The 284,707-nt window shown below is 41.7% G+C and overlaps 7 protein-coding genes across 17 annotated transcripts; 1 reads left to right on the plus strand and 6 right to left on the minus strand.

Moving 5' to 3' along the window:
- The first annotated feature begins 20,554 nt into the window (after positions 1-20,554).
- On the plus strand, positions 20,555-29,914 carry AKIP1 (A-kinase interacting protein 1). Of its 3 annotated transcripts, none has more exons than XM_021002009.2 (6): positions 20,555-20,626; positions 20,859-21,005; positions 22,038-22,118; positions 24,237-24,332; positions 26,241-27,071; positions 29,449-29,914. In XM_021002009.2, exons 2-6 carry the CDS (start codon positions 20,865-20,867, stop codon positions 29,587-29,589), a joined length of 1,290 nt encoding a protein of 429 aa, XP_020857668.1. In that variant the 5' UTR covers positions 20,555-20,626; positions 20,859-20,864; the 3' UTR covers positions 29,590-29,914. The 3 variants fall into 3 exon arrangements, with proteins under 3 accessions (XP_020857668.1, XP_020857667.1, XP_020857669.1); XM_021002008.1 differs by lacking the exon at positions 20,555-20,626 and adding an exon at positions 20,633-20,772; XM_021002010.1 differs by lacking the exons at positions 20,555-20,626; positions 24,237-24,332 and adding an exon at positions 20,633-20,772.
- Positions 29,907-45,387, minus strand: CUNH11orf16 (chromosome unknown C11orf16 homolog). 2 transcript variants are annotated; one of them, XM_078148272.1, is made up of 5 exons: positions 43,466-45,387; positions 41,694-41,878; positions 40,385-40,538; positions 37,975-38,206; positions 29,907-37,278 (listed from the first exon to the last, which is right to left on the minus strand). In XM_078148272.1, the coding sequence occupies exons 2-5, from the start codon at positions 41,858-41,860 to the stop codon at positions 36,455-36,457; spliced, it is 1,377 nt and encodes a 458-aa protein (XP_078004398.1). In that variant the 5' UTR covers positions 41,861-41,878; positions 43,466-45,387; the 3' UTR covers positions 29,907-36,454. The 2 variants fall into 2 exon arrangements, with proteins under 2 accessions (XP_078004398.1, XP_078004399.1); XM_078148273.1 differs by having other exon boundaries at positions 41,694-41,905.
- A 67-nt stretch (positions 45,388-45,454) lies between these two features.
- On the minus strand, positions 45,455-54,714 carry ASCL3 (achaete-scute family bHLH transcription factor 3). 4 transcript variants are annotated; one of them, XM_021001909.2, is made up of 3 exons: positions 49,836-54,714; positions 47,930-48,483; positions 45,455-45,661 (listed from the first exon to the last, which is right to left on the minus strand). In XM_021001909.2, exons 2-3 carry the CDS (start codon positions 48,466-48,468, stop codon positions 45,649-45,651), a joined length of 552 nt encoding a protein of 183 aa, XP_020857568.1. In that variant the 5' UTR covers positions 48,469-48,483; positions 49,836-54,714; the 3' UTR covers positions 45,455-45,648. The 4 variants fall into 4 exon arrangements, with proteins under 4 accessions (XP_020857568.1, XP_078004401.1, XP_078004400.1 ...); XM_078148275.1 differs by having other exon boundaries at positions 48,562-54,714; XM_078148274.1 differs by having other exon boundaries at positions 47,930-54,714.
- An 88-nt stretch (positions 54,715-54,802) lies between these two features.
- TMEM9B (TMEM9 domain family member B) lies at positions 54,803-77,911 on the minus strand. 2 transcript variants are annotated; one of them, XM_021001904.1, is made up of 5 exons: positions 77,662-77,911; positions 70,568-70,659; positions 62,672-62,780; positions 60,415-60,549; positions 54,803-55,974 (listed from the first exon to the last, which is right to left on the minus strand). In XM_021001904.1, exons 1-5 carry the CDS (start codon positions 77,785-77,787, stop codon positions 55,819-55,821), a joined length of 618 nt encoding a protein of 205 aa, XP_020857563.1. In that variant the 5' UTR covers positions 77,788-77,911; the 3' UTR covers positions 54,803-55,818. The 2 variants fall into 2 exon arrangements, with proteins under 2 accessions (XP_020857563.1, XP_020857565.1); XM_021001906.2 differs by lacking the exon at positions 70,568-70,659 and having other exon boundaries at positions 77,662-77,746.
- A 15,301-nt stretch (positions 77,912-93,212) lies between these two features.
- On the minus strand, positions 93,213-124,609 carry NRIP3 (nuclear receptor interacting protein 3). The gene is made up of 7 exons (XM_021002028.2): positions 123,853-124,609; positions 106,272-106,433; positions 105,208-105,290; positions 97,448-97,587; positions 96,969-97,021; positions 96,784-96,878; positions 93,213-96,401 (listed from the first exon to the last, which is right to left on the minus strand). The coding sequence occupies exons 1-7, from the start codon at positions 124,024-124,026 to the stop codon at positions 96,386-96,388; spliced, it is 723 nt and encodes a 240-aa protein (XP_020857687.1). The 5' UTR covers positions 124,027-124,609; the 3' UTR covers positions 93,213-96,385.
- Positions 124,610-131,693: 7,084 nt separating this feature from the next.
- On the minus strand, positions 131,694-136,030 carry LOC110218991 (serum amyloid A protein). Of its 2 annotated transcripts, none has more exons than XM_021002047.2 (4): positions 135,922-136,030; positions 135,046-135,161; positions 134,290-134,428; positions 131,694-131,963 (listed from the first exon to the last, which is right to left on the minus strand). In XM_021002047.2, the coding sequence occupies exons 2-4, from the start codon at positions 135,146-135,148 to the stop codon at positions 131,822-131,824; spliced, it is 384 nt and encodes a 127-aa protein (XP_020857706.1). In that variant the 5' UTR covers positions 135,149-135,161; positions 135,922-136,030; the 3' UTR covers positions 131,694-131,821. The 2 variants fall into 2 exon arrangements, with proteins under 2 accessions (XP_020857706.1, XP_020857707.1); XM_021002048.2 differs by having other exon boundaries at positions 135,046-135,196; positions 135,922-135,985.
- A 22,746-nt stretch (positions 136,031-158,776) lies between these two features.
- On the minus strand, positions 158,777-246,811 carry SCUBE2 (signal peptide, CUB domain and EGF like domain containing 2). Of its 3 annotated transcripts, none has more exons than XM_021002000.2 (20): positions 246,558-246,811; positions 245,288-245,410; positions 232,139-232,273; positions 220,768-220,860; positions 218,285-218,401; positions 217,161-217,283; positions 208,781-208,897; positions 204,194-204,316; positions 203,609-203,722; positions 203,186-203,320; positions 201,061-201,165; positions 199,673-199,828; positions 199,057-199,263; positions 186,339-186,506; positions 177,907-178,086; positions 172,436-172,597; positions 168,299-168,496; positions 166,726-166,878; positions 165,604-165,683; positions 158,777-159,698 (listed from the first exon to the last, which is right to left on the minus strand). In XM_021002000.2, the coding sequence occupies exons 1-20, from the start codon at positions 246,667-246,669 to the stop codon at positions 159,546-159,548; spliced, it is 2,754 nt and encodes a 917-aa protein (XP_020857659.1). In that variant the 5' UTR covers positions 246,670-246,811; the 3' UTR covers positions 158,777-159,545. The 3 variants fall into 3 exon arrangements, with proteins under 3 accessions (XP_020857659.1, XP_020857661.1, XP_020857658.1); XM_021002002.2 differs by having other exon boundaries at positions 203,234-203,320; positions 203,609-203,725; positions 246,558-246,810; XM_021001999.2 differs by having other exon boundaries at positions 203,609-203,725; positions 246,558-246,810.
- Between the last annotated feature and the right edge of the window lie 37,896 nt (positions 246,812-284,707).

The raw sequence follows: 284,707 nt of genomic DNA on the forward strand, positions 1-284,707 counted from the left end.
AGTCCAATTTGTTGCATTTGGCCTCATAGGGCAGAAGCAGAAACGTGGATGAAATGGATGGAAATTGCCAATAGGAGAATTCAGATCTGATGACGGGGGGTGGGGGGAAGGCAACAATAACTTCTGGACATTAGAATTGTCCAAATGTGGAATGGGCTGCCTCAAGAGAGGTAGGTTCCCCCGTCTTAGGGGTCTTTAAGCAGATTGGCTGAATAAGCACATGTCAGGTACACTAAATCGAGAACTCCTTTCAGATATAGGTTAGTGTAGAGAGCTACTGAGGTCCTTTCTAAGTTTTTAAATACGTGATTCTGAATCAGACACAAGAAGGCACATATGATGCATTGTAACACAGATCAGAATCGGTAGCTGAAGAGATAGCCTCATGTGACCTTTGATCTCCAGTGAGACCTCCAGCCCTAACACAATATTAAGTAAGGAGGTTATCCTACTCAGCTCATGAGCTTTTATTATTTGTAAAGTGTTTAGAATAGTGTCTGATACATAATACACACCTATTAAATGATGTCCCCTTCCCTGTCTTAAAGCAAAATCTCATTCATGGTGAGGGCATCAGATTGTGGTGAATTTGTCTAGACCCTGCGGCTAACACTATAAACTCTTCTTTATTGCAGCTTTCTAGTCCTAGGTGATTAGAGGATGGGGTCCTGATGTTAATAGCCCCTATTTTTTTTACCAGTGTCTTTTTTATGCCCATTGGTATTTTTATCCCTAATTCCTATCTGACTTCCTTGTCTTTGACATGTTACTTGTCATGACACTTGGCATTCATTCACATACACTCTGAGTTCAGCTCACTTACCTGGCTCTTGATCATACTTTGATGATGCCACTCCAAAGTGATCACCTCACTGTAAACTCAATTCTGAATTAACCAATGACCTTTGATTCCTGCTTGGGATAATAAAACAATGGAAATAAAGTGCACACTCATTGACTTTGGTATGGCTAAAAAAAAAATGTAAGGTATATGAATGTAATGGAATATATTGTATGGTAGGAAATGACAAATATAAGGAATTCAGAGAAACACAGGAAGATTTGTATAAACTGATGTAAACCAAAATAAGGAGAACAAAGGGAAGAATAGATATAGATATCACAACAATGTAAACGAAAAGATCACTGAAAGGAAATCAAGGGTGAAGTCAAGATGGCAGAGTACAGGCTGGGACCCTAGTGAACTCTCCCAATATACCCCTCCAAACAACTTTAAAATAACACCTCGAATAACATTGTGGAATGGCAGAGTCAATAAAAGGTCAAAGTAAGAGATTTTTCTAACCTAAGACAACTTAAGAATGCTGCAGGAAAGGTCTGTAATGCCAGGGTAAGTGCAGGCTTGGAGCATAGCCGGAGCACCAACAGTGGGCCTTGGAGGAAGCCATGACAGCATTTGGGACCTCTCAGACCAAAGACAGTAATGGGGTCAGACAACTGGTCAGAAAAAGATTACAGGGGACCCTTTGCTGGCACTGGGTGCAGCTGGCACTGACTGGCAACCCTATTGCCCATAAGCAGTTCTGGGTCTCATTTCTGGGCCACAGATGAGTGCTTGTAATTGGTCACAAGGGAGCAGGGGCCCAGGTCACAGTTCCAGGACCAAAAGGAGCACTAGAACCTGTGGCTACAGTAGAGAAGGGGCCCTTCCTGGTAAAGACCACAGCACAGACCAGGAGAGCAGTGCCTACATCTATCCCAGGATAACTCCACCTTGGAAGTACCAAAAATTTGCAGAATCCCAGAACTAGCTCTGAAAACAGCAGCACAAAAAAGCTTGGCACAGTACTTCCCCACTGCCAGGCAAGCAAAGCCCAACTTTAATGTAAAGTTCAATGTAAAGAAACAGACTGGGAAAATGAGCAAACAATAAAAATAAAAAAGAATTTGACCGTAAAAAGCTACTATGGTAGCAGGGAAGACCAAGATATAAATTTAGAAGAAGACAATAATGTGAAAACAGCTATAGGCAAAGCCTCAAAAGAAAAAAAGTGAATTAGACCCAAAGCCAGCAAGAATTCCTAGAAGAGTTTAAGAAAGAGGTGAGTGGTAGAGGAAAAACTGGGAAAAGAAATGAGAGTAATGCAAAAAAAAAAAATATGAAAAGAGAATTGACAGCTTGGTAAAAGAGACATAAAAATTCATTGAAGAAAAGAATTCTTTTAAAAGCAGAATGGGTTGAATAGAAAAAGAGGTACAAAAAAAATCGCTGAAGAAAAGAACTTCTTAAAAACAAGAATTGGCCAGATGGAATAAGGGATACAAAATCTTACTGAAGAAAATAATTCCCTAAAAATTAGAATGGGGCAAGTATAAGCTAATGACTCCAAGAGACTTCAAGAAACAATAAAACAAAGTCAAAAGAATGAAAAAAAAATCGAAGAAAATATGAAATATCTCATTGGAAAAACAAATGACCTGGAAAATAGACTAAGGAGAGATAATTTAAGAATTATTGGTCTACCTGATAACCATGATCAAAAAAAGAACCTAGACATCATGGTTCAAGAAATCATAAAGGAAAACTGCCCCAATATCTCAAATCCAGAGGGTAAAATAGTAACTGAAAGAATCCACTGATGACCTCTTGAAAGATATCCCAAAATGAAAACTCCCAGGAATGTTATAGCCAAATTCCAGAGCTCTCTGATCAAAGAGAAAATATTCCAAGCTGCCAGAAAGAAATAATTCAAATATTGTAGAGTCACAGTCACATGGAATCACACAAGATTTAGCAGTTTTCATGATAAAGTAGTAGAGGGTTTAGAATATGATATTCTGAAAGGCAAAGGAAACAGGATTATAACCAAGAATAACCTACCCAGAAAAACTGAGTATAATCATTTAGGGAGAAAATTGATATTTAATTAAACAGAGGACTTCCAAGCATTCCTGAAGAAAAGACCAGAGTTGAATAGAAATTTGACATTCAAACAGAAGATTCACGAGAAGAATAAAAAAGGTAAACATGAAAGAGTAATCATAAGGGGCTCTAAAGTTAAACTGTTTACATTACTATGTGGGAAGATGATAACATGTAACTCCTAAGAACTTTATCATTATTAGGGCAGTTAGGAAGAGTCTACATAGACAGAGGACATGGGTATCAGTCAATTGTTTGGGGATGATCTCCAAAAAAGGATATGTAGGAGTGAGAAAAAAGGATGCATTGGGGGAGGGGGGAGGGAGAGGTAGAATGGTGAAAATTTTCTCAGTAAAAGAGGCATGTGAGGAAGAGCTTTTACAGCAGAAGGGAAATTTTTTGGGGAGGAGGCAGTACTTGAATCTTATTCTCTTCAGAATTGGTTCAAAGAGGGTCACACACATATACTCAGTTGGATATGGAAATCTATCTTACTCAATAGGGAAATAGGAAGGGAAGGGGATTAGAGATATTTAGGGGAAGAGGTGATGATAGAAGGGAAGGCAGATTAAGGGAGGCATTAATCAGAAGTCAAACATTTTTTGAGGAGGAACAGAATAAAAAGAGAAAGAAGGATAAACAGAAGAAAATAGGATGGAGGGAAATACACAGTTAGTAATCATAACCATGAATGTAAATGGAATGAGGAAGCCCATAAAACAGAAGTAGACAGTGGAATGGATTAGAAACCAAAATTCAACAATACATTGTGTACAAGAGACACACTTGAAACAGAAAGATGCACACAGAATTAAAGGGCTGGAGAATTTATTATGTTTCAGCTAAAGTTAAAAAAAAGCAGGGGTAGCAATCACGATCTCAGACAAAGGAAAAGCAAAAATAGACCTAATTTAAAAAAGATAACCGGGGAAATTACATTTTGTTAAAAAAAAAAAGTATCATAGACAATGAAGTAAAATCAAAAACTTTCACAGCAAGTTTCTCTGACAACAGCTTCACTTCTAAAATATATAGAGAACTGAGTCAAATGTATAAGAATACAAGCCATTCTCCAGTTGATAAATGGTCAAAGGATATGAACAGGCAGTTTTCAAATAAAGAAATTAAAACTATCTACAGTCATATGGGAAAAAAATGTTCTAAATCACTAGAGAAACGCAAATTAAAACAACTCTGAAGTACCATTTCATATCTATCAGAAATGACAAATGCTGGAGGGAATCAAGGGAAAATAGATACACTAATAAACTGTTGGTAGAGTAGTGACTGGTCTGACCAATCTAAGGAACAATTTGGAACTATTCCCAAAGGGCTATAAAACTGTGCATACCCTTTGACCCAGCAGTACCACTACTAGATCTGTACCCCAAAGTGGACTTTTTAAAAGGGAAAATGCCTATATGTACAAAAATATCATAGCAGCTCTTTTGGTAGTGTCAAAGAACTGAATATTGAGGAGATGCCCATCAATTGGGGAATCGCTGAACAAGTTGTGAATATGATTGTAATGGAATATTATTGTACTATAGGAAACGACAAGGGAGTGGTTTCAGAAAAACATGACAAGCTCTATATGAACTGATGTAAAGTGAGGCAAGAACTGGGAGATCGTTGTGTATGGTAACAGCAATGTTGTAATAATGATGAACTGTGAAAGACTTGGCTATTGTGATCAGTACAGTGATCCAAGACAATTCCAAAGGACTCATGATGGCAAAAATGCTATCCATCTCCAGCAAGAGAACTGATGAACTCTGAGTGCAAACTGAAGTATAATTTTCTCACTTTATTTTTATGATATGGCTAATATAGAAATGTTTTGCACGATTTCACATGTATAATTGGTATACTGTTTGTCTTCTCTGTGGGTGGGGGCATGGGGAGAATCTGAAACTCAAAATTTAAAAAGAAAAGAATATTGAAATAATTATTTTTAAACAACGGGAGTTAAAAAGAAAGGAAGTCAACTCTGAACTGGAATTCTTACTCTTCCTTGTAGAGAGGGAGCTCTTCAGGGCTTTTTAAATTTAAAGCTCTGAGCATTTTCCAGTTAACAGTTCTTTTAGAAAACAAATACTTTTGACGTAGTCTTCAGACTGGGGGAAGGGGGGGGGGAACCTTCCTAAGAGGAAAAACTAAAGCTTTCATATTTTTTTCTTCCTCAAGGAAAAAAGGCTCTTTCTCAGAGAGTAGACTAGTAGGGATTCCCTTCTCTGGAACAGTCCTTGTACCAGGCAGTGAGAGCTTTGGAACATACAGCAAGCAGAGCCCCTCCTAATCAAGGAGCTAGCTAATCAAGTCCTTATACTTTATTCCATTTTTTAAAAATTCTATCTCTGGGTCACAATCTTTTCCTAGTTTAGGGCTAGAAAGTCTATGTGGTTCTTTATTTTATTTCTAGTACCTAAACTACAACAAGTAATCATCTAAGTAGAGGCCATTCTTCCAGCAAATCGCCAAGGGCTCTGAGGTTTGTGGTTCAATAGTTTCTCAATTCCAAAACTCTTTTTCTCTTCCATGCAAACCACTGGGAGAGGGGAAGGCACTAGAACAAAACTAAGCCCAGAAGGCAAGGTCATTACCTTCCTCCAGTCTATCTACATTGATGCTTTTAATATGCAAGTGTGAAAAGCAAAAATTTACCAGGATTTAACCCTATTCTTCTATAATAACAATAATCCTGGTAAACTGATGGGCATGTGATCACTGGTTATTCCCTCCATCTGCACAGATCATGACTTCCCTAGAACTTCTCATCCTGTGTGATTCTTGCCCAAGTCCACCTATAAATCCTCTATATGAAATCAACCCAACACATTGTCATCAAAATGTTCCCCCATAGTAGGTAAGGGAAACCTTTACTGCCCTTCTCTAGATCTTTTAATACCTGTGAGTACAACTTAGTCATTTAGGCTGTCCATCTATTCACAATCACTCGTTCTAACTAACTGACCAGTCTACCTCCTTTTCTAATCAGATATTTTCTGTATAATATTTTATACCACTTCATTTGAGCAAATAAATCACTGTAATATTTTGCAGCCTGTTTCCATCCACCAGGCTCTTTTTCATGCAACACTCCAAATTTTACTTCTTTAGAAACTGTGGTATTTCATGATTCACAGACATATAGCATCACTGGAAGACTGCTTTTTTTTTTTAAGAGTTTTGGTGTCAGGAGCAACTTGGGATTCTTGAAAGCACTACACCAGAAGTTCCGAACTTATTTGGCCTACTGCTCCCTTTTGAAAAAAAAAATTACTCAGCACCCCCCTGGAAATATACTTTCTTTAACACTTAAATAGTTTTTTTAAAAATTTGCATCATTTAAAAAATTAGAAAATATTTTTAAATGATGCATCTTAAATTTAATAATTTATTGTAAATTTGTGGGGGGGTTTCCTGCATTGAAATTTTGATGATTCAATATTGCATCATGTAACCACATAGCATCGTACTATAAACAAGTCATTACACACACATTTTTTTGACAATGCACGCTGGACTTCCCAACGATGCATGACAAGGTTGGCTTGTTAAGACTTGTCAGTGGACTTGACTACTGATGGGTTATAACTTGCATTTTGTGTGTTTATTTGGAAAATAATGTAATCCCTACAACTTTTAACTCTGTTACACAACAGATGAAACATGTACGAATGGTTTTTCCAAAATGTTCTTTTCTTCTCTTCTTTCCTTATGCTTCCACCACCCCCTTATTTTTATTTAATGCCCACCAATTGCACCCAAAGCTACTACCACACACCCCCATCATTCCAGCATGCCCCAGGGGGCAATATCACCCACTTTGGGAACCCATGCACTACACAAAGACAGTGATGCCTGCACTCTTTCTCCTGATCAATCCCATGCATATTTTCAGATCATACAAGCTTCTTTGATAGATAAACCACAAAAATAACTTTATTCAAAGTCCTCTCATTAACAACAAACATCTAGTGAGACACAATAAGCATTTTATAATCATCAAATACATTCACCCCTATCACAGTGCATATCTTGTACAGAATCTAACTGGAAGGACTCTCTCTAGACTGTCAAGACACTGCTGATTGCATTAAGCCCCAGAGTTGTACAGCACCTTCTTAAATGAGGTCTGAAGCTACTCAAAAGAGACGGGCTTGACAATCCACATAGGAAAAATAAAGTGGATAAAGAATGCCAATTGTTCACACGATGACATGCAGTTGGATGGAGAGTCCATTGAGTTAGTCCAACAACAATTAGGAACCAAAGAAAGTAGATAATAAATTTAGCCCCAAAATTAGCTGGGTTGCTAGGTGGCTCAGTGGATAGAAAGCTGGGCCTAGAGTCAGGAAGACTCATCTTCCTGGTTTCAAATCCAGCCTCAGATACTTATTGCTGTATGACCCTAGGCAAGTCACTTCACCTTGTTTGTCTCAGTTTCCTCATCTGTAAAATGAGATGGAGAAGGAAATGGCAAACCACTCCAGTATCTTTGGAAGAAAATTCCAAATGGTGTCACAAAGAGTCAGAAATGACTGGACAAAATAAACAAAATTAAATGGATAATTACAATAGTATATACTTATATAACACTTGAAGGTTTAAAAAGTGTTTAACCTATTATCTCATTTGACTCATATAATAAGGAGGTAAAGCAGATATGCCAAGTTTTATTATCTCTACTTGCAACATAAATAAAATGAGATTCAGAGACTAAAGTGACTTAATTACATTAATACAGCTAATAAATGGCAGAACTTGGATTTGAACCCAGTTTTTTCAGCTCAATGTCCAGCATTCTTCCCATCATTCCATGTAGCTTAGTATCTCAAGTTTCTTTAAAGTAGGACTTGTACAATAGGACAGCTAGGTAGAGGAGTGGATGGAGTGCTGGTCCTACAGTCAGAAGGATCTGAGTTCAAGTCTGACCTCAGACATTTACTATCTGGGTGACTCTGGGCAAGTCACTTAACCCTATTTTCCTCAGTTTCCTCATCTGTAAAATGAGCTAGAGAAAGACACAGCAAACCACTCCAGCATCTTTGCCAAAAAAAGCCCCAAATGGAGTTTTGAATGAAGAGTCATACACGACTGAAAAACAAATGAACAAAAACACATACAATTAGAGTGTTAAAAGAATATGCCATATATTCTTTACACATTTTAGCAGCCTTACTCACACTTTGTGCTTTTGCAAGTGAATTACTGAAACAAATTGCTTTTTTTATTTTAACATTTTTAAACATTTACAGGATAGCAATTCGTAGGTGGTATAGAAGGGAAACAATGTGATATCTGGAAAGGATAAACAGAAGCAAATAGTTCCCTCCAAGGGCCTGTCAGGAAATGCATACAGAAGCCCAATATAAACAAATTATCATCTTTTTAAGCAAAACAATTTCCTTTAGTTTTTTACAAAGCAAACAAATTACTAAGCCAGTACAGTGTAGAGTAAGCAGAAAATGATGCTGAGTTTAGAATGATAAAGCCTATGGAATATGTAAAAATTAGCTGGGCTGTGAGAATTTTTTAGAAGAAGAAGACGAAAGAAGAAGAAAAGAAAGAAAAGAAGAGAGAGAGAAAGGAAGGAAAGAAAGAAGGAGGAGGAGGGAAGGAAGGAAGGAAGAATGAAAGAAAGGAAGGAAGGAAGAAAAGAGGAGGGAAAGAAAGAAAAAGAAAGGAAGAAGAAAGAAGACACTAGTGTTTACAGTTAGGTCCCCATTAGTGTGAATAATGAATCCTTTCTTTAATGTGATTGCATTATTCAAATTTACACTACATAATTCCATTGTGCTAGAACCAATGACCATATGTTACATAATTATATCTTCAAATAGTGCAATTTCAATACATGTAACCACTTCAGAGAATGCATTATTCATACTATTTAGGCTCTAGCTATGCAGAGCACTTTAAGGCTTGCAAAGCACTGTACAGATATTATTACCTCATTTTATTTTTACAGCAACCTTGGGAGGTTTCACAACAATACCCCATTTTACAGATGAAGAAACTGAGGCAAACAGCAGTTAAGTGGTTCACCTAGGTGCCACACAGATAGTAAGCATTTGCAGCCAGATTTGAGCTCAGGCCTTCTGGATTCTTGGTCTACCATTCTATCCTCTGTTCCTTACTTTACACATGAAATTAGTTTCTCATATATGTGTGTGCATGTGCATACACACATATGTATACATATAAACAAAATAATTTTTCCATCAACTTTTGCCATAATTTCATAGACATTTAATCTTAATTCTAATAGAAGTAGCTATTAAACTTTAGCTAAATCATCATTATTATTACTATTACATCTTGTATTTCTGTGGAACTTTCCAAAGTGTCCACAATTATTACCTCATTTTTTTGTTCTCACTTTCTTGAATGGTAGGAAAGGAAGATATTATTATTGTCACTGTGTGTGTGTGTATGTGTGTATATACACATAGATATACATACATATATATGCACAGCCAGGAAATAGACTGAATTTCTTGGGCCCAAAAAGTAACCATTCACTGGGAAAATTGCTCAGGATTCCATTTCCTATGAGCCTATATGCCTATGATATTGAGACACTGTGTCCCAGAGAAATGACTAGATGAAGACTTCATGAAGAGAAGAAGCCACAGTATGGGACTGAGAGAACATTCAAAAGTGTTAGCATAGTCTGGGCCCCAGAGGGTAAAGAGAGAAGATATCTGAAGGGCAGCAGAGCTACAGAGATCAGCTGATGATGGGAATAAAGATTTAGACACAGTGAGAATACATTTAGGGCAGTTATGCCAGAGACCATGTTTCCCCCATTTTGGAGGTTTACATCTTGGAGAAGCTGGGAATAAGAAGTGAGGTCCCACTTATTCAGGAATGGGTACTAAGATACTGCTTTGCAATCCTGTCCTGATTAAAAATGGTATTACTTTAATATGTGGTTCCAACCTGATCTATCAGTAAGGTATAAGCTAAATTTAAATATCTTTAGAAGTGCCCAGGAAACTGAATGAAAGTAGAGACAAACTATAATTACCATCCCAAATATCCCAACACTGAACTCTTCGTCTATGCTAGAGTAAAGGTGCAAATGGGTTACATATAAATGAGAAAATTAAGCTCTGGAAAGACTGAGTAGCTTGCTCATAGTGACAGAAAATTAATCACGTGAAAAAGATCCAGACCTGGAACTGGGGAGATGCTTTATCCACTACACTACTGTTGTCCTTGTCTCCCAGTCAAGAAGCTAGTGATCTATAAACAGACATTTAAATCCTCTGGTGAATTACAGCAATATATGGGGGGAAAAAATATTCTCTATGATCAAGCTTCTATGACCTCAATTACTCTCCATGACCAAGAAGTTAAAAATGGTTTAACATTAGAAAAATAGGGGCAGCTAGGTGGTGTGTAGTGTATAGAGTATTGGCCCTAGAGTCAGGAAGACCTGAGTTCAAATCTAGCCTCAGACACTTGACACTTATTAACTGTGTGACCCTGGGCAAGTCACTTAACCCCATTGCCTAGCCAAAAAAAAAAAAATTAGGAAAATAACTGATATAACTAATTACCTTAAAAACAAAAAACATTATAAATCAGATAATTATATTAAAAGATGCAGAAAAAGCTTCTCACAAAGTTAAATATTCATTTATACTCAAAACCTTATAAAGCACAGGCATAGAAAGGCCATTTTTAACCTGATAAAAGTATGTATCTAAAATTAAATGCTATAATTATTTGCAATAGAGAAACACTAGAAGCTTTCACAATAAATACAGGAGTAAGACAAGGATATTCCCTCTTTCTGTTATTTGACAAATCTGGAAATACTAGAAATAGCAATAAGAAAAAATTAAAAGCATTAAAAATGGGCAAAAGGGAGATGAAACTATCCCCATCTATTGGTAATGTGATGGTTTACTTAGAAAAGCCCAGAGAATCACCAAGTAAACTGACAATAGCCTTGATAAAGTAGCAGGATACAAAATAAACCCACAAAAAATCAAGAACATTTCTATATAGCTCTAAAAAAATGCAGGACATACAAGAAAGGAAAATTCCATTCAAAATAATTATTAAATGCATAAAATATCTAGGAGTCAACCTATCAAGGCTCCCCCAAGATTTGTATAGCTGCAATTACAAAATATTCCTCAAAGAAATGAAGAATTAGTTAAACAATTGAAGGGAAAGCCAACGTTAATGATTGGAACTCTAATACAACTGTAGGGAACATGGTACAGTAGAGAAAGCATTGACTGTGGAGTCACCGGACCCAGGTTCAAATTCTGCCTATATGACGCTTATTACCATATGACCTTAGACAAATCACTTAAACTTCTTGGGCATTATAAGTTTCTGTAAAATGAGGAAAATGGACCCTGAGATCCCTTCTAGTTCTAGATCTAAAAACCTATGCATAAACCTATAATAAATTATAATACTACCTAAATTTAGTGATATAGTAATCAAACTACTAAGGTGATACATTATAGGACCAGGAGAAGTAATAATTCATTTGGAAGAATTAAAGGTCTAAAATTTCAAGGGAAATATTTTTTTAAAAGTAGGAATGAATGGGTAATAGCACTTCCAGATCTCAAATTATATTACAAAGCAATACCCTAAAGAGCTGTCCTGGGCCTGCTTTTCTTTTCTGTCTACAATCTTTCTCTTGTAGATTTCATCAGGTCTCATAGGTTCAACCGCTTCCTATGCAGAAGATTCACAGGTTTTTCTATTTAGTCCTAGTCTCTCTCGAGGTCCAGTCACATGTTATACACTACCTTTTAAACATCTCCAATTAAATATCCCATAGGCTTCACAAATTTAACATGTCCAGAACAGAATTCATTATCTTTCCCCACTAACTCACATCTCTACTAAATTTCCCAATTACTATCAAGAATACAACTCTCTCTCTCTAATCACAGTTTGCAACAATGTGCCTGGTAGTCAATAAGCCAGAATCACTAGATCAAAGAATATGAATAAAAGAATAATGTGTCAGCCTTGATTCTGTACTCCCATCATCCTACATTTCAATCAGTTGCTAAATCCTGTGGCATCTATCTCTTTAACATCTCTCACACACATCTGATCCTCTGTTCACACAGTTACTCTGCTAGCTCAGACTATGATCATCTCTCATCTGAACGATTTCAGTAGCTTCCTATTTGATATCCGTACCTCAAACCTCTCTCCACTTCAATCTCTCCTCTACAGTGCTGAAAAAGCCATTTTCCAAAAGCACAGATCTGATAATGTCTGTCCGTCTCTCTCACACACACACCCACCCTCCTAAACTGACTGACTCTCCCAACTTCTATATCTCCTCATCAGCCACCTTCCTACCCTGGAAAAACCTCCACACTGAGGGCCACTCTCCCGACTGATTAATCCTTAGCAAAGACCACCATTTCATAAGGGGGCTTTGGCATGCTTACTTTCATCCTCACTCAACTCATTCTCTGTACTTCTCTGCTTCTTCACCAGCCTCCTTCTCACTGTTCTGGTCCCCTTCCCTCTCTTAATTCCCCTTTTCAGTTCTACCTTATGTTTTGTCTTTCCCTATTAATTTTAAGCTCATTTAAAGGTAGAAGCTGCCTTTTTTGCTTGTATTTGTTTCCCTAGCATTTAGCACTGTGCCAAGTATATAACAAAGACTTCATAAATGTTTCATAAAGCTGTCTATCTTTGTTGTACTTACTGATTATAAACACACGCACATTTCTAAGTATATCTGGGACTATAATATTAGTCTTTACGTCTGGCAATTCCACTGTCTTTGATGGCGAAAAGTCTGTTAGAAAATCATTACAGATCTTTTCCATTTTTCTTCTGTTTGTTGTTCTTCCATTTCCATCCATAAGTACCCTCAGAATGACTTTGTTTAGTTGGGTCTCTTGCCAAGCTTTCTTCAAACTGGTGCTAAGAATTACACGGTTTTCAGACAGTCTACAAACTTTAACTTGGCTGTTGTCACCCTAAGTGTGAGAACCTCATCCAAAGACCAATAAGTGAACATAATATTGCTGGAGGAGTTGATTTGGTTTTTACATTCTTAATATAAATGGAAGAAGGAAGCTGTAGCCAAATGAAAGGATAGATCATGTTCCTTGGAAGGACAAAGAAAGGAGTTGGTAGAGTTGTTTTAATTGTATCCAAAGGAAACAGGAAGCATTACTTCACGAAATCTTGGTCACCTTACATTGAGCATTCATGGTAAGTATGTGCAAAGACTACCATGAAAATAATGGCAGCTCACAGATTAACACTGGTTCTAGAGTATAAAAAGATAGCGAAATTCTACAAAGAATTTTATTGGACCTCCAAATTAAATCAACATAAAATCTGATCCTTAGTGACCTGGTTGTAAAGGTGGGAACAGGATGCTGAGAAACACATTGGGAAGCATGCTCAAGGAAGAAGAAATTTGAGAGCCTAAAGATTTGTAGACTACACAGAAACTTCACACCTTTATATCACGAATACTTTTTTTTTTCTAGAAAAGAACGGGTAGAATATGGCAAATACCAAATAACATCAGAAAAATAAAATTTATCATATTTTAACATATAGGAAAACATTATTGACAAGGTCAATGCTGAATAAGTTTTCTGCATATAGTAAAACCATTAACTTAGAGCAAAGATCAAAATTAGTTTTTTAAAAAAGCTAGAAGACTAATAACAATTAAAAAAAGTATAGCATCCAATTGAAACAACTCAATCTTGGAACTATTTAAACAAATAGTCGATAATATAAATTGGGTAATAAACAGAAATAACATTGTCAGAAACTAAAATTATTCGGCAAAGAAGTTTAACTAATGTAAATCAATTACCATAACAGGAAAACCAAAACTGTCCAGAAAGCACCTTAATCAGTAAATACATCATTTATTTACTTGCTAATTGTAGAGGAATGGTAGCTAAATTCTTGGTTTTGGGGGGGGTGGTTTTTGTTTTTGCTAGGCAATGGGGTTAAGTGACTTGCCCAGGGTCACATAGCTAGTAAGTGTCAAGTGTCTGAGGCCACATTTGAACTCAGGTCCTTCTGACTCTACTGCCGGTACTCTCTCCACTGCGCCACCTAGTTGCCCCGAATGGTAGCTAATGTCAACACAGCTCCAAAGAAGTTTGGAATACAAATTTGTTTTTAAAATCTTAAGGAAAAAAATAGATAAATGATTTTAAGCAGTATCAATTTATAAAGTGAGAAGCAGTGAAGAGTAAAACCAACTTAAAGAAAGCTTGCAGATGATATGGTTGTATATTTAGAAAATCTTACAACTCAATAATAAAAAAAAGTTGACATAATAAATAACTCGAGCAAAATAGTCAAGTATGAGAAAACTTTATAAAAAGCATCTCCAGTTTTATATATAACTAGTTAGTATTTGTCTTTAAGGTTTCTAAAGTGCTTTAAAAATATAATCTCATTTTATCCTAACTACAACACTGAAAGGTAAATGTTATTATTATTATTCCCATTTTATACATTAGGCAACTGAGGCACAAAGAGGTTAAGTGACTCAACCAGGGTCACATAGCTAGTAAGTGTCTGGGGCTGGATTTGAACTCAGGTCTTCTCAACTCCAAGTCCGGTGCTAAACCTACTGGGTCACCTAACTAAAACTATAAAATTAAACATTGGTGGCTTTGTAGTGAAATAAGTAGGCTAGTTACTGTGAAACTACAACTAGGAGCATTCTGGGAAGCAACCTAGCAATATCTAATAAATTACAAAACTGACCTATAACCTTTGACCTAATATTGTTCTTCTAGTGCCCTTACCAGAGAGTCAACATTTCAAGAACTTGTAGGTTGATCTGTATGGGTACAATCTCCACTGAAGAAGTTCACTTGGAAAGAACTCATTTTATCACAGAACACTCTACTTAATCTGAGTCTGACACATGGGCAAAAAAAATCTAACAGGTACATATGGATCAGAATAAAGACCATATTTGTGCATTTAAATAAAAAAAAGTTCACTTGTCCAACAGCTTAGCAGACGGTTTAGTGAGTTGCTGTGGCCCAAAAACCAACCTGGTGGCCAACTGTTCTTTTGTTCAAACACAAGAAACACGGTCCACCAACGACTCTGGATTCTAGGCTTGTCCAGTTGGGTAGCATCTATCAGAGCTTTCACTCCATCGGCGTTACCTTTTAGGACCCAGGGTCACCTCCACACCACAACAAAACCTCAAAATGGGTCTTTGGGGAATGGGCATATCAATACAATGGAATATTACTGAGTCACAAAGATGGCACATATAAAGAACATACAACGGGGGGGGGGGAAGCTTCTACAAAGTGAGAGAGTAAGGAAAGACCAATTACAACAAATACACAATGACTACCGTTACATACAGAGGCAGTATGGCACAAACGACAGATGACTGGCCCTGGGTCAGGAAGTCTTAGGTTCAAATCTTTCCTCAAACACACATACTAGTTGTATAATTATATCAAATTATTTCTCAGTGCCCTCAGGCAATTTTCTAAGACTATATATTCGGTGATCTGCATGGGTGAAGGGAGTTTCTATACCTGGAGTTCCCCATACTCATTAAATCACAGGCTTAGCATTTTTAAAAAGTGATTATATAAAGGCAGGCATCTTCCCAACCACCCATACCTTTCCTTCTTGGCACTTACAAGCTTAAAAGTTAAGTCCCCTAGGAGGTGATTGCTCCCAGGTTCAAAGATAATCTATGGACCCGCACTTCTAAAATTCTAGCTCATGAACCCCTACTGGAATGTATACCTTTAATAGTCAGCCAACAGACAAGAAAAGCAAAAGCATTTACTAAAATGTCATAGAAACAATATAGAATGATAGCTATAAACCAACAGAACAAAAGGTATAAAACTTAATTAAAAACTTTATTAAAAAGTTTTAAAACTCATAAATCTAGGGCATGCTTTCCTACAAATAGATACACATACACCATGAGTAGGTAAGAGTCAGCACAAATGTAGACTACACATGGCCAAGGCAACTCATAACACCGGTATTGAAAGATCCCAATGTCTGTATCTTCCAACCCCTCTCCCCTCCCTTCTCAAGACTGAATCTCCTTGTCTCACCTAGACTGGAAGTACAGGGGCTAGTCTCAGGCCCAGTGCCACTACTGACTGGCATAAGAATTTTGACCTGCTCCATTTCCATCCTAGGCTGGTTCACCTTTCCTTAGACATTCTGGTAGCCTCATGCTCCAAGGGTCCCACCCTACTGATGTTGAACTTAGTTGAGACAAACCATCTGCATAACGCTGCAGCTCCGAACTCTCAGGCTCAAGAGACCTATTAGCCTCAGCCTCCCTGGTAGCTGGAATTATAGGCATGTACCTATAGCCAGCACTCTTCTCTGCTGCTTCCTTTCCTGATATGTCTGTCTCTGTGTGTCTTTCAGTCTCTATGTCTCTGACTCTCTCAGTGATGAGGTGTGTCCTAGAAGACAAGTGGCTCTCTTGTGAGATTCAATGTCTGATGGGGGAAGAAGACAATAGAATAATACCTTCCCCACTGGCATATAGCAGACGAGCAAAGGTCTTACTCCACAAAGCTGCTTCATGTCTCAAGTGTGACCCCTACCAGGGAGGACTGGCTTAGCTTGTCAAAAGCCTTGCGAGGCATGGCCAATATTGCCAGCCACCCTTCCCATTCCATCATCGAAAGAAACTTCTTCAAACCTCCTAACAGATAACAGGGCATAGAGTTTAAACACACTAACACTTCCTTGCCTAGGTTATCTGCCCCTTACATCAACTGTCCTGAGTAAGGGGGTCAGGGGCAGCAGCAGCAGCAGCAGCAACACTGAGGGCACGCACACACGCACGTGCGCGTGCACACACACACACCAACCTACAACAAAATCTGATAACTCCTTGGGCAAAAAAGCAATGACAGCAAATATATGAGAAAAAGGAGGGAGGGAAAAATTTTTTTAAATTTGTTTTCCCTCCCAAAATAGCTTTTTTGAGGGGAAAAAGAAGAAATGGAACATAAAAGTTGGGAACAGAAATGTGTAAACATATTATTTAAAGGAATTCTTTTGTAGGTTTGGCTTTTCTTAAAGTGAGGGTATACCTGTAATTATACTTTGGCAAATTTAGGACTGATCGTGAAACTATGTAATTTAGGACAAATAACATTTCCAGCCTCTACTACAGTCCTCTGCCATTGTCTCATAATTGTACGGATGTGACACTCAGTTTCCAAAGGCCACATCAGCCATACTTGTATGCTCTGAAGGCTTCAAGAATGGCCTGATATACTGTGTCAAGCATTTTCAAACTTGCCTAGGCAAGTGTGGAGAGGCTCAGGGCCGAAGGAATGTGAACCAAAAGGATGAATTTTCTCACCAAAATCATTCCTAAGGGATTGCTATCTACAATTACCCCCTGGAATCACCTATTTTTCCAATTTAAGTAAATCAAGGGTCTCCAGAATACAGAAGGTAGACCTCTAAGTATATGGGGTCACTTCCCTCTCCAGCAAACTGTTACATTTGTAATTTAAAGCAAAAATAGTCACATAAAACAGTCACATCTCCATAAGTTGATCAGTCTTTAGGAAACTAGAACTCTGTGCAAAATGTCCAGGTTTTTTCCAAGAGAATTGTGAGACTACCCAATAATGCAAAAAGGACAAGAAATCTAGAGCAAGAGAGCCTGGTTTAAATTTGAGCTCTGCTACTTACATCCTCTATGTGACCTTTGGCCCTACATCACTTCGCCTCTCTGGGCCTCAGTTTCCTCATCTGTAAAATAAAGGAGTTGGGCTCAATAACCTCTCAGTTTCCTTCCAATCTACATTCCTGTGATCCTAAAAGTATTATTCTTTTCATTTCTGATGGTTTTGTTCTGAACAACTCACAGTAATGGCCTCCTTTTCCAAGCATTTTTGCTCTGCAACTAGCTTTTAAACTTTCTAGCTGTTTTTAGTGGATTATAGAAACTAATCCTCATAAGTGTGATCAAGAAGACAACTGACATAGTTTCCCCAATCATCCATCCAGCTGATGTAATCAGGTAAAATGAATGATCTAATGAGATTCAGGTTGGTAAGTATTGCTTGACAAAGCTGTAATGATACTAAGGCTTCTAAGCTGCTGAAGAATGAAAATGCCACCTATCAAATAAACTGATTTCTACATTTTCTAGTATGCATTAGGTCTATTTTGTCTAACTCTGACATGATCCATGATTTTGCCTAAGCTTTTAGCTTATGAAAGAGATTTTCCTTTTCTTTTTCCATATAAAATTTTAAATTATTTTCCCCTTGTAAATTAACATTTATATTCCCTGGACATCTTTCCCTCTTTACTGGCCCTTCCCTTTTCCTCCCCTCCCCTCAGGGAAGTGGCCCCTAACTCAAAAACCATAGGTCTTTAAAAGGAAGACTCCTCTCAAACCCTTCTGTTCCATGAAATATTACACCCGTCAAAAAGTCCTATTCATTCTCTCTACTTGTACTATTGTGAAAAGAGGTACTGAGAAAGTCATAATCTGATAGACTGTATTTATTCACTTTATCCACAGATGACCTTGTACATTCCTGAGCAGCACTCAGGCTAATGCAACTCTCCATTTTCTCAGTTCATAAACTCAGTTCTATACTCTACTAGACTTATAACAACAATAACTCGTATTTATAAAGCCCCTACCATGTGCCAGGTAGTGTGCTAAGCATTGGGGACATAAAGAAATGCAAAAGACAGGCCTACCCTTGAGGAATTTACAATCCAATTGGGGAACAACAGTTAACCAACAAGATACGGATGGATGGATAAATAAGAAATAATTAACACTAACACTGGGTTCTAGAGTACCTGGCTCTATAACTATAACTTGCTTTTGTGACTTTGGGCATCACTCTTGGCCTTACTTTTCTCATTTGCTAAAGAAGAAAAGGAATTGAATTAGGTAATCTTTAAGGTCCCTTCCAGCTCTAAAATTAGTATTCTCTAGCAGGATAACAGGATAGTAATGCAAAGTCTCATTCATCTCAGAAAACTGCTTAGGAACTCAAAAAGAGTAGCTTCTAAAGACCTAATCTCAAATCATTTAAAGTCAATACAACATTTATTAAGAAATGTAGAAAAGGTTGTGCTGGATGGTGTAACAAATACCCATAATTATATTATCACCTTAATGTTTACAAAGTGTTTTTTTGTCATCACCTTCTGTGTTAAAGTATTATGCCCATTTTATAGATGAGAGAAAATGACTTGTCCAGGGTCACCAAGATGGTATGTGTTGGAGCCAGAACTTGGACCCAAGTTTTCTGAGTTATTCAGTAAAAAGAATGGTGAAATAGGAGTACAAGGATTCAAATCTTAGCTCTACTACCCTCCTACATGTCTACACTTGGGCATCACTCGGACCTCTATGGCCTCGTTTCTCCTCATCTGTAAAAATAAAGGATTTAGACCAGACTGACCCCTCTCATAAGTCTCTGGTCTTCTGGGCTCCCCATCCTGTGGCATATGAGCAAAGTGAAGAAGGGGTGGTCTAGGGTTACAAAACTTCACTTAACTGCCTTTCAGACACCTCAAACTCAAGAATTCCAAAGGAGGAACGATCTTTCACCACAAACTATTCCCTCTTCCAAACTACTTTCTCACTGTGAAGGCAGACCACCAGCTCCTCCAGTCATACCGACTTGACACCTTGGGTGCTGTTCTCGGTTCCTCACTCTCAAACTCACCCTACAAAGCCAACCCGTTTTCAAATCCAGTCGTTTGCTAACCCAACCTCAGTGCCAGTGTCTTCTCCTTTCAGATTAGCCACTATCTAATCTGCACACTAGGCAGTTAAATGGCGGACTGCTTAGAGCTCTGGGCCTAGGGTCAGGAAGACCAGTTCAAATACGATCTCGGACACTTACTCGCTGGGTGACCCTGGGCAAGTCACTAACTACTTAACCCTGTTTGCCTGAGTTTCCTAAAACTACGGACATAACTGAACGCTCTGCATATATTTTGTATATACTTATTTACATGTTGCCTATGGTCCACTAGAATGGAAGCAACCTGACGGCAGAGAACGTGTTTTTGCCTTTCCTTGTATGCCCAGTGATCGCCGCGGTGTCCGCACACAGTAGGCGCTTATTAAGTGCTTGCTTACTGGTTGCTCCGAGAGGGCTTCGGGGGCTCACCCCTGGCCATACCCACTACTCGGCTAGCGAGGACGCCCGGCCACATGTCCGGCAGGGCCCACAGTTTGGCTTTCCAGCAGCGCAGCGCTAAACACAAGGCCCCACCCGACCCCGGTGGGAGGGGGGACCCGAGCAGGGCCCCGTGGGCAGCGGCCAACAGCCGGTGGCCAGAACAGGTAGTGGGGGCCGCAGATTAAAGCACGGGAAGGCGGCCAGAACGCACCGCAGTCGCAGCTCGCCCCGGGCGCCCTCGCGTCCCCGCGGGCGCCGCTGTCCGTCTCCCGAGGGAAGGGTCCGCGGACAGACGGGCCCGCGAAAGGGGGCGCCTCCTCCCCTCCCCCGCACACTCCGACACTGACCGTCGCCCGCCCACGATCTCTATGAAGCCCCCAAGCGCGCCCGCCGGGCCCTGACGTCAGGCTACCGCACAAGAAGCGGGCACGCATCGCGCGCGGAGCAGAGCCCCGCCTCTCCCCATCCCCGGTCCCACCTCCGCCCCTCCTTTTGTCTCCACGCCCCGCGGGGCCAGAGAGAGCTCGGAGCGCATGCGCCCTGAGAGCAGAACCAGGTGAGGGGGATGGGGCTGGGAATGCTGCGTGGTGGCACGCTGGCCCACGTTCTTTCGCGCCGGGGCCCGAGTGCGGTCAGGGAGGAAGGAAGGTAGCGCACACCTTTGCTCCAATGGCTGCAGCCCTTCCGCGCGCACTCCCCCAGGTGAGGGGCCCTCGGCGTTCCTGCCCAGGTGGAGGGGCAGTCCCGTGCCCCCACCCCCATGATAACCCATTTCTGTGTATGAGCAGGGTAGGATGGACGACTACCCCGAGGACCGTTCACTGAACTGGCTGGACAGAGAAACCCAGAAGCGCCTTAGCAGACAGGGCCGGGAGGTGCTGCAGCGGGCGCAGAGGAGAGCTGTCAACCGGTCCTCACTGGGGGAAGATCTTCGGGTCTGTGGCTGAGAACTTTCGGGGAGGGCACAGCGATCACCGGGACCCAGCCAGCCCAGAGAGAGCTCTGCCGGTGGCTGCGGAGCCCCAGCGACTCTCCCTGTGTCTCCTGTACCCCTGTCGTTGTTGCAGCGGGATGGGGATGGGTGGGGAGGGCTTCAGAAACCTAGTTAACTGAACCTAACCAGGAAACGTGATCTTGAACTAGTTGTGCGCATGCGCCCCGTAAATGCCCATGGGAAGAGTCTTGGATAGTTAGGTTAGGGGACCTGGGTTCTCTGATCCTAACTGTGACTTGAACAATGCCTTCTCTAGTTTCTTCCTCTGTAAAATGAGAGGATTAGGCTAGATGTTCTCTAAGAATCATTAGGATCATTAGACCCACCAGTAGTTGAAGGGATTTATCTTACTCAAGTCTGTGTGTTACACAGAAAAGCTATGAAATCCGCCTATTAGAGTTTTAGTGCCTCAGGGTAGTAGAGATGCTGAAGAGTGGTCGTTCTCAGCTAATTTGGATGGAGGGTTGATTTTTAATGTATCTGCCTTGTTTCCTATAGGCTTCCTCTCTCTCTGGGAGTCAGTTTCCCCATCTGTAAAATGCAGGAATTTGACTAGATTATCTCAGATTCCTTTTCAGATAATTGTTAGGACTTCGTGTGGCTCTAAAATCCTGTGATCCAAAAGTTTTAAAAAAAAGTGTGTGCTGGCTCTCCCTCCTAAAACAGTAATTTGGAAGGGATCTTAAGATTATATAGTCCAAATCTCTCATTTTACAGATGGAGAAACTAACGTGTGGAGAAAAAAGACTTGCCCAAGGTCATATAAGGAATAACAGCCAGACATGAATCCAGGGCTCCTTAATCCAGTGACACCACAACACCTTTCTAGGCCAAAGTTTACATGTGGATAGCCAGGAAAGAATTCTTCAGTAGATGCCTCCAAACACATACACCACACCTAGAAAGTCCAAAATTCAGAAGTTTTCAGAGGCAGAAAACGTAGTGGAAAACTCATCATTTGTTCAACCAACAGGGAGAAGGGAAACCGATAAACCTCAATACTTCATTCAATACAATGATGGAATACATGGATTACGTTTCAAGCCAGTGTGGGGTGAGTCCAGGCAAAAGCCATGCTACTGACCAACCTACTACTTTTATGACTTCTAAGAATTCATGGAACCTTCCTGTTCCTCTCCTGACGGGCAGCCTTGATTGGCAGAACCACATAAGGAGCAGGTATAGGTCAGCTATACCAGGATGGGGCAGCTAGGTGGATAGAGCACTGGGCCTGAAGCTAGGAAGATTCATCTTCCTGAGTTGAAATCCAGCCTCAGATACTTTCTAGCTGTGTGACCCTGGGCAAGTCACTTTACCCTATTTGCCTCAGTTTTCTCATCTGCAAAATGAGCTGGAGAAGGAAATGGCAAACTGTACCAATGTTTTTGCTAAGAAAACTCCAAATGGGGTCACAAAGAGTTGGGCACAACCTAAACAGACTGAACAGTATAGGTCAGCTAAGAGGTGATGTAAAAGCCAGGGACTTCAGCTAAACTAAAGCATGAATCAAAACCCAAAACAAAGTGGATTTGCTGGGCTCCAAACCGACCTGGACACAAATGTATTGGATCCTTTTAAAACTGAACCCAGATTTTAAAAAATGTTGTAGGCCAACTTAAATTAGAATCATCCTTTTCTAATAGGTAGCAAAAAAAAATTATCACTGAATCACACCTAAGATTCTACTTATTTCTTCTGGTTCAAGTGATTTATAACAGCTTTCAGGTACACAAGGGGCCCCAGGCAGATCAAACACCAGTAACTGTTCTCCTCCATTAGCAGAACATGAGGAAGTTGGCTACAAGCTGGCATGAGAGATGGTAGCCCTTCTCTGACAGCGATGACAGTGGCCGTGGTCACACCTTTCTGAAGATAGTAATTCAAACTAGAAGTTCATCAGGGTGAGAGTTGGGTACCAACCTACCCATTATGTAGCCTCTCAAGGCCTAGCCTAGCCTTTTCTGTTCATTCACTGACATGTTTGCCCATGTTGAGATGTTCAAGGAAAACTTTCATAAAAGCTACTTCTCTTCAAGAAAGCTACCAGCTGATTGGGTAAAGGGAGGAGGCTAAAGAACATAAAAGAGAGAGTTTCCTTCCAGTTACGTATACCTGGTAGGCTCTGTAGAAGTCCCTTCTTATCTCTGAACACATTTCCACTTCGATTTGAAAGTCACTGTGACTCCAGAACAAAATGTGAGCCATTGATTCAGTTTTAAAACAAGAAAACACCTTTTGATTCATGCTTTATAAAAGAAGTAATGTTTGGGTCTGTGGCTTAGCAAATGAATATCCTTTTTGCTTTCACAGAAATCCCTCAGAGGAGAGATAATCATGGAGCCTCCCCTGTGTTTTATTTAGTCTAGGCACAGACACATAGGTATTATGACACCCAGAAGTGATTCCTCTGGGGTAAAGAGTTCCTCATTCTGCCCTTGCACTGTGGTTAGTGTTGCTGAGTTCAGCACCTTCAGTAAGTCATGATGGAGGATAAGGCCATAGTTAACCCTGAGGGGGAAGTCAAGGAGAGAACAGCTGGAGCTTTTCACCCCTTTGCATTCTTTGACTTAAGACCCTGCCCACCTAGCACAGGTGAGGCTCTAGTCAGCTGTTTGCTCTTTGCCCCTCTGGCCCTATTTCTAGACCCCTTCCCCTTCTTCAAAGATGGGACAGTAAACATTTGACTATTTATTAAAGTCTATTACTGCCCATGACAGGAAATACACAGAGGGTATTTTTGTCACCTTGGTCAGTGGCTGCCCAGGTTGTTGTCCTAGGAGGACCTTGCTCAGAGTTTGGTGGTCTGAACTGCTGCCATTGTACAAAGAGAGCAGAGAAGCAGCAGATGGCAGCGAAGGGATGCCAAGTACATTGATTCCTAGCAGACATTTTACTCAGCCTGGGGTAGAATCTCTTGGAGAATAGAGAGCTATTGAACTGAAGAGACACTGGCATTTCTCTTCCCAACTTCTCCCTTGGTGTTATTCTCGGTATGGGTCTTAGGGAGTCTGATGAAGAGCTGACGAGTCATGGGGGAGGCTGGAAGATTGAGAATAGGAAGGTGACTCCCAGGAAGGGGCATTTTGTGGTAGATGAGTTCTCAGGCCCCTTCCAGCTCTGAGTCTCTGATTAGGACTTTGGGCATCTCTGAGCTCTGTATTTTGTTCTGCAGAGGTTTCATTCTGTACCAGAAAAGGCAGCGCTGAATCATGTCTACAGATATCACCAAAACCACTCGGACCCAATGTCCTCTTCCTGGGTGAGACGGGTGAGTGCCCAGGGCAGGTGAACCTTGTAAACCCTTGACTTTCCCCATGATAGACTCTTGACATGATACTGTTCACTAATGTTAAAGTAACACATGCTTCAAGCATGCCTCAAGCAGCGGATGGCTCCAGAGGCCTGAGAATGCTTCTGAAGTGAGGAAGTAGATTTGTCCTGAATCATTCCTGCAGACCTGGGCTGGAGTTACATACAGCCTTGTTGGTAGCCTTCAAACAAAGGCTGCAAGGTCACTTGGCAGGGACAACAGAGAGTAGACTGCTGCCAGGTAAGGCTCAGACTAGCTGGCTTCTCCAATCTTTGAGAGCAATGTGATTATTCTGTAATTCTGACATTCAGCATTTAAATAAGGTGAGCATTCCAAGCCTGTAGAATAGGCAGAAGACTTTAAAAAAATATTCATGCCTTTTGCATGAAACAAAGTTAAGGATGATGGGCTTTTAAGTGCTTTTCTCACAGCAACCCTGTGAAGGAATGATGCAAATTTTATGATTGGCATTTTACAGATGAGGAAATTGAGGCCCACAGAGGGGAAATGAGTTGTCCAAGGTCATACAGTAAGTGGAAGATTGACTGGGTCGCCTGACTTTGAGTCCAGTGTTCTTTCCATGATATGACTGGTCTCAGTTAGAATTGAGACTGAGTTCAGTGCAATTGGAGCCTTTCCTTAGAGAGGAGAAAAAAAACCCTAAATTGTTGTCAAAGCTCCTTGCTACAAACTTACCCTTTTCAATGTCTATGTACATCATTCTGATGAGAGCCAAGGATGTTACTTTTTTAAGCTGTTATGATGAAAAAAACCTCAACCCAAAAGAACAAGGTACTTTGTTATAAACCTAGTGACTTGAAGATTTTTGTGGTTAAACAAAATGGTTGTAAAAAATGGACTCCAGAATAATCAAGCCGGGGTGGCACGGCCCAGCAAGTAATTTGCTACTTGGTCTAAGTAGGCTCTGGGGGTCTTGGAGGAGTATGGGTAGGGACAGGAAGGCAGAGCAGGAGCTCTAGGTGTTAACTCTAACTCCTGCTGGTGAGATGGCTCCAATGTAACAGATGCCTTCAAGCTGGGCCACGTCCCCAGACTGACCACAGCCCTTGACTGTGAAGTTGGACCTCTGTTTCCATCCAAGTGCCACTGTTGCCAACAGGCCTCAGGTTCCCTCCCCTTTGCACAAGCTGCTGATCCTCAGTTTCCTTTTCTGTTGAATTAAAGAGTCGTATACTAGGTCAGGAAAACTTACTCTAGGGTCCATGAACTTTTTTTAAAAATTTGATAACTATATTGAAATGTATTTTGTTTCCTTTGTATTTCTATGTATTTTGTGCATTTAAAAATATTATACTTAAGGAGTTGTCCATAGCCTTCACCAGACTGCCAGAGCGGTCCAGCACAAAAAAAAAAAAGTTAACAGCCATTGGTCCAGATGATCTCCAAGGTCCCCATTAGCTCTGACATTCTATGTTCAGTGGGGGAGGGGGGAGTGAAAGCACTTACAATAAGGCTGGGAAAAAGTGGGTTAAAATCTTGATGGGGAATTGGGCCAGACTGTAGTATCCACTGCACTGTATAACACATTATAGATTTCTGGGTTAGAGGAGAACAGAAAGTATAAGAATTTATTCACATTAAAAAAAAAAAGCTAAGGATGAAAGGGAGCAAAAAAAATCACTTAGTGAAAAACTCATTGAAAGAAACCTCTTAGGGTTCTAGGTGTACCAAGGTGTATGTCAGGATGAGTCCAAGATCAGTCTTAGCTAAAACATTACTAGAAAGAACTGGCAGAACAAGCCTGGGGAAAAGGTCATAGCCTTGTCAACAATCCAGAAAACTGGAGCTAATCTGGAACCCCATAAAACTAAGTGCCATTCATCAAATCTTAACTCTGTTCCTTAGAAAAAATCCACATCCCAAGACCCTAGAGAGAGCTACCAAGTAACAAAGATTGGCCCAGGACCATCCATGTTTGATCCAGGATCATCCAGGTTTGACCCAGGACCATCCAAGTTTAACACAGGACCATCCAGGTTTAACTTGGGGTCATCCAAGTTTGACCCAGGACCATCCAGGTTTGACCCAGGACCATCCAGGTTTGACCCAGGACCATCCAAATTTGACCCAGGACCATCCAGGTTTTACGCAGGACCATCCAGGTTTGACTTGGGGTCATCCAAGTTTGACCCAGGACCATCCAGGTTTGACCCAGGACCATCCAGTGTTGGCCCAGGACCATCCAGGTTTGACCCGGGACCATCCAGGTTTGACCCGGGACCATCCAGGTTTGACCCGGGACCATCCAGGTTTGACCCGGGACCATCCAGGTTTGACTCGGGATCATCCAGGTTTGACACAGGGTCATCCAGTCTTGGCCCAGGACCATCCAGGTTTGACCCAGGACCATCCAGGTTTGACCCAGGACCATCCAGTCTTGGCCCAGGACCATCCAGGTTTGGCCCAGGACCATCCAGTCTTGGCCCAGGACCATCCAGGTTTGGCCCAGGACCATCCAGTCTTGGCCCAGGACCATCCAGGTTTGGCCCAGGACCATCCAGTCTTGGCCCAGGACCATCCAGGTTTGGCCCAGGACCATCCAGGTTTGACTCGGGGTCATCCCAGTTTGACCTAGGACCATCCAGTCTTGGCCCGGGACCATCCAAGTTTGACCCAGGACCATCCAAGTTTGACACAGGGTCATGGAGTCTTGGCCCAAGATCATCCGAGTCTATGGTGAGTTCCTACCATTAGCCTTTTTAACATGATAATATTGTAAAAAACAGCACTGAGTTTGGAATTGGAAGACTCGTGTTTGAATCCTGGCTCTGCTTCTATAACCTTGGGAAAGTCCCTTAACCTTGGTGACACCTTCTTCCCCTGTAAAACGAGTGAATTGAACTAGGTGATGGTTTTTTGCTTTTTAAGTGAGGCAGTTGGGGTTAAGTGACTTGTCCAGGGTCACACAGCTAGTAACTGTCAAATGTCTGGTCTGAGACCGGTTCTGAGCTCAGGTCCTCCTGACTCCAGGGCCAGTGCTCTATCATCCACTGTGCCATCTAGGTGCCCCTAAACTAAGTGATGGGTAAGCAGCCTTCTAGCTCTAAAGCTTGTTCTTTCCTCCCCAGAGCTAGAACCCAGCCATTCCTCTGGGTATCACAGGCTACAGTGTTGCCTTAAGTTGGGATACTTTAAGGAAAAATGGTGCTCGCCAACTTTGGGTCACTAACTCTCGCCTCCATCCCCACCCCAGGCACCCTTTATTTAATGCTACAGGATGTTCCTTGTGCCTGAACACATAGCTGTGGTTGGAAAGAATTTGAGATATTCGAGTCCCAATTCCTGCAGTTAGGATGTGCCAACCCCAGATTCCAATGAAATTCCACCAGCTGTGAAGTCAGCAGGAGTGGGCTGATCCTTTTGCTTCCAAACTGAAAATCCCTTTTTGAATTCCAAAAAGCAGAGCTTTGCAGGGGTCTGGTCCAAACAAAATGTTCGCCAGAAGGCCATCAACTGCTTCCCTCCAAAATCTTCTTGTCACAATAGATAATGACACTGCTGTTTGGCACATAGGATAAATAAAGTGGCTCATTAACTGTGTGAAACGATTTGGGGGAGGGTTCTGAGGGAGAAATCCACAGAAGAGTAACTGGAATTTGTTACCATAAGAATTTCCTTAAATATTTGTACTCAGATTGTTAAGGAGTCACAATACAGTATTAACAACCAAGACCACATAGTGGTGGGAGGAGGAGGAGCAATGATCTTGGGAGACCTGGGTTCTAGTTCTAGCTCAAGCTGTGTGACTTCGGAGAAGTCACTTCTCTAAGTTTTGGTGTCTTATCTGCAAAGTAAAAATGATAAGTCCAAGAATGTAGTGAGGAAGGTGGGTGCTAAGTGAAGTCTAAACTGCTTTACAAATGTGAGTTAGGATTATTATTTACTCCTACTCCCAATTTAAGCTCTTGGCTCAGATGTTCTGATACTGATTAACTGTGGGCATGTGAATCTTTCTGTCATTCCGTGAGTTACCTGGAGCTCGGCTGCCGGGTAACATCTCCTGATGTGCAAGATTAATGGAGAGTAACCACACCAGGATTATCCTCCAGGATTCTGCAAGCCTAACATAGGCACGATTTCCAAAAGCTGTCTCTGTTTCCATAGTTCAGAATGTGCAAACAGTCCTACATCAGCTATATGAAGCAAAGTATATAGACTTCAGAATTTCATCTCAATCAGTGTCTGAAAACAAGAGGGTTCATGGTCTAGTTTTTTTTAAGCTAGTAGTTCTTTATTAAATCACAAATACCACCTTTCCTTCACAATGGCAGATGCTCCTATTGCTGCAGGCATGCAATTATAATCATTGAAATTTATATATATTGCTTTACACTTTACATTTATATATATTACATTTAAACATTTATATTTTACATTTGTTCTGTAACAAAACAAAAATTTGTTCTGTAAAATTTGGATTAAGGATTTAGAAGGCTACATGTGGCCTTAAGGCCTTAGACAGAGTAGGTGCTTAATTAATTAATATTTGTTGAATCGGTTTGAATGCCTCATAACTTCAGGACATCCTCGTACTGATCAGCTGTGGCCACTGCGCAGCCTGAATCAAATCTTCCCATTAACTCCTACTTCCTGTGGGTAGGCACTGAAAGAGAAAGCCAAACTTCCAGCAGCTTTTCCTAGCCAAGTAATTTAGGCTGCTTTAATGACTATACTGAAATCAGCTCCCAGTGTGCCTTAGCTTTAGAAGCAGAGAAATGCAGCAGCAGCAGCACCACCACCACCACCACTATTATCACAGGTTTAATAGAACCTTGTTAATTAGCATCCAGAGCACTTCCCTGTTATTACAAAGCTGAGCTAATAAACAAATGTTGGTGTCTACCTTCTCTTCCACAAACTACCACCTAACTTCAGCATGAGCAGCTCCTTCTATGTACAACCCCATCCTACTTTTATTGTATTCTTACATTGAAGCAGCAGCAGCTAGAAGTTATTTTGGGGGATGAAGAGGCCACAGCCCAGGTAGGAAAATGTGATTTTGATAAAGGGGCCATAAAGCTCTAACCCAGCAATATCCATCTTTTCTTTCCAGGCCAGAACAAGTTCAAAGGACATCACGATAGAAGTTTGTCCAGGCACCTATACTGTCACAGTAGGGTCCCCTAATGTAACCACAACGCACATGATAGAGGTTGACTCAGGAGAAATCATCGATCTGAGTTTCCCTCTTTAACACTGGTCAGCACCGGTTTTTTTTTTTTAATAGCAAAGAGTATTAAACCAAACCACCCTGCGGTTCTCTTTGTCACTATTTATGCACGAAAAGTATGTCCATGGAGTGCCAATCAAGCAGGTCAGATATCCTAGGAGCTCTGGTCTGTCTTGAAGAGTGTTTTAACTAAATGCTCTGAAAGGGGAGAGAAAGGACGTATCTCTTGCCTTCCCCAGCCTGAATGTGAGGAATCATGTGCCTTGATATTTGACTGTAAAATTGTGATTGTTTTCTTTTTCCTTATGCAGTTAATCATGGAAATAAAGAAATTTTGGAAGTAAAAAGATTTCATTCAGATTTTATTACTTTTATTGGGGGTAAAATAAACATCCTACAAAGCAGTCTGGGCCAGCTTATAAAAAGTGAGACTGGAGACCTGCTTGCCCAAAACAGACACTCTGTGGCTACTATTACAGGAACATTTCACGTATATAAAGTCTGAAGCAGCTCATCCATGCCCTTTCACAAAACCACCTACAGAGAGTAAAAGGCAATGCTGCAGAGACCTCTTCCAGATTCATTGAGGTGAGAGGAGAACTCTCCCAACACAAGGCAGGAAATGAACCCCACCATATGAACAACAACTACGCTCATTGTTTATATCACTTGTCATCTTGGCCCTACATTTTTGCTTTATGGAAAGCTTTTTTTTATAGCTATTAGATCAATAACATTTATCTCTTACTACTTCTACAAGATTAAAAAAAATGCTCCTAACAGTATTTCACGTTTCATTTAATGTCTTTCCATACCTATGATTCACTGAGGTGCCATACCTGGCAATTTAGTCCATTTTGAATTTGAAAAACAAAAAGCCCAAAAACTTCCCTTGCAAAAATTACTGATATTCCCTATAATGAAGGTATAGTTTAAACAGAGCCATGTTATAGGAAATCTAACCCTTGAAATGTGGAAAACTAATAGAGAGAGGGAGCCTAGGCAGTCAGACTGGCAAATTGGGAAGAACTGCAGACTGGGAGCTTGGAGCCCTGGGCTCAAAGGCCCCTCTTGGCTCCTCGAACCTCTTCCCTTCTCTCACCTCAGTTTCCTCCTCTTTAAAATCAGCAGGTTGTACTGAATATTTAAAGTCCCTGCCATGTCTAACATGCTATGGTTTTAGAAAAGGATTCTTCATACACAATTTATAGTTGTCTTCCTACCTTGAAATAATATCCCATAAGGACTCTGGGTAGTGTTTCGGCCCTTCTCCTGGGCCCTTCTGCGTTATCTGGTAACCTCAAGGCTCTGCTCCTACAGAAATGCTCTGTGATTCTCTGCCTCAGAGCTGATACTCCGTTCAGCTTCCTCCTCCTCTGCCAGGGTCTGCTCTGGCTTCAGGCCTATTTCTCGCCAGCTTTCACCAGTACAGCATGTGTCTAGCTCCTCCTTTGGCTGCCTTTCTCTCCCCATACACTGCAGCAACACCTTGTTCCTATCCCCCAGAATGAGTTAGTATTGGTTGTGCCGTGGTACTGAAGGAGTTATTCCAGATAGCCGAAAGGACCTGGCTAGAGCAACTTTTCAGTCTCAAGTGTCTATAAGTTTCTTCAGTGACTTTTTCACTTTCAGTGACCTTTGAAAGGGAATAAAATTTCAGAATTAGTCATCTGCCATTATTCTTTGGGAAAAGACCTGTGTGCTTGTGTAGAAGAGATGGTCAAATATAAGCCTTATTGTTCCACATGTTGCCAACAAGGGAAGCCAAGCTGATGTAAGTCTAGGACCCTTGGTCTATGATGGTAGATTCTTAGGTAGATCATTCTGAGAAGTAGAGACAGAGAACATTCCCCAAAAAAGTTGCTAAGCAGGGGCAGCTAGATGGTGTTAGTGGGTAGAGCTCCACCCTTGGAGTCAGGAGGACCTGAGTTCAAATTTGACCTCAGACTCTTGACACTTACTAGCTGTGTGACCCTGGGCAAGTCACTTAATCCCAATTGCCTCACTGAAAAAAAAAGTTACTAAGCCACATTAAGCTAATAATAGAGCTGACATACAATGCTTTAACACATTATTATCTCATTTGACAAAAACGATAAGTGATAGGAAAGGGAGAGGCAAATTTCTAGGAGCTAAGGGAACAGAAGTAACACTGCAGAGAATACATCAAAATAAACCCCAAACCACCTGAGACGGAGTAAAATGGGGCTGGTGAAATGCAGTTCACCTCTAATATGGCTTTGTGAAGACCTCTTCACAACTAGTGTTTTCTCTCTCAAAGAGCCTGTGATTCATAATCATGAATAAAAGTAAAGAAGGGTGGTAGAAAGAAGAGGCACTCTTGAGGCCCAACTGGAAAAAGCAGAGTTAGGCAACCTTCATGAATAGCTAGCATTTATTTGTATAGCACTTTCAGGTCTGCAAAGCACTTTACATGGGTCATCCCATTTGATTTTCACCACATCCCTGCAAGGTAGGCACTGTTGTTATCCTCATTTTATAGGCAGGGAAACAGGCACAGAGAGGTGAAGTGATTTGCCTGGAGTCACACAGCTAGGAAGTACAAGGTACAATTTGAACCCAGGTTTCCCTGGCCCCCAGTCCAGCTCTCTATCCTAGCTGCCTAATGTTTTGGATGAAGGCACAAATGATACATGCATATGAAATGGAGCTAGGAAAGAGAGCTAACATATTGGATGACAGAGCCAATGGGCTAGGAAAGCAGGCTGAAGCCCACAGGATAGAATTTATTCAGAACTTTTACTATTAAACCACAGAGGGTATGTGGTTTACATCAGTGAAAGGAGAACCTATAGCGGTGAAATAATGTATCCAAATGAGAGAATATATGTATCACCACAATATAAGTGTTACATCTGGAGTCATACTAAGCTGTTACATATTTTCAGATGTTAAAATTTAAAGCTGCACTAAATTTGTGGGACCAACACCCTGTCTGGATGTGGATAGGGACATGCCTACGATTTCATTGGCATAAGGAACTCCCAGATGAGGAAACATTCCCTCCCAATGCAGGTTGGCACCTTCTTGGCAATTTAGTTGCATAGAGCACTACAGTCACCCAACCAGTTAGAGGTGGCATGAAATAGACAGAGACAGAGAGACAGAGAAGTCTATCCTTGAGTTCCAGTGCCTGAGTACAAGACGGCGGAGACATGGCAAGAGGCAGTCACATAAAAAGATGGGGGGAGGGGTCTTATCATGAACTGCAAGATGAATGACTCTGCATTGTGACATGCAAACAAACTCGCTCTTAGGTGACATTAATGGGAGAACAGGGTCCAGGACATAGGAAGTGACAGTCCTGCTCTGGTCAGACCACTCCTGAGAAACTGTGTTCAGTTCTGGATTCCACATTTTCAGAGGATCACTAACAAGTTAGAACAGGTCTAAAGGATAATGAGCAGCTTTGGGATGAGTAGGAGGATTAATTAAAGAAACTGGGATATTAACCTAGAGGAGGGGTGGGGGTGGGGGTAGTGAATGTCATTCCTGTCTTGCAGTATTTGAAAGGTAGAACAGCAGTTTGCTCTTTGGGCCCTGCAGCAACAATAGGCAGACGTTCCAGGTTGGCAGATTTTAGCTCCATGTTAGGAAAGACTTCCTAATGATGAGAGCTGTCCAAAATTAAAATAAGCAGTCTTACAGGAAGTGAGCTTCCCGTTATTGGGAGAGCTTCAAGCAGAGTCTGGAAGACTATCTTGCCAAGAATATTGTGAAGAGGATTTCTATCCACATGTAGGCTAGATTGAATGCCCTCTGTCAACCCTTTCCAACTCTGAGATTCCATAAAGTGGCAGGCATTTACAGAAGGTGCAGTGCCCCTCCAAAATGTTCCAAAGGTTCTAAATAGCAGGTTCCCTAAAATCAGCTGGTGGAGAGAAAAACTCAGCACTTGTTTTCTGTCCTTCCTGGTAAACCCATCAATGATACGTTCCATGCCACAGAAGCAGAACCAGCCTCCCCCACTTGGTCTAGATGGGGGTTCTTGATCTCTTTTGTGTGTCATGCCCTCCTCCATCCCTGACACCTCTGGCAGTCTGGTGAAGCCTATGGACCCCGTCTTAGAATAATGTTTTGCTGTCTACGTTCATAACTGAAGGAAATACTAAATTTCCATTAGAGGTTAGTGAAAATAAAGATGTACTTTTTTTTTCTATCCAAGCTCAAAGGCCCTCTGAGATCTTGCCATCATCCACAGACCCCAGAGTTAAGAAGGTCTAGTCAAAATAAATCTTCCTCACTAAGATATGGCCCTAAGCATAGCATCTCAACCAGTAGAGATGGCCGGTTACTCAAATGTTTAAAGCTTAGCCATATATGCCTGCAGCTCAAAATAAATCAATTAATAAGTCTGACAGCAATTTAAGATCTGCTGATTTCAGGATTTTCTGGAGTTTGGGGGAAGGGAGAACTTTTGAATGATCAGTAAAGAGAGTTAAGTGGGAGATGAAACAACATCGGGGCTAAGTAGAGTCAGCATGCTTTTCAGATTGGAAAATTAAGCATGGACCAAATTATTGGGTGAACCTGTGTACAAAGTTGCCATGGCCCACAACACTGGAGATTCCATAGGCTGTATAGAGGATGTGAATCATAGAGCTGATATTAAGGGGGGGGGGGTGCAGGAGCATGGGTCTTTATTTGTGTCTATACCTAGTGACAAGACTTATGTAGCTGTTCGGTACTCTCACAGGAAGAAAGGTACCTGCGACACCCCTGATCATCAAGGCCCCTCCATTTCACTTGTCTTCCCCATAGATGCCCTGTCTGTTGGGCAGTTAGTGTTTTAGTTTTTTCCATGTATCTGTGGGAAAATCAGCATGAAAACCCCAGGTTTTCTGGTATTAATTTCTCTATCACTCATTTGATTCTGAAAGAAGACAAATCTTAGAAAACACTAGTTTGTGCTTTTTTTGCCGAGTCTGATATTGGACTAATTCTATTCCAGAAGGGTCTGGATGCTGTCTTGGTTTTTCAATGGTCAGTTACTACTGATGGGGAAGTTGATGATTTAGCAGTTAAGTTCCTAAGCCTCTAGAGTCCATACCCATCTCCATATGGATAAACCAACCCAGGTTTCCCGTAGTGTCCCTGAGGACACTAAGAGGACTCCCTCCCATCTTTCTAGACCACACCACCAGATTAATATGTCTCCACCAATCCTTAAGTAATGGTAGACCATCCTGTCCCAGAATGGTAATTAAAGACATTGTTTTTCTATTGGCAAAGTCCATGTGACCCCCCTTTCACCCTCAGTGTGAGGTCTTACCGTTAGGAACAGTTCAAGGTCCATACATCATTGTAAGCAGTTGCCATGGAGATGAGACAGTGGCCTCAAACAAGCTAGTCCCATTGGTTAGTGATACAGGAAGTGGGGTCTACATTATTAGTGATGCAGACAATGAAAAGGTCTAGGTCTGGGGATTCTTTATCCAGCAAAACTATTATAATTCTTAGCTCTTATAGACTCTGCTACTTAAGATGTAAGGCAGAAAAAGTCAGCCCTACAATTCACATGCTATAAATAGCCTTGACATGGTTCTGGCCCTGAGTTCCTCTTGTTCTTACTCACAGCTGAGGAAGCTACTTCTCGAAGAAACACACAAGATCCAAAAAGGGACAACATGAAATCAGAGTAAATCACTCCAGGTGGAGAAAGAGACCCCCTGCGTCACAAGAATCCCCCCCAGGCGCCCAGTGGGTCAGGCGGGATCCCCTCAGGACCTTTTGGCAAAGTCAGGACATGGGGCCAATGCTGGGGAGGCTGGAAAGTGAGAGAATTTAACAATGTCCTTCCCTGCAAACCCAAGAGGGCCAGAAGCAGAATGGAAGGGAGGGTTCCATGGGAAGCCCTAGGTTCTTTCAAAGCACAAATTCCATGTCCTTCACCCTCCACGGGCCAGATGAAAAAGAGCATGTGATTGATATCTAATTTTAGACAGCCTGGTACATCAGAAGGAGCCCTGGACTGGGGATCTGAAGGCCTGGGTTCTAATCTTACCTCCTTCACTAGATGGGTTTCCTCATTACAGAATTATCATGAGGATACAATAATATAAAAAGGTTTTCGTAAGCTAGATAAGCCTAATGTAAAAGTAAAGACTTCTCATTGACACTCCCACTGGGCTCTGAATAGCCCAGGCCCCAGCTTACAGACATATAAGTCCAGAAATCCGTTCAATCAGCAGTTTTTGCTGAGAACCTATAAGGGGTCTTAAGCCACTGTAACTAGGCTCTAGCTGGGCTTTACTAGTGGGTTTCACCCAAAAGGGCAGCCACCATTTATGAGTTTCAATGAACGATGACAAGGCCAAGAAAACCCAGCGCACGGTTTGTTTCCAGATCTGAGATGTTTCCCAACCCTCACTGCAGGCTCTTGTGAGTACACCAAAACCCATCGGTGACCACATTTGAAGACAGATGTTACTCTCACACGCTGTGAGAGCGGACTCAATACAGACCTAGAATTACAATCAAGAACAAAGATGGTGACTAGCAGGAAAGGTTCATTCCTTCTTTTCCCATCAGATTTTTCAATTTTGAATCCCAGTTATTTCAAATTGGGCAGAAATACCTAGTCTTCACCTTCTTCCCTCAAGATCACCCTCAAGGGACTTCCAACCTGATGCCAGAGAGTTGCCTATGTCCAACTCTGATGAGATGGCCACGTCAAAGTGGGTCAGGGACTGACTTCAACAAGAAAAATCACCTGTTTCTCCCCGCGCCCTCCCCCCAAGGCAGGGGTGTGCTGAAACCAGCTCCTGAGAACCTATTCAATACTCACCTTGGGAATCAGTAAATATCAGAGATGAGAGCTTGACTTATGGGGGAAATGTTAACGGTGCAGACTAAACTTAGAAGTACATCATGAGTATGATTTTTTTTCAGAAAGCAAGTTGCTAAACAATGAGTATGATTTTTTTTTTGGAGATCCAATTGTTAAATATTTTACCAGCATGCCCCTGCCCCCCAGGTGACTGAAGTTAAACATACCTGGCTTTCTTTGGCTGGACTCTAGGCCATTTCTCTTCCAGTATTTCCAGGGAGGCTGGCTGAGGACCGTCAGTCTCAGGGGCTTCTCAAAAAGGCTGGTGTCAGTGTTGACAGTGCTGTCCACCATAATTCTTTGAGGAAGCGCTTTCTTCAGATCACTCCCCAAATCCTCCTCTTCAGAAGAGAAAGAGTAGGAAGAAGAGGAGGAAGAGGAGGAAGTAACACCCACACAAACGCGAGCTGCCACTTTTTTGTCTCTGGGATTGTCTAACTCCAGAAGTTGTGCTGTGGGATTTGGGTCTGGATCTGGGTGGTCCCCAGTTGTGGCCTCTAATGTCCTGGTGAGAGGCCACCAAGTAGAGCAGGCTAAGGAACAACAGCAGAGGCAGCCATTAGGCAACAGTGGACAGTGGCTGTAGGACTGGGGGTAAAGATGTCGGGACAGGCACAAGAAAGAACCCAGAAGATGCCCTTCCACAGTATACCCAAGGGTAGATCCCAGGAGAGGACAGGGGGGAGTACAGGGGATGGCGCAAAGATGCTCTCTGGGCTTTGGCCAACTGCTATCTAATGGCTTGTGCAACATCTCCACGGCCTTCTCCCAACAGGCTGGGGCTGTCCATACGGCTACCCCTAAGGGCACTTTGACCATCTTGCCATTCCAAAAGCAGACAGTGATTTCTTCATCCTCTGAGGCTGCTCAGGCAAAAAAAAAAAAAAGTACAGTTAGCTGTGCTATTATATACTTCATCCCCAGTGGAAGGAGGGAGGTGGCTCACAGTTCCCAGAAGTATAATCCCAATTCGTATTCACTACCCAACACTTTTCCCACAAGGCATTGCTCTGTCTAGCACTCCCTCCCCAGGGACATTCTGTTTCCATTCCTATAACTTATAAATTTCCATATTTCCTAGATGGGTAGATGGTCTGGACATATCTTTTTTAAAACTTCAAAACCATAATGCATCTTACTAAGGAACAAGACCCATACTATCCTCCTACTCTGAATTGTAAGGGCTGTGGCTATTTGATGCATGGGATGACTGCCATGTTTACTGAGTGACCCCAAAATAACTACATCAAGACAAAAAGTCTAGCTTACCTGACTATAATTTTAGATAACTTTTGTCTGAAAATATGTACTTTGCTACATTTTGGTACCAAAGATAAATACAGTCTATACTATAGACATTAAAGGTCATATAGCCAAGGACCTCGAGAGCAAGGTGACTAGGCGGGTAGAGCTTTAGGAGTGTGTATACACACACACATATATATGGAAGGGTTGTGCATGAATGCATGATTGTTTCTTTGCTCTCCTCGGGCCAGGTCACCCAGGTCTCCTTTTCATCCCTGGTGTCCCAGTGATAGGAGGGAGGCTGCTCCCCTTACCTCTCTGAGGGTCTCTGGTCTCCAGGCCTTGCATCACAGTGCCTGGCCCATATCTCTCCTGCTTTGGTTCCCAGGGTGCCAGAACCTTGTCTCCAGGGAGTAGGGAGTGCTCTAAGGCCCTTGAATGCTGGATGACATCCTCTAGTGCTGTGCTCTGTAGTGGGCCTGAGGATTTTGGACCTGTGGAATGGGGGGCCTCAAACTCCACAAAGAGTTTGCCCTGCCTCCCCAGCTGCAGGGGAGAAATCAAAATGAGAAATGGTACTAGGAATCCCACAGGCCCTGGAGCCCAGGACCAGGACTCTGCTTCCTGGGAAGGCATGCAGAAACATTCCTGCCCTGTCCAGAACTTAGCTAACCTAGCAGAAGAAACAGCCTTGGGACCATGCAGTTGTAGGTGGTCCTCTAGGTATACACCTTTCTTTTCACTGTCTGTCCTTTTCCTTTTCTCTCTAGCTTCTTCACTCTTTTCTCCAACCTGTGATTTAAGACAACCGGTAGCATCCACGTCTCCTATCTCTCCCCTCGACACACACAAGCCATTCGGGTCTCTGCATGAAGCAATCTGCCCACCGTCACCCCCTAAACACACACGCCTAGGACATGCCTGGGCACACAGTAAGCATTCTGCACTAGGGACCAAGGACTTCTGGGTCACAGGGACTTGGGTAGCTTGGTACCAGCTCAGATTCTGGCTCTGACACTAGCAAATCACTATTTCTCTGAGTCTCAGTTTTGCTCTCTATAAAATGGGGACAATTCGAGTTGAATTACCTACCTCATAGAGTGGTTATGAAGAAAGAGCTTTAGAAACCATAAAATGCCATTTCAATCTGAGTGGCTATGGGACAAGAGTGCTGGAGGACCACCTGGCCTCAAGCCTTCCTCTCCCGTGTGTGAATCTGAGCCAGCTGCTTGTGTCACTGGGTATCAGTTTCCTCATATGTAGAATGAAGGTGTTGCCTAGGCAATCTCTATATTTATTTGCAATAGCAAAAAGCTGTAAACAAATGATGCGCTCAGTGAATGGTGAATGGCTGGCTAGATTGTGCTAGTTTGGTAGTAATGGAACCTCATTGCGCCCTAAAAACTATGAAATGTCAAAAAGCCAAAGAAAGATGGGAAACCATATGAAGCGCTACTGGGTGAAGAGAGCTGATCCACACACACAATATTCCCCTGACTACAACATGAACTGTCTACAAAACACAAAACAAATACAGTAAATGTTGCTGGTTCTTCCTTATTAAACTTTTAAAAATGGAAGGTTGCATGCTTTATCAAACAGTAAATTAAAGAAGTGTGGGGTGCTGAGTCAACAATTACTCTTGTGCTTTTTTACCTAAATGCTTCTGGGGGAAGTGATGCATATTTTGTGATTTGTTTGTAACTTGATATTAGCCTTTGTTAAAATATATCAATAAAAAAAAAGTATAGAAAAAAAGATGTGAAAGGTCTTGTGCTAGTTTTAAAAGACTAATATAATGATTAGAAGATCTGAAACTGCTTCATTAGCATTATAATTACTGCTACATATTCATTTTTAGAGAATAATAAAACTACATTCTACTTTAAAATAATTTATAATTCAAACTTTTTTTTATTTTGGAACAAGTTTATTCTCATTAGTCTAAACTAGTATTCAGGATTTGATCATCTTGGAGAAAAAACAAAACAAACCATTCTTCATGTTCATGTAGAGCACCTTGGCTCCCTGTGATGGAATTTGCCTTTATGAGTGTTTTTGTGTACAGATAGTATAATGGAGAGGACTGTAAACTAGGAATGTGAAGTCCTGGGTCTGAGTCCTGCCCCCAGTAATTCACTAGCTGTGTGGTCTTGGAGAAGTCTTTTTTCCCTTTGTGACCCTCCACTCCTAATCTGTAAAATGGGCATACCCTCACTCTGTTCCCTTACCAAGTTAATCTGAAGATTAAAGAAGAAAATAAATATAAGGCCCTATGCATCTGTATGCATTACGGCATTACTATGAGTTCCTCTTTCCATGGGATAGGCCCACCACCACGTGTTTCTGAGTAGTATACTTTTCATGACTAATATTCCAAATTCAAGGTATGACCACTGACATCTTCACTCTTTTTTTTGTTTGTTTGTTTTGTTTTTTGGCTAGGCAATGGGGTTAAGTGACTTGCCTAGGGTCATACAGCTAGTATCAAGTGTTTGAGGCCAGATTTGATCGCAGGTCCTCCAGACTCCAGGGCCAATGCTCTATCCACTGCACCATCTAGCTTCCCCTGACATCTTCACTCTTAAACCTTGGAGGTAGCCAGCTTCCACCAACAGCTAAGCAAATAGGGTACTTAATGCTGTTCTAGCCCATTTCATTACTATTTTCTGTGGCAGCTAAGCAGAAGCTCTGAAGAGGCCTTGGGAGGGTATAGGGACTTGCCTCTGGTGTTTTTTTTATCCGAGCCCTGTAGTAAAAGCCATCTGATTCCCTTCTGGCAAGGACTGATGCGTCACCATCCTCCGGTCGCTCCAGTAGGCCTGGCCCCTTCCCTTGTAGGTCAGTCCTGTACAGATCTGGCCAACCCCAGGTACACCTAGGAAAAAGCAATTGTGATTGGAATGGCAGAGAAAAGTCAGACTCCAGACATGCGAAGAACACATTGAAAGAACAAAGTTACAGCAACGATGTACACATAGATGTCTACATACATAAATATACAGGAGTGATCTGATGTCAACACCCATGTGAAAAAATCCTACTGAAAGTAGCCCCAGTCTAACTTAGGTATAACTAATAAAGTGCAATTGGGTTTAGACATATTAGGATTTAGTACTAAGAAGAAGTAAAAAGTCGGAAAGTAAGTGTCAGAGGGAAAGGCAGTTCTTTCAACTGTGGTGTGTGGATCCAATACGAAAGAAGTGGATTTAATGGATGGTGGTGTTGACACGGTGCAATTATGAAGAAACTTTAGGGTTTTCTTTAGAGAAAAGGTGTATTCAGAAAGTGTAATGATGCTTTAGAGGATGGTCAGTAATATGTTAGTACAGTAAAATTACAGGCTACTTAAGGAAAATTTTATAGTGATGGCTCAAAGAAGTCTCTGGGCTGTGATTCATACAGCTGTGAGGTAAGCAGTTCAATCTATGGCTGAGGGACAGCCTTAAGAGTCTCAGAGAAAAAGAACCTTGCTTCTTAAGTAATTCAAAGAGCTAAGAAAAATAACTCTGATCTTGACCTGCAGAGTGGATGGAAGGGTGGACTAGGAAGGGGAATCACAAACCATAAAAGCCTGATCTGCATGTGAAACTGTGCAAGCTGAGTATTTCAAATCCCCAAGATCCCCTCACATTGTAGTAAAATAATAAACTAAAACAAAGAGAAAAGAATTGGGATCCTAGGGACTCTTTGGAGGGAAAGAAACTGGAGGAGAAATAAGACCCCATTTTTCAGTCATGTCCAACTCTGATTCCATTTGGTGTTTTCTTGGCAGACATATTGGAGTGGTTTGCCATTTCCTTCTTCAGGTCATTTTACAGATGAGGAAACTGAGGCACAGCTCACATGTCTGCACCTGTTTGCTCCTTGTAAAACTGAGATAATAATAGGAATTGTACTATCTCCCTCAGAGGTTTGTTGTGAATGAAAGCACTTTGTAACCTGTGAAGTGCTCTATTTAAATGTGCTTATTGTCATAGGGGACCCCCAGCCAGGAGCAGAGACTCCTACCATTGCCTGAAGAGGACGGTACCTTGCAGCAGAGGGATGTCGGATAAAACAGGGAACCTGGAGTACATGAGGACAGGTGGAGGGGGCGTTCCAGAGAGCAGAGGCATTGACACAGCAGGGACTCTTCTGGGCTGTGCTCACACTGCAGTACTTAAGTGAAGGCATCCAGGGCCCTGCTAAGGATTCCATCTCCTTCAGTGATACTGCCTAGGAGCAAGTGCCATCAATGGATCCCTGGTGGCAGACACTTTTATTATCAACTGAAATCAAAGCTGTTAGCCACCCTGAGGACAACCGTCATCATAACAACCTGCCGTTGTTTGAGGCCCAGAAGAGAGGGACAGCTGATTCAACTCCTCTGCCTGGCTCATTGATATGGATTCTAGCTCTAAGGCCAACTTAAAAATAGAATAAGAGCTAAAGTTTACATAGTGCTTTAAAGTTGGCAAAAATGCTTTACATACATTAACCCTTTTGCTCTCCACAACAGCCTTGGGAGGTGCTATTATTAGTTCTGTTTTACAGATGAGGAAACAGGCTGAGGGAAGGTAAGTGACTTGCCCAGAGTCACCGAGTGTCTTAGGATTCAAACCCAGGACTTTCTGACTCCAAATCTAGCCCTCTATCTATCCAAGTATTCAATTTATTGACCTAGTGAGAGACACTAGAAGTGACAGAATGGTGGTTTTGAGTGCTTCTTTGGTATATTAAGCCCCACTGAACTCCTTTGTTGCTGAAAATTCCCTTTCTTGACTAGCGACCTCAGAATGTGGCTCACCCCTCCTAAAGAGACCTATGGGGGTTGTGCCTCAAGTTGGCACTATCCCCACTCCAAGGGCAGCCTACATGTCCTCTAAGTCCTAAGCTCGGACTGATTCCCAGACCTGGCCAAGATGGAAGGCAGCCCAGTGCAGTGAAAAGAGGGGTGCACTTGGGAGTCAAAGACCCTAGATTTGAATGTTCCTCACTACCTGTGTCTCCTAGGAAAAGTCACTTGCCTCCTCTGGGTGGACCTTCGTGGGGGGTTTGGACTAGGTGACCTCTCAGGCCCTTTTCAGCCCCAGATCTATGATCCTATGACCCCTGACCACACCATAGACTGAGCCCCAATAGCACATTATGTCCCAGACTGAATCTTAACATTAGTAGTCCCAGTCTGAAGCTTAACACTGTCCCCAGCCTGAGCCTGAGCTCTGACCCTGGCCCTAGGTTGAGACCTAGCTCTGCTCATTGACTGAACCCCAAATACATGTCTGAGCCACAACCAGCATATGGCAAAACGTGTTGCCTCAGGTATCAATGTTGAAGGGAATTAGATTCTTCCCCAAAGGGAGCCTGCAGCAAGGATCTAGTAGAGGCATCTGAAGGGGTGGGTACCAGCTTGGGAAGGAAATAACCCCCCATGATGCCAACATACACCTACCCCTCTTCTTAGGCAGTGTTCCCCAGCAATAACTGCCCTCAGTTGGGACTGTTATACCACCTGGCCTCGAGACCCCATACACTTGGGACACTATGACCTGCCCCAAATAGAGCTCTGACTAATTCTCTATCCCTAGTGTCTCAGGGACCCCTAACCCCAGCCATTACCTGACTCCCATCCCCTGGCTCAAGAGACAATGCCAGCCCCCGCCTCTGTCTGTCTGTCCCCTCCCCAAATCTGAATTTACTCCCAGGTCCTGGAATTCCAAGTTTTGACCTGACCCTCTGAGGACCCTCGGTCTTCTCTCCCGACTCTGGTCCGGCCCTGAGGGGTCCAGGGTTCCCCTAAACTCAGCAGCAGCGGCGACCTACCTCGTCTCTGCGCAGCAACCTTCATCCTCCTGGCTACCCCTGCCCACGCCAACTTTAACGGCATTTGGTTGCTAGGCGGGTTGTCATGGAAACTTGGCCAGCTGGAATGCTCTTTCTGAAGAGCCTCTGAGCATGTGCGAACTTGAAGCTTCGGCCAATGGGAGCGCGGCAGCAGCTGGATAGGGCGGGGCTAAGCAGGCTTCTGCAGAAAGAACAGGACCCGCAGGACGCCCACCCCCGGGAAGGAAGGAATGGACACAGTAAATAGGAAGAAATGAAGGGGACTGGTGAAGGTTTCTCAGTCACTCCACAGATGACACATTGACATACTTTTAAAGCTGGAGGGGACCGCAGAGATCACTTAGCCCAGTCCCCTTAGTTTACAGAAGCTCAGAGGTTAAAGGTGGTTGTCGTTCAGTGACACTGTACACAATATCATGCCTATACTGTCCGTGGGTTTCCTTCGCAAAGATACTGGAGTGATTTGCCATTTCCTTCTCCAGCTCATTTTACAGATGAGGAAACGGGTAAACAGGGCTAAGTGACTTGCCCAGGGTCACACAGCTAGCATCTCAGGCCAAATTTGAAGCCAGGTCTTCCTGACTCCAAGCACAACAAGGTCCTCTGGCACCAAATCATTGCCCTTTCCCCAGCCCAATGCTGAGCTCCCATTCATATAGCCAAGGTATATTTCCCCCTTCTGTTTGACTTGGGGGCCTAGAGAGATGATTCCCCCACAACTTTAAAGGGAAAGACTAATCTTGCACCTTTCTTCAAGAGTTACCACCTGTATCCTCCACCACTGACTGACCCTTAACCCCAGTAGAGACGAAGCTCTGAGCCAAGCCTCAGATTAAGCGGTGTGTTGGTTCCCTGTTAGTATCGATAGCCAGGGCTCTCTTCTTGTCTGTTGCTGAAAAACACAGTAACCAGAGGAGCTGTGGTATGTTGGTCTACGAGAAACAGAAGAACTTCTCTAAGGAAAACAGGTGTGTCCACTGGGTTAAACACGCTAGAGGTAAACACCTTCCTCTCCCATCTTTCCCAAATCAGATCACAGGTGGAATACTACGTTCAGTTCTAGCACATTAAACCAGACTGTGACAAGAAGAGGGTTACCAGGATGGTGAAGAAACTAGAAACTATATAATCTGAGAATCACTTGAAGAGGCCCTGAGGATGTTTTAAGCCTGGAGAATAGATTTAGGAGGAACACATTTTTTTAAAAAAAGTATCAAAGTCTGTCAAATGAAAATCCCCATATACACCAAACATTTATAGTGGAATCTTTCATGCTAGTAAAGAACTGGAAAACAAAGTAGATGCTCATCAGTCAGTGAGTGGCTAAAAACACTGTGGTGCATGAATATAATGGAATATTACTAAGCTGTACGAAATGACAAATATGAATACAGAACAAAAAGCAGAACCAGAAAAACAACATACATGATGACAACAATGTAAATGGAAAGAACCACTACTAAACAATCAAAAGTGAATGCTGCAAAACTAGAAAGAACAAAAGCTTGGTCTCAAAGAAGAAATTCGAGAAGACAACTCCTCTTACTCCTCTGAAGAGGTGGGAGGTCCACAGGTGTGATACATTGCATGTAGTCAGATGTGTAAAAATATTTTGATCAATTTTGCAGAATCATTTTCCTTCCAGTTTAAAAAAAAATTGTTATAAGGGATGACTCTCAAAGGGAGGAAAGGATACAGGGGAAATCCAGGTAATGCAAAAGTAAAAGATTACCAAAATCTATGTTTTAAAAATAATCTTATTAAATGGAAAAGAGAGTAGACCGATTCTTCCTATCCAGAGAGAGCAGAACTAGAAGGTGAAAGAGATAGATTTAGGCCTGATAAAAGTAAAATCTTTCTATCACTCAAAGCTATACCCAAGGACTCAGAAGGCCACATGTAGCCCTGAGGCCAAAGGTTCCCCACCCCTGCTCTAGGTGGTTATGGAAAAAGAAAAAAACAAAAGCATCAATTTAATAAAAACTTTATTCAACCATACAGTTGGAAAAGGAAAAGAATAATTTTGCTTATTAATACTACCAAGAAAAATCATCTCCTGAGAAAACATTTTCTTATGTCATAATAGTTGAAGATCTGCCATGTGTCCAGTAGTGTGAAAGCTCCTTGAGCAATCCATGAGAAGGAAGATATAATCTCTGCTTTCAGTTTATGTAGCTGGGAAAGCAAGACCACTACTTAGGAAATAGACAGCAAACGTGACCAAAGATAACCTAGGGCTAAATCAAGTGGAACAAAATGTCTGTGTTAAATGGGTTTAGGTGTAACAAGTGTCCTCTTAAGTCTTCCATGAAAACTATGGCTTGGAGTCCCATGTTCAGTGTGGGTTATCTGGAAGTAATCAATTATATAAATCAGGTCTGAGCCCCTACCAGTAGAATACTCTTTTCATTGACTATTCAAGACACAAATACAACACACTGCAAAGCATTTGACATAAAACAATGAACCTCCCCCCTCCAAAAAAAAAAAACCCCAAGGGAGAAATAACTAGGGAATAATATGGAATCAGTGGTACCACTCAATGGTATCACTGAGAAAGCAGTGGGAAGAAGGAACCTGTTAACAGGAGACTAGAAGAAGGTTTTTTTAGATCTGTTGCATTTATAATCATTTTGAATGTAGCAGGATCTTTTAAATTACTCTAACTTTATTTACCACTTTTCTCCCTCAGCTAATTTTTTGGCTTCTCTTATGATGGCGGTTTATAAGGTTCAAATTCCTGCTTACTACTCAGTAATAAGAACTACAGACTTAAAAAGCTGTCTACATGTAAGAAAAAAAACACTAAAAGAAAAAATCAAAAAGTTCATTTTGGTTGGTTGTTATAGGATATCTTTAAAGTATCTGACAATTTGAGTGATCAAACTCCTGAAAAGACAAGGTGAGGGCAACAACCTGTAGACTCTACCGCTGTAATGCCTCCAGCATTTATCCCCTCCTCTCTATTCCCATTGTTACCACCTAGTATAGGTACTTGTTACAAGAGGCCTGGATTATTATAATGGCTTTTTAACAGTTCTTTTTTCATTCCTCACTGGTGGAAGAAACTTTCTTATAGATAGATATGATCATGTCCACCCTCACGTCTATACTCAAAAATCTTCAGTGGCTGGCTCTCTACTGCCTACAGGATAAAAGAAGTCCAAACTCTTTTCTTTACTTGGCATTCAAGGCTCTCATTTGCACTTTTCAGAATCCTTAGCTTCCTCCAAAGCTTCCTTAGCTTCCTCAGGAACGACCTCTTTACATGAAACCTTTCCTGATCTTCCTAGTGTCTGGCACCCTCCTCAAATTATCTTGTATTTACTTTTTCTATGTTTATAGGTTATATCCCTAGTCAAAAATGATCTCCTTAGGACAGGGACCGTTTTCCATTTCTGTCTTTGCATCCCCAGCACCTAACGCAGTGCCTTGAAGAGCAGAAAGTCAATGTTTGCTGAACTGACTTGAAGCTGAGGCCACCCTACCTTTCCAGCCTCATCTCATCCTATTTCTTGCTGCGAACTTTCTGCTCCAGCCTACCTGGGCTACTCTTTGTCCTGGGTCATTGTTCCACTACTCCTGAGGTATTTTTCCAATTTGATCTCACAAGATTGCTGGGAAATGTACTATTTCATTTGTCAAACTCCTAACCAGGCTCTAAAGTCCAAATTAAAAGTCTTCTCTGGGCAGCCTTCTCAGATTCTCCCTAGCCTGTAACAACCCTTCCTGCCCTTTGGAACATCACATAACAACTTCATTTTGCACCTCTCTAATGCACTTAGCTTGTATTATTTCTATTATAATTATTGACATGTACATTCCCCTCCTAGGGGGAAGTGTCAGGAAGACAGGTGATTTGTCTGTGGGATCAGAGTCCCAAGTCTTACCAACTTTGTATCTCCCTCAGCTCCCAGACCTGTATCCTCACATAGTAAGCCCTCAATAAACGAATTAAAATCTTCTCCTTCCACATTAAAAAAAAAATCTGTGAAATAATAACCCATGGGAAGCTAGAAGAAGACAGAGACATAAATACATATATGAGAAATTAGATGCCTGAAAGGCACTAGTACCTACTGGTGCCTTCCTAAAATTCCAAAAACCACTATTCAAAGCTCCAACTCATTGGCCCATGGTAGTACTCAAGACACATTTTCAAACACGCTGCATAGAGCTAATCACTACCCAGTGCCAGGCTAGCTCAGAAGTTATGAATACTGGATCAAGTGCCATTCATAGTAATTGAGAGAAGCAAAGGCTTTGTGACCCCTTACCAGGCATCATTTATAGAGCAGGATTCAGACAGGTGATTGAACCTCTAAGGTTGCTTCTGGTGATAGGATTCTAACAACAAAACTAAAGCTTGGTAAGAGACATGGTATGATTCTGTAAACACTGTACCCTTAGAAAACTCCTTCTTTGGACCTTGGCCCTACTTACACAATTTTAAAAATGGGGTCCATCTGGTGGCTGGTAGTTGTCACGATGGCCTGACTTTTCCCTGGCTTATTCTTGCTTTCCATTTCATCTCTGTAAAGAAGAGACTGCAGGTAATTAATGTACTTGATGGCGGCTCGGAGGGTTTCGACTTTACTAAGTCGCTTCTCCAGGTATTCCTCTGGTAGGTGATGACGAAGCTGGGCATAGCCTTCGTTGACACACTTGACTCTCTGCCTTTCCCTTTCATTTCTTTTTCTGATGAACGCTGGACCATAGGAGTATTCACATCTTCCATAAGAGGGATATGGCATTTGAAAAGGGAAGGAGCCAGGATCTCCAAAGTTTTCCACAATTAGCTGATCAGTTGCAAAAGGGAGAACTGGCAGGTCTTCAGAATAAGGGGATGGGGCAGGGGCTTCTGGATATAGGTGGAAAGTGACAACAGGGTCCAGGTAGAAGGACCGAGTCAGCTGCATATGGGGAGAGTCACTAAAGGGGGACAATTTGTCTGTCAGATTACAGTAGTTTTTGTTATCCATTATTCTCTTTGTAACCTGGAGGTGCAAACAAATGTATTAATTCATCCAACAACATGTCAACATAAATAACATATGATAATAATGATAACCCACTTTACAGTAAGAGGTCTTCTGGCTCTAGCCCTGTGTTCTTTTCACTACACTATGCTTCTTCTGATGTCACCCAAAAAGACTTGTCTTCTTAAGGTATTTCTGTTACGTGGGCTGCTCAGTATTGCTTCTTATCATTGAAAACTAGATGGTGTATGACATTATCTGTCAGAGAAATAAAGAAGCAGTTAAAAACTATGCAGAATCTATAAGCATAGTGTGACTGATCTAACTCTAGTAAGTGAAAAATTAGAATTCAAACTGAAAAATTAGAAGGTAGATTACCATAGGATTTTTACAAGTATTGACTTACAAAAATGCTACTTATATACAACCTGACACACAAGCTGTTAGATAAAGTACACCCATATCTGGTACTCCCCTCATTAATAACAAAGGCACAAGTGTCCTGTCTCAGAGATGTGGTTTGGCACGTTACTGCTTTCTGGATGAGTCTGTAAGCATCAGATTACTGTATATTGCCACAACATTCTGCCAGCATACAAAATTTCTGAGTTGGAAGAAGCTTTAAAGGTCTTCCTAGCTCCACCCATAAGTGAACACGAACGCAACATGTTCTGTACATCCTAACTCTTAGGACCAGCCTCCAGAACCCTCCACCTTCTGAAACAGCCTATTCTACTCATCGTTCTAATTATAGGGAAATTTTTCCTGACATCAAGTCTAAATTTGTCTAGAGGTTGGAAACGACTATTTATTTGGTCTTGATCTGTGATTTCATCAGTGTTTATTTTTCATCTGTAACTTAAATTCTTAGAGAGTTGCTAAAGGCACTAAGAGGGCAGGAGACTTCTCTGTGCTTACACTGTTCAAGTATGTCAAAGGCCAAATTGGAACCCCAAAGTTGGTGCTCTGTCCACTGTATCAAGCTATCCATGTGCTATATTATTCTAAAAAACCCAGGTCTTGTTCATATATACTGCTATCCAGGTTCATCTTCCCAACCTAAGCCTTTTTATACAACTCAACAGATGCTGCACCAGGGCCACTCCTCTGCCAAGAGCTTTCCATGGGAAAATGTTTTTATTTTCTTTAATGTCTAAATGAGGCATCAAAAAAATCTATCAAGAATACATTTGGAAAAAAAAAAGAACGCATTTGCTGTAAGAGCTCATTAAGTATCAAATAAACTACTGAATGTCAGGGCAGTGGCATACAGGGCTATTATAATGATAAACATGAGGAATAAAAAACGTTTGGAAAAGCTTAGGTGAGGCGATATAAAGCAAAGAAAGCAGAGCCAGAACTAGACTTACCTTAATTATACAAAATGAGAAGAATGTTTTCTTTTAGCCAGTCCTTTGTGTAGGAAACACCCAGTGAAGACTTCTCTACAGATGCAGAGGAGCACTTTTTCTGCAATAGAGTCTTAGACAGTTAGCTCAGAGCTGGAGGTGTGCTCAGTCACACATTCAGTGAGTGTCAAAAGCATGGACTAGAACCCACGACTTCTGAGATCAGCTGCTTAAAAAGAAAACTGGAGAAATAAATACAAATATGAACGGACAGAAAGAGAACGATAGTGACCCAAAAGGAATATCTAAGAAGTTGTTACAGATGTGTTATATGTAAAAAACTCATTTTAAAATGAGAAGAGCTATACCTGTATGGTTAATTGGTTTTTCTGTTTAAAGTTGGGTGCATGACAACTTATTTTTTAAAAGATCATTAGCTAGCAAAGTTATGCACTTTGTTAGAAAAGGAGGAATGAAAAAACAACATAGATACTTCCCTGTGAATCTATAAAACAAACCTGCAGGAGAAAAGGATCACAGAGTTTCTAGTGAGTTCCCTAGTTGTTCATTCCCCTCTGAGAATCCCTAGCTACTTTCAAGGCTCAGCTCAAACACCACCTCCAACAGGAAGCCCACTCCCCACCCCTAGAAGATGGTTTGTATTTACTTTGTATATATTTAAAATTTTTGAGGGCAGCATGGTATGGTGCACAGAGAGCTAGCCCTGGAGTCAGGAAGATTTGGGTTCAAGTTCTGACTGATTGGCTGGCTGACTCTAGGTTCTCTGTTCCAGGCAGCTGTCTGCATTTATAAGGTGCTAAGCAGCTGCAGAAGGGTATTGGTGTAGGGGATTTACACACACACCTACACACACACACACACACACACACACACACACACACACACACACACACGTCTGTATTTACTTACATGTGTCTATTTTATTTCCCAAAGCCCCCTGAGGGAGGGGACTGTTTCACTTCTGTCTTTGTATGCCTACTGCCCAGCATGGTACCTGGCACATGACAGGCCCTTAATACATGCTTGCTGAATGAATTAATCACTATAGTTAAAGTAGGAGAAATGATGCTCTGATTCCCCTGAAAATGCCTAATTAAAGTACACTCAATCTAGCTTCTTAAATAGGGACAGAAGAAAAGGGAGGACCAGTCAGAAGCTAAGGAGTAATTCGAATCAATACACATCGATGTGCCTGCCAGGTATGCTTGACAAAGTCCCTGCCTTCAAGGATCTGACATCTACCGGTGGGACAGGACATACAGACAGATGAATAAATATGGTATCCTTTGAGGACTGAGGAGCACTGCTAACAACTAGGGAATCGGGAAGGCTGCCTGTAAGAGGTGGCACCTGAGCGAGGATGCCACAAGGTGGAGTTGACCAAAGTCAGGAGAAGGAATGCCAACTTGGGAAAGCAACCAGCTTGGCGGGAACACTGAGTAAAGGAGAAAGGGGAAGTAAGGAGAAGTAAGTCTGGAAGGTAAACAGAAACTTCAAAGTATGTAAATGCTGGGAAAGGGCTCTTCTTAATCTCAGGGCTGATTTCATCATACACAAGCCCAGTTAAAGCGCAGCAGCACACTGAAGGTCAAAGAGTCTAGAATGACCTAACAAGCCACGAACCCTTAGTGTGGCTCCCCCCATACTCCAAAGAAACAACTTTACCTTTGGAAGACTAGAAACTAGCCATGGAGAGAAAAGAGGGGGATGGCAGGGAAGGGAGAACAAGATCAGGGAGAAAGCTTCTGGATTAAGCGGTCAGAAAATTGCCAAGATAGAAGTTCTGGATAAACAGCTCCCACTTACATGGAGCTTTAGAAAAGTTTACAAAGTGCTCTCCCCACAAACACCTAATGAGTCAGGTTGTTGCCCATTTTACAGATGGAGAAACCATGTCTCAAAGTAAAATAACTTGCCTAGGGTCAAAAAAAAGGGCAATTCATCACTACCTCAGGATTCAGTTATAGATTTAGCATTTAAAGCTATCTCAGAGCTCTTCTAGTACAGCCCCCTCATTTTACAGATGAGGAAACTAAGGCTCAGAGAAGTATGAGGGATCTGTCCAAGGTCACCCAGGTTGTAAACAACTCCAGCGGACGTCACTGGATTATGTGCATACTCTAAGAGGCAAAAGAAACGGCTAGAATCATTCCTGAAAATACTCTGCTGATGAATTCTCAGTTTTGGAAAGTGGATAAGCAACCAGAAAACTAGCCTAAAAATTCTGACCTGTGGCCCAAACCAAAGCCTGAGGAAGTCTACTGAAGTGAACATTTAAAAAAAAGAAAAAACCCAACAACTAATAACCTTGCTAATTATTATTTAGTTTGGGAAAAGAGCTTTCCCCTTATAAAAGACTAATAAAATTATCTTTAAAATTTGACCCAGATGAAATCTGTGTGATTGGTAATTAAAAATTGGTTGTAATAAGAGAAACATAATTCTTTTGACAAATAACTCAAGAAGGACACTGGAAGAAATTCTGTGACATAAAAATAAAAGTTATCCAAAGTGTATTAAAGAAAAAAACTCAGGTGTTGTCAGAACACCCACTAGGAAGCTCCTTATAGTCGGATATTTCCTTAATTATAAGCACCCAGATGATAATATTCAAAGAAAGAGAATTACAAAATAATTGATTGTGGTTGCAGGAGAACTTGTAGCAGGAAATAAGAATTAGAAACAAACATCAATGGAGAAGAAGTCTTAACAAAAATCAAATATCGTGCTGGCTAGTACCCTAGGCTGACAGGCAGCCTTCCGAGTTTCATGGACAAAACTAAAGGGGATCTCAGACAAGTTTGTCCCAATCTCTCTATCTGTAAAAGAGATTGAGAAGAGACAAAACTGGCTATTTCTTTCTTTCCTAGGAGAACTAAGAGGATTGATAATTATAAAAACTCAAAAGATTCCTTGCTATAACCTGAATAACTAAACTTTAATTGAAATAAATATAATTTGTCAGACAATACAATCTAGCACAGAGAAACTGTGCTACACCATTACAGAAGTGCTAATTATTACAGCAAATTTAGGAACCTTCAGCCTTATCAAATGGGTAAAATTCAATCCTGCAATAATCATTAAAATTTAAAGACATCATGGTACTAGGACCTAAGACAAAATTCAAGTGACACACATTTTGCCCAGGAATTCTTTTTGAACTAAGTTCTCCTAACACTGATAGTGGCTAGATCTTTGAAGAAGAGCTCTTACCTGAGTTTTGTGATCAAAATGTTGTATGTTCAGCCAAGCCAGACCTGTCAGATTTATAGACTATTGGTGACAATATGCAAAGTAGCTTATGGTTAAACAGATCTGTGCAGCTCTTGTTTGGCCTTTTCCCACCCACTATGCAGGTATGACACCAAATACTATGACTAAAAATCAAGGTTCACTTGAAAAAACATTGGATTTCCATCTCAAATAGCAATCAACACAATCAAGTCACTCTCCAGAATTTGCTTTTCTTCAGAAGTACAGTTCCCATCAACTGAAATATTTTTTAATCTAGATTTAAAGAAAAAATTTTTGACGTGTGGAAGGTAATCATACAACTTCAGAGCAGAAAGGATGCTTAGTGACTGTCTATTCCAAATCCCTCATTTTACAGAAGAGGAAAACTGAGGCCTAAAAAGGTGAAATGACTTAAGATTATGTTGACTGGACTAGAACCTAGCTCTCTGGACTCCTAGTTAAATCCTGTACTGACTCCCTAACCAAGAACTTGGAAATTACTAGATTAGAAATCACTGTAGTGGATAGGCCCAAAAGGAAGTGAACAGCTTTTCTGTGGGCTGATCCGAGAGGCTCTTAGGAGAGCCAAGTGGCCATCTCCTACGGATGTCACATGCATAAGGCAGAGAAAAAACAGGATAGGACCTCCAAGGTTCGTGCAGAACCAGGCCAGCTATGGCTGCTGGGAGAACACAGGTTAAGAGTTTGGGGAGCCAGGACAACAGTTTGACTCCTGAGAGATGGCAGGAACAGTTGGAAGCTGGGGTACAGAGAGTATGCCAAAGTAATCTCTATAGAAAGCACCAATTTGAGAGAAGCAGGTCAGCTGACAACGGACAGACCCACTCTGTGGTCTGTACACGGGGGCAGGGACTTGACTAGCTTGTTCCTTGAATTTTGTGGAAATTGCAATTAAACTTCCAGGGTGGTGGTAGAGAGGTCAGGGAAAAGAAGACAATGGCATTCATCAGAAGGTGGTTTATAATTATTTCTTTGTTAACCAGACTTGGACACAAAATAGGTTTTCTGTTCTTTGAGTGACTTTTAATAAACCTGTTCTTTATTTAAATATTTATTGCTAGCCTGATGCTTGCTGGGGAATGGAACCCCCCTAGTGGAGTATGTTAAATAAACCAAATTCAGTTCTTGGCACCTGGGCCAATCCTTAGGCCATGAGAGTCCGGAGCAGTTCTGAGCCACAGGCTATGCAAGGAACATTACATTCACAACAGGGATGTTTTACTCTACTGAGTTAAAGCTGTATATTTCGGGGCATAATGGCTTTTTATGTTAGCATTTTAGACTCCACTTCTTATGACCAATGTTTAGATCCATGGTCTAAACTAAAATCATTTTACATTTGATACTGTTAGACAATACGTGATCATACTGACCATTAAAAAGTGCCCATTCCAAATCCCCTTTAGAACATTCATGACAAAGTCTTCCTGACTTGGCCTGACCTTTCTCAGGGAGAGGGAATCTATCCAGTATCAAAGCAGTTGATTCTATTCTTGGATAGTTCTAATTGTGAGAACATTCTTTTTTTTTTTAATTTTTATTAATTTATTTTGAGTTATCAACAATCACTTCCACAAACTTCTGAGTTTAAAATTTTTCTCCCCCTTGAGAATATTCTTCTTTATGCTGAGTTGAATTTCCTTTTTTTATACAAACTTCATAATTAGGAACAGGGAAAGAAAGGGAACTATAAGTCAAGGACACTGGTGGGTTTTTCAAAAATTAATTTTTATTGTTACATTCCAAAGAGGATGTAGAAAGTAAAGAGCCAGTTATCTAATAACTGTTACAGCTCTCAAAGTGTGGAGTCCAGGACCTTAGTTACAGTTTAGAGACATACATATCAAAGCCCACCAGCCACCTTTTAGGATGACTGGAAATGCTGAAGAATGTATGTAAGCCACCAATTCAGATAGGCTTAACATTAGAGATGGGTTTCTTTATCACATGGTTTCCACATCTTGAGGCTTATCCCTAAGGCCATGAGAAGAGGTTAAGAAGGACCACATACACCAACACCATTTGTTCAGTCACTGAGAAACCTAGCAAAGCGCCATTCCAAACCAGAAGGCTCTGCATGAGACTGGAGAGTTTTATCTACATCACAGTACCGAAGTTAATCTGCATTTCTGTCAGTAATATTTCACAGTCGATGTACTAAGTGTTGCCAAGAGCCAATCATCTGCTTAGGACACTATCAGTGCTAAAAATCAACTGAGCAAGTCAGCATTTCCAGCAGAAGCTGACTCCACTGAAAATGAGGCCAAGCACAAAAATACAATAGGAAACATCTATTTACAAAAGTCCATGGAATAAAGTGTCTTGTGAAAGTTGTGTTTCCCTCCCCCTAAACACGAAGAGTGTGAAAGTTGTCTTGAAAAATATGTTAGAATTACGGTAAGGAAGAATGCAGAAAGAAATGAATGTTTGCCAGAGAGAAAGAATCTCAAGATAATTCATAGGTAGATTTAGCTTCATTAGAAAAAGCCAGAAAGAACTGTTTGTGGCTTTTTGGCTTCTGAGACATGTGCTTTTAACATTTTCCAGTTAATACTTTTTATTTTTTAAATTAAAAAAAGCTTTTTTTCTGCTTCCAGTTTTGAACTATCCAACAAGTTTGGTGAAATCTCTCAGCAGTGGTTTAAAAAATCAGGAAGACATGAGCAGTTTTTCCCGCAGCCCACTTCCTTCCTCCCTTCCAGTCACCTTGGCACTGGGTTCCTGATTAACTGAGGACCACATGCCGGTCAAACACAGATTTCCTCTGCTCTTGTACTTGAAGCTTCCAACGCTGCTGCGCATATTCCACTTTGTTGAGCACGTTAGCCCGGCTGCGGGATCGGGCTAGTACATCGTGGGCATTTGCAAAGGGTTGGTGATCCTACAAGTCCAGGAATGAAAAAGAGGGAAAAGGAGGAATCAGCCAGTGGTGGAAACATATGAATGAAGGGAACCGAATGCTATACACACTCATAGATCCAGGCAGGCCATGAGACTCTCAATCAACACTGTGTCTGTCCTACAAAGAGTTTTAACATCACCACATATGAACCTGTATAGAACTCACAAGTAAGAATCAAGGGTCCCCATACTGTTTTCACACCAGAAGGAGAAGGTCAGTTATGGTAGCAGGTGACTGGTGAAGAATAGGAGCTCTGGGAGGTCCCGTTTCCCAGGGTAACAGCAGAAAGAATTCTCTCAAGAAAAGAGGTTAAGACATTCACGTATTGATGCCCGTGCTCGCATCAGCATCATCCTCATCTTGCTGCTGTAGAAACTAAGGAATAGAGAAATGCAGTGGCTTGTCTGTTATTATACAGCGGTTCTGTGATAAAGGTAGGGCCTTAACCCACATCTCAACCTCTTCAGACTTGGTCAAGTGGAAGCCAGGAATTGTATTTGCCCAGGGAAATAATTTGGCATGCCTTATCTGTGTTTATTCTTTATTTTTCCACCAGGTGAACTAGTTCTATAACAGCAAAATCTTAAAGCCCTTCCTACTTCAGAAGTTGGCCATCTTTACAACAGAAGTCTTCAATTTCAAAAGGAATGCAGGACAGGGATTTGCCTCAATTTTTACCAAGAGTGTCACCTGATTAATTTATATTCCCTGCAGAACAGACTGAGATATTGCCAAACACCCAGTTGCATTCGTGATGATTGAGGGCTGAGGTGCTACACAAGGTTTCTAGGTGGAAAAGCCAAAGTAAACCAACACAACAGGGTGTTTATAGTCATTACACTGGAAATAACTGTTAAATGCTCTAAAAATAAAACATAAACACAGCTGCCAATGACAAAAGCCTTCACTAGCCATTGACTGCTTTGTGTTTGGCCATTCCCGGATCCCTTTCTCAAGAGCTCAGCCCTGACATAAAATCCAATCACAAGTCATGCCTCTCCCTGAACCAATCTTTAGACATCAGACAAAAAAGACAATTATTCTTCTAAGTTTATTTGAAAAATCCCAAGTATTATTACACATATCCTGACTATGAGTGGTGTGCAAAAAATTATACAACAAAGTATATATGATGCCTGAACTTGTTTTAATAACATGGCATGTTCTTTTAAAATGTCAAAAACAGGGAGCAGCTAGGTGACATAGTGGATACAGCACTGGCCTTGGAGTCAGGAGGATCTGAGTTCAAATGCGGCCTCAGACACAAACACCATGAGTACTAGCTGTGTGACTCTGGGCAAGTCACTTAACCCCAACTGCCTCACCAAAAAAAAAAGTCAAAAACATCAGAGAATTTTCTTTTCTTTTCTTTTTTTTTGGTGAGGCAATTGGGGTTAAGTGACTTGCCCAGGGTCACACAGCTAGTAAGTGTTATGTGTCTGAGGCTGGATGTGAACTCAGGTACTCCTGACTTCAGGGTCGGTGCTCTATCCACTGCGCCACCTACCTGCCCCCATCAGAGCATTTTCAACAACAGCTCCTTCCCCATGGCCCCGGGAAAGCCCTCATAAATCTTCCTTCACTATATGCATATTTTCATATAATGCTGCCTCACTGTAGAAAATATCATTGTTAATACACTGTAATCAAACCCCACTGTATAACTGTGAAATAAAGCCCTATGGAAATGAAGGGACAGCAGATAATGTTGGATGTGGAGTTAGGAAGGTCTAGGTTCAAATCCTGCTTCAGGCACCTACTAGCTGTGTGACCCTGGGCAAATCACTTCACCTCAGTCTACTTCAGTTTCCTATTAAATGATGATAATAGCACCCATTTCACTGGGAGAATAAAATGAGCTAATCTATGTAAAGTGTTTTACAAAGCTTAAAGCACTACATAAATGTTGGTGATGATAATGATGATAACAACTACAATGACATTCCTCCTATGAAACTAACAACTCCCTCTAGCACCATCACCCTAACAATTTGTTTTCACAGAAACAATTATACCTTCTCTCTTTAAAAGTTATATTCTCTCCCTGCCCCTGTCCTCCAAAAGAATGTAAGCTCTCTGCAGGCTTTGTATTCCCAGTATGTAGGACACAGGAACTTAATAAATGAACTGAACTATGATTTAATTCATTCTCTAAGACAGCATTGTATAATGAAAAAAATACAAGGCACACTTCCTGGCTCTGACACAGACCAGCTGGGTGACCCTGGGTACTGGGGACCTTGCTGAGCGGCAGTTTCCTCATTCATAAAATACATGTACTCCCTACCCCAGAGAGGAGTAAGGAAAGTGCCTTGCAAAGCCCTTCATAAATGGGAGTTATCTTCCTTGTTCATATAATGTGCAGAGCTTTCTGGTAGGTGCTAGGGAATACAACAATAAGTAGAACACAGCACTGGTTCCTGTCCTCTTAAGGTCCCAAAGAGTCTAATTAGCCCCATCTTACAGAGCGTGTTAAAGTCCAGACACTAAAACTTGGGCCCCCCTGCTTTCCACCAGTGTCATCTCTATCCCAAACACAACAACTGTGTTCATGGATAAATGGATACTCAAAGGTCACAGCAATAATCTGAAGAAAAAACTCTGTATATAAAATACTATTACTTGGGCTTGTTTAAATATAAATACAGGTAGGAGGAAGGGGCATATGCACGCTATCAGAGGCAGAGGACCTCTCAGCTTCTATCCCAAACAACTTATCAAGATAAGGGAAAATTTTCTAAAGGAACAAATTCTACAGAACAAAACAAACTAGGTAATCCTTTTAGCCTTTCTCCAACTACCAGAACAAGACTGAACTGGTTGCTTAAAGCCATAGATGCCTGTGGAACACAAACAGAAATTCACTCTTCTTATAAGCCTGTTCCTTTTATACCTGATAAAATTACAATAAATACAAAACATGCTTTAACGTAATGCTTTGGTAATACTGATGATGTGTCATGGTTATATGATACAGTAAACAGACTAACCGCCTGCTCAGAGCTTCCCAACCTTCAGTGTCAGACTTATACCCTGCTCTGATATTGCTAATTTTTTAAAAAAAGGTTTGGATGGAAATCCGAGTTTGAGTCAATTAAATATTTTTAAATTAAGACTTTTAAAACAAGGTACACATACATACATAGAAATGCTGAGTTTTAGAACTAAGGCTGTTTTAAAAAGTCTCATAGCCATAGTCTCCACACAAATCCTACTCTTCTGGTTTATCAAGTACAGAAGTAGCTCAGGGATCTTGGGAGCCAGGCCAACAGAAGCAGTGCAGCTTCTATCAAGCTGGAAAGGCTTCGAAACGCACTCCACGCCAGGGAACACACTCTATGCCTGCTGACTACAAGCTTACCTAGCTTCAGAGAGGTTGGTCAATACAAAGTAACCAACTAAGTGATTTTTTTCTTTTTAGAAAGGCAATTAAGAATATAGAACTTCTAGTATTTCTTAACTTCTAGAAGCAGAGATGCTAAGGCAGGAGGTAACTATCAGCCTGCAATTCAGATTCTTGCAAAAAGCCTAACACAAGGGAGATGAGCCCCTATCTTGACATGTTCAAGTGTTAACAACGGACATTCATGGTGGGTTTGAAATCAAAAGGCAGACTCCAGAGCTCTAATGCAACATGGAGTCATGATCCTCAATCACAAAGATGCCCTTCTTCAGAAAACAATCTCTTTACGGCATAACAGACGGCTTCACAAAAACATCTTGGTGCCTTCTGAAAGAGCAGGCGATGCTAAGTGGAAGGGCTGGAGTTGGGGGTGGGGGGCAGGCAAGGAAGAAGAGGAAAGAAGCACCTCGGGTATCTTTCCTTTTTAAAAACATTTTTATTGTTGGTATTTCTCCCCCAATTATCAAGCATTTCTTTTCATCCCTCCTACCTCCTCTCCCCACTTGGAAAAAAAGGGAATGAAACATAAAAGCCTTGTAATAAATGAGTATAGTCAAGCAAAACAACTTCTCATATTAGCCATGTTCAAAAACGTCCCTAATTTGGCGTGTTAGCCCACCAACTCGCTGTCAGACATCTTTTTCAATAGAAATGAGAAGAATGATGAATGCGCCCTTGGCTCAGCTGACAAGAAAGGGGGCAGAGATCTGCAACCTGTTCATCTGTCTTAAAAGCAGCAAAAACAGATAATCTCACACCCAGATACCTCCTTGGACAGAACAACTTTCTCAGGAAAAAACATGACAGCCGAAGCTTTAGACACAATGTACAAATTAAGCCCCCAGTCCTTAGCATAGTTCCTAAGCCATAATAAGTGTTTAACAAATGCTTCATGATTATCTTGGTCCTAACATGTTATACTGCATTAATCATATTACATAAATATATTTGTTTTCAATCATTTGGCAGCAAATATCAAGCAGAACATGGAAAATTCAGTGAGACTATTAACTTACCCCAACATCATCATCACTCTGTATCAATTGGGAGTGTCCAAAGAGACGCCTCTTCAAGATAGGCTCAACAAATGTAAGGTATACCATGTACAGAAGAAGCAGGCCCAGAATAGACAGATAAATTATAATTGTAATCTGAAGGTAAACAGAAAATATATCACATCTCTGAGAAACCAAAAAACACTTTTATATATCAACAAAGTCAGTGAAAATGTGGCTGTGAAGATCCATGTACCAACCCTATCAGTAACACTGGGATCTAATCAATCTTGAGAAGGTCCTCTAACTCAACAAAATTCTAAAGTAAGAAACAAAATTCTTCACAAAGTATCAACTGAAGGGAAAGAAGAGAAGAAACCATTTCCTCCATGCACAGCAACTGTTTCTCAAGGACTCCAAACATCACACACACCCCTACTGTTCATTCCAGTTGCCAATGAAATAACTCTTTTTTTTTTAAACCTACACACAAACATCACTGGTTTCATGTCTCAAAGTTAAAGGTCAATATTATTAGGTCTTATACAAAATGAAACTCTCCCAATTTTAATAGTTAGTGCAGCCTGGAAAAGATGCAGTTGGGTACAATGAAAAACAGTACTGGATATGGAAGTGGGAAACACGGACTTACGTCAGAGCTATAACATGTACCGGTGCTCAGGGATCCTGGGCAAGCCACATAGCTTCAGAGGCTCAGTCAAACAATATATGCAGGACTGATCTTATGACTGCTGTGGGGACTGCATGCATTAATCTATAAAACACTAGATAAATATGAGTTGCCACTCTCATAATGATATGGAAAAATCCAGATACAAGAGAATTCTGGGAGCCTTGAGCCACATTCTCCCAGTGTGAATTGGTTTCTATAGAGTACAATGGATTGCTGTGTAAGTTGAGTCAGTGGGAACTCTGCATCCCATCCAATGGGGAAGGTTTCCTAAGGCAGCTCTCGGTAGAAGATGGCAACCCAGGACCACACATGTTGCCTCTGCCTGGGGAGGGACTTCAACTATCCTAGTGGGGTAAGGGGTTATTTCTGTATTTCACTCTTCCAGGATCTGTGATTTCTCCTTCTATCAACACAGATAGCCAACCTTCTAGGAGATGATTTTGAAGAGTTGCTGTGGCCACAAACTTGATCACTCTTTGGCCAAATTAGTAAGTTAGCAAGGCTGGTCCATGGAAAACAAAATACAGTCTGTCACTGGTCTCTCTCTTTAGACTTTCCAGCTTAATAGGCCTACCACAGCTTATGCTATTTGTGAAGCCTTCAAGAATCAAGGTAACCTCCATATCATTCTGAAGCAACAATGCAGGGCTTTTATGGAGAAAGGCACTATACTAAACACTGACAGGCATTAAGTAATATAGGTAAACAACAGAGGACAGAGGGCTAGGCAAAACACCCAGTAGTGAATTTGGGTGAGAGTGACTCTAGGAGTGACTCTAGGTCACCAGAGAGAAGACCTTATAGTTTAAAAAAGTAAGGAAAATAAAACCTTAAGATCTAGCAAAGGTGGTCAAACTAGAGAGAGCTCCTTAGTAAACCTATCAGCATAAAATATGTATCTAAACCCAGAAAAAACTAAGTCAAATGTTTTAGTTTTGGTTATATTATTCGGCTTTGAGGGAGGGAAGAAAGAAAGGAAGGGAATTTAATTACAGTTCATAGAATTCATGGCCATATAAAAGAACTGAAATGACATACATCAGCTTTCTGAAATGTGCTAATTATACACTTTCTCCACAAGAAATTAATGGTACCTCACACATTCTTGTAACATTAGCTAATTAATCCACAAAGTATCTCCTAAGGTGCACAGGTAGCAGGCTAGTCTCAATTTAGTTGCTAAGGGAATGGTGAGAGCTAAGTGACTAGTCAGATGTTAGGTATGGAAGTTAAAATTCCCAAGTTTCTGTTTTAGGCAGAAACCAAGAGGCCCTAACATTAATAACAATACCTAATGCTGGTACTGTATCTTACAATTTTCAACATGCTTTTACTGACATCGCACTTGATTCTTAAAATAGCCTTGTGATGTAGGAAAAGGCACAGTTATCATTTCCCTATTACAGTGAGGACGCTGAGGGCCCAGAGGAGATGGGACCTGCCCTCGGTCATGCAGCTGAGAAGGAGCAGAGCCAGGACTGGAGCCCAGAGTCTCTGGCTTTACTCCACAACCATTGCCTGTTATCAGACTGCTCTTAGGAAGCCTCTCTGTTGCTTTTCCGAACAGTAGAAACGGAAACTTACTTTGATTGTGACAGAACTTCTTTCTTCATATTTGCACTCACAACGAAGGCAGTAGGCTTCCACATCAGGTCCCGGGACTGGCATGGGTTGTACAACATGCAGGCAATTACTGAAAAAAGAAATTAAGAAAATTAAAATGATGTTTAAAATTGGTTTAACTAGCTATGTTATTCAGAAGCAAAACTCTATCTGAAATTCAAAATAAAGAAAAAGCCCTAATCAGAGAAGTTCTATGAATACATCATAGAATCCTAGAAATCTCAGGGGTCATTAAATCCAATTCCCCCTTCAATAAGGATACCAATAAGGTAAGACAAAAATAATCTCTTCTCCAAGAAGAGTTCAGAGCTATCACTGCAGTAAAATTAACAATTCATTACACAGGAGGGATAGAGCTGAATTAAGTTGTCCTTTACCAGGTACTAACGCATCTTACAAAGCCCAAGTGTGAACAGCTAATCACAGAAACTCAGGGCTGGAAGGGATGGACCTTAGAGGTCATTTAGCTCAATTACTGCCTGTTGTACGAATGAGTATTGACTCTTATAAGAACTGTTAAGTCATTATCAGCACCGTCATATTTGGGCTCAGTTATCTTTAAAAAGTTTCTTTTTTTGCTCTTGTTTGGTTTTGCTTTAGCTTTACATCCCACACAGCCATTTGCTGGGGTAATCTCGCCATCTGCCTGCTGCTGTTACTCACTGGATGCCTCCATGTGGCACCTGAGTCCTGGACCTCAATACCTGGCCCCAGTTCCTGGGTAAGTCAGTCCACTCGTCTTTGGAACTCCCATTCTAGAGCACTATCCAACTAACTGACCCACTTAGCCCACTGATTCTGGCCTCAGCCACTGAGCAGGCCACGCTTCAGCTTCCTCTCTCATCCAGCCACCTCCCCAGAATAGAGCTCCCTTCCATGGTTACTCTTCCTCTACATGTGCTATCTTTCCCTTTTAGAATGTAAGCTTCTTGAGCTTAGCACAGTGCCACGTGTGACTTGAGAGGCACTAAATTTGTTTTATTCATTCAGTCAGCCAATGAATATGCTTTAAAGTGATCCACAGGAAATGCTTCCAAGAGCATTGATTGTGTTCTCTTCTAAAAGATGCCTAAATCATCAAAATCTGCTTCTCAAATAGAATGCCTTCTGATATTGTTAACCCTCCTAGGTGTCTGGAGAATCAACATGGAAAAAAAAAAGCCTATCAAAGAATATCTTCTTAGGGAGGAGATAATTCTAGGAAATATCTGAATAATTTCTCTCCTTCAGCTACAATTTATTAAGTGTCCCAAAGGTGGACTGGGGGTGGCTGTGCTGCACAGTCAGCAGAGTCTGTCTCTGGCACCTCCCACTTATTTCTGGGACCTTCTCTCTTATGTTCACATGCTGACCTCACCCCAGCTGCCCAGAATTTTCCATCCTCCCTCTCTCTCATAACAAAAGACCTGGATTTGAGTCCTGGCACCAAAATTAACTAGCTACAGAACCCTGGGGAGGTCACTTCAGGTTTCTGAGTCTCAATTTCTTCAACTGGAAAATGGCAGCAGTAATGGTTATACTACTAGTTGTTGTGATAAAAGAAGAGAAACGCTGAAAACACTACAGAAATGTGCTTAATACTCCTCATTGTAACTATAACACTTTATATTGTTTAGCACTGTACAGTTTGTATCCATTTTGGCCTCCTAACCATTCAGGAGGAATTCTTCCTACATTAAGGATGAAGACCGGAGATAGCAACCCTTTTCCAAACTCATAAGGCTGACAAATGGCAGAGCAACTCCTCTCAGCCCCATTCAATAAGGATTTAAGTAAGTGCCTACTACACATCTGACTGCCCTAGAGGAGGCAGATAAAAAGACGGAAGACGTTCCCTTAAGAAGCTTCCAGCCAACTAAGGAACAGGGAAGGAGAGACAGAGAGAGAGAGAGAGAGAGAGAGAGAGAGAGAGAGAGAGAGAGAGAGAGAGAGAGAGAGAGAGAGAGGCTATAACAGCCAACACAATTTATCTTTACTTTACATTTCTTTTTAGAGGGAGCATGGTATGAAAGTAAAAACACTACTCCTGGAAGTCTAAAGAGCCTGGACTCAAATCTCCGCTTGGATACTTGCTAGTTGTGGTTTTGGGTGAATCGATAAACGGTTTAAATCTCAGCTCTCCTCCGCAAAATAGGGATAAAAATACTTGCATTACCGACCTCAAAACACTACAGAAATGGTGAATACTATCACAAGCCAATTCTCACATTAAAGGACAATCACTCCAGTCCTACAAAAACTTCTGTTACTGACAAAGCTTGCAGTTTTAAGCTTCACCTCCTCCCCACTCTACCTAAGAGAATGCATAGTATCTTTCAACAAAGAATATCGGGAAGATACAGAATCTTTCAGTAGCATTTTGAATAGAAGCAGGCTAGGGAGGAGATGTATTTGGCAAGCTAGTAAGTGTCAAGTGTTTGGTCTGAGGCCGGATTCGATGCTAAGGTATTTCTAAGACTTACCTTTGCTCTATTTACTTTGCACAACATTAAAGTTCAAATATGATATAATAATTTAGACACCATGACAAGTGATATGAATTACATCACACAAAGTTGAAGAGAGAATCTGTCTGTCTTGTAGGAGCTGTTTCTCTAACAAGTGACATACCAGGAAGTACAGAGGATAATTCTATTCAATAGACATTGATAGGAAGAACCCTGTACTAACTCTTTTCCCCCCCAATCAGGAAAAGCAATGGCTCTCCTATTCAGTGTCTTTGCTTGTGGCCTTAGGAACCACAGTCACTCTCCCCAAAGTGTGAGATGAGTATGCCTCCTGAAAAAGAAATGGAGGGCAGCAATACAAAGGCACTGAAAACCCAGCAGAAGGTCAGAGGGGCTGAGTGGTGATTGGCACTCAGTAAGTGTTTGACTTCTTGATAGCAGGAGACAGGGCCATGCATGGCCTTAGTGGCATTTCTAGAACAGAACTTGGCTTTGCTCTCAACTAGGCCCAAGAACACCTTACAGACATAAACAACCATGCCACCTAGTGTTAGGAGGAGGAAGACACTGGCTTTGAGACAACTAGACACAAAACAGAATTTACACAACTTTACTGAAACAAATATTTACTATTTCACAAAGAACATAAAGGATGAATAAATCTAATAACAAAACATGAAACCCAGGAAACAACAAGCAAATGTCATCCTCAGGGTGACCTAACTTTGATAGCTACAGCACAGTTGACAAGAAACAGTCTGACCACTGAAGGACTTCTGTCCCGACACTCTCATCCCACATTGCCCTGTGGAGCCAAACTACATGAACTCTTGGCCACAAGCTGGTGAATACAGATGCTACACTGAAGAGCCCAGCAGGAGGAAGCAGCCTGACATAGTAAAAAGAGCACAGAACTCGGAGGCAGGAGACCAGAGTTCAAATCCTGCCTCAGACCCTATGTGAACATGGGCCAGTCACTTCAAGCCCTCAGTCTCAGTTTCTTCATCTGTAAAACAGAATGAATAGCACTTGCAATGCCTACCCGAAAGCACTACTGTGAAGTAAATACTTGCTTTGCAGATCTTCAATGCTACATAAAGGTATGGCATGCCTCGGATCTTCTCATTTACTACAGCACAGCATACACGTAGATGTATATCTTAAGTAGAACTCACGGTCTGTCAATGCCTCAGTTACAAAGCCCATAGAGAGAAGTAGTCTATGTAACAGAAAGAACACCAGACTTGGGAGTCAGAAAGCCTGCGCTGTGACTTTGGAAAGGTCACTTTATTTACCCTTCAGGGCCTCCACGTCCTGATTTGTAAAATGAGAAGGTTGGACTAGATCAGGGATTTTTAACCTTTTTTGCACCACAGACTCTTCTGGCAGCCTGGTGAAACCCATCATCCTCCTCTTGGAATAAACTTTTAAATGCATACAAGAGGATTTAGATGGATTACAAAAGAAACTATACTAAGATATAGTTGTCAAAATATTTTTTTAAATGAATTCATGGCCCCTAGGTTAAGAACTCCTTGAGTAGGTGATCTCCAAGGTCCCTAATTCTATGACATGATCATATTTGATCCTCACAACTCTGAGGCAGGTAACAAAAGTACGATCACTGTTTTCCAGATGAAAAAGCTGAGATTCCAATCCAGTTCTTCTGACCACATTCCCAACGCCCTTTGTATTACCCACTGTCACCTTTCTTCTTCTCTCAAAGTCTCGGAACACCTTGGTCATCCACACCTTGCCTAATTTTCTGAAGCCAGTTGTTTACAATCAGGGTCAAGGAAGCCTATCAGCCCATAGCAAGGTCAAAGAGACAAAAAAACCCTTTTCAGTGGATTACTGTCAAATCTCCTGATTCTCTCCAATGGCATCCCTCACCAGGGCTGAACAATGTTCAAAATCTATCTGAACCTGAAAGCAAAGGTAACCAGGGAAAGGACATGGGTCAAACACTGGAAGGCTAAGTTCATTTGTCATTCAAATAATAGGTACTGACTTGGACTTCATGTCTGAATAAACTAATTGTAAGCGCCCATTATATCCTGAATAATTTATCAGCACACATTAAAAATTGATTTTGGCTTTCTTTTAAATTGCAAAGTTACTGTATGACATAAAGCCTAAATAATTGTAGCCAAGTCATTCTGTATTATGGAGCAATTAAAAATGGAACAAGAAAGAACACAAGAAGCTTTACAAAAGTCTACTTAGAAAACATCTGACAGAGCTAAACGCTTATTTTGGAGATACAAAGAACAGCTAGATATTACAGAATTCAAAATAGCTAACAGACTTAAAAGAAAAGAAACAAGAATTTATTAAGCATGCACTACGTACCATGCACTGTCCTAAGCACTTTACAAATATCTCATTTCCTCTGGAAGGTAGGTGCCATTATGATCCTCATTTTACAGTTGAGGAAACTGACGCAGAGATGAAAGTTAAATGATTTGCCCAGGGTCACACAACTAGACAGGATCTGAGGCTGGATCTGAACACAGGTATCCCTGTCTCCAAGCCCTATCCATTCTGTCTGTTTCATTCAATTGAAAGGGTTTCTGGTGCCCAAACTATACATTTATAGAAGACCCAGAGAATCTTAGAATGACAGAACTAAAAGAGACCAAAGAGATATAACTATAACTCAATCTCCCTTATTTTAAAGATGAAGAAACTAGAGCTTAGAGAGGTTTCATGACCTGCTTAAGGGCTCCAGCTGGTCGGTAATAGAGCTCCATGCAGAACACAGGCCCACATTTTTGATCATGCCACACTACCACCACACTAACAGAAAGATTAAAACTTTGCTTCCAAATCTCCCATACTTTTCCCTGTTGTTTCTTTAGTTCCAAAATCAAATGAATGTTAGTGATATGGTTTTATATATATATAGTTATATAGATACATAGTTATATCTATCCATAAGAGGTCAGAATTTCCCCAGGTACTTCTGTTTCCTGAAATTCTCTTAGTGACTAAAAACAAAAATTTTAAAAATCACAATTCAAACACCAGGCCTAAAGGGATGATTGACTAGAAAGAGAAAAACTCACATCACTCTGCATAAAGAGCCAGACAACCAGTTTTAATTCATTACATGACAGGGTGAGGCTCAAGGTGGGTTTTTATACAATCACTAATACTTAGTAATGAATAGCAGATCAGAACCTACTAAGTAGTAGAGAACCCTAAACCAGGACAAGAAGAGCTGCTTAGCTAACTGTGGGAGGCAAGGAAAGAAGGTTTTATATCTCCACTGAGAAGTGTATAGAGCAAAAGAACTGGAGTTGCGGCCAAAAATATCATACCCAGCAAAGTTAAGCATAATCCTGAATGAAAAACAAGAGGACATTCAATGAATTGCCAGACTTTCAGGATTTTGTTGCAAAAAACCCTGAACTAAATAGGAAATTTGACATATAAGATCCAAGAGAAATATAAGGTACACATCAAAGACTAATTACAAGGGACTTAATAAGGACAGACTGCTTCCTTTTTAAGAGGAAATGTAAAATGTATGTCTAAGATTGTTATTAGTAATTGGGTAGTTCAAAAGAAAGATTGGGGCAGACCTGAGTACGATGTGATTCTAAGAAGTAAAACTGTTTAAGAAAAGGTAAAAGGAGTAATTTTCTCATACAAATGAGATTCGAGAAGAAGAAATGACACAATGGAATTAGTTGGAGGAGGAGGGCTAGTAGTTCTGGCTCTCATTAGGGATGGGTTAAAGACAATACATAGATAGACAAATATAGATAATACATATATATACGTATACATTACATATATATACACACACATATATATCTACACATACATACATCTAGAAGAGTATAAAAGTCTTCCAAATTCAGAAAGAAATAAAAGACTAAGGGGATAGGAAGAGGAGAGAAAAGGGAGGGATTTTTAGAGGAAACCCTACTCACATCAGATCTGGGTTAAAGAGAGAACAACATATACATTTAGAAGGGCATAAAAGTCTTCTAAATTTATAAAGAAATAAGAGGTGAAGGAATAGGATGGGGGGAGGTATAGAAGAATGTCTAGATTAATGGGAATGGGATAAAAAGGGAATAACATATATTTGGAAAGCTATAACAATCTTCTAAATTCAGATAGAAACAAGAGGGTAAGGGGAAAGGGTGGGGGAGAGGATAAGGGAGAGATGGGGGGGTAGGTTAAGTAAGAGGAGGGCAAGGTAGTGAACAGAAATAAAATAGAGTCAGGAGGGACAGAAAATAAGAGATACACACAAACACAAAATAAAGATCAAGAATAGAATTTATTAGGAAAAAAAGCAGGGGTAGTAATCACGACCTCAGACAAAGTTAAAGCTAAAATAGATTTAATCAAAAGAGAAAAACAGAGAAACTACACTATATGTCAGCCACATTAATCGATATTGTTTTAGACTATTTTAAATAACCAGACAGTATAAGGTTGGAATACTGCTGTGGTGTAGGAAATGAGTTGGTTGACTTAGATGCACATGAATGTGTATGTCTATATGAGTATGATTATAAATATCTAAGTATATGTATGTGTATATATACACACATATACATATGTATATATAATATGTATATCTGTGCTTAATTTTAGCCTCCCTGGGGAAGAAAAGGGGGGGGGGGGAGAACAAAGTAAAAAGTGCACAGCAGAGAACAAAAGAAAATTTATAAGGAAGCAAAGAAAAGATGAACAGCTCTGAACGCAATGTACAGTATTTATTATATAGGCTTTCTTGAAATGGAAATTTATTGCTATACATTTTGAATCCTCTCTTATGTTCTGCTGTGCACATGACAATGCTTTTTTTCTCCTTTCTTATTTTGTATTTAAGTTTAAAATTAATTTTTTACAAAAGAGAAGTGTACAGAAGATGATTATAGGCATTTTGGAGGCCTCACTCAAGCAGAGCACCCCACTTCTTGGGTAAATTCAATTTGGCTACACTAAAAACAAAGGAGGGGAGAAAGAGGGAAGGAAAAAAGGGAGGAAGGAAGGATGGAAAAAACAAACAAACACTGGATTAAGAATGAGAAGCTCTTGATTCTGGCTGTAGTTCCATGAAGTATGTGACTACGGGCAGGTTATTACTGTCTCAGAGTCTTAGAAATGGTGGTAAGATTACTTGTATGGCCTAGATTACCAGTATGTTGAAAGGACTAAGTGAGAATGTATGTAAGGCATACATAAAGCACTCTACACAAGCTTACATTATCACATTTACTTCCAACAGGCATTGCCAGATCCAATCAGCATTTTACTGTGACTATTTTCTAGGGGAGATAAGATTAAATTATTGCTAAAGAAGAAAAAATTCTACTTACACTAGTAATTCTAAGGCAGTAAAAACCATCTTGGAAAGAGATTTCACAGTTAGCTCAACACTCACCAATCTTTCTGAGTTATGTTCTTGTTATAAATGTATCCAGAATGTTCTTTATAAGGAGGACAAATACATTTACACCGGACATCCTCAAAATTCTGCAACCAAAACAGGTAATTAGGACAGAGCATTATGCACCAAAATGCTTCTATATAATACATTAACATGCATCATACTTAAGAGGACACATTTTGCAAAGTACCTACTGCTGAATGAACTCAAGAAGTATTCCAAAATCTTAAAACTCTAAGAATGAGGTTTTTTTAAGTACAATTATTTTCTAGTGAGCTTAATTTGAGTTGTCACCTAAAAGCATTACACAAAAGATACTTTTCTCTTTTTACAATAATACAACTGCTATTACAAAACATCTGGCATCTAGAAATCTTTAACCACTTTTATGGATCACATTATAGCCAATTTATTGTGAATTCCTTGTTTCATCAAGGTCAGCAGACAGCCTAATAAAACTATGTTGGTGAATAAGGATGACATACACAGGCAGGAAGGAAATAATATAGATAAAAATCCTATATGCCCGAGGGATCAGACTTCTCCCCAGCATACCCACATTTGGTGTAAGGACAAGGATATGGGACGCAGAGCCTGGAGGTCAGAGAAACTCTCTTAGGATTAGGGTCAAAATTCTGGAAAAAAAAAAAAAGATGATCAAGAAGCAAACTACAGTTGATTAGGAGACTGGAAAGGCAATCTTCAAATATCTTCAATGCTGTCGTGTGGAAGAGGAATTATTCTGCTTAGCTCAAGAAGGCACAGCAAGGGTAGAAGATTATAAGCTCCATATAATGAAAGCCTTCCTCACAATTAGAGCTGTCCAACCATAGAATGGGCTGCCTCAAGAAGTACATAATCTGAGGATGGAGAGGGCATTGACAGACGGAAAGAGGAACACCAGAAAATGAAAAAAGGAGAGCATTGTACAACTTGGGATAACCACATATTCAACCACAGAAGGAGGAGGAGAAAATTTTAGGGTGAGAGCACTGGAGAGGTCAGAATGTCTTAGACTGGAGGTTGGGGAGGGAGGAGGCCCTGAGATGTGAAAAACAGGGAATGGAGGTCATTCTTCCAGGAATCCAAAGGGGCATAACAAAAGACAGCGTGGTATTGTAGAAAAAACCCTAAAATCAATTTCGATCAACTCCCTCTCTAGCACTCTGCAACCCAGCCAAACTGGTTTCTCTCTTCCTCACACAATATACCAATATCCTGGTACCTTTGCACCTGCCATCCCTATGGTGGGAATGGACTCCCTCCTCACCTCCACTTCCCAGAATCCCTCTGTTCCTTGAAGATACAGTTCAAGTACCACTTTCTCCATGAAGCCTTATCCTGATCCCTTCAATTGCTAATTCCTCCCTTCCTAAACTACCTTGTATTTGTTCTTTGCATTTATTCTCTATATGCTTACACAGGATGTCCCCAGAACCTTAAGGCAATTTTAAGCTACTAAAATGCACAACTGCAATAAGACTTTTGGAACATCCTGTATATTTGCTTGCTGTTTGCTCCATTTGAATATAAGTTCCTTGGGAAGAGAGATCATTTCGTTCTTTGTTTTTGTATCCCCAGCACACAGAGCCTGGCACATAACTGGCACTTAAAAAATGCTCACTGATTGGTTGTAGAAGACTTGCTTTCAAGTCCCTGTTCTAACATGCCTTTCCTTGATTTTTCCTCTCCCTCACCCTCATTCCCTATAAAGAATCCTTTTCCATGACCCATAGATTTTACCTCCATCCACCTTACACCTTACAGCCACTATCCTGGTTTTGGCCACGACTTCACCTCTCACCTGAGCTAAAAGAAGTGTGATCACCTCATTCTCTCACTCAAGAATCTTCAGTAACTTTCTATTTCCTCCAGGTTTAAATATAAACACCTCATTATTTGTGCTTCCTGCTTTCTCTCACAGTACCTTCCTTTCATACACATATGAATGTATGAACTGGAGTTTGGAGGTGAGGGAGATTCTCTTAGTACTGGAGGTAAAACCAAAATGGCTAACAGTGAACTAATAAGTAACAAGATAAGTAAGATAATAAGAAAGCATCTAGCAACCCCTGATAACTCAAATCACCTGGCCTAGGTGAACAACGACTAAGACTCCTAAGCTGAGAGAAGTTATTACAATAGTGGAAAAGGGCAAATATTGGTCCAGTTTTCAAAAAAGGGAATAAAATAAAGTCTACAAAGTGCAGGCCAGATAGAAATTCCTGGAAAATTTTTAGAATGGATCATTAACATCAAGGTAAGTGCATATCTGTCAAAGGGTTGGTGATTACAAAGAGCCCTGGGGTGGCTTCATCAGAGACAGGTCATCCCACATTAACTTCATTCCCTTTTTCAAAACAATCAGGTTTCTAAGCCAGTAGATCAGAAGAATGCTACAGTTAGAGTTTACCTAGATTTTTACAAAGCATTTAATAAAGTGTCTTTTACCCTTCTTGTGGAAAAGATGGTGAGAAGGAGAATAGAAGGATTTTTGGAATTGGAAGAATGGCTGGACTCCAAGAACAGATGTTAATGGTTCACTGTCTCTTTAGCAGGAGGTCTCTGTGCTTGGCCTTGAGCTAACATTTTTATCAATGATTCAAGTAAAGGCACAAATGGAATGCTCATCAATTTGCAGATTACATAAAATTGGGAGAATGGATGACAGCATCCAAAAAGATCTTGACAGGTTAGAGCATTAGGTTGAATCTAATATGATGACATTCATTACAAACAAATGTAAAATTTCTCACTCAGATTAAAAAAATCATTCTCACAAGTACAACATTAAGGGAGATGTGGAAAGACAACAGTTTATCAAAAAAAGATGGGGGAGGGGTTCAGTTTAGTGGACTCTAAGTTCAAAACTAGTAAGCAGTCAAAAATGCTTCCAGAAAGGCAGAGCTTCCAGAAAGTAATAGGTCTTGTATACTCCACCCCAGTCAGATCACCTTGTTCAGTTCTGGGCACCAGAATTTAAGAGGGGCACTAATAGGCTGGAACTTTTCAAAGGAGAGCAACCAGGTTGGTAAAGAACCATAAATCCATGTAATATTGGGAGAGGCTGAAGGAACTGAGAATGTGAAGCATGGAGAATACCCCAGGGGGACATGGGTATTAAGTATCAGAAGGCCTGTGACGTGGAAGAGAGATGATGTTTGTTCTGTCTGGTCCCAGAAGGCGGAACCAAGAACATGAGGTAGGTTCTAGGGAGGTGAATTTAGGTTTGACACTTGGAGAAGTTTCCTAACAAATGGAGCTGTCCAAAGGTAGAAATGGGCTGCCTAGGAGGAGGTGGGTTCCCACTTTTTTTGGTTTTGGGGCAGAAGATGGATGACTTCTTGCTGGGTACATTAGAGCAGCGACTAGGCTACATGGCTAAGATCTCTTACAGTTCTAAAATTCTGTGATTCTATAAAACCTTCCTATCACAACTAAGGAGTTTTGGTGGGAAGGGGAAAGAGAAGAGAGGAAGGGTGGGGGGAGTGTTTTGAGGAAGACTGAGGATAGGGAGTGGGCCTGATATTAAAAACAAACATTATTTAGAGCAGGAGGTCTAGGGATCCTGCCAGAGTTTATACCTTATGATGTGGAGATCTCTCAGAGCTTGGGATGCGGGGAAGGAAAGTTCCTATTAGGATTTTGTCTGGGAAAGGGCTTATAAGGATCAGGGGTTTGGTAAGAGGAGTCTAAAAGGTATGTACATCTGGGGCCTCCTATCAGAGCTCAGGGTATGGAGAGAGGCCCCTTTCAGGGACAAGGTTTTAAGGTATGAGGAGGGTCTAATCAGGATCAAATTCTAAGGTGTGTGAGGAATCCCAATTGTCAGGCCTAGGTATTTCGGGGGAAGTTCCTCCCATCAGCATTAGGTATTTTGGACCAGTCTGAAGGGGTCTCAACTTCCCCAAATTTAAGTGTGTAAGGTTGGGAGGAGGGGGGTTGGGTCTATCAGTCATCTCATCAGGACCAGGATTTTTTTTATGGAGGGAGAGACGGGAATCATTCAATGAGGACCAGGAATTCTAAGAGACTTACCGTCAATGTTGTCTGGTTTTCTTTTTTTATTATCAGAATAATAGGTATCCAAGGTAGGGCCCTATTAAAGACTTAGTGTTTTCTGGAATCAAATTAAGGAAGAGGTTTGAGGAGCTTGAACTAGAATTGGAGGTTTTAGGGAGGGCTCCCTGACAGGATTGTGTTTAGATGTGGGGAAGGAATCCAGTCAGAGTCTACAGAGAGAGGAGTTCAGTGTTTAAAAGGTCTCATTAGGGCCAATGGGGGTAGGGGTGGGGGGAACTGAAGGAGGGTGTTGGTGTTGTGCTTCTGTAACAGCCAAAGGGCTGTTGGAGGGGTTGCTGTTCTCCTGTGCAAGAAGAAAGTTCCATCAGGACCCAATATTTTTCATGTCAGGAGGGGAGGGTGTGGATGCAGGGAAAGTTTTGCCAGAGATTAAAGCTATTAAAAGCTATTATTTTGGGTGGGTGATCCTGTAAAGATGGCTCCTGAACAAAGTGAAGATATGGGGGCCCTTTGTCATGGCCAGAGTTTTTTATTGGGGGGGGCAGCTATCAAGACTAAGAAATACAAGGGGTAGCTAGGTGGCGCAGTGGATAGAGCTCCAGCCTTGAAGTCAAGAGGACCTGAGTTCAAATCCAACCTCAGACACTTGACGCTTACCAGTTGTGTGACCCTGGGCAAGTCACTTAATCCAGATTACCTCACCAAAAAGCAAAAAAAAAAAAAAAAAGACCAAGAATTACAGAAGACTCCCTATCAGGGCCTGATAATGGCAGGGAGAAGATTGTCAGGGTCTATCTATACACGCACAAATATATACATACATATATAGACATATACATACATACACACACATATATATTCACACCCCTCCCCCCTGTGGGGGGACAAGAGGAGAAATCTGTCAGGAGTAGGCTCCTGTCAGGCCCCAGTGTTTGGGAGGGTAAGGTCCCTCTCAGGACCTGGTATTTGGGTAGGGTTATCAGGATCACATGTTTCAGAGGTTTCAGGACTAGGGATTACAAAATGATCCAGTCAGACCAAGTCACTGTGAAAGGGGGTTCTGTCCAGCTGTAAGAGGGAAAGTGAGTGCGGGAGTGAAAGCCTCCTGTTAGGTCTGAGACCTTAAATGACTCCTGTAGGAAACATGGATTTTGGATTCCCATAAGGTGTCACACCAGGATAAAGGAGTACAGGAGACTTCCTGCCACAATATAATATAGGGGGAAGTTCTTTTATCAAGACCTGGTGTTTAGGAAGTTTCTGTCAGGGCCAAAATGTTTAGGAGAGGGCTCTTGTCAGGTCCCAGTGTTTTTAGGAAAAAGATTCCTGTAAAGACCTGAATGCTTGGGAAAGTAGGAATCTTGTCTGAAGTTTCGAGGTACAACTTTCTGTGAGGCCTAGAGATTAGAGGGGTTTACTATGAGGTTGGGGGCAAGTGGAGGAGCCATAAGGAAAATGTTGCCAGGGCTTAAGTGTTGGATGGGATGGCAGAAATACCAGGACCTGGTATTTGGAGCAATGCTTTACCAGGACTAGAGGTTACAGGGGAAAGTCTCTTGTCAGGACTAGATATTACAGGGAGTCTCTGTAAGGCCCAGTGTTGGCCAGGTGGTAGGGCTACTCCAGGACCTGGGATGGCATAGTGGGAAGCTGAGGAATCTGGCATTTGAAGGTGGGAGTGGGTGGGATAGAACACTAGCAGAACTAAGGATTACAGGAATTCTTTAAGGGCCAGGAAGTGTTAAGGGACTCGGTATTTAAAGGAGACTGTTTTGTCGAGATCACAGGTTGCTGTTTGTTTGTTGGGTGTGGGGGTGAAGTTTCTTTTTAGGACTAGGGATTATAGTTTTGGGTCAAAGGAAGGGATGTTTCAGAATATGTTAAGGGAAGGGCTCTTATCAGGATCAGTGATTTTCAGAGAGCTCCAACAAGTCTAGGGAGTACAGGACTTCTATTGGAGTTAGGGGGTGGACCCTATCAGGATCTGGTATTTGTGGTCAGCGCTGGGGGGGGGGGAGCCCTCTGTCAGGACTAAGGATTTCTGGGGCTCCTGTCTGTTTAGAATTGTGGGAATGGGGAGGGGATACCTGTCAGTGGCGGGAATGGGGAAGAGGGCTCCTTGTTAGGTTTGAAAATAGGATGGGTGTCCTATTGAGGACCTGGCTTGTTTTCTGGAGGGCAGGGAAGGTGGGAGGGAATCCAGGACCAAAGGTTTCAGAGCTGGCTCTTATCAGGACCTGGCATGGGGTGGGGATGGGCTGAAGGGGTCTGGGACATGTCTTGTAAGGACCAGCGGCTTCAGGAATAGAATGGAGAGAGCGCTAGCACAGTGCCTGTCACATAGCAAGCTTGATAAAACACTTGCTGACTGATCAAACGGGATCGGCTACAAGGAACACTGAAGTTACACTAGCGTGATCCTGAGTAACTATACTAACAATAACAACAATAAAACGATAATGATAATAAACAGCTAGCATTTCTACATCGTTTCAAGGTTTACAAACGTTCTAAAATATCTCATTTGATCCCATTTTACAGAGGAGGCAAGTGGAGGAAAAGAGAAGTTAAGTGACTCGCTCAGAGTCCTGCAGCTAGTAACATTCAAGCAACCAACATTTACTAAGAGCCCACTGTGTGCCAAGGACTGTGCTGCTGCCCTCAAGGAGCTTAAAATCTAACGAGGGAGCCAACAAGCAAACAAAAAGGACAGGATAAGCAGGAGATAATTAACAGAAGGATTCAGGCTTCCAAGTAGTAGGAAGTGCGGAGGCAGGATTCGAACTCGGCTCCAAATCCAGCTGTTTATCCACAACCCCAGGTCACTTAACCCCTCTCTGCCTCAGTCTCCTCCTCGGTGCAAAACTTGAAAGGATGCTCCGAGGATCACCACTGCTTGCCTCTGAACGGGCGGTTCCGAACCCCCATCAGGTCCTTGTCAGGCACCCCCGCCCAGCGGCCTGGTAAGACCCCTCCCTCACAGAGGTGTCCGGGGGGCCAGGCCCGGGGGGCGGGGCCGTCCCTCCTCTTTCCCCCCGCCCAGGGCGGCCCCGCCGGCCGCTCACCTTGGCCGCGTTCGCCAGCTGCACCAGCAGCAGCCCGGTGAGCGCCAGGAAGGACAGGCCAAACACGAAGCAGAGCCGCAGGAAGCCGCTCCACACCGTCGTCCCAGACGCCACGGCCGCCGCCATCTCGGCCCGGTCCGGCTCGGCCTCGGCGCCGCTCCGCTTCCGTTCCCGGCGCTTCCGCCTCGCCCGCCGCGTCACGGGACTCGCCGAGTCCGCCGGGGAAGGCCTTCCCCCCGGAAACGGCTGCCGCGCGCCAAGGGGCCGGCGAAAAGCAGTTCCGCCCTCCTTCTCCTTCCCCCCGGCGCCGGGGAGCCTGCTTCTCGAATCCATCACCTCTCTGCGTGTCTGCGTGCTTCCTCCCCTGGGATGATGCTTGGTTGTTGCATTGAAATAATAATAGCTGGCATTCACTTAGTGATTTACAACTTACAAATAATAACTCATTTTATCTTCCCAACAATCCTGGGAGGCGGGAGTTTTTGTTGTCTCCATTTTACAGAGGAGAAAACTGAAGCAGAGGTCAGAGGAGACTACATTTGAACTCAGGTCTAGCTGCACCACCTAGCTGCCTCTAACCACCTTGATCAGAGTTCTTCAATCTTTCCAAGTTGTTTGTCTTCACGATATTATTATTGTATAAAATGGCCTCCTGGCTTTACTTACTTATTTCACTGTGTGTAACTTTAAACAAGTTTTTCTTTTTTTTTTTTTAAAAAAAAGGGCAATCAGGGTTAAGTGACTTGCCCAGGATCACACAGCTAGTATCATGTGTCTGAGGTCACATTTGAACTCAGGTCCTCCTGACTCCAGGGCCACTGCACCACCTAGCCGCCCCACTTTATACAAGTCTTATACATGCTCTATCAAACCCCACTGAATAGTATTTTATTTCTTCCAATTACACATATAGTTTTCAACATTCACTTTTAAAAATATATATTTATTTATTTTTAGTTTTCAACAATCACTTCCAAAAGCTTTTGAGTTTTAAATTTTTCTCTCCCTCCCTCCCCCCTTCCCTCCCCAAGACAGTGCACCATCTGATATAGGCTCTACATATACATTCCTATTAAACATGTTTTCACGTTAGTCATATTGTAAGGAAGAATTCGAACCAATAGAAGGAACCACAAAAAAGAGGAAACAAAACACAACAGAAGAAAAAAATAGCAAATAGTATGCTTCGATCTGCATTCAAACTCCATAGTTCTTTCTTTGGTTATGGATAGCATTTTCCATCACGAGACCTCTGGAGATGTCTTAGATCTCTGTATTGCTGAGAAGGGCTAAGTCTATCAACCTTAGTCATCTCACAAGTGGCTGTTACTATGTACAATGTTCTCCTGGTTCTGCTCACTTCACTCAGCATCAGTCCATACAAGTCTTTCCAGGTTTTTCTAAAGTCCACTTGCTCATCATTTCTCTTTCTTTCTCTTTTTTTTGGTGAGGCAATCAGGGTTAAGTGACTTGCCCAGGGTCACACAGCTAGTGAGTATCATGTGTCTGAGGCTGGATTTGAACACAGGTCCTCCTGACTCCAGGACCGGTGCCATCTGGCTGCCCCCACTTGCTCATCATTTCTTACAGCACAATAGTATTCCATCACAATCATATACCACAACTTGTTTAGCCATTCCTCAATTGATGGTGTGACAGATGATCTCTCAGAAGTGAAGCCTCCTCAAAGGATCATTAGTTCTTGTTAATGGTCCTGGTGCTGTTGCTTTTGAGTGGTGCCTGTGTACCAACACTAAGTGAAGACCCCTGAGAATGCAAGACCCCCTCCCCTAGCCTTCTCCCTCTCTCTTCGATAGTGTTAGCAGAAATCCTTGAGACACGGGAGCATCCTGTTGTGTGCTACAGTTACCCAAAAATAACACTCGGAGATTTTCTAGGTACAAAGTGAAAGATTTATTACGTTCTCGCGAGACGCGGGCGTCTACTTCGTCCAGCAGTCTGAGCAAAGTGAGGCGAGGCACAAAGGTCAGAACAAAGGTTATATAGTCCTAACGCAGAGACACCCACCCACCACTGGCTGTAAATTCCCATTGGACAGGAATTTCAGCCTTACAATCTAAAACGCGAAAATCTACCCCAGAAACAAGGAATCTCATTATAATACTACCAATCCTAGCTATTTTATCCTGATTTAGCATTAGCCATTACCTAATACTAATGTAACAGTACAGATCATGTGTTTTTTTAGGAACTTGAAACTTGGGCCTATTCAGGCTAGGAACCAACCTTGAGTTTGTAACAGTCTACAAAACTGTTACACTCAGTCGGTCTGAGAGATGTCACACTGTTTACATTGTCTCACTCACTGTCTATCTCGTCCTGTAGCTAGTTGTATGACCTTGGGTAAAAGACTGCTGAAACTGTGAGGCCCTGAAAAGGGGAACGTGCTAACATAATTTCTATACCTCTTTGTTCTCTCTGTTGCTGGGGTAGTTTTTACACGAAAAGATTTTATACCTGAGGTTCAGTCAATGAGCCCACGGGAAAGGGGTTAGGGTGGGCTGCTACATTGGGGTCTATGTAGTCTTGCCTCAAACAAAGAGCACTCAGAACTCTCGGGGCGGCTGAGGCAGCATGGGGGTGCACTTTCTCGAGAAAGTCAATGAAGAGATCTCTGCTTTTGCAAACTTTTGTCAAGACTGTTTTTTTAACTGAGTGAAACAATGTAAATAATGTGAGATCACTCAGTGGACTGAGTGTAGCAATTTCTTAGACTGTTACAAACTCAAGGCTGGTTACCCTAGCCTGAATAGGCCTAAGTTTCAGGTTCCTAGTTACATCAGCATTAGGTAATGGCTAATTACTGAAAAGGGTAAAATAGCTAGGATTGGTAGTATTATAATGAGATTCCTTGTTTCTGGGGTAGATTTTTGCATTTTAGATCATAAGGCTGAAATTCCTGTTCAATGGGAATTCAAAGCCAGTGGTGGGTGGGTATCTCTGTGTTAGGGCTATGTAACCTTTGTCCTGGCCTTTGTGCCTTGCCTCGCTTCATTCTGCAGACAGAGCAGACGCCTGCTTCTCATGAGAACATAATACATCTTTCACTTTATACCTAGAAAGTCTTTGAGTATTATTTTTGGGTATCTGTAGCACACAATGGGCATCCCCTCAATTTCCAATTCTTTGGCACCACAAAAAGAGCTGCTACAAATATTTTTGTACATATGGGTTCTTTATCCTTGTTTATGATTTCTTTGGTATATGAACCTAGTAGTGGTATTGCTGGATCAAAGGGTACGTACAGTTTTATAGTGTTTTGGGTTTTCGGGGGGGAACCTTCAGACTTGAGGCCACACGTGGCCCTCTGGGTCCTCAAGTGTGGCCCTTTGACTGAATTCAAACTTCATAGAAGTTCCCCACCCCTGGATAGTTCTAAACTGCTCTCCAGAATGGTTGGATTAGTTCACAACTCCACCAACATTAGTGTTCCAATTTTCCCACATCTTTTCCAACATTTCTCATTTTCCTTTTTTGCCATATTAGCCAATCTGATAGGTGTGACATGGTGGTACCTCAGAGGTGTTTTAATTTGCATTTCCCTAATCAATATTGATTTAGAACATTTTTTCATATGACTATAGATAGCTTTAATTTCTTCATCTGAACACTGACTGTTTATATCCTTTGACCTTTTGTCAATTGGGGAATGATGTGTAATCATATAAATTTGACTCAGTTCTCTATATATTTTAGAAATGAGTCCTTTATCAGAGACACTGTTGTGTCTGTAAAAATTGTTTCCCAGCATTGCTTGCCTTTTCAAGGAATGGGAAGGAGAGGGAGAGAATTTGGAACTCAAAATTTTACAAAATGAATGCTAAAAATTATTTTTACATATAATTGGGAAAATAAAACATAAAAACTATTTTTAATAATTTTTATAAGTTTATACAAATCTTCCCATCTCTTTCATAATTTCTTACGGCTCAATAGTATTCCATTATATCAATATACCATGATTTGTTCTGCCATTCTTTGAGTGATGTACACTCCCCTAGTTTCCTATTCTTTGCCACCACAGAAAGAGATTTTTGTGTGTGTGTGTGTGTGTGTGTGTGTGTGTGTGTGTGTGTGTGTGTGTGTATTTGAAATATGGATCCTTTTCCTCTTTGATCTCTGGGATATGCTCGGTTGAAGAGCATGCCACAGTCAACATGTAACTTTCTTTTTTACTATTCAACTTTATTTTCAGTTCCAAATTCTTTCTTTCTTTCTACCTACCCCCTCTCCCACACACTGAGAGGGTAAGAAAACAAAACCCAGTACAAATGACCCATAACTTTTGAGGCAATAGGGGTGAAGCACCTTGCCCAGAGTCACACAGCTAGTAAGTGTCTGAAGTCAAATTTGAACTCAGGTCCTCCTAACTACCACGCCAGTGTTCTATCCACTATACCACCTAACTGTCCCTGACCTATAACTTTCAAAGCTGTCCTGCTTGTCCGTGATCCCTTCTCACCTTCTATCGCTTCTCTTCTCATTTAAGTTAGTGGAAAAAGAGATCTCCAAGTCACGTTGGCAAGAACCTGGGTTACCTCTTTGTACTCCCAATGGATATCAAAGTGCCTGTCACATAATAGGCCCTTAATAAATGTTTATTGATTGACTGGACTTGGAGTCAGGACACTGAGCTTCTGCTCCTAACTGCCACTGTGTGAGGGGCACTTTCCACTTTTGACACCTTAGTTTCCTCATTTGTAAAATAAAAACAATTCTCCCTGGACTCCCTAGCCTCAGGACTATGTGGAAAGTACTGTGTAGACCTTTTAGAGCTACAAACTTGTGGGACTTGCCTAAGGGCACCGTAGGACCCACCTGCTTGCTTCTCAAATCAAAAAAGATTCACTTGGTTTTTTTTTAAATACATTTTATTTTTACCCCAATTACATTTTAAAATAATTTTTCAACATTTTTTTTGTTTTTTAGTTTTGAGTTCCAAATTTTATCCCTCTCTCCTTCCCTTACCCCCTCCCCAAGAGGAGGGTAAGCAATCAGATGTAGGTTACACATGTGCAATCATGTAAAACATTTCTACATTAGCCATTTTGTACACAAAGACTCAAATAAAAGAAAAAGAATGAAGGAAAGAAAATGAAAAACAGCATGCTTCAGTCTGTATTCAAACAACATCAGTCTTTCTCTGGAGGCGGAAAGCATGCTTCATCATTAGTTCTTTGGGATTGTCTTGGATCATTGTGTTGCTGAGAATAGTTAAGTCATTCATGATTCTTCATTGTACTGTTTTGCTGTTACTGGATACAATGTTCTCCTGGTTTTGTTCACTTCACTTTGCATCAGTTCATGTAAATCTTTCCAGGTGAAAAAGATTCACTTGTAAGAGATCTTCAGAAGCTCAGAATGGGAAGAGGTCATCTATGCAATCCAACCTGTCCTCATTTTACAGGGGATGGGGGCAGAGGGAGGGAGAAGAACAGATATAACCTAGGCTTTTCAAGTCTCTCCAACTTTGAAATCTAGGTCTCTGAACTCAGTATCCTGCTATGGCAGTCTCCTGAGCTAGTCTAAGACAGTCTCTGTTGGCTGGGACTGGTCTGATGGCCTCTCCTTCCCAGCCTCAGGCCCTGTCTGCCAACAGGATACTCCTATGGCATAGGTCCAACCACATTACTCCCCTGCTCAAGAAGCAGAGCAACCTGTTATCTTATAAATGCAAACCTCTCTGACATTTAAAGTCCTTCACAAACTGGTCCCAATCTCTTTTTTTCCAGGCCAATTATACATTACTTTTCCAATCACCCTCCCCTCCAGACAAAATTACCTCCAAGTGGTTCTATTTACACAACATTGTATTTATAATAATTCATCCACTGCCTTTGCTCCTGCCTCCTGGGCCTATAATGCCCTTTCTCCTCATCTCTGTCCCTCTAAACCTCTAGTTCCTTTTAAGGATCCACCTTCTAGAAGAGCTCTCCCCCCTCCCTAACTACTACTAATTGTTTCCTATTTATTTTGTATTTAATTATCTATGTACATATTTGTCATTATCCGTCCTTCTCCTTACCCCTAACCTGCAAGCTCTTGGAAGGAAGTGACTGATTCATTTTTGTCTTTTTGTCCATGGTGCCTAACACAGTGCTAGGCACATAGTAAGCACTTAATAAATGCTTATTGAATTGAATCAAATTGGGGGATATGAGCAAAGGATTGTGGAGAAGATAATGATTTATCAGCCCAAAGTACAGACCCAGCCTTCTGTTGCTTTCTGTAAGTTCTCCCAAATTCCCCCAACTCCTTTGTGATATTTCATCATTCTCTTAAAAAAATATTGATGAAGCATCTGATATTCGTGCTGCTCAGTTTCTCAAATTGGGGAGATTCTAGTCCCCAACACGAGATCACATGCTGGACCCTCACCCCAGTCAGTGAAGAGGGAGGAGTTCTTTCCCTTACAGGATCAATATCTCAGCAGAGAGAGACGTCATGGAAGTTTATTAGGGTGGTTGTTGTTGTTTTAGCCTGTAGTCCCAGGCAGGATGGATTTCTATGGGATTCAGTGTCCAAGCAAATGGAATAAGAGAATATAGTCCTGAGTCATCTGAGGTCTATTTCCCAACTGTCTTCTTTGGAGCAGGCCTCAGTTCTGAGTTTTAGTGAGTCCTGGCCTCAGCCCAAAGGATTCCATTGCCAAAAGTCACACTAGCGGAAGCTCTCCTGATGACAAAGGCATCTTCATTCAGTTGCATTGGCCCTGAGAAAGCCCTGAAACCTTAATCTGAAAAGGCCGGGAGCTGCGAAAAGCCATGAGAAATAAATGGGAAACACAGAGTAAGGTGAGACCCCAGACTCCCTTTAGGCTCTCACACAGCCCTTCAGGAAACTGCCTTCTGCCCACTGCCAGCGCTAGCTTTTCTCAGTGATGTCTGGAAAGTAGAGGCCTGTGGGTGGGACTGTATCTTATTCATATTTATTTAATAACAATAATAGCTATCATTACATAGAACCTACCATGTGCCGGGTACAGTGCTAAACACTTCACATATATTATCTTATTTGATCCTCACAACAACTCTAAGAGGTAGGTGCTATTATCCCCATTTTACAGATAAGGAAACCAAGGCAGAGAGGTTAAATGACTTTCCCAGTGTCATAAAGCTAAGAAGTATCTGAGGCTGAATCTGAATTCAGCTCTTCCTCACTCCATTTCCATCCCTCTACCCTCTGCACTGCCCCTACAATTGTCAATAAATGTATGTTGGAGGAAAAGTGGATGAAATATCTGGCCTGCTTATCAAAGACCAGAAACAGCATGACCCCCTGCCAGCATGGTGTGTGCCCTACTGACAGCCTGGCAACATCCCCCACAAAGATTAAACTCTGCAACAGGCTAGCTTTCCTTCTTTCTTGAGCTCTGGCCAACTGCCTGTTAGGTTCCAATTTCAACCTCTATTTCTCCTTTTTTAAAATCTTGTTTCTAATGGAAAGTGTATAGTGGCATTTTGCCCTCTCCTGTGGGGGCTAGGTGGGGCTGGTGTCCCTATTCCACTAAGGCCAAGTCCAGGGGCACCCTGCCCATAGAGGCCATGGAAGGCTAGTGATGCTCTCCTCTGGTTTCCATAGCAACTGTTCTAAACCCTTGGCTTCAGAGCCATTCCTCCTTTAATGGGCCATTAGGACTGACAGCTGCGGTATGAGTCATTCTCTTAAAGACTCCCCTTCTTCCAAGCTGAGAAAGATTCTTTCAGAGAAGCCACGTGAGAGAAGTGATCTCATTTTCCGTTGTCCAGAGATAGGGGAGAACTGGCCCACGGAGAAGGAGGGGCCACATTTCTTATTTCCCAACTCCGCCATGATCTGCTGTGACCTGCTGGGCAGAATCATGGATGATTGCTTCAGCTGCAGCAACTCAACTTGCCTTTACTGTGTTTGTGTGGAATTTACTCCTGGTCTTTTGTCCACTCTCCTCCCTGACCTCCTCCAGATATCCTTTCTCCCCATCTGTAAAAGGTAGGGGTCAGACTACATAATCAGTAGTCTCACAGTATCTCATCCTCTCTGTTTAACATTCAAAGCCCTTCATGATGCAGCCCCCTCCTACCTTTCCAGTCCACTTACACCTTATTCCCCAACACATACTCTTCAATCTAGCGACACCAACCTCCTGTATGGTTCCACCAACAGTACACTCCATCTCTCAGCATTTCCTCATACCCGGAATGTCCTCCCTGTTCCACTCCATCTAATGACCTCCTTGGCTTCCTTTAAGTCCCAACTATAATCCCACCTCCTCCAGGAAGCCTTCCTTCTTAATTCTAGCACCTCCTATCTTTTACATACTTCCTTCTTATCCTGTTGATAGCTTGCTTTGTATATAGTGTTTGCATGTTGTTTCCCCCAAGATCTTAAGCTCCTTGAGAGCAGGGACTGTCTTTTGACTCTTTTTTTATACACCCAGGCTTAGCACAGTACCTGGCACACAGTAGGTGCTTAATATTGATTGATTGATTGTTTACTATCAAGCTAGAAGGGAGGTAGAGGTAATCTAGTCTGACTCTCTCCTTTTACAGATGAGGATAAATGACCAAGGTCACTGGGATCTCTAAGGCTTGCAGGGACATCACAGGCAGATTGGGGGCCTCTCAATGACAATTGTCTCTCTGGACTCCCAGGAAACATCCATGACCGTGGAGAACTTCTCAGACCTGCCCAAAGATCTTCCCCTCCCTGTGCTTTCCTAGGAAGTGATGCTCAACTTGAAAAGTGGGAGCTAATTGGGTACCTCTCCTGGGCCAGGCTCAGCTGCTGGAGGCTGAAAGACAAGGTTAGTTAGGGCCAGAGACATCGCTGCAGCCAGCTGTGGATGAAAGGAGGGGTTTGGAGGAAAAACGACAGGAGAAAGAGATCAAACAAAACCATAGCTGTGAAGATGTCCAACCCTCTCCAGAAATGGGAGGTGTTAATATCCTCTTTGCTATTAGGTGGTCACGTAGTCACTCTGTTCCAGCAGTGAATTCTCCCAGAGCTAATTCTCACAAGTGAGCAGAACAGGCCCCTGTAGAAACTGCAGGAGAATCAGGCTTCCCAGGGAACTGAGCTTACATCCAGGGTACCTGTCTGCGTGTGGCTCATGTGTGTGCACCCACATGGCTGTGCACGTGAACACTGATAAGTATCATTTCTCAGACTTCAAAGAAACCAGTATAAAACATTCAGGATTTCTCTCAAGCAGAAAATTCATTTAAAACAAAACAAAACAACCTTCCCAAAAGAAGAAACACAGTTTGGACTATAGGTTAACAGGACTGGCTCTGCCTTCTTGTTGTAGTCTGCAGAGAGACTGAGGAATTTCTGAGAGCTGCCCTTTGGGCCCCTGGGAGTGGGGGAACTTGGTGGAGAATAGAGAGCTGGTGTGAACAATCTGGGAGGTGGGGTGGAGTGTAGCAAGATATAGGATTGAGCTCTAAGCAGGTGCAAGAACACACCTAGACCTTCTTCCTCTAAGTGACAGAAGCATTATAGGAAAAAGGGAGCGGAAGGAGAGACAGGAATTGTGAGGGACAACCTCCCAGAGTGAGGAAAGTTTGTCTGGGCTGGGAGACACAAGACCACCTGTAGAGGGGAAAATGCAGATTGTTAGATCGGGGTGGGGGTGGGGCTTTCAATGTCATGTAATCCAAGCTCTTTTTTGCATCAAGCTGGAATAAAAGCAGTGGGCAGGGGAATGGGGAGGGGAGTGTGTGTGTGTGTGTGTGTGTGTGTGTGTGTGTGTGTGTGTGTTAGGGGTGAAGGGGCAGGACAGTACCCTGCCCTGGCATTTTTCCTTGTCTTACTCATGTTAATAGGTGGCCAGTGACTCTCCCAGACATACGGTGCCTGGATGCCTGAGCTTCAGCTTTCCATTGTAGGTGCTACCCCATCATCATTTGTTTTGTTGGCCTCTTTCACCTTCTTGTTTGTGTATTTGATTTGCTTCCACTTTTTTTTTTGGAGGCAGTTGGGGTTAAGTGATTTGCCCAAGGTCACACAGTGTTTATGCCTTTCTTCACTCGGCATCATTTCACATGTCTTCCCATATTTGTTTGAATTCCTTATTTCTTATGGTACAGTACCATTCCACTACAATCACAATCTATAACATACTTTATTTGTTTGGTCATATCCAGCTCTCTGTGATCCCTTTTGGGGTTTTCTTGCCAAAGATACTGCAGTAGTTTGCCATTTCCTTCTCCAGCTCATTTTACAGATGAGGAAACTGAGGCAGGGTAAAGTGACTTGCCCAGGGTTCTCCAGTTAGTAAGTATCTGAGGTAGGATTTAAACTCAGGTCTTCCTGACTCCAGGCCCAGAGCTCTACCCACTGCACCAACTTAGCTGCTTGGTGTTTGCTGAATTTTAGGACACGTAGCTTGCTTCTTATGACAGCTAGACCTGAGTTGAAATCTAGCCTCATACACTTACTAGCTGTGGGAACCTGGTACAAGTCACTTAACCCTGTTTTGCCTCAGTTTCCTCATCAGCAAAATGAGCTGGAGAAGGAAATGGCAAACTACTCCAGTATTTTCACCAAGAAAACTGGTCTTTTTTCTCTGCCATTAACCTCTTCCAGGAATAATTCCAGTAGTGGGATCACAAGGTAAAAGGGTGTAGACACTTTTGTAACTTTTTTTTTACATAGTTCTATACTACTTTCAAAAAAGGTTGAACCAATTAATAGGCTTAGCAGCACTGTAATATTGTACCTGCTTTGACCACAAATGTGCTAACAGAGACTTTGATAATCTTCTCTTATCTTTGCCAGTTTGATGGGGCATCAGGTAGAACCTCTAAGTTGTTTTGATTGGCATGTATCTGGTCATTTAGAATTGTGAACGTTTCTTCATGAGTGTGTTAACAAGCTTTATTCCTTTCAAGAATTGCTTGTTCATGTCCTTTGACTATTTCCCTATTTATCTAAATGTAAGAGAATTGTCCTTGTTCTTAAAAATTTGTATCACTTCCTTATATATTTTGCATGTCCAGCGTTTATTAGAAATGTCTGCTACAAATATTTTTCCACGTTTGTTTTTCATTTTTATTTTGGATGCATATCATTTATTTAGTCTCATCATGTGTGGTATCAGATGCTGGTCTGTTCTGGGTCTCAGTTTCTTTCCTGAGTGAAATGAAAAAGTCAGGCTAGATTAGGGGTTCTAAGGGTTCTTGGGTCTGTGGATAGATTTGGGTGCATTTTTTTTTGTTGGGGTTGTTATTTTCAGGCAAAGTAAAACATTGTGTATTGAAAAACTAGAATATTGTCTCAGCTGAACCAAGAGGGAAGGACATTTGTCCACACCTAGGTCAAGGGAGTCCTGAGAAGCAAAGCGTGTGGAGGGGGGACATCAGGAGTGACTACTTCAGCTCCAGACTGAAAAGAAAAGGCAGCACTGAGGCTAAGCGGGAGGACAGTTCTGGAGGGGAAGCCACCTGAGGACTTGTCATCTTCTTACCCTGGATTTCCCTTCCAGGGCCTTTTCTGTGGAACCAAAGATTTGCAGCCCAGCTCTCCAGACACTAGAGGCACAGCCGGGGGCTGGGCTGTTGGTTGTCCTGCTAGGCATGTTTGGGTCCCGCTGGCACAGGAGGAGTTGGGGCATTTTCAGGAACCCAGAATCAGCTAATGCTTCCATGCTGCTTCCCTCCTTCCCCCAACCAGATGCCTGTGTGTGTCATCCAGCCTCCCCGAGACAGACCACCAGGCTGATTCAGAAAGAATCGCACAGGTACATTGGGGAGGAGGATCTGAGCTAGCAGGAATTCATCTCCTAGCCAGGGGTGGGGAACTTGTGGCCTCAAGGCTACAGGTTTCCCACCCCTGCTAGACACTAGGTGGGACAGTAGGTAAGAGCCCTGGACTTGGAGTCCTGAAGACCTGAGTTCAAATCCTGCCCCAGACATTTACTAGCGGTGTGATCCCAGACAAATCACTTAACCTTTCTCAGCCTCAGTTTCCACCCCCATAAAATGGGGATAACAACAGCACTTATCTCTCACAGGGATGTTGTCAAAATCAAATGAGATTATATATGGAGAAAGAGGAGAGAGAATTATACATATATACACACATACATACATGTACATGCATCTGTATCTATAAACAGTTATACAAATGCTAGCTATTATCACTGTTATCACCCAAGTGTCCTAACTCTGGCGGCCCCTTATTGCCTCTAATTATTTTTCTCCCCTGGCCCCTCAGTCTCAATACAATAAATACTTATTAAGTGTCAGCTCTGTGCCGGGAAGCCTTTCTCTCTCCCTTTGTTCTTTGGTCACTCTGACCTTAGATACCAATAGGCTTAGCAGCAAAGTGGCTGGTAAAGGCTTCGTTCTTGTCGTATGCTTCTGGTGCTGACAGGTTCTGAAATCACAGTATTGTCTTGCTTAGTCTCCCCATCTGTGAAATGGGGGTAGCAATACCCTATCCCCACCTCTGGATGAAAAGGAGCTGAAAGGGGAGGCCCCGAAAAGGAAACTCCTCAGTTCGGACTGGGGAGATGCTGCCGGAGGGGGGGGGGGCTGGGGCCAGGGGTCAGATGGGGGTGGAGGGTGGGGAGGTCATTAGCTCGGAGCGTCTCAAACTCCTCAGCAGATCACAGATTTTGAGCCAGAAGGAACCTTAGAGGCCCGCAAGCCCAACGCTCCTCATCCGAAACCTCAGAACCTCTCCACTTCCACATGAGGGTGCTGAGTCTCAGAAAGCTTACACGACATGCCCAAAGTCATACCGGTAGTTGCGGGGCATCAGTGCTATTTTTTGTCAGGGGATAAGGAAGTAACAGTTTCCGGAGCCTCAGGTCACAAGGCTTAGGCCATCAGTTCTAATCGAAGGTTGTGAGCCTGAGGCTGTTGTGAGGAGCAGTATGTGCTGGGCTCAGGGAAAAGTCCTCCCTCCCCTCAAGAGGGTTCTGAGGAACATCCTTTGCTAGGCCTGGAGGATCTCTTCCCAACACGACTCCCTTCCCTTCCGCTCCATCCCCACCCCCCATCCCCACCTCTCCATGAGACTAAATGATTTTATCCCTGAGCCTTAGGTCCCAGAGGATGTCAGGAGGGGACAAAGGAGCCCTTTCTAAAAGAGGGTCAGGCTGTCAGGCGGAGCAAAGACAGGTGGCAATTTATGCATCTAGAACAAGGTGGGGGAGAGAGAGGGGGAGCCAAGGCCGGGAGATGATGGTGCTCCCCCAGCCTGACACTCCAGATGGAGGTTCTCTCACTGGCAAACAACCTGCTCGAGGGCCAGGGTGAAGGGCTGGGAGACAGAGAACACTTGAAGGTCTGACTGCACTCTTCACACACTAAGTGCTGTTCAGGGGGCTGGCCCTTAGGCCAGGGGTTCTTCTTTTTGTCTCATGTACCCTCTGGGCAGTCTGCTGAAGCTCAGGAACCCTTTCTCAGAATCATGTCTGTGGCCTGCATTCATATTTGAAGGAAGTGCTAAATTTCAGTTAGAGGTTAGTGAGAATAAAGATGGAATTTCTTCCTCCATTCAAGTTCAAGGACCCTGGGAAATCTGTCTTCAGATCCCTGTGGACCCCAGGTTAAGAACCCCTGATGGAGAAGAATAAGTGAGTAGGATCATTCTGAGTTTTACCATCCTATACCTCCAGAATACTCACTTTTCTTCTCTCTTCCTATGCTCTTCTCTTTCTTCTCTCCTCCTGCTCTTCTTCTTTTTCTTTTCTTCTTCTTCTTCTTCTTCTTCTTCTTCTTCTTCTTCTTCTTCTTCTTCTTCTTCTTCTTCTTCTTCTCCTCTCTCTCTCTCTCTCTCTCTCTCTCTCTCTCTCTCTCTCTCTCTCTCTCTCTCTCTCTCTCTCTCTCTCTCTCTCTCTCTCTCTCTCTCTCTCTCCCCCCTCCCCGCCCCCAGCAAAGTCACAGAAAAGGAGGCAGTCATAAGTGGTGCAAAAGCATGGAAGTCAGGATCCTTGGGTTCTATGCTTAGCTCCATGACCAACCTTCAGTGTTACCTTGACCTAAGATTGGTCATCTGTACAATCACAGGATAACAGATCCAGAACTGGAAGGGACCTCAGAGCTATTCTAGTCTAATCCACTCATTTTACAACAGAGGAAACTGAGGCCCAGGGAGCTTAAATGACTTGTCCAAGGTCACACAGTGTCAGAGACAAGAACTGAACCTTGATTCAATGGCTCCAGAGCCAACACTCTTTCCTCTGTGCCATCTTTATTTTTCCAGCTCTAAAATTCCATGTTCTCTGTTATTGTCCAGTTAGGGGCTTACATATATTTTTACTTTTAATTTCCATGGAAAATTCACAGCTGAACCAATCCACCTCTCCTGACTGGTCCTGACTTCTTTGGCTCTACCCATCCCAACATGCCTAACTCCCCTAGTGAGCACCCTGCCCTGGGGGAAATCCTGCACCCTTGGTTCATTTTTGTATTGTTCATTGGCCAACTGATTCCAACATGGGACACTGGTCTTTGGGCAATAGTCCTTTGTTCCCCTTAAACTCAGAATTACCGAATTTTGGAGGTGTAAGGGACTTCTGAGAATTTCTGAGGAATCCCCTCCGCCTCCTGGTGGTCTCTCTGTCTTTGCTTAAAGGCCTCCAGTGATGGGGAATCCCCTTCCTCCTGAGGTAGCTCCTTCTACTTTTGGACAGCCCTGAATGTTGGGAAGTTTGTTCTTATGGTGAATCAAAGGGGTAGTAGGATGTTGAGGAAAGACCGCTGGAATAGGGATGAGCAGATCCAGATTAAAATCTGGCCGTTTAATCGATTAGGGTCTTAGCTTCCTCACCTGCAAAATGGAGGGATGGGACGAGGTCACTTTTAAGGTCTAAAAATCCTATGGCATGTGATTCTTCTATCCACTGCTTCTAGTTCCACCCTTAAGGAATTAACAGAACAACAGAGGTGAGGAACCTGCAGCCTCCAGGCCACATGTGGCCCTCTAAGTCCTCAAGTGTGGCCCTCGAGGACCTAGAGGGCCACATGTATCCTCTGGGCCACAGGTTCCCTACCACTGATATGACCCCTCTACCACAAGTTCTTCAAATACCTAAAGCCACCTATAACATACTCCCAGGTCTTCTCTTTTCTAGGATGAACATCCCATTGTGCCTCCATGGCTCCTTCAGGGGTATGGCCTCTACTCCCTAGTTGCCTCTCTAGAAACTCCAAGTTCAAGAACTTGGAAATCTAGCATAATGTAGCATGGAGGGTGGAATGTTGGACTTGGATTCAGGAAGACCTGAGTTCAAATCCTGCCTCTGACACTTACTCTATGACCATCACCATGGATAAGTCACTATACCTCTCTCAGTCTCAGTTTCCTCAACTGTAAAATGGAATTCTAATAGCACCCACCTCCCAGGGTGGCTGAAATATTTGTAAAAGGCACTTAACACAGTGCTTGGCATAAAATAGGTGCTCAATAAATGCTTATTCCCTTCCCTTTTCCCTTCCCCTAATTATACTCCCACCTCCATACCGCAGGACTCAAGGCCTGCCCCAAGGCCCTTGAACTCAACCCCCACCAGCTCCTCCACATAAGCACCATGGAGTCTCTTGAGATGAGGTTTCACTTTATTGGTACATCAGGCTCACAGATAAACCAGACAAGGCTGGACACACTGCAAGAAGAAAGTGCCAACAGAGGGGCCCAAAGGTGGCAGCAGGCAAGGAGCTCATTCTGTCTCTCAGTGCTCTGAGCCTAGAAAGATACTTCACCTACAGGAGGGCAGGCTGTTGCCAAGTGATCCATACTGAGGAGACTTAGAGCTAAGGGACTGGAATTATCTGTGGGAAGGACTAGTTAAAGGCAAAAAAATAGAAAACATCAGAAAATGCCCATTCCCCAAATACATTAGACATAGAAATACTAAGTTCTAAAAACATATTTTTCAAGCTTCTTGTCAGAAACCAAGCACCCATTGAACATGGGCTCCAGTTACATAAGATGAAACCTGCCATGGCCCTCTTGCCAGGCATGAATCTGATGCCCAGGGCAGGGCTGGCTCAACCCCACAGAAAGTCTGTAGTCCCAACCCTCAGAGTACAAGCAACTGCAGGAGAGGTTTCCCAGTTAACAAACATGGAGACATTTAAAGAAATCTAATGAGACCCTAGAATTACTAACCAAGGAGCTTCAACATTCCCAAGATGCCTTTGCCAAGCATAGCTTGCTAAGTGAAGTCTTCACTATTTGGTTCTGGAATTTAATTTAGGCTTGACCAAAAAGCACATTGGGTGAGGCAGTGATATCACAGCTTGGACCGTCCAATCATTTTCTCTTCTAAAACCGGAAAGGCTTAGGAACCAGAAAACTCTCCAAAGGTCATCTAATCCATTCCCCTGTTCCTGGAGTCTTACCTCTAAGAAGTCAAGGAACACATGTCTTCTCTGATCTCTAGATAGTCATCAGAGAAGAGGATTCCTTAGTTTTTCTTGCTCCCCAGTGCCACCATCTTCAAACATGGGGAAGATAGGCTAATATATCATGGCAACAACTTGCCAGTGGAGTATTTCAGATTTTGTGAGGAGCCTTTGAGAGACTAAACGGGGTGGTGGAGCATTATAATAAAGGATGGGAAGATATTCAGCTTATTCCAGGTATCAGGAGCAGCTGTGGTTTGTACTCTGGTGAGCAGGGATTAATCTGTTTTTGAGAGCGAAGAAAGGGCAGGGCCAGAGAGAGGAGATGAGGGGGTCCAGAGAAAGACAGAAGACTTGAAGAGAACATAGCTGAAGTGGAGAAAGGCACTGTCCCTTCCATGGAACAGTTTAGGGTGGGACAGGAGAGGAAGAGGCCAGGTGGGAATGTCAGGGATTCCTGACCCCACAGAACTCACTGTTGTTGCCCAGGATATTTGGACTGTGTCTGTGCCTGGGCGGAGGCTGGGAGGGTGGTATCTTGTGAATAAACCTGTGAAATAAGACAGGGACAGTGTGGCCACAGGACTGTTCCCACATCAAGGAGCTGGGAGGTGTCTTGGCAGCTCACACTGTGAGTTCTATTGAGAACTAATGGGGTAGATGGACAGGATGGATTCTCCTCCTCTCTATCCTGTCCCTTATTTTATCATCTACTGTGAGGTGTGGGGACATTGGCAGTGAATGAGTAAAAAGGTTTATGAATCTCTGCTAAAGAATGAGTATAGATCTGTGGAATTTCTGATGGGAATTCCAATAGGATCATCATCGTCTGACTTCTCCTAGGTTAACAACATGGTGGAACTGTAGTGTAAACACCTATTCTGATACTCCAACTCGAAAAGCTTGAGTAGCAAACGCTCACCATCTTACCAGCTCCCTACACAATGTCAGAACTGGAAGGGCTCTATTTAGACCAGGGGCGGGGAACCTGAGGCCTCGCGGCCACATGTGGCCTTGTAGGTCCTTGAGTGTGGCCTTTTGACTGAGTTCAAGTTTTATAGAACAAATCCTTTGTTCTACAAAGTTTAGATTTCGTTAAAGGGCCACACTTGAGGACCTAGAGGACCACATGTGGCCTTGAGGCTGCAGGTTTCTCATCCCTGATTCTAGTCCAATCTCATTAATTTACAGGTGAGGAAACAGTGGAAGTGACTCATCCAAGGTCAGACAAGTTACTGATGGCAGGTAGATATAAACCCACATTCCTTGGCTGTCCAGTATTCCCTTGACTACTCTGTAGTGTCCTCCCCTCCCCAACTGGAGATCCCCGGGCAGCCCCATCCCAGCAACCAACACCTATATGGCCAAATCTTAAGCCACCCCCTTGCCTTCACTTTCCCTGTCCCTTCACCCTCTATGCCCTCTAGCTGGCTAAGTCCATCTCATAAAAATTGATTACAGGATTAATAGCTGATAATAGTCCTCAGAGAACTATCTGTTATTATTTGAACCAGAATCCTCCATTGTTTCCCCAAAACGAGTGACTGATGTTGGCATTCTAGACATATTCTGGAAGCCCCCTCCAGCTCCTCGTGGCAGGCATCCCCCATCCTGGCGCCATCACTCCTGTACTTTCTCCCCTTTTTATTCCTCTTGCTGTCTCACCAGCCCTACAGCTCTCACCTCACAGTTCCTTCCACAGAAGAGACAGAGTGGTGGAGTGGAAATTAGGTCAGACTACGAGGCAGGAGACCTAGGTCTCTTCTACTCCCTTGCTATGTGACGCTGAGTAGGGTGCTAAATTCCGAGCTTCATTTTCCTCATCTGTAAAGGGAATGGGCTGGATGAGATGGTGTGTAAGGTCCTTTCCAGATTTAAATCCTATGTGTGGAGTGAATAAAAACTCAATTAATCCATGCTATGGCTTTCTGTGATTGAGCCAATGAGTCAGTACCTATTTCCTGCTGATTACATGTCTGTTCACAAGGAAGTGACTCTAATAAGGGCCAACTTCTGGCAGCGCCTGTACATGGCTAAAGAAAGCAAATTCCTAGAAAAGACTGAACTGTGGGGGACACACTCCAGCAACCAGGTCAGGGCAGTGTCAAAGGTTCATTAAACACCAGATCGGACGTATAAAAACCATAGATACAACCAGACAGGATTTCTAAGCACAGGCTACAAAGGAGAGGCCCAGAGGGGAAGGAATTGATGGAATCTCCCATAGAGGGAAGGAGGTCCAGGAAGCAGGGCCTGGGCCAAGCCTGACAGCTTTCCCAAACTGTTAGCTTGGGGGTGTATGTGGCTTGTATGTGTATGGGTGTGTGTGAGTGTGTGTTCACTCATGCACACATCTCAATCTTTAGTTATGCCTCTGACGTGCTGAAATGAAAAGAAAAAAATCAGAAGTGACAATGAGCTTCAAAGAAATCAGATTTTTAAGATTTTTAACATAGAGACCTAAAAATTCTTCCTTCCCTCACTTCTCCCTTCCTGCCTTGCTCCCCTCATATCCACTCATCTCCTCATGTGACTTCCCTCTAGGATTAGGGCCTCCCTAGGGGAAGCTTGGGGGCTCCTAGGAATTTTGAGGGGCTGAGGGAGTTGAGTGAGGGGCTATTGGTCAGACTTGAGGTGCTCAAGGTAGGGAGGGGTTGGGGATGGAAAGGGCAGGCTGCAGGGCTTGTCTGGGACCCCACCAAAGGAGGGGGGCTCTAACCAGGTCAGCTTCCCTAGGTAGATGAAACCCCAATACAGTACTCACTTATCTTCACTGCCAGACACAGTCTCCACAAAGGGGATCTCTTCCTTCTCCACCTTCCCCATGATGAGACGCTGCTTGTCCAGGTTTATGATACACTGAGGACAAAGTTTAAAATTAGCAGCACTGCCTAAGGACCCTCACCCCCAGACTGTCAGGGGACCAAAAGGAAGCAAAGTCAGCCCTACCTTCAAGGACCGCAGAGTCTGGAGCCCAAGAGTGAGATTTCTGTCATTGTCCTCTGGAAAAGAAGGAAGACTGTCTAGTGAGAATCTGCTACCTGCAGCTTCTATCCATAGCTACAGAAGTGAGTTCCTAGAAGTGGAAACTGGGACGGGTTCAGGGGAACTTTAGCACAGGCTTGTGGGAGGGTGGGAAATCAGACCTTAAACACAGCTATCTTCCTCCTAAGGATATTGAGACTCCTCCACCTTCACTGCACACTGCTATTTCTAATTAATTCTCACCAGGCCTCCTGAGGTAAATGCTTGGGACTGCTTCCCCTATTTTATTGAGCCCAGACAGGATCACTGACTGACCTCACAAATCCTGGGGTGATAATTCTGCAGATGGCAGAGACCCTGTGGAACTAGCGTGAGATTTGGGGAAGTTTAGTGAGGGAAGGGTGATCCTTGGGTCCAGCCCACAGCCCTCAAGCCCCACTCACCAACCACAGCCGCTGGGCAGTCCAGGCGTAGGGATCCCAGTGTAAGTGCAAGGTGCTCAATCTGGCCCACCACTTTGAGATGCCGGGGCAGGGAGAGCTTTTCCCCATCATGTTTATGGGACTTAACGTGGTCCTTTAACCTGCACCAGAGAAGAAAACACCCAGATCTGTGGTTGCAGTTTTTTTTAGGTCTAGGGCCTGGGCTTCCTGGGGGATGTCACAGGGGCTCAAGACTACTGGCACCAGACTGTCCTCATTGGTGGAGATTGAATACTCAGTGATCCAAGCCTGCACTGTGGCGATGGTGGGGGGTGGGGTGTGAGAGCTTGGAAGGAGAGAGCTCCTGATTGTCTGGCTTCCGTCTTTGAGAGAGAAGATGCCCAGGTGCAGATTCTCTTCAGGGAGAGAAAGATTCTGGCACGAAGAGAGGTGCCAGAACCTTGCCCATGTCCCTAACCTCAGCTCACCACACTAGAGACTTTGGAGAATTTCTCCTTGGTAAGAATCTGGGACCACATATCTTCTTCCTCAAAGGTAGAAGGCAGAAGAAGACCAAGATTTCTCTTCTCCCAAGATCTCCCCAGCTCTGCCCATCACACAGGACTATTGAGTAATCAGTCTCCATAATGAGGAAAGTCTTTTGCATTTGGGTGTGAGCTCTGGTTACACTGGTATTCATTCAGATTATGCCTGCTCGATGACCTACATCAGACATTCTATAGGGGATCCCTTAGGAACACTTTATACAGAGGTGAGCCAGTCGGGTTGCACCAAAGCAATCCAAGTCATGGCTCTTGACCATGAAGCCCAGGAGGCAGGGTGGTAGGTGGAGTAGAGCAGTCACTGCATGTAAGTTTGAATCCAGGTTCTTGTCACCTGTGTGGTCCTGGGCAAGTCATTTATCTTGACCTTGGTTTCCTCACCTGTAAAATGAGGGGGTGGGAGTAGATGATCTCCAAGGTCCCTTCCGGGCAGCGAGATGGTGCCATAATACATGGAGCACTGAGCCTGGAGTCAGTAAGACTCATCCTCCTGAGTTCAAATCCAGTCTCAGACACTTACTAGATGTGTGACCCTGGCCAAGTCACTTCACCCTGTTTGCCTCAGTTTCCTCATCTGTAAAATGAGCTGGAGAAGGAAATGGCAAACCACTCCAGTATCTTTGCTAAGAAAACCCCAAATGGAGTCATGAAGAGTCAGACATGACTGAAAAATGACTAAACAAAAAAGGTCCCTTCTAGCTCCTATGATTCTGACTTACTTTATAGCTTTTCATCTAGCATAGACTAGATAGTAGGAGGGAGATCCAGCCATACAAGTATTGAATGGATAAAGCCTGGCTGGACAATGGTGTATATGAATAAAGGCCTGGTAGTTTTAGTGGACCATTAACTTAATAGGAGCCATTCATAAAGTGATACAGCTTCCAAAAGAGCAGATGCTATCTTCTACGTAGCATAAGCCGAATGTTTAGAATGAGGGAGATATAGTCCCATCATATTCTGCCCCAACTAGCCCACATCTGGAATATTGTGTTGAGTTGGGGGGGCGCCATTTTGGAAGGCCCTTGATGAAATGGACTGCATTGAGAAGATTGCAACTTTGGTAATGAGGGACTGAAAATCATGGCATATGAGAATCATCTGAAGGTACTAGGAGGGCCAGTAAGTAAAAGAGGGTTAGACTCTTGGCCAGTCAGGACAGATTTTCAAGTCATGAGTAGAAAGTTGCAGAAGGCAGAACTTGGTACCATATGATCAAGGACTTCCTAATAAGCAGAGCTATGCAAAAGTATAATGGGCAGCCTCTAGAAGTACTGAGTTCCTCATGCCTGAAGGTCTTCTACAAAAAGGTAGCTAGTACAAATATTATTATCCTCATTTTACAAAAAAGGAAACTGAGGCTCTGAGAAGTTGTGACAAGTCCATAGGTATACAGCTAGTTAGTGGGATTTGAATCCAGGTTTCTTGGTCCAAGGCCAGTTCTGTATCCATCATGCCACCCTGTCTCTCATGCATATATTAGGATAAGAAGGTTAATGTCTAGCCTAGGTGGATAGCTGGGCCAAACAATGGATATGTAAGGCCATAGACTAGGTTGTTGACTTGGGAAAGCCTCAGCCGAAGTGCCCACATTAGTGAGAAATTACACAGCTGTCTTTATGAGGAATTCCAGGGTGGGCAGTGGCTCTCCCATAGCAAAGTTTCCTTACTCTGCTGTTACCAACTTCTTTTTTTCTCACCAATTAAATTAACTCAATTCAACACACATGTATTGTAAGTTGTCTACTATATGCAAGGCAGTGTGCTTCATGCTGTGGATATAATCTACCTCCATAGCACCTCCTGCCTCCGAGCACGTCCCTCCATTCATAGGGCCACCATCTTAGTTTGGGCCCTGGTTGGGTCCTGGATTATTTCATCAGCTTCCTAATTAGTTTCTTTGCCTCAAGTCTCCCTTCTCTGCAAACCATCCTTCACATATCTGCCATATTGATACCAAAAAGCACAGGTGTGACCATATCATTCCCCATTCCAAGAAACTCCAGAGATTCCCTCTTGTCTCTAGGACAAAATATAAATTCCCATTTGCATTTAAACCCTTCACCAAGCCCCAGACTACCTCTTCAAGTTTATTGTACACTACTATGTCCATGAACTTCACATTCTAGCCCAGCTGATTGACTGTTGCCCCATACATGACATTCCAACTCTCATCTCTGTGCCTTTGCACGTGCTGCTCCCCATGTCTAGAATGGACTCCTTCCTCGTTCTCCAGTTGCTAGTTCCCTGAACTTTCCAAATTAGTTTGTATATAGGTTGAATTTTCTTATTTGTATATGTGTATATATGTATATAAAATGTATGTGTAGATATGTGTATATGAATATGTATGTGTATATGGAGGGGGAGAGAGAGAGAGAGAGAGAGAGAGAGAGAGAGAGAGAGAGAGAGAGAGAGAGAGAGAGAGTGAGAGTGCCTCCCTCCAGAAAAAATGTAATCTTCATGAGGGCAGGGAGCATTTCATTTTTGGTTTTGTATTCCCAACCCCTTGCTCCTGACACATAGTAGATAATAAATATTTGCTGAATGAATGAAGGTTGAATCCAAATTGTGAAGCACCCTAAATGCTAAGTTTGCATTTTCTCTTAGAGGCAACAGGAAGTCACTGAAAGTTTTTGATCAAAGGAGTGACACGGTCAGATCTTTTTCTTTTTTTAATTTTTAATTAATAATTCATTTTTAGGCAACTGGGGTTAAGTGACTTGCCCAGGGTCACACGCTAGTAAGTGTGACGTGTTTGGTCTGAGGCCGGATTTGAGCTCAGGTACTCCTGACTCCAGGGCCAGTGCTCTATCCACTCTGCCACCTAACTTCCCCCAGATCTTTTTCTTAAGAAGATAACTTTAGAGGGACAGCTAGGTGGCGCAGTGGGTACAGCACTGGCCCTGAAGTCAGGAGGACCTGAGCTCAAATCAGGCCTCAGACCAAACACGTCACACTTACTAGCTGTGTGACCCTGGGCAAGTCACTTAACCCCAATTGCAAAGAAGAAGAAGAAGAAGAAGAAGAAGAAGAAGAAGAAGAAGAAGAAGAAGAAGAAGAAGAAGAAGAAGAAGAAGAAGAAGAAGAAGAAGAAGAAGAAGAAGACTTTATGAGTGATGTGAAAGATTGATTGGAGAGTGAAAAAATGGGAGTCAGGGAGACCAATTGGAAGCTTATTACAATAGTCCAAGTAAGTGGTGATATGGGCATGAAATAGGGTGGTGATAGCATAGGTGGAGATAACTGGCCCAAGGGGAGAAATGTTAAAGGTCCAATCAATAGGAGTTGTCAGTTGCTTGTGTACGGGAAGAGAGTGTGGCATGATTTAGAATTACTCTGAGGCTTAACGGTGGGTGATCGGAAGACGGAGGGGCACTCAGCAGAAGCAGGGGTGCATTTGGAAGGAAGCTGATGAGTTTGGTTTTGTGTGTATTCAAGTGAAGGTACGAGAGAGACATCCAGGTAGAAAGACCCTACAGAGAGCAGTCGTTGGTGCAAGACACCTACATTTGCGTGGTTCAGGAGGCAGATTAAGACTGTTTATGTAGATTTAGGAGTCACCTGCTTAGAGGTGATGACTGAACCTATGGAAGGAGATGAGATCCCTAAGCAGTGATAGGGAGAGGAGGAGGCACAGCATCAAAGGTCGGTGCCCTGCCTTGGGAGCAGGTGGATAAATGAACCAGCCCCTGAGACCGAGGAAGTCCGATGGGTGGTGGGAAAACCAGGAGAGCAAACTGGCACAGGTGCCAGGGGAGGAGAAGGGAGCCAGGAGGAGGGGATGGTGAAAGGCCTTGATCTTTTTGGATCCCCAAAGCTCAGCACAGTGTCTGGTGCACAGCAGACACTTAGAAAATGCTATTTGTCTCTGGCTACTTGTCAACGCCAATGTGTCTTAGGTCCTTTAGGGCAAAACCAGGTCAACCTAATTCACATGCATGACCCAGGGGGGCAAATGATAAACACACTTCGGTGCTGGTGATGACAACGAATACCACTGGGATTGGATCCCAATCAATGAAACCTACTTGGGGGTGGGAGAAAATGGCAACAAAAACTGCAGGCAGTTACAGCGGCTGATGGAAGTAACTAGCACCGAAGCAATTATGGGCTTGTGGGAAAATACATAATTACAGACTTTCTGTGCCAACACTTCTGATTTCCTCAGCAGCCTCATGGGGCTGCTCCTTTGGTGTGGTGGTTTTGGTTTTTTGCCAATATAGCCCATCCAACAAAAAAGTAATTGTGGTGTTTTAAACATGGTTATTACTTCCTTGAGTCTCTAACAGCTTCTCTGGAATTATGGCAGTCTGTGGCTTACTTCTATCCCCAGACCATGATGGCTCAAGACCTTCCCAATTAACCAAGGTAAGCTAGAATCCCCTAACCAGAGATTTGCAATGCACTTGAACCAACTTCAATGGCTCTAGAGCCAGGGCTAACGATAACCCATTTCAGGAAAATATCCAGCCATATCTAAGAGGCATTTCAATTCTTCATCTGCCTAGGAATAGGAGGAATTGAATATAGTTCAGTCTAAACCAGTCAAGGCTAGGGCTGAATGATTGTTAGATACCAGAATTTTAACTGTGATGGGTTTGTTGTAATTGGGCTTTTTTTTCTTTTTTTTTCTTTTTTGATGAGCAATTGGGGTTAAGTGACTTGCTCAGGGTCACACAGCTAGTAAGTGTCAAGTGTGTGAGGTCAGATTTGAACTCAGGTCCTCCTGACTCCAAGGCCAGAGCTCTATCCACTGTGCCACCTAACTGCCCCAGTAATTGGGCTTTTAGGAGAGGGGAAAAGATACTGGATTTAGACCCATCCACATGGGCTAAATCCTGCAAGAATCTTAGTCTTAATGTGGATTTTAGGGGAAGAGAATAGGGAGGGAAAGGGAAGAAAAGGGAAGGTTGGAGTGGAAGATGGCAGGGGTATTGCTGCTCCCAAGTTGGAGAGCAGAATGAAAGCTGAAGAGAAGACTTCAAGAATTGTGATGTAGGGAAAAAAGGAAGATGAGACGAGTAGTCATAGTTGGCACCCACAGAGACCAAGGCATTTATTTGTCAGCCTAATAATAGCAACAGAAAAGTCTGCTGTTTTCCTGGGGTATGTTAAGGACATAAAGAAGAAACTCCCAAGACTTGTTCAGCCTGATGACTTCTAATCACCTTTGGTGATCCACGTGGACAAAAATGATACCGCAGGAAGGCATCCAAAACTGAATGCTAAGGATTTGGAAGTATTCAGTGAGAAGATGAATACCTTAGGGGTACAAATAAGATTCTCATCCTCATTGTGGATTTGGGAAGTTAACAAACTAAAAGGTAAATAGCTAAGAAGATGCTACCTGGGAAGGGAGTTGAGAATTCTGGACAATAACCATCAGGCTTCCCTTTGATTCCTGCACAATTCTAGCATGCATTATTAAAGGAAAGTTTGACAACAGCTAGAAAAGAAAGTAATGATCATAATGGGTCAGTGCGGCTTTATCAGGAGCAGGTCATGCATCTTCGTCCTTCCGTTCTTTCTTTCTTTCTTTCTTTCTTTCTTTCTTTCTTTCTTCTTTCTTTCTTTCTTTCTTTCTTTGGTGACTAGACTTGTAGATTAGGGGAATGCTGCAGATATTTAGTTCTCAAGGATTAGTTCATCTAAAAAGTATTTGAGGGGCTCAACATGAGTCAACAGTGTGATGAGGTAGCCCAAAAGATTAATGCGTTCTTAGCCTCCATCAAGAAAGGGCCAATGTCAAGAACAAGGATGCCATACTCTACTTTGGTCCGACCACATGCAGAATATTATGTTTGGTTCTAGGTGCTTTGTTTTAGGAAAAACTCTGCTACACTGAAGAGCGTCCAAAGGAGGACAGAAAACTGAATGTGAGGGGGTCTTAAAATCAAGCTGTATGAGGATTGGTTGAAGAGATTTGTCTGTCATAGTTAACAGGAGAGGAGATTTAGGAGGTACATCATAGCTGGCTTCAAGTATGTAAATGCTGTGACACACCGGCCCAGGAGTTAGGAGAATCTGAGTTCAAATGTGCCCTCAGACACTCACTAGCTGTGGGACCCTAAGCAAGTCACTTACCCCTGTTTGCCTCAGATTCTTCATCTGTGAAATGAGCTGGAGAAGGAAAAGACAAACTACTCCCATATCCTTGCCAAGAAAACCCCAAATGAGATCAGGGAAAGTCAGACATAATGGAAACAACTCAAGGACATGTGTAACAGGGATAGACTCAGGGCTACGTTGGAGCCAACTCAAACTGGCTCAGAAGAGCCGATTGTTAAATTTTCAGCATGGGCATTTACACCTCTGCAATTGGCAAAAGCGAAAAAGCAGGAGTTGGTTTGTTGTTTTGTTGGTTGTCTAGACGTAACAAAGTAATGGAGGAAATACTAATAATACAGATTAAATTTAAAAGTGTATTATGAATATTTTTTCCTCCAGAGAGCCAGTTGTTAAATATTTACTATCACACCCCTTGACAGAAGTAATATTTTTTTGGGGGGTAAGGCAATTGGGATTAAGTGACTTGCCCAGAATAACACGGCTAGTGAATGTTATGTGTCTGAGGTCAAATTTGAACTCGGGACCTACTGACTTCAGGGCCAGTGCTCTATCTGCTGTGCCACCTAGCTGCCCCCAGAAGTAATTAAAAAACATTTCTTTGGCTCCAGAGAATAAAGCTAGGATCAATGGGTAGAAATTACAAAGAGATTAATTAAGATTTGACATGAGGAAACAACCTCTAACATGTAGAGCTAGCCAAAAGTGGAAGGGCTGCTTTGGGGAGTAGAGAGCTCTCAAGCAAAAAACTAGATGATCATTTCTCAAGGATGCTGCAGAAGGAATTCTCGTTTAAGTCCAGTGGAGCTCGATGTCATTACTTCAGAGGTCCCTTCCAATTCGGAGGTTTTGAGATCTTGCAACAAAATCGGAAGACCTGGATTTGAATCTCACTTTAATGCTATCACTTATTAGCTCTGTAATCTCAGGCAAGCGACATCTTGTAATCGCATAATGACAACCAGTGACATTTGCACGGTGCTTCGACGCTTGCAAAATGCTTTCCATATGGAGATAAATATGTCATCTCATTTGCTTGTTATGACAATGTGGGAAGGTCCCCGCTGGTTGGAAATCTCCAGTGGCCCAGAAATGTCACGCAGTGGAGTGGTAATGTCTGACTTCGTTCCATCACAAACTGCTACTTACCCTAGCCTGTCCACGCAGGCAGAGGAGATGAGATTATGTTGACAGCCGGTGTCAACCAAGGCTTTCAAGTCCTTTCCAGCGCACTGTGGAAAGAAAAACATGAACGTTGACAGGAGCAGTAACTACGGATGCAAAGGGGAGGGGGACCAAGAGAGGAAGATGCAGAAACTAAGAGAGATTTAGAGAGTGAGACAGCCTCGATGGCTTGTACAGTGGATAGAGCGCTGGGGCCTGGAGTAATGAAGACCCGAGTTCAAATCTAGCCTCAGATACTTACTTACTCACAAGTCACTTAACCTCTGTTTGCCTCAGTTTCCTCAACTGTAAAATAGGGATATTTTATCACTTCCCTCCCAGTGTTGCTGGGAGAACCAATTTGTAAAGTGTTTAACAAAGCCCCCCACACATAGTGGGCGCTTAATAGATGCTTGTTTCCTTCTTTCTTTCCTTGATGGTTCACAGGGTAGGTGAGAGGGTGTTCCTCTGGGACCCCGTTGCCTATCATAGCTTGAGAAATACTCCTATCACCAGGCTTGATCTGAGAGTTGTACGAGGTCCCCCAGACGGACACGCAACCAAGGGAGCGAAGAATTGAGAGGTGGAAGTAACCATGTCCGCCAACTCCTTCCTTTTTCAGGTGAGAACACTGAGTCTGACAGAGGTTAAACAACTTCCCTGAAGGCACAGAGGGAGTGAGCGGTGCTTGCCGGCTGTATATTCTGACTCTGTCCTCCCTGTTCCCTCCGACCCAGTTCAACCTAACTCTAGCCCACTGTCTGGATTACACATCTTGTCGGGGTCCTCCATTTTGGCTGCACACGCCGATTCTTCCTTGGTTTGACACTGAGGTCTAAAATTAAGGACATTAGGCTAGTTCCTGGGTCTTCCCCAGCTCAAAGCCATCTGCAGCTTGGTGCTGATGGTGCTTCTAGAGGGCCCTGGGTTCTTCTCTCTCTGCTGAGTGGGGCTGGGGGAGATCCTCCGGTCAGGGAGGTCCCTCTGATCCTCAGACAGAAGTGCAGTCTCCCTCCCCAACCCCCCAGACCCTTTGTGCGGCGAGTTACCTGGCAGGACACCAGGATCACGTCCCCTTCCGCAGCCTTCTTCAGCCCCTCAGACTTGGCCTGATTGAGTCTGCCGGTCTTGGGGGCCCACGGGACCCGGGCGTTTCGGAGCTTGGAGAGGTTGGTTTCCATGAGGCGCCTTTGCAGGATGTTGTGGGGTTGCTGGAGGAAGACGAAGAAGAAGAAGGGCCTTAGAAAGTTGGCGGGCCATGACCCTCCATCCTACTGCACACCTCCTACAGCCCCACCCCCCATCTATCCACCTTCAACCTCATTGTATTCAGGTATTAAAGCCCATGGCACAGGCTCAAAGTCTCAATGAAACATGTGTGTTCCTAAAAATAACTTTATACTTTTGACTCTCACTCCTTTAAGAAAAAGATTTTTATTGATGTTAATGAAAATTTTTTATTTCCGTTTATTAACTTTTTATTATGGTGGCGGTCAGGGCCGTTTCTCCTAGTTAAGAGGTTTTTGAACTGGCTGAAACCTGTTTCATGGGATGTGAAAAATTTACTTCGGACCTCAAACATTCCTCAGATAAGAAGCCAAAAAGGCAGTCAGGGCTTCCAAAAGTAATTTGACTTACCTTATTTGAGGAAGGATTCAAGTGATGTGGGCTCTGTGGGCATGTAAATCTCCCCTCTCAATCAGCCCATTGTGAACCCTCTAGATGCACTTTAACCTGTAACCTGACTTAGTTTGCCAATAGAGTCTGTTTTAACCAGATTTATTTCCTTAGGGGATGTATGAGATGATGATTCGTTTTAAGGTTGTTCAACTTTTCAATGCTAAGAGGGTTTATGAGATTGCAATATGTAAAAGAATGTATTTCTCTCTCTGATGTAATTTTGTCTATAAAAAGCCTCTTTAGAATCCTAACCTTGGTTCAGGTTTTGTTTTTTTAATCCTGAACCTATGCATAAACATAATAAAACTTAGGTTTTTCGCCTCTATAATTTCTGCGCGTGTGGTAGATTTATTTCGACTACAGTTATCTACCACATAAACTCAAAGAGGAGAAATTTTCCCCATAACATTATCTTTTGATTTTTTTTATTACTTAGATTTCCGCTTCTATCCCTCCCCCTCTCAGAGAGACATTCCTTATAACAAATTTCTTCGAGAAAAGAAAAAAATTCAGAAAAACTGATCAAGACATTGAAAAAAATTGATGCTTTGTGCAATGGTCCACACACATGGACCACCTCCCCCTCCAACTTTGCCTCTCATTTCTACTTCCTCTGCATGGGTTTACCTGGAATTCTGTGCCTAAGGAGGAACTGTGTTCCTGTTCACCTGCAGGGGAATTCTGGGTCAAGGTCATGACCACTAGGGAGTATTGAGGACATTGGCCCCACCTCAGGTGGAGGCAACTGCTCCCCCCTCTAAGTTAATTACATTTCCAACAATAAAAAATTTATACAGGGTGTCCCAAAAGTCTTTGTTCAGTTTTAAGCAAATAGTTTAAATAACTAGCTTGTTCAAGCTTAATAGTTTTCGTTGTTGTTGTTTCTGTTTTTTTCAAGCTTAATAGTTTTAAAACTATTGTATGTATTAACTTTTAGGACATTCTGTACAAGCACTTGGAGACTTACAAAGTGCAGTCTTGAAAACAACCCAGCTGGTGGGGCAGCTAGGTGGCTCAGTGGATAGAACACCAGCCCTGGATTCAGGAGGACCTGAGTTCAAATGTGGTCTCAGACACATAACACTTACTAACTGTGTGACCCTGGGCAAGTCACTTAACCTCATTGCCTAGCCAAAAAAAAAAAAACAACAACAACCCAATGGAGGGGGAGAGGGGTAGGCAAGTATTATTATTCTTATTTTACAAGTGAGGAAACTGAGGCTCAGTGTTACACAGCTAGTAAGTGTAGGAGTCAGGATCAGATCCAGATCTTCTGACTGGAGGAAGGGCAGAGCGAAAAGTCCTGAGATCCTGAAACTCCAAACCCAGCCCTATGCTCTATGCTGCCCGTGCACCCAATGGCTATTTCTGGAGCCCCATTAGAGTAAAATTTCCCCAAAAGACTCTCACTGATGAGGGCAAGGGGATCTGTATGAAGCAGGACTGTTACAAGAGTTATGCATATTCCACGGTCAAAGAGATGGAGGAGGGGATGGTGCTTGCGGACCTTGAAAATGGTTTGAAGGCAGGACCTTCCTCACCCCCAGATGTTTGCTGTACCACCCCAGGTGTCCCCAGTGGAAAAGAGCCTTCAGTCTACCCAGAGTGACTTTCTACTCTGTGGTCTCTACTCCAATCCAGGCAACCAGAAAATTAGTATCCTAAAGAGAGGGGTAAGGTGCCCAGTCAACATCTTTTGCAAGAGGCCTTTCCTGGTGTTCCTTATGTCCCCACTCCCAGTGCATACCCTCTGAAATTATCTCCCATTTATACTATGTATGTGTATATACATATATATGTTTATATATAAATATAACATGTACACATATATATTATGTAACATAAAATATGATGTATAATATAAATTATGTATATTTATATATAAAGATATGCATATATATACACATACATAATGTCTTTTATATATAAATGTGTGTGTATATATTGCATTTACCTAGTTGTTTGCATGTTTTTCCCCCATTAGAATGTGAGCTCTTTGAGGGCAGAAGCTGTATTTTTGCCTTTCCTTTTATCTCCAGATTCTAATGTAAGGCCTGGCACATAGTAAGACCTTAATAAATACTTGTCCATGGACTATTTCCGATCTTACTGAAACTTTCACTTACCTGGGGACCAGTGTCTTTTAGGCCTAGTCAATTTCTTTGTGTCTGCCTTGCATAGAATGTGAGTCAGGGCTTCTCAGGAAGCTAAATGGTCTGGAAATCAGCTTTGGTGCTATCCTATAGACCCCCAAAATACTACTACCCTTAAGGCTGAGACATGCTTTTTTTGTGTGTGAGGCATTTGGGGTTAAATGACTTGCCCAGGGTCACACAGCTAATGAGTATTATGTGACTGAGGCTGGATTTGAACTCAGGTCCTCCTGACTTTAGGGCTAGTGCTCTATCCTCTCCGCCAACTAGCTGGCCCCCCAAAGAAGCATTTTTTTTTGGTCAGACAATTGGGGTTACATGACTCGCCCAGGGTCACACAGCTAGTATGTGTTAAGTGTCTGAGGCTGGATTTGAACTCGGGTCCTCCTGACTCCAAGGCCAGAGCTCTATCCACTGTGCTACCTAGCTGCCCCAAGCCTGGGGGCATGCTTGACCCTCCCCAGTTCTGTGTTCATCATCCTCACAGTCAGGAGGGCTAGAATCAGAGAGACAGCTTGGAAGGGATCCCAGAAATAAAAGTATATACATACATACATGTGTGTGTATGTATATATGTGTATATTACATATACGTACATGTATGTGCGTATAACATACATATATTTAAAATTATCTTAGCTCTAAAATAAGAGGGCACCTCAGGGGGCACCTAATCCAACCTCTTCGTTTCATAGTTGAGGAAACTGAAGCCCAGAGAAATCTCCCACCTCGTCCATCTAAGCCTGGTGGAGGTTGGGGGGATACAATAGACTCCAAGAGAAAAGTCTCACTCCCACACAGTTGATTACTGAGGTATAGGCCCTTCTAGAATCAGAATGACTCACTGACTTATTGTAACCCTGATGGGAGAAGCAGCTTCCCAAAATACCCTGGTTGTTGGCAAAGCAGGTTTTAAATTAGTATCATGGGGGGGGGGGAGGTTAACTGGGGGGGGGGAAGGGCATGCCCTGACGTGGAAAGCCAGAGCTTAATTTGATAAAGAGTGGGTAGAGGCAGGGCTGACTTCTGGTCATTCTCCCCAGAATTCTGTTGTGGCAATAAGGGGCAGGAAGCTCCTTGTCCAGAATCAAACAGAATTTAGCCAGATCACCGAGAGGTCTGGATTAATTTAGACTGCATCAGGCCCTGTCCAAGCTGGAAAGCTGTCTTGTATTCAGCGAGTCTGGTGCCAACGACGGGAGCTCATTCATCCCTCAGAAGGAAACACTGTTTGGTTAAATTGCTTTGAGGGTTTAAAAGAAAAATGTTGAACTGCAAAGATTATGGTTTCTGTACATTTTCATTCAGACAGGAGCAGTAAAGGCAGGAAGCTGAGCCAGGGAGATTTGGGAGCAGGAAGGAAGCCAAAGACTTTCTCCCTCTCCTGGTCCTTCCATGAATTCATTTTTCTATCGGTCTTTTGATCTATTCAAGTTTCCGCTCACCTGACAAAGAGGCCCCCTTTAGGTGCTGCTACCAGAGCTCAGAACAGGCTGCTTTGAGTCTCAAGGGAAAGGGATAGAGTAGTAGAGGTGTAAGGAATGTGAGAAAAGCAGCAAAAATGGATGAGGAGAAGGGATGAGAATGATTGCCTTCAGACAGAAGAAGAGGGAATCAGGGGAAGGGATGGGGTGGGGTGGAGTGCAGAAGAGGCCGAGATGAATTATCCGTGTGTAATATGGGGCATAATTCTCTCCCTTATGCAGATTCCTCTTATTCCCCCGTCTTTCATCAGAGGAAATTAAAATGAGAGTGACGATGAGGTGAATAGTTATGACAGAAAGTATGGCGCAGTGGAGAGATCACTAGCTTCGGCATTAGAGCATGGGTTCAAATCCTGCCTTTGACTCTACCTGGGGGACCTTGGACAAATTTAACTTTTCTGGCCTCACTTTCCTCCTCTGCAAAATGAACAGATTGGACTAAATAGCTTCTAAAATCCCTTCCAGCTGTTGACCTATGATCTCCTGACCTGAGCTCTGTTACCTCCCTCTTCCATCTATCACTCCATGGGACTAAGTGGACCATTTGTTCATAGCCCTATGGACAGTACTGTAAGCCATTGGTATTAAAGGCTCCTTGGTGACCTGAATTATGAGTACTCTCAAGTGGGGAGTACCAGGCTGTCCTGTGTTATCTCAGGGTCAGGGACCTGAAGTCAGAAAGAAGGAGAGAGCCTGGGCTGGGAAAAGAAAGATGCAGCAACAAACTGATGTGGGTGAACACTGTACACACTAACAACCAGTGCTGTGTGATGACCATCTTTGTTAGACTTAGCTCTTCCGATGGAAAAATGCCATCCACATCCCAGCAAAGAACTATGGACTCTGAAAGCAGATTGAAGCATACTATTTTCTCTTTCTGTTGTTTTTTCTTTCTTGTGATTTTCCCCCCTTGTTCTTATTCTTCTTTCACAACACGACTAGTGTGGAAAGATGTTTAATATGATCATACATGTGTAGCCTATATCAGATCGTATGCTGTCTTGGGGAGGAGAGGGAGGGGTAGAATTTAGAACTCAAAATCTTATAAAAGTGAGTGTTGAAAACTAAAATTAATTAATTAAAATAAAAACAAAAAGAAAGATGCAGGGGGGAGGAGTTGTCAGGGTTTTTTAAAGTTTATCAGTTTTTAAGAAGTAAGGAATTTGGGTAGTAAAAGTTTTGCTATGTATTCGCAGGTGAGAAACACGATTGTGGGATAGGCTGGTTGGATTTCAGAGTGAGCCCTCCATCCAAAATGTGATTAACTTCTCAGAGGGTATCCATAGCCCCCTATACTACACAGAGCTCTGGCACCAGGATTCCACATAAGAAGACTCCCAAATCTTTAGCCTTGGCCTGTCAACAACAGGCTAGCTCCCATTTCCAGCAATCTTCACTTGAATGAGACCTGCCACGTTGAAAACTGAACTCATCACATCCCCTTCCACACCCTTATCTCTTCTCCATCATCATAAAGTACACAACCACTTTCCTGCTCCCTCATTTCACCAGCTCCCAACGTGGCATTTATCTCTGGTGCCTCTTCCTTAGTTTCTCCATCTACATCAGTGTTAACATCAGTCCTTAGCTCTGGGGTCAAGCAAAATAATAGCTAGCATTTTATAAAACACCTCAAGGTTTGCAAAGCTCTTCACAAATATTTTATTTTGTCCTTACACCCACCCTGAAAGGTGAGTATTATTATCATCTCCATTTTACAGTTGAGGAAACTGAGGCATACAGAGGCTAATGGCTTGCCCAAGGTCACTCAGCCATTATCTGAGGCTGGATCTGAATTCAGGTCTTCCTGACTCCAGGTTCAGTGCTCTATCCACTGAGCCACCTAGCTGCCTAAGTTTAATAAGCTTAAGGCTTCACTAAGATTTTTGGGACACCCTGAAAAATCCTTCACTACCCACTTCCACCTCCCTACCCCTGGAACAATCCTTCAAATATCTGACGACACTTACGAGCCCTAAGTCTTCCCTTTTTCAGGTTAAACAGCCACAGTTCTTTTAGTGGGTCCTCAGGTTGAATGGTTTCCAAATCCCCTCACCATTGTCATCACTCTTCTCTGGACATACTTCCATTTGTCAATATCCTCTTTTTTTTTTTTTTAGGCAATTGGGGGTTAAGTGACTTGCCCAGGGTCACACAGCTAGTAAGTGTCAAGTGTTTGGTCTGAGGCCAGATTTGAGCTCAGGTCCTCTTGACTCCAGGGCTGATGCTTTATCCACTGCGCCACCTAGCTGCCCCCTTGTCAATATCCTTTCTAAAACGTGGTACCCAGAACTGGAAACAGCACTGCAGATGTGGCCTGACCATACAGCAAGATTCTAGCCTCCCTCAGTCTAGACATTCACTCTGCTTCTATTACTGCAACCTAACAACCAGGTTAATTTTTCTGATTGTGAGTTATGATCTTTTTTTCATCTCCCCTCATGGTGCCCAGGGTAGTGCTTCAATTTTCTCCTAAGGGCTGACTGTAGTTTGCTGAGCTTGTGTTCCAGGCATCCTGTGGTGTTCTGGAAGAACCAGAATGAGACTGCTGGGAACTGAATCCCCATTTTCCTTCCAAAGCAGCTGCAATAAACACAGATGCTGAGCTCTTCCTGGTCCTCCTCTAGAGGTCTAGCTGCTGATCTGTGGCTGAGAAACCTCCCAAGCCCCAGCTAGAGAAGCCATGTGAGACCCACTGAGGCACATGTTGCCTGCTTCACCAGCAGGCATTTCCACAGTAATTGGGTACAGAGGGAGGCTGTTGTTTTTTGGATGGGGGTGGCAAAGGAGCCTCAATCTGGTTCCTGGTCTGCTCACCATCTTCTTTACCCAGGATGTACAGGGGAAAGGAGGATGCAGAAACAAAGCAGAGACGATCCTGGAACTGGCTGACTGGGACCAGGAAAAATTATTTTATCCATCCTCATGAATCTACGTTCTGGCTGGGAAGTTGGGGGTCTAGCTGGATTCTTGCATGTGATGTGCAATTCTTGGTATATAGAAATGGGCTGGCTCATCATTAGCAAAAAGGGCACAGATTTGGAATTGGTTTTTCCAATAATGGTGATAGATTTTGTGCAAATCCGTCTATTCTCTGTGATCTGTAAAATGGGGCTAATGGTAGCACCTACTTCTGAGGGTTATTGTGAGGACAGATTGTGATTTTATATATATTTATATTTATAAAGTGCTTTGCAAAACTTGGGGAGGTAGTGCAGTGCAGTGGATAGAGAGCTAGGTCTGGAGTCAGGAAGACCCTTCTTCCTGAATTCAAATCTGGCTGCATACAAGTTATTAGCTGTGTGACCCCGGGCAAGTAATTTAACCCTTTTTGCCCCAGTTTCCTCATCTGTAAAATGGACTGGAGAAGGAAATGGCAGACCGTTCCAGTATCTGCCAAGAAAACCCCACAGGAGGTCATGAAGAGTGAGACATGATTGAATAATTACAAACCTTTAAGAGCTATACAAATGTTAACTGTTATTAATAACTGGTTCCTTTTATCACTAGGGACTACACGTGTCAGTCTTATGACTCGGTGTCAGAGTGCTGAGTCTGGAGACAGGAAGACCTGAGTTCAAATCCAGCCTCAGATACTTACTAGCTGTGTGACCCCAGACAAGTCACCTAACCTCCTTCTGCTTCAGTTTCCTCATTTGTAAAATGAAAATCATCATCTACCTTGCAGGGTTGTTGGGAGGATCAAATGAGATAATTTTTGTAAAGCACTCAGCACAGTGTCTGTGCTATATATAGGCACTATATAAATGTTTATTCTCTTCCCTTTCCTTCCCTTCCCCTTGTGGTTGAACTTCTAACTTGGTTTTTTTTAGTAATCCACTCTAACCACTGAGATAACTATCTGAAGACTAAGAAAAGCAATTCTCTTACCAACCTTCACCATAAGTCGAGTATCTCAAACCTGTCCATCAGAAATAGCAAGGCGTGTGCAGGCACCTTTCATGCGTCCCCCTCAGCTTGCCTTCACAGACGAAAGGCTATATTCTCACTCTCAACTGGACTAGAGGTAATTGAGAATAAGGAAGAGAACTCTACCCTTTGGTTCTTCCTTGGGTAGAGGGGGAACCCTTGTATAGAGGGTCAGTCATACACATAGGAAGATGATATGAAAGCACGACAGGGCTCAGTGCTTATTAACGGACAACCTTGAAGAAAAAGTCCCTGAAAAACACCAGCCCTTTGACTCACAGGAGGACTTTTAACAGGAAAAATAGTGTTAACCTTACGGCTGTCAGCTCTAGGCTATTTGTATGCATAAAATCACAAGTGTTTTTTGAACTGGAAGGGATATTAGAGGTTATCTAATTCTATGGATGAAAAAAATTGAGGAATAAAGAGGGGAAGGGATTTTGTGGAAGCATACAGTAATGAGTAGTGGCTAAAAGGAGATTGGAACCCAAGTCTCCTGACTCATGCTGTGCTTCTCCTATGACATCAGGGTATCATCAATCACTAATGGGTCCTACTGATTGGGAGGTGGTACTTTAGAAGAGTATCCCCAACCATAGGAGTAACCCCTGATCAATGGGGTTCTGTGGATGGATGGTGCTGGTAGAGTACAGGCATGCAAAGGAAGAGGCTGTTGGAAGAGGTGACCCCAGCCAGGGTGGGCAGAAGAAATACTGACTCCCTGAGGCCTTACTTCTAAACCTGCTGCAGAGCTGTGAGCATTTGGTAAGCAATAGGATCAGACAGCTGACTGCACATGAAGCAGTCAGAAAGATGTCAGGGAGAGGGGGAGCTCCCTTTGAGCAAGGCTGTCACAAGGCAAAGAGGCAAAGAGTCACAGAAGGCCTGGAGCAGAGTCATGGACAGCCCTAGGCAGGCTCACAGATGCTTCTGGGCAGCCTCAGTCAGAAGGACACTCTGTCCATGAACAGGGGTGGTAAGGGGTGTGGGTCGTATTAATCCTTTCAGGCACACTGCACATAAATCCTCACTGCTAGTGAGGTCCTTTTAGGGACCAAAGGTCTGGGACACTGACAGGACTTGACATGAGAATAAAAGGATGTGGAAATTTAGTCACAAGCTTGGTGTGAAAGGGAATGGGACTTTCAGACCTCGCAGAAAAGAGATCTGGAATGGTGTCAGCTTCAAGTCCTGTACACATGTATGTGCATGTGAACACATACACATACATGCTCACCTACACATACACACTCACACACACACACTCACATACACACACTTGGCTTAATTATGATTGAGAGATTCCTTTCTAGCTAAAATCCTGTCATTCTGGGTGTGAAATTGTTCAACCAACCTCTGGGAAAATCCCATTTCCTGCCCTCCCTCCTTTCAGGAACCCTCTTTGACCAGAGCCTCCTCACAGATATTGAAGGGGACCTGAAAAGTCATCTAGTCTTGGAGCACTTATAAATCTTTATTTATCACACTATATTGTGCTGTTAGCTTTCTTTGAACAGACAAGCCAGGTAGTACAATGGATAGAGCACCGGAGTCTGGAAGACATGAAGTTCAAATCTGGCCTCACACTTACTAGCTACATAACTCTGAGTTAATTAAGCTCTGTTTGCCTCAGTCTCTGCATCTGTAAAATGGGGATAATGCTACTAACCTACTTCCCAGGGTTGTTGGGAGAATCAAATGAAATATTTTTTAAAAGTGTTTAGCACAGTGCTTAGCACATAGTAAGTACTATATAAATATTAGCTGCTATTATTATTATTATTATTATATGTCTTTCCAATCAACTTGTAAACTGTCTAAGGGCAAAGGCTGTATCTTAAACACATCTTTGTATTCCTTACAATGTAAAGATTGTGTCTTAAATATGCCTTTCTATTCTTAGCACCTAGGACAGCACCCCCTGCATAGTAAGCACTCAACGCTTGTTTGTTGATAATAATAAAACTTCTGTTATGTAGGAATACATGACATCTGTCCTAAAGTTTGATGTATGATGGCAGCCTACTCTATTTCCTGATGGAAAGTATCAAGATAGATCAGTATCAATACTTCACCACCGCTGTCAGGCCAATTTAACAGACGTTTAAGTAAATGCTGCTCAAAGGGGGTTGTGCTATTCGGGAGATACAAAGCCCAAAGACTCCATCAAGCTTACATCCTACCACCAAAGGCCTGTGATTGGGTAGGCTGAGAGCAAGAGAACCCGGTTCTTGGTCTAGCTTCTTGATGTTTGTTCAATTTATTTAACCTTTCTGTCCTCATCAAAGGAAAAAAGGGAATTAGACTAGATAGGTACTCTAAGGTTTCATCTCAGTCTAAAATGGTTATTTTTATGATGAATCAGAAAGGTCATCTTCATGTACAAAAGCAGTGTGTTATCCATGGATGGAGGTTTTTTTTTTAATTAAAAGAGCCATTAGCACAATTATATATATATATATATATATATATATATATATATATATGTGAACCCAGCCTCTAAAAGAAAAAAGAGCCAATTAAAATTCAAGAAAAGGGTATTCTTTTTTGTTTGTTTGCTTTTTATTTTTTTGTTGTGAGCTTCTCAATTATGGAATGAAAATGTTACATACTCATGGTATTAATTTAGTTTAATCTTAGCCTCACTAGGTACTTCTCATTAGGTAGGCAAACCAAAAATAAATGAAGTGAGCTCTAGATGGAATAAAGAGCTGAACATGAGAAACAGACGTAGGAAATAAAATGAGTACTCATTCAGCAGGTTTTGTAAAGATATTAGTGAATCATGGAGAAGTCGGAAGTGAACATGGATGCAAATAAGATGTGATTGTGTTAAAGGAAGAGGATCTTAATGTGTGTGTATGAGAGAGACAAAAACAGAGAGAGAGAGAGGGAGAGCGCCTTTAGGTAGTGTCTGGTGAAGCCTATGGATCTCTTCTCAGAAAAATGTTCTTAAATGCACAAAATAAAATACATAGAATTGCAAAGGGAATTAATTATATTGCAATACAATTACCAAAATATAATTAACTCAGGGTGAGGGACCTCTGTTACAATTTAAATATATATATTTATTTTTCTTTTTGCAAACTAAATGATTTGGCATTTATGGTTTTATATACAATTTTGTGTTTTATCTGATACTTTTTATTGATAGTTCATTGTAAAACATTTACAATAAATAAAAATAACAACAAAAGAAAAGGCCCTAAAAAATGTGGCAACCAAATCCACTGTAGTAGGACAAAGGCTAAGGACCACTGGTGTTTGCCCAGGGATGCACTTAGAGCAGTGACTGTCAAAATGTGGTCTGTGGACCTTAGGGGTCCCCAAGACCCTTTCAGGAGGTCTGTGAAGTCAAAACTTTTCATAATAATATTAAGATGTTATCTGCCTATTAAAATATTTCTCTCCTTTCCAACTACATATCTGTGTGAGGCTTGATTTTCTTCATATACTTCAACCAAAACAACAGATTGAAGGCAGAATCTGTCTTCTATGAAGCCAGACTTTAAAGAGATTTGCAAAAATATGTAAAACAATACCACTTTTTTCATTAAGGTTTTTAAAAATTCGTTACTTTTAATAAAAATATGTTATTTATATTAACATGTAATAGATACTATTATTTTTAAATAAATTAATAAATATTTTAAATGTACATCAGGTTGGATTTCTAACATAATAAATATTGATAGATATAACCCCATACAAACAAAAGTTCTTTGGAATGTAAAGGGGTCCCGAGGCTAAAAAGTTGGGGAGCCGCTGCCTTAGAGAGGATGCTGAGGAGTGAAAGGACATAGAATAGCCTCAAGCAGGAGATCCTTGCAGAAGCAGTATGGTTGGGGACCTGACAACTACAACAACCTGCCCTGGTAATCCCAATTATTGTTATTAGCAGGTTAAAACACAGTCTGATAAACTAATACAGACCTCACTCACTTTATTTATTTTTTTTGGTGGGGGGGGCTAGGTAATGGGGTTAAGTGAGTTGCCCAGGGTCACACAGCTAGTAAGTGTTATGTGTCTGAGGCGGGATTTGAACTCAAGTCCTCCTGAATCCAGGGCTGGTGTTCTATCCACTGTGCCACCTAGCTACCCCCCTCACTCACTTTAAATTACTTTGTTCTTTCTTTCTTAATCTTTGCATTCATTCCCTTCTTTCTTTCTTTCTTTCTTTCTTTCTTTCTTTCTTTCTTTCTTTCTTTCTTTCTTTCTTTCCTTGCTTCTTTCTCTCTCTCTTCTTTCCTCCCTCCCTCTCTTTCCTTCCTTTCTCTTTCCCTTCTTCCTTTCTTCTTTCCTTCCTTCTTTCCTCCATCTCTGTCTCTGTCTGTCTCTCTGTCTCTCTCTCTCTCTTTCTCTCTCTCTCTCTCAGAGAAGAATGGACAATTTTATTCCCTACCACAACTAGCCTCAGGCAAAAATTGTTTTAAGCTTCTTCTGCATTTCCTAAGTCTTAATGTTAGCCTGAGGGATTGGAGCCTATGTTATTTTCCAGATCCGTTGTGACAGATGTAAGGTAAAATTCATCTCTCTAGATTGGAGTACATTTACAAGGTCATTTCTGAGACTTGGGGGAAGCCTTTGTAAAGAGACAGCACTCCCCAGTTTTCAAGCTCCCCTGCCCAGATTTACACAGATCCCAAACCCACTTATGATCATCTTTGCAAATCAAATCAAATGTGCAATTGAGCTCATTGGGGGTGTTGAAGGAATGAGCAAGGGGAATCAGTGCCACAATGGAGCAAAGGTGAGGTGTGAACTGGCCTTGTCTTCCTCTTCCCCTGCTGGGTACAACATCTGGCTGCTGTTTGATATCATATGGCTTCTTGCGGATGCTCCCTTCCCCTCCTCTTGTTCTCTGAGACCTCAAGGGGGAGAAGGGGGTAGAGGAGGTGGAAGAGAGTGAGAGAGAGAAAGAGAGAGAGACATAGAGAAAGAGACAGAGAGACAGAGACAGAGACAGAAAGACAGAGAAAGAGAGACAGACAGACAGAGAGAAAGAGACAGAGAGACAGAGACAGAGACAGAAAGACACAGAGAGAGACATAGAGAAAGAGACAGAGAGACAGAGACAGAGACAGAAAGACAGACAGAGAGAGAGACAGAGAGAGAGAGAGAGAAAGAGAGAGACATAGAGAAAGAGACAGAGAGACAGAGACAGAGACAGAAAGACAGAGAGAGAGAGAGAGACAGAGAGACAGAGAGACAGAGAGACAGAGACAGAAAGACACAGAGAGAGAGAGAGAAAGAGAGAGACATAGAGAAAGAGACAGAGAGACAGAGACAGAGACAGAAAGACAGAGAAAGAGAGAGAGAGAGAGAGAGAGAGAGAGAGAGAGAGAGAGACAGAGACAGAGACAGAAAGACAGAGAGAGAGAGAGAGAGAGAGAGAGAGAGAGAGAGAGAGAGAGAGAGAGAGAGAGAGAGAGAGAGAGAGAGAGAGAGCCTCTAAGGATGCCAGCCAGCCAGAGAAAAAGCAGAGTACCCTTTCCCATACAGGGCAACGTAGCTTGGACGGGAAGTAAGAGAACTGAGAATCCATGAGGGCTAAAGTTCCCCTCACATCCCAAGTGCAGCAAAGAGGGAAAAGGGAAAACAAAGGATATTATGATCACTCTATGATACCTTTTCCTTGTTTAGTTCCTGAAAGTTCCAGGATTTATGTTATTTAAGCTGATGTCTGGTTTTTACCAAAAACAAAAAATCCACCTATCTTTAATGTATAAGAAAGGAAGAGGAGATCTTTCTTGTCTCTGCTCAGAATGAATTTGAGCTGGTTTAGAGATAGCATTTTAGGATCACAGTATTTAGAGCTCAAAGAGCTCTGATAGTCACTCCTCATTTTCCGCATGAGGAAACTGAGGCCAAAAGTGGGCTGCAGAGTCTAGATACAAACCCAGGTCACCTGACTCCAAATCCAGCACTCTTGAATTATTATGGCCCAGCTGCCTAACTGGGAAGATCATGAAAGACATGAGCCGGTTTTGGCTGAGGACAGGGAGTTCCCTCCCTCCTCCATCAGCAGCAGCAGGAAGGATCAGACAGCATTCCAAATTCTCTCTTCTGACCTGGCAGGCTGACAACTTTAGCCGCTCACAGTGGGTTTAATGGGAGTTCAACTACCTTCTGGTGCCAGAAAAGGAGATTTTCTCAAGATGAGCACCGACAGGAGCAGCAAGAATATCTGACTCGTTGGAGCCAGGGCTGACTGGGTAGCCCCCTCTGATCCTGGGAAGGAAGAGTGGGTGCCAAGAGCAGATGCCTTCTGTGTGTTACCTCATTGAAAATGACCTCCGAGTGGGGAAATGGGGGAAGGGGAAAGGGAATGAGAGAATCTTATTCTCTTCAGATTTGGCTTAAGGAGAGAATAACATACACACTCAATTGGGTATGGAACTTTATCTTACCCTACAGGAAAATAGGGGGTAGGGGACAAGAGAGCAGGGGGTTGATAGAGGGGAGGGCAGATTGGGGGAGAAGGTAATCAGAAGCAAGCACTTCTAAGGAGGGATGGGGTCAAAAGAGAGAATAGAATAAATGGGGGACAGGATAGGATTAAGGGAAATATACTTAGTTTTTCACAACATGACTGCTGTGGAAGTGTTTTGCATGACTACACATGTATAACCTGTATTGAGTTGTTTGCCTTCTCAATGAAGGTGGGTGGAGAGGGAGGAAGGGAGAAAATTTGGACTCCAAAGTTTTGAAAACACATGTTAAAAAAAAATTATTTTCACATGCAACTCGAAAATACTGGAAATGGGGCATAGAAATCTATCCTGCCCTACAGGAAAATTGAAGGGAAAGGAGATAAGAGAAGGGGGGGGAGATAGAAGGGGAGGGAGATAGAAGGGAGGGGAAATTAGGAGAAGGGGTATTCAGAATGCATGCCATCTGGAGGGGAGGGGTGAGATGGGGAGAAAATTTGGAACTCAAAATCTTGTGGAAGTGAATGTTGAAGACTAAAAATAAATTAATTAAATTTTTTTTAAAAAATGACCTCCTAGTAAATCTCTGTGTTACAAGGGCCGTGGGAGGGGCAAGCCACTAGTGCTGGTGTCTATGAAGAACCAGGTTGTTAACAATGAGAGCAGAGTAGGGCCCATGCTCTCTAATCATCTGTTCAATACTTGCACGTAGAGGTTCAGAGGATGAGTTAGTTTCAATAAATCAGGTCTGATAAAAGTCCCAAAATTAAACATTCAGAAAATCCAAAGTGCAGGAAAAGGAAGAAAATCAATAGTCAGCTAAGTGACTTGGAATCAGACAGACCTGATTTCAAATCCTCCCTCACACCTGGTTGTGTGACCCTGAACAGGTTTCTCACCTTCTCTATTCCTCAGTTTCTCCATCTATAAAATAAGAGGGTTGAACTCGATGACCTCTGATGTCCTTTCTGTCTCTAAAATCTATGCTCCCCTGATGAATACATAGCTCTCCTAATAGTATGCATGCTATAGGTACTTAATAAATGCTTATTGAATGAATGAATGATGAAATCTCCAGACTCAAAGAGAAGCTAAGGAAAAAGGACAAGCAAGTTAATGAAAATAAGTAAACCACAAGAAAAACAAAACAAAACAAAACAAAACAAAAACCTCCCCAGGGTAGCAGCCCCTGAGTCTAGGAAACCTGGCCCAGGGTCAGTATCAGCTAAGAGTGGTTTTGTGCTGTAGGAGTCAAGGCTCTACCCCAAGAGGGTCTGGAACGTTTCTGGGCTAAGACCATTTCTAGTTTATTCAAGTCTTTGGGACAGGCAGCATCCTTGGGAGCTATACAGACTATCTCCTTCCATATAACTTGACTTCCGTATTCTGTTCTTTCATCAGGAGTAGATGGGTCACAGGTGCCAAGGTCACAGGGTCAGTCCTTGAAAATCATAACCTTGATCTGGCTGAAAAAACCTTCCCTCCCTCCCCTGGCAAGAGATCTCTGAGCATGGTTTCCTGGCTCCATTTGTTGATGAAATGGCCTGATGTCAGAGCACCTCTGTCTTCTTTACTTTGACTAGGGACACCACTAAGTTGAAACCTGCAGTCAGATTTGAAGCAGAATCCCTGGCCCCACTTTACTGATTATTATTAATGGTTTAACATAAATGGAAAGGTCATGGGCTCCTCTTCAGTCACAGGTGGATATGACAATGTAAAACAGGGGCTGTTGGGAAAACACCATACAAAGAGTTTTGGTTTAAAACATATAATTTAGAAGGGATACATTAGAAGCCATTTGGAGAGGTTTGGTCTCTTAAGCCAGCTTAATTGCCTTTCCCATCTTCCTCCCTTCCCATGACAGCAGCACACACCTATGAAAAAAAGAGTCACCATGGCCTGAGTCATCAGACCAGCCCAGTCTTAGCCCAGCTGGGCCAGGCAGATGAGAGAGCTCAGAGCTTTTCCCCCATTGTTATGCTAATCTGCCTGACTGTGATGAGAAATTATCGGAGGAATAAGTAGAGGGGGAAAAAGACCTAGGGCTGCAGGAGGGGGGTGGGGAAGAGAGAAGGGAGGGGTGTGTGTGTGTGTGTGTGTGTGTGTGTGTGCTGAGGAAGGTCAGATCTGCTTTACTCTGAGAAAAAAAAAACATAGAGGTTCAAAGGGAGGAGGCCTCAGAGCTAGGCAAAGAGAAATAATTGGAAAAGCAGAGCACATCAGGGTTCCAGAGGCAGGGGGCAGAGACAGAAGCAGGAGGACCAGGCAGAAGCCACTGGTGACAAGGTGACATCGGCAGATAGTGATGAAAAGAGTGAGAGTGAAAGACAGAGGAAGCAGGTGGCAACATCACCGCCAGACTGAGAGGGAGTGACAGGATAGAGACAAGAGTGAGAGAGAAGAGAAGCGAAAGATGTGATGACAAAGAGTGGAACCTCTGGGGACAGAACGAGGGTGACAGTGACACACAGAGACACCGACAGATACAGGATGGCAATGACGGCCGGTGAGAGAGAAAGAGATAGGGGGACGTGGAGTGCCCATGGCGATCGATGTCAGAGAATGGCTAAAAGACTGGGTCCGTGTCAGAAAGCTACAGCATGGGGGTCACGGTGTCATGGAGAGGTAAGGGTGACAGCGAGAGATGGGGACACAGTAAGTTGTGTGCCAACAACAGTGTCAGGGGCTGGGGCAGCCGGTGTGACAGACACAGTGACATGGAGACAGGAAGAGTGGGAGTGACTGAGAGAGATAGTGCTACCCAGACGGACGGTGACAGAGAAAGTAGGACAATGATAAGATTTAAGACACCTCCAAGGGACAGAGGCAGAGTGGGAGTGAGTGACAGGCAGCAGGAGAGTGCCAGGGTCCGAGCCCCAGATACAGCGTGGCCATGGCAGAGACAGAGGCGCAGGGACGCGGCTGCAGGGCGGGCGGCGGGACTCACCGTGTCCTTGGAGGAGCCCAGCTTCTTGAGGCCATCCAGGGGCAGCAGGTCAGCCGAATCCTTGTGGATGAACTGCACAGCCTGCTTCATCCGGCGCTGCTGCCGCAGAGAAGCAGCCTCCCGCATATCGGCTTCCTTGCGGCCCCCCTCGGTCAGAAGCCCTGAGTAAAACATCTCGGGCTCAGCCCCGGCCCGAGCTCCGGCCCCAGCCCCGTTCAGATGCCTCTGCTCCTTCTGGTCCCAGCCTCAGCACTGGCCTGTCTCTGACTCCAGCTCTGGTCCTCACTTTATAGCCGCGGCTGGTGACGTAAGTGGGGAAGCGGGGAGGGGGGACATTTCTTGACTTATTCCTTAAGCCACCTCCCCCTCACACTCCTTTGGGGGGGGGGCAATTGAAGAGACGGAAAGAGCGAGGGGGAAAGGAAGAAAGAAAGATCAAGGAGGGGCCAGGACAAGGGAGAGGAGAAAAGAGGAAGAGAATATAAAGAAGGGGAGGGGAGAGAAGAAAATGGAAAGGAAGGGAAGAGAAAGAGGAGCGGAGGGAAGGAAAAGAGACAGGGGAAGGGAAGAGAGGGGAGGGGAAGGAAGGAGGGAGAGCAGGGAGAAGAATGCAGGGGAGGAAGGAGGCAGAAAGGAGAGGTGAAAAGATAGGATGGAGATGGGAAAGAGGGGGAGGAAGAGGAGAAAGCTGTTGGGTGGAGGAGAGGATTGAGATGTCCCGGCCACCACTGCCTTTGGGAGGGAGTACCTTGGGTTCTGGCTCAGGACCCTGCCATGTATCTGGGTCTGCAACAGAAGAAAGTGGATGTAGGGGGAGCCTCTAATCAAGGTGGGAGTAAAGGCGCTTCTGCCCAAATGCTGGTGTCCACGCCCCCCTCCCGCATCCATGAGCCCCATTCTTACCTTTCCATGAAGTTGCAGACCCTGGGATCACAGAGACCTTGTCTACTCCTTGGACCTCAGAACCCACACAGCCTCCATCCTCTACACACATCCATGGCATGGCACCCTGCCCCCAACCCACACACCACAGAGAGTCCTAGTTTAGGATGGTGACACCCACTGAAGTTTGAAGACAAGATTTTCTCCAATTTGAGGTCTGTCCCCACCCACTACACCATGTGACTGAATGAGGATGGGGAGGAGGGGGCAGAAAATGTCCTTAAGGGTCACTCTGCTGACTGGCCCCTTTGGATGGCTTCTCTTTCCCCAAACAACTGCCCCCCACCTCCACCTTGAGGCCGGGGCAAATGGACAGACTCTGTAGCAGTCAGACACACAGGGGGATTATACTTAGTTTCTCCAGAGACTTGGAGTCAGTGTCCCAGGCCCTGGGGAGGAGGGAGAGGCAGGCAGAGACAAAAGCAGGAGGAGAGTCCAAACAAAGGCAGACACTGTGAGCCACAGAAAAGATTCACAAGTATTGGCCCATCCATCAGAAATGGATCACTAAGTTACCCAAGCAGAGCTCAAGGGAAGGGGCAGCTGTCCTGTGCCATGACTGCCCTGGCACTCCCCAGAGATCTGCAAGAATTCACTACAAATCTTTCATTTTAATGGAGAACTCTTCCCAAGTTATCAGCCTCACCTGAAACAAGAATAGCCAGTATTTATATAGGGTTCTATAGCGCTTTAAGGTTTACAATGAGCTTTGCATATGTTATGTCATCTGGCATGAGTCGGCAGGGCAGAATATGTTTTATGTGCTGGGCACGAGCAACAAATGCTCCTAAGCATATGGGAGATTATTGCTTGACTAACATATGCATGCAGGAAGAAGTCAGGCAAGGCACACATGTTCTTACACTCAAAGATGTCCAAGATATACTCGTTAGAATCTCCAAGGAAAGAAAATCTTGATTCTGCCTCCTGATCACTCACACCCAAAAGTTACAAATTATCCCCCCCCATTTAGGCCTCATTTCTTCACCTCTAAAGTGTGAAAAGTAATTCAGCCCCACAGCCTTGCACGCCTTTCCAAACATTATCACCTATACTTCCCCTAGAGCATAGGCAGTACTTTACACTCTTGTTGACTTGAACTACTTACTCTGTCCTTCCTTCTCAGCCCCTCTTCCAACCAGTTTTGTGTTTTCTTGCTTCCAAACTTTTGGAATGTCTTTGGGGCCCCTCTTTCTACCCATATTTTAATGCTGAGCTCAGGTGCCACCTCCTTATGGGAGGCTTTCTTGGTATCTGCAAGCATAGCACTTTGTTCTGTAACTTTCTAATGCACTTGTTATGTATTAGTATGTATTTTAGCTATACCCTTTCTAAGGCACTTGCTATGTATCAGTGTATATTCTAGCTATCCATATTTGAGTCTCATGTTCAGAGGTACTCCTAGCTCCTGAAATCCAGAGCAAACCCAAATTCATAGGGCAGTTTCAGAATCTAAACACATCATCATCATCATCATCTTCTTCATCAACAACAAGAAGCTTACTCACCTGGCTCTTGAGAAAGCTCCTGGATTGAAAGCAGAATTTTGCCAAGGCTGGGAGACGACACTTTCTTCAATTTTAACCATGAAAAAGTGATCACAGACAATCCTAAACACAAGAGGCCACAGGCCAGGTGAGAAAGAAGCCAAATTGTTCACCTCCCTTGGGGTCCTCTTGGCAATGATCTTGGCTCTGTGAACAATGGTGGCTCCCTCAAGCCTGGCTATCAGAAACCTTCCCTTCCGCCTGTTCACCTGGACCCCTGCCTGGTAGCTCCCTCCTACTCCATCACCAAGGGAACCAGGTAAGAGACAGCCCTTTCTTTGTCACATAGAGGACCTGTTCTTTTGTACTCAGCAAACCAGCTGGGCCAGCCCAACAGTGAGGGCCGTGTGATTTAACTTTTGGGGGGAAATAGTCACCCTTCCCCCATGTCCCAATAGAAGTAACATTCCTTGAGGAGTGAGGTATAAGAACACAGGTGGAATATAACTACCTCCCCCAATCAGCTCCCTCTCACAGACTTAAACTGTGCAAATACCACTGATAAACATCCCTGAAGAACAAAGGTGCATCTTTGACAGCTCAAACACCTTAAAACGAATAGCAAGCTCTACTCTGACTAGACTGAACTTTGGTTATATTGAATGCTGCTTAAAATGAGTGAATCCTCAGTCAGAATTTGGAAATCTTTTGTTTTAGAATTTGTTGAAATGTGATGTGATCTGATTGATAAAAAGAAGTATGGAACCTAGAAAGAGTATGGCCTCTGGAGTCAGAGGACCTAGGTCCTCCGTGACTTAGTTTCTTCACCTGTAAAATGGAGTGGGGGAGGCCCCCCCCCGCTAGCTTAGATGGCTTCTGAAGTCTCTTCAAGATCTATGATCTATACCTTAAAAGCAAGTTGGACCTTCTGCCCTGGTATTTTTGATTTGCAGGTTATATATCTTACATATCTATTTCAGAGAGTAGGGAATAGATTTTGTTCATAGACCCTTGGTATTAACAGTCGATATGGCAGCTAGCGGTACAGTGGATAGACTGTTGGGCTGGGAATCAGGAAGACCTGAGTTCAAATCCAGCCTCAGATACTTACTAGCTGTGTGAGCTTGAGCAAGTCACTTAACTTTTCTCTGCCTCAATTTCCTCAACTGTAAAATGTAATAATAGCATCTTCCTTACAGGCTTCTGTATGAGGATCAAATGAGATAATATGTGTTAAATACTTAGCACAGTGACTGACACATAGTAGGCACTTATTAAATAGTTGCTCTTTCCCGTTCCCCTTCCATCTCCTCCCCAGTAAAAGGAGAATCTAACCATTAGGTTACCTGAACAGGTGTCCAGGAGTAGTAGCTGGTATTTTACATTGTGTTAATTATTCCAGTTCCCTTGATTACTCCGCAAATACAGAATGCATAGGTTAACTTTTTGGAGGGAGGGAAGGGTCACACAAGTAGCCATTAGCCATTTCCATTACTCTATACTGTTCCACAACCCTGCCTGGGATAGGGGGCCGCTAAGTGGCACAGTGGATAGAGCACTGGGCTTATTATCAGAAAGACTCATCTTCATGAGTTCAAATCCAAGTTGTATGACCCTGGGCAAGTCACTTAACCCTGTTTGCCTCAGTTTCCTCATCTGTACAATGATCTAGAGAAGGAAATGGCAACCGACTCCAGTATCTTTGCTAAGAAAACCCCAAATGGGGTCACTAAGAGTCAGACATGACTGAAACAAACAACAACTATAAATCTATAAGTCAAGACTGCAGAATGAAAAGTTACCTCCCTAAGAACCTTCCAAGCAAACATTAAAAGAGCTAGATGAAGCAACAGTCCATGAAATGAAATCAAAGTAAACTCTACCATCTAGTCCACAAAATTGCCTGAAGATGATAGAAACTCTGGTCAGGGGAACCAGGAAAAATTCAAGCCAACCTGATCTCTGGTTAAAAAAAAAAAAACAGACAACCCCAGCCATGAACTGTCATAGCCATAGCAGAGGACCAGGCCAACTATTAGTAAGTCCTTGCATAAGAAGAATGAGATGAGCAGAGGTCACTGAAAAGTATGTATGCTTTGGGGTCTCCCAGGAGGCCTCAAGTTACTTGTGATTCTGATATCCTTCCCAGACATAGCAGGGGACAATAGGCAATTCCTGATAGGTGACCACCCAAGGAGACTGGGACAGGAAGTGTCCAGGCCTTCAGTATTGGGGATCCCACTAGAATGCAGATTAAACTAATACTAGCGACCACACCAGGAATTCCAAGAGATGAAGATTAAATAGAGGCACCCAGGAAGTCTCTAGGAGGCCTCAAACCAGGCTGACTTCTAATATCTCATCAGGATCTCTCAGGACCAATGCAGAGTAAAAGCTAACTCACAAATGGTATTTGAAAGGAGACAGAGATATGACAGAGATGGACTCTGCTTAGGTAACCAGAACAGGGAGGGGAACCAGGAGCCAGGTGCTCACCCAAAACTGAGGCAGGGGAGTGACAATGGAATCCAGAATGCAAAGGGCGCAGGATCCGAACTGATTCATCTCATCTTAAAGAACAAAAGGCGGCAGAAGGGGTTCCTGGCACAAATCCCAATTTAGGAACTGTCTAGAGGCAGGAGGAAACATGAAAAAAACTTTTTACACAGCAAAGAAATACTCTGAGTTCAGAAAAACTCCAGGTGTAAACCCAGAACACTGTAGCAGCTCCACAAGAAGAACAGACAGAGAGTTAGAAAAAAAAATGTTTTGGTTGCAAGTACTCCAAAAATAATAGAAGACAGGAAGCAAGAGATTAAAAAGTAAAATTGGGGCTCCTAAGGAACAAATTGGAAGGAGAAAAATGAGCTTATAAGAGAAAACAAAAAACATGACACACATAGTAGACTCCCTGAGAAAATAGAATTAAGCAAATAGAACTTAGTGATTCAATAAAACCAAGAATATTAAAACGAAGCTAAAAGAAGGAAAACTTAAGACATGTGTTGCCTATTATCAAAAACAAACTAAAAAGCAGGTCAATTAATGGATCATCAGACTCCCGAAAAACCATGATCAAACAAAAATTTGAGATATATTTCAAGAAATCATGAAATAAAACTAATCATATGTATTATAACTAATGGGAAGAAAAAAGAAAGAAAGAATTGACTGGTCACCTCCTGAAACAAGCATCAAACTGAGAGCTTCTAGGTCAAAGAAAAAATGCCACAAGCAAATAGAAAGAGATAGCTCAAATATCAAGATACTCCTCTCAGGATTATGCAGGACTAGTCTGCAACCACAAGAAAGGAAAGAATATCATGGAATACAATACAGACAGCTCTCACCTTACAGAAACTTACATTATACAAATTTACTTCCCATGGGCAGGTGGCAGTACCTGTGCCAGCCCAGACTCTGGCTGCAACTCTGGCTTCCAGCAGGCATTGGAAGGTACCAGGAGTCCTCCACTCTGGGCACTGAAGCTGTTCCACCTGTGGGGGCCCAGGCACCAAAGCCACTCTGGCTGCAGGGACCCAAGAGCCTCAGAGGGGGCAGAGCCACTCAGAGTCCCCTGAGGGGAAGGGGAGATGGGCAGAATTATCCACTTACACGAAGTGAGAACTGGTTGTATACCAAAAGACAAAAGAGAAAAGCTTACCACCAAGAAAAAAAAAAACCACACCTATTCTATAAAAATGAATAAAATCTTACATGAGGGAAAGTGGATCTTTTATAGGACAAAAGACCTTTAAGAATTCTTGATGAAAAGAATTTCTGAAACATAGGACACAAGAGAAACCTGTAAATAAATAAATGAAAGAAAAAGCATTTACTAAGCACTAATTATTGTTATTATTTATTTGAATAAATGGAAAAAGCTAAATGAGGACCAAATAAATTCTGATAGGGAAAAAAGAGAGAGGTGACTATATTTGTGATTCCATTCACTAACAGTTCAGAATAGTTTCTTTTGAGACTTATTTCTGAGAGTTTATTATCCTCTCGTGAGGGGAAGAAGCCTAAGCAGGGACAGTACCCTAGGTGACTAGACTGAAAAGAAGGTTAAAAAGGAGGCAGGGCAAAGCAAAAGACTAAAGAGAGTGGTCACTGGGCTTGGACATCAAGGGATCAGGACACTGTGGTGAACAACAAAGGGGCAAACAGTGGACAACAAGGGGACAATAGACTGACAGTAACATCCAGTGGACTGGACATAGTAGGACTGAGGAGAAAAGACTTGTATGCAGGGGAAGGAGACAGAAAATTGGGGTACCACATCAAGGAGGCTTGGCATTTGCACCTGGATAGAGAAGGGCAGATACCAAGGTGATTAGAGATTGGACATAGACACTGTGGAGGTGTATAAGGACAGATATCGGATACCATGAACTGAGCATAAGGCTGTGGATATGTGACATGGAGAAACATAGGGTGGAAAGGCAGCTAGATAGTAGCTAAGTGGATTGAATTGGACCTAGAGTCAGGAAGACCAAAGTTCAAATCTGTCCTCAGATACTCACTAGCTGCATGACTCTTGGCAAGTAAGTCACTTAACCTCTGTCTGCCTGAGTTTCCTCGTCCGTAAAATATGGATAATAATAATAATGATGATGATAATACCTGCCTTCCAGGGATGTGAGGATAAAATGAAATAATGTTTTTAAAGTACCTTGCAAACCTTAAGTCATCATATAAATGCTAGTTGTTGTTTTAATTATTAAGATGAATAGGACATCATTATTTTGCCAATATTTTTAAACAGAAGGTAACAGTACAAATGCTGAGGGACAACCTCAAAGAGACTGGACACTGGAGGATGGATAATAAGAGGTAGACTCCAAGGGTTCATTATACAAGTAAAGGACATGAATAAAGCAAGATACTAGAGAAGGAATACTCAGAGTAATAGTCGCCAAGGAAGCTGGACACTAGGATTGGCCTTGGGAGAAGGGAGAGTAGACATTGGGAAACCTGATTGGGAATATCTGAGTATGAGAAATAGAGACTCCAAGGTATCAGTAACAAAGAGGAACAGGATGCCAGGGGTTTTATGGAGTTATTAAATGGAAGGAAATGAAGTGAAGTGAAATGGCAATGGAGTATTAACTGGGAGTCTGTTCTGGAACCATATTCCTTTCTAGATTTTATTATATCAAGCTTCCCCAAGAGTTGTCATGGGATGCTCTCGGACAAGTCTTCTTGGGTGTCTAGTACCTCACTGAAAGTCAGGAACAGGGTGACTCAGAGACCAGGCTTGGACTGACTGGGAAAGATGGACCCAAGGTCACTAAGAGACCAAGTATAAGATGCCCAGCCTGGGATTTGACAGGAACCAGAACCAGTGTTAAAGGGCAATTGGTAATTTAGGTTCACTCTGGGTACAAAGAGAGTCAGGCAGGCTCATGATTGGTCAGAACTGCTGTTTATTGAATGTCTACATGGCAGCAGGTACAGTTGTGTGCACCCAGGAGACTCCTGACTCCAGGGGGATCTCACAACATACATGGAGAAGGGAATAAAAGGAAGAAGCCAGCTTAGTATTTGGGATCCAGGCCTGCTGGTCTGAAGTGATTGGGATCTTTGCCGCTTCGGCCCCATCTGTTGGCTTCCTGGTCTGCCATGGAATCTTCCACGTTCCGGCCAAAGCTGGCCCCCTGTAAGAACTCCCGGGTATCACTGAAAGACAAAGAGTTTACAGAAATCAATGCTTCACTTCCAGACCAGTCCATCTGGGCTCCATCTTCCTCATCTCTGATGAGGAAGTCAGAAGGCCCTGGAGTCAGAAGGACCTGAGTTCAAATTCGGTCTCAGACCAGACACTTGACACTTACTAGCTCTGTGATCGTGGGCAAGTCACTTAACCCCAATTGCCTCACAAAAAAAAAAAAAAGAGGATGTAGAAGCCTAGGGGATGGTGGAGGATGGGGGGGGGGTGCTGCTTCTGTTGATTAATGAGCTCAATTAAAGAGCTCAACTCTGTGCTGTGCATAGTTCAGCTCCTGCCAGAATCAGCCCAGTGGGTGTAATCGACAGAAATCCTCCCTCCCACGGCTAATGAGGGAATTGGTTTCATTTGCTTATACATATTTGTAGTGGGCTTGGTTTGTCTTGCCTTCTGAATGGGTGGAGGATGAGAAGGTGAGTGGAAGAGAATTCCAAAATGAAAATAAAATGAAATTCTTTTTAAAAAAATCATCCTTCAATTAATCTGTGCTAATAGGATGACAATGAAATGAGAATGCTAAGTGAATTGATTTACTCAATGCCATACCAACCTACAAAAAAATAGGGTTACTTTACAGAATTTTAAAAAATAATAACAAAATTCATCTGGAGGAACCAAAGATCAAGAATCTCAAGGGAACTAATGAAAAACAACAGGAAGGAAGGAGGCCTACAAGTACTAGCTCCGAAACTATGGTACAAAAAATAATCATCAAAACTCTTTTATACTGCTTTAAAAAAACCAAGTTGATCAGAGGAACAGATTAAGTACACAAAATAGAAATAAATATAGTAGCTTAGTGTTTGAGAAACCCAAAGACCCTGACAAGTAGGCTTGGATCTCACTATTTAATGAAAACTATTGGAAAAACTGGAAAATAGGTAGAAGAGTCTTTGCAGCAAGCTCCTTGATAAAAGTCTGATGTCCAAGACAACTGCAGAACTAATTCAAATATATAAGAACAAAAGCCCTTGTTCAACAGATAAATAGTCAAAGGCCATGAATGGGAAGTTCTCAAAAGAAGAAAGGTAAGATAACAATAGTTACATAGAAATATGCCAAATCACTAATAGAGAAATATACAATAAAACAATTTTAAGGTTCCACCTCATCTACATCAGACTGGAAAAGATAACCAAAAAGGAAAATGATGATCCTGGGCGGGGATGTGAGAGGGCACTCAGACTAGTTCACTGTAGATGATACAGCCATTCTGGAAAGCAACTTGGACCTCTACCCAGTGAATAGATGTACAAAGAAATGAATAGACCAGCAAAACCATTTATTCAACGGATACTACACTGTAAAGAGAAACAACTTTGGGAGGCAGCTAGGTGGCACAGCGGATAGAGCACTGGCCCTGAAGTCAGGAGGACCTGAGTTCAAATCCAACCTCAGACCAAACACTTGACATACTAGCTATGTGACCCTGGGCAAGTCACTTAACCCCAATTGCCTACAAAAAAAAAAAAAGAAAGAAAAGAAAGAAACAACTTTGAAAAACTAGGGACTCATTTCAACTCAGTGAGCACACAAAATTCAAGAAGATCAATGATGAAATGTGTTCCTCTCATTTTGATGGGAAGCAAATGGGCTAGAGGGGCAGAATGAGGTATGCATTCTCAACAAGTCAAATGTCTGTACTAATTTAACTTGACGTTCATTTCTTATGAAGGAAAGTTTTCATAAAAATATTGTTGGGGAAGAGACTTGGAAAGAAAGACATAAATGAAAAGAAAAGAAAAAAAATAGCATCAGTAGAGCATTTCAGAAAGCACAGGAGAGAGCAGAAGACGTTTGTGGGGAGGCACTGACGACCAGGACAGCTTTGGGACTAATATATTGAATAGATAATACACTTTTTACAATTTAAAACTTCAAAATTAAGATAATAGAGATTCACAGTGACATATAAAGTCTCCTATTTTGTTATTCTTTATATATGGAAATGTTCCTGTTTGATGGTGTCAGACAAGTTCAGAATAACTACAAATAAAAAAATGCTTAAAAAGAAAAAAAAGCAAACCCTCCCTCAAGCCTGACTCTCATTTGATATAAGTTCAATGCTAACAACACATCAGTCCCTGCTACTTTCTCTGTTGGCCAGACAAGACTAATGGCTACTGCTCAGGATCTGCCCTGAACACTGTGGGAAACAGAGAAGGAGGAGCACCTGCAGGGCCTGCAGTGAGTTCATCCGTGGGCTTTTCTAGGCCTCTCAGAGGCCCCAGACAGGCCAAAACTGCTCCACCTTTAAGACCGTTCCAAAATTCATACCTGATGACTTCAGCCGCCCAGGCCCCACCAGGTCCTCTCTTGGCAGCATCATAGTTCCCACGAGCATGGAAGTATTTGTCTGAATTTTTAAAATTGGCTTCACGCATGTCCCAGTAGGCCCTCCACATGTCCCCAGCACCTAGAAAGGGAATAGCAATGGAAGAGGCACATGAGTTACAAGTAGGACTCTAGCAACACGGATCTGGTTCTAGTGGGGAATGAAACATCTTCTTGGGGTCAAGATTTTTTGAGGCGGATGGCATGGGAAAGCATTTGCTCAACCATTGGTCCCCAGTGGAAGTGACAGATCAAGATGAATCTTATAAAATAAGTGTCCCTTCACTGTGCTAATAATACCTAAAATATGAAACAATGGACTCTGAAAACATATTTTTTCTCTGAAAATATATTATTATAACTCCTCTTTTATTATTGTTCCATTTCTTTCAGATAAGATCCAGAATAGCAACTTCCACCTGGAGTTGAACAAAAGATTCTTTCCTGTTTCATAAACACGGGTCCCACCAAGGCAGTTAAACAATCTCCCTTTCCACTGAGGAGCAAGGTCCAGACCCACCAACCCTGCCCTTGCCATGGCTCAGCTATCAGAGTCTATTTCTGGCTGAATCTGCTACCACCTCCCCTTCTCCCTTCCAGGCACTTTCTTTCTGTGGGTAAAACAATCCTCCTCTCATCATTCACTGCTTCATGCAAAGGAACTCTGTCAACGGTGATGTGCTCTTAAAGAGGCCTTACCTTGACGAGCCTGATCCAGGAAGTCTAGAGACTCTCGAAACCAACTCTGGCTGTTGACACACAGGACCAAGGAGAGGAGAAAGAGGCTTGTGACCAGCTTCATTGCTGCTCTCAGGCTGGAAGCAGGAAGGACAGGGATGCTCAGGGAGACCTACCAATGCTCATGAATCCTTTTTGGCTTTCTTTTTTTTCATGTTCCTGTCTCCACATTTCCCTCTGCTCTTTTGAAGTCCTTCCTTTTTGGAAGGAGGTGTTTGAAATCTCCAAAGTTGTTTGGACTGAGAATTATTAAGCAGGTTCCATGAGCTCCACGGAAAACCCTGCTGGCTTCCCTTAGCACAGAGAGGGCCCCACTCAGCTTTTGGGGGGCTTTGCTCCCAATTTTGTCATTCTCCTGCAAAGGCCAGGTAGGCAACAAGCTGTGACTAAGCTCTCAGGAGGTGCTCTGTTCATCAATTCAATTCAAAAACCATTTGACAGGGGGCTTGGAGATTAAAAACACACCAAAAGGAAGCAGCTCTCGGGGAGCTCGCATTCTACAGGCACATTAACAGGCTTTGTTTACTCCTTAACTGAAGGGGTGCGGAACCTGGGGCCTCCAGGCCTCCTCGGGGGGCTTTTGGGCTGAGTCCAAGTTTTATAGAACAAATCCTTACAAATGTTCGGTGAAGTTTAGATTCCGTCAAAGGGTCACATTTGAGGACCCAGAGGGCCACATGTGGCCTGGAGACCACAAGTTCCCCACCCGTGTGACCTAAAGCCATGCAAAGGAAATAGAAGACAAAGAGCCTGCCCACAAGAATGCTGCCACCTATGTGTGACGGAAGCTCTCTGGAGGAGAAAGAAGGACAGAGCCTCAAAGAAACCTAAGCTTACCTGAGATTCCTTCTCCTTTCTCAGGTCGATGGGGAGGCTAGCTCTGAGGACTGCTGGGCACTGGAGTGGAGGCTGATACTTATACAAACCTTTCACCAATAGAACAAACAGGGATTGAGTCTGTTGGCCAATTGTGTTCAGGATGAGTTGGGGAATTTCCCCTTGAAAATTTTTCCTGGCAAATGATAGAAATAAGTGCCAAGGAACACAAATCTATCATTTTCCCAGATTGTGAAATGTTCATTTGGGTATCTTGGCAGGTTTTCCTATTTGCACGATTTCTTCCACATTCGGTGCCATGAAAAGAAAAACACAGCAACTGGTCAACTTAACACAGCAAACGAGACAATCATGCATACTGAATGTCATGAGAGCATTGCAGTCCCTATGACCCATTCTTTCTAACCTATAGGGAGTGGGTGAGTAGTTTCATTTTTTTAAAAGAAGTGTCACTTTTTTTTTTAAAGGACTTCACACATGTCTTCTTATTTGAGCTTCACGACAACCTCAGGAGGTACGTTTTATTTCCATTTTATAGAAGAAGAAACTGAGGTCTGGAGTGATTGGTCCATGGTCAAACCCAGAGAAATACAGGGTTTAGGCAAAGCTTACTGAATTAAATTTTATTTGTTTTCTAGTTTTCATTCATGACTGAGGGTTGGGTCACGCCATTCCTCCTGTACGGAAAGCTCCCTCCCTCTCCCGGTGTCAAACATGACCTTCAAGATGCAAGAGATCCGCCACTTCCTCCATGAGGCTTTCTCTGGTTACTCCACACTTCAGGAGCCCTCCCCATTCCTAGTCTTCCTAACTTGCCTTGAAGTGAAGCTGAGTTTGTGTATCAGGGATGAGTGTCAAGACTGTCTCCATATGTAGTTGAAGAAAGAAACATCTGTTTCAGCCCTTTTGCATTTAAACCACTTCGGTGCTGGTATGTACTGGCCCGTTTAACCAATTCTGTGTGACTCACTCCTACTCACTGCATGGGAGAGGGGAAAGAGAGGGTACATAGAGATCCAAGAAGCTTATCTGTGGTGGCCTAGCCTCATCTCTCTTGTGTTTCATAGGGCTGTGTGGGGTCCAGGCTTCAATATGGCAGGTCAATGGTATGCTTCATATAATATGTCTCTCTCCTTCCATCTTTCAAGGTTCAAGTTCAGCTCTTGGACTGCAGAAAAGTCAACACAAAGAGTACATATTATACACATGAGAGATGATGAGGCCTCAACTAAGGACTCAGTCAGAAAGCAGCATAAATCCCACTCCGCAACAGAGCAGAACCTCCCATTGCCAGGGAAGACAGGTCAGCAGTGAACATAAGTGATAACAATTCATTGTCTAATAATGACTCACTTCTTCTCCCAATGAGACTGTCAACTCTGTGAGGGTGGGAGATGTGTCTCACACTCCTATGTTATTCCACAGGACCTACCACAGTCTTAAGGAATCAAATAAAAATGCACAGAACATCAGAGTTGAAAGGACCTCAAAGGTCACCGAGCCTAGTCTATATCAGACCTATGACTATGGCTTAAAATATAAGTATAGACCCTCCCACAAGCTTTCAAGGATAAATAAGATAGCTTCTTGAGGAGAGAGACTCGGAAATCACAGCAATGCCAACTTTGGCCTTAGAGAGAGCACAGACTGTTACACGAGACCAGATGTCCTCTGCAGGCAGACAGGACACCAACAAAGGGGTTGGACTTGTTCCCATCAAGTGCAAAAGGAATTGACTGAGGCTGTCTTTTCTCACTTATTCCTCCTTTCCTTTTACCCATCTTTGGGGACATTTTCCCTTAGAATTCTATTTCCTTTATAGAACATACATGGTTGAACAAGTTGTGGTATATGATAATGACAGAATATTACTGTGCTGTATAAGAAATGATGAGCTCAATGATCTAAAAAAACCATGGAAAGACTTGCATGAAATAATGAAGAGTGAAATAAGCAGAACCAAGAGAACATGGTTTATGGTAACAACAATATTGTATTGCTTTGTTTTGTTTTATTTAGGCAATTGGGGTTAAGTGACTTACCCAGGGTCACACAGCTAGTAAGTGTCAACTATTTGGTCTAAGGCTGGATTTGAACTCAGGTCCTCCTGACTTCAGGGCCTGTACTCTATCCACTCTGCCACCTAGCTGCCCCCTCAGCAATATTGTTTTAAGAATGACTTTGAGTGGATGTTTCTGCCTACTGCTTCTTCTGCTCTGTGATCACTAATCATCCTTCTAATGATACATTCCGAAATTTTGTCAGGAACTGAAGACTCATATGGTCTACAGAACCCACTCTCTTCCTTTTGATGAACATGTGCTCAGTATTTACCCTGCTCCAATGCTCTTCTATCTATCTAATTTGAACTTTCAAAACCATCCTAGCTCTCAGTGCTTTCAGAATTCCAGGATGTAGTTCAACAAGGCCGTGTGATTTAAATGCATCAAGAACCCCTAGGTACTCTCTTGGATGTTCCTGAGTACTAAGTACTCTCCGAGATGTTCCCTGTATCTTCTGTCCTCGCCAATCCAAAGATCATAGTTCTCAGTAGAAAACACAACAAAGAAGTATTTAAATATCTCTGTTTTCTCTCTGCTGTCAGTTATCATTTCTTCTTTTCATATCCATCCCAGGCCATGGTCGCATCTTTTCTTTGATTTTCTCCCTTTTGTTTTCCCCCAAAAGAAAGACTTCTTTGTGGATTGATGGGATAATGCTATGGAAACACCACAGTGGAACAGGCACTCATGTTGTTTTAGAATGCTGCAAGATCCCTAATTGGCCTGTGTGTCCCTTAAATCCCTTCCAGCCTGACCAAACAGCTCATTCCAATAGTTCTCTTGTCACCTATCCTAGCGTACATCTTATATCAGAATAAAACATCACTCTGTCTCTTACTTAACGTTTTTAACTTAACTCATGGGGTTGGAATTTTATTTCATTTCTTTTTTTTTTTCATGCTGAAACAAGTTCAAAGTGAATAAGCAGAGTCTTCAGTTGAAAAAAAATGCCCTCTGAGAACAACTGAATTTGCTGGGGTTACTCACTCGCTTCTAAATTGTTCTGTCTGAGGATCCTGGCTGTTCTTGGGCCCTGCTGGCAAAAGGCAAATAGGCAAATATTTCATTTCTTCCTGTAAAACGTGCAACTCAAGGTTTACTGTGGCACTCTTCCAGTTGAGGGCACTGTATTTTGGCCCAGGCTGGAGTTAACGGTAAATCCTAAGAATCCCATTTCAGGAAAAGGACAAAGCCAAAGAAAATCCAGTAGTTCTCAGTAATGGGCACCAGTAAAAGAAAACATGGGGAATATAAGACTAAGTCTGGGGACATCATCCCTTGACATATCATCATCATCAGAAAATGGAAATGATAGGCCAATATTATTGACTATAAGAATGTTGATGCACTATATTGACTAACTGTCAAATAGAACTAATAACCTATCCAAAAACGATCATTAAGAACAAACAGTGTTTATACTCATAAAACAACGCCAGCTGCATGTTGTGTGGAAAAGTGATGCAAATTATACTAGCCGGAAACATCTCTAAGTGATTATTCTCTTTCTGTTTGCTCCCACTGGCCTGAAGCAAACCTATTAAATCTCTTAGCCCAGTGAATCAGACCTGTGAAATAGACATTTGCAACAGGAATCTAGGCTCTCTCAAATAATGAAGTTTACCAGTGACCTGTAAGACAATAAGCCAGAGAAGTGAAAAGGTACCCCGCCAAATCTACTTAGCATTGGCAAAAAACAAAAACAGAAGCCCTTTTTTTATGAAAACATAGTATTGGTTTATGAGTTTTAGAAAATAAAATTATATAGGAGTATACAGAGAGTTAGCTAATCTGGTCAAACTTATCTATTTGAAACTGATGGTGAATTTTCTAACTATGAGGGTAGGGTGTAAGAGATGTCATAACCATGGAAATTCAAGTCTCAGGGAAACAAACCTGTGAGTTAGGTGCTGAAGTCATGAGAAAGAAGGTAGAGTGATCTAGATGGACATCAAAGTGACAAGATTGGAATGAGATGGTAAAGGCAGTCGTCAGAACATGGACTTGAAAGTGACAAGAGGAACCAAAGAGCATGGGAAGCATCTTGAAGCCTTTAAGTGGGAGAAAGGAAGAGCCAGCATTAGGGAACAAGGTCATCATTCAGAGGTAAGTCCAAGCCTAGGAGCAGGGGAGAGTTTCCCACCAGAAGCTCCTCACTGATAAGGCCTAGACTGGACAATCCAAGCCAGAACTTTGGTGCTTCAGGAATTGTTGGTGGCATCAACATAAGAGCTCATCACCTGGTGTGGTGCTCTGCTGCCCAGATTGAGGAAGGAGACCACCAGGGTAGGTTACTGTTCTTTTTTTTAAAAAAAATTTTAATTAATTTATTTTGATTTATCAACAATCACTTCCATAAGCTTTTGAGTTCTAAATTTTTCTCCCCTTCCCTCCCCACCTCCTTCCTCAAGACGGCACACAATCTGATATAAGCTATATGTATACATTCCTATTAAATATATTTTCACATTAGTGCTGTTGTAAGGAAGAATTAGAATGAAAAAGAGGAAACAAAACACAACAGAAGAAAAAAAATAGCAAATAGTATGCTTTGATCTGCATTCAAATGCCATAGTTCTTATTTGGATGTGGATAGCATTTTCCATCATGAGGCCTTTGGAGATGTCTTAGATCCTTGTATTGCTGAGAAGGGCTAAGTCTATCAATACTAATCATCGCACAACATAGCTATTACTTTGTATAGTGTTCTCCGGGTTCTGCTCACTTCACTCAGCATCAGCCCATACAAGATTTTCCAGGTTTTTCTGAAGTCAGCCTGCTCATCATTTCTTATAGCACAATCGTATTCCATTACATTCATATACCACAACTTGCTCAGCCATTCCCCAATTGATGGGCATCCTCTCAATTTCCAATTCTTTGCCGCCACAAAAAGAGCTGCCAGGAATATTTTTGTACATGTGGGTCCTTTTCCCATTTTTATGATCTCTTTGGGATACAGCCCTAGAAGTGCTATTGCTGGGTCAAAGGGTGATGGGCTACTGTTCTACAGAAACACAGGCCTCTTCTCTGAAAAAGACAAAGGTCTGTAAGGGAGGAGTGGAATTGAGAGCAGAGACAACGAGATACAAAACCTTGTACCTGGGCAATGCCAGTGCAGGTGTGTGGGGGAACAACCCTAAATGGAAAGAGGGTATATGGTTACACATAAGAGCCATACAGGTTGTGATAAGGGTAGAGACCAAAGCCTCAGACAGATACTGACCAATATTTAAAAGGAGGCAGAAATGACAGACTTTGAGTTGTATTTTCAGATTCAGTGTCAGGAATGGCAAGTGTGTTTTAGTAATGTAGTAACATGGTATTTCCACGGGTACCAGGGAACTGGGGAGAGGCAGCCACTCTGCCTATGGGCTCTAAGATTTCTAAAGAACTTAGTACTCATAATTTCTATTGGAGGAATATAATGAAATCTTTTTATGTCCATTTTATAGATGAGCTCACTGAGGCCCACAGGGCTTAAATGCCTTGATAAGTAGCAAATATCAGCCTCAGGAGCTGAAACCAGGTCCTCATAACTCCAAGTCCAGGTCTGTTTCTTTGATGCCACACAGATTCTTTGTATAGAAATACTCGTCATAGCTGTCCATACCCCAAACTCCAGAAAGGCAAGGGAGAAGAATCCCAAGAGAGTTGTTCAGGGTAGGATTTTGGAATTCGACCTGTTGACTCATTTCTTTCCTGCCTTCCTGTTTTCCAATAACGGGCAAAAATTTTTCCAGGGTGGCAGCAGTGGCAGGGGAGCAGAAGATTCTAGGGCAGATCTATTTGAAAATGAATGGGGCATGGCAGGTAGGTGGTGAGTGGGTAGAGCTCCGGCCCTGGTGTCAGGAGGACCTCAGTTCAAATCTGGCCTCAGACAATTGACACTTACTAGTTGTGTGACCTTGGGCAAGTCACTTAACCCCAACTGCCTAAGCAAAACAAAACAAACAAAAAAAGATTAGAAAAAAAAAGAAAATGAATGGGGTAGGAGTGGCAAAGACCCCAATCATTTCAGGCCAACTGGTCTGAAATTGCAAATACTGAACTGACTTGTTCCCTCTTCTTTCCCCCTCCCCACCCCACCCTCTGTGCTGCCTGGATGTACCACAGGCACTCTCTGTGTGGACCAGTACGTGCGTGTTCAATAAACATCCAAGTGAAGGAGGAATCATCTTCATTCTATGCGTGACAGGCCTGACAAGTGTGGGAAGCAAGGAGAGCATGGGGGAGGACTGGAAGAATTGTAGGAATTCAAAGGACCAAAGTTTGCCACAAGTGTAATAAATGAGTCTATGGGGTGACTTTTTGGTGAATGGCTCGAAAAAGTAGAAAATTAATGGAAATCATAGAACGTGAGGAAAAAAGGCTTTCTTAGAAATAGGAAGGGGAGGGATTGGAAAGGAGTTGGGCTCTTCAGAATCACAATGAAAAAGGGCAGCTAGATTATAGATTTTATACAAAAATATTCGAAACATACAATATTTCTAACTCCCCCTAAGTCCCAGAAGGATAAAGAATTTAAACATTCTACTTCCTGTTCTGTTAATTTGGGCACTTTATATTTTGGTAAATATTCTTCTGTATCATTTAAATCACATTTTATTTATAGGAAATATAGGAAGAAATAGTTCCTGATAATTGCTTTTATCTCTTCTTCATTGGTTAGGAATTCACCTTTTTGCATTTTTTTTTTTAGGCAATTGGGGTTAAGTGACTTGCCCAGGATCACACAGCTAATAAGTGTCAAGTGTTTGATCTGAGGCCGGACTTGAACTCAGGTCCTTCTGACTTCAGGGCTGGTACTCTTTCTGCTGCACCACCTAGCTGCCCCACCTTTTTGCCTCTCTGACACTGCTCATCACTCTCTCCTTGATACTCTTCTCTCTAGGTTTTCAGGACACGGTCTTCTCCTGGTTCTCTTCCTACTCATCAGATCTTTCCTTCTCAGTCTTTTGCTGGATTCTCTCCCCATAGGCATCCCTCAGGTCCCACATTTGTTCTGTGCCCTCGTTTCTTCTCCCTCAATGCTACTTCACTTGCTGATCCCATTAGCTCCCATAAATTTAATTACTATCTCCATGCTGATGATTCTCAGATCTATATTTCCTGCCTGAATCTCTCTGCCAACCTCCAATCTCCCATCTCCAGCTGCCTTCCAGACATCTAAAATTGGGCGTGCAGTAGATATCTGAAATGACGTTATGTCCAAAATTGAACCCATTCTCTTTCCCCTCAAACCTTCCATCCTTAAAAAATTCCCTATTACTGTCAAGGGCACCACCATCCTCGCCAGTCCCCCAGGCTCACAACTGAGGTATTCGTTCACCTTGACATTTCACTGTCTCTTGTACCCCAAATGCAATCTGCTACAAAGACCTACTGATTTCACCTTGGCAACATCTCTCAAATACACCTCCTTCGCTCCTCTGACACTGCCACCACTCTGGTGCCAGCCTTTATCATTTCACACTTGAACAGCTGCAATAGACGGATGGTCAGTCTGCCTCAAATCTGTCTCTATTCCAATCCATTCTCCATTTGGCTGCCAAGGTGATTTTTCTATAGCACGGGTTCAAACACGTCACCCCCTTCTCCATACACTCCAGTGTTTGCCTCCAAGAGCAAACACTAAATCCTCTGTTTGGCATTCAAAGCCCTCCGTAACCTAACCCCATCCTACCTTTGCAGTCTTCTTACACCTTCCTTACTCCCCGCCATATACTCTTCAATCCAGTTTCTGGCCTCCTGCTCTTCTTCAAAAATGCTACTCTATCCCTTGGCTCTGGGCATTTTCTTTGTCTGCCTCCCATGCCTGGAATGCTTTCACTCCTCATCTCTTCCTGGCTGCCTTCAAACCACAACTAAAATCCCACTTTCCATAGGAAGCCATTCCCAACCCCTCTTAATTCTAGTTCCTTTCCTCTCTTGAGAATTCCCTGTTTACGCTGTCTACAGCTTGTTGGTACCTACTTCCTCACTTGTGCTCTCCCCCGTTAGACTGTGGGCTCCTCCATTCTTTCTCTCCTCTTCCCTTAATGCCTTCCCTTCCTATTTGTCATTGCGTACGACATGTTTCTGGACCCAACTATGCATTTATATGTATTGTTTTTTCCTTTAACCTGTTCAGATGAGATTGAGATTCTAATATCATCCACTCTCCCCTGCTCTTCCCTCCTTATTGTGTAAACTCTTCTTTGTACATTCCATTTAAGCGAGATAATTTCTCCTATTCTTCCTCTTCTTTCTCCCTCTCCCCAATGCATTACTCTCCCATCATTCCACTTTTCTTTCGAGATCATCCAAACACAACAGAATCACACTCAGGCCCTCGTCTAATTAGACTCCCTCTTTGACCCCTGGCCATGATAAAGTTCTGAGGCACTATATGTATCATCTACCAATATAAGAATATAAGTAGTTTAACCTTGTTTAGCTTCTTATAAAATCTCTCTTGTATTCTTCTCCTTTTTTTTGTTTTGTTTTGTTTTTTAGGCAATTGGGGTTAAATGACCTGCTCAGGGTCACACAGCTAGTGTCAAGTGTTTGGTCTGCGAGGCCAGATTGAAACTTGGGTCCTCCTGACTTCAGGGCCGGTGTTCTATCCACTGTGCCACCTTGCTGCCCCTTCTTGTATTCTTTTCTTGACTCCTATGTCAAATTTTCTACTCAGCACTGCTCTTTTCATCAGGAATGTTTGGAAGTCCTCTAATTCATTGATAATTCATTGTTCCCTTGTAAGATTCTATTCAGTTCCGCAAGCTAGGTTATTTTTGGGTGTAGTCCTAGATCTTTTGCCTTCTGGAACACTCCATTCCAAGTGCTCTGCTTCTTGATACTGGTGGCTGCTAAAATGTGTCCAATTTCGTTTATGACTCCTCAGTACTTGAATTTTTTTCTTTCTAGCTGCTTGTAGTATTTATTCCCTTGACCTATAAATTCTGGATTTTCACTACAGTATTCCTAGGAGTTTTCATTTGAGGATTTCTTTCTGGAGGTGACTGTTGAATTCTTTCATTTTCTATTTTACATCCTGGTTCTAAGAAGTTTGGTCAGGGTCATTTTATGATTTCTTGAAATGGGATTTCAGACTCCTATTTTTGGTTCATGGTTTTCATGTGGTCCAAAATAATTCTTAAATCTTCCCTCCTCAATCTGATTTCCAGATCAGTTGTTTGTCCTATGAGATATTCCACACTTTGATTTTATTTATTTATTTATTCATTCATTATTTGTTCATTCATTCATTTGTTTATTTATTTATTTATCTGTCTATTTATCTATCTATTAATTAATTAATTAGTTATTTATTCATTTATTTTTTAGCCTGACTTCCCTGATCAGAATTCAGTCTGGTGCATTTTCTGGATCTTTCTTGAGGAGGTATGTTGGGCTAGCTAGATTCTAATGCTTCCTCTCAGACTGCTATTTTGACTCCATTTCCTGGAGATCTAATTTTGAAAAAAATTAAGTGAAACAAAATCAAAAACTCCAGAAGGGGTCATAATGATAAAAAAAAAAACTAAATAATTCCAAAGACATCTACCAATTGCTAGTTCCTTTCAAAAGAAACTCAGCACTATGGAGAACACTGAAAAAAAAATTTCAACTAAATTTTACAGAATTACCAAAATATGACCACTTTAAAATTAGAAAGTTTCCACAGGATTTCAGCAAGGAATAATTTCACATTCTAATCTACAAGTCATGTATAAATAGGGAATAGAGACTAGATATGTGATCTCCATAATGTAGGGAAACCCTAATTGAGCAAACTCTTTAACAATGCAGGTTGTCACCTTCTGGGCAATTTACTGTCTTAGAGGATGTCCTAGAATACTGAAAGATTAAGTAACAGTGGCCAGACTGGAGCCTATGTCTTCTGGGCTTCAAGACCAGCTGTCTGTATACTGGGCTATTGTGGCTCTACACATAAACAAATACTATATACATTATATATAGTATATAATTATATATATATATATGTATATATAATTATTTGGGGGGGAGGGTGCACATCTGTTAATAGAATAATGGTTTTTTGTTATTGTTCAGTTGTTTCAGTTGTGTCTAACTCCTTATGATCCCATTTGGGGTTTTCCTGGCAGAGATACTGGAGTAGTTTGCCATTTCCTTCTCCAGCTCATTTTACAGATGGGGAAACTGAGGCAAATATGGTGAAGTGACTTATCCAGGAACATACAACTAGTGAGTGTCTCAGGCCAGATTTGAACTCAGGAAGATGCGACTTCTTGATGTCAAGCCCAGTGCTCTATTCACTGTGCCACCTACCTGCCCCAGAATAAGGGTTACCTAGGGTATAAAGAAAGGATGGGGAAAAGTAGGGTATGGATGAAGGAGAGATGTAGCCTCCCATGGTTGGGAGTGAGGGATTGGGGAGATGCAGGCATCCGAAGATTCTGAGTGGAGCCAGGGCCAACACAGCAGACAGGAGAATGTAGATTTGATTATCAACATCTGAAAAAAAGAGTTGGAAAGCAGTATCCAGAGGGAAAGCAGGTGGATTCATGCATGGTGGCAGGGCAGATATCTTTTGCCCAAGGTAAGATTTGGTAGAGACCAGGGGCCAGGCTGGTTTTAGATGGTTGAGACATGTTGGAGGTACTCACTCACAATGAGGTCAGGTCAGCACAGCTCTTCATCAGGATGCATTCCAACTCAAATAAGTTAATATACATAAAGTGCATCTCAAATCTTAAATCTTTACGTAATTGCTAGCCATTAGTATTATTAAGTAAATTCTTTCCGCAGAGTGAGCAGTGGGGAGAATAAAGGGACAAGGAGCATCTTTGGCCAATGAATAGTACAAAGAAGGAGAAATATTAGAGTAGATAGGACATCTGGTGGTCACGGTACGTGGAGTGCTGGGGTCATGGTGGTTATATGGGAGTGAGGTATGTTTGAGGTATTTATTCTCTTCCAGGTTGGCTCAGCTGTGCACCAAACATGACTGTGCCAGTATTGTGAATGAAGTGCAATGTACGAGTTCACTAGAGTGGAGGGAATTAAGGAATTGAGAAGTCAAGTTGTCAGAGGGTTTATCTAGATGAATGTCAGAGACCCTAAGAATGATGGTTGGGAATGAGGTAGAAAGGAAAATAGTATTTCACGTAGCAATGTTATTGAAAAATGGAGAGAATAACCAGGTTATGGGCAGATAACAGAAATGATGGGAAGATTATAACATGGAGACATTTCGTGAACCCCAAAGTGTAGAGGTCATCAAGGAATGGTAGAGGAATGTTCAAGAAGTGGCACTATGGAACAAGGAATATGTATATCCTGTTGCAAGGAAAGTATCATCCTCAGAGAAGAGCAAGGCTTTATTCAAGTAATGTTGCTTGAAATTACTATTCTATTTGCTGAAATTGTTGTTTGTCCTTTGTTCTCCAAGAGGAACAAAATGACATCATGATGTGTGGGGGGGGTCAAGATACAGTGTGAACAGCTGTGGCTGATCAGACCAACACACACTTGGAAGACAGCCACAAGTCAGGCACAAATTGTTTGACCATTTGGGTGGGAGATGTCCCTAAATTTGTATCTCATGTTTCTTCTGAGCTACCACAAGTCTGCTTTGCTCACAAAGCACAGCACCTTCTTCGATGTGGGCACGCCATGCTGGACAATCCTGTGCCAGCATCTCCCAGGTCTCACAATCCATACCAAAGCTCTTCAGAAAGCCTCTGACAGTGTCCTTTCATTGCTTCTTCTGACCTCCATGTGAGCACCTGCCTTGTGTGAGTTATCCATAAAATAGTCTTTTAGGCAAACATATATTTGGCATTCAAACAACACGACCAGCCCACCGGAGCTCTGCTGTCTGCAGCAGAGTTTGAATGCAATCAACACTACTTCAGCAAATCTGCTGAGAACAGATTTGCTGAAGTAATGTCGATTAAAAAGATTAAGGATGAAGGGAATTTCTTGAGAAGCAAACAAAGATGACAGAGGGCATAGGGAAACAAAGTAGGAGATGGACACGTTGGTATCAAGCACACCTGAGGAGGATTAGAGCTGTTAAGAGTAACAGTATCTCGATATCATGTAAGATGTTCAGATGGGATGACCACAAATGGGGAGTGCGTACGGCAGAAAGCACATGGGTGTGAGGATGGAATTTGGAAGTCTGGTGCTTTAGATCCTGTACAAGATCTCAGCCAGATGGTCTTCTCACCTTCCATTGTGCTGTGGGGTTTCTGGTATCGGTTTCAGGGAGAAGAGAGGTGGCAGAATGAGCATAAACCAATGGTGTCACATGGCATCCATCACACCAAACGCAGTCTAACTTTCCTTCCCAACTGTTCATTCAGATTCTGTGGTGATGCAAGGGGTTGAGGTAATAAAGGCCCAGACCTGACTATGTCACTCCCCTACTCAATCAACACTAGTGGCTCCCTTTTCCCCCAAGAAAAACATCAACTCCTCGGCTTAGCTTGTATGTCCCTTTATATCTTGGCTTCAAGCAATATTTCCAGGCTGACTGAACACGACTTGCTACCCCACACTTTGTGTTCCAACCAAACGGTCCTTTTCTTTGCTCCTCACACACAAAACCCTCCATCTCCTAACCAAACCTTTGCACTAGTCATGACCTATGCCTGCGATGCATTCCCCCTTATTAATACCTAAACCAGGCTCGGATTCTTATAATCTAACCACTAGCTCACTAGTGTTCAGACTCCTTAAGAGTCTGCCCAATATTACTGATGTTCTAATAACCTTGTCTTTGGCTGAAAGAAGGCTTGGGTTGAATTCTCTTGAGCAGGACACATGTGTCGTGATCTTGGGGTTCCAGCACCCCTAAACATCTAGATCTCAACACATGGTTCCCTGCACCAGGAATAACTACCAAATCCCAAATTCTTCTCCAGCCAAGACTGCAAGGTACATAAGCCTCCCCCCTCTCTCTAATCCTTTTCTTGCCCTGTGGTTGGGAGGGGATTTCCAAGCACCTAGCAAGGCTTGTATTGGAAGTGTTTTTCGAGCCTGACCTCTCAGGTCCTATTAGGTCAGACAGCTACAGGGTTGTCTCAAACTCAGCCTGATGCTCTCAGGCTCTCAGTCCACTGGTTCGAGACCATGTAGCTTGGTACACCTTCCACAGCATAGAGGACAAGGACTGACACCCTATCACAAAGCATATGCCCAATTCTGTCAATTATCTCGGTGCTAGGGAATTGGGAAAACTGCAGATGCTTTCTGGTTCCCTGAGGCTTCCTTACTCCCTTCCCTCTACATCCCCAAATTCTTCTTCATGTAGGCTACAGGGAAAAGTTAGAACAGCTAAAAACATCTTGGCAGATTCTGGAAGTTTTGTGATCAATCATTAAGAAGTTTTGAAACAACCCTGGTCACTCCCTTCTCCCACTCCCTTCCCTTCAGTCAAGAGGGTATCTGTCAACCCCTCTCATAGGAGAAGAGAGTTTCACCCTTCCCCCTCACCTTTGATGTTGCCCCCCTCCACCTAGGGAAAGGAAGGAGGGGGGAGGGGCAGCAGCTACGACATGGGCCCCACTGACAATGGCCTTGGGCCCTGGGGCAACCTTTGCCTGGAAGCATCACCCATGTTCAGCACATCTTGCTCAAGGTAGAGAAGCTAGCCTCCAAACTTGGGTAAGCACACTCTTTTAAAGTTATAGTTTTAACTGTTAATGAGATGTTGAATCTCTATGTAAAGTAATCTGGAAATGCATTTAACAAAATTGAAGTCACCTGATTAGTAATGGATTTGTTTCAAATTGGTGAACTTTTTGTATCAGGTATGTCAAGCAACTTTTCATAATTTGGTTACACTAAAACAATTGGGCTATCGTTGGTTATTGTTTTAATATGTAAACTTGCCAAAAAGCTTGTTTGGGTTTTGCCTTGCTGAGAATTTGCAAGTATATAGAAACAATTTCTAACTATTGGCTTTTTACACGAGGACAAATTTAAGCTTGACATGTAAATCCTAGAAGCTTTTCCTAAACTGTGATTAGTGGAACTTGCTGTGTGAGGTAAAAGCTCATAGGATTTTATTTTGAGGTGTCTGATGGATCATAATAATCCATCGATAATCAATAATCCACCATCTGAGAGAAATGCCACAAGCTACTCAGAGAAGGTGATACTGGCAGGAAGTCAGCATCGGGAAAAGCTGAGAGGACAATTTTAGCCTCAGTCTAAGATGGGATCCTCCTTGCTCAGTTTCCCCATTATGTTCCTTTGATCTGTTTTTTTTTTCTGTTTTTTTGGGGGTGAGGTTTGTTTTTGGCTAGGCAATGGGGTTAAGTGACTTGCCCAGGGTCACACAGCTAGTAAGTGTTATGTGTCTGAGGACAAATTTGAACTCAGGTCCTCCTGAATCCAGGGCCGGTGGTCTATCTACTGTGCCACCCCATTATGTCCCTTTGAAAAGGATTGTTACCAGGGCAGCTAGGTGGCACAGTGGATAGAGCACCGGCCCTGGATTCAGGAGGGCCTGAGTTCAAATCCAGCCTCAGACACTTAACACTTGCTAGCTGTATAACCCTGGGCAAGTCACTTAACCCCACTGCCTAACCAAAAAAAAAAAAAAAAAAAAAAAAGAAAAGGAATGTTACCCACCTGGCTATTCCTGAGTCTGGCTATGAAGTGAATTTGATACTGCACAGTTAGAAAACTGAATTATCTGAATCCAAACAGAGCTAAGGATATTTCATCTTGTCATTTGGGTCCTAAATCTAGTCCCTGTTTTATATCTGGGCCTTGCAGTCTTTCTGTCAGATTTGTGTCTTCCAGACTACAGGCCATTCACCTACAGTTGGTAGCAAACAGAGAGTACCAGCCAATGTCCCCCCATAGTTCCCTGGATACAGCCTGTGCTTGGCTCCAGTCAACCTCCTGTTTGGGACCCCCTCGAGGCAGGGACAGTTCTACTCCCCTTGCCAGCAGGAAGCAGTTTCAGAAGCCAAGACCTTCGTCCCTCACACCAAAAGAATTTGTGTCTCATTTGTTTGAGGAGGGAATGATGATAGGATCTGGACCCCAGAAAGGAAAAACCCTGGACTTTCCCACATGGCCAAATCCCTGGCCTCTGCCTGAGGCTATAATCCCATCAACTGGCCTTTCATTGTAACTGCACTCAATCTCCCACTTCTCTGTTACCCTTAACCTAGCCTAGTCCTCCACTGTCTTTCCTCCCTATGGCCCCAGCCACTTCCCACCCTTTATCCTAGCTAGGCTCCATTCTCCCTTGGCCATGGCATTCTACTACCTCACAGTCCCAGCAGACTGCTTGGCCACTCCTAGATCCCTCCCACAGTCTTTCTGTATATAAGGTCCACCTTGTCTTCATTAAGGTGTTCAGATTCTTAAAATCTAGCCACTGCTCAGATTCTTATAATCTAGCCACTAGCTCACTAATGTTTAGACACCTTAAGAGTCTGCCCAATATGGTGGATGTTCTAATAAACCTTGTCTTTAGCTGAAAAAAAACAAACCTAAACCAGAGAAGACTAACCACAGAGGAAGAACTATAGAATGATATCATTAATGGATATCAACTAGAATATTTTATATAAAATCCTGTCAAATAGAGAATTCATCCAAAAAATCATTCATTATCGCCAAGTTAGATTTATAGCATCGCTACAAGGCTGGTTCAACATTTGGAAAATAATCAACATAATCATATCAAAACCAAAAACATGTAAAAAGCACATGACTATCGCAACAGATACATGACAAAGTATAGTGCTCATTCACAGTATGAAACAACCTACACAGTACAGGCATAGAGCATACCTTTTAAAAGGCAGCTATAAACCCAAAGGCAAACATCAAATGCAATGGAGACATATTAGAAGCTTTCCCACTAAATACAGGAGGTAAGCAAGGATGTGCACTCTCTCTGCTCTTAATTGATATAATTCTAGAAATAGCAACAATAGCAATGAGATAGAAAAAGAAGTTAAAAGTGTAAAGACTGGTAAAAAAAAAGGAAATAAAATTCTACCTATTTACTGATGGCATAATGGTTTGTTAGCAAATTCTAGAGAATCAGAAAATATGCTGAGAAAATTAATAGCTTCACTAAAGTTGTAGGCTACAAAATAAACCCACAAAATCAGTGGCATGTGTATATAATAATAACAAAATCCAAGAGGCAATAATAGAAAGGGAAATCAGTTCAAATACTTTAAAAATCTATGAAATAATTGTGGCTCAGCCTACCAAAGTACATGTATAGATTCAATTTCAAAATGCTCTTTAAAGATAAAAGAAAACAAGTTTTAAATAGCTGGAAAGGTAGTGTTCGTGACTGAGTACTGCCAATATAATAAAAATTAAAACACTACCAAAGTTAATTTATAATTTTAATGCCATAATACCATTCAAATTATCAAAGGCATTCTTAACAGAACTCAATAACATGACAACAAATTCATTTGGAGAAACAAAAGATACAGAATATCAAGGGAAATCATCAAAAATGTCGAGACAAAAGAGAATGGCACTTGTAGACTTCAAACTATATTATAAAGCAATAATCACCAAAACCATTGGTATCAGTTAAAAAATAAAATAGGCCAATGGAACAGATGAGACAAGAGGAATCAGAAAGAAGATAACTCAATAACTAAGCATTCAATTGACAGGAAACCATAAATTACTTAGAAAAGAACTGCCTATTTGATAAAAATTGCTCTGAAAACTTGAAAACAGTCTGGAAGAAATCAGGCTTAGACCAACACCTTATGTTCTATTAAAGAGAAGTGGTTGCCCATAAATTGTGGAATGGATGAACAAGTTATGGCATATGGAATACTATTGTGAACTCATATCAGTGTAATGACCAACCAGGATTCCAGAGGACTAATGATGACATATACTACCTACCTCCTAATAGTGTAGTGAATTACTCAGAGTGTAGAAAGAGACAAATATTTCTTTGGACATGGCCAATGTGAAAATTTGTTTTGATGGACTCTCACTTGTTTGTAATGGGTTGTGTTTTTCTTGTGCTCTCATTAGGGAGGATGAGGTGGAAGGAAGAAGGTGGATCTGAAACAAATTGAAGTTTGAAACACTGAAACAAAGTTTTTTGCTTGTTTGTTTTAAAGAACAAGGCATGCTAGACTAACCTAGTTTCCTTTTTTAGACTGGTAGTCAGAAAATATATATTAAACACCTACTATGTGCCAGGCGCAGTGCTGACTAAATTCTGGGGTTACAAAGAAAGGCAAAAGGTAATCCTTCTCTCAGGAAGCTCACAGTCTAATGGGGGAGACAACATGCAAACAACTATATATATATATACATATATATATATATACATATATATATGCACACACACATGCATATATACACATATATACACACACACACATATATACACATATATACACACACACACACACACATATATATAGTTTTATATGAGACATATGTTATATGGTTACATAGACTTACATGAGGAGACCAGGATCACCATATCGCAGAATATGTTAGTAAGGTAAAAGTTGTAAGAAGACTAGAAGGGGGGACAGGTTATGAAGAGTTTTCAGTGCCAAATAGAGGATTTCATATTTTGTCCTGGAGGTGATATGGAGTCACTGGAGTTTATTGAATAGGGGGATGATGTGGTCAGACCTGTGTTCTGGGGAGATCGCTTTGGCAGTTGAGTAAAGGATAGATTGGAGTGTGGAGATACTTGTATCAGGGAGACCAACTAGAAGGTTGTTGCAATAGTTCAAGATATGGGTGTATACCAGGGTAGGAGAAGTGTCAGAGGAGAGAAGGTAAAATTGACAGGTCTTGGCAACAGATTAGATATGGGCAAGGGATAACATCTAGGTTGTGAGTCAGTGATTGGGAGGTTCATGGTATCCTCAGTAGAGGAGGCCACTTCTACAGATAGTTTGCCTAGTTTCGGAAAATCATTTAACAAAATTGTTCATGTTATCTTGTTGGAGATATGGAGAGATGTTGGGGAAGATGGAGAGATATGGACTAGATGATAAAACAGTTTGGAGGATTCAGAGATGTCTAAATGGCCAAACCCAAAGACTAGCTATTAATGGGTTGATGTCAATGAGGAGAGATGTCTCTAGTGTAGTGCTTCAGGGATCCATTCCTGCTTCTACACTGTTCAACGTTTTAACCTATGACTTGGATAAAGGAAGATCATTCATAGACATTAAGCTGGGTGGGATCACTACCAACCGGGATGACAGACAGGACCCCCCAAAAAGGTCTTAGGCTGAATTTCATAACATGAAATTTAATAGGCAAAAATGTTAAGTCTTATCCTTGGGCTCAAAAAAATCACCTTCATATGTACAAGACGGGAAGAAGTGAAACTTGGCAACAACTAGTGGACTAGGAGCTCAATATAAATTGTCAGTTTGACATGGCAGCCAAAAAAAGCTAATGCAATCATAGAGTACATGAGAAGAAGCATAGCTTCCAGGAAGGTGAGGATCCCATTGTGCTCCACTGTCACCAGCCTACATCTAGAGTATTGGTGGGGTTCTAGGTGCCAAATATTCAGGACATTGGAATACAATTGGAAGGTATCCAGAGGAGGGCAATCATTCCTTCAATGGTGAAGGACTTTGAGTCCATGTCCTATGAGGATTGCCTGAAAGAACTGGGTTTAGTTTGGAGAAGATAAGAGCCAGAGGTCGCATGAAAGTATTACTTGGATGCTATAAGCAGGAATAATGGCTGGAAGTTATAAAACCAAAATTGAGTTTGACATGAGGGAAGACTTCCTAACAATTAGAGCTATCCCAAAGTAGAATGAGCTGCCCCGAAAGGTGGTGGGTCCCTCCTTATTGGAGGTCTGGAAGCAGAGGCTGGATTAACTACTTATAAAGTATATTTTGAGTATGGGTTGGACTAGATGATTGCTAAAATTGCTTGCCAACTAAAATTCTGTGATTTTTTTATCAATAACCACTAGGTGGAGCCTATACTGAGGCTGGCTTCAGTTTTCGACAAATATGTCTGGTTGGCAATCGGGAAACAAATGTCAGAGTTTCCCAAACTGTGTTCCATGTTGGAATATATGTAGATAGAATACAAGAGAATTCTGATGTCAAGGATAGTTTCTACCAAACAACATTAAGTATCAAAAAATACTTAAATTATGTGACTTTTTTTGGCATGAAAATAGACTTTATTCCCTTGATTCTCATCCCCAAATCTGACACCTTATTTAACTTGGGCTTATTTTATGCCTCCAATTCTCCTGACCAAGACTTGTTGATTCTGTCAATTTATTTCAAACTCAAAGGCTTTCTGTGGCCAAATCTATTTGGGAAACATTGTTTATGGACGGTAAACACACTACGTGTTTACTGGGTACAGCCTTAATAAAAAGATGTGTTCTGTAAAACTTGGACTCAGTCAAAAGGCAGCATCCAAGGACCTAGAAGGCCACACATGGCCTCCAGCCGCAGGTTCCCCACCCCTGCCCTAGGCAATTCCCTGGGTTCCCCATATGCCAATTATAGGGCTCTCTATAGAAACCCCCACCTCCTTTCCATCCTGTCAGTCAATTCTATGGCTTGGTTTGCATGGCAGACTCTCCAGCCTCCTTTTCTAGGTAAGACCCATAGAATTCTTCTTCCATTTATAGATGTGCTGGAGCAGACAAACCAGCCTGGCTGCAGTAGAAAGTCATCCTGAGAGAGAGAACAGAAGCAACATGTGCCAGGAAGACCAAACCTCATCTGTAAGAGGAGGTTGGACTAAAGATCTCTAAGGCACCTTCTGCTTCCAAATCCTACTACTTAAAGATGAAATTATATTTAATAAAAACGGTAATTATTACAGTCCAAAGCTTCATTCCCCTATCAAAAACACTGAAAAGATGTCAAAGCCAATAGTTTCTACTGAATGTCTCTATTATGGGGGTCTGGAGGTGGAAGGGGGAGAATGGGAACATTTGGCCTTTCTTCTTTTTTCCCTCCAATTAGCACAACAAAAATTGTGAATCAGACTAGTTTCACTTTCTAAATATACTTCAGTCCCACTGCGTTCATTGGAAAATGAACTGCTGTCGGCCACTGAGCATCGATGGAACATTTAATTCTTCAGAATAATTTGGTCGCTGTGGCACTAATGGGCTACTGGACATAACCTCCTGTTGGCTAAATACATTGACTGTCTGGGAAAGGCGATTTAACAACATGTACATTCACCAGCCAAAGCATGGAGGCTTTAAAGAAAGTACTCCACCATAAAGTGATACTAATAAAAAAAAACCCTATAATTAACTAAGCCACCAGGAGCTCACTGCTGGAGTTAAATTGAACTTAATCTATTTGCAGAATGTCAATTCCATATGCCAATTATAGGGCTTTCTATAGAAACCCCCACCTCATTTCCATCCTGTCAGTTAATTCTATGGCTTGGTTTGCATGGCAGACTCCCCAGCCTCCTTTTCCAGGTAAGACCTATAGAATTCTTTTTTCCATTCATAGATGTCCTGGAACAGACAAACCAGCCTAGCTGCAGTAGAAAGTCATCCTGAGGGAGAGAGATAGGAAGCAGCATGTGCCAGGAAGACCAAACCACCTTTTGGACTTTGAGCCCAAGAGCTCTGGGAACACCGTTGGCACCAGACCACCATCTCTGCTCGGAATCCAGACTCCTAGTCATATTCCAGGAGAGCAATCCCCAAACTGCCACCCCCTGCCACTAACACTGCCAATTGCTGACAACTGCTGAAGATGGGAGGAGAGAAGAGGAAGGGAAGGCAACGATCATTTATAAAGTGTCTACTATGTTCCAGCACTGTGTTTAGCACTTTCACAAACATTATCTCATTTTTGTCTCATTTGATTGATTAGGACAAGTAAACCCAAGAGTCCCAGAAGAGTGAGGCCCCTGAGACCAATGGAACTACTTCCAGCCTGGCTCCCTCATCCATCATCCAGGGAAGGCTCCTTTACCAAAATGACGCCGAACAACTGTCTTGCAGGGGTGGCACCCTCCGCTTCCTTTGGAGACACAGCTACGGAGGACCAGGAAAAGAAAGTTCTCGCCACCCAAGTCCCTGACGTCTCAAATGGTTCAACATAGGAAACCTATATAGTTTTAGCAATGGAAATGGCATTAAAGGAGGCACCTTACCACCACTGTGCCCTAACAACCACTGACTTGTAGAGCTGAACCCTCCTATATGAGCTGTCTTCTCAGTGTAGAATGTGAATAGCCTATTTGTAGCCTTATCGCTTAGCAGAGTGCTTTGGAAGCACCAAACAAATGCGCTTTTTTTCATTCATTCATATCTCTCAGTATTTCAACAGTATATCTATATTGGAAAGACACTGTTGATGGACAATAAGTTGGATCCAGAATCAGATTAGGAGGCAGTCAAGCCAGGTCACATTTGGGAAATCAAAACAGTGGTTTAAGTGATCCCTAACTGTGTTTTACTGGAAAAGGCCATCTCTTCTCTTCCCCTCCCTGCCTCCCCCTCTCCCCCATCGCTGCTGCTCCTCCTCCCCTCCTCTCTAATGTTAATATTCCTCTAATCATGTTTGGCCAACAAATCACAGATTACTATCACCTCAGAAAAATCAAACCCAAAGGGCAATAGAATCTTGACGGACATAGGTGTCAGCACGTCATCCATAATGACTGGACATCATTCAGAACACCGAGACAAGTGGGTCTGATGTGGAGTGAAGGTGGAGGATGACAGATACCCCGAGTGTTGAACTGGTATCTATAAAATGCTAAATAGCCAGAGAAAGATCTTCAGGATAGTGGGAGAATTCTCTCAGGAACTTATGGAAAGAACTTATGAGAAATGCACAGGATTAGAAGGTATGAAAAAGATGCATGCATGGATAAAGTTCTCACTGAGACCACAGATCTATCAGAGAACATTTGAGGCCACGAGACTTTCACAGACTGTTCCATGGATCAAATCTTCTCTAAGTATACGGATCCTCCTACCAGTTCCAGTAAGTACCACATGGCAGTTTAAGCTGCTCTTGGTTCGAACAGCCCTGATTAAGATTGGAGCTATACCTAGTTGATTATATAACTCACTAGAATTTTCCCAGGGCCATTTAGTGTACGATGACAACACAGAACAGCCTGGAACAGTTCCAGACCTATCCACACAATGGTGACTGAGATGATAATAGTGCACCATTTAAGGCTTATAAAGCATTTTCATCACGACAGCACTATGAGGAATGCAAGTATCATTATCCCAATTTTACAAATGGTGGGACTAGGGCAAAGAGAGGTGAAGACTTTTTGGAAGTCATACAGCTAGTAAATGCCAGAGTATGAACATTAATCTAGCTCTTCCAAATCCACTGCTCTTTCCATTACAAAAAAACTTGATTCCACAGTGCACTATAATGATGGACACATCAGAAAGTTGATTCAAAACAAAAAGCAAAGCCAGAATCATGTGATCACCCAACGCATAATGGAAAGAATGCTATAGAGAACGTTCCTATGTGGTCACCAGACAATAAAAGTAGGAGGTGGCAAATGTATTGGAGGCAGTTTATCATTTGAGAAAAAAATGTTGAATTAGAAAGATGATGGACAAGAGAGGAATCCTCTGATTTAGAGACTGGGATTCCATGGGACCATAAATGGCCAGCCAGGAGGTTGAAAATTCAGTGGGATGACCGATGGGCTGGGTTTTGGAAAACAAATAGAAATGGCACAAGATACGATGATGCTATCCCCCTCCTCAATGTATGAACCATAAAGCATTAATGTGCTATACATGGCAAGAATATCAGAAAGCAATCATTATCACATTTGTATAGAAAATTTTTTCATCATTTTATTTTAATTCTCTCCACTCCAAACATTCTTTATTATATTCTTTCAGAACTTTAGTGCCTGGGGCTGAGGTGACATAACTTGGAACTCACTGGCCCAAACATGGCCCTTCCAGTTCTCTTGGAAAATTGTTGCCTGAAACACAGTGCTTGCTTCTAACTCTGAATGGGTAGGATCTGTCTCCATATCCTCAGTAAAGAGGACACGACATGGTTGAGCTGCCCAAACAGAACCAGACCAGTTTCAGACAAGGAAATTCCCCTCCAAGATCCACTTGCCACTGGCCTCACTGGGAGGTCCCGTCAGCAATTTCTACCTGTGGGGAATGAGAAGTGTGAATGGCAGAATAGCTCTAGGTGGTGAAGGGACTGAAACATGGCTCAGGCAAGCTACTCCTTGGTCCTTCCTATTCCACGCCACCACTTGCAGCAATGAGGAAGCTCTGTTGGTAACAGACATGGTTCCATCTGAAAGCTCTCTTTCCCTAAACCTGATAGCATTGTCTGATACAGCACCCCAATGACCGGACACAACTGTATACAAGATCTCTTGGAAGAAAAAATACAATTCAGCTTATCAAAATATTTGTATTATCTATAAAAATTAAACTCTAAAGAGTCATTAACACTGGGTACCATGCCTGTCCCTCCACTGGCATGCAAATGGCAGACACAGCTCTGTCCTTGAAAACCCCATAGGCTGGGGCATGCCTGAGCATTTGTAGCTGGTGAGATGAGCAAAGAGTCATTTGTAAGGCCTCAAAAACCTGGACACTTTGGATCGTAGTAACCGGATGAATGATCTTGGAAACATCTCTCTGGACTCCTGCGCTGTATACTTGAAGTAATTTTGTGGATGTGCCAGGACATCAAATAGAGCCTTGATTAATTTCTTATCCTAAAAAGAACAAAATTTTGGTCAATGGACTTTGTAATCACTTCATTGACATGGTATCTCTCCAATCTAGTTTTTTTCTTATTTTCTTTTCCAGATACAGTGTAAAAATCAGTTCCTTTATCCAGATGACTGCCAAGATTGGGCTTTCTGAATGTTTCCGGGTTTGCTGTGGTGGAAAAGACAATGTGACACAGTGAGGAGAATGCTATACTTGGAGTTATAAGTTAAGACCTGGGCTTTGGTCTCAACTCTGACATTTACTACACATGTAACCCTAAACAAGTCATTTAAACCCATGAGCCTTAGTTTCACATGTAAATGGAGATAAGAACACTACCTATGTTATTATGAGGAAAGGATTTTGTTAAATGTATAAAAAGCAAACTATTATTATATTTCAATACTTCAAACATATAAGATTTCATCGGTGTGGTCCCTCCCTCCAACGTTGATCCTGATTCTGCTATGCTTCAATAGATAATCCTCATGTATTACAAGGGCTGAAAGAATTCATCACTGGTGGTTAATCTCCATAGTGAGGCTGCTCTTGGAAGGAGAGATGTACAGACTGTTACCTGGCCCCTTCCCAAAAGTCTGTGCGGGCTGGTCAGACCCATCAGACCTCGGATTCCGTGGCCATAGTCCTTGAGAACCTAGTATGTCACCTCCATACCATGATAAGACAGTGGAGCAACACTGTTAGAGAATGATTATTGTTGTTTACTGTGAAATGCTTCAAATATCCAAAGCTTTATGAAAAGTATGTGAAGCAGTCAAGGGTTCCCCAACATTTCACGTTAAAATGACACAGCTACTTGTTGCTTTGGAATGGTAACCAGGTTGTGACAGATAAGAAGAAAGATCAGCAAAAGCTTACAAAACCATGGCAAATACTACACAAAGGAGGGTGAACTAAATCCTCCAAAAGCAGCTGCTTCTCCTACAAGGAATAATGATGAGAATTCAGAGATGTCGTAAGGTGAGGAATCATCCAGTAAGGGCCAGAGGAAAAGGAGTCCAGCGCTATTAGCTGGTGACATCTTGTTGAGAGGTAGGGAGGGAGGTGGTTAGTTGTTGACCTGTTAAGAATAAGAGTGACATCTGCTATCTTTCTGGGGTGTACAGTGGGGACGTGACAGAGAACACCTCACCTCTGTCACACCAGATGACTAGTAGCCACTTCTGATGATTCCCACAGGCACAAATAATACTGCTAGAAGGAACTGAGAAAGATTCCTAACAATCATACTCAGGAAAGAAAGAGAAGGTCTAAGAAGAACAAGTAATGTTTTCATTGAGCTATCACTGATGTCAGGCTTCATTTAAGAAAGGAAGATTTGGGAAGTCAATAGCTCTTACTGTGACTGGGTGTCTTAAAATGGGATTCAAGGACAGATTAAAATATAGCAATGCTGGGCCCTGACCACGGATGGAGTATATGTAACAAGAATTAGAATGAGTGCATTTGCTGAGATTTTGCCAATTTGGTCAAAAATACTTTAAATTAAAAAGGAAGGAGGAGAGGCAGCTAGATGGCGCAGTGGATAGAGCACCGGCCCTGAAGTCAGGAGAACCTGAGTTCAAATCTGGCCTCAGACAAAACATTTGTCATGTTACTAGCCGTGTGACCCTGGGCAAGTCACTTAATCCCAACTGCCTACTAAACAAAAAACAAAAAGGAAGGAGGAAAGAGAAAAAGCTTATGTGCATCCATGTGACGAGACACCTCAGAGGGCAGCAACAAAATAGTTAGGAAAATAATAGTAAAGATACTCAGAAATTCATAGGAGACAAAATCCAGGAAAGGAGCCAGTAGCAAAATTCATGTCCTCAGACATCTTCTCACAAATTCACAAAGTATGAGTAACAAGCAAAGTGAACTAGAGATTTTAATGCAAGGAAGCAAATTTGACTTCAAAGGCACCACCAACTTGGTGGGATACGACCTATGCCTGGCATATGGCACTAGAAGGGAAGTATCTTATTGAAAAGAACAGGATAAAAGACATTGGAATGCTGATCAATGTAGGCATGACCAATCCTGACTTCAGAGGCGTGTTTTCCTTCTTTCAATGGAGAAAAAATGTACTCTAAGTTTGGAATAAGGCAAAACTGTACCTTTTTGTTACAAAGGAGGGTTCTATTGGGGCAAGAGGAAGGAAGAATGAGTGGGAATAACAGTGAGAGAGAGGCAACATGGCATAGCGGATAGTGTTGAACCTGGAGTCAAGCATATCTGAGTTAACATCCCACCTAAGACATTTACTAGCTGTGCTACTCTGGGCAAGTCATTCAACCTATGTCAGCCTCAGTTTTCTCATCTGTAAAAAGGAGGTAATAATACCACCTACTTCAAAAGGTTCTTCTAAAGATTAAATGAAGCAATATAAAGCATTTTGTAAACCTCAAAATGTGATTATAAATATCAATTATTATTACTATAAAAACAGCAACATTCTGTTAAAACAAAATTTTGAAGACTTTTTAAAAAGGAACAAGATAGGTAAAAGTGGTGGTAGAGGAGTATTGTACATTAATAAGATAGTCATGTAAAGAAATTCAGGACTTAGAGAGAGTATGGTAGAAACCATTTGAGTGAAGATCAACAGGTTTGCTGTGGTCATCGGAATATACTGCAGACCACGCTAGACAGCAAGAGGAAATAGACATGGGATTTGGGAAAGACATCACAAAGTTGGCAGAGAGGCATGATACAGGTGTTCTGAGGGATTTCAACGATCTGGACATCTTTGGGATCTTTCACTCCATCAGAAACAGAATTAATAGTTCCTTGACTTTCCTTAGCTATGATTTCATACTTCAACAAAGGTGGGAACCAACAAGAGGAAATTCTGTTGTGGAACCTGAACTCATCAATGATGAAAAACCAGCTGTGGAGGTGAAAGTGATGGGACTCTTTGGGGGAAAAGGACCACAGTCACCAAATCACAGAATTTTTGATAGAAGATGCACAGAGAAGCAGCATCTGACATGTTCCCTGCCACTGGGGAGAGTAGATTTCAAACGGGTTCAGAAAAAGGACAATCCATGATATTCTAATTAAAATTTTACAGAGGAAGTCAACCCAGGAAGGAAGGGATGTTCTCAAGAATGAAATTTTGAAGACAAAGAAATCAAATTAGAAGGAAAAAAGTAAGTTCTCTGTAAAAATGTTTACAGAAAAGAAAACAAAGGCAAGTAAATGGAAGACAAATACAAAGATGTAGTGATACACTGCAAGGACAGTTCTGGGAGCCTTAAAGGTCAGAAGGAATGAAGCAAAGGCCAAGAAAAAGGCATTTTTTTTGGGGGGGTGCCTTTTCTTTTGGCCAGGCAATTGGGGTCAAGTGACTTGCCTAGAGTCATACAGCTACTAAGTGTCATATGTCTGAGGTCAAATTTGAACTCAGGTCTCCTGGCTCTAAGGCCAGAACTCCATCCACTGCGCCACCTAGCTGCCCCCTAAAAGGCATTTTTTAAAAGCCAGATTCATTTCTCAGGGTATGTGTGAAACTGTCCTTCCTGATTCTTCTCTCTCGGTGACTGGGTGCATTGGGGGTGACCCAAAGCCTTTCACACTAAAGAGTGCTTTGGAGATGAGGAAACAATTCTCTTCCTGGCCACTGAACAGTAAAGGCTAATGACTCAGTGGACCTTTAAGAGGGGGTGACCCACACTCAGTTGTCTTTCTTTCTCAGCTGCTGTGGTGTAACTACCCTCTCAGGTTCTCACTGCAAGGGGTACAGATGGGAGTTGGTATCCCTTCTTCCAGGCCTACCACAGCCTCCTACTCCCACTTCCGCCTTGGCAACTAGGACAAGGAGAAAGAACTAAAGCCTAAGCACCTGGCTGCCTCCTCTGCCCTGTTTCTTAGCCTGACCGCAGGTGACCAAACAATGATCTTGAGACGGACATGGTCAAGTCCAGTCTTGACAGCAGCCTCCTGGGTTTGAGAAGCTGGAGAGCCTGGGTCCTTCAGTGGAACTGATGGGTAACAAGGGGAGTTTCTGCACCAGAGAAGATGACCACTGACAAGAGAATGAGCCCAAGACCTGGCCTGGCTTGTCAGGAGATGCGGACCTGGAGTTGTTTGGATAGCAAAAAGTGAGGCGAGATGAAACAATCCCTATTTAGTAGTCTTGCAAACTGTTTCATGCTCCAATAATTATATTGCTGTATCCTGTTTTAAGTATTTTATGTTAATTCATGCATGTGAGATCCTTTTGCATTAACTATTTCCTTCATGTGCAGGAAATAAATGCCTACCTTACACTTGATTTACACTGTAAATTGAGTACTCTTCTACTCTCCTCTTTAAGGAGACCCTAGACATGGGCCAAAATCTGAACTTCACATATTTTTTCTGAGGTGCTAGAAGAAGGTTTAATTAGCCATAAAGCATAAAGAAAGGAATCTGACCCCTCTCATTAGAGGTCAGGCTCCCCAAAAAGGCCTAAGTCCAGGCTGGACACTATAAGTGATTTCTGAATTACTGTAAAGGATGGGAGAGTCACTATAGGACTACAGAAGGGCAAATGTCCTGATCTGCATAAAAAGGAAGACAGTAGCACCTATAAGCTAGGGAGCTTGACTTCAGACCCTGGCAAATGCATACCACATATTATTAAAGGAGTGATTAGTGAACACTTAGAAAAAGCATTGGTGATCAAAAAGTGCCAGTATGGCTTCATTAATCATAGTTCATGACAGACATATCATTTCCCTTTTGTGACAGGGATACTCAACTGGTAGAGCAGTAGAAAGTTGTAGGTATAGTTTACTGAGATTTTGGCAAAGCACTTGATAAACTCTTATGCTTGTGGAAAAAATGGAGAGATGCAGATAAGACAATAATATGGTCAAACAGAATTGGAACTGGTTAAGTGGTTAGACTCAAAGAAGAATCACTTGGCTTGATGTCAGCTTGGCAGGAGGTCTCTAGAGGACTGCCCCAGGGATCTGTAGATGGTCCTAGATTTTAATATTTTATCAATAACTTGGATAAAGCCACAGATGACACAAAATAAGGAGTGATAGCTTCTAGTCAGATGAAAGAATCGGGATTTTAAAAGATTTTAACAAATCTGTTCAAATTAAATTTATTAGGAATTAATGTTAAAATCTTGCCTGGGTTCAAAAAATCATCTCCATCAGTACAAGATGGGAGAGGTTTGACTGGATTTTGGTGAACTATAAGCTCAATATAAGTCAGCATAGTAATAGGAAGATTAAAAAGCTAATGTAATTGTAAGTTAAAGAGAATCATAATGTCTAGGGCCAGGATGGTAATAATCAGCCTGTACTATTGCTTGGTCAAACCACGTAGGAACAGTTCTGTTCAGCTCTTGGCACTGCATTTAGAAAAGACATTGATAAGCTGGGGGAGCATCCAGAGAAGGCCAGTCAAGATGGCGAAGGACCTCAAGATCAAGCTGAATTCAAGGAGACTACTAGGGAGGAGCCAGGGATATTCAGTGAGAGGAAGAGGATTTAAGGGAGGATCTGGGAGTTGATTTTCGAGTATCTGAAGGGAGGCCATGTGGAAGAAGCTTAGACTGCTTGTTCTGCTCCTCCAGAAGGCAGAACCAGGATCAACCTGCAGAAGTTGAGAAGAGTTCAATCTGGGCTTGGAATCAGGGAAAACTTCCCAACAATCAGAATCACCTGAAAGAGACCTGACAGCCTTGGGAGGGGAAGAAGTGCTTTCCACCCCTCCTGATCTCCGCTGGACGTCTTTGACCTGATGCTGAACAGAACTTGTCGGGCACGGCGGAACAACCCTTGTGGGCTTTTGGGTTTGGATGACATGGCCTCTAAGGTCATTTCCTCTAAGGTCAAAAATTCTGTAGCTTTGTAAATTACCTAGTTGTGTTCGTCATGAAAAGATTTAATCCAGAACACTGACCTTAAGTATTTCCTGATGATTTTCAGATGCATATAACCTGCCATCTCGGACTATGTCTTCAATGAGCTCCTGGTAATCCTCTGTTGGAAACAAACGATGCTATTTTTGCTTCTCTTGTGGCTTAGCAGTTTCAAAACTAGTATTCTTTACTATTAAGTAACTTTAACACAAATACTCTGCCTCAGAATGACGTATCCCATCACCAAAAGGCTTTGGGAAGTACAATCTTTCAGAAGTGGCATGCCATAGTACAACATAATAAGCACTTATAAAGAGCTTATTGACTAACTTGGGAATGAGGGGAACCACCAGTCCCAACCTTGGCCATGTACTAGTTCTGAATTCTAACACATCACTTCTCCCGCTGGGTCTCACTATAAAGGGAGAGATTGGGTCAAACCATCCACAAAGTCCCTTCTCGCTCTAACAGTCTATGTTGCAGTCCTAAAATGTTGCAGTCCACAGATTTTATTTCCGCCACACCAACATCACCAGCAAATACACCAAAAAAATTTTGAAAATCAAGTAAAGGAGATTTAAAATAATAATAATAATATGGAGTAATTTTGCATGGGGCAAAACCCCCAACATACTTCACAACTGGCCCAGAGGCCATCATTGTAATATTACAGAAGACATATTCATATTGACAAATGATAACCTTGAGTAATCAAGAACAGGTTAAATTATATTCTTTATGTTCTGTTTAAGAAAGCATAGAAGTATGTAAAACATTGTGGAAAGGTTTCTATCCATAATTGTTTAAATTAAAAAAAAAAAAGATTTGGTGCTTAACCTAAATAGTTTCCAAGATTTTTTTTCTAATCCTAAGAATAGGTGACTAGATTAAAGGGGTAAATGCTCAGCTTCAGAGAAAACTCAGCTCCAGGGAGTTAAATTTTTACTGAATTTACCATCTAAAACCTCTTTCAGTTCTCACACTCAGAGTTCTCAAACAGAAGTTCAGCACCTGTTTCTTCACAACATTCTTTCCCCCCTTCCTTGCTGCTTTTCTGAAACACATGTGCTCAGCAGGTCTTTAGCTGCCTCAGAAATTACTTGCATGAAAACATTTCGTATTGAGCAGTGAAGTCAGAAGGGGACCAGATCTGAGCCCCTTACCATCATACGTTACATAAGGGACCTGGAAGCCTCTGGCACTGTTCCCTTCATTAGATTTAAACTGAATCCACAGCTTCTTCGATCTGGAGGTGAAGGCTATCGGACGTTCATATGTTTGGCAGGTTTCATAGGTTGTCACAGAGTTGGAGGAGGCTGCAAAGGAAACGTACGCTAGAGATCAAAATCTCTTTACTGAGCAGACACAAATATAGTTGTCTTTTCAAAAACTCATGAAACAAGGAAAACTCATTGAGGAAATCTTCATGCCCAATTGAATCATCACACCTGTAGGCAGCCCTCGAAATGTAGCAAAACCAAAAATAAAGCTAGAAATCCCTCTTTTACCAGAGGTTGAAAACAAAAGGATTAGAGGCTGGACATTTAAGCAGCAGCCACATCACCTTTTACTGTACTCTTGAACTAGGCAGTCTCAAGTTCCAAGAGTGAATTTTTTATCAGTCATAATCTATATACAGACACAAATGCTTAGGTCAGTATTTTTGGCTTGTTACCATTCCCTCTTGGACACAGCCCCGAGTCCCCATCCTGATAAGGTTTCTGTCAACATCTCTGATCTGTGAGAAAAATCACTATATCACTGAGGACTCCATTATGATGCTGGTGTCAGGGGATCTTTCTGTCTATCAATCTACCTATCTTTCAGCCTCGTGTTCTCTGTGTTAGAGTGAGAGAGCCACCCTCATCACCTCTTCTGGTTCAGCTCTTTGCCTCAAGTCTCTCCCACCCCAATCCATTCTTCACTAAGCTGCCAAAGCGACTTTTCTAAAGCACTAGTCTGTCCATGAAATACATCTGCTTAATGAGCTCCAACAGCTACCTATTACCTCTGGCAGCAGTTAGGTGGTGCAGTGGATAGAGTGCTGTGCCAGGAAGACCCAAGTTCAAATCCAGCTCAGACATCTTGCTACCAGTGTGACCCTGAGCAAGTCACTTAACACCCTATTTGCCTCAGTTTCCTCGTCTGTATAATGAGCTGGAGAGGGAAATGGCAAAACACTGCAGTATCTTTGCTAAGAAAACCCCAAAATGGGGTCACAGAGTTGGACATGACTGAAAACAACTGAACCACAAATAAGGGTCTTACCCAGTGAGATTACTTTCCATCTCCTCTGTGAGATTACTTTCCATCTCCTCTGTGTATATCTTGAAGGTACCTAGTTTTTTACATGTTGTCTCCCTCATCAGAAGGTGAACTCCTTGAAGGCAGGAACTGTTTTTGCCTTTCTTTATGTCCTCATAGTGGGTTAGGGGTAGAGCTTAAAAAATACTTGTTGACTGGCTGCCTGAACCATCATGTATTTAAAGGATGTGCTTTAACTTCCAGCATAACAAAAGCTGTTGTGGATATCTAAGTGACTCTGCATGTTAGGATTTTTTAGGAGAGTACTCTAGATATCTCATGACCTAGAGGTGTCCCAAGACAGAAGGTAAAATTCTCCAGCCTGCTAGACAAAGACAAAGTGGAGTTCCCAAGGATCATACCAGGCTTCCATAAAGTGAGCCTTCCTGTTGGCTTGGGAAAGGAAGGGGAACACAAGAGGCTGAGCCTTACAGGTTTTCCGCATCACCAGGTAGTCTCCACATTCATCCTCTATAGGCAGAAATATCTCAGGAACCACAATCAAAATGCGGCGCTTGGGAGGAGGATTGATGGTCCAAGTGCATTCAGTATTGGCTGGATAATTTCCAGGGTAGTTTGGAGATTCAATATATCCAGTGAACTCTCCTAGTTCCCCTCCACAATGTCTATCTATTAAAAGAAAACAAGTTTTAGCTGGAAAGGAATATCTAATAAAAAATGGTTAGCAGATTGTGCACAAGATCACTGAAGAGAGATCAGTCTCTCCCTGCCCTCAAGGAGTTCAAAGAAATGGCAGGCGTGATTGTCAAGTTGCTATCAGTGATCTTGTAAAGATATGGGAGAAATAACCTTCTTCAGAAGTGCCACAGGACTGGAAAAAGTCAAATGTCAGAATTTTCAAAAAAGGGAAAGAATAAGTCTACAACCTACAGATCAGAGTTTGACTTTAGTTATTGGTAAAGAATCTTGGCGTGTTATGGCGATGGTTTATGAGCACTTAGCTTTAAAGGGAATTAGCAATCACTGACTGGTAGATAAGGGAAATGTAGTGAAAATATATATATATTTTTTTTAATTACTGATGACTGTTTTTACAACACATTCATTTCCAAATGTTTGCAAACCTACTCAACCCAGCAAACCTTCTCTTAAAGATATAAAGAGAGAGAGGGGGAAAGCACTTCGGCAAAACCAAGCAACATATTGACTCTCTGACAATGTACGCAACATTCTATACCAAAGGAATCTTATCTCTGCAAGGAAAAGAGTGGGATGCCTTTTCTCAGTTCTCCTTCCTGGGCCAAGCGTGGTCATTATAATTACAAAGCATTCAGTTTCATTGCTGTAGGCATTGAATTTTTTTTCCTAGTTCAATTTATTTCATTCTGCATCTGTTCAGATGAGTATTCTTATGTTTCTCTGAAGCCTTTGTATATTTGTTATTTCTTATGTTGCAGTAATAACGTTGCATTATGTTATGTTTAGGTACCACAACTTGTTTAGTCATTTCCCAATCAATGCTATGCTTAGTTTTTAACGAGATGTTTGACAAAGCCTTTCATTCTTTGCTTATGGAGAGCTGAGTTTGGGGATAGAGTTAAGTGGATATGGAACTAGCTGAATATCTAGACCCAAAGAGTAGCCATGTCACAAATTAACATCAATTTGGAGGGTGGCCTCTCACAGACATTACTATGTTTATGTCCTTGATCCTGTGAGGCTGAACATTTTTATCCTGACTTAAATGAAAGGACAAATGACATCCTTCTCAAATCTGTAGATGACATGAAGCTTAGAGAGACAGAATAATCCAAATGCAAAAAAAAAAAATCCAGAATGTCTCAATTGATGAGATGAACTGAGTAAGATGTAATTTAATAGAATTAAGTGTAAACTTCTCTGCTAGGGTTCAAATAAATCAATTTCAAGAATATAAGACATGGCTGGTCAACAGTTCCTATAATGAACATCTTCAGCAGACTACAAATTCAATATGAGCAACAGCAAATAGCTGCCACACAAAAAAAAGCTAATGGTATCCTAAGTTCCTTTAAGAGAATCACTGAGTCCAGAACAGGGTAACAGCTTGCTATGCTCCATTCTGGGTTAGACTACACCAGGAGTATTATGTTGTGTTTTGTGTATCATATATTTTCTTTTCAGTTATGAACTTAAACAACAGACATGAACATTTCAACATACAAAAAAAGATCAGAAAAAGAGGATTACACATGAAAGCAAACTTCTATTATATGGTTTAGAATGTGTATATATTAAATTTAACACTATAGTTACAAAATTGCCCTGCTTGTCTGTATCTCTTTCTGAACTTCCTGTTCTCTTGTATAATTTTTAAAATGTTTCTTTGAACTTTTTTTCTTTTCTTATATCACTATCCACCCACCTCCCCCCAGAACTCTCTCCCCACCCAAGATAAAAAATTTTCCCTTGTGAAAAGTATAGTTAAGCAAAACAAAACCACACGTTAGTCAAGCATCTCATGCTGTACCCCTAATACATCACCTCTGTGCCAATGGGTGGGAAACATACTTCCTCATCAGTCTTTGGAGTCATGACTGGTCATTGCAGTGATAGGAGTTCTTAATTCTTTCCAAGTTGTTTTCCTTTATTATCATTTATTTATTATATTTATTTATCATATTATTATCATAATCACAATTTATAAAATAAATTGTACTCCCGGTTCCAATCAGTTCATTCTATATCAGTTCATATAAGTGTTCCCATGTTTCTCTGAATCTTTCCTTTGAGTCATTTCTTACAGCACAATAATATTACATTATATTCACATGCCATCATTTGTTTAGACATTCTCTAAATGATGGGAATACACTTTGTTTCCAGGTCTTCACTAGAATAAAAAGTGTTTCTCTAAATATTTTGGTATATATATTTTTTGTACAAAGACGTAGAGATTGTTTCCCTATGTCTTTGACCTTTTGGGGGTATATGCCTTGTAGTGGGTATTATTAAGTCGAAGAGTTTTAGGCATTACATTTTATTAAACATATAGATACGATCATGCGTCTCCAAAAGAGGGTGACCAGAATTATTAGATGACTGGAAAGTTTTCAGAGGGTCGGCTGAAGAAAATAGGGATAGTTAGTCTGAAGAAAAGCTTTCAAAAGATGTGATAGAGCCCTTCAAGTATTTAAAGTTTTATCATGGGGAAGAGGCATTAGAGTTATCCTTCTTAGCCCCAAAGATTAGAACTCGTAATAAGAGGATAAAAATTGTAGAGAGCTAAATTGGTTTTGATATAAGGAAAAAATTTCTAAACAATAAGAATTATCCAGAAGTAAAACAGGCCGCTTTGAATGGAAACCCCTTATCTTCCATTAGAGGTTTCGAACTTGATGACATCTTGTTGGAGCTATCTGTTGTAGGTTTTCTTAGTCAGGTTTTCATTGGACACGATGGATTTTTCAGGTCCCTTCCAGCTCTGAGATCCTGTGATTTCCCTTTTTAATTTTGACTCTGCCATTAATGACTCTAACCACCACCACCATAATGACACCTGGAACCACATCCAAGGTTCTTTTTTTTTTTTTAGGCAATTGGGGTTAAGTGACTTGCCCAGGGTCACACAGCTAGTAAGTGTCAAGTGTTTGGTCTGAGGCCGCATTTGAACTTAGGTTCTCCTGACTTCAGGGCCAGAGCTCTATCCACTGTGCCACTTAGCTGTCCCCCAACGCTCTTTTCATCTTAGATAGCTTTTTTTTTCATATAATTTCTTAATGTCCTTCCATTGATATCAAGAAATAGAATAAAACCAATTTTTTTATAGTCTTATGAGTTACTGAATTGATGCTGTTTATTTCTGGAGTTATCTTCCAGAAAGAAAATCTGTCCACATAGGTAATGGAACCAAACAACTAGACAGCATAGTAAACTAAATTTCCTCATTATATGGAAAGTTCGTGGATTATGTGAAACAAGGTAACATATACTTAGAGACCTCTACTTATGACTACTTCTCTGTTTATGAAACCTGAACTTTATGTGATCCCACAGAAGGAATTTACAGACTAAAGTCTTCTAAATAGGGAATACTTGATCTAATCAATCATCTTGGGTAACCTATCATTATAATTATTATTGCTATTCTGCCATTTTTCTATAGCATGAGGACCATCTTTTACTCCCACTAAAAATACGATTGTAAAAAATCGTCATAACTATTAAACACGATGGTCCAAATATGTGTGGCACTCCAGTCATACTATCCTATAATTCCAAGGGAATTGTGGACAAATTGAGAGCAGGATCTTTTGGAATGCTCAGTCATATTGGGGAAGTCCATTGATGGTAGTGGTGGTTAGCGAAATTAACGGCAGAGTCAAAATTCAAAAGGGAGATCCAGAGAACATGATTGAGAGCCAGAACAAAAGAATCTGGTAGGCAGTAACTTTGGGATAAGGGGTGTCCAATAAGACACACAGAGAGTCAAGAGTCAAACAGGAACCAAAGTGAAGTAGTCATCTCTTTTCTCTCTCCCTCTCTCCCCTTTCCCTCTCTTGTCCCTCCCCACAACATGAGAAAGCAACCTTTTGATTGGTAGGGGGAACGTATCAGGGAAAAACCTACTTTTACATTGAGTTACATTTGTGGAGCCATCAAAGTCAGTGGTGGTATTTCCTGGACAGGAAACACAGTAATTTTTTCCAAATTCAGGCTGATATGTTCCTGCTGAGCAGCGAATACACCGGTGAGTTGTAGTATTGTAGAAATGCCCAGGTGAACACTGAACTGCAGGAGATGGAAATAATCACTTAGTTTTCAAAAATACAAAATGGAACCAGAAAACTTTCACAGATCATGCAACAAACTGTCAGGATGTCAGTAAAATAATATCAATTTATGTAACTGAGACTGATCATTTAGTTAGTAACATTTACTTTAATGCTTGTTCTATGCACAGCACGACACAAGGCACTATAAGGAGATGCAAAAGAAATAAAAGCCATAACCTACGCCCTCAGAGAGCTCGAGTTAAAGGAAGGTATATGACATAGCAACAACATCCTTAAATATGATACATAAACTATTTCAACTAACATAGTAAAAAATCACATATTTAAGTTACTGAAGGAATGGAGGGTTTTAATGAAGTAATCAGATGGTACTGAGAAGGGAAGACATATAGCGAAAAGTGTGAGCTGTGATTAAAGTTTTGAAGTTAAGCATAGGACATGTGTTTGTAGAGAAGAGTGGGAAGAGAATTCTAAATAGGAGTAATAGAAATTGCAGGATGGAAACATGCAAGTCATAGAATCATGAAAAAATTCAGAGTTGGAAGGAACTCTGGAGAGCATTTTTTCAACCCCATGTTTAATTCAGGAGTTCCCTTTACATCGTGTACAGAGAATCTTGCCACAGAGAACACTGACCTTCCCATCCTCTTCCCCTTTATCTGGGGGGATGCTAACAATAAAAAAAAAAAAAGCTTATATTTATTTACTGCTTTATGGTCTAAAAAGCATTTTCAAATATATTATCTCACTATATCCTTTTAAAATCTTGAAAAAAAATAGAGGAAAGAAGATTCTGCCTATGCAAATCCATTAAGCTAAATATCACTCAGAACAGATACCATTAAGAAAGACGAGAGGTTGAAATACTGAGATACCAAAGTTCACAGGAGACAAAATCCAAGAAAGCAACCAGTCATAAAATCCATGGCTTCAAATATCTATGCAGAAATGTCCAATGTTTAGGCAACAAACAAGAGGAGCTAGAAGTCCTAGGCAAATTTGTCCTCAGAGTTACCATTAACACTTAGTAGGATGAAACATGATTGGAATATGGCTCTGGAAAGGTACATGTTATATGATTGTGATGGAACAGTATCGTGCTATGAGACATGATTGGGGGGATGGTTTCAGAAAAATCTAGGAAGACTTAAATGAACCGATACAAAGTGAAGTGAGCAAAACCAATCAACTGTGAAAGACTTGGCTATTCTGATCAATACAACGATCCAAGACAATTCCAAAAGACTCATGCTGAAAAAAGCTATCTGCCTCCAGAGAGAGAACTAATGAAGTCTGAATGCGGATTGAAGCAAAATTTTTTCACTTTATCTTTTTTTACTTTTCTTTTTGAAACATGGCTAATATGAACATATGTTATGTATGATTTCACATGTATAATTGACAACACATTGCTTGCTTTCTCACTGGGTAGGAAAGGGGCAGGAGAGAGAGAATTTAGAATTCAAAAAAATTTTTAATGAATGTTAAAAATAAATGATGTATTCTTTTTAAAAAAAAAAAGAAAGGTATACTATATTCAAAAAAAAGAGGATGGATAAAAGAGGATGGTGGTGTGGTAGCACTGTATATCATGAAGGTAAGAGGAAAGGTGTGGGCTAGCCCACCCCACTCCACCCCACTTAAAAAAGTGATAAGATACTATGCCAAGATACCTTAACCGGGCGAGAACACTTTTCTATTGAATCAGTTATGGGCATTAGTGTAAGTACAAAAAAGCCCTTGATCAATCTGGATCATTGGATGAACTGGAGGAACACTGTACAGAAAGTAAGTTTGGACTGATTGATTTGAGGAAATTTGGTCACACTCTGTGAATCCTCTATAAAACAGTAAGCCAGTTTAAAATCAAGAAATCTGAGTGTTTGCCAGTGGAGAGGAGATACAGCCAAGCTGTTGAGAAGGAATCATCTGGGGGAGGAGAGAAAGAGGAGTACCAGCACCTCAACCTTGGTCTCCTTCTCTGCCCCCTGGCTTGGTCAGAGGATCTCATGAATTTTGGAAGATTTCAAAACGATACTACTCTAGTAAAATACCCCTTATTATAAACTAATTAAGTCTGTTTGACTAATTTATATCAACTGATAATCATGAAAGGAAGCTTGCCAATGGTGAGGGAGACTGCATGTCTATGCATGGAGAATTTACCAGCCAACTTGGATTTTTAAAATATGCAAAGAAGAAAGCAAGAGATGATAAATATAAGAATGTAAAAATAGCTTCAGGCATGCTAAAGCTCAGAATGAGTTGAGTCTGGTGAGGGAAACTGAGGACAACCAACAGAATTATCAGGTTTGTTGTTGTTGTTGTTGTTGTTGTTGTTATTTTAAAGAATATTGGGAGAAGCAGCAGAATCAAAGGAAGAATAAGGACTCCCATGGAGTGAACGGGAAAATGACAACTGGTGGCAGAGAGAGCAGAGCTGGTGGGACAATACTGCGCTTCTGTTTTCTCTGCCAAGGAAAACGGTCTTTGCACTGGAAATGACAGAAGAAAAATGGCTAAAAGAAAGCTGATGCCCAACATAAGCAAGGAAATAATGTTAAGTAAGCTTCCAATGGCCATGAATGAATTCAAGTCGCCTAAGCCAGGTCCAGAGAAAAACAGGTTGAGAAGACAATTTTTGAGCCATTATCAGTGATCTTTGAAAAGATTATAGAAAATGGGAAAGATACCACAGGACTGAAAAATGGCAAATGATACCTCAATATGGGCCAGTCAGCTTGACTTTGATTCTTGAGAAAATTCTAGAATGTATCATTAAAGAGATGGCTAGGGAATATCTGGCAAAGAAAGTCTTAAACAATTACAAAGATGCAGCACGATTTCATCAAGAACGAGTCATTCGGGGCAGTTAGGTGGCACAGTGGATAGAGCACCAGCCCTGAAGTCAGGAGGACCTGAGTTCAAATCCAGCCTCAGACCAAACACTTGACACTAGCTGTGTGACCCTGGGCAAGTCACTTAACCCCAATTGCCTAAAAAAACAAAACAAACAAAACAAAAAAGAACGAGTCACGCCAAATTTATCCTCGTTCCTTTTTTGACATGATTCCTAAACTACATAATGCCTTAAGTATAGTTTACCTAAACTTTAACAAAGTATTTGATACTATTTCTTACTATACCTTCTCAGGGAGAGGGGAGAACAGAAGAGGAGGGAGAGAATTTTTAAAAAATGAATGTTAAAAATTATCTTTAGGGGCAGCTAGGTGGCACAGTGGATAGAGCACCGGCCCTGGATTCAGGAGGACCTGAGTTCAAATGCAACCTCAGACACATAATACTTACCAGCTGTGTGACCCTGGGCAAGTCACTTAACCCCACTGCCTAGCCAAAAAACAAAAAAAAAACAAACAAAAAATTGTCTTTACATATAATTGGGAAAAAACAAAATATTATTTAATAAAAAAGAATCAGTTGTCCAAAAGTGGAAAATCTGCCTCAAGAAGCAATAGGCTCCTATCTTCAAGCTGAGGCAGGATGACCACTTGCTGGTGATTCCTTTGGAGCATGGCTGGAATGATGGACATTGGGGTGCCTTCCAACTCTAAACTTTGTGAAACGTGAAAAAACAATGTGGGGATAGAACAGGCCAGTGTGCCAATCACCCATTCCCCTCCAAAACTCAGTGTCACAGGTAAGTATGGAAGAGTGTTCAAGAAGTACCCTGGGCCAGCAAAGATGAGCAGACAAGAACAGAGAACTCAGGGGGTGGGTCAAAGGAAAACCATGATTTTAGAACTTGAAAAAGGATTCCTTCTACTCAAAGACAAGAGGATGGAAGAAATGCTGGAGAGTCCCAGCAGCTGAGTGCTCTGGGTGTTTGCATCTAGAGGGTGCTGTGGTGCAAGGAGTGAGCACACCCCTTTGGAGTTCTTAAAGTTACATGCTTCAGTGGGATTTCTACGATGGAATTTTAAACAAGGTCATTTCTACGAAAATAAAATTTAGCCCAGCGTAGCATAGATGACAAGTAGAGCTGTAACTAGGGAGAAGTAGCCAGAGCTTTTCCACATGCTGCTAAAACATAAAGGGTGCTAGCAGCATTTGGATTCCCTCTCCACCCCAGCTAAGCTTGTCCCAGCCTGGCCCTACCATACTTGGTTGCCTAAAGTCAGCCTGTGATATTCATTAAGGGTCTCCTCCTGACTGTGACTAGGGTTCTAGGGTTTGTTTTCCCCCAAAGGAGAGTTTCAATTCTCTCTCCAAAGGAGAGGGGGGAATTGTATTCCTCAGTCTGCCCTCAACTGTGCTTGCCCTAGGTGTCAGGATTCTTAGTTATGGCTCTAATGAGGAGGGAGGGCAGCCAAGACATTCTTAGTGTCCTGGTCACATGGTAGCTAAAAAATGTGGACTTAGATACTAGCACCGAATGTAGAACTAGTTTTAACACAGGTTGGCGAATGTGCTGAGGCAGATTGACCCGGAGAGGTCCCGACACATTAGGTAACAACGATAACAAGAGTTCATATTTATCTAGTACTTGACTATTCATAAAGTGCTTTTTCCCTGCAGCCACTTCAAAGTTCTCATGGCATTTTTGCGGTCCTCTCCTTTGCAGTTATTTTACTCTGCCTAGCGTCATAATGTTTGTATACATGTTTTATTCCCTCCCAATAGACTTTGCTGCCTTTGAGAGAAAAGACTCATTTTGCATTCTGAATATGTAACCTAGTAGGTGCTTAAAAATATCTGTCGAATTTGAATTTGTCGAATTACCCCATGAAGAACAGAGTGCAAATGTTATCTATTTTAACATATTATTGATTCTTCCTCTTTTGTAGCGGCAAAAACAATGGCCTTGGGAATCAAAAGACCTAGTTTGAATCTGGGCTCTCTATAGACGTGACCTTGGGCAGGTCTTTTAACTTCCCAGAGCCTCAGCTTCTTCATCTGTGAAGTGGAGGCACTGTACTTGAAGCAGCCAAACAAGGCTATTATCAAGATAAAATAAGAAAATATATATAAAGTATTTTCTTACAATAAAATGTTACATAAATCTGAATTATTATTATTATTAACATGCTATTAAATAAACAAACATATATTTCTGTCCTTCTTGGGGTCATCTACCTAGCCGTCACTGCGAGATTAGAAGCTTCTTAAATGCCATTACTGTGCCTAACTTAGACAGGACAAGCTCTAGCTTATGTGTCCCAGGGCTATACAAACACAGACTATGGGTGTTTAATTTATTTTTACTGGTGGTACCAGCAACAACATCTTAACAGACATCCTCTTCCATAACACTACCAGATGCCAAGTACTGCTCTCTGACCTTACCTTTTGCCTCGCAGTCCTGGAAAGTGGTAGCGCCAGGATGTTTGGTAGTGAGTTCTCCCCTCCAACTTCCTGCACAAGGAAAGCAGGAAGTACGGCCACCTTCAGGCTGGTATGTTCCCAGGGGGCACGGCTGGCATGGGGAGAAGCCATTTGGAGAATATTCACCAGGAAGGCACTGACCTGAAAGAAACCAACACATAGCAGGTGAACCCCGCCTAACCTAGGAAAGCATGTATTTATTGTCCTGCACATGAAGGCATCAAACAATCTGTTCTACTAGGTTTTCCCACCATAGATACTGTAATGTGTTTCTAAGTGGCTTTAGAATGTTAAAGGATCAGTAATTAGCTGACATTCTATGGGGAGTCTGGGAGGAACTAGAATCCATTGTAGCCTTGACTGTCATGGTGGAAACAGACTGGGTAAATACAGAGAGAGGATGAAGAAGACTTTTTTCTTTAAAGAACTGTTTGAGTCTTTACCTTTCAAAGAGGATGAAGGGAATTCCCCCCCCTTTTTTTTTTTGGCTAAGCAATGGGGTTAAGTGACTTGCCCAGGGTCACACAGCTAATAAGTGTCAAGTGTCTGAGGCTGGATTTGAACTCAGGTCCTCCTAACTCCAAGGCCAGAGCTCTAACCACTGCACCATCTAGCTGCTCCAGATGAAGGGAATTCTTAAGGAACTTTCTGGATATCTTAAGGTAACTGCATGATGGGGCTGTCTTATATAAGTGAGAAGTCAAGAGTGGTAGACATGGTCAAAGGCGACTCTGGTTGTGATTTTTCTCACTGCTTAAACACTGTAAACAATAATTTATGTCTTTGTGTTATTATTGGTTACTATGTTAATAAATTGTACAGCCACTAACTTTAATACTTAAGCCTCAGAGGGGCAGCTAGGTGGCACAGCGGATAGCGCACTGGCCCTAAAGTCAGGAGGACCTGAGTTCAAATCTGGCCTCAGACCAAACACTTGACCCATACTAGCTGTGTGACCTTGGGCAAGTCACTTAACCCCAATTGCCTCACTAAAAAAAAAAAAAAGAAAGAAAAGAATATTTAAGCCTCAGAGATTAGGAGTTTTATTATATAGAGATATAAGCAACTGCTTATTGAAAAGAGGTTTCTCCAATTTATTAAATAAAAGATATTTATTTAAGTAATAATACTTAACAGGGGTCAGGGCTCTGAGTCAGCTGATTAATTACTGAGAGATATTATAATTTTAATAATTAACTAGGAAAAATCCAAACATACCCCTGGATTATCCTAGAACTCTGGATGATGAGAATGAATAAGTTAAGCAAGTCACATAGCAGGCTGAGGGGGGTAACCATCTCATATAGATGACAAGTAAGTTAGGTTAACTCTTTACCACTATTACAAATTCACAACCATTTGGAAACCATCTCCCACTGTCATACTGTCTGTACTACATGAGATTAATACAAAGAAATGATGCAGTGGCCGTGGAGTGTTGAATTTGGAATCAGGAAAACCTGAGTTCAAATCCTCCCTCAGATATTCACCATGTCGCCCCTGGGCAAGTAACCGAACCTCTCTTGGCTTCATCTTCTTCATCTGTAAAATGAGAGTGTTGGGCTCAATGGCCTCTCAGCCCTAAATCTTTGGTCCTATGAAATCACTTCCATAAGATTTTCTTATGCTTGGCCTTCAAGAAGATTCTATTTAACAAACCTTTATTAAGGACCAAATACGTTAATTACAATGTAGTATGCTGGCTATAGCGCAGAGGAAATATACAAATAAATAGTGGCTACCAGTCTCTAGGAACTTAGGATGTAGTAAGTGGAGATAAGGAATGGGCATAGACATAGAGGCTGGGGGCTGGACGATAGTTAGCATGTGGTCATAGAGTGCTATTGAAAGTAAGGAAGGAGGGTGCAGGGAGGGACGAGATGAGAAGAAAATCTGAACTCAAAATCTTATGGAAGTGAATGTTAATAACTAAAAATAAATAAATCAAAGAAAAAAATAAGGTGGGGAAGCCTAAAATAAATAAATAAATAAATAGAAGTATTTAGAATGGAAAAAAAAACTGAAAAAATCGATCAGAAAAGTCAAACTTGTTTTGGAATTGACTGGAGCAAAAAATAGTTCTACCCTTTGACTTAAGACGTTCAATAATAAATGGCCAAGAATCAGAAAGAAAAAAAAGAGAAGAACTGGGAGATCATTGTGCACAGGAACAGCAATGTTGTAATGATGATCAACCGTGAAAGACTTGGCTACTCTGATCAATACAATGATCTAAGAAAATTCCAAGGGGCAGCTAAGTGGCACAGTGGATAGAGCCCTGGATTCAGGAGGACCTGAGTTCAAATCCGGCCTCAGACACATAACACTTACTAGTTGTGTGACCCTGGCAAGTCACTTAACCCCACTGCCTAGCCAAAAAAAAAGAAAAAAATTCCAAAGGATTCACAATGAAAAAATGCCATCCACCTCCAGAGAGAAAACTGATGAACTTTGAGTGCTTCCCCCTACCCCAAATATGGCTAATATGGAAATATCTTTTGCATGATTTCACATGTATAATTAATTGATATAATTAAATTGATATATAATATAAAAAAATGAAAAAAAAACCTAAAAGTAAGGAAGGAGAGATCCTTTAGTTATAGGCCATCAAGGAAGGATTTGATAGTGCTGGAAATCTGAGCTGGGCCTGAAGGATGGGCAGGATGTCAAAAAGCAGAGATGAAGGGAAGGGTATTCAAGATATGGACAAAGGTATAAACAAAAGCAGAGTCAAGAAAGCACAGAAGATGTTTGTTGGACTCAAAATTTATCTGATTTAGATGCATTGTAAAGTATGTTCAATACATCAGTCAGATTGTTGTTAGCCTGGCAAAAGCTATCTAAACACCCAAATCTGAGCCATCCCTAGGAGGCTTTTTTTTTTTATTTGAACCAAGGAAATCTTGAGTCAGAATCAGTCCCCTGGCTGAGAGTAAACAGCCTCTTTTGGTCTAAGCATGTAGAGGCTATTTCTTTGAAAGGCTTCCCCAAAGTCTTTCAAATGAAAGCTAACCACTAAGAGGGAAGGTGATGAGCAGTGGGCCAGCAGAGAGAGCTCCAAGGCAGCATCTGCAGTTGGCCTAGCAACACTATTAGAGCAATCCAGCCACTACCAGAGGCCTCAAAAACTTCCACATCGCGTTTAGAGAGGTATGGAGGACAGCCTGTGCAAAAGCATGGAGAAGGGGGAGGAAATGTCACACATAAAGAACAGCAAGTGAGTCAGTCCTAGACCCTAGACCGTGTGAAGGGGACTAATGTATAATGATAAGTCTGCAAAGATGGGCCGAAGTCAGGCTGTAAAGGTCTTGGAAAGTACGAGAGAGGAGTTGGTACCTGATTTTAGAGGTAACAAGGCCCACTGGATTCTCTCAAGCAGGGGTATGACATGGTCAGGCCTATGCTGTAGGAATATCATTTTGGCACATTGGTGGAGCAGGGAGATAACCAGGAGATTATGTTAGGATGAGATCCAGCAGGGCTGCCCTCCCATCCTGCCCCACAACGTGGAGCAAGGCTCAAACTGCCTCTCAAGCTTCCTGTAGCCTCTGCCTATAGTGATTTGCTAGTCACCTAAGAGCATGAAAAAATCCCACCCAAGTGGGGTCTGCATCCTTCAGACAGGCTTGTCATCACCCACTACCCTTCTGACCAGTCCTGTTTCCATGTGGGCCCCATCTACCCAGAGCTAAGCATTATTCTATCCTTGCTGCACAGCTTTTCTCTCCATTAGGGCAAAGTAAAACACCTTTTGTTCTGTTAAATGACTTGAACGCCCATTTAGTACCAACATTAAACCTGAATTAACAGGCTGCCAGACTGAGCCAAGCCCAACCCAAGAGAGGCTATTAGAATAGTTGGGTGAAAGGTGATGAAAGCCTGAACATAAGCGGTGGCTCTGGGAGATGGACGTAAAAGACGCTGTGGAGGCAGAATCAACAGACTCGTCAACTGTCTGGATACGTGGGATGAGGGAGAGTAAGTCAAAGATGACCACAAAGTTGCAAATGTAGGTAACTGGAAAGGTGGCGGCACCCTTGACAGAACCAGAGAAGTTCAGAAGAGAAGGGTAGATTCGGAGGGAAAGATAAAGAGTTGTTTTGGACATGTTGAGATTCCTACTGGACACCCATCAAGGAAACAGGATTGGAGAATCACAGATATAGAGATCCCTCGAAGCTTTAATCTATGGTCCTAAAAAGTGGAAGTGCCAAAAGAGAACAATGTGTATGACAGCAGGCCTTTCACAGGTTTGTGGTGAGCCTCAAATTAGGTAACAACTGTAAAATGTTTGGCAAACCAGAAAGCATGACATAAATGCTAGCTATCTAGTATTATCTAATTTTTAAAAATTCTTCAAGGGGCAGCTAGGTAGCACAGTAGATCAAGCACCAGCCCTGGATTCAGGAGGACCCGAGTTCAAATCTGGCCTCAGACACATAACACTTACTAGCTGTGTGACCCTGGGCAAGTCACTTAACCTCACTGCCTAGCCCCCCCCCAAAAAAATGTCTTCTGGTTGGTATCATTGGTCTCAGCTGGATTTATGTTACCAAACTCAAAAAGGGCTTTTCAAAAAACTATTCTAAATATGCCAATTTCCTCTTCAAAATTTTTCAAGATACTGGAAATGTTTTTTATCACCTGTGGCACTTCTGGAGTTTAAGTGTTTTTACTGCCTTCAAGTGCCTCAGTTTTTTCCTCTGCAGCTCTAATTAACTCTTCAATTCTACTCTTATTTCATCTACCTTAAATTTAGGAATGAATTTATTTCTTATAATTTCCCTACAGTGATCCATAACACATTGCTGTGTAATTTGGAGCTCAGAGTATTATTGACAAAAAGCAGCATGAAGCCCTTGCCTATAATTGCTAAGATCTGTTTTTGGTTTTATGATGTGGTACTGGCATATAATAAAAACATTAATTTCTTCAAGCCATTTCATGCTTTTTTGTTTATCACTCCCATGCACCAAAGCATTCTGGAAGGTGTCATCTCGGTATTTCTGATTTGCTCCAATATAGTTTGCATTTTTGTGGTACCAAGAAACAGAGGCATGCCATTTGCCCTCTTGTCCTCTGTGTCAAGCTGATCAAGTAGGGCTAGCTCCATCTGTGCTGCCCTAATTTATAGTTCTAGGAACTGGGGTACTAACTCAATCAGTGCTATTTTCAGAGCCCAAATGGCTAGCTACAAGGTTCCTGCCAGTGTACACATTACCCTCACTGGCATTCCCTTATTTTGCCATTCTCCTTTTCCTTCCCCACTCTGCCCCCATTTTCCACAACATGAGGGGTCTATTATTATTGTTATTAGCAGTAGTACTGGTTTTGGAATGGGCAAGGTTAACAGTAGGGTTAAGAAGGAATTGAAGCCCACAGTAGGTGAGAAGACCAGGAAAACTTAACTGATCTAAAGTATTTCAAATCTCCTGGCCTGGATGAATTATATGCCTGAGTACTAAAAGAACTTGTAGATGTGACTGCTGAATCAATGTTGGCAGTCTTAGAGTAGTCACGTACTAGAAGACTGGAGATGATAATAATAATAATACCAGCTAATATTTATAGAGCAGCTACTGTGTGCCAGACACTCTGAGAAGAGCTTTACAAATATCTCATCTGATCCTCACAACAACCCTAGGAAGTAGGTGCTATTATTATTCTCATTCCAGTTCCAGTTGAGGAAACTGAGGCAAACAAAGTGACTTGCTGAGGGTCAAAGAGCTAGTAAGTGTCTGAGGCTGGATTTGAACTCAGATCTTCCTACTTCAGGCCCAGTGCTCTATCGATTGCACCATGTAACTACTAGCATACTTTTCAAAAAAGGGTAAAAAAGTATCCTCTACAAACTATGGCCAATGACCTTGATGCTGATTTCCTCATAAAATTCTTCAACAAGTGATTAAACAGAGAACTTGTAAGTATTTAGAAAGCATTAATTACCATGAACCAGCATGAGTTCACTAAAAATAAGTCATACCAAATGACTCTCATTTCCTTTTTTGACAAGGTTACAGGGCTGATCGATCAGGGAAATACCATGTATATAGTCTATCTAGATTTCACGAAAGTGTTTTAACAAGATTTCTTAAACTTTGAATAAGTAGATAAGTAGGAGCTGAATAACAGTAAAGTTTAGTTGTACAGCTACTGAATAATTACAGCAAACGTGTTGATTAACTGATTGATGTTAACAGAAGTTCAATGTAAAAAATTCATAGCAGATCCTATCTTCATAACCATATAATTAACTAAAAGGTTATAACAAATATTAGACCCCACCGTACCTATTCTTGGTGATTTTTCTTAAAAAACTAACTCAGGAGAACAAAGTGTAGCCTTTTAAAGACTCTTCAACAAGGTGTTTCTCACTTGTTAAAATCAAATCTATTTCCTTGATAAAAGCAAAAAGAAATAACTGTTGTTTAGCAGGTGCTCCAAAGGGGAATCGAATGGATGTAAGTTGGCTGAAGTATACAGCAAATGATGACTTGTACAAAGAAATTATGTAAAAGATATCAACGCAGAAATGTACAACTGGAAAAGGAGGTGGGTCAGCCATGGAGTGAGAGGGAGAGATAACAGATGGACAGCCTGAGTGTTTCAATGGAATGTTAGAAGACCTAAAATAAGAAAGGCTCTGGCATTTTCAATGGATCACACACGAATGATTTGCAGGTATGACAGAGGACAAGAAGACATGAATAAATTGAGATGTGTGTCACTGGATGAAGTTTCTATATTGATGAAATTGCAGGTACAATGAAACATTGGATGAAAGCAGAGATGGCATGCTTAACAAACGTGCCTTTGATACAAAGCTGAGAGTAATAATTAATATGCCAAATGACAGTCAGGATTCAAGGAAGATCTTAACAGGCTAGAACCATGGATGAATCTAATAAGCTGTATTTTATCAGTGATAGATGTAAGGTCCTAATGGGTTTAGACCATATATGGAATGTTATTTTCAGTTCTGGGAGGCACATTTTATAAGACACCATTGGAGTGTCTCCACAGGAGGATGACCAGGATAGGGAGGAGACTACAGACAACGACATAAAGGATTGTTAGAATGAACTAAGGATGTTTGTCCTGGAGAAGAAAAACCTTCAAGAGGTCATGGTAGTCTTCAAGTATTTAGGCTATCATTTGGAAAGGGGAATTAGACTTTTCTAATTCTAATTCCTAATTTTCTGTTTTGCCCCAGAGGGCAGAATTAGGAACAAGGAGTGAACTTGCCAAAAAAGCAAACGTAGTCTTGATATGAAAAAAAAGGAATGGGCTGCCCCACAGGGGTTCTCCATCACTGGAGACCTTCAAACAAAAGCTGGATGACCATTTGCAGGAGGGATTCCAGTCCAGGAATGAGCTGGACTCCATGATTACCAACATTACTCCCAACTATGAGATTCTGGGAATTTTTTTAATAGTTCCAATTAGTTTTTCTAGGGTAGGCCATGGCAATCTGACAAAGCAGGGTATTAGACATGAAAAAGAAAGGAGCAGGGGCCAAAGGAATTTCTATGCATTTTGATATTAAAATGTAACAAACCTCATGCAAAAATTTTTGAGTCAATAGCTTTTACATTTTCTCTAACAAGATTAGAGAAAATTTCTTTCTTCCTGTACCTCATTTTCTTCTCTAATAAAAATTAGAGCAAAACAAATAAACATGGATATACCCTATAAAAACCTTAGCTTGGTTTCAGAATCAAATTTTTCTGAGACACAATTTGAAATTCAGATATCACAGGGTTTGTTTTTTTAAAATAAAACCAGATTTAGATTTTCTTTTAAAAATGACATTAACCTAAATACCTCACAATATGGTGATGGTTCAGCAAACAATAGCATAATTAACACAGTGGAATATTATACAGCAATTAAAAATGACAAGCATATGTTTCATTTCAATACCTGGAGGTGTGTATATGAAAAGCAGTACACAAAACAGTCTGTATACAATAATTATAGTGTGTAAAGTCACATGTAGGTATGGATATTAAAATTAGAAAAAAATTGAGAGACATAAATGGAATTTTATGTTCTTTGGAGTTTTTAACAAGTTCTTCTAAATAAGTAAGTTCAGTCTGTGTTTCAAACACAAGGAAATCTGACTCCTTTCTTCATTCTTGAACAAGAGTGTAGGCTGGTCAGACTCTCAAACCCTAGGCTATTATATATTTACAACAAATAAACAATGTAATAACAGCAACATTATTACTTTCCTTCTGCCAAAACATTCAATTCAGTTTAATTCAAAGAAATACTTACTTGGTGTATATAATGAGGGGATCACAGCTTCTGTCTAAATGAGGATAACATAAAAACCTTTACTTGTTCTAAAGACAAAGGGTGAACGTGAACAGCTTGAGTTTCCTTACCTCCACATTCAGACACATTGCGAGCTCCCGCGGCCTTCTGGTCCCCCATATTCTCTGTGTTTGGGCAGGGTTCACATGTTATTTGTCCTTCCTCATCTTGGTATGTCCCATTTGGACACAAAATGCATCGCCCTTGACCTCCATCGTATGTTCCAACACCGCAAGGGACTAAAAAGCGGGAAAAAATGATCTGGTCAGCAGAGAGCCCGGGCACAATCTATAACAATCTAAAAAATGAATAGATAATGCTGGTGGTAAATAGATGTGGCACTAAAAGAAACAAAACTGGAGCTCTAACTTATGAAATTAATCTCGGTTCTGTGTTCCTGACTCTATCAGTCACTCACTCTTTAACCTTGGGTGAGTTTTCTTCCCATCTTTGCAGGGATGTCGTAAAAATGTGAAGACCAGCTCCCCAAGGACAAGTCTTTCAAAAGTGCCACATTTAACATTAGGCAGTGAACTCCACAGTCAGGGCTGGAACTGTATTTGCTGTTGTTCAGTCATTTCAATCGTGTCTGACTCTTAGTGACCCTATTTGGGGTTTTCTTGGCAAAGATACTGGAGGGGTTTGCCATTTCCTTGTCCAGCTCATTTTATAGATGAGGAAACTGAGGCAAATAGGGTGAAATGACTTGCCCAGGGTCACACCGCTCGTAAGTGTTTGAGGACACATTTGAACTCAGGTCTTCCTGACGCAAGGCCTGGTGCTCTAGTCATAGCACTACCTTGCTGCCCTTGTAACACTGAATGGGTATCAGGAAAGCACCTAGATGTCCAGGTGGCTTGGTAGATAGTGTTAACACTGAATCAGAACCACCTGAGTTCATATCCTGATTCATATACTTCCTAGCTGGGTGACCTTGGGCAAGTCACTTAACCTCTGTTTGCCTCAGTTTCCTCATCTATAAAATGACAACAGGAATACCTACTTTACAGGGCTTTTGTGAGGATCAAATGAGCTAACATATGTAAAGCACTTTGCAAAGTTTAAAGGGCTATGTAAATGCCAGCTATGATTATTACTATCATTATATGTTACCCTGCAATCTCAGTACGTCCTTTCTTTTTGGATAACATAGCTCCTGGATGATGATCCAGCAAATGCAGAGTGAATGAGTTCTCTACTTGAGAGTGAAATGACAATGAGAGAGAGGGAGAGGGGAGGGGAGGGGGAGGGGGAGGGGAGGGGGAGGGAGGGGAGGGGGAGGGGGAGGGAGAGAGGGAGGGGGAGAGGGAGAGGGAGAGGGAGAGGGAGAGGGAGAGGGAGAGGGAGAGGGAGAGGGAGAGGGAGGGAGAGGGAGAGGGAGGGAGAGGGAGGAGAGGGAGAGGGAGAGAGAGGGAGGGAGAGAGATAGGGAGGGAGAGAGATAGGGAGGGAGAGAGAGGGAGGGAGAGAGAGGGAGAGGGAGAGAGAGAGAGGGAGGGAGAGGGAGGGAGAGGGAGGGAGAGGGAGGGAGAGGGAGGGAGAGGGAGAGGGAGAGGGAGAGGGAGAGGGAGAGGGAGAGGGGAGAGAGAGGGAGAGAGAGAGAGAGAGAGAGAGAGAGAGAGAGAGAGAGAGAGAGAGAGAGAGAGAGAGAGAGAGAGAGAGAGAGAGAAGGAGGGAGACAGACAGACAGACAGACAGACTCAAATCTTATCCAAGGGGATTTATCTAAGTCTCTGATGTAGCAAGCTGGGGATAGGAACATGATCAAAGTTCCAGCTCCCCTACAAGTCATTGTTTAGGAAAGATAGTACAGCCTATTTAAATTTACCGTGTATTGCTTCATTACCATTTGGGTGACCCACAGTTTTGATTCTTTATATATTGTGATGTTTCAGGCTTGATGGCCAGCCACATAGCATCACTAGAATAATACTGGTGTTTAAAAGAGAAGTTTATTGTTTCAAAGAACAGCCCGGGATTCTTGAAAATGCTATAAATCTCCAAAATGAAATCTGACTTCCTATCTCCTTCCTATTCTATTCTAGCCCAGCTCATTATCTATGGAAGCACTGAGGTCAGCTGGGACAGAGGGGATGGAGTGCTGGGCTTGAAATCAGAAACTCCCAAGTTTGAATCCTGCCTCAGACAACCTTGGTTGGACAAAGTCACTTAACTCCTCAGTTTTCTCATCTATAAAATGGGCATATTAATAGCACCTACCTCATAGGGTTGCTGCGATGACCTAATGGTGTTTTGCAAACCTTAAAGTTCTATATAAATGCTTACTATTAGCAATGTGTGTTTAAGATGTATGTATGGAAGGATCAGTTCACTGAGCTAACTAAATTAGGAGACTCTGCATTATTCTAGAACCTGATAGACTCAACCCAATGTCATCCACAAACAGGAACACCTGAAGGACATCACCAACTAGCAAAGGTTCTTAACCTGGGGTTTATGAACTTGGTTAAAAAATTTTTTTTATAATTGCATTTAATATAATCAGTTTCCTCTGTGATTCTATGTATTTGATGTTATGTGACATAAAAAAGGTTAAGAACCCCTTCTACAGACAATGTATGTTATAAGCAAACGTTAGGGTATGTGTGACTTCATCCATTCATCACTTGCTTCTTATCTGGCTTATACTGAACATGGGCTTAGTAGCCATACTACTGAAAGGACAGGGGTCAAAACTACCCACCCAAATTTTAGTTCTGATACACATTTATCAGGCGAGAACATTCTCTTAGCCCAGACACCTTAACTAAGTGAGAATCTGTCTCAATCAGTCAAGGACCTTAGATTAACTACAAAAAACCTTTGAAAGGCATTGGATTAAGTGAAATGATGCCACACGTTAAGTTCTGTAAACCAAGGGATTGTGTCATGGCCTCTGAATCCTGCATAAAAGCACTGAGTTAGTTGGAATTGGAGAGTTCCAGTGCCTGGCAAGCCAGGACAGCATATGTTCTAGCAAACCCATGAGAAGGAATAACTTGGGGGAGGGGAAAAGGAAACCAACTGGACTTGATCTCCTCACCCTGCTCCCAATTTGGCTGGATGGCCTTTTGAGCTTTGCAAGATTCAGGGAATATTGGACTTCCTCTCTTCCCATCAGCATCCTAGTGGTAGCATGGGTCAGCTGATGACAGTGTCTGAATTGGGAGCCGAGGACAGACTGGACACAGATTCATGGCTCCATAAGGAGTTCAGCAAAGAAACTATGCCACACTTAAGGGAAACTTATTGAGTGCCCCAGGTTTAAGAAAAAAGGACCACAGCAGTAAAGAGCTGTGAGTTACCCCTTTGCCACATTGCTTTCTAAGCTTGAGCCCACTTTCCTCCTGACTCTTTATATGCTTGTGGAATAATGTGTCATACAAGAGTTCTAGGCCTGGAGTCAGGAAGATTCCTCTTCCTGAGTTCAAATCTGGCCTCAGATGCTTACTAGCTGTGTGACCCTGGGCAAGTCACTTAACCCTGTTTCCCTCAGTTTCCTCATCTGTAAAATGAGCTGGAGAAGGAAATGGCAAGCCACTCCAGTATCTTTGCCAAAAAAAAAAACCCAAAAGGGGTTGTGAAGAGTCAGACATGACTGAAAAACGACTAAACAACAAAAACATGACTCACATCAACATGAATAATGATGAACACCTCTACAGACCACAATTATAAAAGGGGCAGAGAGCCAAGACCAAAGCTACCGGCATCATTACCACCTATAGGGCCTAGTCCTTTTCTTCTTCCTCTGACTCTGATCAAATGCCCTCTCCGCACTAAACACTGAACTCTTTTGACCACAAATAATCAGTTGTTAGTCTCTGACTCCACCAAACCATTAGTGTATTAGCAGTCTTTTTTTTTTTCAATGACACCTTTAAATTCCCCTCTAACTCAAGGAACAGTTATCAGACACCACCTTTTGTCAGCTGGTTATGCAGAGAACTCTTCCCTTCTCAGTCACTGCCTGTTAGCCTAACAATGACTCAGTATCCTGACATCGTCTCTCTTACCAAACTAACTCAGGTTAAAAGCAGAAAGAGTAAGTTACCTACCTTGGGCACATAGCAATTTATAAGATTATTAATGTAAGAGAGTATTTACACGGATGATATCAGAATGATTTCAAGAACTATGCCAATGGCACCTTTTAGAGAAACTGATCAATGCGGTTTACTTTTATCATGGTACAGCTGGCAGAGAACAGATCTTACAGCTGTATCGCTGATGAGCCTATTGGCTTGCCTCAAAGTTAGTTACACGTGTTTGCATGTGTAAATTCATTCTTTGGAGTCATTTAAGGCACTGGAAGCCTTTTAAAGAGTACCATTTTGGAGAGGTGAGAGAATCTCTTACAACATCCTAGATCTGGCATTGTTTCTTAAAGGACCAGGGGGTGTGGAAAGGCACCATTGGCCTAATGAGGTTGGATAAGGAGGGAGCAAATCTTTTTTTATTCCCTGTGAAAGCCCTATTTCATATAAACAGTCAAGAAATAACCATTTTTCTTAAAAGAGCAACTTCTATAGAAATAGAAGTTTTGTTTACTTCACAAATAACATGAGAGGCAATCTAAGATTTGGTTCTCTCGACAAGGTCTCCATGTCAAGAACAGCTTGAAGATAACTGTTTCCAAATGTGCTGAAGATCCAGCTCAAACAGAACTCGCTCAGAAATTCCAGTTGATTTTCTTCTCTCCATCAGCAGCCTGATTGTTGTGAGCCCACCACACAAAGGAGTCAATTGCCTTCGTACACTTCATCTCTGCAGCCCCAGCCTTTGTGTGCCTTCAGTGACCATTAAAATCCCATTCTCAAATCTCACACAGCTGTTTTTGGCCCCCTTTAAAATAAAATACGAGAAAGCTTTTCTGATGCAAAAGGCGAGAGGCCAGCAGGGGCCTGGATTAATAGCTCCAAAGAGGTTTAAGGGCTCTTGCCTCTCCTTTCAGGCCCTTCCTCTTTCAGGAGTTGATGCTGTGGACAAACACTATGGTATCTCTGGGACTAAGAAGGTGAACCTAATAAAAGGGGTCAGTTTCCAGCATCTAACTATTTTCTGAAGAATCGCGCCTTGACTTTAGAAGGAAAGTCACAAACAGCCAATGCAAATGAATTCCCATGGTGTCCTCAGAGTTATCACATTTTAAAAGTTCAGGAACTGAGGTCATCCTAAGCAGTAACATGTCCAAAGGATTTATGTTTTCTTCTATTTTTGTGAAAGGCCCTGGTTAATCATGGGGACTGCAGGATCCCTCTGACTATAGGATTTATTTGCAGTCTCTGCCCAGGTTTTTTGTTTTGTTTTAATGTAAGAAAACATTAAAGTAGAATTGGCCACTTGAAAATATTACTTCTAACTGGGTCAGTGAGAAAAGACAGGAGTTTCATAGTTGGTGCCCTGAAATAAACCTTTCATTCTCTTGTCTTCCAATATCCCTGTGGCTTAGAAATAAGAAAAACGTCGTGTACTCATTTATTTTTTCAGGCCTCCACTTCCTAAAGTATACCTTCCAAATGCCTCCCTCCCCTAAAACCATTCTTTCTAATAGATCAGATTTTTTTAAATTTAACTTTTAAAAATTTAAGAAAAAACCATTTTTTCTCTTTTTCTTCTCCCTTAGGAAAAAACAAATGAAATCTCTGTAACAAATATGCATAGTCAAGGAAAATAAATTCTTACATTGGCCACATCCAAAAATATATGTCTTATTCTGAGCTCTGAGTCCATCAGCTTTCTGTCAGAAAGTCCTTCCTATATACTGTCAAAGGAACAGCATTTTATTTCAATTGCTTCCTCAATATGCAAAGACATATTTGCATGGCTTATTACGAGGAAGATACTGTTCACTCAAATGTTGACTTGGCATCACTAGCCAACTATAGTCAAATGCATGTAAAATTTGACTGCAATGTTTTAGAAAAGATCAGAGTTTATCTACCTACTGCTTTGTTCCTATCTACATAATCAATAAAGGAGACTTTTTAAAAATCCCTTTTTACAGAAAACATGAGAGTCAGTCCAGTCCAATCCAGAAAACTGTATTGGAAGCCAGGAGACCTTGGTTTTATCCATGGCTCTGCTGCTTAATGTTATTTGACTCTAAGCAAGACAAAGTGCCTTTCCATGGCCCAGATCTCATACCTACAACATATGATGGCCTATAGGATCCACTCCAGCAACTCTATGATTTCAGGTATAGCAGAGGGTCACAAGTAGAGGTAAGCCCTTAGAGGACATGAAAACAAAATAAAAAGGGTAGCACAGGGACTAAGGCAAGAGAACCACTATTTTTTTTAAAGCAAACTCCACACCTTCCCCCAGCTTTCCTTGATCTCTCAGGCTCCTTTTAATACTGAATCCCTTTCCTTTTTTCTTTTTTTTCCCTTGACTTTTCTATCAGGCTCCCTTCAAGGCTTCTGTTTCTCCTGCTTTTTTTTTTTGGTTAATATTTCCTGGATATTTCTTTCCCATTTAATCTAATTAACACTCTATTTATTTTTGTCTAGGTCTATGAGCTCACTGATAGATGGAGTAAGGTCTGGGTTTATTCTTCCACGTCATGGCTCCATCCATTAATTGACTCTAGCTTCTGACTGGTCCTGGAGATCCTCCATTTAGTAAAAGAATCCCTTATCTTCTCTCCAGAAAGTGTGGTCTAGGCTGTCCAGTGTTGCCCAGGAACTCTTCTTCTTTCCATAATGCTTGGTTTACTGACAGCTTTATCCCATAAATTCCTCCTCTTTGGGAGGCTTGGTCCTGAATATCCTATCACTTGTTTAGAAACTAACTTATTTTTTATTGCTCCAGAGCCCAGGAATCTTCACTACTCTACCACTCCCTCTAGCCAACGACAATTCTGTGGCCACATGGTTCCATGGCAAGGCCTCACAGAAAGACAGGGAACTGAGTCTGACTATGTCTGCTGCTCTTCCCCACATGTAATCAATCTCTCCCTCTCTCTCTCTCAGCCTGTCTGTTCTTTATTTTAAGGGCAAGGCTAAAACCACAGGTCAGGTACGTGATTAGACATAACTCTATGTTTTTCAAATATAGTGTCAATAGGGATGCTTCTACCTTGTACACAAGAATGATTCACATCTAGCTATATATCTGAGGCATCTTTAATACCAGAACAAAACCATCTGGAAGCAGCAACAAGAACCTGGGACAATGTCTAGGTACATAATTATTATTACAGTTTAGTTGGGAAGACAAAATCTATGTATGCAAAACAAATGGAGAATAATTTTAAGGCAACATAAAGCTGCATGATCTCTGGGAAATATCATAGCTTGGTCTTATTCTAAGGAATATTTTATACCAGTTTTATTAAGAGTTAAACTGTCATCACCCAAAATAACAGATATTTTTCTTCAACAACAAATCTGTATGATCATATTAAAAGCACCTAATTATTTTAAAATTTAAAATTTATTATAAATATGTTTTTAGGGGGGAAAAAATTGGGTTATTCTGGTCAGGTCAAGTTAAGAAACAAAATGCAGGTAACTCAGTCTTCATCTGACCTGGGCTACTTCTTCCTCTTCAGGCAGCTCCTGCTCCTGGGGGCCTACCCAACCAATACCAAACTTAGTTTAGACACCTGAGCTTAGGACTACCAAACTCAAGAGACATACAAGACTTAGTTGATGCTGTAGCTAGGATTACAGATGGGCACCACCGTGCCTCATTCATAACTTTCTTTAAAACCTTATCAGTAAACATTATTTTCTAAATGGTGTCTCTTTAGCTCTAAAACGTGCTATTCTTGGTATTATTTCAAGGGCCCACATTTTTACTAGTCTGGATACTCCTCCCATTGACATAAATTACAATTAATTTATGACTTATAAAGTGATCTTCAAGATCATTTGCTGTGGCCGACCCAGTGATAAGCCTCTCTCTCCAAACTTGGCATTTCAGGAATTACATCCATATTTGAAGGCTTTTCAGCTGGGTGAGACCTGCCAGACTTTGTTCTCTACTAACCTGCTCTTTGAAAATCCAAGGGTAACCTTTACACCTCAAGAAGGTAATATGATATCTTTACATTTTTTTAATGTGTTTCAAATATATTTGAAAAGTTTCAACTCAAATATGGGTTATCCTTTGCACTACTCTTCACTGCTCCACAAATTCCTCTTTTAATAGGCAGTGCAAAGGCAACTTTCAAATCAACCCCTATTTCAATTATCTCAACTTCCAAAAAGATATGTTCAAGTCAGTGAGGTCTTACTGTACATAAATCTCTAAAAGAAAACACTTCTGATCAGGTGTCAGGAGTCAAAATATTGTCCACTACTTCTTTCCATTCGAGAAAACTAGGACTAACGAAAAGAAGTTAAAGGAAGATAGATTTCAGACCAAAATATAAGAATTTCCTAGCCATTAAAATTGTCTGAAAATGGAACACATTGTCTCAGAAGGAAGCAAATTCCTTGCCTTAGAGATATTCAAGCAAGGTTAGGTAAACTTGTCAGAGATTCACCCATCAGACAAGTGAGCTGGACTAGAAGATAGACAGGCAGGAGACCTTTCCAGAAATGGGTGCTGCATATATGCCTGGTAAGTTAAGTTGTGCGCGTGTATACACACACACATACACACACACACACACACACACACACACACACACACACACACACACACACACACACACATACTTCCTCTTTCCTCAGTTAGCCCAGAGCAAAGTTCCTTCCTCTGGCAGCCACCAAAAACCATGTCTTGAATCTAAAAGAAAAAGATCATCGATCTAATTATCCTGTCAGATTCCATCCATTCTTTTGGTTTGACCCTTATACAGTATCAGCAGAATGCAGATTTTGCTCATCATTCCGGTTTCTATGAATCCCATCAGACAAAGCAAATGAGAATATCTTTAAACTACAGTCACTTTTCCCCCCGACAATTCACAAACCCAACTGTCCATGAACATTTTCTTTTAAAACCAAGGGACCTGCTCAGTCCTATATTGAATATATAAGGTGAACAGGGAAAAGTGTCAACTGCTTTCTAAAGCATCTGACCCTCACCCCAGCTCCCTCCCTCTGACAAGTCCTCTCCCTTAAGCGTGAACCAGCACTGCAGCCTACTCAGCACAAAGGGAAGATATAGAACCATTGATTCCTTGTGATTTTCTTCTTGGTATGAAATCTTTAAAGCTGAAATCAGGGCAATTGATCCCAAACAGGCTTCCCAAATCCTTCTATGGCAAGTGGAGCTACTGGGAAAAAGTCACTCTGCCTCATTAAGAACCAAACAAAACAAAGCCCCACCTAATTTACTTTGACAAGCATTTTAAAGACACATTCATTCACCACAGGCAGCTACATATCAAATACACTGTGCAACCTGAATAAGCTGTCATGGTCATTAGGCCTCTCTTAAGATAACATCTGACCCTTATCCTCAGACCTTTGTACTTGAGCAACATATACCAGGCAGCATTACAGCAACATTCTCATTAGGATTTGGCCTATGGGGCCTGAGAAATCAGTTTTCCCCAAGCTTCTGTCACAGAGACTCACGGACTGACGTACAAAGCCTCCAAAAGCAATCTAACAAAGGTGGGTGGCTGGATGGGGGAATCTGACTCTGATAGGACTGAGAGAGAGATGGCTTGTTTGTAACACACAACTTTATAAACAGAACCCCAGAAAGTAGAAGGGACAGATACCTTGTGGACTGTTGGAAGAACACTTTGTAACCTATAAAGTACTATGTATATAAGAGCTATTTTTTAAGACAAAAGAAAATGTATAGGAAATGGTCACACCTAGTATTTAAAAAGGAAAAAATTAACCGGTTTTATTTTTTGTTTAAGAAAGACAGTTGGGATAATGCAGGAATATTTGAGAATTTGCTGAGCAAATAGAGAGAGTTGCTTTCCACTCTATTTTGGAAAAGCAAAATGAACAAACACAAACCCAGCTTTAGATTTCATCAGGTGAGTTCCCTTGGGTTCAGTTCACCAGTTCAATTCAATTCAACTTTGAGCATGTATCTATTACTAGATTTTGAGGATATAAAGGTGAAAATCAAATAGTCCCTGTCCTTAAGGAATTTATACTTACTGGGGAAAATATAACTCCAGAAATAGGTGTAATAGATGGTAATTTGAGATTTCCTTAGAAGCAGAGGAATATAATTTAAGACAACCTTAAGCTACCCCCCAAAAGCAGCACAAAAATAGCAAAATCCTCTAGAGATAAGGACATTGGGGGAAATAACTCCCTAATACACTACAAACAGAGCCATATAGCAATGGGCAATGAATCACAGCCCTGACCAAATCTCTGGAGCCAGCATCTCTTCTACTAGGGCTAAAGACACCTAAAAAGAAAAGAATGACCTCTCAGTACCAAAAATATTTGCACCTATTGTATTTGTAATAGCAAAAATCTGTAAACAGCCTGTATCAGGTAATGCATCCCAAGGAGCATGTATGGGGAATGGGGCTCCAAGGGTAAGCAGGCTCCTCTACTCCAAAGAGGCTTAAGATGGTGGCAGGAGGCCTAGTCAGACAGGATCAGCCCCCTTGGTGAACCTTAAAATGGGAATGACTCCACTCTCTCTCTTCCTTATGGCAGTTCTCCAAAGTAGCAAGAAACTCCCTAGGCTTCTTGTGAGGGGTGAGGGAAGGGGCTGCCCCACCTCCCTAGCCTGGCATACATGAAAAACTCTTCACACATGGCATCTAGTGCATGAACTTGCTAGGCAAGCCTCAGCCTGGGCCTTGCATTTTTGGGTTTTCTTGCCTGACCAGAGGTGACCAAACAGCAATCCTGGCACATGTGTCCACCCTTAAAAGCAGCCTTATACATTCAAGAGGTCAGAAGTTTCTGGATTTCTCAGATAGGGACCGATGCATGAGGGCAAGTGCCCCCTCCATATCTGCAAGGGCTCTTCTTGGAAAAGACCCCAAAAGGTGGGTCAGCTATAGCCCCAGCCTGGCTTGTCAGAGGAGTGGGACCTGGAGGGGCATGCTTGGACAGTACGGAGCCATGGTGAAATGCAATGCCACTCGGGTAGTCCTACATCACCTCCCGAAGTATCTAACAAAAGTTATAAGTTCTAGTGTTGCTGGGTGGGTGCTTCTGGGTCTTTGGCAGTTTATTTCTTTTACACAGAAGAAATGCTAAACAACCTTTTGATGACTGATTTACATTGTACATGGAGTACTTCTCTACTCCCCCACTTGGGGAAAGCCGAAGCCTGTGCCTTAAGTCATTTCCCCTAGAGTGTAAGAAAAGAGAACTTCTCTTGCAACCTGTTCAGAGGTATCGGGATTCTGAGATCGGTTTAAGCCAAGATTATGGGAATCTCTCCTATAATTTAATGGTGTAGTGTGTTTTCTAAGGTTATTATGATAATGACATAAGGATAACACAGTGGGATAACCAAGGTCTTGACAGGGGCGCTGACATTTAGAGGGCCCTGACAGAACGTACACTCCTTCAGTGGCTTAAAAACAACCAAGAATAATTAGTTAAGATGGGAGGCTGCTCCATGTGCTCATTCTCCAGGCAAGCTCATTGACAGCTTGGCTCTAGGCCAGTCTCTTTCTCTCCTTCCCAGAGCAGCAGCTTTAAGGTGTCCTGGGGTCTCCCTCCCTCCAAATGAATCCATTTGAAAAAGATGATTTGAGGGAATGGGTTTTATGGTACATGCCCCAGGCAGAAAATTGATCATAGTTGTTTTGAGATTTAGCATCTCAGCTCTCCTTAATCAGCCAAAGGTGTTGGAACTTCTTTTAATGATTTTCTAAGAAATGAGGACCAAAGTCTTTACATCTAAAGACTCTTTCATTGTCAGACTGTCTTAATTTCTCTTAAACCAAGTAACCAAGTTTTGATACTTACCACTGTGTAATGCATTACAAAGGGAACATGACCCCAGTGACAGGGCCTCCAAAATAATTCTGAAAGAGTAGTGCAGTGCTCAGTGTTTAATTCTAAAAATATCATCTTTTTGTTTCAAAATACAACCCAGGTTTCTCTCTTCAGCATTCACTTTAAGGACTTTTGTAACCCTTTGGTTGCCTCTGAGGTTGGATCTATAGTACTATATGTGTTAGTCAATTAACATTTATTAAGCACCTACTATGTGAAAGGCACTGTACAAAGTACTGGGTACACAAATTCAAGGAAAAAGAAAAACAGTGCCTGCCCTCAAGGAGCTTATATTCTAAAGAAGGGAAAATTACAAAAGGGGAGCTGAAAGGCAAGGATGAGGGAAGGAGAACATGTTCACTGAGGGACACGAGGACTAAGTTTGGAGAAGGAGAGATGGCTGGTCTGGGCCCTTTCCCAAAAGGGAGGGTCCAGGAAGAACTTTTTCATATAATAATTAGATCGCCCACTGGTAAGTTCTTCTCAGAACCTCCATTTTGGAGATTGGTCCCAAACCAGCTATCCCTTATTATCTGGACTATCCACCATGCCTCCTGACTCTACTCCTGTCTTCCAGTGGTAAATTCTTCCTATTATTATATGGGTGTTTGGTCAAAAGATAAGCTACAAGATGTTCTATGAGGAAATCAAAGTCTACATAATTTTCTCTGTCTTAAGGATAATGTATAGAAATTACAATCCCTTTTTCACCTTGGCCCACTTTGTTCTGAACACAGCTGAATTCCCCTCACACAATGGACGATGCTCACCTTCGCTCTCTTCTACTATATCTAACATTCATTAGTCTGTGACTCACGTCTCTAACTGGGGACATAAACAGATTATGGATGCGTTATATAATAAGGAAGGCTCCTAGCCAGCCCACTCACCACATTTGTCCTTTCTGCGCTCTTGCCCCAAGCCACAGGGTTCTGTAGGGTGTCCAGATGTTCTAGGGGACTTTTTTGCCACTTCAAAATCCATTCCCGACAAACGAAGATGGAACTGCTCACGGTGAACTGTTTTCCGAAGGGTGCGGATAGCTTTACGTAATCTCTTCTCTGTCTTCTTCAGGACACAGCTCAGATCACAAGATGCTATAGAATCAAGAGTAAGAGGTAAGGAGCAACATGGAAAGGGCACAGGAGCCACAACACCCAGCAGCATCCAGTTTGAAATGCCAACATCCCAAACTAAAATATTAGATAGAGGAGGGAAAAGTCTTCATTGTGGGAAAGTGGTACTGGCAGACGAGGCAGCATTCAAATGAAACAGAAATTTGGCAATCACAAAATGTCAACTTTGGGTTCTTGTAAGGAAGGCAAAATCCTTCTGCTTCCAAACCAAATCAATGTAGCTTGGAGGCAAAAAAAAAAAAGAAAAAAGAAAAAGGAGATACTTCATTATTTTTACTTTTTTGTAAAGAAAGCTGAAAAGTGAAAGATGAAGAAATAAGAAACAAGCTGGGAGAAGCCTTGATTGCACCTGGGGAAACTTCAAACCAACCTGTCACCTCCTGTTGGTTTGCTTCAAGCTCAAAGTCAACACTGATAAACATTTCTTTGGTCATGGTTGGTCTGCCAAAGGCCCCAGGGACTTGCTTGCCAGAGCCACATGTAAGGTTTACATAGTGGAAGCCCTCTTTTACTGAGCTGTACTTCTCTGCATGAAAAAAACAGAATTACAGGAAGCCAAATTCTACCAAAATCAACAGAACATTCACTATGGTGCCAATAAACATTTTGTTATGAAAGCATTTAAGGGATCAAATGATAAAATCCAGACATCAAGAGATTACAATACATATAAATGCTTTGCTCACACCTAAAAGAGACAGAGCCTCCTGGATCAGATCATTTTTAAATTGATTCATCCTCCTGAGAAGTCACTCCATTGACAAAAAAAGGTTTTTCCTACTGATCAGAAATCTAAATGTGAAAACAGTACCAGTGCTCTAGAGTATCTGCCAATTCCCTGGAATTCAGCTTGTTATCACAACTGCTTGTGTGCAAATAAATGATAATAACTTACATTTACATGTGTTTTGAGGTTTACAAAGTGCCTGTCTCACCACTCTGTGAAACAGGCAGTGAAAGTACTATTATTCCCACTTTATTGTTGAGGAAACAAAGGCCCAGGGAAGTTTAGTGACTTGCCTAAACTCACAAAACTAATCAATGGCCCCACCAGGATTTGCACCTAGGTTCTCCAATTCCCAACACAGGGTCTTTGGGTCCCACTAGCCCTTGCTGTTTCTACCTTAGGATCCCCAAAGATCTTCCCTCCCATGAAACGGAGGAAGGGGTAGCTAGCTAGTCTGACTCGGACCAGCCAAAGCCAGGACCTGGAGGCCACTCTCTCTCCAAGAAAAGACACAACTGGAGAATTACACACTGTATTCTTCCTTAATCTTTTTTCTTTTAGCTCCAAATCCTGCTTCATTTACTTAGAAGTAACTACTTTACTTTAAATGATTCGTGCTTAAAATTGCACCAAGACCTTTGACACAGCCTTAACTTTGTTTTGTTTGTTTTTTGCTAGGCAATGGGGTTAAGTGACTTGCCCAGGGTCACACAGCTACTAAGTGTCAAATGTCTGAGGCCAGATTTGAACTCGGGTCCTCTTGACTCCAAGGCCAGAGCTCTATCCACTGTGCCACCTAACTGCCCCTGGCCTTAGCTTTGTAAAAAGAACCTCTGGAGAAATTATGATCTGATCCAAAATGTCGTCACCCAATTGAAGATCACTATCCTTAAACCAAGCTGAATTCAAGCACAAGAGTATCTTCAGATGGGCCTTTTGCTATATCTAAATCTCCAATTTAGTTTCCCCAAACATGTAGGTGAGCTCCAAATGTCAGATACCCTGCTCCATGGAGACATGTCCATCCATACCTGGTATTGTTGATGGCAGGCCCTCCGGAAGCAGCTCAGCTTTTCTCAAACTACATTTGCCTTCATTCAGCCTAAAGGTGACATTTGTCCTGACTATGGTGACATCTTCAGAAAGAAATAGTGAGAGATGTTACCCTCAAAGGCAAAGGAATGAAAAGACCAGATAACACTGAGAAAGGGCATGTTACACATTTTTAATACTTTAAAAACATCAGACTTCTGCATTTGCTATCTTATCCTTAGCCTGAGAAAAAGCTAAACCTCTTAGTTGTTGATTTAACACCCAAACTGGATTATTAGACACCAGAATCCTGTTGATAAGAGCCAGAAAAAGTCTGCTTGTAAAGCTATACATATCTCTCCACTTCAAAAAAAAATCCAGAGAAAATTGTTTCTTGAAGGACTGAACTTTATAGAGAAGCGTCTGCTGGAACAAAATAAATGCATCAACAAATTTTCCAAAGAAAGAAAGATAATCCAAAGTTCAAATATGACAGAAAAAGTACTGGAAAAGCTACAAATGAGAAAAGCATCTTGTAACTTTCTGAAAAGTCAGGATGTCTTCACAGTCCCAATTAGAACAGGGTCTGTAGAAGTCAACAAGACTTCTCTGACATTTGAAAAAAAAAATGAACCCTCTAAAGGCAAAAGACAAAACAGAAATTTCACAAGCCATTCCCTTGCAGAAAAGCATAAAAAAACCAGACAGACCATTTTTAAAGTGCAGGCCTATGTGTATCAGACGGGAAAGGACCAGGTCAACATGCCCATTGCCTTCCCATGGCTTTGGCACAGAGAGAGAAGATGGTTTCATAATTTAAGAGCAAGGCTGATGTTACTGGAACTAAACGTACTGAACTCAGTCCACCTCTAAGGGTGGACATGAGTCAGGTGACTGGGTTCCCTCTAGTTCCCATATGTCCATGTTCTGGGAAAGGGCAGGGTTTTAGGCAGACTTCCTGCGCTTTCAGGATAGGTCTCCAAGGTCCAGATGCTATTTAAATTGCCTGGACTGCTTTGCAAGCATGCTTACCTGCTCCCACAAGAGCTCTTGAGCAATATGGGGAGTGAGGGACAATTGTTTACATGACTTCTCAGGCTATACAAGCTTGTAAGTGCATACTCAAAGTTGACAGAGGTCAATCAATCAATCAGCAAGTACTGATTAAGCACCCCCCATGTGCCAGCACAGGGCGAAGGGGCAAGGGTACACATATTACAATAGAACGGTCCAAGCTTACACTGAATAGGAGCGGGGGGCAGCATGAGCACATAAGCTTGTCTAAAATAACTGCAAGGCAATTCCAGAGGGAGGCATGTGGGCCTGGTGGGACCAGAAGAGCCCTTGTGCAGGAACTGGTGTTTGAGCTAAGCTTAAAGAAACTAGGGGTTCTAAGAGGCAGAGGCAAGGAGGGAGGGTCCTCCAGGCAAGAGGGAAAGCCTGTGCAAAGGCCTGGCGAGAGGGCATGAGAATGTCATGAATAAGGAAGGGCAAAAAGGTCAGCTTGGCTGGGCCACAGACCGCGTTGGGAGAAGGGATGGCTGAGGCTGGAAGGGTAGGCTGGGACCATATGGTAAAAGTTTTAAAAGCCAGACCGGGTCTGGGAAATTCCATTACTGTCTCTTTCTGAGTTGTGCCAATTTCTGTGAGCCTCTGCGTGTGCTAGGGCACACGTGTTCCCTGTGTACTCACCAGTTTCTCTGGGGGTTTGTAGGAAGTCCTGATCACTAACTGAGAAGTTTCTGTAAACTGTCAGCTGTTACTCCATGTGATAAGGCCAGAAATTTAAGGCATGGTGTGGGTTAAAAGCATTTAGTATCTGAGGGCTCAATAGGTTGAAGACCACAGGCAAGGGAAAATTATAAAATGTTCTTTTTGTGCAGGAAAGTTTCTAAGGGGAAAAAAATCCTGAATTTGTAGAATGCTTTCTGACTTACAAAATATTTATACCTATTATCCCAATTGATCCTCATAGCAAGCATATTAAGTAGATAAGGCAGGGATTATTATTATTAATTATCATTGTTATTATTATTATTATTATTATTATTATTATATTATTATTATTCTCATTTTACAGATAAAATGTGGTCAACTCACAACAACATGGCCCTGTCAGCCTACCTGGAAAATACTGAGCACTGTTATAGAATGTGCGGCTTTGGTAATTACCCAATAAAGCAGAATCATTAGATTTATGTAGTCGACTCCTGAGATGAGAAGAGGCACCACAGGTGACAGAGTAGGCATCTTGATATCCTAACAAGCAGAACACAGAATTCAACAATTACACATAAGGACACATCACACATAGGTAACACAGCTAAAATCCCTACCTACAGAAACTAAAATCATTCTGGCCTTTGCTATCTATGTCCTAAAGTAAAAGAGGTTTATTTAGACAAGATGCCAAGAAAGTTCCATGTTTAAAAAAAAAAGCACTTTGGTTAGAGTGGTCTATTTCTGCAGCAGGTATCTACTTATCTCTGCCTCAGGTAAAGCTGCCTTGGGGTTGGGGGTGGGGGTGAGGCAGACCTGATCACTCACCTGGAGAGAGGTGGACATCTGAGGGACAGTTTAGGAAGCAGTTATCCACTCCACCACTCTTAGTACAGCTCATGAACACTTTGGGGGACATGTTACCCGGCTGGAATCCCTTTACTTCTAAACAAGACAAAACACAAATATGTATGGAAACAGAAAACCACTTCTACAGTTGAAAATGATGGCAGACAAGACAAAAACATGAACATGTGAAAGCACATTCCATCTAATGCTCTGGTCAGGGAAGAAGAAGAAGCCAGAAGAAACCAGAGGCATACGCTCCATTTCACACCCCAGGACAACAGCCCTAGGTGGGCTATTTTTCATACAGAGAAGCCCCATAGAAAACAGAAGCACACACCTGACAGAAACACAGGAGAGTGTACCAGAGATCCTACAAAGTATCTCCTGTTTCTCAACCATTTTTAAGCAACGGATGGCGTATGAAGCACGAAAGGCATGGAAGATGTGGCAACCTACTCTACACAGCTGTAGGATCAAGACTTGTGAAAATGCCCACTGCTGCACCACCTTCTAGTCAAACAGTCAGAGCCTGTGGATGCAGGAAGCACGAGCAGTGGGCCTTACCCATGCAGTCCTTCTTGTTCCAGTGGAGCTGGTGACCTGCAAGGCACTGGCACTCATAACTTCCCATGGTGTTCACGCAGGTCTGCTGGCAGCCTCCATTACTGATGCTACACTCATTAGTGTCTGAGGAAGAAAATCAGCTTTGGTGAATGGACTTCATACCCAGAGTTAGAAGGCAAAAGACTTCCTCTCACTCTACGGAAAATCTCCCTAATACTGAGAACTGTCCAAAGGTGGAAACAGTCACCTCACAAAATGGCAAGCAATGGCTCATTGGTGGCTATGCAGGGATACTGTAGATGAGATAATTGATCTCATACGGTTTGGGCCAGATGATTTCCAAGGTCCTTTTCAACTCAGAGATTCTATGATTCAGTTACATATCATCTTTACCAGAGGTAGGAAACCTGCAGCCTTGAGGCCACATGTGGTCCTCTAGATCCTCAATGATGGCCCTTTGACTGAATCCAAACTTCACATGTGGCCTGGAGGCCACAGGCCCCCTACTCCTGATCTTTACCCTTTGTGATCAGAAACAAGTGAATTACATGATATAAATGTTAATAACAGCTTGCATTTACATAATGCTTTACAGCAGAGGCCTGGGCCCTATGTAGCCTACAACACTCCCAAATGCAGCCCAAACCAGATTAAAATGCAACTGGAAAATACTTAACAAAATAGATTAAAATACAATAAAACACAGATAATATTACATCTTAAAACCTAAGTCACTATGTGGCCCTCAGGGATCCTTATGTACAGATTAATGGCCCCCATTTCTAGTTGAGTTTAACCTGATCGCTTTAACATATACAAAGTCTTCTTCTCACAACAACAACCCTGTAAGATAGATGGTGCAAGTATTATTATCTCCATTCTAGAGATGAAGAAGCGACTGACCCAACTCTGCACAGCATGTGTATCCCCAGACGCACCCCAGATCTTCTGACTCTTACTCCAGCGCTTTTCCCACCACTGCATGCTGCTTCCCAAATAAGATTTTAAAAGGAAACAGAATTGCTCATTTTCTGTAGGAAACATGCTTGGTATTAACTTATCCCTTCACCTGTTAGTCATTCATTTGGATTCCTGGATTTAATGGGACTGGCACGAATTTCACTAGTGGGTTGATTCACTAACATTTGTAATCAAACCAGTTCCTCTCTTGCTTCCTATGTTTGTTTCTCTCTCACACACTCACACACATATATTTTTTTTCCCTTCACATACCTTTAACGCATGAGAAAAAATAGGCATCATCTTTCCTAGAATGACAGACTATAAAAGGGAGGGAGGGAGAAGGGAAATGGAGCCACCCCAGGGAACGGGACTCTGGGGATACTGGGCCTCAGCACTTGGGCATAAGGAGCTTCCTCACTGCTCCCAGTCCTATGGTGGTACATGACTGAAAGCACTTGGTACTTTGAAGCTCCCACACAGACCCCTTATTGGTTGCAGACTGGGAAGAACAGGTGACTTGTTAGTTACTTTAATAGGGTGACCCTGGCCTCAATGCTTTCTTTCTCTTCTGGCTTTACTTGAATAGGGACTGTTTTGAGCACCTCTCATAAGGGTTGGGAGAGAGATGGTTTGTCTTATCCCTTACCCTAGCTACCATGAGGCTAGGGGCACATGGCAGATAAAGCACAGGTGTGTCTAAACCCAAGTCTGGGGCTGCATCTTTTGCAATTGAATGGATGTCTTGCTATATAGGCTTGAAGATGACTTTGTGAGTTCAAGGGGCCCAGAGGTCCTATGTCCTTTTGGCCAGAGCTGACTGATGGATGGCAAGGAGAGGAGTCCCTGATAACTACTCCAGTGTTCTAGGAAAAGATGACCACCAATTGGACCACCAATTAATTGCTTAACTTGTTTCATCAGCTGTGATGTGGGAGCTGCTAGACAGTGAAGAAGATGAAATGTAAAATGTTTATTGAGTAATCCTCCAAAATTCTATATATTCCACTGAGGCTTAAGTATTAGCCCCCTGGTGAAGTTTAAATTAAGTTACAAAATCCTGTTTTAAGCCTCTCAGGGTAGGCTGAGTCTTTTGTGTCTTTTAGCACTCTTTTTGTGTACTAGAAATAAATACCTGTCCCATATCTGATCCATATTGTACACAAATACCTTTCTAACCCCCACTTTGGGGAGACCCTGAACATGAACCACAGCCTAACCTGTAAATGATTTTTCTCTAGGGTGCTGGGGTGGGAGTTTTACTAGCCAAAGAGAGTGAGAAAATGAAACCTAATCCCTCCTCTCATTAGAGGCATGATGAGCTCCAAGACTGAGCCAGGTATAAACTACATGCATGGTTCCAGAATAAAGAGACTCCTCAGGAAAAGCAGTGAATGGCGTGTCCCAGCCCTTGTGGGCCCAGAACCAGTCCCTAAATGTTACACTTGACTTGATTCACATCAGTCAGTGGCAAAGACAGAAGAACCCACATCTTTCTGGCATCCATCCCAAATCCAAAAAGGAAAACAGGACAGAATATGACTTCTTCCCCACCCCACCCCCAAAACCAAATATCAACATTTGGTTGATGCCTCAGTACAAGTTCTGTGATGTACTAGAAAGGCATTCCGTTTTTAACCCCACTAAGAGTAAGCTAAAGGATTACTTAATACAGGCCAAGACTGGGATCCAAAGCATCCCATTTTTGGCTTGATATATTAAAACAGGGGAGAACAAGTCTCAACCAATTTTTCAATCAAGGAATAGATCTTAGACCCACAAACGGCCTCTACCTATACAAGAACTGTGTTTTGATAGGCCAAGGAAACTTGATTAAGCCCAAAGAATCATCTATAAATTATCAAGCGAGCTGAAAAGGGAGGAATTCCAGAAAGTGGAGTGTGTGGTTTTCCAGCACATTCCTAAGGAAGAATCTCCTGGAAGGAAGTAAGAGCCCTTGGCTCCAGCCTCTGCTAGAGCTTTCCCTTAGGCTCCTCCTTTTGACCAGAGGGGACTTTCCAGTTCCAAAGGTCCAGAGGAAGTTGTACTTCCATCTTCTCATCAGTGCCCTAAGCAGCATCCCTGGGTTAGCCAGCAGCGGGGTCTGGATCCTGTATCATCGGGACTCACAGTTCAACAAGGAGCCCAGCAAAGAAACGGTGTCCCACCAACAGAATAAAGGCCTTCCAGGAACTGTGATTATGCCTGTGCCATCTGTGCTCACTTTCCCCTGGATTCTGGATGAACTTGCAGGACTGTGCATTGCAGACTCGGAGGAATGTTTGGTACCAAGAGTACCTTACTGAAATATTCATTTCTAAAAAGTTACTAAAGACTGGCTGGCTAAATGATTCTCAGTTTATAATCTTGGGGGAAGCATAGGGGTGAGGTCTCAAGCCGATGGCAATAGAGAAAGCCACTTCATTGCTCCTCGGGGGCACCAGACTTATCAGCGGAATCAGATTTGGGATAAGGATCCTCAAGCTTATGTGAGCTACCGGGAACGAAGCGCTGTTGGACTCATTTTAGTGAACATCTGCTTTCCTTTTCACAGAGCATGAGGAAGCAGGCTTACAACTGCAGTCGTAAAAATTCAAGTTATACATTGGCAAGAATTATCTGTCCATGAGGGTCATGAGAGGTGAGAACACCTCTCATGGTCACATTCGGCCCAAATACTGACTCATAGCATTAGGACCTCTGACTCAACAGCAAGAATGTGAGCAGACCAGGGTTGCAGCTCAGCTAGAGGTTTCCTCTCTTCTTTTCTGGGGTTCAAAACTCTAGCTTTAGGCTGATGAGTTCTGCAAGATGCAAAGCCTCTTCCTGCCCACCTTCCCCACCCACCACCCTTGCCTTCACCAACTGAGAGATGAGGCAGGGTGGTTTACTGGCCTCCTCAGTTTGAGTATGAGCTTGAACCCTGCTCTGGCACTCCTGTAACCTCTCTGAGCCTCAGGCAACTCAAGTAAATAAAATGAAGATAACAAAACTTACACATCCTATTTTACAAGTTATTGTGAGGAACAGGTTTTGTACATCTTAAAGCATTGTAGAAATGAGTTCATATCTCTCCTCCCTCCAGGACTGATCCCTCATGCATCCTTTCTGGATCTCTCTTTTGCATTTATATCACATTCCTCCTTGTATCATTCTTACTCGTGTACGTGTCTTATTATCCTGCCCCTAATTAGATCGTTGGCTTCCTGAAAGCGAGGACTAAGTGCGGTATCTTTGCTTTCTTAACACATAGCACCGTACCTTGAACATCAGAGGTGCTTAATAAATGGCTCACTGGAGTTGTTAATCAGCTTATAGAATTCACTTCCTTATATTAAAAGTACAATTGTTCCCTAGCAAATAAACAGTTTCACAGCTGAAAGAGCTCTGAATTCCCTTCTGTTCCATTTCATGCTGATGAGAGGAAATAAAACTGTTGGAAGTGTTAGTCATCTCACTCTTACAGAAAGCCAACATGGGCTGTTGCCCTTGTAGGAAGGACAGAAATTTTCCTTTCATTACGCAATATGGAGGAAACTAAAGAAACTTCAAGGTTGGGCATACTTCCTTTTCTCCCCAAGCCATGGTCACCCCCACATGGTGTACCTGCAGATGCGTTTCCCTCACCTCCACAATGCGTGAAACCATACAAGGTGTATCCTTTATTACAAGCACACTCAAAGGTGCCAGGATGATTGATGCACGTGTGGTCACAGGTCCTCTCAAAAGAGCATTCGTCAATATCTGTAAATTTTCAAAGAAGGGTTAGCAATGTTTTATTCTAAAGAACTGAACGCACCAGTTAGCTGAACCTTAACTGGGAGCAATGCTCAGCTACCACTTTCCTCTTAGCAACCAGTTCATCCCATCAGAAAGCCTTTGTTACTAATGTCACAAATCAACGTGCATAAAATGATTGCCAATACAATAGCAAAAAGGATTATGCCCTAAATATTATGACTTCTATTATGTAAACATTTTTACAATATCTGCTGATAATAAAAAGTACAATAATATCATTTCTCACTGAATTACAGAATTTTGGAGTTCAAAGGCATCTAAGTCTAAATCTTAACAGAAAAGAAATTTCCTCCACAACATAACTGACAAGGGCTTTGTTTGAAGACCTCTAATAGGGGGGAAATCCCTCCCTCCCAAGTCAGACCATTGCACTTTTAGATGGCCCACATTGTTGGGAAGTCTTCACTGACCTCAAGCCTAAATTTGCCTTTCATCAACCTTCCCTCCAATCAGCAGAGTTCTGCCCTCTAAGTCCAAACAAAGAAAGTTTAATTCCTCATTCTTGACAGACCTTTAACTGCTTGAAAACAGCTAGTTATCCTGTCTCTCTCCAACCTTCTCCTCACCATGTTCAACATTCCTAGTTCCTTCAACCAATTTTCGTGTGGGACAAACGTGAAGCCCTTCACCATGCTAGCTTATATGATTTATATATAATGCTTTGAGAGGTAGCCTATCATGGTGTATGGAGAGACACCCTTGAAGTCAGGTTTAGTCTCTGATCAGGTCAGACTAGTCTCTCTAACGTTTTAAGATTTTAACTCCAACCCTGTCCAAGAATATGTTAATACTATTATCCTCAATAGGTTTCCATAAGAATAGTGTTCACTTAAATCCGAAGATACAACTCTTCTTTCCAGACAGACTTAGTCTTGGTCACATATTCCACACCTGACTCCTTCCTGGTGCCCCCTGCTGTTCTGATCAGACCCCCAGTAGCACCCTCATCCTCATTAAGCAGTGTGTCTGTCTCATCACAGCTTTCCTTCCTGGCCTCATCTCTACATTCCTCCATAGGCCGAGATTTCTGCATACTACTTCCTGGATATTTCAGTGGGTTGCAATAATTTCTTTAAACGGAAACATCAGCATAACAATCCAATTTAAGATCATTCTGCTCACCAAAATCTAATCATTCTGCATTAGTTCATTCTGCTAAAGCCATTTTTCTAAATACGAAGTGTTTCATGAGAAGCTACATTAGTCTTAATCTCAACACACACCTGGGGGAAAGTAGAGCAAAGAAACTGTGGAGGGTAATTAATTCCCAATAGAGATAAAGGCTGGATCTATGATTTCACTGATACAGGCAGATCCCTGGTGAGGAGTCCTTCTCTTCAACTTAAAGCTTTACAGAGCTGTGAAAGCACTGAGAAAACTTTCTCCAGTTCACACAGCCAATAATGTAGCAAGGGCTGAATTTGAATCCAGGTCTTCCTGGTTTCAAGGCCAACTCTCTATTACTATGCAACACTGTTTCAATTTCTACTAAATATTTTAATTGATCACTTCCCACAGAAAATTTGCTAGGTAAATATTTATATGTTTGAAGCTGATTAGCAAAAGATGAAAAACAGCCACTGTTTCTTCCCTGGTAGCTAATGCCATTCTATTAATTTTATAATTCATGTCTATTAGTTGTCTAGGAACTAGCCAACTGACTGACCAGTCTTCCTTTGGCTGCTTGTGCCCCATCCTCAACCCCTAAAATGGTGTCACTTTCCTAATTACTTTTCAATGTGTTTATGAAGCTTAAGCAATATTTATTTTATATGTTCCAAAGGATTATAAAGAACAGCAAATATTCTATCAGGTTAATGAAAACCATGTCATATAGCCACCTAAAACCAAATCCACTTACCAATTTTTTTGAAAAAGGTACACACTGTGCATGAAGGGTTTGGGGGTCTGTTTTGTCAATCTAATGGCATATTGGATTTCTGGCAAAGAAGGCTGCCTGAACTGAGGCAGGTTGCCCAGCTCCTACAAGCCTACTATAACAAAACCCTGAGTCTCAATCAGACTGAATGATGAGAAATTATAGGAAGTGATATCTTGCTTCCTAGAACTGCACAAAATGTTAACCCAGAAGACCACAGGCGACAGAGAAGGACCCCCTTCCACCTCACAAAGCCAGTGCCAGTGCCTCCCAGGGTGATCAGAGGCTATCAGAAAGCCCCTGGGTGGAAAGCAGCATGACATCCAGAGTGGTACAGACCAGAATGGTGTCAGAGAGCTCAGTGCTCAGATTCAGGTGGCCCAGGGACTCTGAGGTCTTGAACTCTCTAAGCTAGGACTCCTGAGAAGGCCCTAAAGATCCATCACTCTGAACCTCAAAGATAAAGGAGGGTTAACCACAGGAAGAATTCAGTGCAAGAAACCAGGGTACTCAAGATAAGACCAAGTAGGGCTAACCACCCTACCCAAAAGCCAAGCAGGAGGCAGAGCCTGGCCTTGGCACAAAGCTCTACTTCAGGAATTAAAGCTGGAGAGAAGAGGAAATTAAAGAGAACAACAAAGAACATAAAAAGATTATTGCATATCTAGCTGTATAACAACTGCAAGCAGATTGAAAAATGAATTTTCCACAAGTACTATATGAATATGTAGAAGAAATAAGGCAGGAGGCTAACAAATGAAATAAAAGCTCTAGAGGAAAGAATTGAAAGAGAATTAAGTAGCTTAGAAAACAAAGTAGTAAAACTTGCCCAAGAAATGGAATCCCTGAAAACTAGAATAGATCAAACAGAAATAACTATATGACAAAGCAAAAAATATTAGAAAAAAAATCAAAATGAAGAAGAAGAAAAAAAATGTACGAATGCAAGATATCTAATAACAAAAATAACTGACCAGGCAAATATGTCAAAGAGAAATAATTTAGGAATTATTGGATTCAGTACCTATACTACACAAATTATTCTACAAAACTGAGAAAGAAAGCACATTACCAGAATAATTTTATAAAACAAACACAGTGCTGATACCCAAACCAGGGAAGGATAAAACACAGAAGGAGAACTATAGACCAATATCATTAATGAATAACAACTCAAAAATTTTAAGCAATATCCCGCCAGACAGATTACAGTGACTTATCCAAGAAATCACTCATTATAAACAAGTTGGACTTACACCAGAGATGCAAGTATGGTTCAACATTAGGAAAACAATCAACATAATTAATCATATTAAAAACAAAAACATCCAAGACCACATAATTATCTCAACAGATGCAGAAAAGTTTTTGACAAAGTACAACACTTGGGCTAGAAAACAAACAAGCAAACAATTTACAAAGAATAAGTACAGAAGGATTCTTTTTAGTATCATAAAGTGCATCTATCTAAGACTAAGCACCACATTCAATAGGGATATACTAGAACCTTTTCCAATAAATAGGGAGTGAAGCAAGGATGCTCTCTCTCCCCACTATTCTTGTATGTAGTTCTGGAAGTGCTACTGATCTAGAGCTAGACATCCTGGAGAATAAAGTGGGTCTTAGGAAGAACTGCTAACAATAAGGTTAGTGGAAGTGACCGAATTCCTGCGGAACTATTTAAAATCAGATGATGTTGTTAAAGGGCTGCACTTGATATGCCAGCAAATTTGGAAAACTCAACAATGGCCACTGGATTGGAAAAGATCAGTTTATGTCCCAATTCTAAAGAAGAACAATACCAAGAAATGTTCAGATTACCAAACATCAGTATTTGAAACATAGATTTGTATCACTATGATGATGAATGGCTTACCTTGGCTTTGAACAAATATCATTCTGTCATTTTTGTATTATTTTCCTTATCCTTTTATTGACTATGAGGGCTACTCCATTTCTTCTAAGGGATTCTTGCCCACAGTAACGTGTGTGCTCATTCCACATGCCAGCAAGGTCATATTTGCTTCCTAAGGCCCACTTGATTTCATTCTCCAGAAATGGCTGGCTCTAGATAAGTAACCACACCATCCTGGTTGTCAGTGACATTAAGCTCTTTCTTGTATAGTTCTTTTTGTGTCTTCTTGCCACTTCTTAATCTCTTCTGCTTCTGTTAAGCCCCTGCCATTTTTGTCTTTTATCACGCCCATCTTTGCATATAACGTTCCCTTACAACCTTTAATTTTCTTGAAGAGATCTCTGTCTTTCCATTCTATTATTTTCTTCTATTTCTTTTGCACTGCCCATTTAAGGAAACCTTGTCTCTCCTTGCTATGCTGTGGAATTCTGCATTCATTTGAGTATATCTTTCCCTTTCTTCTTTCCCTTTCACTTTCCTTCTTTTCTCAACTATTTGTAAAGCCTTATCAAACAGCTATTTTGCTTTCTTGCTCTTCTTTTTCTTTGGAATGTTTTTTGTTCCTGCCTCCTGCACAAGAGTTCTCCTGTCTCCATCCATAGTTCTTCAGGCACTCTGTCTACCAGATCTAATCCCTTAAATCTATTGATCACCTCCATTTCTTACACATAAGAGATGCTATTTAGAGTCATACCTACATGGTCTGATGGTCTTCCCTGCTTTCTTCAATTTATGTTTGAATTTTGCAATAAGAAGCTCGTGATCTGAGCCATAGTCAACTCCAGGTCTTGTTTTAACTGACTGTATAGGGTTTTTTGACCTTTGGCTGCAAAGTATACAACCAATATGATTTCTATATTGACTATCTGGTGATGGCCATGTATAGAGTCACCTTTTGAGCTATTGAAAAAGAGTGTTTGCTATGACCAGTGAGTCATCTTGACACAACTGCCTCTGTTCTGCTTCATTTTTTACTCCAAGGCCAAACTTGTCTGATATTCCAATTATCTTTTGATTTCCTGCTTTAGCATCCCAATCCCTATGATGAATGTGACATCTTTTTTTGGTATTATTTCTAGAAGATGTTGTAGCTCTTCATGGAGCTGATCAACTTTGACCTCTTCAGCATCAGCAGCTGGAGCATAGACTTGTATTACTATGATGATGAATGGCTTGCCTTGGATTTGAACAGATATCACTCTGTCATTTTTGTATTGTTTTCCTTATCCTTTTATTGACTATGAGTCAATACTCATAAAAAGCCTATGTACTATATTTCAATAAATCATAAATGAAAACTGCCCAGATCTATTAGAACCAGAGAGCAAAATAAAGACAGGAAAAAATTCATTTCCTGAAAGGAACATCAAAAGGAAAAGTCCTGGGAATATCATGGCCAAAATTCAAAGCTTTCAGATTAAAGAAACAATATTGCAAATATCTAGACAGAAGCAGTTTAAGAACCAAGAAACTACAGTCAGGATCACACAAGACCTGGCAGCTTCCTAAAAATAAAAGAGGAGATCTAGGAATACAATACTCCAAAACACAAAGAGATAGGCTTATGACCAACAATAACTTACTCTGCAAAGCTGAGTATAATTCTATGGAAGGAAAAATGACCTTTAGCGGAATCGAGGACTTTCAAACATTTTAAACATGAAAAAACCAGTAGTTGAGTAGGAACTTTGAAATACAAACACAAGAAGTCCACAGAAATCTTGAAAGGTCAATTTATTTGAGCAATTAGAAGGACCTATATGATGATGGAGTGCTAACAATCAAATAAAAGAAGAAGAAACAAGTATCCCTTCAGAGCCATAATTAATGAGTTAATTCTTCATTAACTAGAAGCTAAGGGTATACTTGAGACAGCTCCTCTGACAACCAAGAAATGGCTAAACAAATTGTGGTATATAAATGTAATAGAATATTATGGTGCTATAAGAAATGACAAAAGGATTTCAGAGAATCTTGGGCAGAATGAACTGGTGCAGAGTGAAGTGAGCAGAACCAGGAAAACAATTATATGAAGAAAACACTCTAAAGAAAAACAAAGTTGAAAGTCTTAAGAAATCTGATCAAAGCAGTGACCAATCATGTCTCTGGAGGACCTATGATGAAACATGTTACCTTCCTGAGAGAGACGTGATGGATACAAGGAGCAGATAGATTGATAGACAGATAAATAGACAGATAGGTAGATACATACATACATATAGGTGTGTATGTATATATGTATATATACAGAGAGATGCTTATATATAGATATCTATATCTACAGAAACATATAGACTTTATAATATATAAATGTGTATATATAATAAACAGACAATTACAAATATAAACATATGCATATAGACTTTATAACTGCCTCCTAACTGTTCTCCTTGGTTCAAGGAGAACTCCAATCTATCCCTCACACAGCGGCCAAAATAATCTTCCTAATACACAGGTTTGACCATAGAACTATATTAAAAAACCTCAGTGTTTTTCCATTGCTTACAAAATAAAACACAAACTCCTTACGCTGGCATTCAAAAATATCCACAATCTGATCTCAACCTACATTTCCAAACGTATTTGACACTCTTCCCATCAGGCACTGGACATGCCAGACAAACTAAAGGCAACATGGAATAGTGGGATAATGCCCTGGACTTGGTACCAGAAGATACGAATTCAAATCCTGTTTCAGACACTTCCTAGCTGTGTGCCCCTAGGCAGGTCCCTTCACTTCTTTGTGCCCATTTCCTCCTCTGTAAAAGGAGGGACTGGACTTGGGGATGCTAAGCTCCTTACTTCCCCTTCCTCCCTTCTCACCCTCTCCTGTTTTCACACATGCACAACAACTTTCTTCAGGCTGAAGAGCTACCCTGTGAATAAAAGATTAAGTTTGTTCTCCTCTGTCCCAGAGGGACAAAGGCAGGACACACTGGGACAAAATGGCAAAGATACACATTCCCAACAAAATGATGCAAAAGTGGAATTAGATGGGCATGGAGGCCTTCAAGCAGAGGCTGGATGACCCTTGTCAGGCACATGGTCAGGGGGATTCCTGTTCAGGGAGGGGTTTAGCGAGATTGTTTCTGAGGTCCCAGGCCCATGGACTTCGATTGTGAATATTCTGTCCATTCCCCAACGCATAGAATTAATCAATTAACAAGAATATATTAAGAGCTTCCTCCCATATATGCCAGGTGCTCTGCTAAGCCATCAGATACAAAGAAAAAGCAAAAAAAGCCCTTGATCTCAAGGAATTTACAGCTGCATGGGCTAAAATCCTTCTCTTCCTTCTACATTCAGCTCAGGCCTCACCTCATCACAAAACATCTCCTAAACCCCCTAAGAAGTGATTCATCTGGTCTTTCATGCCCCTCTATTCTCTGCTGTACATTTCACATTTTCAAGAAGAACACATTTATTAAGAATTTACTTTGTGTTTCTATTACAGAGTGCTTAAGTGCTTAATAAATGTCTCTTGAACTATGAGAAATGTGTGGGAGAAGACATATATTCATATATTAAAAAATCCTTGAATTTGTATCATAATTATTTGTGCATGTCTTACACCACCTGCTAGACTGTATCTCCACACTGACAGCAGCAACAATGTCTATTATTTCCATCTCTTTCCATCTCCGATGGCATCTAGCACACATAGTAGGTACTTAATAAATCATCACTGAATTGAAACCAGAAGGAAGAACAGCAATGGGGGGGAAAGCTAAAATGTTAATATTATCTTTACGTGAAGTGCAGGCAGAAATATACAGTGTAGCCCATATCTCTAACAGCCAACCAGCTCTCATCACTTAAAATACCACCCATGTGATATAAGTGAATGATGCAAGGAATATATGCTTCCTGAGGGTTTATTCCTATATATGTCCCTTTACAGACATAAAAATAATGCACCCATATGCCTGTCAAAGTTTGCCATTTCCAAACCAGACACAAGGCTCAAATTCAGCTGCTAATCACTGACAGGCACCACCATCTTGCTATCATAAGCTTTTAAGAGGCAGATGCTTCTATGGCAAGGTTTCCTGCTATTTGAGAAAATTCAGTCCATTTTCTTATGTCAGCTACAAAACATGTCCTTGGCAGGATGGCTGAACACCTGCTTATATTTCTCAGACACACTTCACAAGAAGAACTAAGATGATGTCATTTAAAAAGAGGAGGAACCTTATTATGGGGGTTTGACTTAACTTGTTCTAAATTCTCCTTTTCCCCCTAAGAAGAGCAAGTTTTTCAAGGTCTTTGATCATGAACTCTTTGATATGCATAATATACCCATGAGGCATGTCAGCATTTTTGTTCTATTTCACAAAGTGAGATATAATGTAGATAGGTGACTGGTTCAAGGCCATACAGTGAATCAATCTTCAGGCATTCTCAGCACATACCTTGACAAGACTTTTCATCTGTTAATAATTTAAATCCTTTCTTGCAACTGCAATCAAAACTGCCAACAGTGTTTCTGCAGAAGTGATCGCAGCCTCCATTACCAGTCTGACATTCATCAATATCTGCAACAGGCAAATATGACTGAAAATGAGTACGTCGATTGATTTTCCCTACTGACCCCCAAGGTGCTTGCAAATGCTCTATAATTCCCAACAAGAGTTCACTAAAGAGTTTTCAAGGAGGTTCTACTTGCCGCTGGTTTTTCTGCTTTAAAATGGGCACACTCATTATTTCCCCACTTACCACTTTATTAAAGGTAATAATCTTCATCTTTTTAGAATATATTTAGAACTCTTACATTACTCTTCCCTAGCCACAGGAAATAAAGCTGTGGGAAAGAAGTATGAAGTTTTCTTGCATACTTCTCCATTCATGGCTCAGTTTCTTTCAGTATAGTCTCTAGTCCTATTTTAATCATTAAAACTTTTTAAGGAGCTCAAACACTTGCTATAAAACTGAAACAACAGCAAAATACTCAATTTTTAAAAAAAGTTTCCTGATACTCAAAATAATTTTACATTTTTTCAATTGATACAGTTGATAACAGATAATTGAAACAGATGACTAGCTATCTCTTTTTAACATGCTAAGTAACCAGTCCTTTGTACTTATGCCCATAAAATAACAAGAAGCCATTGAGATTCCCTTGATCAGTGAGAATTAATGGGTTAATTCTTCATTAATTTACTCTGGATAATTATCTGGGTTGTTACTTATAATATGCTGATATTATCTCTTCAAAATGGCTATTTCCTTGATCTTCTGCCTTTTTTTCTAATAAGGTTATAGCCTGAAATGAATTATTTGATGTTCCTAAAGGCTGACCTTCCCAACAGCTAACAGAATTAAATTGGTTTTAATTAAGCTTGCTCAATCACAAGTTTTCACTGGCCCAAATAAGAAAATCTGCTATTGATATGAGTCATAATCAAATCTGAAGATATTCAGGAGGTGGCAACGACGGATGTAGATGGAAAAGAACTGTCTTCATTGTGTCCTGTTGGTACAGCAGGGCTTATTCTTAGACCTGGACACACATCTCCTCTATGGAAAGGGAATCTACCTTTACATGTCTTCCCATCAAACTGGAGGGTGAATCCCACAGGGCAACTGCAGTGAACACCAGTAGATGTGTCCTTACATGTTCGGTCACAGCCTCCATTGTTTACAGCACATGTTTCTGATAATAAAAAAAAAAAGGAAATGAAAAAACTGTTTGCTTTTCTGAGAAGCAATAATACAGCTAGAAAGAAAGTACTGCAGGGTCTCAATGCTCCTATGTGACTGAAAGCCCAAGAAAGCATATGCCAAAAGCACAATGTGGTACACACTGATGGAGTCCATGTCATTGCCACCTGCTGTTGGGACTTCTGGGATCCAGTGCAGCCCACGGCAATGGGGGAAGTGCCTGCTTTATCCCTGGAGGGCTGTATCTTCTTAAAACAGTGAAGGGTTGGAGGGGTGGAAGAAGGCAGCATACGCTAATGGTAAGAGTACTGGGCCTGGGGCTGGAGCAGAATCTGACCATCTGCTTTGTTGCTGGCCACTTCTCTCCCCCAAGAACACTGACCCTCCAGAGACCATGCTTCCTAACCCCAGACAGAAGTGAATCTCTGCTTTGATTGCCTGGCCTAGGGCCTGATGCACAGTAGGCCCTTAATAAGCGTTTACTGGCTGATCGGTGGGTCAGTGAATGAGAACTTGCCTCAGCCCACTCTAACTAGAGGGCCCAGAGCATGCTTCCCCTTATCCAGCCAGCCACTCATTCTAGAGGACATCCTGTCACCTTCTCCCTGCACAGGTCAAAGGCCCAGTAGTTCGAGGATATCCTGGATTTGAATCCTGGCTGTACTACTCACTGGGTGAGCTACAGTAAAGCACGACCTCTCTGCATCTCATTTTCCTCATCTGTAAAATGACAAAGATGTTCTAGAAGACCTCTGAGGTCACTTCTAAATCACAATCAGTGATCTTGTGACCTATTGATCCATAATAGGTCACTTTACTTCTCAGGGCCTTAACTTACTCCTCTGTAAAATGGGGGCAACCATCTTTGCCTGACCTACCTAATAGTGCTATTGTAAGAAAAGGTCTTTGTAAGCCTTATAATGCTACAGAAATGGAAGTTACTCTTACTGATCGATATCTAGCTTCCTGTATCCCAGGAAGAGAAGTACCACAAAGCTGGACAAAGAATACTAGGCTTAAGGACAAGAGAACTAGAGTCTAGTCCAGACTCTGCCACTGACTAAGCTGTCTGACCATGGGCAAATTATTCCCCCTGCTTGGCATCCATCATGACTGATAATCTATTATGGTGATCCATTGTGAGCAATTATGAACTGTGTAAAATTCAGTTAGAAATCACAAATGCCAGGTTGCCACAGGCTGCTAAATATGAAATCAGCTGCTCTGCTGAAATAACCCTAAGAAGGCTTCAAAGACTCATCCTGAATGCTCTACAGACTGTTCTGGCTCTCCTTTTTGCCAGAAAAATTATCATTTGAGTAGTAAATTTCTATTCCCATAGCTTTGGGGGCTATTCTATACCTAATCCTCAAACTGTTCATGCCTAAACTTCCTATATAAGAGAGACAGTAGACTGGGAAAAAAATAAAAATAATTAAATGAAGGGCAATCAAATGAATCCCAGACCCTCAGAGCTATAAGAGGCCTTAGAGACCATCTAGTCCTAGGATCACAGACTTGGAGCTTTTAGGCCATAGAAACTTAGAAGAGATGACCTCGGAGCGAGCTTTTCTTTTTACACAAGACAAAGTGGAGGCCCAGAGGGGAAAGGAGGTCTCCAGGCACAGAGGTGGTACGTGTTTGCAATAGGCACTCTGTCTGACCTCATCACAGCCCATGCGGCCTCCTCAGCCACCACCAAAATGTGAATCCCCTCTATAAAATCTCTAGCAAGGACCTGGTCAGACAGGCCCCACCCAAAGGTCTCCCCAAGGCAGCATGGTCACACTTTTCAACAGTTCAAATAGTTTAGAAATTAGTCCCTAGACTGAAGTACAATCAGCTTTGCAGAAATTTCCTCCAGAGCCAAGCAGAAAATGAATCCTTCTTCCAAATGATGCCTCAAAAAGAAGCACTCAACTCACTCACTCTCTCTCTCTCTCTCTCTCTCTCTCTCTCTCTCTCTCTCTCTCTCTCTCTCTCTCTCTCTCTCTCTCTCTCTTCTCCTCTCATTAAATACTGAACATAATAATAGACCAGGGTGCTGTAGCCACCCATTCAACAGACATTTATTGAGCAAGGCCCTATGTGCAATGTGCTACAAGGCATACAAAGATGAATGTCAAGAGTTTCTGCCCTCAAGAAAGGTATGGTCTAGGAAGAGGACAAAGAATATACAAACAAAAAAAAACAAACCCGTAATTAAAGGCAATGTAAAGTCTGATACTCCCTAGTCCAACAGCAGTGACCTATTATGTTGCTACCGTTAGACTGAGAAAAGGACGATGAGGTCTACATGGAAGGCATGGGCCTGTCTGCCCTACAATGATGTAAGTAATGAGAGGTTGTTGATCTTACCCATAAGTAGTCTCCGTTTTACTCTTTTGTCGACCTCAGCTACTGATGATGGAACATTGTTCTCCATTAGCTGTAGGGTAGACTCCTCTTTCTCTATAAGAGAAACAAACAATAAAAACAGAAGAGTCAAGAGAGTATTCCTATCCCTAAGATGTGGGGTTTTTTTGTCCTGTTGACCTCTCTGGTAGTCTGACGAAGTTTATGGACTCCTCAAAATAATGTTCATGCATTAAAATAAAACACACAGGATTACAAAGAAAGCCAATTATATTGAAATATAGTTATCAAAATATTTTTTAAAAAATCACAGACCCACAGAAATCTATCCACAGATGCCCTGGAGGTCCACTGACTCCAAGTTAAGAACTTTTCCCCTAGGGAAACCTTTGTCACCATTGACTTCTTCTGAAATCTTAAATATGCTTTAAAACTATGAACTATATGATCATCTTATTTCACTGGAGATGTGAAATAACACCTCCTAGTTGTCAACTTATCCTTATACCATTGTGAAAGAAAACAACACATGAAAATAGCAATATATCCATTGTAAAAAAGGTTATGAAAGGGGCAGCTAGGTGGCGCACTGGCCATGGAGTTAAGAGGACCTGAGTTCAAATGCAGTCTCAGAGCAGATACTTGACACTTACTAGCCGTGTGACCCTGTGCAAATCACTTAACCCCAATTACTTCGCCAAAAAACAAAAACAACAAAAACAGGTATGAAAGATTTTTCAATAGCAATTTTTACAAGTTTAACACATTCTATTCTGGAGTATCAGTAGCAAATGTCTTCCCTCTTCCAGGATGAGAAAAAAGTTCCAAGGTGTGAAAAAAATCACTGAAGAGAAACTAGGTAGTACAATATATAGAGTCTGGGACCTGGAGTCAGGAAGACCCAGGTTCAAAACCCGCCTCTGACACTTATTAGCAATGTGACCATGGGCAAGTCACTAAACTCAGTTTTTTCATCTATCAGCTAGTAGCAGGAATGCCTGTAATACCGACCTCACAGAGCTCTCTGAAGTACAAATGAGATAACACATACAAAGCAGCACTTTGTACAGCTGAAGGCACTATACATGCTATTATCATGCTTCTATTAATATAGCCTATATCTAAAGAACGTCACCGTGACTAGAGCCAAAAACCAAAGGGCGATCTTAACAGCAGAAGTGCAGAGAGGACTGTTGGTCATACCACACCCACATCCACAAACAGCCTTTGTCATCAGTAGTATTCTTTTCTGATACGACAGATGCCAGTCTGTATACTGACCCAGGCAGGACCTCCCATCTGGGTGTACCCTGTACTTTGGGTGGCAACTACACTCAGGTCCTTCATCTGTTTCATCACATATATGCTGACATCTGCCATTTCCATGATCATATGTCACTGAAAAGAAAATAGACGGATCGGTAACATGCCAAAACGCCAGTGTGATGCCATGGGGAGAGACCTGGGCTCTCCACCCCACTCTTCCACCTCCCGCTTATATACCTTTGGGTAAATAATCTAATCTCTGGGCTTCAGTTAAGGTAGTTTGCAAACTACCATAACTGCTTCAAGGCTGATTGCTAGATCAGATGCCTGGAGATCCTTCTGACTTTGAGACCCACGAAATCGCCACGGCCAAAGCAATGAATGAACGCCAAGGGATACCATCAAGGTTCAGTGACATGCAAATGCAAGTTCAGCAACTTCTGACGCTGGCCCAAAGAAGAGAGTGGAGCAGCTTCCACAAAGTGCTGTGGAGGACCTAACACTGTGTGACCTTGTGAGAATCATTGCTGTGTAGCTCTTTGAGGTTCTCTGTGCCTGGGATTGTGGCAGCACGCCCACTGCCTAACACAACATTTCCACAGCTGGGTCATGTCCCCACAAAAAGGTCTCCCTTACGTCTCTTCCTAGCTCTCTCTCCTTTCTGCATGGATAATCGGTTCTGCAGGCGGCAATGCAATGAGCCAGACTGGGGGAAAAAAAAAACCACCCAGAGTTTCTTGTGGTCCTGGCCTGCAGGGTTTCTGTTAACTGCTGATTGCTGGCTTCACAGCTCTGCTGTCCTTAATAAGATGAGAGAGACTTTACTAATAGCTGATGCACATATGGATAAATCTCATTTGTGCATCAGCTCTTCTTTCCTCCTAATACAAACACATAAACTGATGAGAAATTGCTGCTATTCAAAAGAAACAAATTACACTTTAAATTGTGGCAGGAGGGACACAAGAGCCTCGCTGTAATGGGACACGGTTCCAAAATGAAAGGGCTTCCCATTATTTATGTGTTTTCCTGAACTAAGGAGAAGTTACAACACAAGGATTCGGACTATTTCGTTTCTACACACCACCTTGTGGCATTTGGGCCCGCCTCGCTGTTAATTAGAAGCTCTTCCAGACCCAGCTACTTACCATGTGGCAAAGGAGTCAGTTTTACAAAAAAGGATTCAGTTGTGTCTATTATTCTGGGGTTTCCAGAACTTTGACACTTTGCATCCTCAGACTGCTATCTAAGACTGCCTTCTTGCATTGAATTGGCGAATGGGGAGGGTTCAGGCACCTTCTGTGCCTGCCTAAGCTACAGCAATGAGGCCAGCCAAGAAAAAAAAACCATCATGACTGATTATCGTCTCATCCAGCTAACTGGTATGAAGAGGGAAGTAGTCTTCTCTCCTTGAAGTAAAGCATAGTATTTAGATTACAGTATGCACATTATTTGTTTGCTACATATCTACTTTGTGAGCTTCGTTAGTATAGCATTCCCACAAGTGGCTGTGACTTAGTTCTATTCAAGAAAATCTACTGCATCAATAAGTTTTCAGTTTTTTCAGAAGGGGGCTTTGACCAATTTTCAGTATTACTTTATGTTACTGGGAATGAAAAAGGAAATAATTCATCGGCTCATATTTCTCTAGCTAAGTTTTTTTTTCTTAATTGTCAATCCTCTTTTTCTTAAAAAAAAAAAATTCTGTACTCCGTGTGAGGGGGCAGAGCAAGGGATACAGGAGGAAATCGAGGTGATATAAAAATAAAAGATATCAATAAAAATCCATTTTTTAAAATCATCAAAACCTGCTTCTTCTAAACAGTCCAGAGTGGTTCAAATCAATTGTTTTATTTTGATTTGGTTTGAAGGGAAGAATGATCAAGGGACATGCTGTGAGAGGCTGGCATTCATGTCAAAGTAACATATCACTTGCACACACAACACATATAATTAAAACAACATTAACCTTTCTAGCCCTCTCCCACCAGCAGCTGTTTTAAATTCACTCTCTTTCTATTCCAATGCCCAAACTCTTTAGGTCTTCAATTTCTTCTAGCCTCGTGGAGCCCCTGGAATTTTTCATTCTCTCTGAAGAACTCTTCAGAAATCCAAGTTAAATCATTGCTACTGTTACAGAACTTTTCTTCTAAACTAATACCTAAAAGAAAGGAGGGGGAAATTACATTTAAAAACTGCACATTTAACTCTGAGCCTGTCAGCCAGGCTTTACAGTGCTATAGAGGAGAAGAATCTGCCTGCCTGCAATTCCTCCTGATTTTGAAAACTCCAAATTTACATTTTATAAATGTAATGTACATTTATAATACACATGAAGATTACAAATGCACATATCTGACAAGTTAATGGGTTTTAGCAATTACCCAGCACATTTGTCCTTCTTGAAGTGCAGCTTAATTTTTAATTTTTGTTATTGCTAATGACAATAAAACTTCATTCTTCAAATATTCATGATTTCACTGCTATCAGATTCACCAATCAGATATCAACCCCTCTATACCTTCATAGATGTTTTCCAGAGTGCCAGGGCCAAAACTTTTATAATCCCATGGCCATTTTACAACCATGTGGCTCATAACCTGGTCATGAGCCCCTTAGAACTTAGCTAAGTTTACAACTTAGCTAATTTCCTGTTTGTTATTTAGTCGTTTCAGTTGTGTTCGGCTTTTTGTGACCCCATTCGGGGTTTTCTTGGCAAAGATACTGGGGTGGTTTGCCATTTCCTTCTCCAGTTCATTTTACAGATTAGGAAACTGAGCCAAATCAGATTAAGTGACTTACCCGGGGTCACACAACTAGTAAGTGTCTGAGGTGGGATTTGAACTCAGGTCTTCCAGACTCCAGGCTCAGCACTCCATCCACTGCATGCTATCCACCACAGGCATTCAATCTGTCACCAGGCCCATACTCAAAAGCTTTCCAGGAAGAAGCCATGCTCAAAAAGCTAATATTAACAATAACTGGTAATAAAAACTCATCTCTATGTAAGGCTTACCAAGGCAGGCTGGCTACATCTCCACTAACACTCAGAGAAGCACAAGGTTTTCTGTCTTACATCCAATGCTCCTTCTACTATACTAGCAGTCTTACATAAAGATCGACTTAAAATCCTACAGCACTTTATAGACTTACAAAGCATTTTTCTCACAATGATACCATGAGGAAGCTAGTGCAAATATCATTCTCCTCCTCTTACACACAAGGAAACGGAATCTCAGAGGAGGTCAGGCTCTTTGTCCATGACTATCAGATTAGCACTGGAGCTGGGGCTCAAAGCCCTGCCTTCTGATACAGCTTCCAGTGACAAGGTCATAAGCTCCCCATGTATTAAGCATCAGGACCTCCTAGCTTTAGTGTCTAGCACAGCACTGACAATGATTATTAGGAAAGATCTGATCATCTCTCAGATGAGAAATAAATCTGCCTTTGTCTCCAAGTGTAAACTATTCACACATAACTCTCCCCCTACAAATCTGTACGTAGTTTACAATAATCTACTCTTGTTAAAGTTCCTACTAAAGGGATTGTAGAACCCTTTCTAAAAAAAAAAAGTTGAATAACATAAATGAGCTTTTTTTACTGCCACAATTATTTTTCTAAGATCTCGCTAAGTGATGAATAAACCTGTATTTCCACGCATTTAGAACATGTAGGTTCTCAAAAGCTATGCCAAAAGAGCATTTCAAGCTCTGGCAGGTCCTACCAAGCCTGAAAGGCTCAGCAATGGATAAGAGGACCAGCTAAATTCTGACAGATTTATCACTAGAAGGTTGGCCATCAAGAGATTGTTTCTTGTCTGAGGAGCTCATGAATCCATCTACTATGGCAAAATTACAAATCTTTTGAATGTTGAAGTATTTATTACCTGGAAACAAATCCTGATTGATTTTTCTCCTCTAAACATCTTTTCCATTTATTTCCCCTTGGTCCTGAGTCCTAAATTTCCAATACAACTCCCAAGCATCAGTTTACTTACCCCTGTGATAGATAACTTTTCTATGGCAGCTAAGCAACAGGTTGAGATCTTTGTCTTATGCACTAACCTCCAAACTCCTGACTTTTCTCAATGTCCTTAATAATCATGACGCCTGCACCATAAAGGAGGTGATTGGTGAAAGCAGCAGAGTACTGCTTGTTAGGCTTCCCGAAGACATGAGCAGGCCCAGCTCCGTACTTATGGATGCAGTCCCTTTGGTTCTTGGCCATTTCAAAACCAGGCCTGCATTCGCATGCTACTCCTCCCTCCAGGGTCTCCTAGCAGAGGTGGCCACAGCCGTGATCCTTATTTATGCAGCTTAAGCCCTCTGTAAAACAGGGTTGACACACGGGCACACTGGTCTTTGGTCAGGCTGCCCAGAGACACAGTTTGCCCCTGAGATTCCCACCCCCTGTGTAAGCCCACATGTTATAAGATTCTATTCCATTCGACAAACAGATATTAAATGCCCAGGGTACCTCAGGAACCGTGCTAGGTTCTGAGAAGACAGAGAGAAATGACCCAAAGTGCCTGTTGTCATGGACCTTCGGTCAGTAAGTGAGGATACAACACACACAGGTAAGAGTGATAGAAGGAAGAATTCAAGAAGGACAAAGGACAGATTTAGACAAGATCCTCTGAGAAAATGCACCACAGGAGCAGTCACTTTGAGCTGTGTGGTTCTTGGAGAAGGTGTACATAGCACTTGGACTGGGCTCTGAAGGAAGAAGATATTTTCAATAAGGGAGAATGTGAAAGGGCAGATATTCCAGCAAGTGGAATGGTTGTATGAAAGTGGGAGACAGGAGGACAGGGCAGGTCAAGTTGTTCAAACTACTAGACTGAAGAATGTACAAGGTAGAGCAATATAAAATGAGTCTAGAAAAATCGGCTAGAAACAGATTGAGGAGGACTTTAAATACCAGGCTGAAGAGGTGTATTCTGAAAGTGATAAGGAGTTGCTGAAGCAAACACTAGCAACTAGATTTTTGAGGAAGGGAATACTATAGTCAGACTTGGCTATGACGAAATTATTTTGGCAGCTGCGTGAAGGAAACTGGAAGGAGGGTGACCAGTTTGAAGGCCAATAATTCAGGCTAGCGATGATGAAGGCCTGAACTGGGGGCATAGCAGAGTGAGCGAAGAGGAGGAAAATGATGTGAGAGACATTATGGAAATTCAGTCAATAAAATTAGGGCAGCTGATGATGTAGTTAGCAAAGGAGAGGGGAAAATAATTTTTAAAATATGAGCCTGGATGACTGAGAAAATTGTGTGACATCAATAGAAGACAATATATTCAAATGAATCTATCATACTCTAATCACTCATCAGGGACATTTCTAATGCCACTTCTGCCACCTAATTAACCACAAATCAACCCACTTAAAATGCCAATAGGAATCCCATGAAGTGATTGCACAAGAACAAAATGTGATCCATTAATCTATTTATGCCACATACACTCTAAAACTTGGCATTAGAATCCCACACCTCTTTTTCCCTCCCCATCTCCTGATCCCAATATCTGGTGATTTTCTCTACCAACACTGAAATGTATTGATTAAAAATCTATCTATACAGCCTCTGTACCAGGCCCTGGAACTAAAAAGATAAAAAAGCAACAGTGCCTGCCCTATTTTTGATCTTACCACTGTACATGTCACTAACCATGAGTGAACTAACAAGAGGCTCCTGACATTACAAGTTTCACAGTTTTATACACGATTGTAAAAGGGACCCATTACTGCAGGGATCAAAAATCTTCACTAAAAAAATTCAAAACTATTTATTATGTACTATTTCCCTTTCCCTTTGCTTAATAGTCCATAATGAAATCTAGACTTCTGCTACCCAAATCTCATAAACCACTTCCATGTGTAACAGGATGACAGAAGTTAGTAAGATGTACAATGTAAAGGTAATCCTTCCCACAGCTCTTTATGCCTCTCCTAAAACTATGTTGATTGTACCTGCCAGCTATAAGCCAGCATCACACCCTTGCCCTCCCTCACTCTGCTGGGTGCTGGTCTCAATTCAGCTCACCTCTGCCAACAGCTGCTGCCAATTAAGAAGGAAGGCAATTTGCCTGGGATTAGGGTAAAGCTCTCTTATTGCTCTGGCTAATGGAGTTTCTTGGAGTGGCATTTTCAGCCACTTGGCAAACCGTTTTGATCACTTGCCTGTGCAAAAATGGCCCATTCACGCTGGTGGTGACTGCTGCTTTAGCACCTATTCATTCTGATCACCATGCTCATAAGACAAGCTAACCAACACAATATATTTATTTGTATTTATAGAAACCAAGGACATAAATGGGTAAACTGAACATGCCAGCAATAGCATTTGTGGTGGGAGTAGTTAAAAATGCTTGCTGAATTGAATAATAATGACAATTCTCAGCAACACAGGAAGTGTATAGTTAACTTGCCTGTCACTTGAGATTGAACTGTGGATAATATTTAGATTGTCAATCAACAATGGAAATTGGGGGGGGGGGTGTAGTTATAACATCTCTGAAGCTTTGGTATTATTTCACTAGTAAAAGTAAATTTCTTCTTATTTACAGAGGTCCCAATATGGAATTCACAAATCATATATAGAAACCAGATCAAAATGTGACATGAAATGGGCAAGTGTACGCATATAAAATGAAAGAAGGGCTTGTAGAGAGAGGACTCCAGGCAGAAAGGACATTAGAACTCAGCCCCAGACTCAGCCCCACCTGAAGGTCTTCTTTCTTCATCTCTAAAGATGATGGTGGCAGGGAGACCAAAGGGGCCATACCTTAGTAGCTCTGAGGTGCTGGAGAGAAAGCAAAGAAGGACCTCAAGTAACAACTAATCTAGGGTTCAGCTGTGAAGGCTGGTGCCCTTCCTGCCTGGATTATTCTCTGTAGCAACTCAGAAGCATCAGTGATCTCTCCTTATTCCACAAAAAGGCAGTCCAACCACTAAGAAGAGATAGCTATAACATGTTAAGGAGTTGCAGCTTGTTATAGGAGAAAAGGGAGCTGGACTTGGGAGTCAAGGGAGACCTGGGTGTGAATATCCAACTCTGATGATGGTTCCAGGTATGTGACAATTGGCTAGTGACCGAATCTCTAAGGACTTCAATTATCCTCATGTGCAAAACAGTGAATGTAGTGGCCTCTACTTTACAGGGCTCTTTTAGTTTTGGGTAAGAGGATGTATGTATAGTGTTTTATCAACCTTCAAATGCTTTATGTTGGTTATTATTATTATGATAGAAAATATTTTCAGAGTGGCCAAAACAATTGGGTGCAATGGCCTAATTAACCTTAGAATTATGGTTTCTGACCATTAAAGCTGAAAGAAATCTTGCAGCATATTTAGTCCAACACTTTCATTTTACATAGAAGAAACCCAAGGTCCAAAGAGAAATCACTTGCCCCTATAGTCACTCTGCCAATTTGCTTTATGACCATAAAAGTCACTCTCTGAGCCTCAGTTTCCTCACTTGTAAAAAAGAGATAATAATGTCTATAGGACCCACCTCACAGGGTTGATATAAGGCCCAAATAAGGTAACATAAAAGGTTTTAAAAGACCTAAAATGTTATATAAATGTCATCCATTATTATTCTTACTATTATAGAGATGAGACCACAAAACAGATTTCCTGACTCCCAGGCCAGTACTCTCTCCATTATGCCATATCTCAGCTTGGGAGATTATGTTTATCTTGACTGCCAAAGCACCCAGGAATAGGGATGAAGACAGGGTACAGGTTATACATCCTTTTCAGATGTAATCTCTTTAGCCTCTCCAACAAGTGAAAATAGAGAGCCAATTTTCCAGGGAATTGACATTTCAAAGTCTCAAAAAAACAAAAGTAAATACCAATGGCCTGGAACCTTCCTAAGCAACTAAATGTTGCCTCCAAAGTGAGGAATATTAAATAAAAGTCAAAATCTGTGTCCAAAATGTGATCATTATGTTTGACAGTTACTTTTTATAAAATATTTGCAAATAAAATATATTTAAATTCATTAAAAGATACTAATTATTGCTTTCCTTTAGATATTATTTTAACTGTCAGTTATGGGTTTTAGAACTTAAATAACAATTTTAAGCATTTAACATGTAAACCAATTTTTTAAAAAATCCTCCCCTTAAGCTGGCACTTTTACCTATTGTTCTTTTTAAGAATTTAGAAAATATAATTTGTTGACTTATGTTGATATGAATTTTCCAAGCAATCAGCTTGAAAACAATAACAAATCACGATGAGAGTTTCCAGGCCACAACTCAAATTCTTGAATTTATATTGCTATCTCAGAAAGAAAGAAAAAAGATTTTTGTTTTAAATGTGCTTCAGAGGATTCAAGAATGTCTGAACTATATAATTTTGGAAACTTGGAGAAAAGATTCACATTTACTCTCCCTCTTGTTTTGAGGAGGCTGTGGCTGTGGTCAGTTTTCACTGGCCATTTCAGTTTGAGGATAAGGGAGCGTTATCAGTTTGAAAGTCTTCAGTCACTTTATTGGAAGTGATGGTTGCAATCAGTTTATCTAAAATGGCTGAATGAAAAACACATAGTTACCTAAGGGTGAAATTACACTATATGCTGCCAGGTGCTTGGCTGGGAATAATTAATCAATGACTTTCCATGTTATAGCCTAGACATCCAAGTGTCAGACTACAGTATTCTTCCTTCTGGTAAGAGAGCTTTAAACAACAAAAGAATGGATGCTCTGCTTTTCAGATTATTCTGCTCTACTGGTTTCTTGATTCCTTTCCCACAGTGAGAACTCTACATAAGTCTCATGAGACAAAGATGCCCCAAATCCTGTGGAACATACAAAAGAGTCCAAAGCACCCAACTTGAAAGCCAACATCTACTATTCCGCTGTCAATCAAGAACCAGTGCATCGCCCACATTCAGAAATTATCCTGATTAGCTCCAGTGTTTTGTGACTTCTCCTGTATTAAACATAGCGATACAATGTACCCACTAAGAGTGCTTACAAAGCATGAAAATGAACTGCCTGATTTCCACCTGAGCATTTTCTCTGTGTGTTTGGTGACTGCAGAAGAAATTGTTCAAATCGGTACTTTAGTGGTACCTACATTCTGAATGTACCACTCTGGACACGTGAAATACTCACAACTTTCTTAGACAGTTAAGAATGTATCTTCCCAGAAGAAAATCAGCTACTTAATGGAGAAAAAAAAAATGCTACTCACTGGAAATTAATAGGTAGCACACAGTCAAAGGGTATCAACAATATCTAACGCACAAGATATTTGGTAGTTTTCCTTAAAAATAAACAGCTTAACAGCAGCTTACATTTATATAGTGCTTTATATTTACAAAGCAGGTTATACATGTTTTCTTAATTTAATAATGATGAAGCAAGTGGAGAAAACAACCTTTGTGATGTAACCCTTGAATGAATAAAAATTTTCCCTTTATACTAGTATTTTGAAACACATCTGTGTGTTTGATGAAGCCCTGCCTTGAAGCAGAAGAGTGGCCTGATCCTGATTCATTCACCGGTAACCATGTTTGAAAGGCTCAGTGCCAGGGTGGGGAACTGAGGCCACATGTGGCCCTCTAGCTCTTCAAGTGGGGCCCTTTGACAGTTCTGTGAATTTTGGATTCAGTCCAAGCACTGCACTTGAAGACCTAAGGGGCCACATGTGGCCTCGAGGCCGCAGGCTCCCCAACCCAGGTTTAGTGTCTCAAGTAGGACATTACTCCTAATATATCACCTGATGTCGGAACTTACAATTTTCGAAAATGTGAATCACGGGCCAGTCCAACTCCCTCATTTGCAAAGGAAGAACTTCAGGCTCAGAAGCTAGATGACAAAGCCAGGACAAATGAGTGACATTTCTACAGCACTTTACAGCTTACAAAGCACTTTTATCATGAGGTAGTTGGTGAAACATAATTCCTGTATTACAGATGAGATCAAAGAGTAGAAATGGACCACTGACTCGCTCTCTCACTCCGCCACACTGTGACTTTCACATTCTTTTTATCTGTTAGGTTTCCAGTTGTCTGCATAGTAGGTATCTAATAAATACTTGTTAACTGATTGTGACAAAGCCTTGGTAACACACAAAAAAAGTTCCTTCTGTACCTTCTGCACGGTGAATGCACGTATGCTGGTTGTCACTCAGGAAAAGCCCCTCCTTACACTGACACTCGTAGCTCCCCACGGTGTTGACACACGTGTGCTGGCAGCCTCCGTTGCTGAACAGGCACTCATCCACATCTGAAAGAGGAAGGAGTGGGTTTATACCGGCTTTGTCTCCCCAGAAATCTCTGGCCCAGCCCAGACAGGTTAGGCATAACTACAAACCAAAAAGGATTAAACTCCTGCTCAGGATCTCATTACAGGAACTCTAGTAATCCACTATACAATCCTGTATTAAGAGCTCCAGCCAACAAAAATACAGATCCACCAATATACCAGAAATTACTTTGACAGTTAAAAAATAAACCAGTGCTACCCATACACAACTAATATGTAATGACCAAAGATTTAACAAACTTTTATGTTGATTGGAATGAAAACAGAGGATGGTGATTCAAAAGCATTTACTTTTTTTCAGTCTACTTTTTATTTCGCTATCATTAGCCTCTCTAGGCATATTTATTATAAGAAATTCACATTTAAATGTCTGTTATCTAGGATTCAAACTTGAAATCTTACACTCACCTGTCCTCCTATACCACCAGGCAGATACTGGACTAAACAGATGGGACCTGTGCCATCCCCTAAAGGCTAAGAAACCTGGCCTACTTTAAACCAAAGACTGAAGCAAATTCCAGGGGATGAGCCTTTCTTAGAACACACCTTACGCTGGTATTCCAATCTGTAGACCTAGAATTAGCAAGAATAGTTTTTATTCTGAGTTCAAAATATCCAATTCATTTTAAATATACATATGTAAATTATATTTTTGCAGTTTGATACTGAAAAGATGCTCTCTCTACATGTTTATCATTTATTTCAGGAAAGAGGTTGATGAAAGTATAATTGGGACTAGGATAGACAGGTACCCGAAAAAATGAGTTTGTATGTATGTGTATACATACACACACTTACGTTAGACATCTGGATTATGGCTGGCAGAAATCACAAGCATTTCTTGGCACACCCTGAATGTTGCACAAGTCCTAAGCTGTATTTGAATCCTAGCCCAACAAGGGTTTAGCCCCAGAAGAGGTGTTTTAGTACCTATAGAACTCAACACAATGTGGAAACACAATCTGCAGAACTAAGAATACTAGCTACTACAGGAGAATCTCTAGCTTCGAGTTCTAGACTCCTATAACATTTCATTCTTTCTTAGACGTGATTGATGGAAAAAATGAGAAGTTCTGTTCTTCTAGTCCTTCTGCTTTATTCAAATCTTGCTCTTTTAAGTATCTTTAAACACAGGCTCACTCATGTTCATTCCTCACATTGCTGTGAAGTAGAGACAACTTAGATTTATTACTTCCAGATAGAGAAACTGAGAATTCAAGATGAAAGTACTCTCTTATTTTGAAGTTAGAAATGGAACCAAAAGGAAAGAACCCATGGCTCATGATTAACTTGTCAATAAACATTTATTAACCAACATCACCAAATATCCAGCCTAGCTTTTTGGTTTGGTTTTGTTTTTTAACTATGAGGCCTGGCTCATTCATTCATTTCATTCATTCATTCATTCAATTATTTATCTTTTCCAGTGGGTATTGAAGTTCTATCATGTACAAGGCCTTACTTTAGACACTATAATGGGGTACAAAAGTTAAGGTAGTGTGGTAGAGTAGACATAGGGCTAGGTCTGAAGTCAGAGTTCCTGTATTCAAAGCCCAGTTCTCTCCTATGTACTACCTGGGAAAACTTGGGCACCTCTCTGTGCCTCAGTTTCCTCACCCATAAAATAGGGGGAGTTGAAGTAAATAATTTCTGTTTTTTTTTCCAGCTCCAATCTATGATCCTATGAAAAGCACATAGTCCTTTCTCTCAAATAGTGTATAGTCTAATAAGGAAGATGAGACATGTGTGCACATCACCGTAATGTAAAATGTGGTGTCATAAAAGGAATACAGAGTGCCGTGGGAGTTGGGAGGAGGGAGATATTGCATGCATGAGTGTGTGTGGACGGGGGAGGGAAACAGGGAAAACTGAGTGAGGGGGAAGGGGTGACATCTGAGCTCAGATGGAAAGGATTTCTACAGGCAAAGCTAGAGGGACAAGACGTTCCAGAAAGGGCCTGCTCTGAGCAAGGGCACGGAGATGTGTTGAGAGCAGGGGAGGAACACAGTTTAGTTGTTGTGTAGAGAACACAAAGGGGAATACTAGGCCACAGAGCGCAGAAGGCCTCAAATATTCTTCGAGTTTAGACTCCAATCCACAACCAGTGAAGATCTCCACATCTAAAACTTTCAGTGCACAGACATGATCACAGCTGTGCTTTAGAAAGATAACTCTTGGGGGCAGCTAGGTGGCACAGTGGATAGAGCACCAGCCCTGAAGTCTGGAGGACCTGAGTTCAAATCCAGCCTCAGACCAAACACTTGATACTTACTAGCTGTGTGACCCTGGGCAAGTCACTTAACCCCAATTGCCTAAAAAGAAAAGAAAAGAAAGATCACTCTTGAAACACAGAGCACAGGTGGAAGAGTAGCTTTTGTTTGTCCTTCATTCTCAAAGAGGACCGTGACATCAGGAAGGTGATGGCATGACATGCAAGTGAAATGGATTTAAGGGAGGGAGGGCATGCAAAGTCACCAACCTCACTTTCTCCTCCAAAGCCAGCTGGGTCCAGTGGCCAGATATGGATCAGGCCCACTGGAGATGGCCTCTGGAAGGATAACAGGATTGAAGGCAACAGAGACCAGCTAAAAGGACCTATGGTAATTTAGGTGAGAGGTGATAAAAGCCTGAGCTAAGGTAGTGGGGGTAGTAATGAAAAGGAGGGAACTGATATGAAATATTGAAGAGGCCACATAAAAAAAAATGTCCGCTATTTGGATATAGCGGACAAAGTATAGGAAAGAGCCAATGATAATGGAAAGCTGCTATTAATGGAACAAAGAAGTCAAGAGGAAGAACAGATTTGAGGGGGAAATAATAAGTTTATTTGGGCTATGCTGAGTTGGAGGTGTTAGTGGAGCATCAAGGTAGAAATAGTTAGCAAAGCTGGAAATGTAGGATGGAAGCTTGGCTGGAAATGAAGATTTGGGAGTATCAACCTTTGCCCTGCAGAGCTCTTCTCTCCTATAATTTGGGCCACCTTTTACCACTCAAGTTATTAATTCATCAACACAATTCAACAAACATTTATTAAATGCCTATTATATGCAAAGTATGGTCTGGCATGTATGCAATGTACAGTTGATCTACTGTCAAGGCAAAAATAGAAATCTCAGTTGCTGTCGAATCAAATAGGAACAAAGTATCCTTCCTGAAAATGAAAAGAACTGCTGTAAATTTAATCGACAAATTAAATCAGGCACATATAAGATTTCAATTACCCAAGTTTTAAATATATGTGCAGGCCACAAAATTTATTTTTGTTCTTGGGTTTTCTTTACTCACCAAATTCATCAGTGTACGTAATTCCTTAGTTTGGCATCAATAGTCCTGAACTGTACCATTCTAACTGGACTAAAGACCTAGGAGAAGTAGCTAGGAATCTCTCTCCTGGCCTGCACCAAGAAGTGCTGCAGAGGCAGCATCATGGAAGCAGTGAAAAGAGCATGTGGAGAGAGAAAACCTGGTTTGTAAGTCTCAGCTCCACTGTCCACTGGCTGTGTAACTGTTGGCAAAGTCAACTTATTTCTCTCAATTTTCTTATGTGTAATGGAGATAATATTTGCCCTGCCTACCTACTTCAGTCAATTCAAGTCAATTTTTAGATACTTGCCCTGCCTACCTACTTCAGAGGGTTGTTTTAATGAAAGTGCTTTGTATTATTAAGACTACAACATTTATAAGGAGTTGTGTTAGAATAAAGGAGCTGGGGACAAAGCTACTGAAGACCTGTACTTCACTACCCCACTCCAACATCTTCCTTTCTTTTTTTTTTTTATTTTTAGGCAATTGGGGTTAAGTGACTTGCCCAGGGTCACACAGCTAGTAGGTGTCAAGTGTTTGGTCTGAGGCCGGATTTGAACTCAGGTCCTCCTGACTTCAGGGCTTGTGCTCTATCCACTACACCACCTACCTGCCCCTCAACATCTTCTTTTCAGTCACAAATTTCAACACAGTTTACCAGCAAAAATAATTTCTCTCAATATATCTAGGCAGTGAGATAATTCCCTCTCTGTTTACTGGGAAACAAACATAGAGCATCCTAAGTTCCCTACACTCATATCCCTGGGATTGGCGGTTTCTCACCCTGCCACATACTCTACAATGTAAATCACATGAATAGTATGATCAATAGCATGATAATAAATAACATGACCAATGTTGGAAGTTAGAGCTCTGTGCCACAGGGCCTCCTCCTGACATTCATCTGCACACCAAACCTAGACCTTGGCTACAAATGGAATTGGGTTGGAAAAGCCAAAGAGAGCTGCCAATGCCTGCTGTAGGACAGAGAAAGGCAGAGTCAGCAACTGTCTGACACCAAGTCATTCTGAAGCAGCCACACTATTCCATTTGCAGCCAAACAGCTTGTTTTCAGCAGTTCTGGAGAAATCTTATCTTAAGAAACCAATCCATAAACAACACCCTTCAGTATCCCAAGCTCCACAGATCCAAAACTCCATCAGATGTTTCTGTTCTGTGTATCCTTTAGGAAAAAGAATAATGGAAGTGTTCTGTCTCTCACAAAAAAAAATAAAATAAAACCTGCCTGGCTGAAACCCAAGAGCACACTTAGAACCTTCAGAAGAAGAAGTTTACTGGATTCTAGAGGTTTTAGAGAGTTCCAGAATGGCATTAACTGGGTATCAGCAATGATACTTCTAATAGAATACTCAGACGTATTCATGACTCTTCTAAGAGAGCAAAAACTAATATTTGATCTTAGAGTAATACTGGTATATTGTAAGATCAATCAGTAGTAATGACGATATTATCTTATAACCCTGTTGAGAAAAATAATATCATGAATTATTAGAAACTTAGATTCTCCATTTGGACAAAAAACAAGGACTGATTTTGAAGATGCCTTCTCTTCATGCCTATTGTATAAATGCAACCAAAGCACTAGACTGGGATAAAGGACTGGGTTAAGGAAATTAATGACTGCAATTGTTTTGTTCTATACTACTTAGCAAGACAATTATGACCATCATGAGCCAACATGAAGCCATCATAACAAATGCAGCGATAATTGCCTGGAACGTTAAAACATTCATGTACATAGCCTCAGTTGAACTCATTATCGCATTCATCGATGTCTGAAGAATAAAGTAAAAATCTATAAGATGACTGCTATATCTTTGATAAAGGCAGGTTATGACACAAAACTGCACACAATAAGCATTCTCCAGAATCATCTTACAAACTGGCTATTCCAACACTTCATTTGTTGAACTTTTTTATAAAGTGATTAGATCAACAGCTTTTTTTTCTACTTTTAAAGTTTTACCAATGCCTTATGCTTATATATCACAGATATTTCCAGAAATATCTCTGTCCCTACTATTCCCACCCCCAACCATACACACAGCAAGCCTTTGCAAACCACCGACAGTGGTTACGTGTGACAACACACAAAACATTAAACAGAACACCAGCAGCCCCTCGATACTCAAGGAAAGGAGGAGGCGCATTTCCCACTCTCTCTCTAGGGCCACAATCAATCATTCCATAGCATTCAGCTTCATTCTATTTGATTTACATTTACATTATTGTGCCATTGTTTATATTGCTTTTCTGGTTTGGCTCATTTCACTCTGTGTCAATTCACACAAGATTTCTCATCTTTCCTTGCATTCATCTTCATCACTTCTTACAAAACAATCATATTTCATTATATTCCTATACTGTGATTTATTCACCTCCCCAGGCAATAAGCACCTACTTTGTTACCACAAAAACTCAGCACTTCAAGCTAATGTTTCAACGGAAATAAACCACATTATGTAATGACTCCTGATAAAGCAGAATGACATAGAGAAGCTATCCTGAACATATAACGTACCTAATTTTTTCCTGTGTTTTTAATTATGTTGAATTCAGATTCTTATAAACAACTGTCGCCTCATTCAAAGAACCAATAGTCACTCAATCTACCTGGGCCTGACTTTCTTTATCTATAAAATGAGGACACTGGACAAGATGGTCTACAGAATGCTTTCCATTGCCAAAATCTGTGATCCTGTGACAATAAGAGCAGTCCTACTAAAAATCTAATTTGACTCCTGACTGTTTTGTAAAGCCCAAAGGCAGATTACTAATGTATACAATGACTGCAATCCCCCACTCCGTGTTCCAAGTACTGAACATTTCAAAGAAAAACAAATCACCTGAATGTGTCATATCATCCTTTTATTTTAGAAGTGTTTGCTCTTTCAGGAACTCAGCCAATAGGCACACTAGTACATGTGAATTTCTCACGGTTTTCAACGTACAGAAACAGAATCCTATTCTTACCTTGCAAACACAGCTACTGTGAAATTTTAATGGACAACCTAAGTTAAAAAGGCACCTGAGAGATCATCTAGTCCAAATTGCAGCCAAACAGAAATCCTCCCTACAACACTCAGGACAAATGGTTTGAAGAAATGGCTTCTCTGAAAAAGCCTTCAGCAGCCACACCTGGATCATTTCTTCTAGGAAAGCCATGAGAAGTGAAGTTGGCAATAAAGAGAAGATGCCACAGACCTGGCCCGAGTGACTTACAAATGAAATGCACTTGTTGAGAAGACAGCTACATCTCTGAACTATATTCTCCTTACATTCTCCCTCTCTCCTTTTTTTCTTTAGAAGGAACGTTTCAGTTTTGGATTTAAGATCCCACTGATCCTTCACATAGAAGACAATAGTGCCACACAACCATTAAAACATAATTGTTTTAAACTAAAATGATAGACATGTCTGCTGTCAATTGTGGAAAGGTCAATTTAATTTCTAGCATATCAATCTCAGAAAACTAATAGAAAATTTGTATTATTCAATCAACATTTATTGAGCATGTGCTACACATAAACAAAACCAAAAACAAGGTACCTCCCCTCAAAATGTTTGTAAACGCTAGAATGTCTACCAAAAGTAAACTTTTTAAGGCAGTTTATCAACCAGTATGAATTTCTGTAGCATGGAGAACAAGTGTAATAAACAAAGGATAGCTCCCTCTGATGTTTTCAGTTGTGAGCAAAGAACTGCATTGAGTTTACATGAACAAAAATCAGTGCCATAATAACAAGTACTTAGGGAAATTTAACTGGATCCACAGTGAATGATACATGTAACAATTACCTGCTGCATGGTAATCTGGCATAAATGTTGGACAATCCCCATAAATGACCTGGGGCAGAGCGAGGGGCTGGGCCTGTGATTTCATTGATATAAGGAACTTTCAAATGAGGAGTCAGCAACTCCTTTGCACCTTATAGTCTTACAGAGCTGCTTAGAGAATGAGAAGTTAAAATGACTTGCTCAGGATCACACAGGCAGAACATGTGAGAGGCGAGGCTTGAGCTCAGGTCTTCCTGACTCTGAGGCCAGCTCCTGACACCATGCTGCATCTCATAAATGATCTAACCAGGATTAATAATACAAGGTGAAACCAAAATTCTAGCTTTCTTGCCTTGGCTAATTTTCCAGTATCTATATAAGTGCCAATGTTGATAGTGGGCAGGTAGGTGCGAAAGTGGATAGAGAGCCAAGGCTGGAGTCAGGAAGACTCATCTTCCTGAGTTCAAATCTGGCCTCAGACACTTACTAGCTGTGTGATCCTGGGCAAGTCACTTAACCCTGTTTGCCTCAGTTTCCTCATCTGTAAAATGACCCGGAGAAGGAAATGGCAAATCATGCCAGTATCTCTACCAAGAAAATCCCAAATGGGGTCACAAAGACTTAGACACAACTGAAAAATGACTAACAAAATGATGATAGTTTCCTCTAAAGCTGTGTATTAATTACATACATATTTATATAGATAAAGATCCTCAATCTAACGTACAATTCCCCTCTATGCCTGCCCCTCGTACTCCTCACGGCTCTGTCTACCTGGTACTAGAGTAACAATTCCGTAATCTGGGAGTTAGAAGGAACCTCTGAGGCTATTTAACTTAACTGACGCTTGAAATGTGAATTCCCTCCACTTAAGGGATCATCCAGACTTGGTGTGAAGACCTCTAGCAAAGGATGACCCACTATCTCCCGAGACCGCTCATCCTACTTTTTAGATAACTCACATTAAGTCAAAATGTGCATCTTTGCACAGCCTGCCCACTGTTCCTAGTTCAGCTTTCTGAATCCAATCCGTCTTCCACTGGCAATTTCAATTCAATTCAATAAACATTTTATTAAACACCTACTACATGTAAGGCACAGTGCCATGTTCTGGGAATACAGACAAAAACTCAACGCGCCTCACTCTCAAGAAATTTACATTCCACTAGAATCCTTAAGGATAGCTATTATGTCTTACCTGGCTCCTCTCTTCTCCAGACTAAACATTCCTGCTTCCTCATTCCATGCCAGTCTTCATAGGCATGATCTCAAGATTTTTCAGCATTCTAATCAACTTCCTCTGAACTTATAATTTATCAACATCGTTCCTAAAATGCAGCACCCAGAAGTGAACACAATCCCCTATGCGTATTCTTTTTTTTTTTTAATTTTTAGGCAATTAGGGTTAAGTGACTTGCCCAGGGTCACACAGCTAGTAAGTGTTAAGTGTTTCCCTATGCGTATTCTTACCTTTGCTCTGTAGAGTTACACTGTCATCTCTCTAGTCCAGAGAAACTTCTCTCAATGCTGCCTCACACTCTTAACTCATCTCTAGCTTGGATTCCACTAAACATTCAAGACATTTTTATACCTGTAAAGTTGATTTTGTTTAACCCAATGTAAAAATTTATATTCAGCCTCATTAAATTTATTAGATAATCTAATTCAATTTGTCCACAAAAATGGCAAAAAAAAAAAAAAGATTAAATCTTCTGCTGAACTCTAGGTATAGGCACACCTCGTTTAACTTGATTTTTACAAACTGAAGGTCTGTGGCAACCCTGCGTCAAGCAAGTCTACTGGCGCTATTTTTCCAATAGCACGTGCTCACAATATGTCTCTGTGACACATTTTGGTAATTCTTGAAATATTTCAAACTTTTTCATTATTAGTATATGTGTTATGGTGATCTGTGATCAGTGATCTTTGACATTACTATTGTAGTCGTTCTGGGGTGCCATGAACTATGCCCATATAAGACAGCAAACTTAATCGATAAATGTTGTGTGTGTTCTGACTGTTCCGCTGACCTGGCCATTCCCTGTCTGTCTCCTTCTCCTTGGGCCTCCCTATTCCCTGAGACACCACAATATTGAAGAATATTACATAAACTTACTTGACAAAGCAGCATCAGAGTTTGAGAGGATTGACTCCAATTTTGACATTCTTTTTTTTTTTTTAATCTTGAAGTTCCAAATTCTCTCCCTCCATCCATTCCATCCTGTCCCCTCCTCCCTCCCTGAGATGGCAGGCAATTTGATATGGATTATATATACGCAATCATGTAAAACAATTCCATATTAGTCATGTTGTGAAAGAAAACACAGACCAAAAGAAAAAAAAACATGAAAAAATAAAGTGGAAAATAGTAAGCATCAATCTGCATTCAGACTCCATCAGTTCTTTCTCTGAAAACGGATAGCATTTTTCATCAAGAGTCCTTTGGAATCATCTTGGATCATTGCATTGCTGAGAATAGCTAAGTCATTCACAGTGGATCATCATACAATACTGTTATTACTGTGTACAATGTTCTCCTGGTTCTGCTCATTTCATTTTGCATCAGTTTATGTAAGGATTGACTCCAATTTTGAAAGAAGTTTTACTGCAGGTGAAATGCTATCGAACAGCATCAAGTGCTGCAGAGAAATCTTTCATTGAAAGGGAGAGTCAGTTGATCCAGTAAACTTCATTGTCTTATTTCAAGAAATTGGGAAAGTCACCCCAACCTTTAGCAACCACCACCCTGATCTGTCAGCAGACATCAACTTTGAGGCAAGACTCTCCAGCAGCAAAAAGATTACTACTTGCTGAAGTATCAGGTGATGGTTAGCATTTTTTAGCAATAAAGCATTTTAATTAAGTTATGTACATTTTTTAGACATAATACTATTGCACAATTAATAGACTACAATACAGTGCAAACACGACTTCCACATGCACTAGGAAACCAAAAAATTCATGTGACTTGCTTTATTGCAATATTTGCTTTATTACAGTGGTCTGGAACAAAATCCTCAATATCTCTAAGGTATGCCTGTATACTAAATATACAATATCTGTAGATCCTTTCCTGTTCTGATAGTATTGAAAGAATAGGATACTACGTACTAAAAGATTGTAAGAAACACCATTGAAAGGGAAAAATATGAAAAATAGAGAAGAGTTTCCTTAGTTCACAACTTTCTTTCAGCCAGAACTTGGTTTTTATCTTTTATATGAAGAAAAATGTCATGCCATGCAAGAACAAAGTTACACAAGATCAATCACAGAAGGCTTCCTGGGAGAGATTTTTTGACTCAGGTTTCAGAGAAGGTGAAGAGCTTAATGAAAAAGAAAAAAGAGAGCATTCCATACATGATGAATTCACTTTTAAAAACAAGGAGGCATTCTGTTGAGTTTTGTTTCCTTTTCCTGGTGGTTCCTCCTATGGGTTCTAATTCTTACTTATAACATCACTAATGTGAAAATATGTTTAATAGGAATGTTTATGTATAGCCTATATCAGATTGTGCGCTGTCTTGGGGAGGGTGGTGGGGAGGAAGGGGGAGAAAAATTTTAAACTCAAAAGCATATGGAAATGATTGTTGATAAATCTAAATAAATTAATAAAAAAAGAAAAGAAAAAAAGTCACTAAACAGAGGAAGCAGAGACTCTCTCCCAAAGCTTTCTAAATACCTGTAAATAATGATGCTAAACAAATTCTAGAGCAGTAGAACCAATAAAAGACAGGATGAAACATTTTCCAGCCCAAAACAACTTAGAATGTTGGCAGGTAAGGTCTGTTGCACCAGGGTGAGAGAGGAACACAGTCCAGTACAGGCTGTGCCAGGACAGACCAGGGCCACAGCAAGCCAGAAGCAGGAATGGGGGTGACTGGGTCACTGGCAGTTTCCAGACTTCTCAACCCACAGATGGTTAAGGGGATCAAACAATGGGTCAGAAGGAGATTTATAGGGGTCCCTTTGCTGGCACCATGCAAAATAATTACAAAATATATAATATATGGTCATTAGCCTACCAAGATACACATAAGATTTATATAAATATACATTTAAAACACTTTTAACAGAAATAAAGGGAGACTTAGAAATTACTAATCTGCTCATGATTGGGTAATCCATTATTATCAGACTTCAAACTATAGTATAAAGCAGTAATGATTTTAAAAAAAATTGGTACTAGTTAAAAAAACAGAAAAAAGGAACAGACTAGGGGAAGAAAAGAAACAGAAGCAATTGAGAACAGCAACCTCATGCCTGATAAAACTGAGGGCATAAATTACTGGGGGAAGAACTTTTTTTTTTTACAAGAACTCCTGGAAAGACTGGAGAGCAATTTGGCAGAATTTAGTTTTAAGCCGACATCTTAAACTATATATCACAAAAAGTTGAAAATGGATACTGATAATAAAATATCAAACCATAAAAAAAATCAGAAGAGAATGAAATACCTTTTACAACTATGGCTCAAGATAGAATTCTTAATAACAAAAAAAGGGATAAAAGATCATAAAAGGTAAACAATTTTTACTACATAAAATTTAAGTTTTTGAATGAATAATATCAAAGACAGAATTAGAATAGCAACAGTAGAGCAAGAAAAATATTAATGTCAAATATTACCAATTAAAGTCTGATACCCAAAATATATAGGAACTATATAACACCATAAGTCATTCCCCCAAAAATAAGCAGTTCAAAAAAAAAAGACATAAACAATTCTTTTAAAGAATTGAAAACCATATACAAAAATGTGCTCCAAATCACTGATAGTAAGAAGAATTAAAATGAAAGCCACTCTGAGGTTTTATCTAACACCACGACAAAAGATGGAAATAGGCAATGTTGGAGAAGTTCTTGGAAGACAGACTCATTGATAGACTGCTGGTGGAATTGTAAAGTGGTCCAGCAGTTCTAGATTTCACTTTGGAATTATGCAAGAATAATTACTAACTTGCCCATACCCTCTGACTCAGCAATCCCACTAGCGTACTAAGAATATATCCCAAGGAAGTCAATGACAAAAACATGTGGTACAATATATACTCTTTCCGGTGGCAAAGAACTTGAGGCAAAGGGGGTACCCATTGATGGTGAGATGGCTGAGAAAACTATATGAATGTAATGAGATATTATTATGTGGTTAGAAATGACAAGAGGAATTCAGAGAGGCATGGAAAGATATGCATGAACTGATGCAGATGGAAAATAAGCAGGACAAAGAGAATACATAAACAATAACTATAATAATGTAAATTAAAAGACCACTAGGGGCAACAAGATGGCACAGTGGATAGAGCACCAGCTCTGGAGTCAGGAGGACCACAATCAAATCTGAACTCAGACACTTATTAGCTGTGTGACCCTAGGCAAGTCATTTAACCCCGACTGCCTCAAAAAAATAAATAAATGAAAATAAAAGAAAGGAAGTTGAACTCTGAGTAACTAGAAAACTAATGACAGTTCCAGAGAAAAAATATGAAAAATACCTCTTCCTTCTTGCAGAGAGGTGGGGCCTGCTAGGATCAGGTGTGCTTTAAAAAGAAAAGTGATCGAGAACACTGGGGTGAGACAGAAAGACTATTGGACTTAGAGTCAAGGAACATGGGTTCTAATTCTTTCTCTGCTAGTTATCAGCAGTGTAATCTTGGGAAAAATCAGTCTGTCTAGTCCTCAGTCTCCTTCCTGCAGAATGAAGGAGCTGGACTCTAAATATCTCTACAATTGTTCCTACTTTTAGAGCCCATGGCCTATGTATGAATTGTGGAAATGGAGAACTCTCTTCGAGAAGCTTTGCCCATGAAGAAATCAGGCAAGGTGAAGGCAACCATGTCCCTGATGCGCCCTTAGCACTTCAGATCCTGAGTTTACCTTCACAATGCTTGCCCTCTCCTTGGTAGCCTGGCTTGCAGGAACACTCATAGGACTTGGGTGTGTTCTGACAGATGGCATCTGTGTGGCAGTCATCAATTCCTCTGGCACACTCATCCACATCTGCAAAGAAGAGAAGTTCACCAAGTAGCTCAGCATTTTCCTTAAGTGTGCTGCCACCTTCTTTCAACAGAAGGAGACTAGACAGGTTAACCTCTTTTCTTCCAACCAAATGTCCACCCAATCTGTCGCTGCCCACTTTACCAATCACAAAAGCAGCATAGGCTTTATTGAACTAAAAGATATTATTCTTGAAAAAGGAGCTATATATTTATCAAACTAGAGAAACTAAAATTTAACTGCAATTTTAGAAATTAGCAGCTAAACTTTAAAAGAAGACAAGATATCCATTTCTGAGATATTAAGGTGTGCCTGGCATACCCTGGCATACCATACGTGCTTATGATTGGTAGAAATATTTGGTGGAAGTTAATCTTCCTGATTTTTTTTAAAATCAAGTTTGGGAAATAATTGAAGTTGAGTTAGCCCGAGCTCATCAAAAGCACTTAACTCCAGCTGCTGAAAATTCAGGCTTATTCTTGAAAAAGGTCACTTCAGGGCATTCCCTCCTCCCCAGGCAGCTGGTCCCCCAGCAAGTAAAAGCACTAGTGAACCCCACGGCCTAAAGAGAGAGGGAGGCGAGGGGGACACAGCGGTGTCTGTGGGAAGGGGTCCTGGGTCTAGAATGTGGAGGAAGGGAAAGCAAGAAGAGAGGAGGGAGTGAGGGAAGGGGGGAGAAGGGGGGAAAAGGAAAGGGAGGAAAGGGGAAGAGAGGAAGGGAAGGAGGGAGGGGAGAGGGGGAAAGGTGGAGGGTGAAAGGGGAGAAAGAAAGAGGGGTGAATGGGGAGGGGAGAGCGAAGGGTAAAAGGAAGAGAGGGGCGAAGGTGGAGGAAGGAGGGGGCAGGGGAAGGAAGAAAGGGGTGCAGGAGTCGAAAAGAGGGAGGAAAGGGGAGGAAGAAAGAGGAGCAAAAGGGAAGGAAAGAGGGGCAAAGGGGGAAGAGAGAAGGGGGAGGAAAAGGGAGTGAAGGGAGAGGAGAGAAAAGGGGGAAGGGGAAAGCGAGAGAGACTAGAGGAGTGGAGGCGAGGAGGGCAGGCACCGGCCGGCTGCAGGGAGCTGTCAGCAGCCCCGCCGCGCGCCGCCCCCGGGCCCCGGGCCCCCCGCTGGGCTCGCCCCGCGTCCCGCCCCGCTCCTTAGCCTCCCGACGCTCACCCTCGGGCGGCGGCGGGGACAGCGACAGCCCCGACACCAGGAGCAGGGGGAGCAGCAGGAGCAGCGGCGGCGCCCCGGCCGGCCCGGAGCAGTCGCGGCCCCGGCCCCCCATCGCGGACACGGAGGCGGCGGGAGCGCAGCGCAGCGCAGGACTGTCCGGAGCCGAGCGGCCGCCGCCGCAGGAGGGGGCGCGAGTGCGCGTGAGGGGAAGCGCGCTGCCCGACTCGCGCCCGCCAGCCGTCCGTCTGACACTCTGACAGCCTCGGCTCGCGCCCGCCTGCCCGAAGCTGCCCCGCCCCCCGGGCCCGGCCTCATTTTCACCCGGGGACAGGGCGGCCCCGCCCCCTACCCCCCCACCCCCGCAGCCTCGCTCCCAGCCCGGCCAAGGGGGCGGGGCCTCCTGACCGTCCCTCTCCCCGCCCCCATGCGCCCGACTCTGACCTACACACCTGGCGGGCTCCCGGCTAGCTGCCTGGCCTCCTGAGCGCACGTGGCTGGGCCGCCTCCGCTCCCTCGGGCACTTGTCCCGGGGCAAAGACTCGTCCCAGAAAAAGTGGTTGCCCTGCCCCCAGAAGCCCCTTCTCGTACCCAGAGACCTTGTTCTCTCCTAAGCAAATTCAGGTCAACAAACATTCATTAAAGCGCCTACTGTGTGCTAGGCATCGTCTCCCTTCTAAACGAATTCAGTTCAAGGAGCATTTGTTAAAGTGCCTAATGTGTGAGAGGGACTGCGGCAGCCAAGGCCAATAGGAGCACGGCTCTAGAGGAGGCTCTCATTTTACAGATGAGGAAGCTGAGGCTCAGAGAGGCAGGATTTGAACCCAGGTCCACTGACTCCAGAGCCAGTGCTCTTTCCTCTGCCCCACTTCCTTCCAGCGCCGCAAACTCCTGCACTAGAGCATACCTCCTCTAGGCCTATCCTCTCCCGAGCGCATCAACACTGCTGGCTCCATCACTAACTGCTGTCCACTCGACCATAGCACCATCACTGGCTCGAGAGTTGTGGGGTGAAGGGGGGACTGGCCTGGCTAGGGCAAAGCAGCTTTCGGGGAATCTCAGAATCTCAAGCAAAGGGAAGCACCTTAAAAATCACCTGTTCCTCGCCCATCTCTTGTGCCTGAACGCACGCGCGCGCAGACACATTTTTTATGTAGATAAAACTGGGTTAAAACGATCCCTCCAAAAAGAAATCTCGGAAAAAGGCACACTGAAGCAAACGAGGATTATAAAAGGGAGAAACCGCAGTCCTGAGTTTAGGTCCCAACCACTGCCCCGTTATTGGCACTGGTGATGTAAGCTGTTTCTGTTTAAGAAAGACCGGCTCTTTTTTTTCCCAGGCCCATCTGGAGAGCATCTCCTTAAGTCAGTACCCATCGGGATCTCAGTGCCTGGTCACTCGAGAGGCTGAGCCCCACAAGATCTACAGGGGAATGATCTGAAAGCCTCCCTTACAAGGCTTCAGCTCTGGGCCCCAGGATATTCCAAGACGGTGTACCCGAACACGAAACCGTGAACAGAATATCCCGTATCATCAAAACATCCGGACACAATTATTACAACAAACTGCAAGTCACAAACATAGCTACGTAGGCACGCAGATTCACACCCTGCCACCTCCATCTCACACACGGCTTTGCTCTCCATACTCCTACCTCCTTCACCCACGCTCTGAATAATTTGAGGGGGTTGGTTTGTCCTGTAGACGTACTGCTGCACATTTCTATTTGAGGGGGAAAAAAGATCCCTTTTAAAAAGGGAGGGAGGCGGGGCGGGGTGATGTCTTTTTGACCTTTTCATCCCCAGTGAAGGCAGGCAGGTTGCATCCTTTTCTCCCTGTCTGTTTCTGTCTCTCACTCTTCCCTCCCTTCCCCTTTTGCTTTGTTCTGAGAGAAACACTGGCTATTTCTAGTTGTAAGGATGGTTTATACACATTTGTAAATCTTCACTTAGTGAAACTTTCCCTGTCTTTGTCTTTGTTTTCTTAATGGTAGCCATAAATTACTGCCTTCTTTTCTCACTGGTCCATCAGGCTTCATTGCTTTTGAAATGATCAAAGTTTTTTTTCTTTTAAAATCCAACTAGAAGCCACCTATTGTGCTGAGCAGACCTTTTTAACTTCAGTCAAAGCATATAAATACATAAAGCAGCCCATTAAACTCCTAAGGCAGACTTCTTCCTCTCACTTTCACTTTAAAAAAGAACTGCTTTTTCCATCACTGCTACCCCAAGTTTGAGCTTTACCAAGTAGGTAAGTGAATAATGATAACTTCATTCTTCTCTCGCATCTTTTCGATTTTGCGAATTATCATTTCGGGGTGTCACTTCTACCTTCTCCCTCGCAGCAAACCACAGATCATGCACTCAGAAAAATTGCCAAATTCAAATCGTTTTACTGATTTTCATTTGGTCAGCCTTAAGCCTTCTGTATGTAGATCACAGATAACACACAGGAAAGAACATTAGAGCTAACAGGGATCTTAGAAGATCGTCTAATCCAGCTCATTTCAGGAAACAAACCCAGAGAAGAAAAATAATTTGCCCAAGGTCGCACGAGTTAGTGGCAGAGTCAGATCTGGAATCCAGACTCCGAGTCTACTGTTCATTCCATGCCATTATGTTTCCAATACCTTTGTGCAGACAGTGGGACACGTATCATTATCCTCATTTTCCAGGACATTGAGAGAAATGAAACGACCTGCCCGTGGTTGCACTGGAAAGTATGTCAGAGATACTTGAACTCTCCTCCATTTAATTGTTAATATGTTAGTAAATTTAGTAGTTTGTGCCTATGTTAAGGATGAGGAGAAGCAGAGGAAAAAAGGAAAAGATTACTGAGGAAAAGAAGAGGGATTTTTGGTGTGAAAAATGATTAGGTGGCCTCCTTGTGTCCATTCTGTCCATTGAGCTAATTTAGATGACAGCAGCTGAATTGCCAGGGGGAAAAAAACTGGCCTCACACCAGAGACTCCAAGTCCAGTGTTCTTTCCACTGATTTTGTTTTCAGTTAATGCATTTTAAACAGTAGAGCACAATGTCTGTTTCTTGTAGAAGTATTAGAATCTTTGCCATCTGATTATGGGGAATTATCCAAATATCCCACTTGGCTTGCCAAAGGCCCATTTTCAGGTTGTACGAGGCGTTGCCAAACAAAAATCTCTCTCCATTCCTCTAGATTAGCATTTCCCAAATAAATTTGACCATGAAAGACTTAAGATCTTGAGATTTTTTCGTATCAAAAAAACCTATTTTCTTATTTTAAAAAACTTTTATTGGCCTGTTATTTTTGCATCACATTTATTTCCAAATATATTTCTCCCCCCTTCCCAACTCAGCAAGTCATCCCTTGTAACAAAGATGAAAAAGCAAAAGAAAAGAGTTCAGCAAAACTAAAGAAAACAAGGACCATGTCTGTCAGTACATGAAATATCCTACAGCTCTAGTCCTCCATTTATGCAGTGACAGCAAGAGGATGTGTTTTCTCAGCTCTTCTCTGGAACTAACCTTTGTCATCCTAATTACACGGCAATTTCATTTTTTTGTTGTCGTTTCCATTTATATGGTTGCAGTTGGTGAATATACTGTTTTTGTGATTGGCCCTGCTTACTTCACTCTGCATCAATTCAAATAAGTCTTCCCATGATTGTCTGGAATTATTCATATTTGTCATTTGTTACAGTACGACAATATTCTATTGCACTTGTGCACCATAGTTTATTTAACGATTCCCTAATTAATGAGCATTTAGTTTATTCCCAGTTCTTTGCTACCACAGAAAGGCTGTGTTAATATTTTGGTGGCTGTATCCCCAATACTTAGCATAGTGTCTGGCACACAGTAGCTGCTTTAAAAATGCCTATTGAGGGGCAGTGAGGTGGCATAGTGGATAGAGCACCGGCCTTGGAGTCAGGAGGCCCTGAGTTCAAATTCGGCCTCAGACACATAACACTTACTAGCTGTGTGACCCTGGGCAAGTCACTTAACCCCATTGCCTAGCCAAAAACAAATGAAATGCCTATTGAATAAAGGACTTTTCTTGGACTGGTAATACAGTGATCCAAAAAAATTCTGGCCTTCGGGAGGGGGTGCCCCTAGAAAAAATGGGGAGCTAGAGAAATTTTAGAAAACATAGGAAGTTGAGACTATTTTCATACAAAAAAAAATACTACATATACCAAACATTTTATAGAGATAATTTCATAGTTTGGGGCAGCTAGATGGAGAAGGGGATAGAGCGCTGGGCCTGAAGTCAGGAAGTCTCATCTTCCTGAGTTCAAATCTGGTCTCAGACTGTGTGATCCTGAGCAAGTCACTTAACTCTGCCTCAGTTTCCTCTTCTGTAAAATGAGCTAGATAAGGAAATAGCAAATCACTCCTGTATCTTTGTCAAGAAAACCTGAAATGGATGCACAAAGAATTGGACACGACTGAGGTGACTGAACAACAACAATTTCAAGTTAATATTCCAGGGAGAAATATTATTAATCGTCAAAACTTTCTTATGGATCACCTATTCATGTTGTATAGGACACTAGGGTTTTGTGGGAAGAGTTTAGAAAATATTGCCTTGGATCACGGGTTTTTAATCTTTTATTGTATCATGGGCCCCTCTGTCAGTCTGCTGAAGCCAATGGAGCCCTTCTTAAGATGATGTTTTTAAATGCATAAAATAAAATCCATAGGATCCCAAAAGAAATGAAAATCAATGAAAATAAAGATGCAACATTTTTCCCATCTAAGAACCCCTAAAATCTATCCAATCTAATTTCTATATAAGAATTTCATGGGAACATTAGGTTGTCTAAAAGCTATGGGGTAAACAGTATTGCATCTTGGAGAGAAAAACCAACCATTCTCTTTTGGCCAGTCATTAAATCATTATGTTAGATTTGGTCAGTCATTAAATCATTATGTTACTTTGGTCAGTCATAAAATCATTATGCTAGATTACTGAAATGAGAGAAGTGAAAGTCCAATTAAAGTACCTGGTTTATTCCTGTTTAGAGAGATCCTAAATGTTAAAAACGAAGATAGGATCTGTAGCTCTCTACAGTGCTTCATTGATCTGTTTTGCAATTTTACCACAGACAACCCACTGACACTTTGCCATTTTTTAATTGATCAATTATAAACAAGGAAAAATTGTTGTGATTTTTTTCTGATATTCCAAAAAAAATTAGTTTTTTAAGTAAAAAAAAAATAGTAACTAAGGAAAAAGTAGTTTACAAATCCCATGGAGGCATTCATTGCCACTGTAAAAGAAAGGCCAAAAGAAACATGGCATGCATGACTGTAACTCTATTTTCCATCCTCCCCTTGGTAGTCATGCAGGAGGTGTGGCACAGTGCCTCTGGGCATGGGTTGCTCTGGATTGTTCAGGGTGTTTGCCAAACAGAGTAAGTACTTGTCCTTGCTCGTCATGAAAATATGTTCATTAATCCATCGCCATAGTATGATTACAGTTAGGATATCTGGGATTTGTGGAGATACTCTGTCCAGACTCCAAGAGGGTGTTCCAATAATTAATAACAGAGAAAAATAGCTAAGCGGTCCCAGGATAATCAGAGCAAGAGCCAAACAGCTATATTTGTTGCTGCTTCAGGAATAGCCTTGTCTTCAATTGCTCCCATTTTGTCTATTGAGCTAATCTGAATGACGGCAGCTGAACCAGCAGAAGACCAAAACAAAAAAAAAAAACAACCCAAAAACTCCAGAGTAGGAATATTTTAATAAAGTTCTAAGAATTGTTACTATTAATGAGATCAACATATGGCTACAAGTGCCTTGCTTGCTTGCTTTCTGAAAAGATAGATTCTTTTCAGGAGAAAGCAAATCACTCAGCAATAACTAGCTTTGGTGTGAATTCAAATATTTTGAGAGAGATCCCAAACACAGTAAACTTTGACATATTATATACCAGAGTCTAAAAGGAAGACAGAACCACTGAAGCCTGACCCTGCCCCGAAAGGGGGAAAAAAAGCTATAAGATTCAATGTCAAAGCATTTCCAAGGCTGCCAGCAAGCTACATTTGGTTCAAACTGGTCTCTAGAGCCTCATACGACTCTACTCCTTGGCTTGAATACAAAGAATGAGTGGGAAAGTCAGAACCTAGGCTATAATGATGTTTTTTGCTTATTAATAATAAGAACTACTTATTGGACACTAAAATTATATGGGGTGACTCAGGATTGCATTACATCCTTTGTATGGTAGGTTTACAATTTAAATAGAGGAAAGGAAAATGAAGGTGTTCCCAGAGATGCAGAGTAGTATAGGAGGGAGGGGGGAAGAGAGAGAGAGAGAGAGAGAGAGAGAGAGAGAGAGAGAAAGAGAGAGAGAGAGAGAGAGAGAGGAGAACTAGACTTGGATCAGAAGACCTGGGTTCTTGACTCTGCCACCATCTTGTTGTGGGAGCTTGTCTTCATCACTTATCCTAAGATTACTTCTTTATTTTAAAATGACAGGGTCGAACTGACAATGATCTGGTCCTTTCCAGCTCTAAACCTATTTTTATTTTAGTCATGTAGTTTCAACCAAACTAGGCTTTCCTATCCTTGTCTCTTTTTAAACTTTATTTTATTTCCAATTATCAAGCATTTATTATCTCTTCATCCTACCTCTTCACCCCATTTTTTAAAAAAAGAAAGAAAAATCAAATCTTTGCAACAAAGTCAAGCAAAATACATACCTGAGTGTTCCATTTCCAAAAATGTATGTCTCATTTTGTGTCTCAAGTTCATGGTTTCTGTCAGGAAATGAGCAACATGCTTAGTTTTCATTACAATGAAAGAGAGTTTTTGTGTTGATCAAGGCCCTTTAAATCTTCCAAAGCTGTTTGTCTTCACAATGACATCGTTAGTATTTAAATTGTTCACCTAGTTCAGTTCATTTTATTTTGCATGAATTCATACAAGTTTTTGCAGGTTTCTCTAAAACCATCCCCTTCATAATTTCTCAGATCCCAATAGTTTTCTATTGCAATCACATACCATACTTTGTTCAGTCATTTCCCAATTGATGGGTCCCCCTTCAGTTTATAGTTCTTTGCCATCACCAAAAAAAAAAAATTATTTTTGGATGTATAGGTCCTTTTCCTTACTTTAATCTCTTTAAAGGAATAGGCTTTATAGTGGTATTACTAGGTCAAAGGGTATTTATACAATTTAGTAACATTTTGGGCATAGTTCCAAACTGCTTTCCAAAATGGCTGGATTATTGTATAGCTCCATCAACAATTCATTAGTGTACCAATTTTCCTGCAGCCTTTTCAACATTTGTCATTTTCCTTTTTGTCAAATTTTACCATTTGGTGGGTATGAGATAAAGCCTTAGAGATACTTTAATTGTCATTTCACTCATTATTCATGGTTTGGAGAATTTTGTCATATGGCTATTGGTAGATTAGATTTCATCCTTTGAGAACTACCCATTCATATCTTTTGACCATTTACCAGTTGGTGAATGGCTCTTATTCTTATAAATTCCAATCAGTTCTTTATGTATCTTGGGAAATGGGACCATTATCAAAGAAACTTGCTGCAAAGGTCCCCTCCGCCCCCCCCCGCCACACCCTCAATTATTCATGTCCCTCCTAATTTTAGCTACACTGACTTGGTTTGTACAAAAACTTGTGGTCAAAATTTGTCCTTTTTTATCTTTTATGTTCCTTTTTATGCCTTGTTTGGTCATGAATTGTTCCCCTATCCATAGGTCTCAAGAGTACTTTCTTCTTTTCTCTTCTAATTCGTTTATGATGTGACCTCATATCTAAGTCATGAATCCAATTGGCATTTATCTTAATGAATGGCATAAGGTGTTGGTCGGTTCAGACCAATTAATTTCTGCCAGACTGCTTTCTTGTTTCCCCAATAATTTTTGTTAAATAGTGAGTCCCTACCCTAGTTGCTATAGTCTTTGGGGCTTATTAAACCCTTGGCTACTAGGTTTATTTGCTTCTCTATGTTGTATAACTAATTGTTACTTACAGTACTTTTCAGTTTTACTCTCTTTCCTTTATCACATTTTATCTTTCATAATCTTATTCCTCCATTAGAGTATAGTCTCCTTAAAGGTGGTGACCACGGCCTTTTTCATTTTTCTATCCCTAGTGTTTGTTCTAATAACCTGCACATAACAAGCAGTCAATAAATATTTGTTGAATTGAATCATACTAAACAAGAAATGAATGTCACTAGAAATTGAATAGCCTAAGAAAGGGAGAAAACTGAGAAAAAGGCTTCAGAACTTAAAACATTATATATATATATATAGATAGATAGATAGATAGATAGATATAGATAGATAGATAGATAGATAGATAGATATGTATACGTATATATACACATATATATATAAAGAGAATGGTAACTTCCACCAAACCTAGTTCAAAGAAACAAAAATTAAAAGTATATAGAAATGGGTTTTTTTTAGTTTCCTTATTATAATATAAGAGAGTATCAAGACACTGAAATACTACCCAACATGTCTGTCTATCTATAGACAGACTGAACATAAAGAAGGTTAGTTAGTAGTGATTTTAAACACCCAGCATTAAGGAACCTCTATCAGGGAAAGACACAATTATCCTAATAGGTTATGCAAGAGTTGGGAACCTGCAGCCACAAGGCTACATGTGGCCCTCTAGGTCCTCAAGTAAGGCCCTTTGACTGAATCCAAACTTTGAACAAATTAAGTTTGGGCTCAAAGGGCCACACTTGAGGACCTAGGGGGCCACATGCGGCCTTGTGGCTAAAGGTTCCCCACCCCTGGGGAAAAGAGCAGTTGGCCATCACTTGAAGCAACCAGGGGAACACACAACTTTTCAAGAGGATTTGATAATATTATTAGAAACTCCTGAGCAGCATTCTATTTAATTAAGTGCCAACTATGCATTAATGTGCTAAGTTCTGGGGGGAATCCAGGTTAAAACAAAACACTAGTTTCCCTCAAGGAGTTTAGATTCTACTTGTATGGGGAGGATACATCTTATACACAAATAAGTAAATGTAAAATATATGTGTGTGTGTGTGTGTGTGTGTATATACATATATATATATATATATATATTAATGCAAGGTAAATTCAAGACGGCAAAAACACTAACAACTGAACAGAGGAGAATCAGAAAAACTTATGTAGGAGAAGGCACCTGAGCTGTGCTTTGAAGGAAGCTGGAGATTATCAGAGGTAAAAGTGAGAAGGGAGTACATTCCAGGCATGAAATACCACCTATACAAAGGCACAGAGGTGGGAGATGTTCAGAGAACAACTAACAGGTCAGTTTGCTTGGAAGGGAAAGGAAAATATATGTATTTTCATTTCATCTAAAGTAGGAGGTGGGGGTTGCTAGGTGGTACAATGGATAGTGTCAGGCCTGGAATCACGAAGACTCATCTTCCTGAGTTCAAATCTGGCTTCAGACACGTAAGAACTGTGTGACCCTGGGCAAGTCACTTAACCTTGTTTGCCTCATTTTCTTCATTTGTAAAATGAGCTGCGGAAGGAAATACCAAACCACTCCAGTATCTTAGCCAAGAAAACCCCAAATGGCGTCACAAAGAGTTAGGTACTACTGAAAATGAAAGTGTGAGCTCTAATATTTGCCAGACTTTCCCTGATATAGCTTTTTAATCCCCACCTTTAATGGGGAGGACCAGATCTAGGCCCCTCTTCTTTTCCTAATCCATAAGGATTCACTTTCCCTAAAAAGAGACAAAATTTCCCCCAGGACCTTGATTGGCCTCTGCTTTTTCCACAATTTCTTTCCCCCATTCCCTGCCAAGGATCAGGATAAGTTTTACTTCCTCCAAAAAATTTTCCCTGGCTATTCCAGTCCATAGTGACCTCTTCCATCTATTAATGTAATTAGAACCAATAGACCTCATTTGGCACTTAATCATAGATTGCCTTTTACAGACAGTTAGTGTCCTTTTATGTTTATTTCTTGTTTCCAGGCTTTATAGATGCTAGTTGCATTTAATGGTTGAACCATAGGAAAACATATGCTATTAAACACAGAACTGAAAATGGTTCTCTGGCTTTGTAGACACAAGACATAGTCTAGCTTGTTTCCTTTGAGAACAAATGACCCAGTAAGGCTCAGGCCAACAATACCACTTGGTCAGAATATACCCTCTACCCTCAATTCTACTCTGCAGAGCATGAAGAAAAAGCATCTTGGACCACTACAGATATTTCTACACTAGGCTAAGAACTTACTTCCAGGCTAATGAAATTACTTGTCTATCCCCCTTGGACACCATCTTGTTGTGGGATCTTATCTCCATCACTCTTTCTGTCTTTCTCTCTCTCCCCCTCTCTTTCTCTCTCTCTCACTCTTAAAAAGTACAGCAGCTAATAATTAGCTAATAATAAACTATTGACATTCTCATGTAAGGGAAACCTTACCTTCTGAACCAGGAATTAGAAGACCCGTATTTCCAGTCCAGGCTTCACCAATGGCTAGTTGCTTGACTTTGGGCAAATCATTTCCTCTTTCTAGGTCTGAGTTTCCTCATCTGTAGAATAATGGTAACACCCTCCTACCCATTTCACAGACTTGTGGGAAGGATCAAAACAAATGCAAGCATGATTTGAAGGTTTGTAATGCCCTGTGGAGACTTTTTTCCCATTTTTTTTTAACGTGCTGCAATAATGGCATAGTGGATAGAGGTCCAACCTTGGTATCAAGAAGAACTAGATTCTGAGGCCTGCCAAAGACCCCTCCAGGCTCTATGACCCTAGGCAAGTTACTTACCATCTCACTGCCTCAGGCAAATCTCCAAAACTCAAAGCTACAAGAGAGTTCCAGATTTGTATTGGTAGAGAAATCGCAGATCAGGACCAAGACAAATGGTACATTCCATCGCCCTAAAATAGTGATGATGGGGAATATTTTATACACCCCATCAAAAAAAATGGTACCCATGGCCACTCTCTAGGTCATTGAAGTTACAGAACAGGTGGGGATCTGCATTTATAGGAGGAGTTCCCTATACCACTAAAATCACAGGTCCAGATTAAAAAACAAACAAACAAACAAACAAACCTTGAAACCCAATTGTGGGAATAGAATATATAGAAAGAGGATTAGGGTATTTATTGAGCATGACTCTGTAGTATGGAGGCAAATTCTGCGTGGCTTATGAAAACCACTCTCTTTACTTCATGGGCACCATGCACTAAGGGCTCAGCAAGAGATGCCAAAGAGCTAAGAAGAATGATTTGCAACCTCAAAAAGCTGGAGGTGGGAGGGCGGGAATGATGTATTTTAGATGGAGATTCACTGGGCCTGCCCATCTTTTCTATCTTTCCCTTTCCCCCTCACCAAATGAAATCTTTCCTCATCTTCAATAAAAATAAAAGGAGCCAGCGGAGGGATTGGGATCAAAAACTTATCCCAAAACAACTTGAGAAAAGTTACAAAGCAAATACTCCAACAGGAATAAGACAAGGGTCAAATATCCTTGGAACAAGCAACAAGAGACTGAATTCTTTCGTGGTGCTGAATTCTATTGCATCTAGAGTTGATCCAGTGAATCGCCCATCACCAGGGGAGGGGAAGCTTTTGGACACACTGAGATTTTTGGCTACAATGCTATTGGTTATGGCAGAATTTGTCCTCTTCGTCACACTAAAATGCCTAAGTGATGGAGAGAAAGGACTCTGGGGTAAATCTCTGACAACTGGAGGAAGTAAGTTTTGAGCCAAGTCCTGAATGGAATAAGTAGATCTAGATGAGTGTTGAGGAGAGCAAAGGCAAAGCAGGTGGGGTAGTATATAAGTGGGAGGCTCTTTGATAGGGAACACCCATCAGATCACAGGGCTGACTAATTCAATCCCCTCCTCAGAAACTTTCAGTGCCAAGGGGAAATTGAGGTGATGTAAAAACAAAAGGCATAAATGAAATTTATTTTTTAAAAAAATCTTTCCGTGCCAATTCCTTGACCAGGCACTGGTCCTTCACATTGACCAGTCCTTCACAATCTGGCTCCCACTTACCTTTGCAGTTTGATTTAATGCTATTGCCCCTAGTAAACTCTAGTTCCGGTCAAATTAGACTAATTGGTTTTCCCTGAAATCTATCACAATATCTCCCAAACTTCGTCCATTCACATACCTCATCCTACATGCCCGATAGGTTCTCCTGCACCTCTGTCTCTTAGAATCCTTATCTTCCTTTGGCCTAGTTGAGATTGGATAACATATTTGTAGTGGACCCAATCTGCATAATTTCTTCCCTTCCTCTTACAGTATTCAGCTGCTTGGGAGTAGGAAGGGAGAAGGCAGATGGTGAGGGCGACCGAGGGCTGAGGATTAGCAAGGAACGAATAACGAAGAACAAGGAAACAAGGGATTCAAGGGTGGAGACATCTGTTGCATCTCTCTCTCTCTCTCTCTCTCTCTCTCTCTCTTCTCTCTCTCTCTCTCTCTCTCTCTCTCTCTCTCTCTCTCTCTTTCTCTCTCTTCTCTCCCTCCTCCTTCCTTCCCCTCTCCCTTTTCCCTTCCTCCCATCTCCCTCCTTCCTTTCTCCCCCTCTCTCTCCCCCTCTCTCTTCCCCTTTCATTCCCTCTTCTCTCTCTCTCTCTCTCTCTCTCTCTCTTCTCTCTTCTCTCCTCTCTCTCTCCTCTCTCTCTCTCTCTCTCTCTCCTCTCTCTCTCTCTTCTCTCTCTTCTCTCCTCTCCTTCCTTCCCTCTCCCTTTTCCCTTCTCCCTCTCCTCTCCTTTCTCCCCTCTCTCTCCCTCTCTCTTCCCCTTTCATTCCCTCTTCTCTCTCTCTCTCCTCTCTCTCTCTCTCTCTCTCTCTCTTCTCTCTCTCTCTCTCTCTCTCTCCCCTCCCTCCCTTTCCCTCTCCCTCTCTCTCTTCTCTCCCTCCTCCTTTCTTCCCCTCTCCCTTTTCCCTCTCTCCATATCTCTCCTTCCTTCCTCCCTCTCTCTCTTCCCCTTTCATTCCCTCTTCTCTCTCTCTTCCTCTCAAAAAGTACAGAAGCGAATAATTTCTTAACTTTCCTTAATAATAATTTCATCCTTTGAAAGGTGGAAGAACCAATACAGGGAACTTTCATTCTAGCCCGGGGTTTTCACTTCAAGGAGAAACTGGTTGCTAGTGGAGAAATGATGGAAACTTTGGGGGCAGTTGATTGCTCCATCTTGGAAATTTGTGAAAGGAGAGTAGAGAAAAGCTGAGCACAGTCCGATATGTAACTTAGATCTTTGGAGAGCGTATTTCAAAGGGTTCAATAAGAAGACAAGTGGAATCCCATAAATGTACATTTTACAGAGGAAGTCAGCCCAAGAGGGATGGTCGATTCTCATGATGAAATTCTGAAAACCTGAAGAAAACCAGTTCTGATGAGGAAGAAAAGAGACGGATGTCAATATTCATTAAACAACTTGGAGGTGGTGCAGTGGATAGAGCACTGGCCTTGGATTCAGGAGGACCTGAGTTCAAATCCAGCCTCAGACACATAACATTTACTAGCTGTGTGACCCTGGGCAAGTCACTTAACCCCATTGCCTATCCTAAAAAAAAAAAGAAACAACTTGAATTTTTAAAAGTATACATAGAAGACATAAGTGAGTATTTTGTTCAGCTGGTTGACTACAGGGTCAAGACTGTGAAAGTAGAAAAAGACCAGTTCACTGTGTGACCCTGGGCAAGTCACTAAACCCCAATTGCCTAAAAATTAAAAAAAAAAAAGACCAGTTCAACATTTACTTGCTGTGTGACTTTAGACAAGTCACTTAACTCCATTGCCTAGCCAAAAAAAAAAAGAAAGAAAACAGTTCAAGCGTGATGTAATGGGAGATCAAAGAAAGTTTGAGGTCATGATGAGAATAAAAAAATAGGTTTAAGAGGAGTGAGAGTAAAAGATCTGGAGGCACCAGACAGTGTAATCAGAGAGGGAAGTTTGACAGTTCAGGGTCTTGGAGACAGAGAAGTTCTAAGTGATGATGAGGTCTAAGGTGTGACCACTCATGGGGATGGCTGACGTAACCAGGAGACAGATTATGGAAGCTGAGAAGATTGATTAATTGAAAGATGAGGAAATTTATGAATATTAAAGTCACAAAGCATGAGGGCAGGGTTTATATGGGAAAGAAGAGTGTGAGCTAAATGCTGAATTCATTGAGGAAGGAAGGAGTGTGAGCTAGAGGTCTGTAGATAAAAGGAAAAATTACCAGGAGAAGGAAATAGAATTAGGTGGTGTTAACTTCCAAGGAGAAAAGGTTGGTGAGTGAAGGTGGCAGAAGGAATAGCTATCTAGAAAAAGGATGTGGAGCAAATAACATGCAAATTTCTCCTGACCCAATGTGTCAAGAGGCATTGAAAGAAATAGTGGCTAACACTGCACAAGTTGACATGGGATAGAGTCTCCCGGCCAGGCGTGGGGCACCTGCAGCCTCCAGGCCGCATGTGGCCCTCTAAGTCCTCAAGTGCAGCCCTTTGACTGAATCCAAACCTCACAGAACAAATCCCCTTAATAAGAGGATTTGTTCTGTAAAACTTAAACTCAGTCAAAAGGCCACACCCAAGGACCTGGAAGGCCACAGGTTCCCCATCCCTGCTCTAGGAGAAAGTCAGATTTCAGTGAAACTAGAAAATGCAAGGAGTGTAAAAGGAAGAAATCTGTCTGGGTTAACAATAGATAGGAGATTCCAGAGGACAGAGGAGGACAGGCACCAGGAAGGGGCAGGGAGTAGGGTATGAGGAAACCCATAAGGAGGTTTTGGACCAATGAATCAAGCCTTTGTCAAGAGCCTACTGTGTGCTAAGTGCTGGAGATACAAGGATAAAGAATGAAACAACCTCTCCTCCCAAGGAACTTACGTGCTAATATATTTTCATAAAGGCAAACCATGGTTCAGAATCACAAGAGTTAGAAGAGCAGAAAGTAAGAATTGTCTAGCCATGGGCTAGGGAAGTACCAAAGTAGGAAAAACGTTTTTAGAGTATGAGGGGAAACCTGAGTAAAGTTCACAACTGATCAATTCGATAATAGTGTTCTATATTTATATTTCCACATATGTATGTATTTATATGGGGCTGCTAGCTGGTACAGTGGACAGAGAACTGGGCTTGGAATAAGGAAGACTCATCTTCCTGAGTTCAAATCTGGCCTCAAACACTTACTAGCAATATGACCCTGAATAAGTCACTTAACCCTGCTTGCCTCAGTTTCCTCCTTTATAAAATGAGCTAAAGAAGGAAATAGCAAACCACTCCAGTATTTTTGCCAGGAAAATCCCAGATAGGGTCATGAAGTCAGACACGACTGAAACTACTGAACAACAAAAGTTTGTGTATATGTGTAATGGATAAGGGTTGGGGGGAGACGTTTGGTAAATGTTTAACAACAAGGCTGGTGGGGAACAGGGGGAATGTATACAACATTTAAATGTAATCTGTATTATTAACACTTTCTTAAGTCTAGACAATCAACAAAACAACAAATTAATTCTTGATTTGTAGCAACTGCCAATTTCTGAAATAAAAATGCTCAGACTGAAAATTTAACAATCAGCTCTTGCAAACCAGTTAGAGCCGGCACCAGTGAACCCTACTAACAGAACTTTGACACATGTCCAGATCATCTAAGGTAGAGGGACCTGCATGGGAGATGACAAGGGCTTACTTCTGGGAGAAGACTTTCTGTGTTCAGCCATTGGTCAGGAACAGCCTCTTTCCACTGGCTGGATAGCAGGAACTACATGCTGCTTTTTTTTCTTTTTCCTTTTTTTTTTTTTGGCAATTGGGGTTAAGTGACTTGCCCAGGATCACACAGCTAGTAAGTATCAAGTGTTTGGTCTGAGGCTGGATTTGAACTCAGGTCCTCCTGACTTCAGGGCCAGTGCTCTATCCACTGCGCCCCCAAGCTGCCCTTACATGCTGATTTTAAATCTACTCAGCCGAGGCTCTCACTGTCTTTCCAGTGCTGTATCCAGGGGTGAAGGTCTTATTGCCCCATAGCATAGACACAAAGCACTTTCCTCCACCCAGGAGTGGAGGACAACGGCATGACCCTAGTGGACAGAGGGCTTCCCTTTGGAGTCAGAAAGACCTGGGTTCAGATCTTGCTTCTCACATACCCTAGCTATGTAACCAGGCAACTCTGATGCTCTGAGTCACAGACTGAATAACCTGTATTGGGGAAGGGAGTTTACATACCAGGATTCCTCCACACTGACAAAATTACATATATTGCATATATTGCGTATGGGCGCACACACACACCCATTTATACATATACATACATTTGTATGCACATACATATTACAGGAGGCAGTACTGCATAATTGATAAAGAAATAGGCTGGGAGGCAGGAAGGCCCAAGTCAGAGAAGACACCTGCCAGATATGAGCAGGGTGACTACATCACTTAACCTTTCAGTGCTTCCAGGAAACTCTTAGCATCACAGAACCATAGGACCTCTCATTTTATAGACGATAAAATGGGCTCTTTAATGCTCTAAATTAAAGAGGATTGATAGTCTGCATTGATAGGAGTCCCCTACGCCAAGGAAATGGCAGGTCCATAAATATATATATCTATTAGGAAAGGCACCTCTGCACAGTATGGAGAGAGAACTGGAAGTTCTACCTTTGGGACCTCAAAGCACAGGCAGATCTCTTAATCTCTCGTTGTCCTGGACAACTTTCTAAAACTATCAGTTTTAGTTTAGATAATGTTTTAGTTTAGTTAATGTTTAGTCATTTTTTCAGTTGTGTCCGACTCTTTGTGACCCCTTCTGAGGTTTGCTTGGCAAAGATACTGGAGTGGTTGTCCATTTCCTTCTCCATTTCATTTTACAGATGAGCAAACTGAGGCAAACCCCTGTTTGTGACCTGTTAAGTGACTTGCCCAGGATCACACAGCTAGTAAGTGTCTGAGGCTGGATTTGAACTCAGGTCCTCCAAGTCGGGCGCTCTATCCACTGTGCCACCTAGTTGCCCCAATTGGTTCTAGACAATTTGCTATTCTTCATCAGTGGAAGGAATTTTCATACCAGGAGTTCCTCACACCGATAAAATCAGATCCAGTCCAAAAAATATATATAATATTTTATAGATGTGTCTATATGTGTATATATATATGTGTGTGTGTGTGTGTGTGTGTGTTTATACTAATAGAGTATTTAAAATTGAAGCAGTGATTGAGAGGAAAAGGAAGTCACGTAAAGAAACCAAAATAAACTGAGAATTTCAGCTGCTTTTTTTTTTAATGCTTTATTCATATTCTAGGGAGGTGCTTTTGGTGAACAGGTCACTCCACTGGAAGACTCCTTAATTAATCCAAAAAACCAGGAGCACCGAGCACAGGTTAGCAGCTTCCTCTATGAATCAATGAACCAGGACAACTTGTGAGTCTGTTCTGTGTGGTTTCAAGAAGGCAGAATGAGTCTGGGACAGCCTGAATATAACTGCTGTAATCAGGAAGGTCAGGTCTTCACCAGCTCTTAAAAAGGGAAAGCTGAGAAAAGTGAGGGGCTGGAGCCAGTCCATGGCTTTAGCTTCTCCTGGAAATGGCCTACAAGTAGAGAGGCTAACGTTTCTTCTGGCTGAGGTTAGAAAGGAATAAGCGATGTGGATGAGGGGTACTCTCAGAAAACCTCAGGGTGCACTCTTAGAGGAGGACCTGGGCAGCCAGTTCGAGAAACTGAAGACCAGTTCTGAGTAACTAATACTTCAGTTCCGAAATTTTAGAAACACTGACTGTCCTGCCCTGGTTAAAGGTCAGTTGCTATAATAAACTATTTTTCGGATGTTGAGAGGGATAATACAGCAACATTTTAAGATCAGAGACACAGTGTACGGGGCCATCTCAGTCCAGCAGGAAAGGCACTGGTTTTATTTTCAGAGCAGCCAAGGAAGAAGAGAACAGAGAGCTGGTCCATATTCCAGGAGCCTGCAAACATCTGGCAAGAGAAGAGATAGAAAGAGCACAATAAGCAGCATTACATTTGAGAGAAACGTGGGAGAAGAGGGAGTGGCATTGTGGCTGAACTACTATGTACAGATACAAAAAGGATTCAGTTCACCTCTGCTCCAGTCCTCCTCTGATGCCTCTTTGCAGGTGGACCAGGAATCTTGAAGGCTAGCCTTCAAAAACAATAAGCACTTATTAAATGCCTAGTGTATGCAAAGCTCTTTGCTAGGCACTAGGAATACAAAAACAATATATGTATAGTAACTGCCCTCAAAGGACTTACATTCTATTGGGGAAGACAATAATTCTATATAAAATGTATAAGGATCGGGACTGTGACTTCATTGGTATAAGGAATTCCCATCTAGTTCCTTAAACCCTAATTCATCTATTAATTCAGGTCAGCACCTTCTCTGCAGCTTAGAGTCTGAGCTGTCTGGAGTACAGAGAAAGTGTGACTGACCTAAGATCCCAGAGGCAGCACACATCTGAGGCAGAATTTGAATCCAGGACTTCCTGACTCCAAGGCCAGCTCCCTCTTAAGTATGCCCCACCACCCCTGTTCACCTGTGTATCTGCATGTCTAAGGTATATGTCTACGGTGAGAACAAGGTCATGACAGGAGGCAGCAGCAGCTGAGGGAACCAGGAACGGTTTTAGGGAGAAGGCAGAAATTGAGCTGGGCTCTGAAGAAAAGCTTACCATGGACTTTCTGCCACAAAGGCCACTAGAACAGTCTGTGTAGCTCCCGTATGTCTACTCCAGTAAAACACTAAGGTTCACACTACACTGAATAAGGAACAAGAAATCCATTAAGAAAACACAGTAATTGGCATCTTCCACCCCAGAACAGCACAAAAATTCAGCCAGAAGCCCACAGGCACGAGGGCCCTCTAGCATGACCAGAGATGGGACGTGGGTAGCCGGCAAGGCTCTGGATCTGGAGGCAGAAAGAGCTGAGGGGTCCCTCAGAAAAGCCCCAAGGTAGGGAGGGGGGACCTTGGAACTTCCAGTGAGCAGCAGCAAAGACCAGCTTGTTGTCAGTGCTCAAACTAGGAAAGCCCAAGCCCTGGAGGGCTCTGAGGTTTCTAAGTCCTGAGATGCCAGAGAGTGCTCTGGAGGTTCAGGGCCTTGAACCTTAAAGATTCAAGGAGGCCAGACCCCAGTGGGGAAGATCAGTGCTAGAACTGGAAAGACAGAGGGTGAGGCTAAGGAGGTCCAACCACCCCACCCAAAAGGCCTTCGGGGGCCAGAACCCAGCCTTGGTACAAAGTCCTAATTCTGCAGCTAAAGCTGGGCAGAGAAGGAAATCAAAGAAAGCACTAACCAGTATCAAAGATTTATATAAATCTAGCTCCATAACAACATAAGCAGAAACTCAAAGGGGAAAAATAGATCTTCCACAAGGATTATACGAATACCTAGAAGGAACAAAACCAGAGATAAAAAAAAAAATTTAAATAAAATCTCTTGAGGAAAGAATTGAAAGGAGGATATATAGCTTAGAACAGAAAGTAGTAACCCTTACCCAACAAATGGAATCTCTGACAACTAGAACAGACCACACAGAAATCAAAGACTCCACGCCACAGTAAGAAACATTTGAACAAAATGAAAAGATTGAGAAAACAAGAAAATTTAAGATAGCTGATAACAAAAACAATTAATCTGGAAAAAAAATTTAAAAATCAAGGAGCCACCATTTAAGACTTTATAGACTACCTGAACACCATGATTTTTTAAAAGCTTGCACACTATATTTCAAGAATTTCTGAATGAAAACTATTCAGATCTATTAGAACCAGAGGACAAAGAAATGATAGGGGAAAAAAATCCACTGATCGCCTCCTGAAAGTAAAAGAACTAGGAATGTCAGAGCCAGAATACAGAGCTTCCACATCAAAGAAGAAAATACTATAAGCATCCAGAAAGACTTAGGTCAGGCTCACTGGCAGCTTCCAAAAACCAGAAGACATTTTGGAATGTTCCAAAAGGCCAGAGAGATAGGCTTACAATCAGTAACAATTTACTATACAAAGCTGAGTATAATCCTACAAGGGGGAAATGGATTTTTTTAAATAGAAGACTTTCAAGCAATTCTAATTAAAAGACCACAGCTGAGTAGGAACACTGAAATACAAACACTACAGTCCAAAGAAGCCTAGAAAGACACGTTTATGTAAGCACCTGGAAGGAGCTGTATGATGATGGAATGGTGATATTCTAATAGAAGAAGAAAAAGCAAGTGTCCCTTCAGAACCTGTGAAAAGCTTAGAGTTGGGGACACACAATAGACTGTGACTTTTTTCTGAGGACCAGACCAGTTAAGAGTGGAGAGGTTGGTCCCCAGAGAGAGGGTGGCAGCAATTCATGAAGACTGTCTGATAAGGCATGGAGGCCTCGTGTACCCTGAGGGAGTACGCATGCCAAGGAAACCAGGCCCTTTGAAGTCCAGAAATAGGGTTATGCAAAACCACAAGTTTGCACAATCTAAGGTACATACTCGCATTCACATGAGATAAAAATCTATGGCTTATTAATGCCAGACTAAATGGGCTATCAGGGTAGAACCGATTTTACCTCAACATTCAACTCTGATAAGGGTTTGCTCTCTCTGGGAACAGTCCAACTGAGGTGGTAAGCTGCAACCAATTACAGAGACTTGGGCAGATTAGAGGGAGATGAACCCAGAAAATGCCAAGACAATGTCTAAAACTTTAAGTTAATTGCAGGGATGAGCTCAATTGATGTCTTCATCAAGACAACATTAACAGAAGCAAATTTCTGAATTTTCCATTAATATGGGGCATAAGTCACAAGGAAGTGAAAGTTACTAGATATAATAATAACAATAATAATAATAACTAGGATTTATATCATTCTTTAAGGTTTACAAAGAACTTTACAAATGTTATTCATAGGATCCTCGAAACAACCCTAGGAGTTAGGTGCTTTTATTATCCCCACTTTCTAGTTGAGGAAACTGAGGCACAGAGCAGTTAAGTGACTTGCCAGGGTCACACAACTAGTAAGAGTCAAAAGCTAAGATTTGAATTCAGGTCTTCCTGACTCCAGGTCCAGTGCCCTACCTCCTGTGCCACCTAGCCACTAAAGAAATCCATGCATTATTTAACAGAATCACAAGAACCAAAAGCTGGAAGAGACACTAATGGGACTTTTTGGCCAACTGGTCAATGTGGCCAAAAATCGGGTCCACCACACCTCCCAAAAATAGTTGTCCAGCCTCTGCTGAAAGAGCTCCATAAACAGAGGACACTGGATCTCCTGAAACAGCCCATTCCACTTTGGGATATCTTCAATTGTTTGAAAGACTGAGTCTAACATCTTCGCTGCAGCTTCCTAGTTCTGCCTCTGGGGCCAGGCAGAACTTAGCTGAACCCTCTTCTCTCTGGCAGCCCTTCAGATACTTGACAATGACTTCCATGTCCCCACCAAATCTTTTTTCCAAAGCTAAATATGCCCAGGTGTTTTTTCAACTGATCCCTGGCTTTCATGATGACCGTTCCTCTCACCATCCTGTTCATACCCTATTTTTGGCAGGCTACAACTTGTTTACAGACACGAGGACTAGATCCATGATTTTGCGAGTACTGGGGAGTCCCAGATGAGGACTCTCCCTCTGTCAATACAGGTTGGCACCCTTCTTTGCAGCCTAGTCTTTAAAGAATACATATTTGTTGCTTTCCCCCAGTTACACATAAAGATAATTTTAACATTAATTTTTAAAAATGTTTGAGTTCCAATTTTCCTCTCTCCCTCCCCTACCTCCGCCGCCCCAAGACAGTAAGCAATTTAATGAAAGTTATATATGTTCAATCATGCAAAACATGTTGTGTCATGTTGTGAAAGAAGACACAGACCCAAAGGGAAAAAACAAACAAAAATTACAGCAAGTGAAATATAGTATGCTTTGATCTGCATTCAGACTCCATCAGATCTTTCTCTGGAGGTAGATGGCGTTTTTATCGTGACTCCTTTGGAATTGTATGGGTCATTGTATTGCTGAGAATAGCTAAGTCATTTATAGCTGATCATTGTACAGTACAGTAACAACATTGTTACTGTGTACAATGTTCTCCTGATTCTGCTCACTTCACTTTGCATCAGTTTATATAAGTCTTTCCAGGTTTTTCTGAAATCTGCCTGTTCACCATTTCTTATAGCACAATAGTATTCCATCACAATCATATACCACAACTTGTTCAGCCATTCCCCAATTGATGGGCATGCCCTCAATTTCCAATTCTTTGCCACCATGAATTCATATAAGCAACCTAGTCTTAAGAAGACTTGCCCAGAGCACCAAGAAGGCAAGTGACTTGCCCAGGATGTCAGTGGCAGGACTTGAAGCCTGGTCTTCCTGGCTTTGACGCCAGCTCTTTAACCATTATAGTCAACTGCCTCTCTAATGTGTTTATTTCTTAACTAAAATGTAGTGGACAGAACTTGACTCAGTAAAGATGTAGAATGACCACTGCTAAGTAGAGCAGAACCATTATCTCCCTTATTCTGAACCCCTCGCCTCTCCTAATGCAGCCAAAGACAAACAGCATTAGATTTTTGACTGCCTCATCAAACGATCTTTTTCACAAAAACTGTCCAGCCATGTCTTCCTATCCTTACTCCAAAATATCAGAAGCAATTGAGTCAAATCTATGGCTTTTCTTTCCAACTTTTTGTTTGTCCCTAATAAATTTCATTTTACTTGATTTGCTTCATTCCTGTTCTTAGAATCTCTAGTTCCTTCCCCCTATCCTCACAGGCTTGCTCTTCTCACTCACCTTTCTCTCTCAACAGCTCCATCAGTCCTCCAATTTCACTTCATAATTTTTTCCTTCCTTGAAAGGGTCAGCTTTAATTGCTTCAAACCTTGCTATTTAAATTTATTTAGCCTAGAAATTCCAGTCAGTAAGTTGCAGCCTGACTATCATGTATAGTTTAGGACTGAAGAAAATATTTGGCCAGAAAGAATTTGGAAAATGGATACCCATTGATTGAGAACTAGCTATAGTATATTACAGTACCTTCAAATTATACTCCAAAGCAGGAATCATTAAAGCAATCTGATATTGAATAAGAAACAGAGTGATTGATTAGTGGAATAAATTAGGTATCCAATATACAGAAATAAATGTCCACAGTAAACCTAGCATTTGATAAACACAAAGATTCAAGCTTTAGGGGCAAGAACTCATTATTTGACAAAAACTGCTGGGAATACCGGAAAGCAGTCTGGCAGAAACTATATATAGACCAACATCTGATACCATATACCAAGATAAAGTCAAGATGGGTACATGATTTAGACATAAAGGGTGATACCAGAAGCTAATTAGGCATGGGAAAAAACCGCCTATCAGATCTATGGATAAGTGAAAAGCTTATAACTAAACAAGAGATAGAGAGAATCACATGAGGTAAAATAGATAATTTTGATTATAATAAATTAAAAAGGTTTTGCACAACTAAAATCAATATAACCAAAATTAGAATGAAAGCAGGAAACTGGGGAATTTTTTATAGCGAATTCTTTGATAAAGGTCTCATTTCTCAAATATATAGGGAACAGAGCTAAATTTACAAAAATAAGAGCCAACATTCCTCAATAGATAAATGATCAAAAGATATGAGCAAGCATTTTTCAGAAAAAGAAATTACAGCTATCAATAATCATATGAAAATCACTAATTAAATCACTAATTAGGGAAATGCAAATCCTCTATCACATTGGCTAACATGAAAGAAAAAGAAAATGACAAATGCTGGAGGAGATGTGGAAAAATAGGGAGACATGTACTGTTGGTAGAATTGTGAACTGATTCAACCATTCTGGAGAATAATTTGGAACCATGCCCAAAAGGCTATAAAACTGTGCATGCCCTTTAATCCAGCAATACCGCTACGAGGTCTATATCCCAAAGAGATGGAAGAAAAAAGAAAAGGACCTACACGTACCAAAGTATTTACAGCAGCTCTTTTTGTGGTGGCAAAGAATTGGAAATTGAGGGCATGCCCATCAATTAGGGAATGGCTGAACATATGATTGTGATGGAATACTACTGTGCTATAAGAAATGACAAGCAGGAGAGTTTTTAAAAAAACCTGGGAAGACTTATATGAACTGATGCAAAGTAAAGTGAGTGGAACTAGGAGAACACTGTACACAGTAACAGTAACATTGTAACAATGATCAACTGTGAAAGACTTCACTACTCTGATCGATAATGACAGCTCCAAAGAACTCATGATGAAAAATGCTGTCCACCTCCAGAAAGAGAACTGATGAACTCTAAGTGCAGACCGAAGCTTATTTTTTTCACTTTATTTTTCTTGTTTTTCTTTTTGAAACATGACTAATATAGAAATATGTTTTGCATGACTTCACATATATAATGGGTATCATATTGTTTGTCTTCTCAATGGGTGGGGAAAGGGCCAGAGGAAAGGAGAAAATTTGGAACTGAAAATTAGATAGATAGATAGATAGATAGATAGATAGATAGATAGATAGATTATATAGATAGACATATATATAATATATATATAGACATATATATATATATATATATATATTGCTTTTTGGTGAGACAGTTGGGGTTAAGTGACTTGCACAGGGTCACATGGCTAGTAAGTGTCACGTGTCTGAGGCGGGATTTGAACTCAGGTCCTCCTGACTCCAAGGCCAGAGCTCTATCCACTGAGTCACCTAGCTGCCCCTGAAAATGATATTTTTTAAAAAAGGAAATGGCTAGACAAATTGTAGTATATGAATGTCATAGAGTACTATTACACAGTAAGAAATGATTACTATGAAGAATTTGGACAAACTTAGGAAGACTTGTATAAACTGAAGCAGAACAAAGTATACAATACCAAAACAATTTATGAGATGACCACAATAATGTAAAGGAAAATACTCAAATATTAAAACTCAGATTCAATGACTAATTCCATAGTTATGACTTAGCATGTTACAAAATACTAAGGTTGCTTGAGGGAAAAAAAAAACAACTCTATTTCAAAGGAGGCACGTTTAACCCTGAGCTTAGAAAAAAGGTCTGAAACCTGAGGAAAATACACAGGCCAGTTTTTATGGATAAAGGGAGGAAATAAGAGGAGAAAAGATCTGTTTCTCTTTTCATAATTAGCTCACTAGGTGACCTTGGGTAAGTCACTGAACCCCTCTTTTGCTTCTTTTCCCAACTGTAAAATGGGAACAAGATCTCAAGGAAATCATAAAAAAAAAAACCACACACACACAGAAAAACTCAAAAAAGATTAACATATGATGGACTTCAGCTTCCTGGAATTCCTTTCCACAAAGTCAGACATGTCTGACCTTCCCTCTGGCTGAAGCCATCTATAGACAGAGGGAAATAACCGTTCTGTTTATGTGTGCACATGCACAGACACAACTAGTAAGTGTCAGAAGCCAGGATTTGAACTCAGGTCTTCCTGACTCCAAGCCCAGTGCTCTAACCCCTGTGCCACCTTGCCAAAAAAGAAACCATGCATTATTTAACAAAATCACAGGAGTTAAGAGTTGGAAGAGTCACTAAAGGGACCTTTAGGCCAACTGGTCCATGTGACCAAAAATCTCTTCCACAGCATCCCCAACAATTCACAGCATCCTCCACAAACAGCTGTCTGGCCTCTGCTGGACAGTGCAGTCATTGATCACCGGCTGTTCCTTTTCCTCTCTGCATTCCCAGTGACTTGGTTCTTCACCACTTGTCTACTAGCACTCAAGGATAAAGTAGGTACCCTGCACTGAACAGTGGAGGACACTGACCCACCCCAAACAGACTGTCTTCTCTGTTTAATGATTTTATAGATCACACATTAAATATTTCCAATACTTTGTTGTTGTTCAGTTGTTTCAGTCACGTATGACTCTCTGTGACCCCATTTGGGATTTTCTTGGCAAAGATACTGGAGTGGTTTGCCACTTCCTTCTCTAGCTCATTTTACAGATGAGGAAACTGAGGCAAACAGGATTAAGTGACCTGCTCAGGGTCACACAGCTAGTGTCTGAGGTTGGATTTGAACTCACAAAGACGAATCTTCCTGACTCCAGACCCAGCACTCTATCCACTGTGCCACCTACTTTATATTCACTACCTAAAGCTGAAGTGTGTTTATTACCGACATGATTCCAATTCTCTTCAGATCCTGGGGGCACATTTCATTAATAAGACACATATAATGTAAATGTCCCAAATCAACACCTCCACCAGCCTGGAAGCCCTAAGGACAGAAATCAAACTTCAAGAAGTTGTGGCTGACACCATAAAGTCACCTAGCCAGCCCTTTACTGGCATTTAGAGTTCATTTTAATCCATCCCCCCCCAGTCAGAAATGACCTTTCCTTCTTCTGACCTTGCATAAACTCTGGATTTCTTTTGGCCCCTCACTACACTCTTCTGCACAAAGACAAAACTCAAAGAGAGTTTTATTTAGAGTCAATTTGAAGGAGCTCTGCCCTCTCCGAAATAATCTCACATTAGACTGTTAGATATCAATAATAGATAACATTTATATAGTACCTTAAGGTTTGCAAAGCATTGTATATATGTTGTCATTTTATCCTTACAATGACCCTAGGAGTTTGGTGCTATTAATATTCTCATTTTCCAGATGAGGAAATTAAGGCAGGCAGAGGTCAAATGATTTGCTTAAGTCCCTAATAGGTGTCTGATGTGAAATGAGTTGGAGAAGGAAATGGCAAACCACTCCAGTACCTTTGGCAAGAAAATCTCAAACAAGGTCACAAAGAATCGGACACAATCAAAATGTAGTTAATAAGCACCTGGGATTTTAACTCGAGTCTTCCTGACTCTGTCTGCTGAATCACCCAGCTGCTTAATCCTGGTTTAATCTGATATGGACTATGTTGAGCTACACAAGTGTTAGCGGTAAAAATAATAACAACAATAATGTCATCATTATTATTATAGACATTGGGTTTTAAAATATCAATGTGAAAACAATGGGATGGCATTCCGAAATCAGAGCTGAATGGGAACAATATGTTTAAAGCAATTAACACCAAAATAACACTACTTTTATTGCACACTTTCAGAACTGTAAAATGGACCGTAACAGATCTGAAAAGTATCCTAACAAAACCCCATGCAATATGAATGAAACACAGGACAGCTACCCATAGGTAGCTACAGAAAGATGAATGCTTCCTCACCAAAAAAGGGGGATTGATAGGCACTATTTGAGTTAATCTACAGAAACATTTTTAGAATAAGCAGACATCCCTTCACTAAGCAATGGTAAAGGCTAATAACAGATACCTGCCATTGGATTTGTTGAAAGAAACCCAAATTGGTTGACCTCTAGATGGAAGCTGTGAAGCACCTAAGATCCCAGAATGAAATCAAAAGCCCCTTCATCGGTAACGTACGCACGAACTCAACCAACAATATGTCGACAAAAAAAAATGTCGAAGAAATGGTTGAGTCATGCATTTATTCAGAGAGACATAATTTATGATGGCAATTCAGAACCAGGTCATTGACACTAGAAATTACAGTCAGGTTATCCTTACAATTCAATGTTGATTCTGCAAGGAAACAGAAATTGTGTAGCACATCACTGCAATATGCAAAAATCTTTTGTTGTTCTTCAGCTGTGTCTCACTCTTTGTGATTCCATTTGGGATTTTCTTGGCAAAGACACTGGAGTGGTTTACTGTCTCCTTCTCTAGCTCATTTTACAGATGAGGAAACTGAGGCAAGCAGGTGACTTGCCCAAAGTCACACAGCCATTAAGTGTCTGAGGACAGATTGGAGCTCACCAAGATGAGTCATCCCAACTCCAGGCCCACCACTTGATCCACTGTTCCACTCAGCTGCCTTGCAAAAACTTAGCCCCTATCAAATAGCTAGCAAGACAATACCAGGTGGCTTGAATTAGCTATCAGAAATTTGCTATCTTTCATAAATTAACAGGCAATAAATCTCTGTGCAGACTTCAAAATATCCTTGAGAATTCGACAAATAAACTGTTGTGGAAACACGCAATTGTCCCATACAGAAGTGTTGCTAAGGCCAACCCCTCAGTATGGCTCCTTGGTCCCATCCCTTCCTATCTTTTCTAGCACCTTACCTCTATCATCATCTTCACTACTCAAGTCTTCCACCAATTCCTATCTATTAGTTCCTTCCTTGTTGCTTACAAGTATGCTCACAACTCCCTCATGCTTAAAAAAACTCTCATTTCATCCTCCTATCCCCACTAGGTACTGTCTCTACTCCATTCTCAGCTAAATATGTTTAAAAAGCCAGTTACAATTAACAAGCCCGCTTCCTCCCCTTCCTCTTCTAAACCCTCTGTAGTCTGGCTTCCAACCTCATCGTTCAACTGAAATAGCTCTCTTCAGAGTTATCAGTGATTCTGAATAGCCAGATCTAAGTACTCATCCTTCTTGACCTCTGGCCAATCCTTTGAAATTTCCTTGAGAGGATTTTTATTTCACATCCATTATTGTCCTCCTGGAGGTAGCTAGGTGACTTAACAGATAGAGTGCTGGACATGGAGTTGGGAAGATCTGAGTTCAAACCTGGCCTCAGACACTTATCAGCTGTGTGACCCTCTGTTTGCCTTAATCTACTCGAGAAGGAAATGGCAGACTTTCCAGTACGTTTGCCAAGAAAATCTCATGGACAGTACCTTCCACGGGGTCACAAAAAGTCAAACTAACTGATGGAACAACACTGTTCTCCAAGGCTCTGAAGTTGGCGATCTCATTAACTACCATGGGTTCAACTCACCTCTTTATGGATGATTCTCAGATGTATATATCTAGCCCAAGTCTCTCTCCTGAGCCCCCATCCCACATCACTTCCAGGAACAAAAAATAAAATCCTTTGTTTGGCGTTTAAAAGCCTTCACAACGTACCCACTTTGGGATCCAGCTACACTGGTCTCTTTCCTTCCCTTTGCAAGAGAAAGCATTTCCCATCTCTACCATGTCTCTGCTTGTGCATCAGCTGTCTCCCATGCCCAGAATGATTTCCCTCCTCAGCCTTGCCTCTCAGAAGAGCTGGCTTCCTTCAAGACTCAGTTCAAATAGCACCTTCTGCAGGAAGCCTTTCCTCCTCCCCCCAGTTGCTGCAGACATCCCCCTCTAAAGTTACCTCCCACCTACTCTGTATATTTTGTGCATTTATATGTAAGCACCTTGAAGGCAGAGACCTTGCATTTGCCCTTCCTTGTATCTCTAGGGCTTAGCACGTGCTTGACCATAAGAACTTAATAAAAATGTGTTGATTGATTGTTGCCCACAACTGCATAACATAAACATAAAAATTTAGGAACACTGATTTGGATAACTTGCATATCAAACACTCATCATCCCCAAGCTATATATGTAGAACCAAAGGCTTTCAAAATAAAGAGACCAAGCAGTTGAAATTTTAAAGATGATGAGGGAACAGGATCATTCCTATCATCCTGTCTGCTACTGGAATTACCCCACCCCAGAGAGGGTTTCAATGAGCCTATGTCCCAATATGTTTAGTCAATTACCACCCCCCAAGAAAAACAGATATGTTATCCACCTGTGCTTTTAAATGTAAGAGAATAATTACTGGATGGTGTTTCTATCTGAATTCCATTGAGAAAGATGAGAAGAATGAGATGAATAAGAATAATAAAACGTCACACTTACATCAGAAGAGTGATTAGAAAAGAGAACAGTTGATAATACAAAGAATCAGGGAAATAAATGATCAAGGATGTGACAGGACATTATGGACAAAAAAGAAGCTAATCCTGCAAACGTACAAACGTAGGCAAACTCCAAAGTCCTCGGACAGCTTCCTCAGGAGCCATCTAGTCCAGCCTATTCATTTTTACAGAAGGGGAAACTGAGGCTTAAGGAGAAGCAAATCTTGCCCAAGATTTGCCCAAGAGCAAAGTTATATAAACCACATCAGAACCCAATGTCCTAGCTCCCAGCCCAGGGATTCTTCAGCTAAAGAAGCCTTTGCCCTGCCTTCCTGCCCATGGACTAGCCAGACAAGCAATTAGCTATTAGGTGAGCTGAGCGTGTGGGGGCAGCCAGTCTGCTGGGAATGCCAGGGTGGGGGGCCTGGCTCAAGAATCCAGACGTGGTTTGTACTTCTAGAGTGAGCATCTCCCCACCTCTGCCTCCTGCCCATCCAAGTGTAACTACAGGTCAGGACTGTCTTTAGTGATTGTCACACTAAATGATGCCCCTTACTTAGATGAAATCAGTATCTAACAACCTAGAAGTTCCATTTTTATCACTCTATTCACAGCCCACAAGACCTTGAATGAGCTTGAGTGATTTGGGGGTTTTACCAGAGGGAGACAGTACAGTTCAGTGGTAAGAACACAGGATTTGGAGTCAGAAGACCTGGCTTTGAAGACCCACTCCACAGGGCAGCTAGGTGGTACAGTGGATAGAGCCTTGAAGTCAGGAGGACCTGAGTTCAAATCTGGACTCGGACACTTAACACTTAGTAGCTGTATGACCCTGGGCAAGTCACTTAACACTGATTGCTTCATCAAAAAAAAAATGAAGACCCACTCCACCTGAGACTACCTAGGGGACCTTGGGCAAGGTACTTCATTCCAAAAAGCCTCAGTTTCCTCAACAGCAAAATGGGGGAGACAGAACTAAATCAGCTCTTAATCTATGATGCTATAATCTGTGCCCTACCCTCTGCGTCCTTGCTGAACTCAGATGGCATTTCCTCTTGGAAACTTTTCCTGATTGCCTGCCCACTTTGATAAAGACTTTCTAGCTCTCACTCTCCCTCCCCACTCCCTCCACACCTCACACAGCACAGCTTTTCATCTTTCCAAATGCATTTGGCATTGACATTGTGTCTTACAGCTAGTGTCTTTCTTCTTACTAGACTGTAAACTTTAGAATGGAAGTCTTACCTAAGTTTCTTAGGTACAGATGGTTCCTGGCACCCCCAACCTCTATCAGGTATAAATTACCATGTTCTCACTATGCAATCCTCAGCCCTGGCAGGTAATCTCTTCCCCAATGGTCCCGCTAAACATAGCAACCAATCGGTTCCCGGTCTTCGATCCGGGGGTGGGGGGTGGGGGTCTTCAATCTGGGAGGAAGTGGAGTTATGGTTTCTGCTCCTTCACGCCAGTCATAAGATCACAGCCCTAAGAACTGGAAGAGACTCAGAGACCATTTAATCCACCACCACTTTACAGATGAGGTAACTGAGGCACATAAGGGTTGAGTGACTTGCTCAAAATGACATTGGATCAGAAGTAGGATTTGAACCCAGGTCTCCACTGTGCTCCATAGTCACCCGAGGAACAGAGTAGATAACTCAGGGGAACAAGACACACATAAACCTGGTCCTGGACCCACCCCCAGACACATGCATTTGATTTTAAGAACTTCTCTTCCTCTTGACTGAAGCTTGGGGTAAAAACACCGACTGCTTTCTTTCGGAGTCTTCCCTTGAGGTGGAAGAGAGGCCAGCTGTGGGCAGCAGAGAGGAAACAAGAAATGGAATCAAATCACAGGAGTAGATCACTAGAACAGAGACCCCTCACAAGAGTGACAGAGGGGCGTCATGGGAAAGTGCCCAAGCCTGGAAGGCAGAAACTGAGCTCTTGTTTAGTCATTTCAGTCATGTCTGACTCTTTATGACCCCATCTGCGGTTTTCTTGGCAAAGATACCGGAGTGGTTTGCCATTTCCTTCTCTAGCTCATTTTATAGATGAGGAAACTGAGGCAAACAGGTGACTTGTCCAGGGTCACACAGCTAGTACATGCCTGGGGCTAGATTTGAACTCAGGTCTTCCTGACTCCAGCTTGGCTATATGTGGTGGCTTTATGACTTAGAGCAAATCACTTCACTTCCGGGGCCTCAGTTTCTTTATTATTAAAAATAATGGTTTGGACTCAATGACCTCTAAAAATTCCAAATCCTTTTCAAGGCTAACATTAGGTTGAAATCTGTGAGCGACTAGATCAGCACAGCCTCTTACTGCCACCTAGTGACAGGACAGAACATCTACATGGTCAGCAAGGTTGCAAACTAATTCAATACCTACTGTGTGCAGAGCACAAATGGCTTTTACAAAGTTTTAGATAAGGTAGCCTCAACTGTCAAAAAGCATACAGGCTGGTGGCAATGGAAAGAACCAGTATGGTGAATGGAGACTTTTGGAGGCAAGGGATTTGTTTTTTCATTTTTGTCTCTGTGGGTCTAGCACCTAGCACAGTATCCAATATGTGGTGGACAACAACTAAATGACTGTTGGATTGGAACGGACTATAGATAACTATGTAGCCCTCCTTCTAGCCTACCTCCCAGCTCGGCACTCATTTTGCTGGTTGGGTTGCTTCTGTGAATACTGAATGAACTGGTCAGGGATCAGGAAATATCCTTTTAGGAGTTGGGACCCTCTGATGTGTAGAAGTACTCTATGGGTCCAGCTAACTAAAATTACATCTTACAAGTTCCAGACAGTGAGCTGACCTTCAATAGATACCCAGAGAACAAAATTAGCTCAAAGAGAGGCGTGTACATGGGGTATACCTCCAACACTGCACCGCCCAGGTGGCCTTTCTCCTCATGTTACTCTCTACTGAGTGCCTCATCTCTTTGGGCCAGGTTGCTCAGCTAGGCCTCCTGGACTGTTATTCTCCTCAGCTCAATGCCCTATGCCAGAATTAGTTTTCTCTTGTATCTGTAACTTGCTCGCTTCTCTGCTGCCAGGAGTCACACTCCTCCAAGCTCTCTCGACTCTTTTCAGACCTGCTGGTTGCAATGTCTCCTACTGGGCAGGTAGTTACGTTACAAAGCTGATGGGAGGGAGGAGAAGAGAGAGAAACCCCCTCCACCACACTCCATCTTGATGCCCATGGGTAGAGATATGAGAAAAGCAAAGACTGACCTCCTCTCAAGAGGCAGATTCTTTCTCAGTAGCCTCCTTTCTTCTCTGTTGTCAGGGGTCACAATCTTCAGTGCTTTCCTGGGTCAATTCTCCCTTGGCTTGGCAAGTTTGCTTTTCAAGGGAGTACCAGGGGTGAAGCAGATTTTTGGGCAGCCAATGGCAAACTGCCCTCTCAATTCCATCAAGTTGCCTTCTAAGAATACTTCATTCTTCATAAAGGGATAACAAAACATGAAGCATTTTTTTGTACTTTAAGAACTTAACATCTGATTTATATTACCTGCCCCTTACTTTCTGGGATTTTGCCAACTAGACTGGAAGGGAATCACTTAATCAGGAGTGTTGTGTCCACCTGCTTTCCACCTTCCCTCCACATACTACAACTATAATACACAGGGTGTCAGAGACGTGCAAACAAAGTGCTATGTGAGCTCTGAGAGGGAATCATTAGGGAAGGCTTCCTGGAGTAGGAGGTGATGTGTGACTTTAAAGGATGGGTAGGAATTCAACAAGAGAAGATGGAAAAGCAGAGCAAAGAGAAGAGCCAGACCCAGGGGTGTGAGAGCATAGAGCGTGTTGAAGCCAGGGATTCCATTTTGGCTGGAGAGCACAGAGAGAGTGGAAGAAGAGAGGAAGATGAGACAAGGCTGGAAAGGTCCAGGGGTGCCATATGATTCGAAGCCATGAATGCCAAGCAAAGGAGTCTCAGCCTCATTCAGCAAGCAATAGGAAAAGGCTTTTTGAAGGAGAGGAGTGACATGATCCAAGATTGATGTATTAGAAAGGCTATATTGGTAGCGGTATAAAGGATTGGGTTAGAAAGGGCAGAAGAGAGAGGAAGACCTAGTAGGAGACTGTTGCAATAGCCAAGTTAGGTGGTAACAAAGGTCCAAATTAGGATAGAGGCAACAGGAATAGAGAAAAGAATATGAGAGATGTTTTGGCGTTGAAAACCTCCACATCACGTGCAATATGCAATGGGTGAAGAAGGCAGAGTCAAAGGGTGAATGGTGGTACCATGGACAGAAACAAGTGAATTCCAAGGAAGGAACAGGATAGCTCTGGACATACCGAGTTTGAAGTGTAGGTGGGGACAACAGCCAGAGAGAGCTGTCCCACAGGTAACTGGAGCAGAGTACAAAGGGCTGCAGGTCTGAAAAGGACACAGGACTAGAATAAAAGATTTGGAAATTATTTGAAAAAAAAAAGTGGGAGCTAAAATCCTAGACATGAATGAGATTGACAAAGGATTGCAAACTGTTTTTTATGTCATCCAATTTGTGATCCAGCCTCACAACTCTGTAGGGTAGGTCCTACAGGTGTTCTCATTCCCAATTTTTAGATGAGGAAACTGAGGATCAGAAAGGCTAAGTGACTTGTCCCAGAGCTAGGAAGTGTCTAAGGCTGGATTCAAACCCAGGTCTTCCTGATTCCAAGTCCGGCACTCCATAGGCGGCTAGGTGGTGCAGTGGATAGAGAGGCAGATCTGGAGTCAGGATGACCTAAGTTCAAATCCAACCTCAAATGCTTCTTATGTGACCCTGGGAAAGTCACTTAACCTTTGTCTTTCCTCAACTATAAAACAGGGATGATAATAGTACCTGCCTTTGCAGAGTTGTTGTGGACATTAAATGAGATATTTGTGAAGTGCTTAGCACAGTACTTGGAACTGGTTTTAAGAAATGCTTATTCCTTCCCCCCACACGCTGCTCTGCACCACCATTATTTCCATCTTGGGGCAGCGAGGTGGTGCAGTGGATAGAGCACTGGCCCTGGAGTCATGAGGACCTGAGTTCAAATTCAGCCCCAGACACTTGACACTTAGTAACTATGTGACCCTGGGCAAGTCACTTAACCCCCAATTGCCTCAAAATAAATTATCTCCATCTTACAAATGAGGAAACAACCCAGGCTGGAGCCCTAGCTCTGCTACTTATTGTGAACTGAGCAATCTTACTTTCCCTCTTTGAGAACCTGTTTCCTCATCCGTAAAGTGAGAATAACATTTGCCCTACCTCCAACCTCCAAGGGTGGTTAGCAGGAACACCTTTGCGGCACTATAGAAACATCAGGTGTTTTGTCATCTCTGGACACCTGCAGAGACCTCCCCCACCCCAGGAGTAAACACATCTATCCTTCCAAATCTATCTTGGACGGAAATCTTAGTGGTCTTAAGTAAGCCCAACAGGACAAGCCTGGCTGAGGAACAGGAAAAACCCTGCATCTGAGGAGTCCCAGTTAGAAGCTGCTGGGAAACAGGCGAGAGGCTGGAACAAGTGCCTTTGAAGATCTTGGGGAAAGGCTGGGTTGATTTTTAAGGTTCTAGGTGCCTCCTTGCTTCTAATCTCGTCTCTCTACAGCCCATCCTCCACAGCGCTGCCAAAATGATTTCCCTTAAGCACAGATCTGACTCATCACTCCCTTGTTCGAGAAGCTTCAATGGCTCACTGTTGTCCCTGGGATAAAGTACGAACACTTCTGCTTGGCATTCAATACTCTTCACAGATTGGCTAGCTAATAACAGCTAGCATTTATAGAACACTTAAGGTCTGCAAAGTGCTTTACCCATATCTCATTTTAGGCAGCAAGGTAGCAAAGTGGACAGAGCTCTGGACCCAGAGTCAGGAAGACTTGAGTTGAAATCCAGACACTTCCTTAGCTATGTCACCCTGGGCAAATCACCTAAGCTCTTTGTGCCTCAGTTTCCTCATTTGTAAAATGGAGATAATAACAGCACCTGCCTCTCAGCATTGTTGTAAGGATGAAAAGGAGGAAACAATCATGCACCGGGCCCTGTGCTAAGCATCTCACAAACTGTATGTCATTTGACTCTGACAATAACCCTTGGAGGGAGAGGCTATTATGGTCCCCATTTTACAGTTGAGAAAATTGAGGCAGCAGAGGTTAAGTGACTTTCCCAGGAGTATTCTGTTTGTAAGTGTCTGAGGCTAGATTCGAACTCAGGTCTTCCTGACCCCAGGCCAAATGTTCTGTCCACTGAGCCACCTAACTGCCTAAAAGTAGAAATTTGTAGAGCACTTGGCAAACCTGAAAATGCTACATATATAAGTGCTAGCTATTATTATCATCATCTAATCTAGCTTCCTTACTCTACAGGGGAGAAAGCTTGAGATCCAGCGAGGGGAAGGGAGGTAGCTGGCACCGTGGGAAGAATATGATTTATAATTAGAAAGTCTCCGTTCAACTCACTACCCATGTGACCTTGAGCAAGTCACTTTTCCCTTCTCACTTTCCTCTCTGTAAAATGAGGAAGTTGAATGAGACCAGGACCCTTCCCATGATACCATTATCTCTGGTCTAGTACTGAGAGACACATGACAGGAAGAAAGAAATAAGGAAGACAAGTGTCATTCACACAGAAGCTCCACCCTTTGAAGTGAGATTTAAGACTGATTGAGTAGGGTGCCTCTCCAACAGAAATTTTATGACCCCTCTCTCCCAAACTCTGCCATTTAACTAAACACTATAGAGGTGCCAGAAAAATCCCACCGCTTGTATATTATTTTTCGGTCAGTTGTTGGCAAGTGATAGCCATCAGCTTTCCAAAAATAATGGAGCAGAGTGCTACAGAAAGAAGGCTGTTCTCAAACAGGAGCACTTCAGGGTTATTTTCTGGTCCTGTCTGGACAGAGGAAGATGCTTGCTTTTCCTGAATGGATCCTTTCAGAAGCAGTCAACCTCATCCCCACAGACAGCTGCCCACAAACGGAGGAAAAAGCATCTGCCAGCAAACCCAGGGTAGGAGCTGGAGACAACAGTCCTTCAACTCAGGATAGCAGGGAGGGAGGCTGGCTACCACTGTCAGTCAGTCTCAGCTTCTCTCCTCTGTAGGGACTCAAGCCCTGGGTCCACAACTTGGAATTCTAAAATAGAAGGTGAGTTTAGAAATCACCCCTCAGAACAAGAGATCTCTGAGGCACTACGGTTTAGTTGAAAGAATGAGCTGAAGTTGGAGTTCTTCCACCTACCAGCTGTATTGTTGTGGTGGTGGTTTGCCCCTCATTCTCAAAGAGGACCAAGACATCAAGGAGATGATGACGTGACTTGCAATTGAGTTTGATTTGAGTGAGGGAGGGCTGTGCAAAGTCACCAGCCTCACTTTCTCCTCCAGAGCCATCTGGGTCCAGTGGCCAGGTACCGGATCAGGACGACTGGAGATGACCCAAGATGCAGTAGGAGACCTTGTAACCAAAATCACTTAATTTCTCTAGGCCTTAGTTTTCTCTCATTACTGCAGAGGTGACGTGATTTGCCAAGATCACACAAGGAATAAGTGGCAGAGTCTGCATTTGAACCCAGGTCCCAATTCCAAACCTTGAGACCTTTCCATTGTGCCTCACTACCTCCCCAATTAATTTAATATTATTCACCTTCATGCACACTTCATTCTAGTCAAACTGGCTCCCTAGGAATAGCCTGGTGTTGCTTAACTTCTCTCAGCCTGTTTCCTCATCTGTAAAATGGGGATAATACTAATACCTCCTTCAAAAGGTTGTTGTGAAAATCAAATGAGATAATATATGAAAAGTACTTTGTGAACCTTAAAGCATTTCTATAAAGGCTGGTAGTTGTTCTCATCATCACCATCATCATTACTACTACTCCTAGTACTAGGACTACTACTACTACCACCACCACCTCTACCACTACTACTAGTACTACTACTACCACTACCACTACTACTACTACTACTACTACTGCTTACTACTAAGGAGGAAGAGGTCAGAGAAGTGTGAGTTGAAAGGGGCCTTAGAGATCATACGGTCCAACCTCATTTTGTAGATGAGGAAATTGAGGCCCAAGGAGTTCAAGTAACTTGCTCAAGGCCACATGGCTAATAAGTAGCACAGCCAGAAATTGAATCCAGGTCTCTCCTGGGAATTAATTTTTTAAGGTCATGGAGTGAATCGGTATGTGAGCCTGAAGCTGGTTCAGTGACTCCTCTGCCCCTACACTGAGCCAGGATCAGGGATTCTTGTCGTCTTTCTCTTGGTCTGCATCACCCTAGTCCCAGGAGTCCAAGACTCTCCCGCCAGGCTCCTAGCCTCCCCCACTACTAAGTTCCTTCCATACCTATTCAGACTCCCAGTCCTAGCCCCTGTCTGCCTCTCAGCTGAGTCAGGAAAGCAGGACAAGGGGCGCCAAAGACAAACTGTGCATACTTCACAATTTTGCTAAGGATGGGGCTTCCAAGGTGCAAGTCAATCACAGAATACAGAAATCATAGAATACAGAATCATAGGATGCAGAAACCTCAGAGACCATC

This window comes from Phascolarctos cinereus, unplaced genomic scaffold, assembly GCF_003287225.1.
Source record: "Phascolarctos cinereus isolate Bilbo 61053 unplaced genomic scaffold, phaCin_HiC Scaffold_9;HRSCAF=440, whole genome shotgun sequence".
Lineage (NCBI taxonomy): Eukaryota > Metazoa > Chordata > Mammalia > Diprotodontia > Phascolarctidae > Phascolarctos > Phascolarctos cinereus.

Bases quoted from the DNA above. Each gene is read 5' to 3' on its own strand.
- AKIP1 (XM_021002008.1), top strand. From the start codon at position 20,740: ATGGCTGCAGCCCTTCCGCGCGCACTCCCCCAG. The intron at 20,773-20,858 runs GTGAGGGGCCCT...GTGTATGAGCAG, and splicing joins TTCCGCGCGCACTCCCCCAG to GGTAGGATGGACGACTACCC. The intron at 22,119-24,236 runs GTGAGTCCAGGC...TTTGTTCTGCAG, and splicing joins ACGTTTCAAGCCAGTGTGGG to AGGTTTCATTCTGTACCAGA.
- CUNH11orf16 (XM_078148272.1), bottom strand. From the start codon at position 41,860: ATGGAATCCTTAGCAGGGCCCTGGATGCCTTCACTTAAGTACTGCAGT. The intron at 40,539-41,693 runs GTACCGTCCTCT...GCTTTTTCCTAG, and splicing joins CGACATCCCTCTGCTGCAAG to GTGTACCTGGGGTTGGCCAG. The intron at 37,279-37,974 runs GTAAGGGGAGCA...TTGCCTGAGCAG, and splicing joins GACCAGAGACCCTCAGAGAG to CCTCAGAGGATGAAGAAATC.
- ASCL3 (XM_021001909.2), bottom strand. From the start codon at position 48,468: ATGGATAACAAAAACTACTGTAATCTGACAGACAAATTGTCCCCCTTT.
- TMEM9B (XM_021001904.1), bottom strand. From the start codon at position 77,787: ATGGCGGCGGCCGTGGCGTCTGGGACGACGGTGTGGAGCGGCTTCCTG. The intron at 62,781-70,567 runs GTGAGTGTTGAG...TTCTTTTTTCAG, and splicing joins AACATAACTCAGAAAGATTG to TAATTGCCTGCATGTTGTAC. The intron at 60,550-62,671 runs GTAAGTTTCCGT...GTTTACCTTCAG, and splicing joins GAAGTTCTGTCACAATCAAA to ATTACAATTATAATTTATCT.
- NRIP3 (XM_021002028.2), bottom strand. From the start codon at position 124,026: ATGTTTTACTCAGGGCTTCTGACCGAGGGGGGCCGCAAGGAAGCCGAT. The intron at 97,588-105,207 runs GTAAGTAGCAGT...TCTCTGGTGCAG, and splicing joins GCCTGCGTGGACAGGCTAGG to GTTAAAGGACCACGTTAAGT. The intron at 96,879-96,968 runs GTAGGGCTGACT...CTTTGTCCTCAG, and splicing joins AGACTCTGCGGTCCTTGAAG to TGTATCATAAACCTGGACAA.
- LOC110218991 (XM_021002047.2), bottom strand. From the start codon at position 135,148: ATGAAGCTGGTCACAAGCCTCTTTCTCCTCTCCTTGGTCCTGTGTGTC. The intron at 134,429-135,045 runs GTAAGGCCTCTT...TTCCCTTTCTAG, and splicing joins CCTGGATCAGGCTCGTCAAG to GTGCTGGGGACATGTGGAGG. The intron at 131,964-134,289 runs GTATGAATTTTG...TTTGTCTTTCAG, and splicing joins TGGGCGGCTGAAGTCATCAG to TGATACCCGGGAGTTCTTAC.
- SCUBE2 (XM_021001999.2), bottom strand. From the start codon at position 246,669: ATGGGGGGCCGGGGCCGCGACTGCTCCGGGCCGGCCGGGGCGCCGCCG. The intron at 218,402-220,767 runs GTAAGATCAACA...TTTTATTATCAG, and splicing joins AAAACGGAGACTACTTATGG to AAACATGTGCTGTAAACAAT. The intron at 178,087-186,338 runs GTAAGGAAACTC...GGTTTCTTTCAG, and splicing joins CAATGTGTCTGAATGTGGAG to GTCAGTGCCTTCCTGGTGAA.